Here is a 288,358-nt window from a genome sequence, read left to right as displayed (position 1 = left end):
TCTATTTTTACAAGACCCATATGCGGAGGGGGGACAGACTACGTTTTTTTAAATTCTGGAAGGAATAACAGTTTCATTCGAACTCTAATGCTAAGATTTGAGGCGTCTCTATTTTTATAGACTCCTCAGTTACTTTTATACAACATGATATTATCTCTGATCCGAATGGTAGATTTCTACTGGTTAGTGGTCTACTATTTAATAAAAAGGTAGTTTTGGTTAATGTTTATGCTCCCAATATGGACTATCCGGAATTCTATAAATCATTATTCAATCAGTTCCCGAATTTGAATGAGTTTTCATTGATCTGGGGCAGAGATCTTAATACCTGTTTATCTCCAGCTTTGGACCGTTCAGCTCCTCTACGGACCTTACCTAATAAATCTGCAACTTTGATTAATTCATTCCTCTTTGATTCTGGGTCGACGGACATTTGGCATTTTTTGCATCCTCAGGAAAAAGATTTTTTCTTTTTTTCACATGTTCACCATTCCTATTCAAGAATTGATTATTTTTTTATTGATTCTCGTCTTATTTCTTCAGTGATTAAATGTGATTATGTGGTCTTGTCCTACTCTGGAAACTTTTTGGAGAGACATTTTTAATATTATTTCCAAGGTATTGAATATAGATATCTCTCCTCACCCTATTACTGCTATCTTTGGACTACCTAAAATTTCCAGTAATCTTTCTCCTTCAGCCCGTAGAATGATTGCATTTCTTACTTTAATGGCGAAAAGATGTATTTTACAACATTGGAAAGAGCTTAATGCTCCAACTACCTTTTTTTGGTTTTCTCAGACGATATTATGCTTGAATTTGGAGAAAATTAGAAGCAATCTTTATGACTCTTCATTTAAATTTGAACAGACCTGGAGATCTTTTATTCAATATTTTCATTTAATGTAATATATACCCTTCTTGTTTTTTTTTACTGTTTTTAATGGAGGTCGGGATTGAGGACGTGATTTTAAGTTTTTTAACTCTGTTTGGTTTCAAGTTAGCCCATTGCTTTGCTTTGCTTTTAGTTAGTTGCACGGTGGGTATTTTTTTTGGGGGATTTTTTTTTCCTTTTCTCTATTGATATACATAAAAATTAGTATACTGTTATGTTACCTTGGTACGTTATGTTTAAATTACATTGTTTGTATTTTTTTTTGTATTAATATCTCCTGTAATTTTATTATATTCTAACAGTGTATTAGTGCCTATATGGCTTACCTTTTTGTATACTTATTCAATAAAAAGATTTAAAAAGAAAAAAAAAGAAATGTGATTATGACTCTATAACCATTTCGGATCATGCTCCACTTAAGCTTTCTATTAAAATTCAGGCCAATACACAAAATAATAGACAATGGCGTTTTAATTCGCTGTTGCTTCAGGATTCGGACTTTGTTAAATTTATGAATGAACAGATTGATTTTTTTTTACAATCAACTATACAGAGGATATTTCTGTGAACATTCTTTGGGATACTTTTAAAGCTTATATTCGTGGTCAGATTATCTCGTATTCTGCTGCTTTGAGGAAGAAGCTGAAGCAGGAGGAGTTGGTAATTGTGGACAAGATTAAGGAAATTGATAAGAAATATGTTACAGCTCCCTCTGAGGAGTTATATAAACAAAGAATTGAACTTCAAATGGAACACAGTTTATTACTTTCGTCCTCGATTGTAAACCAATTAAAGAAAACGAAGTGAATTTTATGTACACAGTGACAAAATTGGCAAACTGTTGGCTAACCAATTGAAGTCTAACTATGCTAAATCTCAAATTAATCAAATTTATAATCAAAATAATCGACTGATACTTGATCATGCGGGGATTAATCAAATCTTCTTTGATTTTTATTCTTCCTTATATCAATCAGAGTCTCCTCGAGACTCTAAATATATGAATGATTTTTTAGATAACCTAGACTTCCCTGAGATTTCACAGGATATGTCTTCTATGCTAGATACTCCCATTACCACTGATGAGATTAAGAATGTTATTTCCTCTATGAACCTGGGGAAAGCTCCTGGCCCTGATGGGTTTACCGCAGAATTTTATAAATGTTTTGCACCTTCATTAATCCCTTGGTTCTGTAGGGTTTTTGAGGCGTCATTAAAACTTGGTAAACTTCCCGAATCTTTCAATAGAGCATCAATCTCTCTAATATTAAAGAAGGATAAAGATCCTGCTCAATGTGCATCTTATAGACCAATATCTTTATTAAATGTTGATTCTAAAATTTTTTCTAAGTTATTAGCAAACAGATTAGAAAAAGTACTTCCTTTTATTATTTCGGAAGACCAAACGGGTTTTATTAAAGGTCGTTACTCTTTTTATAACATTCGCACACTGTTAAATGTTGTTTATACTCCCTCACAAAATGTTCCTGAGTGTGTTATCTCTTTAGATGCTGAGAAAGCTTTTGATAGAGTAGAATGGCCTTACTTATTTAAGGTGCTTGAAATGTTTAATTTTAGCTCGAAATTTATATCCTGGATCAAATTGTTATATTATTCTCCTGTGGCCTCGGTCCGTACTAACTCTTTAAGCTCACCTTTTTTCCCTCTTTTTCGAGGTACTCGACAAGGTTGTCCTCTTAGTCCTTTATTATTTGATATTGCATTAGAACCTCTTGCAATTGCCATTCGAGAATCTCCAAATATTACTGGGATAACTCGGGGCTTAAAGTCCCATAAAATATCACTCTATGCTGATGAAACTTTTTGGAGAGACATTTTTAATATTATCTCAAAGGTATTGAATATAGATATCTCTCCTCACCCTATTACTGCTATCTTTGGACTACCTAAAATTTCCAGTAATCTTTCTCCTTCAGCCTGTAGAATGATTGCATTTCTTACTTTAATGGCGAAAAGATGTAGCTTACAACATTGGAAAGAGCTTAATGCTCCAACCACCTTTTTTTGGTTTTCTCAGACGATATTATGCTTGAATTTAGAGAAAATTAGAAGTAATCTTTATGATTCCTCACTTAAATTTGAACAGACCCGGAGATCTTTTATTCAATATTTTCATTTAATGTAATTTTTTTTCTTCTCTTTTTTGCTCCATATTTATATACCCTTCTTGTTTTTTTTTACTGTTTTTAATGGAGGTCAGGTTTGAGGACGTGATTTTAAGTTCTTTAACTCTACTTGGTTCCAAGTTAGCCCATTGCTTTGCTTTGCTTTTAGTTTAGTTGCACGGTGGGTTTTTTTTGGTTTTTTTTTTCCTTTTCTCTATTGATATATATATAAAAATTAGTATTATGTTACCTTAGTATGTTATGTTTAAATTACGTTGTTTGTATCACTTTTTTCTGTATTTATATCTCCTGTAATTTTATTATATTCTAACAGTGTATTAGTGCCTATATGGCTTACCTTTTTGTATACTTATTCAATAAAAAGATTTAAAAAGAAAGAGATAATCCACCAGTTAAACCAGGAAGTAAGCCAGGGACTAGTGACAAAAGTAAGGAGGAAGGAAAGCAGTCGGGGGGAATATTTCCCAGTTTCAAGTGTTATTTTTGTGAGAAACCTGATCATGTGGCATCCAATTGTTTTGCTATGAAAAGGGAAAAAGGAAAAGAGAAAGAGAAAACCCTAAATGCCTGCATTCAGACAGTTAAAACCCCACTGAAGAAGGAGGGGTCTGACCGAGTTCAAGAGGGACTCAAGAGATTTATTTCAAATGGGTTTGTGTCTGTGCAGGAGGGATCAACCCCAGTTCCAGTGAGAATCTGGAGAGATACTGGAGCTTTTCAGTCACTGATGTTAAAGAGTGTTTTGGAATTTGGTGCTGAGACAGAGACTGGTGAAGTAAATATTATCAAAGGCATTGGAAAGGGAACTAAGGCCATGACTTTGCCTAGGATAATTACGAATGCAACTTGGTATCCAGACCAGTTACAATAGGGGTATGATCAGAACTACCGATAGACAATGTTGATGTCTTACTCGGTAATGACCTTGCAGGTGGAAATGTTTACCCAGCAGTTCTGCTCACAAGTAAGCCTGCTGCTGCTGAGGACCCGTCCATAGATGCTGATGTGTATCCCGCATGCGCAGTGTCCCGAAGCATGTCCAAAAGGGCTGCTGATGCTAATGTTGATTTATCTGAGACTTTCCCACTGTCCCTATACCAAAAAGACTTAGAGGGTAGTAAGGCTGAGGAGAGTAAGGAGGAATTGAAAGACTTGTCCTTATGGAGGAAAGTATTTAGAGAGGAACAGAATAAAGATTCTGAAATGGTGGCTTTAAAGGAGACAGCTCTCACAGAAGAGGAGGTTCAGAGAGAGTCAGTAGGATATTATCTTAAAGATGGTGTGTTAATGAGGAAGTTGGGACCAGCCACTATGCCTGCAAGTGAGAATTGGGCCATTGTACATCAGATAGTGGTTCCAAAAGTTTATATGGCTGAAATTTTAAACATGGCTTACAAGATGCCTTTAGGTGAACATTTGGAGTGAGAAAGACAGTGAACAGGATTATGAAGGAACTTTACTGGCCTAGTTTAAGAGAGGATGTTGTGAATTTTTGCAGGACTTGCCATACCTGCCGGGTTGAGGGGAAACTTAATCAGGTTATTCAAGTAGCTCCACTTAAACTGATACCTGCTTTTGGTGAACCTTTGTCCAGGGTCATAGTGGATTGTGTAGGCCCATTGCCAAAGACTGCAGCTGGTCATCAGTATGTGTTAACAATTAAGTGTGCTGTGTCTAGGTTCCCTGAAGCAATACCTCTCGGAAAAATCAGGGCCAAGATTATGGTAAAAGCATTCAGTAAGTTTTTCACACTGGTGGGTCTGCCCAAAGAAATTCACTTTGACCAGGGTAGTAACCTTACTTCGAGAACATTCCAGGGGATAGTTGGAGAACTGGGAGCTAAGCACACTGTGTCATCTGCATATCACACAGAGTCCAAGGGAGCCTTGGAATGGTTCAATTCCACTCTTAAGACCATGATGAAAACATATTGTGTGCAAAATGGGAAAAACTGGGATGAGAGGGTTCCCCTATTCTTATTTGCTGGTGGAGATACGATTCAAAAATCATTGGAGTGTAGTCTATTTCAACCTGTGTACGGACACAGGCCAAAAGGACCTTTGACCCTACTCAGAGAACTGTGGTCTGATTTGGAAATATGGGTCAATGTGCGGGAGAGACTGAACAAGGTTTGTGGCCTTGCAAAGGAAAGTTTGCAGAATGTTCAAATTGAAATAAAACACATGTGGGTACTGTTAGGAAAACAAATGGAGTCGTGGTAGCAGAGGCTGGAAATGAGGTGAAAAATCATTTTAACCCTCTGAATCTAGTATCAACAAGATTTAAGAATTCCATTGTTTTGAAAAATATTACTGATAAGGTCCATCAGTTGGAACTTACACTGCAAAAACAATTGAAAGAATTAATTAGCAAGCATAAAGATTTATTTCTTGACATTCTAAGACGGTGTAGAGCTGAAGGGCATGACGTCATTGCAAATTCAGCCCAGTCCATCAAAGATCATCCTTACAGAATGAAATTAGAGGAAAGTAAAATGGTTGAACAAGAAACTGGAAACAAGTGTAACATTCCGTTGTATTGGCTCGTATATGTCTAGGGGAAATCCCACCCAGCACCTGCCTCAACACTCCCCACAGGGTCGGTTGCCGCCTGAATCAAGCCCAAACATCAATCATCAGCCAGCACACCCAGTAAATTTTAACAAGTACACTTTATAGATATTACTAATTCTATGACATTAATATAAATTCGATGCAGAAAAGGAAGTAATGAAAAAAAAAGGTGCCAACACTTATCAAGGTCCAAGTTCTTCGCGCGCTACTGTTGGAGCTCAATCGATTCCTGATGACCACCTGGATCCTGTCGACTCACGGCTCAGGACCACCCGGAGTGATTGACCAGAGCCTTTCCGCACGTCCGCCGTCCTCCCCGTCTCTCCTCCGACTCCCCCCAAAAACTCCGTCCCCCCTCTGACTCCCGCCCAAAAACCCCGTCCACAGTCATATGATACAGCATTGTATCCGAAAACAAAACGATACATGGCCAGCCATTGGTTAATAGCACCCTGCTATCTCTAACAACCCAAGCAACTGTCTAGTTAGAGACTTTCTCAGCATTCCCCAGTATAACATAACAAAAGAAGCCATTTTATATTTAACAAAAAAGAAAGACCCCGTACACAAGGAAAGAGAATGGATGACTGTATTGATAGACTGGGGAAGGCTAAATACCTTACAAAGATGGATCTGTTAAAAGGATATTGGTGTGTTTCTTTGACAGAGAGGGCTAAAGAGATATCAGCATTAGTGACACCATCTGGACTGTATGAATATAATGTTTTACCCTTCGGGATGAAAAATGCTCCAGGGACATTTCAAAGAATAATCAATTCTGTGATTAGAGGTTTAGAAAACACAGGGGCTTATATTGATGATTTAGTAGGCTGGAATGACACGTGAGAAGAACATATTGCGGCTGTAGAAAAACTGTTTGAAAGGCTGTGCACAAGATTGTCAACCTCGCTAAAAGTGAGATTGGCCATGGCACAGTTACATATCTTGGCTATGTAGTAGGCCAGGGCCAATTGGCTCCTGTACAGGCCAAGGCTACTGCTGAGGTTCCCGTTCCAACGGGCAAGAAAGCGTTAAGAAGGCTTTTAGGAATGGTGGGGTATTACCAAAAGTTTTTGTAAGAACTTTGCTGACATCGCTCTCCCCCTAACAAAACTTCTAGGGAAGAGTGAAAGATTTATGTGGAATGATGTTTGCCAGGAGGCACTTGAACGCCTGAAAACCATCCTGTGTTATCATCCTGTGCTTAAAGCACCTGACTTTTCCAAGCCATTTTCTATAGCAACAGACGCTAGCGACAAAGCTGCTGGGGCAATATTATTACAGAAAGGTGTGGATGACATTGAACACCCAATAGCCTATTTCTCAAAGAAATTTGATGTGCACCAAAAAAATTATTCCACTGTTGGAAAGAAATTGCTAGCCCTTATTCTGGCTTTACAACATTTTGAAGTCTATGTTTGTCTTGCCCAGAGACCACTTGCGGTTTACATGGACCACAATCTGTTGGTGTTTCTAACTAAGATGAAGGATAAGAATAGACGGTTATTAAATTGGAGGCTGGTATTGCAAGAATATGACTTAAAAATCAAACATGTGAAAGGTACTGACAATATTATAGCTGATTGTTTATCCAGAAGTTAAATTAGAAATTGAACATGCTTATGCTCTGTCATCTGATGATTATACATGTATTATTTCAAACTCTGAAATTTCCAGTTAAACAAAAATTTTGCCTTTGTCAAAATTTTTTTGAAGGAAGGGGGTGTGACAAGGTCCTGAATTACCTCTATGAACTGTGCTTTTGAAAAGAGAGAGAGGTGCCCAACACAAACACCTTGTTAAAAGGAGAGAGAAAGAAAGAAAGAGAGAGGGGCAAAGACTGCACACAGCAAGTTTATACTTCCTACAAGGACGCTGCCTGCTTGGAAATTCTTACAGACAGAGAAGGGAGGAGCTGTTTGAGAGACAGTTGGTATTCAGCATGGTGAGATAAATAGAAGGTTCAATGATAGACCTGGAGACACATGGTTTTGGACACTGAATGAGCTTTGTTGTGCTCACAGAAAAGGTGGGTTTCGGAGGATCGATCAGGCGTTTCGATCAATGGCCCTTGCAGTGTGAAAAGGGTGTGACCGGTGGGGAGTTATTCATGTGTCCAATCCTCACCTGGGTTGATAATTCTACCACAGAAGAACAGTCCCCTTTGTTGTGGTCACAGTCGGTGACTTCTAAAGGATTTCGGAGGACCACGGGAAGATCAACGGCGTCAGCTCACCTGAAGACTCAAATCTCTCTCTCTCTCCATCACTACTCAACTCAATACCACGAACTGAACTGAACTTTACTCATCATCGTAAGACTGTATCTATTTACCCCTAGACTTGAAGAAACTTGGTTTTCATATATTTTCACACTTACTTATATATAATCATACCTGGTTGATTTATCTGCATTTATATTACTGTATTGCGTAGTTATTAATAAATACCATTAGTTAATAGCAGTACTCGACTCCAAAGTGTTTTCCATTTCTACTGGTTCTTTAACCCGTCACGGGGTATGTGACAATTTGATCTTGATTGTTTATCCTGTAATATTATATCTGGACAGTTATTATGGATTGTCCTATTTGTGATGTTACGTACCCCGTAACGGGTTAAAGAATCAGCAGAAATGGAACACACCTGGAGTCTGGTTTTGCTTTTAACTAATGCTATTTTTATTAGTAACTAGGCAATACAGTAATATAAAACTAGATAAATCAAACAGGTTAGCAGAATTTATGCATATACAGGTGTATAAATATAAAACCCAAACTTCTTCAAGCTTAGGCGGCAAGGGATACAGTCTTATGATGGAATGTAAGATAGTTCATTTCAATGCTCAGGTTAATTAATGCGAGATGTTTGTAATCCAAAGGCCAATGTTGTGAGAAGGCAATTACTTCGATATTCCACAGATTCCACGATAGCAAAACCAGATAACAATAGCAGTAGGTTTTATCTCCAAATTTGTTCCATTCCACACACAAAATATCACCGACAGTGATCTTCAACGAATATCCTTTCAACACAAGGGGCACCACACCCAAATTTAGCTACGGGTCATCCCAAAGTGGTGGCCACAGGATACTCGAACAGAATCCACATATAGATTATCACCAACAGTAGCTTATCACAAAGGGGACCCTCTTCAAAGGAACCACTACCCAGGCAAGGGTCAACACACCGACAGATTCCACAAGGTTACCCTAAACACACAATGTGATAGCCACTTATCTAGTTCCACAACATACGAAATAACTCCAACAGTGACTTGCCACATGGGTGCCTTTCTTTAACTCCAACAGTGACTTGCCACATGGGTGCCTTTCTTTAACTCCAACAGTGACTTGCCACATGGGTGCCTTTCTTCAGTGAACTACCACACCTAGACAACGGGTAAATACACATGTGGTATTCACAAAGACTTTCCCCTCAGCAGAGAACTCACTCCTGTAGATTAACTAAGTGACAATCATACTTTCGTAGTCGAACAGAACTCAAAATCACCCTTATGGGCTACTTATAGAGTGAGTCCAAACAGTGATCTCTTTGTCACTAGGTTTCTTCTGTTTCAAACTTAACTCTCCTCTCTTCTCTTCCTGCAAATTTGTTCTAGTTGCAGAAACTTGTGAGAGTCATTTATCAATACTCAGGATCGATCTCAACTCACCCCTTTCCGGGCTACTAAAAGTTTAAACCAAGACCTCACTCACTGGTGTCTTTCATTGATCGAACCCATCTTGACTCTGAGCATGTGTTTTTCTGTGTCTGTAACTGTCCTTGTAAAAAGTAAACACGCTGCAGAGAAACTATAACATCAATTGTCCATCAAATAACTCCACCTCTCTCTCTCTGTCTCTGGAGCAACTCAAACAGTATCCAAAAGTCAGTCTCATTCTCCCGACATTTTAAAGTGACAGTCCACAGAAAATATGAACCCTAGGGGTACATAACAGTGATAATAGATCAATCGTAATATAATATGTAGGACTCTGACTTTAACATTGGATCAGGATTATATTATGGCAAGGTATGGTGTCTTTCATGAGTTTGTATTTTAAAGCAAAATTTTGGTGAATGATGTTTGCCACGATTGTGCCTTTGTAAGTAATCAGATTCAGTTAAACTCCTGTAGGATCCTGTAATGAGTTGGATTGTTTCTGGTTTTTTCTTAGCATTTTCTGCATTTATCATCTTAAATTTGTTGGTCTTTTATTATGCATTTTAGATATTTTTTAAGTTAACCACCTGGTCCTGTGTTGCCACAAGGGACCCCTCTATTTCCAGGAAGAGGTCTGCAACTTTGTGCCAGGCGTTTGTCACTTTCTTCTCGACATCTAGTCTGCTCAGATCATGGTAATGTCTTTCATGGAGGGTCATGCTCTTCAATTGGTTGACCTTTTCTTCCATAGTGATAATTTATTTATTTTTCTGGGTTGTGCTTTCATTTAAGTTTAGCGGTGTGTACTTTTATCAGAATTGCATATGTCAGCATGGAGTGCTGAATTCTGATATTGTAAATGAAAATATATCCTTAGAAGTTTTATCTGACTGTTGTGTAAACTTTTATGTATGTTATTCCTTTTCCTTCTTCTGTCCTAATCAAAGTGTGTTTGAATATTTTACAAAATTTGTCATTTCAGTTTTTATTTTTCTTTGTAAGTTTTCCAGATCAGTTTCAGACCAAGGTATTATGCCAAAAGAATATGCTGATATGGGTATAGCAAAAATGCTAATTGCCTGTTATATTTTTACTGTTTTATTTATGCTATATTTGGTATATTTTCTTAAGCCTTAAAGTAAATTCTGTTGAAACTTTTCCCTTTATCGCACTATGATCTATTTTCTTTGCTTGATATCCCAGAAACATACGTGTTTCATATTCATATGTTGGTTGTGTTGTATCCTGCTGCTCTGTTTTATCTTCTACATTTATCTAGTACAAAGTTCATGTTTATACCTTTTGAAAATAGTTCTACTATTTGAATTAATTGCTTTAGCTTTATTGATGAAGGAGCATATAATTTCAAATTATCCATGTATAAAAGGTGTGACAAGGTATAATTTGTTCAGTTATTTTTGATTTGACACCTAATTTTTCTTTAATTCAGTAAATTGGAGAGCTGTTTTAAAGCTGTCCAGCAACATCAAAGTTGAAATCTCCTATTGATGACTCTTCATCCATCCTCTCTTCACATTCACCTCAACAACCATCTCCTTCCACCTCTTACCCTACTCTGATCATTGCATTCTCCTTCCTCATATTACTTACCCTGTCTTTGCTTAATCTCTCATTGAGACAAGTTTATTGTCATATGCACAAGTGCATGTATGCATGGGTGTAAAGAAAAACTTACCTGGCAACAGCATTACAGGCACATAGCATTATAGAAACAGCATTCGCAAGAAAGACATAAACTAAACAAAAATATACACAAATTTTACAAATAAAAACATGATTGGAACAATAATACGGTCCATTTTAGTGAAAATTATCAGAGTGGTCATGGTTCTGCTGAACTATATGGTTTTGATGGTTGATTTAAGAACTGAACGGTTGAAGAGAAATAGCTGTTCTTGAACCTGGTGGTGAGGGCCATAAGGCCTCTGTTCTTCCTGTCCAGTGATAGCTGCGAAAAGACAGCATGAGCCTAAAAGGTGGGGATCTTCGATTGCAAACATTGGGGCCTGAAAGGTGGGGATCTTTGATTGCAAACATTGCCTTCTGCAGAAATTAACAACAATGTGGAGGGACTAGATTAAATTAGATTATGAGGACATGCAGTCCTCTTTTATTGTCATTTAGTAATGCATGCATTAAGAAATGATACAATGTTTCTCCAGTGTGATATCACAGAAACACAAGACAGACCAAGACTGAAAAACTGACAAAAACCACATAATTATAACATATAGTTACAACTGTGCAAGCAATACCGTAATTTGTTGAAGAACAAACCATGGGCACGGTAAAAAAAAGTATCAAAGTCTTTCGAAAGTCCCATCATCTCACACAGACAGTTGAAGGAAGAAAATTCTGCTTGCCTTGAGCTTCCAGCACTGAAAACTTGCTGATGCAGCATCCTGGAAGCACCCGACCACAGTTCGACTCTGAGTCCGTCTGAAAACTTCGAGCCTCCGACCAGCCCTCCAACACTGAACACCGAGCACCATCTCTGCCGAGTGCTTCGACCCCAGCCCTGGCTGCCAGCAACAGGCAAAGCCAAGGATTTGGGGCCTTCCCCTCCAGAGATTCTCGATCGTACAGTAGCAGCGGCAGCGAACCGGGCATTTCAGAAGTTTCTCCAGATGTTCCTCCGTGCTTCTCACGTCTGTCTCCATCAAATCAGAATTGTGCACTGCATCCTACTTACGGATATGCTTCTGATGTACTGAACAGAGTCCACTGCCATGCAGTTTCTAATTTTCCTGCACACTTGAGTTGCTATACTAGACTATGCTGCAACCAGTCAGGATAGAAGTTTGTGAACATGCTCGATGACAAACTAAACCTCGTTAATCTCTTTAAGAAGATATGCTTTCCTTATGAGTGCATCTATACTGACCACAGGACAGGTTATCTGATATGTTAACTCCCAGAAATTTAAAGCTGCTGACTCTCTCTAATGGCATCTCCCAATTTAGAATGGTATATGTTCACCCTCCTTCCCCTTCTTCAAGTCAACAATTAACTCTTTATTTATACTGACATTAAGCATGAGGTCATTGTGGCAGCACTGCTTAATCAGGTGTCCTATCTTGCTCTGTTAAACTGACTCATCGGCAACTGAGTTTTGTCCAACAACAGGATCAAAGATTACCTTTATTCACCATATACATGTATTAGGAATTTGTTGTGGTGTGTTGGTGTGACATGCAACAAAAAAAAACAAAGCTTCAACAATTATAAGAGTAAAGAATTATATAAAAATAAAGTTAAAGTATAGATATGGAATAAAATGCACATAAATACATAACGCTATTATGTATTTAGCTTTTTGGACACATACAACTCTACAGTGATGGTAGGCTATAGCTGATGATCTTTTGTGCTGGCCTGACCAGTTCACTGTAGATTTGCATATTGTGCACCAAGCCAGGCGTTAATAGCTGCTATGAAGTTACTCTCTAAATTGGTTGTGTTCAACCATTGTGTTATGGGAAAGATAGAATTTTACAAACTCCCACAAGAAGTACATTCTTTGCTGAGTAATGAAGGATTTCACAAGTGAAGTCCTGCAAAATAATAATGCCCAAGAACCTAAATGTGTCAGGGAATTCTGTGATCCACTGGCAGATGGGATTGATACCTTACCTTTGGAAAATTTCTGTTGCAGAAGATGAGGATAATGGTAATGAAGGCTGAAGTGAAATTAATAAAGAGAATCCCGACAAGGTGCTACAGTGTGAAATCCAGACTGATGTTAACTGCATCGTCTACATATCTGCTGACTCGTCAGGCAATCTACAGCTGATCTAGAAAATCCTGAGTTCTGGGTTTGAAAAGTGACATGACTAGCCTTCGAAGGTCTTCTTCATGACTAATGTAAGCACAATAGGCCTGCAGTCATTGAGTCCCAGTGATCTTTGATTTTTTGTGGGGGGACTGGAATAACAGATTTCTTGAAACTGAGTCAGCACCAGTAGACTACTTGATATTTCACTTGCTAAACATCTTCCTTGCCATCCTCTTCCTTGACAACAAAGGGTATTGGGGATTGGTGATAGTCTTCTTGAATGGGCAATAGAGGAGATCTTTGAAGTGTGATTGTGAGTCAAATCTGCAGTTTTGCATATTTAACTGGTTTAGGAGGATGGGATCATCGGGGCAGGAAGATAGATGGTAATGGACTGAAGGCTTTTTTGCAGAAAACTGCTTTTCCATTTGAACTTAATATTAGTATTTGGCAGCTCTGATTGATACCAATACATACAGTACAATAGTATCAATCGGAGCTGACAAATACCAGGTTTGAAGATCTATAGGAGTTTCACCTAGCCACACAGTCATGTGTGTATAGGGAGTAGAGCAGGGGATTCAACGCATAGCCTTAATGATCAGTAAGGAGGTTGATCAGACCCATTGATTGAGGTCTGCCAATGAGTAAGTCAAGTTCTGAGCTGTAGAACGATGTACAGAGGCCCAATTCTCGAAGCTTGATGACAAGTTTAGTTGGGATGATTGTGTTGAATGCTGAGCTGTAGTTGATACATAGCAGCCTGATATGCAGGTCCCTGTTGTCCCAGGTGGTCCAGAGCAGATTAAAGAGACAGAGAAATTGGATCTGCTGTTGACCTATTGTAGTAGTAATCAAATTGTTGTTGATCCAAACATCTCTGCAGCAAGAACTGATTCATGCCATAACTTTTCGATGGGCTGCAGTCATCACGAGAGATCATCCATTGGTGAGGCTACAGGGTTTAAGAAGAGCTTGGGGCCTTTTGCAACTTTACAGAAAGCTGCAATCATGAGGTGTCATTTGTTGATGAGGCTGTGCAAAGTTTAAGAAGAGCTTTGGGCCTTTTGAGACTTTTTGGTGAGCTACAATCATCGCAAAAAGTTGTTCGTTAGTGAGGCTGTGCGAGGTTTAAAAAGCTCAGGGTCTTATCAAACTTTTTGGCAAGCTGCAATCAATACAAGAGATTGTTCGTTGGTGAGGCTCTGCAAAATTTAAACAAAACTCAGGGCTTTTTGGAACTTTTTGGCAGGCTGTAATCATCACTATCTTTTAGCACTCAGCAGGGGCCAATAAAAAGAAGCGGGCTGTAAGTGAAGCAGCCATTGTAGGAGTAGCATTGTTGGAGTGGGCCAGTGTTAGAGTGGTCTGGCTTTGGCTCAACAGGCTTGGATGAGAACAGGCACAGGCTAGAACTTATGCTTGAAAAGTTAGAGGTATAACAAGTGTAGGCAGGGTGGTTGTTCAGGCAGTGGAATGCTCCTCCTGTGAGATGTGGAATCTCAGGATAAATAACAATCTCTCTGATGACAATATCTGCAGAAAGCTCACCCAAGTTCAGCTCTTGACTGACAAGGTCAGGGAACTGGAGCTGGACTTGGATGTACTAGGGACCATCAGGAAAATCTCATAAATGAGACTTTTACTGAGATAGTCACCACCAGAGTGTAGGCTTCAGATAGCAGATGGGTGATCACCAGAAGAAGTCAGGGGAGTAAGTGAGCAGTGCAAGCTTCCCCAGTGGCCATTCCCTTCAGTAACGAGTATACCCCTTTTGATACTGCTGGAGGGATGTCCTGTCAGGGAAGAGCAGCAGCAGCCAGGTCAGTGGCACTGTGGTTGACTCTGAGGCTCAGCAGGGAAGGGTAAAGTCAGGCAGAGTAATAGTGATAGAAGACTTAATCATTAGGGGGATGGACAGCATATTCTCTGGCCACGAAAGAGAAGCCATGATGGTGTATTGTCTCCCAGCCTCCCAGGTGCTGGATCCAAAATGATTCAGAGTGGCAGCAGGAGATTCTCGGGGGTTGGGGGTGGGGTGGTGAACAGCCAAAGCTCATGGTGCATGTTTGCACCAAAGACATAGGGTAGAAAGGGGGAAGAGGTCCTGTGCAGTGTAGGGGTTGAGGAAGAGGCTGAAGAGCAGGACCTCCAACGTCATATCCTCTGGATTTCTCTGATTACCACATGCTAGTTAGGGCAGGAATAGGATGATAGTAGAGATAAATACGAGGCTGAGGAAGTGGTTCTGGGAGCAGGGTTTCAGATTTCTTGATCATTGGGATCTCTTCTGGGGAAGGTATGCCCTATATAAAAAGAACGGGTTACACCAGGGGGACCAATAACTTGTGGGCATGTTTTCTCAAGCTGTTGGGAGGATTTAAACTAATTTGGCAGGGAGATGGGTAGTGGAATGATAGAGCTGAAGATGGGGCAGTTGGTATACAAGTCGATGTATTGCGTAGTGGAGACTATGAGGAAGAACAGACAAAACTGCAGTGAGTGAGATGAATTGAAGTGTAACATGGGGACAAAACCAAAAAGGGTGATGAATGCAGGATTGAAGGTGTTATATTTGAATGAAAGTAGTATACAGAATAAGGTAGATGATCTTGTAGCGCTATTAAAGATTGACAGGTATGACATTATGGGCATCTCTGAATCATGGCAGAAAGAAGATCATAGTTGGAAGCTTAATGTCAAAGGATGTACCTTGTATTGAAAGTTTAGGCAGGTAGGCAGAGTGAATGGGGTGGCTCTGTTGATAAAAAATGAAATCAAATGCTGAGAAGGAGATGACATAGGATTGGCAGATAAGGATTCCTAATGTGGGTAGAGTTCAGAAACTGCAAAAGTAAAAAGACCCTAATGAGAGTTATATACAGTTCACTGAACAGTAGCCAGGATGTGGGATATAAATTACAATGGGAGATAGAAAAGACATGTATTCAGGGCAACATTATGATAGTTGTGGGGATTCCAATATGCAGGTAGATTGGGGAGATCAGTTTGGTACTGGACCTCAAGGGATGGAGTTTCCAGAGCAGCTTGTCAGATGATTGCATTTGTTACATTAATGGCTAGAAGATCTATCTTATTGAATTGGAAAGAGACCAATCCCCCTACTACATTTCAATGGTTTTCCCAAACCATATCATGTTTAAATTTAGAAAAAATTAGAAGTGTCATTTTTGATCCTTCGGTTAAATTTGAAGAGACCTAGAAGCCATTTATTCAACACTTTCATTTGACCTTTTCCAAATCCTTTTTATTAACCTAGAATATATGGATAGAGGAGCGGAGTTGACAACATTAATGATTGTATTCAACGTAATATATTAGCCCAGCCTTGTTTTGTTTTTTTTTGTTTCGATCAGTTTTTGGTTTAGTTTAGTTTAGTTTTCTTTTTCTTAGTTTTTTTTGTTGCTTTGGGGGTTTTTCTTTCTTGTGATTTTTAAAAATTTTTCCTTTTATCATGATTAACTATATTGAGAGTTTGGGAGGTCTAGTATACTTGTATTATCTATAGTTTTACTTGCATATGCCTATTATCAATAATGCAATTCCAATCTCTTTGTATTAGAACATAGACCATAGAACATAGAATAGTACAGCACAGTACAGGCCCTTCGGCCCACAATGTTGTGCCAACCCTCAAACCCTGCCTCCCATATAAGCCCCCACCTTAGATTCCTCCATATACCTGTCTAGTAGTCTCTTAAACTTCACTAGTGTATCTGCCTCCACCACTGACTCAGGCAGTGCATTCCATGCACCAACCACTCTCTGAGTAAAAAATCTTCCTCTAATATCCCCCTTGAACTTCCCACCCCTTACCTTAAAGCCATGTCCTCTTGTATTGAGCAGTGGTGCCCTGGGGAAGAGGCGCTGGCTATCCACTCTATTTATTCCTCTTATTATCTTGTACACCTCTATCATGTCTCCTCTCATCCTCCTTCTCTCCAAAGAGTAAAGCCCTAGCTCCCTTAATCTCTGATCATAATGCATACTTTCTAAACCAGGCAGCATCCTGGTAAATCTCCTCTGTACCCTTTCCAATGCTTCCACATCCTTCCTATAGTGAGGTGACCAGAACTGGACACAGTACTCCAAGTGTGGCCTAACCAGAGTTTTATAGAGCTGCATCATTACACCGCGACTCTTAATCCCTATCCCTCAACTTATGAAAGCTAACACCTCATAAGCTTTCTTAACTACCCTATCCACCTGTGAGGCAACTTTCAGGGATCTGTGGACATGTACCCCGAGATCCCTCTGCTCCTCCACACTACCAAGTGTCCTGCCATTTACTTTGTACTCTGCCTTGGAGTTTGTCCTTCCAAAGTGTACCACCTCACACTTCTCCGGGTTGAACTCCATCTGCCACTTCTCAGCCCACTTCGCATCCTATCAATGTCTCTCTGCAATCTTTGACAATCCTCTACACTATCTACAACACCACCAACCTTTGTGTCATCTGCAAACTTGCCAACCCACCCTCCTACCTCCACATCCGGGTCGTTAATAAAAATCATAAAATTAGAGGTCCCAGAACAGATCCTTGTGGGACAACACTAGTCACAATCCTCCAATTTGAATGTACTCCCTCCACCACCACCCTCTGCCTTCTGCAGGCAAGCCAATTCTGAATCCACCTGGCCAAACCTCCCTGGATCAAATGCCTTCCAACTTTCTGAATAAGCCTACCGTGTGGAACCTTGTCAAATGCCTTACTAAAATCCATATAGATCACATCCACTGCACTACCCTCATCTATATGCCTGGTCACCTCCTCAAAGAACTCTATCAGGCTTGTTAGACATGATCTGCCCTTCACAAAGCCATGCTGACTGTCCCTGATCAGACCATGATTCTCTAAATGCCTATAGATCCTATCTCTAAGAATCTTTTCCAACAGCTTTCCCACCACAGACGCAAGGCTCACTGGTCTATAATTACCTGGACTATCCCTACTACCTTTTTTGAACAAGGGAACAACATTCGCCTCCCTCCAATCCTCCGGTACCATTCCCATGTACAACGAGGACATAAAGATCCTAGCCAGAGGCTTAGTAATCTCTTCTCTCGCCTCGTGGAGCAGCCTGGGGAATATTCTGTCAGGCCCCGGGGACTTATCTGTCCTAATGTATTTTAACAACTCCAACACCTCCTCTCCCTTAATATCAACATGCTCCAGAACATCAACCTCACTCATATTGTCCTCACCATCATCAAGTTCCCTCTCATTGGTGAATACCGAAGAGAAGTATTCATTGAGGACCTCGCTCACTTCCACATCCTCCAGGCACATCTTCCCACCTTTATCTCTAATCGGTCCTACCTTCACTCCTGTCATCCTTTCTTTCTTCACATAATTGAATATTGCCTTCAATTACTATTGATACTACGTTTTTGAACCTGAAAATCAGTAAAAAGATTAAAAAAGAAAGAAAGAATCACCAGATTCTGGTATGGTTACAGAGGACTAGAAAATTGTAAATGTTACTCCGCTCTTTACAAAGGAAGGGAGACAGAAAAAAGGAAATTATAGATCCATTAGTCTGACTTCAGTGTCTGGGAAGATATTGGAGTGTTTTATTAAAGCCAGTGGTAACACAGAAACATAGAAAATAGGTGCAGGAGTAGGCCATTCAGCCCTTTGAGCCTGCACCGCTATTCAGTATGATCATGGCTGATCATTCAACTCAGAACCCTGCACCTGCCTTCTTTCCATACCCCCCTGATCCCTTTAGCCACAAGGGCCATATCTAACTCCCTCTTAAATATAGCCAATGAACTGGCCTCAACTGTTTCCAGTGGCAGAGAATTCCACAGTTTCACCACTCTCTGTGTGAAGAAGTTTTTCCTCATCTCGGTCCTAAAAGGCTTCCCCTTTATCCTCAAACTGTGACCCCTCGTTCTGGACTTGCCCAACATTGGGAACAATCTTCCTACACCTAGCCTGTCCAATCCCTATAGAATTTTATATGTTTCAATAAGATCCCCCCTCAATCTTCTAAATTCCAGTGAGTATAAGCCTAGTCGATCCAGTTTTTCATCATATGAAAGTCCTGCCATCCCAGGAATCAATCTGGTGAACCTTCTTTGTATTCCTTCTATGGCAAGAATGTCTTTCCTCAGGTTAGAGGACCAAAACTGCACACAATACTCCAGGTGTGGTCTCATCAAGGCCTTGTACAACTGCAGTAGTACCTCCCTGCTCCTGTACTCGAATCTTCTTGCTATAAATGCCAGCATACCATTCGTCTTTTTCACCGCCTGCTGTACCTGCATGCCCACTTTCAATGACTAGTGTATAATGACACCCAGGTCTCGTTGCGCCTCCCCTTTTCCTAATCGGCCACCATTCAGATAATAATCTGTTTTCCTGTTCTTGCCACCAAAGTGGATAGCCTCACATTTATCCACATTAAACTGCATCTGCCATGAATTTGCCCACTCACGTAACCGATCCAAGTCACCCTGCATCCTCTTAGCATCCTCCTCACAGCTAACACTGCCGCCCAGCTTCGTGTCATCCGCAAACTTGGAGATGCTGCATTTATTTCCCTCATCTAAGTCATTAATATATATTGTAAACAACTGGGGACCCAGCACTGAGCCTTGCGGTACCCCACTAGTCACTGCCTGCCATTCTGAAAAGGTCCCATTTATTCCCACTCTTTGCTTCCTGTCTGCTAACCAATTCTCTATCCACATCAATACCTTACCCCCAATACCGTGTGCTTTAAGTTTGCACACTAATCTCCTGTGTGGGACCTTGTCAAAAGCCTTTTGAAAATTCAAATATACCACATCCACTGGTTCTCCCCTATCCATTCTACTAGTTACATCCTCAAAAAATTCTATGAGATTCATCAGTCATGATTTTCCTTTCACAAATCCATGTGACTTTGTCCAATGATTTCACCACTTTCCAAATGTGCTGTTATCACATCTTTGATAACTGACTCTAGCATTTTCCCCACCACCGATGTTAGGCTAACCGGTCTATAATTCCCCGGTTTCTCTCTCCCTCCTTTTTTAAAAAGCGGGGTTACATTAGCCACCCTCCAATCCTCAGGAACTAGTCCAGAATCTAAAGGGTTTTGAAAAATTATCACTAATGCATCCCTTATTTCTTGCACTACTTCCTTAAGCACTCTGGGATGCAGACCATCGAGCCCTGGGGATTTATCTGCCTTTAATCCCTTCAATTTACCTGACACCACTTCCCTACGAACATGTATTTCCCTCAGTTCCTCCATCTCACTAGCCCCTCTGTCCCCTACTATTTCTGGAAGATTATTTGTGTCCTCCTTAGTGAAGACAGAACCAAAGTAGTTATTCAATTGGTCTACCATGTCCTTGTTCCCCATGATCAATTCACCTGTTTCTGACTGTAAGGGACCTACATTTGTCTTAACCAATTTTTTTTCTTTTCATATATCTATAAAAGCTTTTACAGTCAGTTTTTATGTTCCCTGCCAGTTTTCTCTCATAATTTTTTTCCCTTTCCTAATTAAGCCCTTTGTCCTCCTCTGCTGGACTCTGAATTTCTCCCAGTCCTCAGGTGAGCCGCTTTTTCTGGCTAATTTGTACGTTTCTCCTTTGGAATTGATACTATTCCTAATTTCCCTTGTCAGCCACGGGTGCACTACCTTCCCTGGTTTATTCTTTTGCCAAACTGGGATGAACAATTGTTGTGGTTCATCCATGCGATCTTTAAATGTTTGCCATTGCATATCCACCGTCAACCCTTTAAATATCATTTGCCAGTCTATCTGAGCTAATTCACGTCTCATACTTTCAAAGTTACCCTTCTTTAAGTTCAGAACCTTTGCTTCTGAATTAACTATGTCACTCTCCATCTTAATGAAGAATTCCACCATATTATGGTCACTCTTACCCAAGGGGCCTCTCATGACAAGATTGCTAATTAACCCTCCCTCATTGCTCAATACCCAGTCTAGGATGGCCTGCTCTCTAGTTGGTTCCTCGACATGTTGGTTCAGAAAACTATCCCGCACACATTCCAAGAAATCCTCTTCCTCAGTACCCTTACCAATTTGGTTCACCCAATCTACACGTAGATTGAAGTCACCCATTATAACTGCTGTTCCTTTATTGCACGCATTTCTAATTTCCTGTTTAATGCCATCCCCAACCTCACTACTACTGTTAGGTGGCCTGTACACAACTCCCACCAGCGTTTTCTGCCCCTTAGTGTTATGCAGCTGTGCCCATTTCGATTCCACGTCCTCCTGGCTAATGTCCTTCCTTTCTATTGCATTAATCTCCTCTCGAACCAGCAATGCTACCCCACCTCCTTTTCTTTCATGCCTATCCCTCCTGAATATTGAATATCCCTGAATGTTTAGCTCCCATCCTTGGTCACCCTGGAGCCATGTCTCTGTGATCTCAACTATATTATATTCATTAATACTTCGTGAACTAATCTCCTCTCTCCTAATCTCTTTAATTTGATTCCCACCCCCCAACCATTCTAGTTTAAAGTCACCTCAGTAGTCCTCGCAAATCTCTCCGCCAGGATTTTGGTCCCCCTAGGATTCAAGTGCAACCCATCCTTTTTGTACAGGTCACACCTGCACCAAAAGAGGTCCCAATGATCCAAAAACTTGAATCCCTGCCCCCTGCTCCAATCCCTCAGCCACGCATTTATCCTCCATCTCATTGCATTCCTACTCTAACTGTCGTGTAGCACGGGCAGTAATCCCGAGATTACTAACTTTAGGTCCTTTTTCTCAACTCCTTACATTATCCTTTCAGGACCTCTCCACTTTTCCTACCTATGTCATTGGTACCTATATGTACCACGACCTCTGGCTCTTTTCGCTCCCACTTCAGGATATCTTGGATGCGATCAGAAATATCCCAGACCCTGGCACCAGGGAGGCAAACTAGCATCTGATTCTCTGGACTACGTCCACAGAATCGCCTATCTGACTCCCTTACTATCGAGTCCCCTATTACTACTGCCCTCCCCTTCCTTTCCCTATCCTTCTGAGCTACAGGGCCGGACTCTGTGACGGAGGCTCGGCCACTGTTGCTCCCCCCAGGTAAGGTGTCCCCCGCAACAGTACTCAAACAGGAGTACCTATTGTCAAGGGGCACAGCCACCGGGGTACTCTCACTGGGGTGCGCATGCGCCTGTCGTGCATGCAGCCTGTTACAGCCATTCCGATCGGATTCTTACTTTTTAACTTACGTTATTTTTTTTTTCACGGTAACACGTTGAAGCTGCACCTTCTCTAATATGCTGGTGGAGAGTGTTTATTTGGGTTTTTAGCGCTGGAAATAGTTACATCCCAACACACGGGACAGAAGCATGGTCGCATTGTTCATTCCAGGGACCGGCTGCTTGCGCTAATGCCGGCCGGTTTAGTGAGCAGAGCGGCGGACACCCCTGCTGAAATCTGGAGGAAAACACACAGAGGATGCAGAGGGAAATCACAAAGTCGAGGAATGAGGACCGGGTCGAGACAACAGAGACTTATGGAGAAGAGGAGTTCGGTGGGTAATAAAATGGATGAGTTCACAGCACTAGCCAGGCATCAGAGAACATTTCAGGAGTGCAGTGTTATGTGTTTCACTGGAACAGGGCTGCACAAGGACATACCTGATCAAATCTTTTCCATGGACGGCTTCCAGACCGTTCCGGCTGACCGGAAGTGCACTGACAGCGGTAAGCGTAAAGGAGTTGGGTGCTTACTGTTCTGGTTAACAACAGATGGTGCAATCCGGGTCATATTATGATCGAGGAACGTGTTTGTAGACTGGATATTGAACTTTTTACTGTTGGACTTCGGCCACATTCCACCGAGATACAACACTGGGCGGCACGGGAGGTCATTCCTGCCTGTGGCCATCGAACTTGCAGCTCCTCCTGTGGAGGGTCAGACACCCTGAGCCAATAGGCTGGTCCTGGACTTATTTCCATTTGGCATAGTTTGCATTTTGTTGTTTGATTGTTTGTGGTTTTTTGTATTGCTATATTTATGCTCTATTCTTGGTTGGTGCGGCTGTAATGAAACACAAGTTTCCCTCAGGATCAATAAAGTATATCTATCTATCTATCTATCTATTACCTGACTCTTTCTCTTCCCCCTCCTAGCCGTGACCCACTTGTCTGCCTCCCGTGGCCCTGGTGTGACCACTTGCCTGTAACTCCTCTCTATCAACTCCTCACTCTCCCTGACAAGACAAAGGTCATCGAGCTGCAGCTCCAGTTCCCTAACGCGGTCTCCCAGGAGCTGCATCTCAGAGCACCTGGCGCAGATGTAGACGTCCAGGAGGCCTGGAGACTCCAGGACCTCCCACATCCGGCACCGAGAACAACAAGCTGCCCTCACACTCATACTTCCCTCTCTCCTCAAATAACAAAAAAATGAATACCAAACCTTCTTCGCCTCACCCGTTTCCGCCTAAGCCCGTTGAGCCGAAGCCCTTAGGCCTTCACTCTGCTCCCGGCTCACTCCGCAGCCCGCAAACTATGCTGCCCACTGTATAAGGCTCTGTTCCTTTTAAATTTTCCGTGCTTCACTGCCCGATGTCACACGCCTGTGTAGTCCCGCCTTTCTGAACGCCGATGGAAAAAAAAACGAAAAATTCAAAAATGGCTTCCTCCGCACTTCCGTTCCAATTCTCAGACTTCCTTCTCCGAATTAAACCTGAAGCAGGATTTCTGTCCTTTTAAATCTTCCGCGCTTCACTGCCCGATGTCACACGCCTGCGCAGTCCTGCCTCTCTGAACGCCGATGGGAAAAAACCCCAAAAATTCAAAACTGGCTTCCTCTGCACTCGTAAGGAAGGCAGATGCAATGTTAGCATTCATTTTGAGAGGACTAGAATATAAAAACAATACTACAGCTTTGTAAGGCAATGGTCAGACCGCACTCGGAGTATTGTGAATATTTCTGGGCCTCTTACCTAAGAAAAGGTGTGCTGGCAGTGGAGAAGGTCCGAAGCAAATTCCAAGAATGAAAGGGTTAAAGTATGCAGAGCATTTGATGGCTTTGGGCCTGTACTCACTGAAGTTTAGAACAATGAGGGAGGATCGCACTGAAACCTGTTGAATATTGAAACACCTAGAGGGAGGACAAAGAAGATTCACCAGATTGATTCCTGGGATGGCAGAACTTTCATATGATGAAAGACTGGATCGACTAGGCTTGTACTCATTGGAATTTAGAAGATTGAGGGGTATCTTATTGAAATGTATAAAATCCTAAAGGGATTGGACAGGCTAGATGCAGGAAGATTGTTCCCAATGTTGGGGAAGTCTAGAACGAGGGGTCACAGTTTGAGGATAAAGGGGAAGCTCTTTAGGACCGAGATTAGGAAAAACTTCTTCACACAGAGAGTGGTGAATCTGTGGAATTCTCTGCCACAGGAAACAGCTGAGGCCAGTTCATTGGCTATATTTAAGAGGGAGTTAGATATGGCCCTTGTGCCTAAAGAGATCAGGTGGTATGGAGAGAAGGCAGGTACAGGGTTCTGAGTTGGATGATCAGCCATGATCATACTGAATGGCGGCTCAGGCTCAAAGGGCCGAATGGCCTACTCCTGCACTTATTTTCTATGTTTCTATATTTCTAGGCAGAGTGGGTGTGGAGAGGTTGTTTCCTGCAGTGAGTGAGTCTGGGTCTAGAGGGCACAGCCTCAGAAAACAAGGATGTCCCCTTAGAACAGATGAGGAGGAATTTCTTTAACCAGAGGTGCTGAATCTGTGGAATTCATTGTCATGGACGATTGTGGAAGTGAAGTCATTGAGTACAGTATATTTAAAGTGGGGTTTGATTAGTCAGGGCATCAAAGGTTATGGAAGGAAGGCAGGAGAGTAAGGCTGGGAGGACAACCCTGAACCCGAAGGGGACCAGTATCCTGGCGGGAAGGTTTAATAGAGCTGTTAGGGAGGGTTTAAACTAATTTGGCAGGGAGATGGGGACTGGAATGATAGAGCGGAGAAGGGGGAAAACAGAAATAAGTCTAAGATAGTGAGCAGTACAGAGGTCAGGAAGGACAGGCAGGTGATGGGGCAAATTTGCAGCCATTGGGATGAGTTGCAGTGCAATCAAAGCAAAAAGTACCAAATACTGGTCTTAAGGTGTTATACTTAAATGCACGCAGCATAAGGAATAAGGTGGATGATCTTGTCATACAGCTACAGATTGGCAGGTATGATATTGTGGCTATCACTGAGTCCTGGCTAAAGGATGCATGTCTCTGGGAGCTGAACGTCCAAGGATACACGGTGTTTCGGAAGGATAGGAAGGTAGGCAGAGGGGGAGGCGTGGCTTTATTGGTAAGAAATAATTTTAAATCATTAGAAAGAGGTGATATAGGATCGGACGGTGCAGAATCTTTATGGGTTGAGCTAAGAAATCGCAGGGGTAAAAGGACCCTGATGACAGTTATATACAGGCCTCCTAACAGCTGCAGTGATGTGGACTACAAATTACAACAGGAAATAGAAAAGGCTTGTCGGAAGGGCAGTGTTATGATAATTGTGGGGGATTTTAACATGCGAATGGATTGGGAAAATCAGGTTGGCACTGGATCTCAAGAGAGAGAATTTGTAGAATGTCTACGAGATGGCTTTTTAGAACAGCTTGTTGTTGAGTCCACTAGGGGATCGGCTGTACTGGATTGGGTATTGTGTAATGAACCAGAGGTGATTAGAGAGATTGAGGTAAAGGAACCCTTGGGGGACAGTGATCATAACATGATTGAGTTCACTGTGAAGTTTGAGAAAGAAAAGCCGAAATCCGATGTGTTGCTATTTCAGTGGAGTAAAGGAATTTACAGTGGCATGAGAGAGGAACTGGCCAGAGTTGACTGGAAAGGGACACTGGCAGGAAGGACGGCAGAGCAGCAGTGGCTGGAGTTTATGCGAGATGTGAGGAAGGTGCAAGACAGATATATTCCAAAAAAAAGAAATTTTCGAATGGAAAAATGATGCAACCGTAGCTGACAAGAGAAGTCAAAGCCAAAGTTAAAGCAAAGGAGAGGGCATACAAGGAAGCAAAAATTAGTGGGAAGACAGAGGATTGGGAAGTCTTTAAAAGCTTACAAAAGGAAACTAAGAAGGTCATTAAGAGGGAAAAGATTAACCATGAAAGGAAGCTGGCAAATAATATCAAAGAGGATACTCAAAGCTTTTTCAAGTATATAAAGAGTCAAAGACAGGTGAGAGTAGATATAGGACCGATAGAAAATGATGCTGGAGAAATTGTAATGAGAGATAAGGAGATGGCGGAGGAACTGAATGAGTATTTTGCATCAGTCTTCACTGAGGAAGTCATCAGCAGTATATCGGACACTCAAGGGTGGCAGGGAAAAGAAGTGTGCGCAGTCACAATTACGACAGAGAAAGTACTCAGGAAGCCAAATAGTCTGAGGGTAGATAAATCTCCCGGACCAGATGGAATGCACCCTCGTGTTCTGAAGGAAGTAGCAATGGAGATTACAGAGGCATTAGCAATAATCTTTCAAAAGTCGATAGATTCTGGCATGGTTCCGGAGTACTGGAAGATTGCAAATGTCACTCAGCTATTTAAGAAGGGGGCAAGGAAGCAAAAAGGAAATTATAGACCTGTTAGCTTGACATTGGTGGTTGGGAAGTTGTTGGAGTCGATTGTCAAGGATGAGGTTACAGAGTACCTGGAGGCATATGACAAGATAGGCAGAACTCAGCATGGATTCCTTAAAGGAAAATCCTGCCTGACAAACCTATTACAATTTTTTGAGGAAATTACAAGTAGGCTAGACAAGAGATGTAGTGGATGTTGTATATTTGGATTTTCAGAAGGCCTTTTGACAAGGTGCTACACATGAGGCTGCTTAACAAGAGCCCATGGAATTACGGGAAAGTTACATACGTGGATAGGGCGTTGGCTGATTGGCAGGAAACAGAGAGTGGGAATAAAGGGATCCTATTCTGGTTGGCTGCCGGTTACCAGTGGTGTTCCACAGGGGTCCGTGTTGGGGCCACTTCTTTTTACGTTGTACAACTACGATTTGGATTATGGAATAGATGGCTTTGTGGCTAAGTTTGCTGATGATACAAAGATAGGTGGAGGGGCCGGTAGTGCTGAGGAAACAGAGAGTCTGCAGAGAGACTTGGATAGATTGGGAGAATGGGCAAAGAAGTGGCAAATGAAATACAATGTTGGAAAGTGTATGCTTATGCACTTTGGCAGAAGAAATAAACAGGCAGACTATTATTTAAATGGGGAAAGAATTCAAAGTTCTGAGAGGCAACGGGATTTGGGAGTCCTCGTGCAGGATACCCTTAAGGTTAACCTCCAGGTTGAGTTGGTGGTGAAGAAGGCGAATGCAATGTTGGCATTCACTTCTAGAGAAATAGAGTATAGGAGCAGGGATGTGATGTTGAGGCTCTATAAGGCACTGGTAAGACCTCACTTGGAGTACTGTGGGCAGTTTTGGGCTCCTTATTTAAGAAAGGATGTGCTAACATTGGAGAGAGTTCAGAGAAGATTCACTAGAATGATTCCGGGAATGAAAGGTTTAACATATGAGGAACATTTGTCCGCTCTTGGACTGTATTCCTTGGAGTTTAGAAGAATGAGGGGGGACCTCATAGAAACATTTCGGATATTGAAAGGCATGGACAGAGTGGATGTGGCAAAGTTGTTTCCCATGGTGGGGGAGTCTAGTACGAGAGGGCATGACTTAAGGATTGAAGGGCATCCATTCAGAACAGAGATGCGGAGAAATTTTTTTAGTCAGAGGGTGGTGAATCTATGGAATTTGTTGCCATGGGCAGTAGTGGAGGCCAAGTCATTGGGTGTATTTAAGGCAGAGATTGATAGGTATCTGAGTAGCCAGGGCATCAAAGGTTATGGTAAGAAGGCGGGGGAGTGGGACTAAATGGGAGAATGGATCAGCTCATGATAGAATGGTGGAGCAGACTCAATGGGCTGAATGGCCTAATTTTGTTCCTATATCCTATGTTTGTGATTAGGGTTAACCTCCCACAGCACTTCATTACAGTTGCCATAAGCACTTCCAGATGGTCCCCATGCACTTCTTGGACACTAGTACAGTAGATGCACCTCTGAAAGTTCTACCCCATGTACCCATCAAGAGCGGTGGAAACAGGCAAAGCCAGCCAACAGGTCACTGGTGAAGATGTATAGCCCAATCCCCTGTACCATGGACACAATGGATTACAGAAACTTTCATGAATTCTAACCATACCATTGACCTCGTATGAAGGAGACGGAAGGTCACCAGTGGCCAATGCTCCACTGGCAGCTAAGGGCCGAAGAAGAAAAGAACAATAGATGCATTTTTAAGCAGGATGGAACTTCAGTATACAGAAATGAGAAGTTGAATATGTCCATAAATATTCCAACAGTTGCCATACCAGGCTGAGATACCAGTTGATATGGTAGGTTATTTGGTACAATGTGTCAAGTGATATCTCATGCTGGCATGGCAATCGCTCTACTCTGAATTGATACAATCTGTAAACACAGCCCGTTCCTTCACATGCTTTTCACTTCAACCCATCCACCCCGTCTACATGGTGTGTTGCATCAGGAAGGCTAACAATATTGTCAGGGATACTTTCCACTCTGGGCATTCCTGTTTCTCTCCTTTACCTTCGAGGTGAAAATACAAGAGCCTGAAAGCCCAAATGCCCAGACATATAAACAGCTTCTTCCACACTGTTACCAGACTTCTGAGCTAATCACCTCCTTCACACATCCCCTTCCCGATAGTGTTCCTACATTCTCACACTTTTAATTCTGATAAACATGATTCTGGTTCTGATTCTGATGTGCTTGCTAAATGACACCTTAAAAAGTCAGGTTTCCAAATACCACTCCACTTCTTCCCATTTGGAACTTCTGCAGCAACTTTTGCATTGCGACAACACGCGTAGGCATCACTAGTTTCTGTACTGTACATAAATATTTCTCACAGCTGCACGTTCCTGCCCTCGAGTTTATGATGTAGCTGTTTCTACTGTTTCATTGTGCCATTCTGCCTTAAATGAGTTAGCAGTTCTTTCACGCTTCACACCCTTTGCTTCTTTGAATCAACAATTTCTTCAATAAAAACAGTATAAATATACCAGTTCTAAAATCTGCAGACAAATCTTCGCAAACTCCACATTGTCAATACCATCCATAACAGAAAACAGAAAAGGAAATGTGATTTTGTACAATCGTGAAATATACTTAACATGCCAATGAGGTAGAGGGTGACAACTTTTTAAGTGCAATTTATATTCCTAGTTGGAAACGATGTGTAGCACACACATGCATACTCCTTAGAGAGAACATTGCTCCTGAACCAGAGTGGGTAAATTCACTCATCAACACTGAACCTGTGCACTCACTTTCAAGGACTCTACAAGTTTTGTTCTCAATGTTTATTTATTTATTGTTTTGTTTATTTTCTCTTCGTATTTGCACAATTTGTTGTCTTAGTTGTTTTCTATCTTTGTGTGTAGTTTTTCCACTGGTTCTACTGTATTTCTTTGTACTTAATATGATTCAGGAGCAATGTTCTCTCTTAGGTGTATGCAAGAAAGTGAATCTCAGTAGTATATGATGTCATATATGTACTTTGATAATAAATTTACTTTGAACCTTTGAACCAAATGCCCTGTTTTCGTGCTGTATGATGGATTTTTTAATGTTAAGGCAATCAAGGGATATGATGTCAGTGCAGCTGAGGGTAACAATCAGGGTCACCCATTTAAAATTGAAATGAGGCAAACATTTTTCTTTCAGATGATCACGAATCATAGACATCTGCACCAACCAGTAGTAATCACATCTGTATTAATCCCAAGTTCCAATCCTTGGTCCACAGGCACTTGTTAAATGCTGTCAATGATTCTGCTCCCACTACTCCCTCAGTCAGTACGTTCCAGATACTCATCTCACTCTGTGTGAAAAGGGTCCCCTCAAATCCCCTCTAAATCTTTTACCCCATTCCCTTAAATCTAGGTTAGTTTTATCTACTCCTGGAATTATCTTCCACACAAGGAAGGGAGCAGAGACTTACCAAGTTTAAGGCAGAGATACGTAAATACTGCATAAACAATAAGGAAAAGGGTTGAGAATGTGGGGTTGCAATCAGACCGGCCATGGAGTTGGTGCAATGGCTGAAGGGTGCACACCTGCTTCTAGGTATTCTGGATCTACACAAGTTCCAAGGCCAGTGAATGCATAATTAGATGTCATATCCCACTAACAACCCTACCAGCTGCTCAGCTTGATCACTCATCTTGTTTCACCTTCCACTGTAATCTTGAGCAGGAATTACAGAGGACCCTGTCCTTCGCCACGGGTGAGGTGCCAGAGGATTGGAAGATAACTAATATTGTTTTGTAGTTTAAGAAAGGCTCTAAGAATAAGATGTGGAATTATAGGCTGGTGAACCTGACATCATTAGTGGGTAAATTATTGGAAGGTATTCTACGGGTCTGGATATAAAGTATTTGGGTAGATAGAGCCTGATTAAGGACAGTCAATGTGGCTTTGTGGTGGTAGGTTGTGCCTCATTAATTTGAAAGAGTTTTTCAAGGAGGTCATCAGGAAAGTTGATGAAGGAAATGCATCGGATGTTGCCTATATGGACTTTAAGCAAGGTCTTCGACAAGTTCCTGCATGGGAGGCTCGTCAAGAAATTTCAGTCACTTGGTACTCAGGATGAGGTACTTCATTGGATATGACATTGGCTTTGCAAGTGAAGCCAGAAAATGGTGATAGATTGTTGCCTCTCTGACTGGAAGTCTGTGTCTAATGGTGTGCCACAGAGATAGATTCTAGGTCCATAGATGTTTGACATTTATATCAACTATATGGATGATAATATGGTCCAAGATGGCACTGACCTGCGACCTCTATTGAGTCGCAGATAAGATTTAGTTGTTTATTTTAACTGTTTAATTTTTTTATTTTTTAGGTTTGTAAGAATGTTTTTGGGGACAGGGAAGGGTGTTCAGGGTCAAGTTAGGCTTTAGGAGCAGGGACGTTGAGCAATTAGAGATCAGTCTGGAGTCTAAGTCTCCACTACACTTTTGAAGACCAGCACCCCGGATGTCGAATATCAATGGTTGGATGTCAGACGTCGGACTGGCAGAGAGTGGATGGTAACCACCCAGGGCTGCGAGTTGTTGGCAGTTTTTGAAGCTGGAGTTCCATGCTGGCGAGACGAATGTGATCCATTCACCCCTTCCGTTCGTGAAAGGAGAAGACTGGCATTTGAGGACTGGTACAGGTTTCCCCCGCCATCCAAAGGTAGAGCGTTCCTATGAAACGGTTCATAAGCCAAAATGTTGTAAAGCGAAGAAGCAATTACCATTTATTTATATGGGAAAATTTTGTGAGCATTCGCAGACCCAAAAATAACCTACCAAATCATGCCAAATAACACATAAAACCTAAAATAACAGTAACATATAGTGAAAGCAAGAATGATATGATACACAGCCTATATAAAGTAGAAATACTTTTCCACAATCATTGCCGGCACTGTTCTCCGTAGCGAAAATCTCACGCAAGTGTCGTCGGCAGAAAATCTCATGCAAACGCTGTTGGCAAGAGCACTCTCTCCAGTAACCTTCAAGCTATGAAGCTGCCAAATCATACCAAATAACTCGTAAAAATATACAGCCGATATAAAGTAGAAATAATGTATGTACAGTATAGTATCACTTACCGGAATTGGGACAGCGCCGAGCACACTGATGATGGTGTGTTAGGCTGAGTCGGAGTTTGGGTGGTGCAGTGGCCCCCACCCTCCAGGCCGCCGAGCAATACATCGCTGCGAAGCACGCAGGGGTCCAGCGGTAGCTGGGAGGCACACAGCACATCTTTAAGAAAAAAGCCGAAATAAACAAGCTAAATAATTAGGTGCCGCCCGACACGTAATTGTCGGCCCAGATCAATGTCGATTTCCGATTGCATCGTCTCTGATCTGGGCCAACAATTACGTGTCAGCGGCACCTAATTAATTAGTATGTTTATTTCGGCTTTTTTCTTAAAGATGTGCTGTGTGTGTCCCGGCTACCCTTGCATTTTCTGCGAATCGGTATCTGTCCGTGGCCAGTTGGGGTGGTGGGACACTGGTGTGTCATCTCATTGTCTCTTTCCATTAGAGCAGGAAGCTCATCTTCTTCTATCTCTGCCCGCCTCGATGTCGAAGGTCAAGGTTCGTCGTCTGCAGTGGCTGATGTGGAAGGCTTGCTTCACTGCTGAGCCTTGCGCATTTTTCTATCACACAGTTCTTCAATAAGGACTCAAACCATCCTGCAAGTATCTCCCAAACCGACGTATCCTTTCAAAATTAAAGTCGTATTTTATCATTACTCATACGGTTATTGTTATTGTTATCCTTTTTTCTTCCAATTGCATCAGCTCTTCTTCTGTCAGTTCTTGGTGATGGGATGCCAAAACCTCTTCAACATCATCTTCGTCAGCTTCCACAAGCCACACTCATGTTGTCCTTACTTCGTTCACCACGATCAAAACGCTTAATTATATCTAGTTTTACCGTAAGTGTAACACCCTTACGAGCTCTTTCAGGCTTTTCCGATACCTTAGAACTCATCTTGCAAACGGCTGCTCACAGGCACGTGTTTCAGCAATGCCAGTGAGAATTGGGGGTAAGGTATTGATGTGGATGGAGAATTGGTTAGCAGACAGGAAGCAAAGAGTGGGAATAAACGGGACCTTTTCAGAATGGCAGGCAGTGACTAGTAGGGTACCGCAAGGCTCAGTGCTGGGACCCCAGTTGTTTACAATATATATTAATGACTTGGATGAGGGAATTAAATGCAGCATCTCCAAGTTTGCGGATGACACGAAGCTGGGTGGCAGTGTTAGCTGTGAGGAGGATGCTAAGAGGATGCAGAGTGACTTGGATAGGTTGGGTGAGTGGGCAAATTCATGGCAGATGCAATTTAATGTGGATAAATGTGAAGTTATCCACCTTGGTAGCAAAAATAGGAAAACAGTTTATTATCTGAATGGTGGCCGATTAGGAAAAGGGGAGGTGCAACGAGACCTGGGTGCCATTATACACCAGTCATTGAAAGTGGGCATGCAGGTACAGCAGGCGGTGAAAAAGGCGAATGGTATGCTGGCATTTATAGCGAGAGGATTTGAGTACAGGAGCAGGGAGGTACTACTGCAGTTGTACAAGGCCTTGGTGAGACCACACCTGGAGTATTGTGTGCAGTTTTGGTCCCCTAATCTGAGGAAAGACATCCTTGCCATAGAGGGAGTACAAAGAAGGTTCACCAGATTGATTCCTGGGATGGCAAGACTTTCATATGAAGAAAGACTGGATGAACTGGGCTTGTACTCGTTGGAATTTAGAAGATTGAGGGGGGATCTGATTGAAACGTATAAAATCCTAAAGGGATTGGACAGGCTAGATGCAGGAAGATTGTTCCCGATGTTGGGGAAGTCCAGAGCAAGGGGTCACAGTTTGAGGATAAAGGGGAAGCCTTTTAGGACCGAGATTAGGAAAAACTTCTTCACACAGAGAGTGGTGAATCTGTGGAATTCTCTGCCACAGGAAGCAGTTGAGGCCAGTACATTGGCTATATTTAAGAGGGAGTTAGATATGGCCCTTGTGGCTACGGGGATCAGGGGGTATGGAGGGAAGGCTGGGGCGGGGTTCTGAGTTGGATGATCAGCCACGATCATAATAAATGGTGGTGCAGGCTCGAAGGGCCGAATGGCCTACTCCTGCACCTATTTTCTATGTTTCTATGTTTCTATGAATGCCGTTTCAAATCCGTGGGAGAGCGGCTGCTCGGAGCGTGCTCTGCCTTTTATCGTGCGCTGATGTTTTATCACGCGCTGAATTTTTTTTGTAACAGTGAAAACACCTTCTGAAAGCGAAAACAGGGTACTAATGTAGGTCTTTTGTAACAGTGAGGTTTCCTAAAGCAAACGTTCAAAAAGCGGGGGACACCTGTATTTGGAGTCCCATTATTGATGAGTCTAGAGTTCAATGCCTAGTGTTCACTGCCTGGAATCAATGCTGACGATTGAAGCTCAAGGATTGAATCAGTCGTCCAGCAATCAAGGCATGTTAGCTGGAGTTGAGTATAAGAATCTCTGTAAGTCTGCTGGGGAGGTTGAAACCTGGTGTCTGTAGGCCCGAGTTCACATCTACTGGAGGCTGGAGACAGGAGCCCTGTCCTGGGGTTAAAGGACAATGTATGTGTGTGAGTGGAATATTGCTGTTGTTTGTTGCTTGTCTTGTTCTGTGCTGTTCTCCTGAGCATTATGAGCATGCTATGTCAGCACTGGAATGCGTGGTGATATTGCAGAGTGCCCCCAGCACATTCTTGGGTGTGTTGGTTGTAAATGTAAACACAGTTCACGGTATACTTCAACGTGCACAAATAAGATTCAAAGCACTTTCATTTTACAAAGAATGTATCAATTACACAACCTTGAGACTTGTTTGCTTACAGGTAGCCACAAAGTAAGGAAAAGAAAGACCAACATCTGATGCACAGAGAAAGAAAATTAAACACAGATCATGCAAACAATTGAAGTGAACAACAATATTCCAAACCAAATTGAGTCCTCAGACCCGAACCCTGGAGCGGAATGGAGCAGGCCCAAAGCCTCATATTAGTAGCAGCTGGGGCTGCCTTCATAGCCTCAACACCACAGAGAGAGGAGTGACCATCATGGAGAGCAAGCAAAACTGGATCTTGCCTTCGATTGCGACATCCTGTCTTTTCAGTCTATATGGGCCAGCGTTTAAGTTGACTGAACAACAGAACAGCGAGGGTTATGGGCTGAGTGCAGGTCGATGGGACTAGGTGAGAGTAAGAGTTTGGCACTGACTAGAAGGACCGAGATGGCCTGTTTCCGTGCTGTAATTGTTATATGGTTATATGGTTACACAGTGAATGGGGGGGGGGGCACTGAGGAGTGTGGTAGAACAGAGGGAGCTGGGAATATAGATCCATAATTTCTTGAAAATGGTGCCACAGGTAGATAGGGTCATAAAGAGAGATTTTGCAACGTTAGCCTTCATAAATTAAAGTATTAAGTACAGGAGTTAGGATGTTATGTTGGAAGTTGTGTAAGATGTTGGTGAGACCTAATTTGACATATTGTGTGCAGTTCTGGTCACCTTCTGCAGGAAAGATATCAATAAGTTCAAAAGAGTATAGACACAGTTTACATAGATGTTGTCGGAATTTGAGGATCTGAGTTAGATTAGATTATTAGATTAGATTACATTATGAGGACACTCAGTCCTCGTTTATTGTCATTTAGAAATGCATGCATTAAGAGGTGACACGATGTTCCTCCAGAGTGATATCACAAAAAAACAGGACAAACCAAAGACTAACACTGACAAGACCACATAATTATAACATATAGTTACAGCAGTGCAAAGCAATACCATAATTTGATAAAGAGCAAACCATGGGCACGGTAAAAAAAAGGTCTCAAAGTTCCAATCAATTTCCAATAGTCCCGATAGCAGGCGGCAAAAGGGAGAAACTCTCCCTCCCATAAACGTCCAGGTGCCGACAACTGCCAATGCATTGGAAGTGCCCGACCACAGCCGTCTGAAAACTTTGAGACTCCGACCAGCCCTCCGACACCGAGCACCGAGCACCATCTTTGCCGAGCGGTTTGTCCCCGCCCCGGCCGCCGAGCAACAAGCAAAGCTGAGGACTCGGGGCCTTCTCCTCCGGAGATTCTGGATCACACAGTCGCAGCGGCAGCGAAGAAGGCATTTCAGAAGTTTCTCCAGATGTTCCTCCGTACTCTCACGTCTGTCTCCATCAAATCAGGATGGTGTACGGCACCCTACTTGACAGATTACAGATATCATTCACCGGAGTGGCTGCTGTGCGCTGCGTCGCACCGCCATCTTCTCCACTCCTCCCGAGGAGTTATTGGGAAAGATTGAATAGGTTAGGAGAGTAGGAGAATGAAGGGAAATTTGATTGCAGTGTACAAAATTATGAGGGTGTACATAGGGTAAAAGCAAGCAGGCTTTTTCCACTGAGGTTGTGTGAGGCTAGAACTAGGTGTCATAGGTTGAGGGTGAAAGGTCAAATATTTAAGGGGAATGCTTTCACTCAGAGCTCAGTGAGATTGTGAAACGAGCTACCAGCCAAAATTGTTGATATGGGTTCAATTTCAATATTTAAAGGAAATTTGGATAAGTACAGTCCCTATAAAAAGTATTCACACCCCCACCCCTTGGAACATTTCATGTTTTTTTTTGTTTTGCAACTTTGAATCACAGTGGATTTAATTTGACTTTTTCTGACACTGATTAACAAAAAGAAGACTCTTTCATGTAAAAGTGAAAACTACAAAGTGATCTCTACAAAGGGATCTAAATTAATTACAAATATAAAACACAAAATAATTGATTGCACAAGTATTCACCCCCCCCCCCCTTTAATATGACACACTAAATCATCACTGGTGTTGTCAATTGGTTTCAGAAGTCACATAATCAGTTAAATGGAGATCACCTGTGTACAGTCAAGGTGTTTCAATGGATTGTAGTGAAAATGCACCTGTATCTGGAAGGTAACTGTTGCGGAGTCAGTATCTTGGCTACACCATGAAGACAAAAGAACACTCCAAGCAACTCTGCGAATAGGCTATTGTAAAGCATAAGTCAGGAGATGGATACAGGAAAATTTCCAAGTCACTTGGAGTACAGTTCGGTCAATCATCAAAAAAATCGAAACAATATGATACAGCTGTAGATCTGCCCGGAGCTCACCATCTCAAAAACTGAGCCACCGTGCAGGAAGGGGACTAGTGAGGGAAGCCACCAAGTGACCTATGACAACTCCAGAGGAGTTACAAGCTTCAGTGGCTGACCTGAGAGAGAGTGTGCGTACAACAACTGTTGCCTGGGTGCTTTAGCAATCTCAGCTTTATGGGAGAGTGGCAAAGAGAAAGCCACTTTTGGGAAAAACTTGCATGAAATTTTGGCTAGAGTTTTCCAGAAGGCATGTGGGAGACTCTGAAGTCAGCTGGAAGAAGATTCTGTAGTCTGATGAAACCAAAATTGAGCTTTTTGGCTTTCAGACTAAATGCTATGTTTGTCGTAAGCTGAACACCGCACATCATCAAAAACACAGAATCCCTACTGTTTGTATATAGCTGTAAATATAAGTTCTTTAATTCTTCCAGAATATGATTCTTTACTGTTAACCCACGGTACGTTCAAATAGAAGAAATATAACATGGTGTCAGAAGTGCTTCTGGAAGAATAATGCGGAAGAACCGAGAATCGAAGATAATTGGAAAAAAAGAAGGAAAAAGTTCGAACTGCAAACGGTAATATGGAAGGTTTACTACCCCCACCAAAACTTCAGCTGACTGGTAACGTAGCTGAGAATTGGAGGATCTTCAAGCAACAGTTTGAACTGTACTTATCGGTGATCGATTACGAAGACAAATCGGAATGAACCAAAGCTGTGCTTGTGCTCTATTATAATCGGGACTCATGCAGTAGAGGTATATAATAATGTTGTCTTTGAAGACGGAGATAATTTCAATTTAAAGTCGATAATGGACAGATTTGAAGTATTTTGTATACCTAAGTGCAATTTAACATATGAACAATATAAATTCTTCACACGTGCGCAGGCAGCTGCTGAAACGATTGATTAGTATGTTACTGAGTTAAGAAAGCATAGTAGAACATGCGAGTTTGGATTGCTCATGGACTCTCTGATTAAAGATAGAATAGATTGTGGCATTCGGGATAATGCTCTGAGAGAAATGCTGTTGAGAGAGTAAGGTTTAAATTTTGAAAAAGCTTTCACAATCTGCAAAGCTTCTGAGACCATAAAGTTGCAGGCTGAAGAGCTTTTCGTTGAAAACTACAATGTAAACGCTGTAAAAAAGTGCAAATATATCAAGAAATATAATGTCAACAAAACCAACGGAGAGCAAGACGGCATTTGAAAAAAAAGTCATGTGATCGCTGTGCGTGGGAACACTGTCCAAATCAGTGTTCCACATATGGCAAAATTTGCTACAACTGCGGTAAGACTAATCATTTTTCTTGCTGTTGTAGAAGTAGAAAGCAGGAAAATAAAATGAAACAAGTAAATGCAGTGATTGAAGATGAACGTGAGGAATTTTATATAGATGCACTTTATGAAAATGCTGACATGGGGAATATAAAAGCAGTAGCTGCAGTGTCTGAGACGACCAAACAGGAGGCAATTGATGATGTGAAAAAGCAATGGCAGGAAGAGGTTGCTTCAAAGCAAGCGATAATGAAAGAGACACTGAGAGAATATGAGATCCGGTCTAATCACCGTCTGGAGCAAGAACACTCACAGTGGGCACAGTATAAGCAAGAAGTGAAAGCTCAAGTAATGGGATTGAGAAGTCGTATTGAAATGATGAAGTCTCAGCATAAAAAAGAGATTACACAGTTAATGAATGAATCAGATGAAGAAAAGAAGATTCATATTTCATTACAAATGGAAGTGGAAGGAACTGGGAAAGATACAATCCAAACAGAAGCAGGGAAGCAGATTGCTGAGGAGGATATCGTGAACTGCCTACCTGAAATTCCAGATTCTAACCAGGAGGCATGTGAGAGTATACCAAAAAGTTTAGTTGAGATACATAAAGAAAAGTTTAAAGCAGAAAAGAAGAAGCACAAGAAGAGTTATGGCTCAGATAGCGAAGAGCCAACTTCAGAGTTTCAGTTTTGTTCAGATTTGTTTACTGGTTAATGTTAATTGTTTTTCTTTTTAAGGAAAGGAAGATGTGGTGATATCACGTGATTGTACCAGTATGTGATTGGACAGTGCACTGGGCGTGCGCAGGATTGTTATAATGTTCCAGTATGTTCCAGCACATGGCGCGATTAAGACGTGTTTGTATATAGCTGTAAATAAAAGTTCTCTAAGTCTTCCAGAATATCATTCTTTACTGTTAACCCACGGTACGTTCAAGTAGAAGAAATATAACACCTACCATGAAGTATGGTGGTGACTGCATCATGCTGTGGGGATGGTTCACTTCAGCAGGCCCTGGAATATTTGTGTGGTAGAGGTTACAATGAATGCAGCAAAACACAGGGATATCCTGGAGGAAATCCTGATGCAGTCTGCTTAAAAACAGCGAAGTTTATGTCCTGGAGTGGCCAAGTCAGAGTCCAGACCTCAATCTGGACTTGAAAGGGGCTGTTCACTCAGGATCCCCATGCAATCTGACAGAGCTTGAGCAGAATTCTTTGTTAAGAATGGGAAAAAATTGCAGTGTCTAGATGTTCAAAGCTGATAGAGACTGATCCGCAGATGCTCAAGGCTGTAATTGCTGCCAAACGTGCTTCTACTAAACACTGACTTGAAGGTAGTAAGTAATTATGCAATCAAATATTTTGTGTTTAATAATTGTAATGAATTTAGACTAATTGGTAGAAACGTGTTTTTCACTTTGATACAAAGTAGTGTTTTCTGTTGATCAGTGTCAAAAAGCCAAATTAAATCCATTGTGATTCAATGCTGTAAAGCAATAAAACATGAAAACTTCCCGGGGGGGGGGGTGAATACTTTTTATAGGCACTGTATGTGGATAGGAAAGGTATGCAACTCTACAGAATAGCAGCTTGGCATGGACCAGGTATCACAAAGGGCCGGTAAGTTTCCGTGCTGTGGTGCTCTATGACATTGTACTGATACCTTATTTTTTTATGCTGTGATCCACTTTTACACAATTTATATTGCTGGAAACTGTATGCTCACTTTCTCTTTCCTCATGCTGACTTAATTAATGACAAACAGGTTCCACAAGGCATATATACGCACGTAACGCACTCTCCCTTGCAGAACAGGTTTGTGCACATTGATGTACAATGAAATCTGGCAGCAACTCAAGGCATGTTTATCTGTTTTCTAACATTCTGGGAAAGAGCCAGTGAGGAATAGCCAGCCCCCACATTCCTAAAATCACAATCATCTCTTTGGTAATACACACAAAATGCTGGGGGAACTCAGCAAACCAGGCAGCATCTATTGAAAAGAGTAAACAGTCAACATATTGGGCTGAAACCCTTCATCGGGACTGGAAAAAGACACAAGGAGTCTGTGAAAGAAGGTGGGGGGAGGGGAGGTAGTAGGTGATAGGTGAAACCGGGAGTGGGGGAGGGATGAAGTAAAGAACTGGGAAGTCACTTGGTGAAAGAGATAAATGGCCGGAGAAGGGAGAATCTGATATGAAATGACAGAAAGCCATGGAAGAAAGGGAAGGGGGAGGAGCACTAGAGGGAGGTAATGGGTAGGTAAGGAGATAAGGTGAGAAAGGGAAGTGAGAATGGGGAATGGTGAAGGGGGAAGCAATTACCAGAAGTTCAAGAAATTGATGTTCATGCCTAGCTAGACGGACTATGAGGTGTTGCTTCTCCACCCTGAGTGTGTCCTCATCACAGCAGGTAGGGGAGGCCATGGATTGACATGTCTGAATGGGAATATGGGAATAAGCTTTGATCATCTCTTTGGCCTTGTTCATTTTGTTATGTTACACCAAAAGGGTTTCAGATTTTGCTTGGTAAGGCTGAAAGACAATTACCTACTTAGAACTTTTAAACTTGGTTTATTAAGACAGAATAGCAAGCATCAAAATACTTATCTAGGTGTGCATGCTTCCCCTCACTGCAGAATACCTCCCAGTCAATCTGCAGTGCCATTCATGACCATCCCTTCTGTGAGGCCTTGAAGACTACCAAGCCCCCAACCAATCAACTCTTATATCCTTTCCACTGACGTAAAATGCTGCAGTAAGTGGACCAATACATTAGCACCAGCTCAAACGACCAAGCCAGTCAACACTTGTCACCATACTTCACAAACTGCAGCCTGACTTTCATATTCACACAGTTGTATTCCCACATTCATATTGCATTCTCATGGTCGTAATCAAAGCTCCTGCAGTCACATACACTCGAGGCCAAGATAGTGAAGACATTCAACACACACAAAATTAGCTCTTTACAATAAATTCTATCACACAAATGTTACAACCTCGTTATATCTGGCCTGCAGACTTCAATATAACCCCATCTGCGCACCACTGCATTACAAGCAAAACTACTAAGCAGCAAAGCATAACGGCTACAGCAACATCCCAGTGCACTATGGTAGCCCGCTAGCCTCCTAGCACTCCACAGAGACTCCAGCCCCCTCCCAGAGTATAATAGTTATGGAACAGATCTCTTATATATCTTATCTACCAACCATGGATATGATCAGCCAAATCTGTTGTATTTTCTGACTTATCAGGAACGTACATACAACACTTCCGGCCTACAATGGCACAGGCACCTTCTACCTTTGCAGGATATAATCCAATACAGTTCTATCTGTAGGGTCACTGTCCTGACAGCTACCATCTCGGCCAAAAGCCACATCAGCACCTGCCGTGTTTTGCTCATATGCCTTAAATGGACACCTTTTTAGTGACATCACCAGTCTTAGTTGACAGGTAAATGATGATAAATAGTGATTCCACATCTATTATTCAGTGTCGTTTGGGGGACGGAGATCAATGATCCTGTGCCTGAGTAAATCAGAATTCGACAGCACTCCAAACAATGTTCGGACGATAAATAGATTGGTATGATATTAGTTGCTGCCACAAAGTGCAAGGATAGAGTCTATGTGTCCACATCTTTTCCCCAGATGCCACAATATAAGTGACACCAACCACTGACTTTTAGTTAGTCATTGGGTGTTCAGTCAAACCATTCCCTCTTCTCCTGGAAACACCACCCACTGTGTATTGCCCAGCCTCTGCTCCACAATGTCCTTTGGCCATGGTGGTTGTCGTAGCTGTACTTCCGCAACTCCTCTTCCAGTTCTCCTCTACTTTTGTGTGGGGGGGGGAAGAAACATTGAGGAACCTCCCTGACCTGCAGATCTGGAATTCAAGTTGTCCACTCCCTGCTACAATACTTATGCTGGGTGCACAATGGTGTAAACAGTTTCGTTTCTGCAGCCCATTGATCAGTCCTGTAGCCAACCGATAATTGGTGAGGAATATGTAGTCACCAATACCCGAGTAGCCCCACAAAACTCTGGGTCTCCTCTTTAGACTACTGCCCAAAATATTTTTTGTTTGGCCTTTTCTGGTATCTCCTGATATCCAGAGTGCCTTTGTACTTCCAGGAACAACACATTCTGGTTCGGGCCTTGGATCTTCTTAGGATTAATAGACCATCCTTCTCGCTTAGGGAAGTGACCAACATGTGTAGCATCTCCCTCCACTGTCACTGCAATTGGATATCATCTGTGTCATGGGTTACTGAAATGGTTGGGTCGAGCAAGATCCCCTGCAAGGCTTGAACCACGTTCCCATGGCATAAGGTTGGGCTGTGCATATATCCCTGGGAATACGTCTACCTTCCATGTGAAGGCAAACTGGTCTTGGGACTCAGGGCTCAGGGAAATGGGAATAGAAAGGAAAATGTTAGCCAAATCCACTACAGCATACGAATGCTTCCCCTTCTTACCCCTCTGCGATGGTCATTACATCCAGGACAGCTGCTGAGGGGCTGCCTGTGCTTATTTAATTGCCTAAAGTTTATCGTCATTCACCATTTTCCAACACCCTTCTACACCAGCTACACTGGACTGTTGGGAGATGTTCTCAGCCTCCTTCGGCAGTTTCTCCAATCTCCATCGCTGTCACACAAGGTGTGATAATGCTTGATGTTCATCACCTTGGTAGGCCAGCTGGTGGCACAATGGCATCAGCGCCGGACTCCGGAGCGAAGGCTCCCAAGTTCGAATCCAAGTCAGGCTACCACCCGAACACGTTTCCCATCCGTGCTGGGTTGAGCGTCGAGCTGGCCACTCGGCCTCGTAAAAAAAAAGGGTCAAGTCAGGGACGTTTATATCGTGACCCAGTTAATCCGAAAAGAGACCAATCCTGACACCACGCGCCAGACAAGAATGGCTGACTATCTGGTGCAACATGTTATGAAAAAGAAATACCTAGGTCAGGAGAAAAATGATGAAGGGCTCCCTTTCACCAGCCCTACTGGTACCATCACTCAAGCCATCTGAAAAGTAAAATGGTTTCTATTCAGCACATTTGAACCCAAAATGCATCCGGGGGATGCCGCGACCAGCATTGAGATAGGGGCTGGCTGTTTGATGAGTTGATAGCCACCTTTACTGTAACCACCTGGGCTGGGATGAGTGACCCTCCGAGTCCTTCTATCATCTCCCAGGGATCTCTCCACCTGTCTGTGTCACAGAGGATAACAGAGTACTCAACTCCAGTATCCATCACTGGACGCTTCGCTTTCCTCAGTGAATTGCAATAGGTATGCAAGGCCTCAGGTTTCGCTGGCTGAGAAAGGGTTGCAAAGCATATACTGTATGGCCAGAGACCTGACCATACCTCCATGGGAACAGGCTGGAGGATGCTGGATCATGCTGCTGCCGGTTTCTAAGGGGTTACTACTATGCCTTAAGGGTGAGGTATAAGGAGGTATCCTTCCCCTCACTGGTTGGAGAATCAACACTTCCCCCCTGCAACTACCCTTCATGGGCTTAGCTGAGGCCTACTTGAAGATGGAGATGGAAGAGTCCAAAGTGTTTCTCACCATAAATGTGCATATAATGCAAAGTGCATTATCACTACAATAGGCTTATTTTTGGAGTAGTATCAACACCTGCCCTCTGGTGGAAAGACTCCAAAACCTCAAAACAGTGTTAAGACGCTGAGAAGGTTTTCACTACGGCACCCTGTTTTAACAAATGTTTCAGTATTTAGTTTTGGTGCTCAGTTTCCCTGGCACCCTTTCATGATTGGATTATTGACTGGTTTCCTTTCTCTATTACTTCAGTAAAATTTCACACATCTCAGATGCTAGGTCAAACTATGAAAGTGTCCTGACATTGAATTTGATTGAGCACTTCTTTTATTGCTCAAGGTTAGATTAGATTAGGTTTTTTAGATTATGAGGACATGCAGTCCTCTTTTATTGTCATTTACTAATGCATGCATTAAGAAATGATATAATGTTTTTCCAGAATGATATCACAGAAACACATGACAAACCGACTTAAAAACTAACAAAAACCACATAATTATAACATATAGTTACAATAGTGCAAAGCAATACCGTAATTTGATAAGAACAGACCATGGCACGGTAAAAGTCTCAAAGTCCCTCGAAAGTCCCATCATCTCACGCAAACGGTAAACCTCCAGCACCGCAAACTTGCTGATGCAGCGTCCTGGAAACATCCAACCACAGTCCGACTCCGAATCCATCCTAAAACTCCGAGCCTCTGACCAGCTCTTCGACAGCGAGCACCATCTCTGCCGAGCGCTTTGACCCCGGCCCCGGCAACAGGCAATAGGCAAAGCCGAGGATTTGGGGTCTTCCCCTCCGGAGATTCTCGATCGCACAGTAGCAGCAGCAGCAAAGCGGGCATTCAGAACTTTCTTCAGATGTTTCTCCGTGTTTCTCACGGCTGTCTCCATCAAATCCGGATTGTGCACGGCCACATATCGATATCAACTCGGAACGGCTGCGTGCACTGCGTCACGCCACCATCTTCTCTTTTCTGTCATCACACTGAATAAACTGAAATCATGACAAGAGCAACTGATCCACTCAAGACCAATGCGTTGATCGCAGTGTGTGGCGTGAAAGCGAAACAGAACCCAAAGTCCGACTGCCAAGAGGGAATGATGGCATGAGCAAAAAGAAACTTACTGTTCAGTGATCTTTTCTCCTATTTTCCCCTGGGCAGCCCCATCCTTGGAATTCCCCATGTCGCTGTTGAGCCGAGACAACCGAATCTTGGTGGAACCTTCAAATACTGAAATGTATCATTCATCATCATCATTATCAGGTGCCATGCCCAGTTTGAGCTTTGTCTGCCATGGCCCACACACTCCTGTTTCGGGTCAAGTGGATCAATTCATTGGTGTTCATTTCCAGTTCTCTGTCTCCGTCATCATTTGTCTTTGTCTTCCTCTTGCTTTCTTCCATTTAATCTTTCCCATAATTACCATGCATTCTAACTCCTCCTTCCTAATCACATGTCCAATGAAGTTGTGTTGCCTTTTCATGATCTCATACATTATTTCTCTTTTTGTGTTTGCTCTGTCCATGACATCCTCGTTAGATATTCTTTTCATCCATGATATTCTTTGCATCCTCCTCAAAAACCACATCTCTGCTGCTACAATTCGTTTCCTCATGTTACTAGATATTGTCCAACATTCTGAGCTGTATAACATAACTGGATAAATGTAACATTTCAGTACTCTGAGGCGAGTTGTCATGCCTAGTTTAGTATTGGTCAGTATACTCTTCATTCTCATAAAGGTGTCTTTTGCCATCCCTATTCTTCATATGATGTCCAAGTCGCACCTGCCATCTGATGTCACCCAGCTTTCTAAGTAGCAGAAGTTCTGTACTTGTTTTATGTCTTCCCCGTTTATTCTCAGCCTACATATAGGATTCTCCTTCTTTTTGGATAGCACCATACATTCTGTCTTTTTGCAATTGATAGATAGACCCATTTTTGCACTTTCTTCAACAATTATATCAATTAAGCTTTGTAGTTCTTCCTCCGTATTTGCAATTAACACAGTGTCATCTGCATATCTGAAATTATTGATGTTTTCACTGCCAACTTTGATTCCCAAGATGTCTCTTATTTTTTGTAATATTGTTCCACTGTACACATTAAGTAAATCAGGGGAGAAAACACACCCTTGACTCACGCCTCTTTTGATTTTCTTAAACTGACTCAGTCTAAGATCACCTCGTGTTTTCAGAAGGCAACGATAATCCCAGTGCTGAAGAAGAGCAAGGTGGCATGCCTGAATGACTATCGACCTGTGGCTCTGACATCAATTGCTATGAAGTGCTTCGAGAGATTGGTTATGGCACACATCAACCACAGCCTACCGGTCAACCTCGACGCTTTGCAATTAGCCTACCGGAGCAACAGGTCAATGGCAGATGCCATCTCTCTGGCCCTACATTCCTCCTTAGAACACCTGGAGAATAAAGACGCATATGTAAGGCTCCTTTTCATTGACTACAGCTCTGCCTTTAATACCATCATTCCAAATAAACTGATTCCTAAGCTCCGGAACCTGGGCCTTAGCACTCAGATCTGCAGCTAGATCTTCAACTTCCTCACAGACAGGACCCAGGCTGTAAAAATAGGGGACAAGCTCTCCTCTACAATCACTCTGAGCACTGGTACCCCACAAGGCTGTGTACTTAGCCCCCTGCTGTACTCACTGTACACCCATGATTGTGTAGCCAAGTTTCCATCGAACTCAATATATATGTTTGCTGATGACACAACAATTGTAGGCCGTATCTTGGGTAATGATGAGTTTGAGTACAGAGAGGAAATTAAGAACCTGGTGGCATGGTGCGAAGAAAATAACCTATCCCTCAACGTCAGCAAGACGAAGGAATTGGTTGTTGACTTCAGAAGGTGTAGCGGACCGCACGACCCAATTTACATTGGTGGTGCGCAAGTGGAACAGGTCAAAAGCTTTAAGTTCCTCAGGGTCAATATCACAAATGACCTGACTTGGTCCAACCAAGCAGAGTCCACTGCCAAGTAGGCCCACCAGCACCTTTACTTCCTGAGAAAACTAAAGAAGTTTGGCCTGTCCCCTAAAACCCTCACTAATTTTTATAGATGCACCGTAGAAAGCATTTTTCTAGGGTGCATCACAGCCTGGTACGGAGTTGTCCTGTCCAAGGAAGAAGGAGGAAGCTGCAGAAGATCGTGAACATGGCGCAGCACATCACACAAACCAATCTTCTGTCCATGGACTCACTTTACACCACATGCTGTCGGAGCAGTGCTGCCAGGATAATCAAGGACACGACCCACCCAGCCAACACACTTTTTGTCCCTCTTCCCTCCAGGAGAAGGCTCTGGAGCTTGAAGACTCGTACAGCCAGATTTGGGAACAGCTTCATTCCAACTGTGATAAGACTGCTGAACGGATCCTGACCCTCCAAATATCCAAATATCCGGACCCGCATCTCGGTTTTTTTGCACTACCTTACTTTCCATTTTTTCTATTTTCTATTTATGATTTATAATTTAAATTTTTAATATTTACTATCGATTTGTAGTCCAGGGAGCGGGAAGCGCAGAATCAAATATCGCTATGATGATTGTACGTTCTAGTATCAATTGTTTGGTGACAATAAAGTATAAAGTAAAGTAAGTAAAGTATATTCCATCTATTCTTACAGCGGCAGTTTGTTCCCAGTACAGATTTCTGATTAGGCGGAGGTCTTTTGAATCTAGATCTAGAGTTTCTTGTAATATTTCAAATAACTTATTGTGCTTCACTTTATCAAATGCTTTTGTGTAGTTGATAAAACAAACAAACACATCTTTTTGCACTTGAATAGCTCGTTCTGATAGTATCCTTAACATCAATATTGCGTTTCTTGTACCTTTGTCTTTCACAAAACTACATTGTTCTTTGCCTATTTCAGCTTGTATCTTACTTTTAGCTCTTGTCATCAAAATTCTTAGAAGTATCTTGGTGATATGACTCATTAAAATTATGGTCCTATGTAATTCATATTCTATTGCTCCAGCTTTCTTAGGAAGAGTGATAAATAATGATTTTTTCATCTCTTCTGGTATTATTCCAGTCTCATAAATTTCATTGATTAAATCAGTAAGTTTTTCTATTCCATAATCTTCAAGGGCGATAATTTGTTCTATTACTAATTCATCAGGACCTGCTGCCTTTCCTTTCTTCATCTTATGCCCCATGCTGCACAGAACATTGCATATTGTTTGTGAAAGAAGGCTCCAAGTCAAGGGTGTACAGCGCAGGCTCACGATCAAGCATACTTTCTTCAGCCAGTGATTGGTGTGTCAAGGCTGACCTGGATGGGAAAGGCAGTTTCCCGGAGCAAATAGCTTTCACCACATTGCGTCCAGGTATAGTCGTATGGTCTGACACTAGTAGAGAAGTGGTTATTGGTGAACTCACAGTCCCCTGGGAAGACAACATCGATGAAGCAATTTAACCAAATATGCAGAATTAAGATCAGAGTGCAGAGACAGAGGGTGGAAGGTCTCATGCTATCCATTCGAAGTAGGCTGCCGTGGGTTTATTGCATTCACTCTCCAGAAGTGGCTGCGTGACCTTGGCTTCACTAGAAGAGAGATCAAGTCAACCAGCAGGGCTGTAGCTGAGGCAGCAGAGAAAGGATCAGCATGGGTGTGGACCAAGTGTGTCCAGAGGGCCAGATAGTGGGACAGTGTATACATATCTTGCAAACCCTTCAGTAGTTGCATAGACACCTGAAGAGCAGACTGTCTGTTGGATGGAAGCACCCAACAACTCCGATAGAGGCAGATGCCAAGTTTTTAAGCTCACCAGTGGGAGATGGCGCTTTAGCACTGCTGGCCCACCACCTCGAGGGAGTCTTGATCATAAGCGGGCCAAAACTCCTGAAGACAGGTGGCAGATCAACTGATGATCCCACTGGTGATAGCACAGGGCAGTTAACATCTTAGTCCACGTGTATTTTCAATTCAATTCTTGCATTACGAACTTCAGATTTTAAAATACTTGGACCTTCAATGTTTTTTGTAATTTCTGGTTTTTCACCTCCATCGTCTTCAACAATTCCTGCATATACTCAGTCCATCTGTTCATAATCTCATCTTTTTCCATGATAATGGTACCGTCCTTTGCTTTCAAACATCGAACTGAAGAACAGAGGAGCTTTTTAACCAGTGATATTCTTGATTTGTTGATGTAGCCTTTTTGGATCAGTAATAGGGATTCTTTCTATTTGCTCACATTCCTCATTTAACCATTCTTCTTTGGCTTTTTGACATAAGCTCTTACCTTTTTTATCTAAGGGCTTATATTCTATATGATTTGCTATCTTCCATCTTCTTTCTTCCATTAGATTTTTGATTTCATCTGTCATCCATTTATTCTTTGTGCTTTTTCTTTCTTTCTTTTTTTCCTTTTTTTTTCAGAATCACTGACTTTGCTGAATCTCCCAAGGCATCCTCTCGAGAGTTAAATTTCATTTCTACATGATTGCTATCATCTTCAACAGATTCTATTTCTAGACCTTGAAATCTATTCCTTACTTCAATTGTAAAATTTTGTCTTAAGTTTTCTTCTTTAATTAATTGCAGGTAGTCAAGGGATTGTTCAGGTTTTTGCTTCTTTAGTTTTTTTAGTTTTACTTTTACATAACATACTACTGGGTTATGGTCACTATTACAGTCTGCACCTGGGTATGTTTTGCATTGAGTCACTGAGTTTCTAAATCCATTCAGCTAGGTATTTTAAATAGACAGTAACAGACTACAACATATCAAATTATATTTGTGTTTATTACTTGCCAGGGAAGACTACCTCTGTATGTTTTGTCATCGGTAGATATCCGTAACAGTGAAATACAACAACCAATAGGCCACATTGGGCTTGTATGTGATAAAAACAGGAGGGCCAGCATTGTGGAGCGTGATTGGCTGAGACAACTACAGCTTGATTAGAGATCCATCCATCATTTGCATGCCACATCCCCTACAATAGAGCCAACTGAAGAAAGGTAGTGGATTTTGCCACAGCTGTGTTCAAGGATGACATGGTAAACTGAAACATAAATAGTTTCAAATGAAAATGCCACACCCAAATTTTGCAAAGCCTATCCGGTTTCCTATACCATCCAGGATAAAGTAGCCAGTGAGCTAGATTGCATGGAGGCTGAAGGAATTCTTCCAAGGTTGAGTGGAGCCCATGGGCAAAGCCAGTGGTTCCAGTAGCCAAGAAGAATGGATCTGCAGGATCTGTGGTGATTTTAGGGTCACCATCAACCCAGTCCTGAAAGTAGATCAATACCCTCTGCCCTGGCAGAGGATTCATGTATATTTTGCTGGACCTTTCATAGGCACAAATTTCTAGGTAGTAGTGGATGCAAATACAAAGTGGATGGAAGTGTTTCCAATAGCCCCCACTACATCCTCGGAACACTGTTGATGTGTTGTCAAGGACTGCTGTTCCAGAACACTTTGTCAGTGAGAATGGACCGCAGTTTGTTGCAGAACAGTTTCAATCATCCCTAAAAATGAATGGAATAAGGCATATTACATCCGCACAGCTACAAACGACTTGGTGAAAAGGTTTGTCCAGATTAAAGAACGCACTGCGAGCTGTATCAGCAGAACACGCAACACTGACACTAAATCAGAAGCTGGCCAACTTCCTCCTTGCATATCACAACACAACACACTCCACAACCAACAACTCACCACTTGTTATTCTCCAGTCGTCCCCTGTGTTCACACCTGGATCCCCTCAGACCCAATGTCAGAAGGAGTGTACAGGACAAACAGCTGGGCTCCTCAAACAACAAGATTCGATGGTTCAGCCCTGGACAAGCGAGGGACTATGGAGGTGATCAAAACTGGGTACTCGGAAAGATTAAGGACAGAGCCGGACCTCTCTCCTACACGGTGGAGATGGTGTCTGATGTCATCTGGAGGTGACACATTGATCGGTTGAGGAGAGCAGAGTCAATCTAGAGAAGAAAGGTGTCCAGAGCTGTCAGAACCACTTTCTGCAGTCCCAGAGTCAACTTCTACAACCACCATGGAGGAGGCCCCAGAACCACAGCCACAAGTCTCAGCCGCCAAGCAGAGTGATTCCCCCTGTCAGGAAAGACGATATCTCTCAGAGTAAGAAATCTTTCACAGCAATTAAATCTTTAAGCCCGAATGGGTCAATTTAAAATTTACTATGCTGTGGATGTCTACATAGTGATTGTATTATATAGTACACTGAGTAGATAATTGAGATGCATTGAGCTGTAGTTTATAACTAAGCAGAAAATTTAGTGTATTTAATATTTCAGTAATATTAAAGTAATATTGTAAATATATAGGTCAATTAAGCATTCTTGTTTGTTTAAATAATTCATTATGGGTTATATGTAAAAGTATGTACGAAATGACGTGCGTTGTTACACTACTACATCATACCTACACACCTTGCTAAAAGTGAAATGAAGTTAGGCTCACATTTCAGGGTCCCATTTTTACCTTTCAATTAGTTCCAAGCTCAAGTTTGATTGTCATTCAGCTAATGATGAATACAGCCAAATGAAACACTGTTACTCCAGAGCCAAAATGCAAAACACGGTACTGACAGTCACGCATAGCACAAGGCACATATAAGATATCAGTAAAAATAGTCACATAAAAGCTATAATCCAAGACCCCGAGTTTATGAAAGCTGCAGCAGTCTGCAGCGGAACACATACAGCAAACAGTGAGGGGGTAGCACCCCGCCTTCGATGGAGTGTACTGACCCTGACACCTCTCTACTGGGTGGTTGTAAACAGGCAACACCGTGGCTTGAGGCCTAGTTCTTGTTACGAATGAGGCCACACACCTTCCCTGCTGTCCGCCAATAAATCAGTGAATCGGACTTGCAGCATTCCATATTAACGATGTTCAAAAGAGTCTTGTGATCACAAGAGAAGTGACAAAGACAATCACTCGCTGTTAGACTGCACACTGACTCCTCCGACGCCTCTCTGACACATTGAGCAGCATAATCTGCTCCAGGTTCAGTTCCTTCAGTTTCTCTGCCTTTGGCCAACTCACTGATGGGGCAGACCTGCAGTACTTTAAGTTCTAAATGCCCTGCTGGGTCTTGCAATCATAAAAAAAATGTTTAAAAAGGCAGTAACACCTTTGATTGACACTGTCGAAGTGTCTGCCATTGAACATGCCACCACCTTACTGGAAGTTCAATGTTTTGGAGTTATGAAACATAGCACATCCCATATCCTTAACAACCATGCTGCAAGCGGTTCCTCTGATTTCTGCCTGTACTGATCCACCAGTTGCTTGGAGGAGTGGTCCTGAATCACCACCAAGATGGTCACTGTTTCAGGTCCCCACTCCTGCTCTCCCTCAGATCCCCCAGTTGCTTGGAGAAGTGGTCCTGAATCACCACCAAGATGGTCACTGTTTCAGGTCCCCACTCCTGCTCTCCCTCTTGCTGGATGGCACATTGTCCCGGCATGCCAGATTGTCCATGGATGTTGGGGTGACCCTGCAGACTGAGGGGTGCTTGGAGAGGGAGATTGGTCAGGCCACACTTTTGTGGATGTTGTAACGCTAGTTAGGTTTTGCTTTCAAGGACTGGAGGGGCTATAGGGAGGAGGCCGATCATCAACTAATGGCATTATTGGGTTCCCATCCAGCCCCTCCTCCCAATCCTCACTATCAAACTAAATACCCTCATCCCAGGTATCTGGGTCATCACCCCATCAAGTAAGAGCCTGGCTCTTCACTGGTTTCGGTTGCCAGTTAGCCCTTTGGGCCGCTTCCTGCTGCCGGATGTTAGCCAGCCATCAAGCAATCTCAGTACTCTTTTTCTCCATCTTCTTAGCCCGGGCAGCCTCTATCATGGTCAAGCAGTGCTGAGTCAATGCCTCCAGCTCGTGTTTAAGATTCCCTATTTACTCATCTTTCTGGGAGATTGTCTCAAGTTGGTGTTTTATGATGGTGGCCAGCAGCCAAAAAGCCCCTCACTGATTCCCTCTATTGTCCAGAAACCATAAACCCTTTAACATGGACATGAGATGGTGTCCCATCTTTATCCCTTGGCTGTCCAGCTTGTCCGTAGTTTGCCAGCAAATTGGTTAGGCTGTCAAACCACACAATTATCAGTCCCTAATGGTTTACTTGGTATTCTTTGTATACATTAGGGTGGGGAGCGAAGTGATATCTTCCTTCTTATCACTTGTTGCAACTCTTCACTAGTCCTGCTGCTGTCTTCACCTGACTTTTGATGTTCTCATGGTTGTGTTCCCACAGCTGTATTGCATTCTCATGGTTGTAGTTGCAGCTCCTGCAGCCAATCACATAGGCTCAAGGCCATGGTGGTGAAGACATTTTTGACAAAGATTAATCCTTTACAATACATACATTGAGACTCAAGTTGTGCTCGCACCATTCTACAGTCGAGTACCTTTTCATTACGTTTTATAACAAACAACAAATAACTCAGGGTGGATCAATCATAATCGCATTTATTTTGCTTGCTGCAAGGGAAGACCATCACTGCACAAGAGCCAGTGATAGCTTCGACTGTAAACAGACAGCACAATCACTCCTTCATACCCAAGTGTTAGTTTCAGTTTAGGAACATGCTGTACGTCTGCTTAATCAGTGTACTTGGCATTCTTCAGTAATACATAAGTTACCCATCATCCTCCCAGTGCCCCAAATGGCCACCATCTACACCCAATGCCCCCGAGTGTAAATGTTGTGATACTGGTCTCCTACTCTCTTAATCTCTTTGGTAGCTTCTCAGATGTGCTTTGCCAAATTAGTTATATTTTCTGATTTGTCAGATATGTAGGTACAGCAGCACATATGCCCCACTTTTTCTGATAGAGTAAAATCCAAAGCCATTCTGTTCTGTAATGCTACTGTAAGAACAGCCATCCGTTCTGCCAACAACTTGGTTAATACTTCTTGGGTTTGATCAAAGGCATATGTGGTTTCTCCAAAGCTGATGCCATATTAATCAGTTCCCAGGACAATCTCACAGTCCCATATCCCAGAAAGGCAATTATCCAGAATTTCTCGGCCTTGGTTATGGATCTCTGGTGCTGCAGACCAGAGGGTGGTGAGGTAGTGATGCCAAGTGCACATGTGGAACATAACATTGCCAAGATAAAGCACCATTTCCAGGGCCATGGCTCCCTCCACTTCCCCTCATACTCAGGGAGCATGCCCAGCAGCCAGGGGTTGGCCTGGTAACCACATACCCAATATGGGTTCAGCAGACAGGGAGGATTTGTCGGTTCCACACATGTACCTCAGATAGAGACCCCTGCCCTTCCAGTTGCAGGGACATGTGACCTGATGCAAAACTTCAGTTCCAAAAGCAACCATTTGAATCCCTTTCTCAGTCATTGAGGAGCCATCAGTGTATGGAATCAAATCTTTGACAGAGTACTAACCAACAGGATGCTGTCAGTCTACACGTTCTTGAATTAAGACTGTTGTCATGTGCAACTCGTTGACATATAGGGTGAATTGTCCAGCTATATCAGGAATTTTTAATACAGGTGCAGTACACAATGTCATCTGTAAAATTTAAAACACTTTCAGTTGTTCTTCATTATGAGTTACAGGGTTGTCTGAGCACTTCTTGTCCTTGAGCAGATTGTTGAGCGATAAGCTTGGCAATACATTATTTAGCAATAGTTTTATCTGGCATAGCTGTCAGTCTTTTTGTTACAGCACTGTCATTCTCACATGAGTCACTAGGGGGCAAGGTAGAGTCCATGTCATATCCAGCCTGTAGTTACTCGGAGTTCAGTTGGTGTCGCTGTCCATGGAGTCCTGTAATTCTGCTGAGTTTGGATGGTGGCGCTGTATACAGAGACTGTTCATTGTGAGCTGTAATTCCATGGGAAGAGCTTCAGAAGTAGGTGTTTCCCAGTGCGGAGGACCAGTAGTGGCGTCACTCAAAGTGTCAATAGCAGGACTGCCCACTTGAACTCATGGCTGCGCTTTAACATTTTCTTTTAGTTTGCTTTTAAACTTCATACAATGCGGATCCGTTCAACTACTGTATTCTTTTGCTCATTGTGTTAATGCAAAAATTTACTCTTTAGACGTCACTATCTATCATGCTGTTTTTGTAGTTTATCACAAGTTTGATGTTTTTTTCGATTAGTAAAAGACTTTACTCATCTTGTTAACTTTCAATCGCTCACACGTTTTACTATGCTTGTTTTTAATCATTCCATTCATCCTTTCGACTAAGCCTGCCGACTGAGGATGGTAGCTATAATGAAAATGTTGGTCAATCTGTATGGCCTTACATTCTTTTTTTATTAAGTTCCCAGTAAATGGTGTTACGTACCCCGTAACTGGGTTGCCAAACCAGCAGAAATGGACCACTTAGTTGGAGTCTGGATTACTGGAACTAAGAAAGTTTTATTAAAGAAATAAGTAACACAGTACTCTAATCGTAAGGATATAAATGCAACAGGTTAGCAATGATAAAACACACATGTACACAGTACTAGGATAATAGGAATCAAACAAGCTCTATCGCAGTCTAGGGGTAAAATGATCAGTCTCAAGTGACGCAGAGTTCAGTTCGGTTTAGTACAGTTCACAGTAATCGCTGTTGGGCCGTTGGAGAGAGAGTGAGATAATATGCAAATCTGATTCAGACAGACCTTTGTTCTTCGCAGTTAGCTTTCGGGCGAACCCTTTTAATGTCTTCTGTAGTCACCGACTGACCACTCCGTTCCGGATACGACTGTTCTTCTGCGGTGAACCCGGCACCCAGGCAAGGGTGGACACACACACCAGGTTCCCACCGATCGTACCCTTTTCACCCCGTGCGTCTATGGTCAGTTCCCGCGACCAGATCTCTAACTCTCACCAACTTGTGGGGCACACTGCTTTTCCAGGGTCTCGTTATCTCGTGATCTCCTGGTGTGTGTCTTGCCTTAGCGAACCTGTTCTTTTTATCCCCCTGCTGGGGTATCGCCTGTCCATCAAACTTCAAACAGTTCAGGTTCAAAGCAATCCGTCTGTCAATACTCGGACTGGTGTCTCTTTCCATTATCTCTTTCTCCTCTCTCATTAACATTTTTGAATGTTTCTTCATTGTCTCACATATCTCATTAGCATCAATCTTCTGATAACTTGGTTTTTCGTCACAATGGGTACCATGGTCCAAGGGATCCCGAACCTCAGGATGATTTCCTTCAATAAATAATTCACTACTGTAACTGCATCATTCTTTCTACAAGGAAATGCTTACTAACCATATAGTGAAATTAAGGATTATAAAGCTCAATCGTTGAATCACGTATTGTGTACTGTTTGTTATTTCGTGGGACTGATTTGTAACAGGGGACACATTGCGCAGCATCCACCCAAATGAGATTTCTTAAGTTTGGCCAGACCGGTGGGGGGGGCGCTATCATCCCCTATATTAAGCCGCCACCCGAAGCCAGAGTTACCTAGTGTTACCCATAGCTCTCTATTTTTCTAAGCTCCATGTACCTATCCAGGAGTCTCTTAAAAGACCCCATTGTAACCAGCTCCACCACTGTTGCCAGCAGCCCATTCCATGCACTCACCACTCTCTGCGTAAAAAAACTTACCCCAACATCTCCTCTGTACCTACTTCCAAGCACCTTAAAAACAGTGGACTCAAACCTCCAGGCCGCGGACCGATACATTGCCGCGAAGAATACAGCATTGCGTCACCTCTGATCTGGGCTGACATTTACGTGCCTATTTACGGGTGGCACCTATTTAATCAGCTTGTTTATTTCAGCTTTATTCTTAAATATGTGCTGGGTACATTCCGGCCACCGCTGCATCCCTGCATTCTTTGCGGCAATGTATCGGCCTGCGGCCCAGAGGTTGGGGACCACTGCATTAAAACTGTGCCCTCTCATGCTAGCCATCTCAGCCCTGGGAAAATCCTCCGACTATCCACACAATCAATGCCTCTCCTTATCTTGTACACCTCTATCAGGTCACCGCTCATCCTCCGTCACTCCAAGGTAAAAAGGCCGAGTTCACTCAACTTATTCTCCTAAGGCATGCTCCCCAATCCAGGCAACATCCTTGTAAATCTCCTCTGTACCCTTTCTATGATTTTTACATCTTTCCTGTAGTGAGGCGACCAGAATTGAGCACAGTACTCCAAGTGGGGTCTGACCAGGGTCCTATATAACTGCAACATTACCTCTTGGCTCTTAAACTCAATCCCACGATTGATGAAGAACAATGCTGTATATACCTTCTTAACCACAGAAGCAACCTGTGTAGCAGCTTTGAGTGTCCTATGAACTTGGACTCCAAGATCCCTCTGATCCTCCACACTACCATGAGCCTTACCATTAATACTATATTCTGCCATCACACTTGACCCAGCAAAATGAACCACCTCACACATATCTGATTTGAACTCCATTTCTCACTTCTCAGCCCAGTTTTGCATCCTATCAATGTCCCGTTGTAACCTCTGACAGCCCTCCACTCTATCTACAACACCTCCAACCTTTTTGTCATCAGCAAATGTACTAGCCCATCCCTCCAATTCCTCATCAAGGTCATATATAAAAAGTGTAGGGGTCCCAGAACAGATCCCTGAGGCACTCCACTGGTCCATGCATAATATGACCTGTCTACAACCACTCTTTGCCTTTTGTGAGCAAGACAGTTCTGGATCCACAAAGCAATGTCCCCTTGGGTCCCATGCCTCCTTACTTTCTCAATAAGCTTTGCATGGGGTACCTTATCAAATGCCTTGTTGAAATCCATATACACTACATCTACTACTCTTCCTTCATCAATGTGTTTAGTCACATCCTCAAAGAATTCAATCAGGCTCATAAGGCACGACCTGCCTTTGACAAAGCCATGCTGACTATTCCTAATCATATTATGCCTCTCCAAATGTTCATAACCCTGCCTCTCAGGATCTTCTCCATCAACTTACCAACCACTGAAGTAAAACTCACTGGTCTATAGTTTCCTGGGCTATCTCTACTCCCTTTCTTGAATAAAGGAACAACATCCGCAACCCTCCAATGCTCCGGACCCTCTCCCGTCCGCATTGCTGATGCAAAGATCATCGCCAGAGGCTCAGCAATCTTCTCCCTGACCTCCCACAGGAGCCTGGGGTACATCTTATCCAGTCCCGGTGACTTATCCAGCTTGATGCTTTCCAAAAGCTCCAGCACATCCTCTTCCTTAATATCTACATACTGAAGCTTTTCAGTCCGCAGTAAGTCATCCCTACAATCGCCAAGTTCCTTTTCCGTAGTGAATACTGAAGCAAAGTATTCATTAAGTACCTCTGCAATCTCCTCCAGTTCCATACACACATTTCCATTGTCACACTTGATTGGTTCTATTCTCTCACGTCTTATCCTCTTGCTCTTCACATATTTGTAGAACGCCTTGGGGTTTTCCTTAACCCTGTCTGCAAGGCCTTCTCATGGCCCCTTCTGGCTCTCCTAATTTCATTCTTAAACTCCTTCCTGCTAGCCTTATAATCTTGTAGATCTCAATCATTACCTAGTTTTTTGAACATTTCGGAAGCTCTTCTTTTCTTCTTGGCTAGATCTACAACAGCCTTTGTACAACACGGTTCCTGTACCTTACCATCCTTTCCCTGCCTCACTGCAATGTACCTATGCAGAACTCCACGCAAATATCCCTTGAGCATTTGCCACATTTCTTCCGTACTTTTCCCTGAGAATATTTGTTTCCAATTTATGCTTCCAAGTCCCTGCTGGACAGCCTCATATTTCCCCTTATTCCAATTAAACGTTTTCCTAACTTGTTTGTTTCTATCCCTCTCCAATGCTATGGTAAAGGAGATAGAATTGTTATCACTATCTCCAAAATGCTGTCTCTCTGAGAGATCTGACCAGGTTCATTTCCCAATACCAGATCAAGTGCAGTCTCTCTTCTTGTAGGCTTATCTACATACTGTGTCTAGAAATCTTCCTGAACACACCTAACAAACTCCACCCCAACTAAACCCTTTGCTTGAGGGAGATGCCAATCAATACCTGGGAAATTAAAATCTCCCACCACGACAACCCTGTTATTATTACACCTTTCCAGGATCTATCTGCCTATCTGCTCCTCGATATCCCTGTTACTATTGGGTGGTCTATAATAAACACCTGTAGAGTTATTGACCCCTTCCTGTTCCTAACTTCCACCCACCAAGACTCTGTAGACAATTCCTCCATGTCTTCCTCCTTTTCTGCAGCCGTGACATCACCTCTGATCAACAGTGCCATGCCCTCACCTCTTTCGCCTGCCTCTCTGTCCTTTCTGAAACATCTAAAGCCTGGCACTCTAAGTAACCATTCCTGCCCGCGAGCCAACGAAATCACTGTAATGGCCACAACATCACAGCTGGAAGTACTGATCCACGCTCTAAGCTCATCAGCTTTGTTCACAATACTCCTTGCATTAAAATAGACACGTCTCAAACCGTTGGTCTGAGCATGCCCCTTCTCTATCACCTGCGTATCCTTCCTCTCGCACTGTCTGCAACAGCAGTCCCCATCCACCGGGCTGCGGACCGGTACGGGGCCGCAAAGTATGTGCTACCGGGTTGCGAGGAAACGATATGAGTCAGCTGCACCTTTCCTCATTCCCTGTCACGCACTGTTGAACTTGAACATAGGGTTGCCAACTGTCCCATATTTGCTGGGACATCTCGTATACTGGGCTAAATTGGTTTGTCCCGTATTTCCCCCACTAAGGTAGGGCGTTTCTATGAAGCCTTTCGTGCCGAAATGGCGTGAAATGAAGCAGCAATTACTATTAATTTATATGGGCAAAATTTTTGAACGTTCCCAGACCCAAAAAATAACCTACCAAATCATACCAAATAACACATAGAACCGAAAATAAATACCACTAACATATAGTAAAAGCAGGAATGATATGATAAATACACAGCCTATATAAAGTAGAAATAATGTATGTACAGTATAGGCCAGTACAGTCCTATAGTAATCCTGAGATTACTACCTTGGAGGTCCTGCTTGTCAACTTCCTTCCTAACTCCCTTTCTTTAAAGCCCTGAAATTTAACCTCTTAAAATTTTAATTTAGGGGCTAAGCATGCTCTCATTATGGTTCATGACACAAAACAATAGTTTTAAGTTGCTGTATAGCTTCTCCCCAACTTGTCCGAGTCAGGCGATTCTTCTACCATGGCCCGTAGTTCTCCTGCCATGAGACCAATGTACACCTCTTGGTTCCCCATCCGCAATTCTTCCCATATTATATACCCCATGGTATATTAAACATATAGCATGCTGGCGTCTCCTTATGTGGGACAGAGAAGGACTCCCCTTGTCCCATTATTAGCACTTTTTGTCTCTCTTCCTCACCCTACTCACCATATTTTGTCTTTCTTTTGTTCACAACAGCATCTTGTTGGGATTAAATTTATGAGCTCAGTTTCCACAAATTCAGTTCTTACTGTTTTTACTGGTACTGTTGTGTCCCTGATGCCTGATCATAGGTGACCCTTAGTATGGATTTGTGGGGGGGGGGGGTTCCAAGATGCCAGGTCTTTTTGACACTCTTACCGCTAAAATGTGGTGCATCCCTGATGCTACAGATGTCCCTGACACTCTTACCAGTCAAATTTAATCACTGAAACCCATATGTTGGAATCATGGAGAGAGGAACAAATCCACTCAATAGACATTAGCTCAGATCACAGTGTATAGAACATTAGGGAGGCAGAATCCAGTATTTGCTACTTGCTTGGAACTGCCACACAGGTCAAAAAGTGAAGTTACTTTTAGGTGATCAAACCTCCACTGGAGTTTCCCTGGGTGTAAGTGGTCACCAGAATCCCCCTTGGTCTGCCCATGCACTTAAACATGCAATCTCAGCAGATCCTCCAACTTTTCACTACATTTTATAACGAATAACAATAAACTCAGAGTGGATCAATCATAAGCGTGTTTATTTTACTTGCTGCAAGGGAATACCATCACAGCAGAAGAGCTGGTGATAGCTTCAAAAAAACAGGCAGCATAATCAAAAGTTCAAAGGTTCAATTTCATGTCAGAGAAATGTATACAATATACATCCTGAAATGCTTTTTCTTTGCAAAACATCCACGAAAACAGAGAAGTGCCCCAAAGAATGAACGACAGTTAAATGTGAGAACCCCAAAGTCCCGCCCCAGCTCCCCCCTCCCACACATAAGTGGCAGCAAGGCAATGATACCTCCCACCGGCAAAACAAAAAGCACACCTGCTACTGAGCACAAGCGTGAGCTAGGCGATAGCAAAGACACAGACCTTGCAGTTACCCCAAAGACTATCGCATTTCATCCGGCATTTGACAACCCACAGGTTCTCTCTCTCCCTGGGAAGGGAGAGGGAGGTGTCCCCACTTTCACAGAGAGTGGGAGACATAATAACAACCCGCTGGTTTATGATGTTAAAAAGTCCGTTTTGTCGCTTCTTACGAGCCCTGCACCTGATGATTGCAAAGATCTCTGGTCTTCGGGCCCACAGTGAAAGATTTTCTGGCCTCCCCGACAACACACTAGTCTCCTGCCGTGACACCGCCCCTCGATCCACCCACCTCCAGAGCCCCGAGATCTTAAGCTTCTGAATACTAGGCCGCCTCTCAGGCCTACCCCTTGGCGTGCCGAACAACGGCCGGACCTGAAACCCGAGAATGAGCCCCATTCCTGCAAAGAACTGAAGTCTGTGTATAACTCCAGGTCAGGGTCTTCAAAAAAACCCTGAAAGGGAAAAATAAAGGTATTAAAAATGGAAATAGAGCTGTTTCCGAAGATGCAAGCAAAGGAGTTGCCATTTAGCGCCATCTTAACTCCGCCTCCAACTCTGATCACTGCTTTTTATCCAAGAGTTAGCTTCAGTTCATGGACATACTGTTATCTGCTTAATCAGTGTACTTGGCATTCTTCAGTAAACAAATCTGCCGGGCCTGCAGTTTGTCATCGTCTCAGGTTCCATTAACATACTAAATTAATTATCTCAATTCATACAGCAATGACCTTTTCCTTCACACTATGGTATCATGTGGGTCTGATAGGAATTTCACATAAGTTAAGAATATTATCTGCAGTTAGAGCACACTAACTTAATAAATAAACAACGAAAACAAAAACTTCCTCTGGGTAGTCTCCAACTTGAAGGCATGAATATTAGTTTCCCCTTCTGGTAAAAAAAATTACCTTCAAACTCCCCTCTTCTTCTATTTCCTACCGTGGCCTCTTACCTCTTCTCACCTGCCTATCAGCTCCCCTGGGTGCCCTCCTCCTTCCCTTTCTCCTATGCCCACTCTCGTCTCTTCTCAGATTTCCTCATCGACAGCCTCTTTTCTCCCCATCTATGTTGCTTCACCTATCATCTTTTAGCTACCCTCCTACCCGTTCCCCCTCGTTATTCTGGCATCTTCCCCTTTCCTTTCTAGTTCTGATGATGCATCACGTCTTGAAATGTCAACTGTTTATTCTTGTCCATAGATGCTGCCTGACCTGCTGAGATCCCCCAGCATTTTGTGTGTGTTGCTCTGGATTTCCAGTTCTGCAGAATTTCTCATGATTATGAGACCTTACGTGATTGGTCAATCACGCTAACTGGAATAGTATAAAGGTAGCTTGCCAAACACCAGCTCTATCCCAACTAATATTCAGATTACAATCTGAATCCTTGCCAATGTAATTTTTGCTGTTGTGAGCGTCTACATCTTCACCTCGTAGTTTCTTTGTGTGCCACTACCATCGGTCCATCCACGTCAACTCACTGCCATCGTCAACATCCAAAAGGCATTCCCAGTTTGTGTTTTTTTAAATTTTAATTTAACCACTTAACCATATAACAATTACAGCAGGGAAATAGGCCATCTCAGCTCTTCTAGTCCATGCCAAACGCTTACTCGCACCTAGTCCCACTGACTTGCACTCAGCCCGTAACCCTCCATTCCTTTCCTGTCCATATACCTACCCAATTTTCCTTTAAATGACAATATCGAACCTGCCTCTACCACTTCTGCTGGAAGCTCGTTCCACACAGCTACCACTCTCTGAATAAAGAAGTTCCCCCTCATGTTACCCCTAAACTTTTGCCCCCTAACTCTCAACTCATGTCCTCTTGTTTGAATCTCAGTGGAAAAAGCCTATCCACGTCAACTCTATCTCCCTCATAATTTTAAATACTTCTATTAAGTCCCCCCTCAACCTTCTACGCTCCAAAGAATAAAGACCCAACTTGTTCAACCCCCTTAATGATGGATAAATACATACAGCGTGATCTCTATAAGTATGAAGGCAGTGAAGCCTTCACTCTCATGTTGGTCACCATGCTGGTTTACTGGCATTTATGAAAACATAAATTCCAGTCTTTTGGCAATCCATTGTTAACATCTCGCACCGAAGGATCTCAACACAACTTTTTCAAGCACGATTCTTCTAATATCTGCTATCAACAAAATTAAAGCGTATCTATTAATAGCAGAATGTCTTGCCAGTTATGTCAAGATGACAATGAAGAGTTTGAGCTCTTGCTTCTTCCCACTGAAATGGGTTGACTGTTAAAAGGCTGCTGCTTAAAATATTTCTTTGATCTTTTTGACACTGTGGTTGAACTTTTGCTCAAAGTCAACAAGAGGCTGAGAAACAAGATTGGGCTTCTACATGGCAATGTAGCATACTTAGCTGATCTGTATGACAAAATGAACATTCTAAATATGAAACTGCAGGGTGAGAATTTCAATTTAATCCAGGCAAAAAGTGCAGTGTCCACTTGTAATGGAAAATTGGAAATATATAAGCAAAACATTGGGAGAAGAGTGTTCTCACAGTTTCACTGCATGGAAAATATGGCACTCTCTTTCACAGACGGTGATTTCCAGGAGTACTGCTTACACCTACAGTCACTGAAGAAGGGTTTCAGAATTGTGTCAAGGATTTGGAGAACTGGAAATTCCGGACTGGTGGAGAACAGGAAGAGTTTGCCAGAAGAAATTATCTAATTCATAATGAAGAAGCAGCAAAAATGCTTTTCAAAAATGTCGGCTTTTGAGGTATGTGGCTACACTGTCATACGAAGTTTCATCCTACCTTGTTGAAAGAGGCTTCAGTGCAGAGAACCACATACTCTCAAAAATCAGAAATCGCCTGGACATTGTAAAATATATTGTGCATTAGAGGGGCGTTGACAAGTATGAATGTACTTCCGGGTTCTCAGAAATGCGCACCACTCAGAAAGCACGGACGGCCGGGCACGAGCCTGCGCACCGCTCAGAAAGCGCGGACGGTCGGGTACGAGCCTGCGCACCGCTCAGCAAGCACGGACGGCCGGGTACGAGCCTGCGCACTGGCAGAGCGCTTGGTAGGACGGATAGCGGCCTGCGTAGGGCTGCTCGCTCACGTGGTTCCGGAGTCCGGGTGTGGGATGGAAGAAGCGGCGGGCGAGGTCAGTGTGGAAAGGGAAAGGGTGTTGGGCTGATTGGCTGTTGCTAGGGTTTCTTTGAGGCGCGGCCACTAACTAGAGTCAGCCACGTCTGAGAGATAGGGCTGTCTTTCTGCGTGTCCCCGAGGCCGGCGCTGTGAGGGAACCCCTTCTCTCCGGAGGTAATGCCCGGGTTCCGGCCAGCAAAGCCGCCCACTTATCCGAGAGCACGGTAATTTAATCCGCGAGGCTGGTCGGCAGTCCATAGACTGGACCCAACACAGTTAGTCAGCTGGGCCTCCTTCCCCATCCCTCGGTCTCTAAAGGCTAGGAGTAATCGGTTTCGGCACGGTACGTGCACGTATCCTTGCAACCTTTAATATGTACAGCAGGAAGTACTGCCGAATTCCCCTTTTAAATCTGAAGTCAACAGATTTGCATTTAAATCTCCTGCCCTTGGGCTGGCTCATCTATGAACTCTTTTCAGATATGTAAGCATTCTGTGCTAGCTCTGGGCAATCTTGGCCACGTCCAAGAAAGCGCACACTAGCGCCTCGACTTCCTCAGGAGTCCAAAGAAATTTGGCATGTCCTCTTTGAGCCTCAGCAATTTTTAGCAGTGCAGAATAGAAAGCATCCTATCCAAATGCATCACGGCTTGGTGCGAAAGCTGCTCTGCTTGTGACCGCAAGAAACTGCAGAGAGTTGTGGACGCAGCTCAGGCCGTTATGGAAACCAGCCAACCCTGTGGACTCTGTGTACACTTGCCGTTGCCTCGTTAAAGCATGCAACGTATTCGAAGACCCCATCACTCCGGACATCCTATCTTTTTGGGCAGAAGGTACAGAAGCTCGAAAGAAAGCTTGCGCCACCAAGATCAAGGACAACATCTGCATACAGTTATAAAGTTATTGAATGGTCTCCTGGAATTATAATTTGGTCTGTTGACCTCACAACTTGCCTCGTTTTTACCTTCCACCTTACTGCATTTTTTCTGTACTGTAACACTTGATTCTGCATTCTGTTATTGTTTTACCTTTTACTATCTAAATCTGCGATTGTAATGTAATGAAATGAATTGATCTTTATGGACAAAATGCAAGACAGGTTTTTCGCTGTACCTTGATGTATGTGACAGTGATCAAATTCAAGGTCAAGTTTAGCTGTCATTCAGCCATACTCCTGAATAAAACAAAACAGTATTCCTTCGGGGCCAACCGTCACACAACACATACTGTGCAGAAATCTTAGGCACATATATATAGCTCGGGTGCCTACGACTTTTGCACAGTACTATCTTTGTCAACCTGGAGTGGAGAATTGGTGTGTAAATCTGGAGGGAGTAAAGGATGTTGGGGATGGTGAGGGTGGAGGGGCGTGGGACACTTGGCAAAGAAGGAGTGCCAGGGTGAGGGAGGTGGCGCACGTGCAGACACATCCAGCCTGAGACAACATGCAAGGTCATTTGATTCCACACAATTTACTGATCATTACAGAATGTGTCTCTGGTGGTTCTTACTCCCTCCCCTCTCCTTTTCCCAACCATGCCCTTCCCACTCACAGTCTACAATAGAGGCCCCTATCAGGGTCAGTCACTTACATATGTCATGAAAATTGTTTTTCTTTTTATAGCATTAGTACAGTGCAATACATAAAATTAATATAGTACTGTGCAAAAGTCTTGTCACCCTAGCTATATATATGTACCTAAGAGAGTATGGTATAACTACAATAACAGAAAAACAGTCACAAAAAGATGCAGTCTAAGTACCTGACTGTTATAGCCTATAGATTGATGGCATATGGGATGTTGTACAGGAGCCATGTTTCTGCAAGAACAATCATGCAGCAATGCAGCAGTCCTCAATGAGCTCGTGCAGCTGCAGACCAACACAGTCCAATTTGTCTTCCACTGAGTGAATTATGGAGGGCAGCCCCTAATCTAGCTGCTCCTTTGTTTTGCATCTCAAAGTTGAATAATATTTCTTTCTGAAACAGTACGATTCTTATTTATCTTTGTCTTTACATTCTTCTAAACAGATCAGCTGCAATTAACAAGCATTCATTAGCCTCGCTCCCACAGCATCAATAGCATTTATGCCACCAAGACAACTTTGATTCCCACTTGATATCTGACATACTCTTTGTTCTTTTCACTACTCCACTTCACAAGCTTGTTTTCTCACTTTTGCTGTTCTCGTGAAGGCTCTTTGACCTGATAAGCTAACTAAGTTGAGTGTAGTTGCTATTACTAAGGTGCTTGGGAAGCTGAAAGGTCAACTGGACCAGATGGACTACACCCCAGAGTTCTGAAGGAGGTAGCTGAAGATATTGTGGAGGAATTAGTGATGATCTTTCAAGGATTGCTAGATTCTGGAATGGTTCCCGAGGACTAGAAAATTGCAAGTATCACTCCTGTCCTTAAAAATGGAGGGAGGCAGATGAAAGGAAATGATCGACCAGTTAGCCTGACTTCAATGGTTGGGAAGATGTTGGAGTCCATTATGAAGGATGAGCTTCGGGGTACTTGGAGGCATGTAATAAAGTCATCATGGTTTCCTTGAGGGGAAATCTTGTCTGACAAATCAGTTGGAATTCTTTGAGGAAATAACAGGCAGGATAAACAAAGGAGGGTCAGTGGATGTTGTTCACTTGGATTTTCAGAAGGCCTTTGATAATGTCCTGCAAATGAGACCGCTTAACAAGATAAGAGCTCATGGTATTACAGGAAATATACTAGCATTGATAGGAGATTGGCTGCTTGGCAGAAGGCAGAGAGTGGGATTAATAGGGGTCGATTCTGGCTGGCTGTCACTGACAAGTGGTGTTCCGCAGGCATCGGTATTTGCTCCGATTCTGTCAATGATTTCGATGACAGAATTGATGGCTTTGTGGCCAAGTTTGCTGACCATACGAAGGTAGGTGGAGGGGCAGGTAATGTTGAGGAGACAGAGAGTCTGCAGAAGACAGACTCTTTGGACAGATTGGGATAATAGGCGAAGAAGTGGCAGATGGTATACAAGGTATAATGATCATGCACTTTGGTAGAAGGAATAAAAGGAGACACTGTTTTCTAAATAGGGGGACAATTCAGAAATCAGAGGTGCAAAAGGACTTGGAATTCCTTGTGCAGGATTCCCTAAAGGTTAATGTACAGGTTGAGTCAGTGGTAAGGAAGGAAAATGGTTCATGAGAATGATTCAATGAATGAAAGTGTTCATTGTGAGGAGTATTTGTTGGCTGTGGGGCTGTACTCATTGGAGTTCAGAACAATGCACCTATCAATGAACCTGTTGAATCTAGATAGAGTGGATGTGTAGAGAATGTTCCCTGTCGTGAGTGAGACTAGAGCCAGAGGGCACAGTCTCAGAATAGAGAAACGTCCATTTGGAATAGAGATGAGAAGGAATTTCTTTAGCCAGAGGATGGTGAATCCGGAATTCATTGGTATGGGTGGTAATGGAGGCCAAATCGTTGAGTATATTTAAAGCAGAGGTTGTTAGGTTCTTGGTTTGTTAGGGCGTCAAAGGTTACAGTGAGAAGGCAAGATAATGGGGTTGAGAGGGATAATAAATTAGCCATGATGGGAGCAGACACACTGGTCCTATATCCTAACTGATTCTTTGTCCACTATGTTTTGATTTAAACATAGAATAGTACAGCACACTACAGGCCCTTCGGCCCACAACATTGTGCTGACCCTCAAACCCTGCCTCCCATATAAGCCCTCACTTTAAATTCCACCATATACCTGTCTAGTAGTCTCTTAAACTTCACTAGTGTATCTGCCTCCACCACTGACTCAGGCAGTGCATTCCACGCACCAACCACTCTCTGAGTAAAAAACCTTCCTCTAATACCCCCCTTGAACTTCCCACGTCTTACCTTAAAACCATGTCCTCTTGTATTAAGCAGTGGTGCCTGGGGAAGAGGCGCTGGCTAGCCACTCTATCTATTCCTCTTATTACCTTGTACACCTCTATCATGTCTCCTCTCATCCTTCTTCTCTCCAAAGAGTAAAGCCCTAGCTCCCTTAATCTCTGATCATAATGCATACTCTCTAAACCAGGCAGCATCCTGGTAAATCTCCTCTGTACCCTTTCCAATGCTTCCACATCTTTCCTATAGTGAGGTGACCAGAACTGGACACAGTACTCCAAGTGTTGGAGTATAGTTTCCACATTTTCTGCTAATTTTCGCTAACCTATCTCCCGTCCACATAAGCTGCCTGATGTATTAAATATCCCCATCATTTTCTGTATGCATGTGTACAATATTATCTTGTTACTGAGTTTAAAAGAATGTGAACCATGTGTTCTAAGATGCCAGAGATTCATTCAAGATTTTTCTTTACTTTTTCTAGGCAACGTCTGGGGGTATTATCTTGAGAGATTTGAAGGTGATCGATACCATGGAATTGCCAAACTACAGCAGGCAGCTCATGCAGCAGCTGTACACCTTGAGAAAAGAGGAGCAGTTCTGTGATTGTACCCTGTTCATCGGAAACACCAAGTTTAGAGCACACAAGCTTGTGTTAGCTGCCTCCAGTTTGCTATTTAAATCTCTCCTGGATAATACGGACACAATTTCCATTGACCAAGCTGTAGTGTGCCCAGAAGAGTTTGCTGTTCTTTTGGAGATGGTCTATACAGGAAAAGTGCCTCCAGGAAAGCATAACTTCACAAAAGTTGTTTCTGTTGCGGATAATTTGCAAATGTTTGATATTGCTGTAAGCTGCAAGAACATTGTGGCAAACCTGATGAAGCACACTGCGGTAAATGAGGTGCAGGTTTCTCCTCGTGCCGAAAATGAAGTGACACAGCAGATAATCGCACAGAATCCAGCTGACACAGACAAGCATTGGCTGTCACAAGAATCAGGGAAAAATGAAGTATCTGATTCCACTAATGCCAAAGTCACAATGACTTCAGACCAGAACATTCCTGTGAAAAGATTATGTTGCACTGGCACGGTAGACTTTGTAGAGACGACACTTCCCTTTGAAGAAAATGTTATGTTTGCTGATAATGTTGAACCAAAACAAGATGAAGAACACAAACAAAATTTACCCGAAGGAAGTACAGATAATAGCCAGGACATCCGTAGTTCTTCAGATGGTGTTGGATTGATCAGTGAAGAGATGGTTCCTGAAGGATCCAGTAAGAAAGAGAAGCCTGTGATCCCAGGTACAGTTCGGCTTTTGAGTGTGAATGTTTCTGTGTGAGCAAAGTTTATATGTAACTTACTGATGCACTAGCATATTAATTAGGTTACAGACAGCCAGTCAGATTTCTGAACCTTTTCTTATAGGCATCCGTTAGTCTCATGAGACCATGGATTTGCACCTTGTAAAGTTTCCAGGGCACAGGCCTGGGCAAGGTTGTGTGGAAGACCAGCAGTTGCCCATGCTGCAAGTCTCCCCTCTCCACGCCACCGATGTTGTCCAAGGGAAGGGCATTAGGACCCATACAGCTTGGCACCGGTGTCATCGCAGAGCAGTGTGTGGTTAAGTGCCTTGCTCAAGGACACACTGCCTCAGCCAAGGCTCGAACTAGTGACCTTCAAATCACTAGGCGAAGGCCTTAACCACTCGGCCACGCGCCAACACCTTTACTCCAGAATAATTAGATAAAACTGCAATTTAAAAAAAATAACTAGTTTCAGTAAATTACTGGATTGTTGTTGAAAACACGGATCAGCAATATCCTTTGTGGAAGGAAATTTTTTTACCCTTGATTAGTTTGGCATTCACGTAGCTCAGACCAATAGTCCTATCTGGTTGAAATTGATCCTAAGACCAACAGCTGCAATGTAGTAATTGTTATCTAGGCTGCACTGCTCATTCTGGATAGAGCGTACCCATGGTTAAAGGCATCTACAACCATCCTTCTTTTTCCGTGGCACATACATCACAGCAGTAAGAGTTTAGATCATCATTATCGGTAATGCAACCACGTTTATACGTTGCATAACACAAGCAGCCCCTCACCTCTGACTATCTGTAGCTGTGATGATTAATGTATGGTGAGAAAGAGTGAAAACATGCCACGTTTGTTTTCCTCAGGTTCTGAACACCCAACTTATGTACATACACGTGTTTAGGGAGCTAGCTGGTTGGGTTTGCCAGTTGCAGAGCTGTAGGCATCTTCTGCTGTGGGAGAACTTGGTCCACAGCAATACACGGTTTAACGACATGTTGCCTTTGCTTGGCCTATGTTCTTACTTAAATATATTTTGGGGAAAATGCATTTCTGATTTGTGAACTGTTAGGATTATGAATGGTTCTCAGTAACAGAATCTGCAAAGGACCTGTACTTAAAGGTTAACGGGTTTAGAAAATATTAGCTGAGTCGTGTCAAATTTAATGTGATCTTATATAATATTCATTTTCTGGAAAAGTAATGGTGGATTTGTATCTCTGAACAGAAGAATCTAGGAATCTGACAGAACAGGAATTCCTATTGCAGCATAAAGATGATCTTGCAGAAGCAGTCCAGGATCTGCGAGCTTTAGTAGATTCTGTAACCAAATGTGATGACATCCCATTACCAGAGAAAAAGGTATTGACACACTTGTTTTTTCAATTGTAATTGCTTCCCCCAGCTACATTTGCCCCCACTTTCATGCATACCCGTCAACCACCCCCCACACAGCAGACAAAGATGATGTAGCCCTTCCCTAACTTTAATTATCTTATTCAGGTGAAATGTATTTGATCCTCTCCCACCTCTCTTGCATACGAGGCTTGGGGATCAAGAGTGCCCTGTGGTGTAAATACTTTTGTCACCAGTACAATTTCCAAGGTTGGATTGTTTTCAATGGACATTATAGGGCAAAGATTTAAAAAGCAAAAGGGAAGGTGATTTAGATTGTTTTGATTTAGGTTAAGGTGTTGAATAATTTTTTTATGCATTTTGGTTAACTTCTGAAATTTTAATATTCAAAAACTATGTACTTAAATTTTAAGTTTGAAATGTCTCTGATAATGAGTACATTTGATCTAGCCCAGTTCTCCCAATCCCACTGCCTTTCTGGTTGTCAGGGATATTTTGGGGTGAGGCATTCTTGTGTTACTTTACATACTGTTACTTTCTAGGCTATGTACGGGTGGCGGGGGGGAGGTCTTGTTGTGGGTGGTGCAGCATGATATTCCTTCTGCGTCGGATCCATGCAAGTGCAAATATGGATTAACAGCAAGTTGTGCTCCCAGGAAGAGCGGGGTTAGATGTAATAGGATGAGCATGATCTGGCCCATGAAACATAATTGGTGTACACTTATGTTCTACCTCAGGTATTTTTAGACTGCTGTAAAGAAGCAGAAAGTAGTGAAGTTTTCAGCAGATTACTGGATAAAGTTACAGAAGAGAAGACTTTGCAACTAGAAACTCTGCTATTTGTGCTTGATCAAAGTAAAGAAGCTTACCCCAGGCTAAAAACTGTGCTTCAGAACTTAAACCAAAATCTGCCCATAGAACGTTTAATCCTAACTGGTAAGTTCTTCGTCAGTAATTGGTTAATATAGTGCAGGTTCTGTACATTGTTTTCCTAATTAATAGTTTGATGGTCTATAATTTGAATCTAGAGTTTGTAACTTTAAGAGGATGTTGTTTCAGTGGGGCTATAATGCTGCAGTGCATGCTTTGTAAGTAAGGGTTTGTTAGCACTACAGCTTTAAATTGTAGTGTATATTTTTTAAATCAAAGCAATCAACCTAAAAAGATCTCCATGTAATTATGAAGTGTTTTTCATGTGTTCAGAGTGGTCCAAAGCAGTATAGTGATAATTAAGTATTTCTGAAGTGTATTCACTGTTTTAATGTACTACACATGGCTGGCAGTATACTCAAAGCAAATCCCAGTCCCCAAATGAATAATAATGTAAGGTATCAGATCTGTCTGTATTGGTTGAGGGTACATTATGGGAGGAACACAGGAAGAAAGATCCTGCTTCGTTTCTCAAAAGTGCCTTTGAAATTTTTTGCATCCTGAGCATGGAGACAAAGTTGTTTTTAATTGAAGATGACATCTGAGTGAGAGCAAAACGAATTCTTAATATAGCATAAGGGTGCTAACATAGTGTATGCACTCGGATCTCGAAAGTGTAGTTTGAGCTCTCAGGTTTTGTACTCAACTAACGATTTGACCATTGATCCACGTGTTTCACCTGAAACATTCCTGAAATTAGTGTTAACTTGTCATTGTTGAATGTGGCAGCCAATTTCTGCTCAGCAGGTTTATAGACACAATAGTGAAAAATAGTTCTGAATTAGCTTTCAGAGGGATAGATATTGGCCAGACCTTGGGTGGATTTCTCTGCTCTTGAAGAGTACCAGATGATCTATTACAACCCCATGTTGTTATAGTTTCCCCTTTAAGAATACTGTCAGTTTCTTGTTTAAAGTTCTATGATTCTGCACATACTCAGCTTTATCTGCAGAGGTCTTGGACCTCTATGTACAAGGATACCCAAAAACTTTCAACAACAAAATATTTCACTCTGTGTCCATTTAAAGGATATTCTGACTTTTTTTGACCAACCAGATAACTTTGGATCTTTGCGGGTTATAGTCCATCTACTATGTCCTTGCCTGTTCAGTGCATTCTCGGAAGAATCTCCCGGTATTTACTTACTGCCTTTTTGTATTCCCTCATCAGCATTAAGGTTACTTTGAATCTAGAGGAATGTTGATTCCAGTATAATCTAATGATGACCAATCACTGTTAAGATTCGGTTCAGAAAAAAAGTCAATTCAAAAACTTCTTTTTAAAGTAAGTCCTTGGTTTGTGAAGTAAGGGATATTCAACCTGCAGTAATCTCTTATCAGGCCATTTGGCTAAACAGATAATGTTTGCTACTCTCTCTTCCCACTATATGGGGCTCCAGTTCCTGCACTCCCTTTAATCCTTTATCCCCACGAGCATGAGAGGTGCTACACCTGCCCCGACACCTCTTCCCTCGCTACCATTCAGGACTGCAACCAGTCCTTCCAGGTGAGTGAAGATGGCGTCGCAGAGTGGCTGCTCTTTGCATGCAGCTTCAAGGGGAATCATCAGATATTCCTGTTTTGGACAACTAACACTGTCACAGCCATAGGTACTTCAGTAAACTAAAGAGTGAAAAAGCAATTTCGAGGGAAGTCAGACGGAATCCGAAGTATGTCAGCTCTGATGGGGTTTTTGGGCATTTACTTTGTACAAGACAAAACCTCACAACATAAATGGCTGTGACACTTCACTCCCTCATGAGCAAAACGACTTCTATGGAAGCTTTGAAAAGGAGTATAAAATGATTGCTATGGGATTTCTGTCTCAGAGGCTGATGTCAGGACAGCTTTTTAGTGTGAATCCTTGCAATGTGTCAGGGCCCAGTGGTGTACTGAAGGCATGTGCAAACAACTGACTGGAGTGGCCAGGGAAGTTAAGGACTGCATAAAAACCAAGGAAAGGGCATATAAGATAGCAAAAGTAAGTGGGAAATTGGATGTTTCAGCTTTTAAAATCCAAAAAGGGCAACTAAAAAAGCTATAAGGGAAAAGATTAAATACCAGATAGTAAAAGGATACTAAGTTTTTTTTTCCGTTATATAGAGTAAAAGGCAGGTGAGAGTTGATGTTGAAAAATGATGCTGGTGAGGTAGTAATGGGACAAAGAAATGGCAGATGAACTTAATGGGTACTCTGCATCTGTCTTCACTGTGGAAGGCACTAGCAGTGTGCCAGAGGTCATTGAGTGTCAGGGAGCAGGAGTGAGTGCCATTACTATTACAGAGGAAAAGTGCTAGGCAAACTAAAAGGCCTTAAGGTGGATAAGTCAGATGGACTACATCTCAGAGTCCTGAGAGAGGTTGCTGAAGAGATAACGGATGCATTGATCATGATCTTTCAAGACTCTCTTGATTCTGGCATGGTGCCGGCAGACTGAAAAATTGCAAATATCACTCCACTCTAATAAGGGAGGAAGGCAATTACAGGTCAGTTAAGGAAATTATGGGTCAGTTAGCCTAACAGTGGTTGGGGAAGTGTAGGAGTCTATTGTTAAGGATGAGGTTTTGGGGTACTTGGAGACTAATGATAAAATAATTTTTAAGTCAACATGGTTTCTGTCAAGGGAAATCTTTCCTAACAGATCTGTTAGAATTCTTTGAGGAAGTAACAAGCAGGGTGGACAAAGGTGTGGCAGTGAATGTCATTTACTTGGATTTTCAGAAGCCGTTTGATAAGGTGCCACACATGAGGCTGCTTAACAAGGTAAAATTCTATGGTGTTACAGGGAAAATACAGCCATGGATAGAGGAATGCTTGATAGAAGGCAGTGAGTGGGGATAAAGGGGGCCTTTTCTGGCAGTGACTACTGGTGTTCCTCAGGGGTCATTGTTGGGAGCGCTACTTTTCATGTTGTTCGTCAGCCATTTAAGTAGTGGAATTGATGGCTTTGTGGCAAAGTTTGTAGATGATACGAAGATGGGCAGAGGCGGAGTTAGTGCTGAGGAAGCAATGCGATTGCACAGGACTTACACAAATTGGAAGAATGGGCAAAAAAGTGGCAAATGGAATACAGTGTTGGGAAATGTATGATGCATTTTGGTAATAGGAATAATAGTGCAGACTATTATCTAAATGTGGAGATCGTTCGAGCATCAGAGGTGCAGAGGGACTTAGGAGTCATTGTGCAAGACTCCCAGAAGGTTAATTTGCAGGTAAAGAAGGCATTTATTTCAAGGGGAATGTTGAAAGGACTAAAAAGGGTGGCTATGGAAAAGATGTTTTCTATGGTGGGGTATCCAGAGCTAGAGGGCACTGACACAAAATTGAGGGGCCACCTTTCAAAATAGAGGTATGGAGGAATTTTTTTTAGCCAGAGAGTGGTGAATCTGTGGAATGCTGTGCCACAGACTGTGGAGGCCAAGCCCGTGGGTTTATTTAAGGTGGAAGCTGATAGCTTTCTGATCGGACAGGGCATCAAAGGATATTGTGAGAAGGCACATGTATGGCCTTGAGTGGGATCTGGGATCAGTCATAATAGAATGACAGATTAAACTCAATAGGCCAAATGGCCTAATTCTGCTGCTATGTCTTATGGTCTTATGGACAGTGTTCAAGGGCATCTTCAGTCTCTCACTACTGTAGTTGGAGGTTCCCACTTGCTTCAAAATGGCATCAATTATGCCTGTGCCCAAGTGAAATAGGATGAGCTGCCCAGTAACACTGCACCTGCTGTGATTAAGAGCTTTGAGGGGTTGGCCATGGCTAGAATTAACTTCTGCCTAAATAAGGAACTAGACCAGCTGCAATTTGTCTAATACCACATTAGGTCGACAGCAGATGCAGTCCCACTGTCTCTCCACTTGGCTTTGGACCACCTTGATTATAGGTGGCTGTTTATAGATTATAGTTCAGTGTTCAACAACATTACCTCTTCAGTATTAATCAACAAGTGTCAAAACCTGGACCTCTGTACCTTCCTCTGCAACGGGATCCTTGACTTCCTCATTGGGAGTCCGTAGTCAGTGTGGATTGGAAGTAAAGTTTCCTCGCTGACAAGCAAAATGGGTACCTTGAGGATTCTTGCGTATCCCGCTGCTCTACTCCCTCTACACTTATGACTCTGGCTGGGCACAACTCAAATACCACCTACAGGGGTCCCCAACCTTTTTTGCACCGCGGACCGGTTTAATATTGACAATATTCTTGCGGGCCGGCCGACGGTGGTGGGGGTGAGGGGGTGGTTGGTGTTAGTCAACAGTGGTCGTGACAGGGAGTGAGGAAAGGTGCGGCTGACTCATATTGTTTCATATCACCAAATCATATCGTTTCCTTGCGGCCTGGTGGTTGGGAACCACTGACCTATGATTTGCTGATGACAGAGCTGTTGCTGGCAGAAACTCCGATGGCGAGAAAGGCGCGTACAGGAATGAGGTAGATCAGATAGTTGAGTGGTGTTGCAACAGCAATCTTGCACTCAGTGTCATTAAGATGAAGGAATTGATAGTGGTCTTCAGGAAGGGGAAGTCAGGAAGACACATACCTGTCCTAGTCGAGGTATCAACAGTGGAAAGGGTGAGTGGCTTCCAGTGTTTGAATGTTGGCATCTCTGAAGATCTATTCTGGGCCCAATATATTGGTGCATTTATGTAGCAGGCACCCCAGCAGCAATATTTCATTAGGAGTTTGAGGAGATTTGGTATGTCACCTAAGGCTATAGCAAATTTCTACAGATGTACCATGCAGAAGATTATGACGTGTTGCATCACCATCTGGTATGGAGGTGCCAACGCACAGGATCAGAAAAAGCTGCAAAGGCTTGTAAAATCAGCCAGCTTCATCATCAGCACTAACCTCCCCACCATGAAGGATATTTTCAGAATGCAATTCCTCAAGAAGTTGGCATTCATCGTTAAGGGCCCTCAGAATTCAGGGTGTTCCTCTTCACGTTGCTACCATCAGGGAAGGAGATACAGGAGCCTGAAGATCCACACTTGGCATTTTAGGAACAGCTTCTTTTCACCATCAGATTTCTGAATGGACCATGAACACTACCTCACTTTTTCTCTTTTTTACACTCCTCACTTTTTCTGTCTTTTTGCAGTATTTATTTTTTATTTATTTCTAGTTGTAACTTAGTAATTGTTTTAAGTATTGTACAAATTTCAAGGCATATGTCAGTGTTAATCAATTTGATTGTGAATCGGAGGTGACACTTTACCTGCATGTCTGCCTGGATCATCTATTGTATCCGTTGCTCCTGGTATGGCCATCTCTTAAGTTAATGAAACCTGGTGCAGATGGGAGATTGCTTTGTTGAGCACCTTCTTTGTCTGCCGCAGAAGTCAGGATTTCTCGGTGGCTACCCATTTTAATTCAACTTCACCTTCCATTCTGACGTATCTGTTCATAGCAACCTCTACTGCCATGATGAGGCTGAACTCAAAATTCAAAGTAAATCTGTTATCAAAGTACATATATGTCACCATAAGTTTCGTGCGGGCTGTCACAGTAAATACAAGAAACAAAAAGAATCTGTGAAGGACCTCACCCAACAGAACAGACAACAACCAATGTACAAAAAAAAATCGTGCAGAAGGACTGAGTTTGAGCTGTCACTCACCTCATTGCTGACAGAGGATGTTTTTAAAATTCTGAGAAATGTTGACTATAGTTTATATTGGTCTCCTTCAGTTTTTCTGTTTTCTTTCTTGTCACCGATTGGCGAGTGGGTGCTTTGGACGAGGAAGGGGTTGGGAATTCGGGGTCTGATGTTCAAGCTGGTAATTTTCTGTGTGAGCAACCTGTTAGATTTTTGTGTGCCAGGAAGGTTGGGAGCTTGATGTGATTGTCTGCCTTTGATTTTTTTATGTGGGAGGTGCTTGGGGGTTAGGGGTTTGATGAGACCAAAAGACCGTAAGATATAGGAGCAGAATTCAGCCATTCAGCCCATCGAGTCTGCTCCACCATTTCATTATGGTTGGTCTCGGATCTCATTCAATCCCATACACCTGCCCTCTCACCACATCCCTTGATACCCCGACCATTCAGGAATCTATCAAATTCTGCTTTGAGTATACTCATGAACTTGGCCCCCACCGCAGTCTGTGGCAGAGCATTCCACAGATTCACTGCTCTTTGGCTGAAAAGAAATTCCTCCTTATTTCTGTTCTAAAAGGTTGCCCCTCAATTCTGAGGCTGTCCCCTCTAATTCTGGATACCTTCACCAGAAGAAATATCCCTTCCACATCCATCTTAGGTAGTCCTTTCAAGATTTGGTAAATTTCAATGAGATCCCCTCGCATTCTTGTAAATTCCAGTGAGTACATGGCCAAAGCTGTAATTTTTATTGAATTTCACTGACATGTATCTGAATAAGCGATGAGTATTCTTAGAGTTGGGAATGGCGTAGAAAACCTCCAGCCTCATTGGTGGTGGCACAGGAAGGAGTACCGATAGATATAGTTGAAAGGATTGGATAATCAAGGTACAGGTATAAATCTGCAGACAGTTAAGTGTAATTATGTACTTGCTCACCCTGACTTATGGACAGTGGACTGTAGGTGATGCTGAATGTGATGATTTTGCTTCACTTGATAGTATTGGCATTTTGTGTTAAATTTCAAGAAACTAAAAAGAGCTAGAGCTGGCAATATTGCAAATGGATGAAACGGCATAGTGGACACATGAAATAAACACTTGATTGTTATGTTTTTCGTAGAGGGCCACTGTGCTGCCTGCCCTGAGGAAATTAATATTGAGTCAGGAAGGAGCAGTGCAGTTCCATTAACCTTGGTTCAATCCTGACCTCTGGTATTGAATTTGTAAATTATCCCTGTGAACCTGTGTGTTTCCTCTGGGTGTCCAAGTACATGCTGGTAGGTAAGTCAACTGACCATTTTAAATTACCTTGGGTTTGAAGGCAAGCTGCTGAACCTGAGAAGAGCTGATGGCAATGAGGAGCGAGTTAAGTGGGGTGGGTGGAGGGGTTGTGTTTAAATGCAAACTTGATGGTTAGCGTAGATCAGAGGTGGCCAAACCTTTTACATTCCATGCATCAATTTTTTCACGCACGAGTTCAGATGCGCCATATAACTCTTGTACCCCCACAGTTCTTGTAAAAATATGTTAATATAGAACTCATGCGTGAAAACATTGATGCATGGAATGTAAAAGGTTGGCCACCCCGGCGTAGGTGCTGTGGGTAAAGTGCCTGTTACCAGATGACCTGAAGACTCCCATGTGACGAAATCCAAAGGATTATTCATTATGGACTGTGCCTTTAAAAAGAGAGAGGCTGTGCCGCTGATAGATAGATAGATAGATAGAGATATATATACTGAGCAGCTCGTGAGTTGCTATGGTGATAGAGGAGCAGAGCTATATAATGGACAGCTGGTGTTCAGCATGTTTGGGTATATATACAAGTTCAGCTGGCTTTCTGGTAGACACACAGAGGCACAGAAGAAATGGATACTGGATGAGCTTTGAGTGCCCACAAACGGGTGGGTTTTGTTGATCGATTGGGAGAATGGACCCGTGGCTCTCGCAGTTTGGGAAAAGGGGTGACCGGTGGAAAGCTATCAGTGTGTTTAACCCTTGCCTGAGTTGATAATTTTACCACGTGAAAACGGTAGCTTTAGCGTGGTCACATTCGGTGACCTTAAAGGATTCGGAGGACCACAGAAAGATCGATGGCATCGGCTTACTTGGATAACAAATAATCTCTCTCTCCTCAATTCTACTTAACTCAATATCATGAACTGAACTGACTTCATTTACATATCATCGGAAGACTGTATCAATTGCCACCTAAGTTTGAAGAAGTTTGGATTTTCTATTTACACACCTATATATGCATAAAGTCTGCTAACCTGTTTGATTTATCTGGTTTTGTATTACTTTATTATGTAGTTACTAATGAAATGGTGTTAATTAACAGCAAAACCAGACTCGAGGTGTGTTCCATTTCTGCTGGTTCTTTTAACCCGTTACAAGGTACGTAACACCCAAAACTGAAATAAATTGTCAGGAATTGAATAATGGCATTAAAGGATGACATTCCGGAAGATTCTCATTCCCTGCTTATAAAAAAAGATGTACGGTACTGTGCAAAAGCCTGAGGCATCCTAGCGTGTGTGTGTGCACGTGATCTCTATCTATATATATATACACACATACACATATACACCCCCCCCCCCCCAAGTCTCTTGCATAGTATTGTGTATTACTTAAAAATAATATGGTTGGGAAACAGAAATAAGATACATAGCTTTGTATTAGCTCAATAGCATTAATTGTTATTTAGTAACTGGAAAGACATAACATATAGTACTGTGCAAAAAGTCTTAGGCACCTTAGCTTTATATATTTGTGCCTAAGACCTTTGCACAGTACTGTAGCTGAGAACATATAGTCCTCTAAAATAAAGAGCTGGAAAATTCTGGTGAATCAAAGCTATGGAGAAAAGTTTGGATTAATGACCCAAAGTTTTCTTGAATGTAAAACATAGAGCATTGCAGCGCCTACTCTAAGATCAATTCTAATCCTTCCCTCCAATATAGCAACACACATCAAAGTTGCTAGTGAACGCAGCAGGCCAGACAGCATCTCTAGGAAGAGGTACAGTCAACGTTTTGGGCCGAGACCCTGACGAATTTCCAGTATCTGCAGAATTCCTCATGTTTGCCTCCAATATAGCCTTCCTTTTTTTTCAACATCCAAGTGCCTATCTAAGAACTTAAGTGCCTCTAATGTATCTGCCTCTACTACTACCCTTGGCAGGGCTTTAAATGCATCCACCACTCTCTCTGTAAAGAACTTAGCTCTGATGTTCCCCCTATATTTTCCTCCTTAAAACTAACATGGGGAAAAATCTGTCTATCCACTCTGTCTACGCCTGTTATCATTTATATTAAATTATCTCATTCTCCTTTGCTCCGAAGAGAAAAGCCGTACTCGCTCTTCATAGACATGCCCTCTAGACTAGGCAGCATCCTAGTGAATCTCCTCTGCACCCCCTGTAAAGCTTCTCATCCACAATTCTTTAGATTGGAAAATTGTTCGTGTTATCACTATTTTTTTTAAATAAAAGCAAGAACAAGGGGATAGACTAATTAGCTTAATACATTGTGAGAAATTTATTAGATCAGTAATTAACTATAGAGTGACTGAATGCTTTTACATGTTTTTAATCATCTGTTTAAAAGGAGGTAACATGGATTTGTAAAGGGTAGCTTATGCCTTACGAACCAGCATTGCTTAAACAGGTGCCTGTGAGCAGCATTGAAGTAGGACATTTAGCAATGTCTTTGAATCTTATGTAAAATGACTTTTTGAAGGTATTTAAAATTGATCCTTAAAAGGCTGTGGATTGAATTGAAGCTCATAAAATTGTTGGAAATGTATTCACCTGGTTAGGAATTAGGCTGAGTGGCAGATTGACTGTAAGGAGCAGGATATAAACATCATCCTTGGTAACGCTGTCTATTATGGGATGTGAATTGGCTTATAGTTGTTTATAAATACCTTGGATGATTGGATTGAGAATTAATGTCTTCTGGGTTGGCATACTGATGCTGCCCCACAGCTCATTTGCCCTGGGTTTAAGCCTGACCTCCATTGCTGTATGTGTAGACTTGGTGTGCTTTTCTTCCAACTGGGCAGATTTCCCTTGCGCTCTGCTTTCCTTCCACATCCCAAAAAAATGGCTAATTGATTAACTGCTGCAAATTGTCATTCAGTAGTGCACAGGAATTAAGCTGCTTCCAAAGGAGTATTTTACGTTATGATTAGTCTGATTGCTATGTATTAGATAGCAGTTTGTAAACTATATATCTAGAGGTTTTCCTATGATATTGGTATATGCTATGCTACAAATCAACATGAACTGTAAAGTCCAGTAAATGTCTGTCTATCTAGATGAGACTTAGCTGGTATAGAAAGGACATAAAAAAAGTGGAACTCAGAACTAAAATTGGTAATGTGGTTTTTCAAAGCTGTGTTTATATTTCTAAGACACTGCAACTTCAAACAGGTGAACAGAATTGTAAACAAGTGTGGAAATACAGCATTTTCTCAGTCTGTTGCTGAAGTCCCAAACTTAAAGATAGTATTAGGATGTTCTGTCTATCAAAAGGCTTGACCACGTGACTTCATCTGAAGTATATTGGAAGAGTTTAATTTTGCTGAAATTTCCCCGCTTTTCGAACGTTCGCTTTACGAAACCTCGCTGTTGCGAAAGACCTACATTAGTTGCCTGTTTTCGCTAACAGAAGGTGTTTTCACTGTTACGATAAGAAGCAGCGCGCGCCCCGAGCAGCCAAGCTCCCCCCCCCGGAACTGCATTCTCGCCAGCATTGCTTAAACAGGTGCCTGTGAGCAGCCAATAGCAAGATGAGTTCTAGGGTATCGGAAAAGCCTAAAAGAGCTTGTAAGGGTGTTACACTTAATGTAAAACTAGACATAATGAAGCGTTTCGATCGTGGTGAACGAAGTAAGGACAAAGTGAGTTTGGCTTTTGGAAGTTGACGAAGATGATGTTGAAGAGGTTTTGGCATCCTATGGCCAAGAACTGATTGATGAAGAGCTGATGCAGTTGGAAGGGGAAAAGATAACAATCGAAACCGAATGCAGTAGCAAACGGCCTGAAAGTGAAGTCGTCCAGGAACTGAACGTGAAACAACTGCATGAGATGATAGAAAAATGCGCGAGGCTAAGCAGTCAAGCATACTGTCGTTTTTCAAGCCTTCCACATCAGCCACAGCAGACGACGAACCTCGACCTTCGACATCGAGGCAGGCAGACATAAAAGAAGATGACCTGCTTGGCCTGATAGAAACAGACGATGATGCGATGACACCCCAGTGCTCCCAACCTCCAGGCTGCAGAGAATGCAACGGTAGCCGGGATGAATCCAACACATCTTTAAGAAAAAAGCCGAAATAAACAAGCTAATTAATTAGGTGCCGCCCGGCACATAAATGTCGGCCCAGATCAGAGGTGATTGCCGACTGCGTCGCCTCTGATCTGGACAGACATTTACGTGCTGGGCGGCACCTAATTAATTAGCTTGTTTATTTCGGCTTTTTTCTTCAAGACGTGCTGGGTGTGTCCCGGCCACCGCTGCACCACTGCATTCTTCGCGGATCAATATCGGTTCGCTGCCCGGAGGTTGGGGACCACTGCACCACCCCAACATCTGACGACTCAGCCTAACACACTATCATCAGTGTGCTTGGCGCTGTCTTCCTGATTCTGGTAAGTGATACTACGCTGTACATACATTATTTCTACTTTATATAGGCTGTGTATTTTTATGTGTTATTTGATATGATTTGGCAGCTTCATAGTGAAAAGGTTACTGGAGGGAGTGTTTCTGCCGAGAGCGCATGCGTGAGATTTTTGCTACGGAGAACAGTGCGGCAATGATTGTAGAAAAGTATTTCTACTTTATATAGGCTGTGTATTTATCATATCATTCCTGCTTTTACTAGTATGTTACTGTTATTTTAGGTTTTATGTGTTACTTGGTAGGTTATTTTTTGGGTCTGCGAATGCTCACAAAATTTTCCCATATGAATAAATGGTAATTGCTTCTTCACTTTACGACATTCCGGCTTACGAACCGTTTCATAGGAATGCTCTACCTTCGGATGACGGGGGATACCTGTATTTAGCATTCATTTTTCTGAACCAGGTTAAACTGGTGCAGAACCCTGACACAATGTTGTGGAGAAGAAAGTACGGGAAGATTGTTTCAGTTTATTTTATTTAATAAGTATTAGCCATTTGATTTTTGTGCATGTAGTATCTGATGGTGATGTGTGTGGACAGTGGATCCATGCTAACATGATCTTGTGCTTAAAAAATTGAGACCTGATAAAATTCTGTATTCACAAACAAAGAAAGCCTTTACCTGCTTGCATGTTTCTTAACCTGGGCAGAAAGTGATCGATTCATGTGAGAGGAAAGTCAACACTGTCACATCAGCATTTTTTAAGTTTTCTTAGAGCTTTCTAATGTCCATCCAGAAATAGTTGCTGTGAAGCTTCAATAGTTGCCTTTCCATGGGCATTGACTGAATGATACAACTTTAAAGTGCTTGTGTCAGCTCTGTTCAAACAGCTGTTCAGTCAGTTTTACATTCTGGATAGCCCTGTAAATTGTTCCTATTTATTCAATTCTCTTTTCAAAACTATCATTGAACCTTATTCCCCCCCCCCCCCCATTATTTTAGCCAAAGCTTTCCACAGTAAGTTGCAATGCAAGGGATTTGCCTGTTTGCTGTGACATCTGCCTGTTCATCGTTGGTCCTGCCGTACTGGTTTTCTTACTATTTAAATGCTGCTTAATTTTGATTAGCTCTATTATTTCTTTCTTTGACATATTTCTGAGGGAAATAATCACAGGTTCTGTAGTCTCTGTATAATTTAAATCTTTAATCCTTAATAATCTTCTGATAAATGCAGTCTTCAAGGTTTTGACGTTCTTCCAAAAATGTGTTGCCTGCAATACTCTTAACTAGAATTTAGCAGTATTTTATAATCTCTTTTTGTTATACTATCCTCCATTTGTTAAGCGAACAATTCTTTTCAATTTTATTTTGATGCTTTATCAACTCTTATCGATTTGTATCTAATTGGAATAAAAATTTGCCCAGGCTAATAAAGCAAGTAGAGCTGCATCAGATGTGTCTCCTTTTTTCCCTTGCCTTTGTGCATTCTGCAATCCAGATCTAACCTCTGGAATTGTCTTTAAACCTCTCATCTCCTCCCTCCTTTCAGACATTCAATAAAACCTAGTCTCATTTGGTCATCCAAACTAAGAATACAATGCTACCTTTTGCCTAATTACATTTCTGTGACAAACCTTGGAGCATTTTGTGATGTTAAAATTATTCTCAGCAGTTAGAATGTGAGTAGAGTGAATTGCTAACACTACTACCTCTGATATGTGCATGTCCTCATGTTGTTCTCATATAAACTGATGTAATGGAGCTTTGCTTCATTTAGTTAATGGTTCAAAGATTTGATTGTGTGAATGTGAGCACTTCCTGTCCACAAAGCAGTTGTCATGGATTTAGTCATTCTTTCCAAGTTAATGTTGAATGTGGCTCTGAAGGTTACTGAGAGGACTTTGGATTTGGAGGTATGTTCTATTTTTACAGGCGTCAATAAATTGATTTTGTCAATAATTCAGAAGGTAAACAAAAATCACTCAATGTAGTAACCATAGTATTGAAATGAATGCCATCTAAAGCACGTAAGATTGCAATGAAAGAACAATTACAAAAATTAGACAGTGAAAGAATGCATGAACATACATCGGATTTTGAATTTTATAATATGGGTGTTTGTTCATGGAGGTGTCTGTAATTCTGGGATAATCTGTGAAGTCTACATGAAAATGTAATTGCCTATTTTAGCCAGTAGATGGTTGACCTGCTGAAACTTTAATTTGTAACGTTGCATCCAGATGCTATAGAAAATTGACTGATATATCTGCTATATAATTAAATGATTGTAAAAGGAAAGTAATGGTTCTTGTGATATCAGAAATGTTTTCATTTTGTAATGTGAATCGGTGTCTTGGATCTTCCTCTTAAAGGCTGTGCTTCACTGGGCAGGAAAACGGGATTCTTTAGGAAAGGCATAAGTGCTAAATTTCTAATCAGTACTCTTGGAACAGCAGCACTTTGCAATTGGCCTCGTTATTTGGACCCTACACTTTGCTTGGGAGATTGCTGAATCATAGAAAGTAAATGACAGAAGGATGATATTTGGTCCATCATGATATTGCTGGTAGAAGAAGAGCTCCTTAGCTGAATTAAACTTTCCAGCACTGGCCTTGTAGGCCATGGCTTTCTCATGCGCATCTTAGTACTTTCTAACTGTGACAAGGATTTTCAGGAATGAGTTCCAGAAGACAAATGTACCCAGGAAAGCAAAAATCGAAAAAGCACAGGATCTAATGTAAATGTATATTAGTGAAAAATTGTGCCGGTGAAAATAATGGCATTGAAAACAAAGACATTCTTATGGCCTGATGTGTTGTATCCCAGAGTATTAACAGAGGAAGCCATTGAAGTATTGGATTAGTTGGTTATATTTTCCAGAATTCTATAGTTGAAGAATAATTCCTGCAAATTAGATTGTTACAAATATAATTCCACTATTCCAAAAAAGAGGAGGAAGAGGGAACAGGAAACTGCAGATCAATTATCAATTAATATTGTAAAAAATGCTAAAAGCTATTGATGTGGTTACATAGGATTTTTGAAGCTTTGATAAAATCACATATAAAAATGCACAGAATGAGAGTCTGACATTGGCAATTTGCATAGATTGAAAATTAGATTAGTTGTAGGGAACAGTGAGATTTTTTTTATTGGATTGCCATATAGTAATTAGCAGGGTACCTCAGCTTGGTGTTTGCGTGTCAGCTCTTCATAACATATATCAATGATTTAGGTGAGGGAAGTAAATATAGTACTCTTGACATTTGTTGATAAAGCTGAACTGGGATTGAATATTATGTGGAAGATGCAGAGGGTTCAAAGTGACTTGAAGATTAGATAGAGTGGACAAAAGCTAGCTGATGCAGCGTAATGTAGGTAAATGTGAAGCTACCAGGAAAACAATGATGCCATTTTAAATATGGTGTTAGATTATGAAGAGGTGTGGTTCCCTGGTACATCAATCACTGAAATCAAATGTGCATGGGTAGCAAGCAGTGAAGTGGCAAGTGGTATGTTGCCCTTCATAGCCAGGGGGTTTGTGTGTATGTCTTGTTGCAATTATACAAAGTCTTGGTGAACACACATTTGGAGTATTGTGCAGATTTAGTCTCCATAACTAAGAAGGAATGTATTTGCCTTAGACAGAGTGCAGTGAAGATTTATCTGTCTAATTCCAGGGCTGTCATATGAGAACAGGTTACATCAAAGTATTTGTACTCAACAGGTCATGTTTGCAGTGCACCCTTCTGGCTTACTGGGCCCTAGTCTCGGGGAAATTTACTAAATACTGTGTAACATCTGACAAAGTAAATGAAAATATGTTGTGGTAGTACCATGGGATAACATCCAGTCACCCAGAAAATATACTAATCCAGCACCAGCAAAGTCTTGAGCATGCTGAATTGTTGGAGCTTTACTGTACCTGTACCTGGCTTCCTGGGGGAAGTTTGCTTCTGAAAGTTGCTGCAGATTAAGAATGGGCTTCAGCCATTCGCCCTGGAAAGCATCAGGACAATTAACCTAAAAAGCATTTAACAGAAGAAACATGGAAATTGTTCAGGAATGACTTGTTCAGGGAAATAAATTCTGGTCTACTACTAGTTTAGGAAAAGGCATTATTAAGTTGTACTTATTCACTAATGACCCGCTCACTGATGCGCAGTAGGGGTTTTCCCAGAACTCGGATTTCAAGGCTTCATCAGAGTTGTCTCATTAGTGGGGAAACTGAAGGAGTTGGACTCGATGTAGATCATGCTGTCTCCTGTATCGGAGAGGCATTGGAGGAGTTGGAGCGCAAAAGTGATGTGCAGTCTAACAGTGAATAGTTATCTTCGTTGATTTCTTGTGATCGCAAGACTCTGTTGGGCATTGTTAATGTAGAATGCTGCAAGTACGACTCCCTGATTTATTGGCGGATGGTAGGGAACTGGTCACTTGTGAGGGCTAGGCCTCAAACGTGGACCAAGGAACGCAATTCCAGAGTTGAGAGAGAGCAAGTCCTGAGAGCTCTGCACTAAAATGCACTGGCAAATGTTGAATTAAGGGAGCATCAAAGGAAAAGCAACACTCCAGTGTTTGGAGTCATACATTGCATGATTAGAAGAAGGTTTGTGGTTATCAGAGATTAATCAATCCAGCCACAAGGTGTCACTGTTGGAGTTTTGCTGCATTATCCTCAGCACAACCATCTTAAACTCCTCATCAATAACTTTCCCTCTTGTTTTTGTTCCTTTCTACACATTGTGTTGCATTGGGCAGCACCCTTGCCATTTCTTTAGCATTTTTCTCTTTATTTTATGAGGCTGAGTTGCTAGCTTGATGCTCAACCCAGCACAGATGGAAAACGTACAAGGAGCCAGCTGGATTCAAACCCGGGAACACTTGCCTTGAAATCTGGTGTGAATGCCACTGCACCACCGGTCGGTTTTTCCCTCCATTATGATGTTGGAAATGGGAACATTTGCAGGGTGTTCAGTTCCATTTCGAACTGACAAATAAAGCATCCAGTTCCTGCCATGTAGAAGATGTGAACAACATCCATGTGTAAGCTAAAGATATTCAACAGTGACTATTATCAACAAGGTGCAGATTAATCATCTACCCTGGACACTTAGTGGGATTTTCTTCCTGAGTTCCCACCATGAATAGCCCAAGGATCCACAGTGAGTGACTTTCTGATATCCCAAGCCATAAGACACAAGTCAAGAGTGTGATCGACTGTCTCCACTTGCCTGTTGGATTGGCAGGGAAATACTAACTATCAAGTGGAGTATGCATTTAAATTTTAGAATCTATTGGAAAGGTCTTACTGTCCTCAATGTCTTTTTTAATCTATTTCAAGTGGGAAAGTATTTCCTCTATTACACAAATTTTTAAAAAAGATTTGAAAATTTCTGTGAATCAAATTGGAAATACTATATTTTTATTACATTTTAATATATCTGTTACGTGACAAAAAGTATGTAATACCCTGTTTAAGAACATGTTTTATTGTATTACTTCAGTTACGCTGTTGGGTGTTTCTGTAGCTTTTCTGTAAAATGCAGTGTGTTCTGTTAATCAAACTTCTACGGTCTTTTTATTTCTATTAAGATAAGGAGTCATTTGATCCATTTGGGAATGTTATATCAGCCAATCCGTTTGTCTTGATAGGAAGTAGCCCAAGAAATAGTGGATGCATTAGTGATAATTTTTCAAAACTCGTTAGATTCTGGACTAGTTCCTGAGGATTGGAGGGTGGCTAATGTAACTCCACTTTTTAAAAAAGGAGGGAGAGAGAAACCAGGGAATTATAGACCGGTTAGCCTAACGTCGGTGATGGGTAAACTGCTGGAGTCAGTTATCAAGGATGTGATAACAGCACATTTGGAAAGTGGTGAAATGATCGGACAAAGTCAGCATGGTTTTGTGAAAGGAAAATCATGTCTGACGAATCTCATAGAATTTTTTGAGGATGTAACTAGTAGAGTGGATAGGGGAGAACCAGTGGATGTGGTATATTTGGATTTTCAGAAGGCTTTTGACAAGGTCCCACACAGGAGATTAGTGTGCAAACTTAAAGCACACGGTATTGCGGGTAAGGTATTGGTGTGGGTGGAGAGTTGGTTAGCAGACAGGAAGCAAAGAGTGGGAATAAACGGGACCTTTTCAGAATGGCAGGCGGTGACTAGTGGGGTACCGCAAAGGCTCAGTGCTGGGACCCCAGTTGTTTACAATATATATTAATGACTTGGATGAGGGAATTAAATGCAGCATCTCCAAGTTTGCGGATGACACGAAGCTGGGTGGCAGTGTTAGCTGTGAGGAGGATGCTAAGAGGATGCAGGGCGACTTGGATAGGTTGGGTGAGTGGGCAAATTCATGGCAGATGCAATTTAATGTGGATAAATGTGAAGTTATCCACTTTGGTGGCAAAAATAGGAAAACAGATTACCTGAATGGTGGCCGATTAGGAAAAGGGGAGGTGCAACGAGACCTGGGTGTCATTATACACCAGTCATTGAAAGTGGGCATGCAGGTACAGCAGGCGGTGAAAAAGGCGAATGGTATGCTGGCATTTATAGCGAGAGGATTCGAGTACAGGAGCAGGGACTGCAGTTGTACAAGGCCTTGGTGAGACCACACCTGGAGTACTGCAGCTGTACAAGGCCTTGGTGAGACCACACCTGGAGTATTGTGTGCAGTTTTGGTCCCCTAATCTGAGGAAAGACATCCTTGCCATAGAGGGAGTACAAAGAAGGTTCACCAGATTGATTCCTGGGATGGCAGGACTTTCATATGAAGAAAGACTGGATGAACTGGGCTTGTACTCGTTGGAATTTAGAAGATTGAGGGGGGATCTGATTGAAACGTATAAGATGCTAAAGGGATTGGACAGGCTAGATGCAGGAAGATTGTTCCCGATGTTGGGGAAGTCCAGAACGAGGGGCCACAGTTTGAGGATAGAGGGGAATCCTTTTAGGACCGAGATTAGGAAAAACTTCTTCACACAGAGAGTGGTGAATCTGTGGAATTCTCTGCCACAGGAAACAGTTGAGGCCAGTTCATTGGCTATATTTAAGAGGGAGTTAGATATGGCCCTTGTGGCTACGGGGGTCAGGGGGTATGGAGGGAAGGCTGGGGCGGGGTTCTGAATTGGATGATCAGCCATGATCATAATGAATGGTGGTGCAGGCTCGAAGGGCCGAATGGCCTACTCCTGCACCTATTTTCTATGTTTCTATGTTTCTATAACATTCTGTCCAGTGGGATGCCGTGGAACACTCAAGAGAGATTGGTGGCATCACATTTCTAGGAGAACGGGGGTTGGTTGTGGGTCTTTTTGCAGGAGTTAGGGAAGAAGTGAGCTACAGAGAAGAGACAACGGAAGGTGCTCATGGAACCCCGCAAGAGGACAAACACCATTGTAAAAAGTTCTTTGTGCAGACAAATGGTTGCATGGGGAAGTGCCAGTTATTTCTGAATTAACTAGGTAGTTCGTAACTGACTTCGAGGGAAGTTTGAGTTGTGGCTGGTGGCTTTCACACAGAACGTGGGTTCAGCACCATGAGTAATTAAAGTGAAGCACCAGACTACCCAGCAATGCATTCCAATGTGTATGTGCACATTATAGACTCATTTAACCGTAATGGGCCCTTTTTCTAATGACTGTTTGCTAAAGTTGGAATTTTTTTTAGATTAGATTATGAGGACACTCAGTTTTCGTTTATTGGCATACATTAAAAAATGATGCAACGTTCCAGAATGATATCACAAGAAAACACAGGACAAACCAAGACTAAAACTGACAAAACCACATAATTATAACATATAACAACAGTGCAAAGCAATACCCTAATTTGATATATGGGCACTGTAAAAAAAAAAAAAAAGTCTCAAAGTCCTGATAGGCTCATCATCTCATGCAGGCTGCAGAAGGGAGGAACTCTCCCTGCCATGAACCTCTAAGCACCGCCAACTTGCTGATGCAGCACCATTGGAAGCACCCAACTGCAGCGGACTCTGAGTCCGTCCGAAAACTTCGAGCCTCTGACCAGCCCCTCCGACACAGCCGCTTCGAGCACCAGCCTCTGCCGAGCGCTTTGACCCCACCCCGGCCGCCGAGCAACAAACAAAGCCGAGGACTCGAGGCCTTTTCCTCCGGAGATTTTGGATCACACAGTAGCAGCAGCAGTGAAGCAGGCATTTCAGAAGTTTCACCAGATGTTCCTCCGTGCTCTCACGTCCGTCTCCATCAAATCAGGATTGTGCACGGCACCCTACTTGACAAATAACCACCAGAGTGGCTGCTGCGAGCTGCGTCGTGCCGCCATCTCCTCCTCCCATCTGTCTCAACTAAATATACTTTAAGTTTATGTCGGTGTAACTTGCGTTATTTCCTGGCGAACAATCACTTTTGCATGGGTAGTCTATATACAGAAGTCACCATAATTTTTGTTCCCTCAACGGAACATTTCAACTTTTTTGTTTTGATTGAACCGGAATCATACCGACTCTAGACGTGCTTTGCTTACCACCATTACCCATGCATTGCTGAGCCATGTGCCTGCAAGCCAGAGATGGCTAACAAGCCTAATTTGCTACGAGCCACAGTGAGAGGGTTAGAACAATAGATAGTTTTAACAATACCCTTTTTTAAGCTGTTCATCTTTTGTTTACAAAATTTGACTGTCTCAATAATTTTATTGAGATGTTAAATCTGTACTTTGCATGAGCGTTTCCCATGTGCTTGAAGTGACTATTTATGTAATATATAAAGAGATTAAGTTGGCTTGTGTGTCCGCAAGGTATCTCAAAAGTATTTTATAATTTTATAGCTAGTAAAATATTTCTGAAGTGTAGCCATCATTAGAATGTAGGAAATGTGACATCAATTTTATGCATGGAAAGATAATATGATAATGATCAATTAGTCTCTTTAAAAAAAATGTTATATCAGTAATAAATATTAGCTGTGACTTTGTTGGAAACTCCCCTGCACTTCTACAAATAGTATCATGGGACCTTTTACATTCACATGAGAACAGCTTGGGCCTCTGCTTAATACCTTATTCAAAGCTAGTGCCTCCTCTGCTTCATAAATTTTACTCTGTGTCAGCATCGATTTTCTGTTAAATTCTCTGGAGTAAGATGTTCCAGAACTGTATAACTCCAAGGCTAGAGTGTTGCCTCTAACTACATGTATACTCCCCCACCCTCCAATTGACAGAAGGCAACAATAAGTGTCTTGCATTCCTGACTTTCAGTTATGAATGTGCACGCTTAGAGTGAGGTCAGGCCACTTGGCTCCTCAAGCTTGTTTTTTCCAATTCATAGGATCATAACCAATATGGTTATAAACTCAACATTTGCATTTGTTTCTATTGTCCCTCTTGCTATCTCTGTTACACATTGCCTTCACAGTACTGATTGTGGACACTAGCTGACTGCATAATGTTTTGTTCCATTCACAACTTATTGGCAATGAAATTCAAATGGTTTTACCAGATCTATAAATAGTGCTTATTTAAAGGGTGGTATGAACAATGAGTGTAGTTTCAAAATGACTCATTCTTAGACGAGGTCCAAATCTTTATTTTCTAATGGCTAAGATGAATATTTGTGGAGACTTACGAAATCTCTACTTTCTTACAAGTTTGCGAAGATTCATCATGTCATGTAAAACTTTGACAAACTTCTATAGATTTGTGGTGCAGAGTATATTGACATCAAGGCCAGACATGGAAATACCCAATGCCCTTGTATGCTTCTGGTTTAAGGTGGCACTGGTGAACCTCAGTGACTTCTGGCGGGTGGCTTTCGAAACAAGGAAAACAACTGAATACTTTGTTAATCATGCTTTTTCTAGCAAACGGTCAACATAGATAATAGTCTATAATTTCCCTTTGGACTTGGAGGAAATCGATGTGGCAGAACCACGGCAAGGCAAGGTGGCGGGCCCATCGCCAACAGTGAGGAAGGCCCAAGGTATGGTCGTTTTAAGCGTGGTGCTGAAGGCTGAGCCAAGGTGCTGAGGTCCAGACACCAGAACGTACCAATTCGACTGAACTTGATGTTTGTATGGAGACTTGTGCGCAGAGCTGAATTTGGAAAGGTTGGCTATAGGCCAAATTGAGGCAATGGGGTCCTGGCCTCAGAGTATTGAGGCAATGCAGCCCAATGTTTGGCTTTCAGTTTAGGCACTGGGCCAAATTGAAAATGTCAGGGTGTCAGAGCCTAGGCTGAGGGACAGGCCAGTTCAGCTCACTACTCCTGACTTGGCTCTCTGAACTATGCTGAACAATGGGATTCTCTTGTGGACTTCAGTTCAGAATGGCTATTTGCTTGTGGTTACTGTTTGCATGATGTGTTTTTCTCTCTGCACATAGTGTTTGGTCTTTTTTAATGGATTCTTTCTTATGGGCGTAATGTGTTCTTTTTCTCTCTAATATTGGGTATTCGGTGGTCTTTTTTTAATTAGAAAACCCTACAGAAAGTGGTGGATACAGCCCAATCCATGATAGGTAAAGCTCTCCCCACCACTGAGCACATCTACACAGAATGCTGTCGCAGAAAAGCAGCATCCATCATCAAGAACCCGCACCATCCATGCCATCTCTTCTTGCTGCTGCCACCAGGAAGAAGATATAGGAGCCCCAGGACCTGATAAAGTTTTAAGGGAATTGGGGGATTCTCAGATTCCTGTAAATAATGGGTTAAGGTTGAGTACCGACTGTGCCTGTGTATTCTGGTTTGTGAATGGCTACAGCATGTTTAAGATGATGTCTCATAGCTGCTTCTTTGGAGCGAGATAAGGGTTAAAGCTCACACAGATCCACAAAAGACGTCTCCTGATTTTTCGCACCTTTTGGTTTTGACAAAAGGCGGTTGCTGTTGGAGATAAGACAGGACATCCCTTTCTTAATTAAAGCTTAAATTTGGTGAAGTCTCTTATCTAAGTTATTAAGTTTTTCTCTATTTGAGTAGCTGGAGTGTCTATCGAACTGATTGTTCTTTTGTATCGGTGGCCTTATAAATTGTAACCATTCTGGAAGTTGAGCAGTGAACTTGTTTGAACCCCCAGAGGGATGAGAATGCTTCTTCCCCTGATGTCGGGACCAAGTTCCCTCGCTGGCTTAGCTCGAAGAAATAAACTGGTGAAAAGATGAGTAACAATCTTTTTGTGCTGTGGTTATTTGGTCCGGCGAATTTAAGTTTACAGACCCACACCACCAGGTTCAGGAACAGGAACCCTATAACCATCAGTCTCGTGAACCATAGTTGATAACGTCATTCAAGTTCACATGCTCCATGACTGAACTGTTCCCACAACATGTTGACTTACTTTTAAGGACTTTTCAAGTTCTCAATATTTATGGATTATTTATTCATTTTTTTTCTTGTATTTTCAAAATTTGTAGTCTTTGCACAGGCACATTGGTTGTTGTACATTCTGTTGGATGCAGTCTTTCACTGATTCTATTGTGTTTCTTGTATTTACCGTGGTTGCTCGTTAGAAAATGAATCTCAGGGTTATATATGGTAATGTGTGCTTTCAATAATAAATTTTAAAATAAAATAAGGTAAGATAAAATTTTACTTGTCCCTAAGGAAATTATTATTGCAAGATTGCTCAGTCAGAAGTATATACTTTAAAATACAAACTGTAAAAATTGAGGTATTAGAAAAAAACAATGGGCACTAAAAGTAATAAAGCAAAATACAGATGTGCAATGAAATACTTAAATAGTTGAGATGTAGAGTTTTATAGCCACAGAAAGAAAGGATCTCCTGTGGTGTTTAGTGGTGCCCCTTGGTGGAATCGGTTTTTTACTAAGTGTGCTCTTCTGTTTGTCCACTATGTCATGGAGGGGGTGAAAGTGATTGTGCATAATGCACCGTAGCTTCTGCAGTATCCCCCTCTCAGACACTACCACTGGGGAATCCAGTTCCACCCCCAGGACAGAACCAGCCTTCCTGACGAGCTTATCAATTTTTTTGGCATCATCTGCTCTCATCCTGCTACCCCAGCAGACTACAGCATAGAATAAAATGCTGACCACTGCTGAGTCGTAGAGCATCTGCAGATGTTGAATTTACTTTGAACTTTGAAAATGCAAGAATAAGAGAGAGTAAAGGAATTCATGTTGTTCTTATTATTGTGAAAGCCTGATCTTGTACCCAAAGCATTCACTAATCGTGATAAAAGCAGAAAGCGTTGGGGATCCTCAGCAGGTCCGACACCATTTGTGGATGGTGAAACAATGTTGACATTTTAGCTCCTTTCAGTTCTGCTTCTGAACTGATAGCATAGATGTTATCTGAACTGCTAAGGATCTCTAATTTCTGTTTTTATTTAAGATTCTAATATGTGTAGTAATTTTTTCTTGGGATACATTTTGACTTTACCTAATTTTAGTATAAAATTTCTTTATAATTTCACTGGTTCCACTGTTTAGGGCGTATAGATACTGAAGATTTTTTGCTCAACCTTTACTTACACAAAGAAGTAGTCCTGGAAAGTGTGACAGACTTGAGCCCTTTATTGGCCTGTCTTGAATCTGCTGAAGAAACCGTTTTCAGTGAAGAGGATAAAAAGGTATTTTCTCTAGATTATTTGTTTGCCCTTTACCTTTTACTGTATTTTCTTGTCACCAGAAAGAAATCTAGTCATCATTAACATGTTGATATTTAGGTGATTGCCGAATGTTGTCAGGGAGAGACGGCCAGAGATGTCGTGGCTAAGCTATTGATGAAAGTAATTGAAGAGGGGCAGTTGAGTGCTGAGACCACACTAAATCTTCTTCGAAAGATGAAAGAGGTTTACCCTGTTCTACAGTCTTTACTGAGGACTCACACATCTGAACCAGGAATAACTACAAAGTCAGGTTAGTGGTACAAGTGCCCTCCTTGATTCTGATTCACTCATCAAGTTCCACTGATTTTTACTCCTTACTCCCTTTCTCACAGCACTTTGCCATGCAAACTCAGGATATGCAACACCTATCTCTCTTACCTTTTTCCTTTCCATTATCCAGGGACCCAAACACTTCCACATGAAATAGCAGTTACCTGGAGGGATGACCCTGAGTTTCTAGTTGCCCAGTATTTCAACTCTTCATCACATCCCACTTCAACTTTGATCCTTCTGTTTTGTGGCCATGCTTCGATGAAGCTCAATACAAGTTTGAGGAACAACATCCCATCTTCTGGCTAGGCACATTGCAGTCTTTCAGATTCAACAATTTCAGAGAATGATTGTATCAGAATTGGAACTGTTTTGATGAAAGCTTGTTTTTTTTCCTCTTGATGGATGTTTGCTGATTGCGGAGTATTTGCAGCATCCTCTCTCTTATTTCTGTTTTCCAGCACCTTTATGGTCCTATTATGTTTTCCCTCTTTCTCCTCCAGTTTCAGTTATACCTATTTATTCACATCTCTTCCAGATAGATCTTCTGTTGTTAACAGGCATCTGTGCTCTCTCTGCAGGCACTACTTTCACTTTGTACATCACAGAAACAGGCACTTTGCATATCGTTCCTTGCTGATCTTTTTGGCCATCTGCACTATCCCATTTGCCTATGGCTATGAGAGCTTTCTGTCATATAGCATATGATTGTCTCCATCTTATCACAGGCATTTCCTGTGTTTGCTTCTTTTCTGCATCTTAAAACATGTTTAAATTCTAATTTATTTCAAAAATTGTTGTTTACCTTTAATATTCACTCTCTTTCTCTCAATAGATACTGCTTGATCTGTTGATTATTCCCAGCATTTTGATTTTATTAGGTAACTAAGGCTTGTTCTCAATTCGACTGTAAGATTAAAGCGTTTCTTGAGACAGTAGTTTAAACACATCCATGAGAATGGTCAGAGACACAAAAACCCGAAGGCATTGACCTATTGGACTATAACATACCACCCTATGCATCCGACTTCTCATTCATTCATATTCATCTCATTCTCTCTCAGCCTTGTGCCTTCTCCGCATCTTTCCCCCATCCTCCCCTTCTCCTTCTCTGTCTTTGTCTTTCTGACTCCCTTGTGCATTGTTCCTCCCCAGAGATCCGCCTCCTGGCATTTATCCCTGCAATCACATGAAGTGTTACACCTGGTCCTACAACGTCAGCTGGGGCCCAGATCAACGTTTCTGGCAATGACCTATTTCACTGCTGAGTTGAGGGTAGATGTAGATCAGAGGAACAGCACCCATTTTTCACTTTGGTAATCTCCAACCTGACTGCATGAACATTAAATACTCTGAACTTCCAGTAACCACTCCCTTCTAACCCTTCCCCTCCTTTTTTTTTCCTCTCCTGATCCCACTGGCTTCCATTACCCCATCTCTTTCACCCTCTATTTGCCCATCACCTACACGTTCCTGCCACTTGTTCCTTTCCCTACTTCCTTCCCTTATTCCATAGTCCACTGTCCTGTCCTGTCTGATGTCCTATCATATCAGATTAAAGATCGGCTTTGTTTGTCACATGCACATCAAAACATAGAGTGAAATGTGTTGCTTGCGTCAAATCAAATCAGCGAGGATTATATTAGGGCAGCCCGCAAGTGTCACCATGCTTCTGCCACCAACCGTATATCTTCGGAATGTGGGAGGAAACCTTCCATCTGTCACCTCCCATGTCCTTACGTTATTTTGACTCTCCCTTCTTCCTTATGCACCTATCACCTTCCTTCATCTGGATCCACCTATCACCTGCTATGTCTTGCTTCACCCTTTCCTTCTCACCTTTTTATAATGGCTACATACTCATTCTTTCTGGTCCTGATGAAAGTTCTTGACCCAAAACGTCTGTTTATTTCCCTCCACAGATGCTGCCTGATCCACCGAGTTCCTAATTCCTTTGTGTGTTGCTCCAGATTTCCAATATCTATGCTAGTACAGGAATTATTATGCAGAATGTTTCAAACGTACATTTAATGTCAGAGAAATGTATACAACATACATCCTTAAATGCTTTTTCTTCACAACCATCCACGAAAACAGAGGAGTGCCCCAAAGAATGAGGGAAAATTGAATGTTAGAACCCCAAAGTCCCCTCAGCTCCCCTCCCTCCCATGCATAAGCAGCAGCAAGCAACAGTCCCCCTTCCCCCCCACCGTCAAAAAAAGCATCAGCACCCACCATCGAGCACTCAAGCGTGAGTAAAGCAACAGTAAAGACACAGACTTGCTGTTACCCCCAAAGACTTCGTGATTCACCCAGTATTCGACATACCACAGGCTCTCTCTCACCCTAATAAAGGAGAAAGAGGTGTCCCCGTTTCATAGCGAGTGGGGAGACTAACAAACAACTCTGTGGGTACGATGTTAAAGGTCCGTTACGTTGCTTTTTTACAAGCTTTGTGACCAAAGATCTCGAGTCTCTGGGCACACAGCCATAGAAAGTCTGACTCCCCCGATGACACAAGGATCTCCTGCCGTGACACCGACCTTTGATCTGCCCGTCCCAGAGCCCCAAGATCCTCGGCCTCCAAAGTCGAGCTGAACTCTTAGGCCAAGCCCTTGGCGTGCCGAACAACAGCTGGTTGTGAAACCCCGAGAGCGTGTCGCATTCCTGCAACGAGCCATAGTCAGCATATGTAACACTAGGTCAGGGTCTTTAAAAGAACCCTGAAAGGAAAAATAGAGATATTGAAGATGGAAGTAGAGTTGTTTCTGAAGATGCAAGCAAAGGAGTTGCCGTTCAGCGCCATCATCACTTCGCTCTGCAACGTGAGGCATCTCTTATTACTGCACAACTTCAATGTCTAGGTGGAGTTTATACATAAGCACTTATGAAATGGGAACAGATGTAGGCCATGTGGCCTCTTGAGCATGCTCCACCAGCATGGCTGATCTGATCTTGGTAGTACTTTTACTTTCTCGGTTTATCCCAATTATCATTGGTTTCTGTAAAATCTAATGTCTATCTCAACCTTGGTAATATAGCCCACACAATTATCTCAGATGGAATTGGAAAGTTTCACAGCTCCTTGGAGAAAAGCAACACTTCCATTTGTACTCCATTCCCCATTCAGTAAAGGCCAACGTCTCATCTGTCTTTCTAATTACTTATGTACCTGGTTGCTAAATGTGTGTCTCATACAAGAAAATAATTCCGTTACTTTTATATTCTCTAGATATAATTAATTCCTGGCTAAATCAACAGCTGAAGCACATTAGTTTAAAATAAACAGCACCGAGTCCAATTTCTCATCCAATTACAACTGCTATTATGTTCACAGGAAAATAACAAATAAGGCAATTAAGGGGGCATGGCTTTGTATGGGGAAGTGAATATGGTTCTGAAGTAGATAGCCAGGATAGAAACTAGCTATTTTCTCTTCTGTTACATGCTGTCACCTTGGGGCGGGGAGGGTGCTGGAGAGAAAGAGAGTGAGTCCTTTTATTCATGCAAATACAAAGTAAAACAGGAATTTAATATGACAATGAAGTAACCCGATTACTAATGAAGAAATATTATATTAATAAAATACATGTCAATACAAGGGATATTAAACTAAATCTTGATTCATATATAACTCCACAGAGTGAGGACTGGTACAGGACCCTGATTCTCTACAATAAGCAAAGGACAGTAGAGGATATCATAATTATAACAGTTTGTTATTCTTTCAGTGGGTTTGGGCTGAGTCAGAATTTACTTGCCTGTCCCTGATCACACTTGAGAAGATGGTGGTGAGCTGCCTCTTGAGCTGCTACAGTCGATGAAGTACAGGTGCATCCACAATACTATAGGAGGGGGGTTCTAGGATTTTAAGGAATGGCAATATATTTCTAAGTCAGGTTGATATGTGGCTTGGAGGGCAACTTCCAGGTGGTGGTATTCTCATGACTTCGCTGCCCTTGTCTTTCAAGCTGGTAGAGGTAATGGGTTTGGAAGATGCTGTCTAAAGAGCCTTGGTGAGTTGCTGCATTGCATCCTATAGGTGGCATAGTACTGTTACTGGATGTCAGTTGTAAAGTGAGTGAATGGTTGTGGATGGCCTGCTGTATGCTTTATGATGTTGAGTCTCCGGAGTGTTGAAGATACGTACATCCAGGCAAGTGGAGAATATTCCATCACGATCCTGAGTTGTTCTGGGCTGCTTAAGGGAATGAAGACCTCAGCTACTGTCCATAGGATTCCTGGCCTGCTCTTGTAGTCACATTGTGCATATGGCTACTTTAATTCATTGTCTAGTCAATTATAACCCCCCCAAATATTGGCACTGGTGGAGTCATTGATGGTAAGTCATTGTATGTCAGGGGGTGACAGCTGAATTTTGTCCTGTTGGATATCATCATTGCCTGGCACTTGTTATGTGGCAACCATTAGCCCAAGTGTGGATGTTGTTCAGGTCCTGCTGCATTTGGATGTGGATTGCTTTCTTACCTGAGGAGTTGCAAATGGTGCTGAGCATTGTGCAGTTGTCAGTGAACAACTGTGCTTCAGACCTGGTGCTTGAAGGAAAAATGGCACGTTTAAGTTGTTCGATGTTGGATGGAGAACCAGGAAAAAGCTGCTGCTCTTTAAATAAAGCCTTGGGATAGTTTATATCTAGTTGACTTGGGGGGGGGGGGTGCGCGGTGTCACTTAATGTCTCATTTGAAACTAGGGAGGAATATAACAAAAAACTTTTAAGCACGCTTTTGGGAATGTAAAGCATCCACAGAAAACAACTGAAGTGAGCAAGAAGTGAAGAAATTTCTTTGGGTATAAAACAGTCACACTGACTGAATATGTATGGAATAAGGTTGCTGAAATCAGAAAGCAGAATGGGGATACCAAAACTGAAGACCAGATAAAGGTGACATGATCTATGAAACATGCCTGCAAGGGTTGATCTATATCCAGAAAAACTGAGGATGAAGCGTAGGGATCCAGAATTATTCTCTCATGCTAACATGAGGCATAGCAGTTAGACATGCAGTTTTCAAATGGAGGTATTATCCACTCTATCTGGCTACTGGCTATCCACTCCATTTATTCCTCTTATTATCTTGTACGCCTCTATCGTGTCTCCTCTCATCCTCCTTCTCTCCAAAGAGTAAAGCCCCAGCTCCCTTAATCTCTGATCATAATGCATACTCTCTAAACCAGGCAGCATCCTGGTAAATCTTCTCTGTACCCTTTCCAATGCTTCCACATCCTTCCTATAGTGAGGCGACCAGAACTGGACACAGTACTCCAAGTGTGGCCTAACCAGAGTTTTATAGAGCTGCATCATTACACCGCGAACCTTAAACTCTATCCCTCGACTTAAGAAAGCTAACACTCCATAAGCTTTCTTAACTACCTTATCCACCTGTGAGGCAACTTTCAGGAATCTATGGACATGTACCCCCAGATCCCTCTGCTCCTCCACACTACCAAGTATCCTGCCATTTACTTTGTACTCTGCCTTGGAGTTTGTCCTTCCAAAGTGTACCACCTCACACTTCTCCGGGTTGAACTCCATCTGCCACTTCTCAGCCCACTTCTGCATCCTATCAATGTGTCTCTGCAATCTTTGACAATCCTCTCTACACTATCTACAACACAACCACCCTTTGTGTCATCTGCAAACTTGCCAACCCACCCTTCTTCCCCCACATCCAGGTCGTTAATAAAAATCACGAAAAGTAGAGGTCCCAGAACAGATCCTTGTGGGACACCACTAGTCACAATCCTCCAATCTGAATGTACTCCCTCCACCACCACCCTCTGCCTTCTGCAGGCAAGCCAGTTCTGAATCCACCTGGCCAACCTTCCCTGCATCCCATGCCTTCTGACTTTCTGAATAAGCCTACCATGTGGAACCTTGTCAAATGCCTTACTAAAATCCATATAGATCACATCCACTGCACTACCCTCATCTATATGCCGAGTCACCACCTCAAGGAACTCCAGGCTGGTTAGACATGATCGGCCCTTCACAAAGCCATGCTGACTGTCCCTGATCAGACCATGATTCTCTAAATGCCCATAGATCCTATCTCTAAGGATCTGTTCCAACACAGACGTAAGGCCCACTGGTCTATAATTACCAGGACTATCCCTACTACCTTTTTGGAACAAGGGGACAACATTCGCCTCCCTCCAATCCTCCGGTACCATTCCCATGGACAACAAGGACATAAAGATCCTAGCCAGAGGCTCAGCAATCTCTTCCCTCGCCTCGTGGAGCAGCCTGGGGAATATTCCGTCAGGCCCCGGGGACTTATCTGTCCTAATGTATTTTAACAACTCCAACACCGCCTCTCCCTTAATATCAACATGCTCCAGAACATCAACCTCACTCATATTGTCCTCACCATCATCAAGTTCACTCTCATTGGTGAATACCGAAGAGAAGTATTCATTGAGGACCTCACTCACTTCCACAGCCTCCAGGCACATCTTCCCACCTTTATCTCTAATCGGTCCTACCTTCACTCCTGTCATCCTTTTTTCTTCACATAATTGAAGAATGCCTTGGGGTTTTCCTTTACCCTACTCGCCAAGGCCTTCTCATGCCCCCTTCTTGCTCTTCTCAGCCCCTTCTTAAGCTCCTTTCTTGCTTTCCTATATTAATAGAAACATAGAAAATAGGTACAGGAGTAGGCCATTCGGCCCTTTGAACCTGCATTGCCATTCATTACGATTATGGCTGATCATCCAACTCAGAACCCTATACCTGCCTTCTCTCCATACCACCTAATCCCTTTAGCCACAAGGGCCTTATCTAACACCCTCTTAAATGTAGCCAATGAACTGGCCTCAACTGTTTCCTGTGGCAGAGAATTCCAAAGATTCACCACTCTGTGTGAAGAAGTTTTTCCTCATCTGGGTCCTAAAAGGCTTCCCCTTTATCCTCAAACTGTGATCCCTCGTTCTGGACTTCCCCAACGTCGGGAACAATCTTCCTGCATCTAGCCTGTCCAATCCCTTTAGAATTTTATACGTTTCAATCAGATCCCCCCTCAATCTTCTAAATTCAAGAGAGTATAAGCCTAGTCGATCCAGTCTTTCATCATATGAAAGTCCTGCCATCCCAGGAATCAATCTGGTGAACCTCCTTTGTACACCCTCTATGGCAAGAATGTCTTTCCTCAGATTAGGGGACCAAAACTGCACACAGTACTCTCGGTGTGGTCTCACCAAGGCATTGTACAACTGCAGTAGTGCCTCTCTGCTCCTGTACTCGAATCCTCTTGCTATAAATGCCAGTAAACCATTCGCCTTTTTCACCACCTGCTGCACCTGCATGCCAACTTTCAATGACTGGTGTACAATGACACCCAGGTCTCGTTGCATGTCCCCTTTTCCTAATTGGCCACCATTCAGATAATAATCTGTTTTCCTGTTTTTGCCACCAAAGTGGATAACCTCAGATTTATCCACATTAAATTGCATCTGCCATGAATTTGCCCACTCACCTAACCTATCCAAGTCACTCTGCATCCTCTAAGCATCCTCCTCACAGCTAACACTGCCGCCCAGCTTCGTGTCATCCGCAGACTTGGAGATGCTGCATTTAATTCCCTCATCTAAGTCATTAATATATATTGTAAACAACTGGGGTCCCAGCACTGAGCCTTGCGGTACCCCACTAGTCACTGCCTGCCATTCTGAAAAGGTCCTGTTTATTCCCACTCTTTGCTTCCTGTCTGCCAACCAATTCTCTATCCACATCAATACCATACCCTCAATACCGTGTGCTTTAAGTTTGCACACTAATCTCCTGTGTGGGACCTTGTCAAAAGCCTTTTGAAAATCCAAATATACCATATCCACTGGTTCTCCACTCTACTAGTTACATCCTCAAAAACTTCTATGAGATTCGTCAGACATGATTTTCCTTTCACAAATCCATGCTGACTTTGTCCGATGATTTCACCGCTTTCCAAATGTGCTGTTATCACATCACTGACTCTAGCATTTTCCCCACCACCGATGTCAGGCTTAACGGTCAATAATTCCCCGGTTTCTATCTCCCTCCTTTCTTAAAAAGCGGGGTTACATTAGCCACCCTCCAATCCGCAGGAACTAGTCCAGAATCTAAAGAGTTTTGAAAAAATTATCACTAATGCATCCACTATTTCTTGGGCTACTTCCTTAAGCACTCTGGGATGCAGACAATATGGCCCTGGGGATTTATCTGCCTTCAATCCCTTCAATTTACCTAACACCACTTCCCTACTAACATGTATTTCCCTCAGTTCCTCCATCTCACTAGACCCTCGGTCCCCTACTATTTCTGGAAGATTATTTATGTCCTCCTTAGTGAAGACAGAACCAAATAGTTATTCAATTGGTCTGCCATGTCCTTGTTCCCCATGTTCAATTCAGCTGTTTCTGACTGTAAGGGACCTACATTTGTCTTAACCAATTTTTTTTTCCCACATATCTGTAAAAGATTTTGCAGTCAGTTTTTATGTTCCCTGCCAGCTTTCCCTCATAATCTTTTTTCCCTTTCCTAATTAAGCCCTTTGTCCTCCTCTGCTGGACTCTGAATTTCTCCCAGTGCTCAGGTGTGCTGCTTTTTCTGGCTAATTTGTATGTTTCTTCTTTGGAATTGATACTACCCCTAATTTCCCTTGTCAGCCGCGGGTGTACTACCTTCCCTGGTTTATTCTTTTGCCAAACTGGGATGAACAATTGTTGTGGTTCATCCATGCGATCTTTAAATGCTTCCCATTGCATATCCACCGTCAATCCTTTAAATATCATTTGCCAGTCTATCTGAGCTAATTCACGTCTCATACTTTCAAAGTTACCCTTCTTTAAGTTCAGAACCTTTGTTTCTGAATTAACTATGTCACTCTCCATCTTAATGAAGAATTCCACCATATTATGGTCACTCTTACCCAAGGGGCCTCGCACGACAGGATTGCTAACTAACCCTTTCTCATTGCTCAATACCAATCCAGAATGGCCTGCTCTCTGGTTGGTTCCTCCACATGTTGGTTCAGAAAACTATCCCACATGCATTCCAAGAAATCCTCATCCTCAGCACCCTTATCAATTTGGTTCACCCACCTATATGTAGATTGAAGTCACCCATTATAACTGCTGTTCCTTTATTGCACGCATTTCTAATTTCCTGTTTAATGCCATCCTCAACCTCACTACTACTGTTAGGTGGCCTGTACACAACTCCCATCAGCGTCTTCTGCCCCTTAGTGTTACGCAGTCCTACCCATATCAATTCCACATGCTCCCGGCTAATGTCCTTCCTTTCTATTCCTCAATAGACCCATCTGATCCTTGTTTCCTAAACTTCATGTATGCTACCTTCTTCCACCTGACTAGATTTTCCACCTGACATGTCACCCATGGTTCCTTCACCCTACCATTCTTTATCTTCCTCACCAAATTTATTCCTAACATCCTGCAAGAGGTCTGTAAACATTGACCACATGTCCATAGTACACTCCCCTGCAAAAACATCATCCCAGTTCACACCTGCAAGTTCTAGACTTGTAGCCTCATAATTTGCCCTTTCCCAATTAAAAATGTTCCTATCCTTCCTGATTGTATCCTTTTCCATGATAATGCTAAAGGCCAGGGAGCGGTGGTTACTTTCCCCCAGGTGCTCACCCACTGAGAGATCTGTGACGTGACCCGGTTCATTACCTAGTACTAGATCTAGTATGGCATTCCCCCTAGTCGGCCTGTCCACATACTGTGACTGGAATCCGCCCTGGACACACCTAACAAACTCTGCCCCATCTAAACCCTTGGAACTAATCAGGTGCCAATCAATATTAGGGAAGTTAAAGTCACCCATAATAACAACCCTGTTATTTTTGCACCTTTCCAAAATCTGCCTCCCAATCTGCTTCTCTGTATCTCTGCTACTACCCAGGGGGCCTATAGAATACTCCCAATAGAGTAACTGCTCCCTTCCTGTTCCTGACTTCCACCCATACTGACTCAAAAGAGGATCCTGCTCCATTACCCACCCTTTCTGTAGCTGTAATAGTATCCCTGACCAGTAATACCATGCCTCTTCCCCTTTTTACACCCTCTCTGTCCCTTTTAAAGTACTGAAATCCAGGAATATTGAGAATCCATTCCTACCCTGGTGCCAGCCAAGTCTCTGTAATGGCCGCTACATCATAATTCCATGTATGTATCCAAGCTCTCAGTTCATCACCTTTGTGGTCATCCTGATGCTTCTTGCACTGAGGTACACACACTTCAGCCCTTCTACCTTACTACCTTTACACCGTTTATGAAGGTTCTCGGCCCGAAACGTTGCCTGTTCATTCGTTTTCATTGATGGTGCCTGACCTGCTGAGTTCCTCTGCCATTTTGTATGTTTCGCTTTGGATTTCCAGGACCTACAGATTTTCTTGTGTTTGTGTCACTACAACATCTTTTTCATCAAATTCTGAATTTAATTGATAATTATTTCTAAATTACTCCATAAATTGCCACCTATATATCTAAATCTTTGTTAATGCATCATAAACTGCTGTATTTGAATTTTGCCCAGAGAAGTCTGCTGTATTCTAATTTAAATTGTTAATTGACCCATTCTGGAAAAAAGTATTTTCTGGGTCTCTCTGCTCCTTGCTGCTGAAGTCTGCACCAGACAATGTTTCTGAGATTTCTTGTCTCCCCTTTTCTGACCTTTAGACCTTTCTACAACTCGATAACTCATATGCTCTATCAAAATACTCCTTAAATCTTGGTTTTGATTAGATTTTTTGTTATTTGCCTTAGTATCTCCTTGGTTTAGGTACTCTGTCTTCTTTGATAGTACCTGTAAACCTTTAGGATATTCTAAGCATCAAGTATAACATGTTGCTATCTCTTTTTCATTTGGACTCTTAAAATCCTCTTGTATATTAAAAATTTGATTATTTTTCAGTGCCATTCAAAATTAATTTATTACCAAATTACATAATTGTCACCATATGCAAACCTGAGATTCATTTTCTTGCAGGCATACTCAATAAATCTATAATCGAATGATAAACATAATCAAATCAATGAAAGACTGCACAAATGTGGGCATTCAACCAGTGTGCAAAGGACAGCAAACTCTGCAAATACCAAAAAAGAAGTAACAATAAATAAGCAATAAATACCAAGTCATGAGATAGAGAGTCCTTGAAAGTCAGTCCATTGGTTGTGGGAGTATTTCAATGATGAGAAAGAGAAGTTGAGTAAAGATCCCCTTTTTTCAGGAGCCTGAGGGTTGAGGGGTAATAACTGTGAGTCCTGAGTTTCCCGTACCACCTTCCTGATGGCAGCAACAAGAAGAGTGCATGACCTGGGTTGTGGGGGTCCCTGATGATACTGCTTTCCTGTGACAGTGCTCCGTATTGATGCGCTTAATTGCAGTGAGGGCTTTACATGTGATGGACTTGACCATATCCACTACTTTTTGTAGCATTTTTCATTCAGGGGCATTGTTGTTCCTTTCCGAGTCTTGTGGAGAATCAGGTGGCAACCTTGCTGTTTCTTTAAAGTTTGTGTGTTTGTTACGAGGTTGAGTTACCAACTTGACACTCAATCCAGCACGGATGGAAAGCATGCAAGGAGCCACCCAGGACCACTCACCTCAGAGTCCGGTGCGGATGCCACTGTTGGTGTTTTCATACTAGGCTGTGATGCAGCTAGACAATATACTCTATCACACATCTATGGAAGCTTGTCAAAGGTTTAGCTGTCCCAAGGAATTGTATTTGCATGCTGGGCCCAGGACAGGTCCTCCGAAATGACAACAGAGGGATTTAAGGTTGCTGACCTTCTATGCCTCTAATCTTTTGAAGAGGTCTGACTTGTGGATCTCTGGTTTTCTCCTCATGAAGTCAATAAGCACCTCTTTGGCCTTGCTGACATTGAGTAAGAGGCTGCAGTTGTGGCACTACTCAGTTAGATGTTCAGTCTCCCTTCTATGTGCTTTCCAAGTGTGGCTAGAAATTTCCTTCACTTTCTATGAGACACCATATGATATTTTTTCTGAAACTTTTAAGCTATCAATGAAGGTTGCTATTTTAGCCCTGCTTAAATAATTGTTAAATGGGTTATTGATAAAAGAAGTGAAGAATGTTTTTGATTGTTCACCTTATTTAAACACTCAGAAGTGAAGAATCTGGAAGATTTTGCATTTGGCTTGCTCAGGCGCTATCAGGAGAACATTGTTGCTGCAGTGACTGAGCTGCAAACCTTGCGCAACACCTTGTCTATTTGTGAGGATATACCTGATGGTGATAAACAGGTATGAAATTATTTTTTTCTATGTTTAAATATAATCTATGTCTGAAATGCTTTGCATTCTTGATGTATTGCCAGATACTCTTTTAATTTTGCCATACAGTTATACTTGGGTGAACAGACCTAATGTTGGTTCTCCAACTGTGGCTGCTCCCTTTCCTACCCACTTAGTCTGCATATGTTGGGCTCACGCTTCAGCTGATGTACTCTACCCCAAAGTCTTTTGCCAGGAGGGTAGTGCTTCTTTCCTGTAAAAGTTGAACGCTGTTTTTTAAATGTCTCCTTTACCTTCTAATACTCAGGTAGAAAATCCTCATTAAGGGATATTCTGGAGCATTTTGACTTTTCTGGTAAACTCCCTGTATAGATTGTTATTGCTCAGCTCATCTTGGATTTGTGGCAAGACCTTACCAATCTGGGATTTATTTACCTGCCATGGGTAAATGTTGGCAATTCTAAACTCTGCCAGCACAATTTCACCCAATAACTTGTGTGAGTTAAATACTGTTGATCAATTCTTCAGTTGTATTTACCACTTGGATCTTATTTCATCTTTCAAAGATGGCTGCTGGGTGATCTAATTTCATAGGCAACCTTTTCATCATCAATTTAGTTAGGAAAAATGTAATTTATTGGCTTAGCATTAATTTATATTTGTGCAAGAGGGTCCAACTTTCTGCTTTCATTTGAGTGTACAATTGTTTTCTATACTATCACTGTTGAAAGACCTGACTTTATTTTTCAGGCCTCTTACCTGTAGACTCCTTAAACAATACACTTTGCTTAACCGTTAAAAGCTGGTAATTTGCTTTGAAGGGTCCTGTTCAGAAAATGTGTAAATTTAGTATCCCAGACATTCTTCTGGTCAAGATGGCACCAGCGTGCAATACTCACACTGTTGACTTCTTCCAGATAGCTCTTGAAGAAGTTCTTTTTCCTACTTTTACATCTGTATTTTCTTTTCCATCTTAAATGTGTTTCTGGAACTGGAGAGCCTGTGATTTACAGTTCAGAGATCCAGTGTTTTGCTGTTTCCAAGAAGATTCTTGGTAGCAAGCATGTACTCGGATTGCCTCAATGCGAGGAAGCTTCAAGATGGAACATGAGCCATCATTCGACTCCATTTCGCTGGTTAAAGCGTCCATTAATCACCAGTTGTAGAGTCGAGGAAGGTTGAGATATTAGATTAGATTATGACACGCAGTCCTCTTTTATTGTCATTTAGTAATGCATGCATTAAGAAATGATACGATGTTCCTCCAGAATGATATCACAGAAACACAAGACAAATCAAGACTGAAAAACTGACAAAAACCACATAATTATAACATATAGTTACAACAGTGCAAAGCAATACAGTAATTTGATAAAGAACAGACCATGGGCACAGTAAAAAAAAAAAAGTGTCAAGGTCTCTCGAAAGTCCCATCATTTCACGCAGACGGTAGAAGGAAGGAAAAAAACTCTTCCTGCCATGAACCTCCAGCGCCGCAAACTTGCCAATGCAGCACCTGGAAGCACCCGACCACAGTCCGACTCTTGAGTCCGTCCGAAAACTTGGAGCCTTCGACCAGCCCTCTGGCACTGAGCACCGAGCACCACCTCTGCCGAGCGCTTCGACCCTAGCCCCGGCAATAGGCAAAGCCGAGGATTTAGGGCCTTCCCCTCCGGAGATTTTCGATTGCACAGTAGCAGTGGCAGCGAAGCAGGCATTTCAGAAGTTTCTCCAGATGGTCCTCTGTGCTTCTCACATCTGTCTCCATCAAATCAGGATTGTGCACGGCCCTTACTTAACAAATACGATATCATTTCGGAGCGGCTGTGCGCGCTGCATCGCGCCGCCATCTTCTCCTCCCCTTCTCTTGATATCAAGGCAAATGCAGAATGCGAGTGAAAGCTTCAGTGCTAATGTCCATGCTTTTGATCACTACTGGAGAATCTGTGAGCAGCGTATCATTGTATGGCTCCTGTGGCAGGCGAGTAGGCCTCTGCCTCGTGGTGGCTCTCTCTTTCGATGAATGTTGCTGGTATTGTAGAATGGTATCTTGTCTGCGTTTTTACTTGTGGTTTTTATATTCTGTTTTTTTTTAATCACCCGTTCCTTTTCTGCTTTATTGTGCGAGGGGAGGCTGTTTGGGGATTGATGTTCTGTTGTGTTTTGTTATTTTTTTTGTGTGGGGGTGGGTGGGTTTGATGTTTCTCTCTGAACGACTTTCATGTTCTTTCTTGGTTCGTGGCTATCTGGAGAAGACAAATTTCAGAGTTGTATATGGATACATGCTTTGATAATAAATGAACCTTTGAACTTTTGAATTTTTATATAGCATTTAAGAAAAGATTAAGGATAGCACAATTCAGATGTCTCGGTTCAGTCCTGACCTCTACTGCTATCCATGTGTGGTTTACACACTCTCTTTATGACCACTTGGGTTGGTAAGCTAGTTGATAAGGTGCTTTATATGGATGCCAACTTGGTGGCACAGAGAATCTGCCTCTGTTTCCTTCTAGGACTTTGAGATTGCTCACCTGTTAGAAAATGATTACTTAGTGCAATTGGATCATTGATTCTTAGACAATTGTACAATATTTCTTCAGGCAAAGTCATACTTTGAATTGTGATTGGGTGTCGGGAGCAGAGTTTAATATAAGGTGACTGTCAAGATGATATTTTATCAGATTAAAAAAAAAAGGAGCAGTGATCCAATATGCTGGAGTCCTCAGTCCCCTCCAGCAAGCAAGGCAGCTAAATGAAACAATATTTAGCTATTTTAACTTTTCATTTTCAATGTTTAGGCACTATTTTGTCTCAGTTTTTTGTATGAACAGTGAATTGTCACTTTTTGGGTCTTTTACGCCTGAACCTGAGGGGGACCTGTATCCCATCGGGAAGATTTGCTAGAGCTGGTCGGGGGAGGGGTGGATTAATATAGGTTCGTCCATCGTCATTGATGAAGACCTCAACACCATTAGTACTTTTTATGAGGTTGAGTTGCTAGCTCAACACTGAACCTGGCACAGATGGAAAGCGTGCCCGGGAGCAGCTCGACTAGATTCGAACTCGGGAACCTTGGCTCCCGGAGTCCGGCGCTGATGTCACTGCGCCACCAGCTGGCTTATGATGGTGTGGAGACTAGTGCTTGATTTGGATTTAAGTGAGGGAAAGTTGCTCAGCGTCACTCTCTCTTCCGAATTCCCATCTGGATCCAGTGGCAAGACAGAGTCGAGACGGCTGGAGATGGGACTAGGCGCAGTGGATGACCAGGACGTCTTCTGTGTCTTGTCCTGCTCTATACGTTCCACGACGTTTGCAGAGACTGCCTTCTTGACCGTTGGACCTTTCCAGGTGGGGACCAAAGGGGACAAACCGCCCTGAGAAGGAAGCAACATGTTCCCTCACCAGAGCTGCTACCCCTCACTGACGCCCCATACACCCCAAAAGGGATTAACATAGAGTTGCACTGGAATGGGAACCAGAGTGCGAGAACAGATAGCGAGATAGTGGAGATGTTGTTAAGACCTCAGACAAAGTCAGGAATCAAAGGGTTAAGCATACTGGGACTAATGTTCTGAACAGCATATATTTCAATGCAATAGGTGTTGTGGGAAAGCAGATTGAGAGATTGAGCACAGGGCATGGATCAACACATGGAATTATGATACTGTAGCCATTAGTGAGACTTGGTTGCAGGAGGGCAAGACTAGCAGATCGGTATTTCAGATTTTCATTGTTTTAGACATGATAGAGTAGGAGGGATTAAGGGGGGAGGGGTGACGTTACTAGTGAGGGAATATGTCAGAGGAGTGTTCGGTCAGGACATACTGGTGGAACTGAGGAATAAGAAAGGTATGACCATGTTAATGGGGCTATATTATAGACCACCAACCGTCCACGAGGTTTAGAGGAACAAATTTGTAGAGAGGTCGCTAGACTGTTGCAAGAAACATAACGTTGTTATGGGTAGGTGATTTTATTTTTCCACATATTGACTGCGACTCCTGTACTGTAAAAGGACAAGGTGGGATAGTTTGTCGAATGTGTTCTGGAAAGTTTCCTTAATCAATAATAGAAGTTCCAATGAGAGAGTGTGGAATACTTGATCTGTTATTAGAGAATGAGACAGAGCAGGTGACAGAAGTTTGTGTAGGTGAGTACTTTGTATCTAGTGAGCATAGTGCCATTAGTTTCAAAGTAAATATAGAAAAAGATAGGTCTGGTTGATGTGTTGAGATTCTATATTGGAGAAAGGGCAATTTTGATGGTATCAAGAAGGATTTGGCAAATGTGGATTGGGACAGGCTGTTTGGCAAAGGTGTACCACTTGGTAAGTGGGAAGCCTTCAGAAGTGAAATTTTCAGAGGACAAAGCTTGTATGTGTCTCACAGAATAAAAGGTAAAGATAACAGGTTTAGGGAACCTGGTTGAGAAAAAAAAATGCATAGCAGGAATAGGCAGGTAGAAACAAATGAGGTACCTCCCTCCCCTTTCTTAATCATTCTGTCTCTATCTCTGGAGACAGCTTATCTACTGATAGAAAGGTTGTGAGTGGTGGTAAAAATCTTCTGAGGTGTATATATTTCAATGCTAGAAGTATTGTGGGGAAGGCGGATGAGTTGAGGGCGTGGATTGACACGTGGAATTATGATATAGCAATTAGTGAAACTTGGCTACAGGAGGGGCAGGATTGGCAGCTTAATATTCCAGGGTTCCAATGTTTCAGGTGTGATCGAGGCAGAGGAATGAAAGGTGGGGGAGTGGCATTGCTTGTTAGGGAAAATATTACAGCAGTGCTCAGGCAGGACAGATTAGAGGGCTTGTCTACTGAGTCCTTATGGGTGGAGCTGAGAAACAGGAAAGGTATGGCCACATTAGTGGGATTGTATTACTGACCACCTAATAGTCCACGAAACTTGGAAGAGCAAATCTGCAGAGAGATAGCAGGCAACTGCAGGAAACATAAAGTTGTGGTGGTAGGGGATTTTAATTTTCCATTCATTGATTGGGACTCCCATACTGTTAGGGGTCTAGATGGTTTAGAGTTTGTAAAATGTGTTCAGGAAAGTTTTCTAAATCAATATATAGAGGGACCAACTAAAGGGGATGCAATATTGGATCTCCTGTTAGGAAACGAATTAGGGCAAATGACAGAAGTCTGTGTAGGGGAGCACTTTGGTTCCAGTGATCATAACACCATTAGTTTCAATTTGATCATGGACAAGGATAGATCTGGTCCTAGGATTGAGGTTCTGAACTGGAAGAAGGCCAAATTTGAAGAAATGAGAAAGTATCTAAAAAGCGTGGATTGGGACAGGTTGTTCTCTGGCAAGGATGTGATTGGTAGGTGGGCAGCCTTCAAAGGGGAAATTTTGAGAGTGCAGAGTTTGTATGTTCCTGTCAGAATTAAAGGCAAATTGAATAGGAATAAGGAACCTTGGTTCTCAAGGGATATTGCAACTCTGATAAAGAAGAAGAGGGAGTTGTATGAAATGTATAGGAAATAGGAGGTAAATCAGGTGCTTGAGGAGTATAAGAAGTGCAAGAAAATACTTAAGAAAGAAATCAGAAGGGCTAAAAGAAGACATGAGGTTGCCTTGGCAGTCAAAGTGAAGGATAATCCAAAGAGCTTTTACAGGTATATTAAGAGCAAAAGGATTGTAAGGGATAAAGTTGGTCCTCTTGAAGATCAGAGTGGTCGGCTTTGTGCGGAACCAAAGGAAATGGGGGAGATCTTAAATAGGTTTTTTTGCGTCTGTATTTACTAAGGAAACTGGCATGAAGTCTATGAAGTTAAGGGAAACAAGTAGTGAGATCATGGAAACTGTACAGATCGAAAAGGAGGAGGTCCTTGCTGTCTTGAGGAAAATTAAAGTGGATAAATCCCCGGGACCTGACAGGGTGTTCCCTCAGACCTTGAAGGAGACTAGTGTTGAAATTGCAGGGACCCTGGCTGAAATATTTTAAATGTCGCTGTCTACAGGTGAGGTGCCAGAGGATTGGAGAGTGGCTCATGTTGTTCTGTTGTTTAAAAAAGGATCGAAAAGTAATCCGGGAAATTATCGGCCAGTAAGTTTAACGTCGGTAGTAGGTAAGTTATTGGAGGGAGTACTAAGAGACAGAATCTACAAGCATTTGGATAGACAGGGACTTATTAGGGAGAGTCAAAATGGCTTTGTGCGTGGCAGGTCATGTTTGACCAATCTATTAGAGTTTTTCGAGGAGGTTACCAGGAAAGTGGATGAAGGGAAGGCAGTGGATATTGTCTACATGGACTTCAGTAAGGCCTTTGACAAGGTCCCGCATGGGAGGTTAGTTAGGAAAATTCATTTGCTAGGTATACATGGAGAGATGGTAAATTGGATTAGACATTGGCTCGATGGAAGAAGCCAGAGAGTGGTGGTAGAGAATTGCTTCTCTGAGTGGAGGCCTGTGACTAGTGGTGTGCCACAGGGATCAGTGCTGGGTCCATTGTTATTTGTCATCTATATCACTGATCTGGATGATAATGTGGTAAATTGGATCAGCAAGTTTGCTGACGATACAAAGATTGGAGGTGTAGTAGACAGTGAGGAAGGTTTTCAGAGCCTGCAGAGGGACTTGGACCAGCTGGAAAAATGGGCTGAAAAATGGCAGATGGAGTTTAATACTGACAAGTGTGAGGTATTGCATGTTGGAAGGACAAACCAACATAGAACATACAGGGTTAATGGTAAGGCACTGAGGAGTGCAGTGGAACAGAGGGATCTGGGAATACAGATACAAAATTCCCTAAAAGTAGCGTCACAGGTAGATAGGGTCGTAAAGAGAGCTTTTGGTACATTGGCCTTTATTAATCGAAGTATTGAGTATAAGAGCTGGAATGTTATGATGAGGTTGTATAAGGCATTGGTGAGGCCGAATCTGGAGTATTGTGTTCAGTTTTGGTCACCAAATTACAGGAAGGATATAAATAAGGTTGAAAGAGTGCAGAGAAGGTTTACAAGGATGTTGCCGGGACTTGAGAAACTCAGTTACAGAGAAAGGTTGAATAGGTTAGGACTTTATTCCCTGGAGCGTAGAAGAATGAGGGGAGATTTGATAGAGGTATATAATTTGGCAGGGGGATGGGAACCGGAATGATAGAGCGCAGGAATGGGAAAACAGAAATAAATCTAAGATAGTGAGCAGTAAAGATTTCAGGAAAGACAGGCAGGTGATGGGTCAAATGTGTAGCCATTGGGATGAGTTGCAGTGCAATAAAGTTGCAGTGAAATCAAAGCAAAAAGTATCAAATACTGGTCTTAAGGTGTTGTACTTAAATGCATGCAGCATAAGGAATAAGGTGGATGATCTTGTTGTACAGCTACAGATTGGCAGGTATGATATTGTGGCCATCACTGAGACCTGGCTAAAGGATGCATGTCTCTGGGAGCTGAACGTCCAAGGATACACGGTGTATCGGAAGGATAGGAAGGTAGGCAGAGGGGGAGGCGTGGCTTTATTGGTAAGAAATGATATTAAATTATTAGAAAGAGGTGATATAGGATCGGAAGGTGCAGAATCTTTATGGGTTGAGCTAAGAAATCGCAGGGGTAAAAGGACCCTGATGGCAGTTATTTATAGGCCTCCAAACAGCTGCAGGGATGTGGACTACAAATTACAACTGGAAATAGAAAAGGCTTGTCAGAAGGGCAGTGTTATGATAATTGTGAGGGATTTTAACATGCGAGTAGATTGGAAAAATCAGGTCGGCACTGGATCTCAAGAGAGAGAATTTGTAGGATGTCTGCGAGATGGCTTTTTAGAACAGCTTGTTGTTGAGCCCACTGGGGGATCGGCTGTACTGGATTGGGTATTGTGTAATGAACCGGAGGTGATTGGAGAGATTGAGGTGAAGGAACCCTTAGGAGGCAGTGATCATAACATGATTGAGTTCACTGTGAAATTAGAAAAAGAGAAGCCGAAATCTGATGTGTCGGTGTCTCAGTGGAGTAAAGGAAACTACAGTGGCATGAGAGAGGAACTGGCCAAAGTTGACTGGAAAGAGACACTGGCGGGAAAGACGGCAGAGCAGCAGTGGCTGGAGTTTATGCGAGAAATGAGGAATGTGCAAGACAGGTATATTGCAAAAAAGAAGAAATTTTCGAGTGGAAAAAGGATGCAACCATGGTTGACAAGAGAAGTCAAAGCCAAAGTTAAAGCTAAGGAGAGGGCATACAAGGAAGCAAAAATTAGTGGGAAGACAGGATTGGGAAGTCTTTAAAACCTTACAAAAGGAAACCAAGAAGGTCATTAAGAGAGAAAAGATTAACTATGAAAGGAAACTAGCAAGTAATATCGAAGAGGATACTAAAAGCTTTTTCAAGTATATAAAGAGTAAAAGACAGGTGAGAGTAGATATAGGACCGATAGAAAATGATACTGGAGAAATTGTAATGGGAGATGAGGAGATGGCAGAGGAACTGAACAAGTATTTTGCATCAGTCTTCACTGAGGAAGACAGCAGGATACCGGACACTCAAGGGTGGCAGGGAAGAGGAGTGTGCACAGTCACAATTACGACAGAGAGAGTACTCAGGAAGCTGAATAGGCTAAAGGTCGATAAATCTCCCGGACCAGATGGAATGCACCCTCGTGTTCTGAAGGAAGTAGCAGTGGAGATTTCGGAGGCATTAGCGGTGATCTTTCAAAAGTCGATAGATTCTGGCATGGTTCCGGAGTACTGGAAGATTGCAAATGTTACTCCGCTATTTAATAAGGGAGCAAGGAAGCTAAAAGGAAATTATAGACCTGTTAGCTTGACGTCGGTGGTTGGGAAGTTGTTGGGGTCGATTGTCAAGGATGAGGTTACAGAGTACCTGGAGGCATATGACAAGATAGGCAGAACTCAGCATGGATTCCTTAAAGGATTATCCTGCCTGACAAACCTATTACAATTTTTTGAGGAAATTACCAGTAGGGTAGACAAGGGAGATGTAGTGGATGTTGTATATTTGGATTTTCAGAAGGCTTTTGACAAGGTGCCACACATGAGGCTGCTTAACAAGATAAGAGCCCATGGAATTACAGGAAAGTTACATACGTGGATAGAGCGTTGGCTGATTGGCAGGAAACAGAGAGTGGGAATAAAGAGATCCTATTCTGGTTGGCTGCCGGTTACCAGTGGTGTTCCACAGGGATCAGTGTTGGGGCCGCTTCTTTTTACATTGTACATCAACGATTTGGATTATGGAATAGATAGCTTTGTGGCTAAGTTTGCTGACGATACGAAGATAGGTGGAGGGGCCGGTAGTGCTGAGGAAATGGAGAGTCTGCAGAGAGACTTGGATAGGTTGGAAGAATGGGCAGAGAAGTGGCAAATGAAGTACAAAGTTGGAAAGTGTATGGTTATGCACTTTGGCAGAAAAAATAAACGGGCAGACTATTATTTAAATGGGGAAAGAATTCAAAGTTCTGAGATGCAACGGGACTTGGGAGTCCTCGTACAGGATTCCCTTAAAAGTTAACCTCCAGGTTGAGTCAGTAGTGAAGAAGGCGAATGCAATGTTGGCATTCATTTCTAGAGGAATAGAGTATAGGAGCAGGGATGTGACGTTGAGGCTCTATAAGGCGCTGGTGAGACCTCACTTGGAGTACTGTGGGCAGTTTTGGTCTCCTTATTTAAGAAAGGATGTGCTGACGTTGGAGAGGGTACAGAGAAGATTCACTAGAATGATTCCGGGAATGAGAGGGTTAACATATGAGGAACGTTTGTCCGCTCTTGGACTGTATTCCTTGGAGTTCAGAAGAATGAGGGGAGACCTCATAGAAACATTTCGAATGTTGAAAGGCATGGACAGAGTGGATGTGGCAAAGTTGTTTCCCATGATGGGGGAGTCTACTACGAGAGGGCATGACTTCAGGATTGAAGGGTGCCCTTTCAGAACAGAAATGCGAAAAAATATTTTTAGTCAGAGGATGGTGAATCTATGGAATTTGTTGCCATGGGCAGCAGTGGAGGCCAAGTCATTGGGTCTTTAAGGCAGAGATTGATAGATATCTGAGTAGCCAGGGCATCAAAGGTTATGGTGAGAAGGCGGGGCAGTGGGACTAAATAGGATAAAATGGATCAGCTCATGATAAAATGGCGGAGCAGACTCGATGGGCCGAATGGCCTACTTCTGCTCCTTTGTCTTATGGTCTTATAAAATTATGATGAGTATAGATAGAGTGAATGCAAGCAGGCTTTTTCCACTGAGGCAAGGGGAGAAAAAAGCCAGAGGACATGGGTTAAGGGTGAGGGGGGAAAAGTTTAAAGGGAACATTAGGGGGGGCTTCTTCACACAGAGAGTGGTGGGAGTATGCAATGAGCTGCCAGACGAGGTGGTAAATGCGGGTTCTTTTTTAACATTTAAGAATAAATTGGACAGATACATGGATGGGAGGTGTATGGAGGGATATGGTCCGTGTGCGGGTCAGTGGGACTAGGCAGAAAATGGTTCGGCACAGCCAAGAAGGGCCAAAAGGCCTGTATTCTGTGCTGTAGTTTCTATGGTTTCTATGGTTACTATAAGCCTACGGACTCTCACAGCTGCCTGGACTATTCCTCTTCCCACCCTGTCTCCTGCAAAAATGCCATCCCCTTCTCTCAATTCCTCTGTCTCCGCCATATCTGCTCTCAGGATGAGGCCTTTCATTCCAGGATGAAGGAGATGTCGTCCTTTTTTAAAGAAAGGGGGTTCCCTTCCTCCACCATCAACTCTGCTCTCAAATGCATCTCTCCTATTTCACGCACATCTACTCTGACCCCATCCTCCCGCCACCCCACTAGGGGTAGGGTTCCTCTTGCCCTAACCTGCCACCCCACCAGCCTCTGGGTCCAACATATAATTCTCCGTAACTTCTGCCACCTCCAACGGGATCCCACCACAAAGCACATCCTTCCCTCCCCTCCCTTTCTGCTTTCCGCAGGGATCGCTCCCTATGTGACTCCCTTGTCCATTCGTGCACCCCCCGCCATGCCTTCCTACCGACCTCCCTCCCAGCACGTATCCTTGTAAGCGGAACAAGTGCTACACATGCCCTTACACTTCCTCCCTCACCACCATTCAGGGCCCCAGACAGTCCTTCCAGGTGAGGCGACACTTCACCTCTGAGGCGACTGGTGTGATATACTGTGTCCGGTGCTCCCGATGTGGCCTTCTATATATTGGCGAGACCCGACGCAGACTGGGAGATCGTTTTGCTGAACACCTACACTCTGTCTGCCAGAGAAAGCAGGATCTCCCAGTGGCCACACATTTTAATTCCACGTCCCATTCCCATTCTGATATGTCTATCCACGGCCTCCTCTACTATTAAGACAAAGCCATACTCAGGTTGAAGGAACAACACCTTATATTCCGTCTGGGTAGCCTCCAACCTGATGGCATGAACATTGACTTCTCTAACTTCCATTAATGCCCCTCCTCCCGTTCTTACCCCATCCCTTATTTGTTTATTTTTTTTTCCTTTTTATCCTCTTTTTTTCTCCCTCTCTTTCTCTCTGGCCCTCTCACAGTAACTCTTTGCCTGCTCTCCATCTTCCTCTGGCGCTCCCCTCCCCATTTCTTTCTCCCTACGCCTCCCGTCCCATGATCGTCTCCCTTCTCTAGCCTTGTATCCCTTTTGCCAATCAACTTTTCAGCTCTTTAGCTCCATCCCTCCCCCTCCTGTCTTCTCCTATCATTTCGGATTTCCCCCCCTCTCCCCCCCCCCCACTTTCAAATCTCTTACTATCTCTCCTTTCAGTTAGTCCTGACGAAGGATCTCGGCCTGAAACATCAACTGTGCTTCTTCCTATGGATGCTGACTGGCCTGCTGTGTTCCACCAGCATTTTGTGTGTGTAAGAAGTAAGAAAGTCAGTTCAATTCAATGTCGATGAAAGTTGGCAGTCTAAATAGTTTGGCATGGACGAGATGGGCTGAAGAGCCTGTTTCTGTGCTATACTTTTCTATGACTCTGAGTCTATTTTGGCTTGGATTTTCAATGTCTTGTCAAAGGATTGATTTGAATGTATTTAGTTTCCTGATATGGCTTGTTATGTTTCCTCTACATTTGACTTATCTTATTGTCATGTCCTGTTTGCTTTGTTCCAGTATTGATCAACTATATCTATGTTCATGCAGACATTGAGAAACTGATCATTGTATCAGGTGCTTCTGCTATTACTGTGTATGTGTGTTTTTAAAGTAATTTCGTTGTAAATATACTTATAGGATGTTCTTTTGTATGTTTTTGATCATCACATCTACTGTCAACTCAACATTTCCAAATGTTCTTTTCTGTAATGCCTGAACAAGATTTTATGGGAATATAGAGAAATAATTAGAAATACTTGTTCTGCCTTCTGTCAGATTTTAGTTGAATTTTATCTCAGTGCAAACATTGCTGTACTAACCTCATAACCCATAATTTTCTTACCTTCCAAAATCTATCAATATTTGTTTTTAATATACCAGGAACTGTTTTCTATGAACCCTCTGGGTGGAGGATTCCCAAGATGTAAAGGGTGTGAAGACATCTCTTTTCATCTCTGTCTTGAATGTCTGACCACATTTTCAGACTGACTGACCCCTTGTTCTAGACAGACTAGCAAGCGAAACTTCACCCTTGATCTGCCCTATCAAACCCTTTTAGAATGTTGTTTATTTCGGTGCAATCACTTCCCAATCCCTAAGAATATGAGCCATTCTGCTTAATCTCCCCCATGGGACAAATTGTCATTCCAGCAAACAATCTGGTGAACTCTTTTTATTGTTTCCATGTTTTCAATCGAAGTTCTGTTATTTAAAAAAAAATGAACTACTGTTATATATTACCATTGGTTTGTACCATTTTGACACAAACACGCTGTTTCACTTTTATTGTTATTAATGGAAGTCCCTAGGAGTGAAATACAGTTGGTGAGCAACAGCAGTAAAATTGACAAGTTTTTTTCCCCTAATCATTAAATGCTAGGCAAGTAAATCCTTCTGTGCAGTGCCAATTTTTTTGTTGCTTTGGTTGCTATGGTATGATACAAAGCAGCCAATCAAAATACAACATGCTTCCTTGAAAGTACCGCAACTTCACTGTTAAAAGTGCATGTTGATAATGTACCTTGCATAAATTAAAATAATTTAATCTTCAGTATTTTTTCCTTTGACAGAGAATTCATGATCTTATTAAAGAGAAAGATGTGGTGGACTGCATAAGTAATTTGATGGGAGCAGTATTAGAAAAACAAACACTTGCAGCACTCACTCTTTGGAAAGTGCTCATCCGAATGAAAGAGGATGTGCCAAAGCTTAGCACTCTGCTGGATGAACTCCAAAAAGAACCAGATGGTCTCCAACTCATTTTGTCAGGTGAGGTTTTCATGTAGCAGTACTAGAATTAGCATATATTTTTAAAATAAGTAGCAGATTTGATGTTAGAATTGGCAGCTCTGAAAGCTTCATTATTCTGTTTTCTGAGGAGCTGATGCCTTGAGATTGATGTAATTAGTGTTACAGTTGTTGACTGGAATGTGAAAAGTATCATGATTATGTTGGTGTTATAATGGGAATTCTTTGTTAGTGATAAAAGCATCTGAAAATCGTTTGTTTTTGGAAGTTTGCATAGTAGAACCTGTTTACCAGCAGTATGGTTTTAATAATCATTTCGAAATTATTCATCAACATGAAAGAAAATAATAAGGCAGGACAGTCAAAGACTTAGTTGTATTTTTGTAAATGAGTGAGGAATAATATTCTATCTTTTCAGTAGATTGAGTTGTAACCATGCAGTTACTGTTGCATCCTTCTTCCACTTCATTTACATTAGCTATAACTTTGGGAGCTGAAGCAAACAGTATGAATCGCTTTGAGATTGTGTTTTAAATCTATTAGTGAATGCCTAAGAAGCTATTTTGCCTGTAGATAGACAAGTTGTGATAGCATCTTAATACGATTGTAGGTGGATATCATTGTGCTAATCAGGTTATAATAACTGCTGCATATTTGTAAGGGTAGCAGGAGTTTGGACAGAGTTGGAGATTCTTTTGCATGTGCCAGTTAAAATTGAGGACATTGACAAACGTAACGCTCAAGCTTTTAATTGAGCATTTCTTCTTTGTGTTACTGTATCTCCAAAAGCAATAATTAGAAATATTCTGTAGAAAGCTAACAATCTAAAAATTAACTCTTCTGTGGTTTGTTAGAATTTTTGAGTATTTAGTTGTGGAGTAATGTTTCTTTCTGTTCTTTTTCTCCCCTCAGTGAGTGATGAGGAAAGTAAAGCCTTCAATATTTTAAAAAGACATAGACAGTTGATCATCAATACGATTGAAGATATCAGTCCTCTGCTGGATTGTTTGGTACCTGGTGTAGAAAATCTTCCCACTGAGACAATCGAGGTAGTTCATTTCCACACTTTCACTACATTGATGCAAGCCTTTTCCTTGCCTTAATAAACATTGAACCACTGACTAGCTCAAATTTATCACTTTTTTTTTGAATTGCAGAGGTGGATTTATGCCCCTCTCTAATTTCAGATGAAATATGATGAGCAAGGAATGATATGGTTGATGGTGAACTTTTTTGATACAGTGTTTTTATATTATTTTCTTAGTTAAGTACCAAAAGCGACAGTTTGAGAAACACACATCAAAGTTGCTGGTGAACGCAGTAGGTCAGGAAGCATCAGAAGAGGTACAGTCGACGTTTCAGGCCGAGACCCTTCGTCAGGACTAACTGAAGGAAGAGTTAGTAAGAGATTAGTTAGTTAGTTTGAGAAGTAGGGCTAGGTGAAGTAGGTTAGAAAGTGCAAAGCTGAAGCATACAGGGTATCACTAGCAATGGGGTGTAACTTGTAAAACAACTTTACATAAACAGGGTATTTATTCAGCATGGACACAGCAGACCAGAGTGAGAAAAACTGATTTAAAAAGAAATGTAGTAAATAATTGTCAAACGGTTTTGTAATGCTGTAACAGGTTTCCCCCGCTATCTGAAGGTAGAGCGTTCCTATGAAACCGTTCGTAAGCCGACATGGCATAAAGCGAAGAAGCAATTACCATTAATTTATATGGGAACATTTTTTGAGTGTGCCCAGACCCAAAAAAATAACCTCCCAAATCATACCAAATAGCACATAAAACCTAAAATAACACTAACATATAGTAAAAGCAGGAATGGTATGATAAATACACAGCCTATATAAAGTAGAAATAATGTACGTACAGTGTAGTTTCACTTAACAGAATCAGGAAGTTTGAGCCAAAATTGATTTGTCGAAAAAAAAATCGGCACCTACATGCATGCGCGCGTCATGCATTTGCACGTGCACACACGCGCATGTCACGCATGCACATGTACACACATTCACATGTCACCCATGCGCACATACACACATGCACACACACCTGCCCGTGCAAGGCTTCATGGTCAAGGTAGTCTTTCTTGGGGTAAACACAAGTTTAAAGCGAGCGTCTTTTTTCGGAAAAGCGAAAATCCTCTTTCGGTTAACGAAAACAGGTACTAATGTAGGTCTTTCGTAAAAGCAAAATGTCTTAAAGAGAATGTTCGGAAAGCGGGGGACTCCTGAAACTGATATGTGCAGATCCTCCCAAGTTGATAATTGATAATTGTTTTCCCTTGTTACATACCAATGAGTGCAAGATGAAATTTGTAGTGTTATTTTGTTTCATTCAGTTCATTTCTGCACAAACTTTGTTCCTTTTGATTGAAATTTTTCCTTTTTGTGAAAAGCTTTCTTTATCAGGACTCACTACTGCTACTTCATATGCAGGCATCTTTGTGGAGCAAAAATTGAGAACAAACCTGAACCTTGCATGTTATTTTGTAAGAGAACCGGGCAGATCTTCCATTGCCCCAAGATTAGCAGTGATTGACTATTGGATGTTTGGACTTGGATACAGTGTTTTGTTCAGCAGCAGTCTTCCAACACTTCCATGAAGTGTCGTGCTGTCTGGCACCAGTAGCTGGTTTTACTCACAGGAAGGCTGATACAAGCATCAGAAGCACTTGAAAATCATGGGGTGGGATGCTGGAGAAGCAATATTAATTAGAATAATTTTCATTAAAAAATATGTATTAAAAAAACACACCAAAAGACAGTTAAAATATTTAAGCTTAGTTAAATAGCAGAGGTTTTTCTCATGGCAATCAAATTCACCTATTCATTTAAATAACAGTGTTTTTGCTAGATTTAGTTTGAATCAAAGGGAAAACTGGATCATTATAAGTGGCTTATCAAGAGTTATTGGCCAAGATTGTTAGTGGAAACATTATGATTTATGAGATCTCTATCATTGTCTAAGTGGAATTAGAATTGTACAAAATTTTGTATTAAATTGCATATTTGCTTAATGCTTTAGTTGAATGTCTCTACAACCTCAATGTTAATGAGTGTTTTAAGTGAGTGTCCCTTCATCTTTGCAGATGTTGAGTAGGTATATGTGAAGTTTCCTATACTGTCACAAGAGTTAAGTACTTTAGTGGTGTATCCTGTAGTCATATGGATTATGTTAAGGCAAAAGCGATTTCATAAATTTCAGCATTGTGTTCAGTGTAGTAGGTCAAGCAGCCTGTCCTTGTTTTTTACTGTTCTATCATGGGTATTGATTGGTGTAAGTAAAGGTGCCAGCACCATTAGAAGAGCATTTGTGAAAAATAAAATTATATGTATATTATCGTATGTTTATTAATTGTGTATAATGTCAAGCATATTTTTTAATTTCTGTACTTTGCCAGACTTCCTACTTCTAAAAGCAGGTGTATGTTTTGTTTTATTCTTGTTTGGGCTCTTACTCTACCACAGTAAATAGGTTACATGAAGTAAAAGTTCCTGCATCATGCAAAAAATGGTAGTCAGAATGACACTGGATTTCCCGCATTTTCTATTTTATGCCCATGCACCACGTCATTGTTGGTGAGAGATTGTGGCTCTTCTATCACTTTCATTCACTTTCGAGGACTGAAATTCAAGTCCGTCATCTGGGTGGCAGCATGTGGAAAAGTTGGACAGAACTAGGACACCGTGCAGTAGATGATGAACGACGATACCTCTTTCAAATATAAAAGTCTGAAGTAGCTGGTGTATTGTATGCATGTAGTTACAGTATCCACAGAATACAGTTAACTGGCTATCAATTCCAGCTCACAGTGCAATAAAATGGGGTTTTAAAAAAGGTCTCCACCATGATTTACACAAAGGTACTGGCGAGCCTAATTCAGGGAGCTAAGTAGTCATGGGTTATATCGATCTCCCAAATATTCAGACCTTGTGGCATGTTAAGGATGTATACTGAATTGATTTTAAAGGTGCACTACTAAAGCTTTATTTTATAAATTCTCTTGAATCATTTGCATGTTTATATTTCTTCTCACTGTCAGATTTTGAAGAGCTGTTGTTTCAAGGATACTGCTGGTCAGTCATTAGAAAGTCTTCTGGGTAAAATTCTAGATGAGCGACTCATTCCTGCTTTGGTATTCTGTAAACTCTTGCATATGGTCAGTGAGTCTTATCCGTCCCTTGAATTGGTAATGAAGACCATGGAAAATGCAGGTAACTACAAAGAAGGGGTGGGTGGGTGGGTGGGTGTGTGTGTGTGTGTGTATACACGTATGTGTGTGTGTGCATTTGTGCGTGTATATATGTGTTTTTTATGTGTGTGTGTGTGCGTGCCGTTTTACGCTACATTTACTTATTTTACACTTTTACAGATAGTTTAAATACACAATTTCACTTAGCTTCTCAAGCTAGGTCATGATTCGAAGAAAGTTATTTATATTCTTACAAAAATTGGAGATCTAACTGGTACCATTGCTTTGACTTTAACGTATTTCAGAATCACCTGCTTCCTTAATTTTTCCTGAGTCCTGGACTATAACCACGACAAATTTTCGGCCTGTCATGGATGAATCTGCAATGGTTTAATGCCTACTAGAGAACTGTTGTTGTAGTATATGGGAGAGAGAAGTGATCAATATTGCAGGTTGATGGCTACCATGAAGATGAAAATAGCCTTTCCCTCTGCTTACTCAACCTTCCAGCTCAAACAGCTGTTAGAGAAATGAAATAGTAATATCTTTTTCTAAATTCAAACCTAGGTCTCAGGAGCTAACCAGTAATTCCCATATGACTTTCGAGCAGAATTTGGCCATTTGGGCCATTGAGTTGTCTCCACCATTCCTTCGTGGTTAATTTATTAACCCTCAACCTCATTCTGTCTTCTCCCCTGTAACTTTATCAATCAAGCACCTATCAGTCTTTGCTTTTAATGTATCTAATGACTTGACCTTTACATCTGTTTGTGACAATGAATTCCACAGATTCACCACCCTCTGGCTACAGAAATTCTTCCTCATCTCTGTACCTAGGGGACATTCTTGTTTTCTGAAGTTGTGTTCTCTGATCCGAGCTCGTTCACTATTGGAAAGATCTTCTCCACATCCACTCTATCTAGTCTTTTCAATATTCAATTAGGTTCAAAGAGATCCCCTCTAATTCTTCAAAACTCCAGCGAGTACATGTCCAGAGCCATCAAACGCTCCACATAGGTTAACCCTTTCATTCCTGGCATCATTCTTGTGAAACTCCTTTGGACCTTCTACAATGTCAGCACATCCTTTCTTAGATAAGGGGTCCAAAACTGCTGACAATGTGAACTGCTCAGGATATGCTCATTTAGCATTGTGAAATAACATTTATAGAACACTATCTAATTCTAGAATATAGTTAGAATTTGTGTCAAATTTCGTATAAGTTCCCTTGGATTTGGAAGTGAGGGATTTCTGTAAAATCCATTAGCTCTTTGGTGAATGTAATTTATCAGAATGCAAAGTGCCCTCATTTGTAGAAGTACAGTTCATCTCTCTCTCTCTCTCTCTCTCTCTCTCTCTCTCTCTCTCTCCTTCCCTCCCTCCCCCCCCCCATATATATATATATATATATATATATATATATATATATATATATTCCAGTATATTCAATGGATCCTCAAATTTAGCTCCTAATTCAAAATAGCTATCTATGTTTTAACTGCATTAATGCAGTCAAAATTCATTTACAGACATGAAAAATAGGAAACTTTTCATGAAATTAGATCAGTCCGAAGTTCAGATCTGGGGTACTGATCTCCAGTCCGTAACTCACAACAACTTATTAAAAATAAATGTTTAGCAAAGTTGTACAAGGAAGTTTAAACTTTTGGTTATTTTGAAAAGTTTTCTGTTGACTTTATAAAGAGAAAAAACAGGAAATTAATTTTACAAATTTTTGAAAATAGTTTGAAAACTAGGCTTGCCATATTCATGTTTAGCAACCGAAAGAATTGTCACTGAAAGTGACATTATAAAGGTATGAGTAAAATTATTTGTTTATCTTTCAGGACTATTCAAAGAAGCAATGTGTGATGTGGAGGAGGATCAGAAAGAATACCCAATGGATCAGGAAGAGGGGGGTGAAGAAGATGGAGAGCACCCTGCCAACACCGAACATGTTAAGGCAGGAAGCAGTGATCCAGCAGATGAGATGAAACCAAAGTGTAAACCCCGAGGAAAGCAGGACTTATGCTGCACCGCATGTGGCAAGACTTTCATGTTTAAATGTCGTCTTGACCTACACCTCACCCGCTGTCGCAAAATTGGTTTGGTTAAAGCTGTTAACTGTCAGGAATGTGGAGAGACTGGAACTTCCCAAAAGGATTTAGAAAAGGACAGAGAAGATGCATATGATGCGCCAAAAGGAAAGAAGAGGAGGTTACCAGTATCTTGTGACATCTGTGGAAAATCCTTCGCTCACCAGTCAGGTTAGAAAGCTCTAGTAATTTACACAGTTACCTCAAACACTAGTCATTGACTCAGTTTTTAAAGTTGAGTCTCAGCAGATTAAACTCTGGCGATGTTGCTAAAACAGTGAATCAATATTTTCCTGAAGACTTTACCTTAAATTTTAGCACTATGCAAATTCCGTCAGTTACGGACAGCTGAAGAAGCTTTCCATGCCAGTGTGGTAATAGTACTACACATAAAAGTTGCTGGTGAACGCAGCAGGCCAGGCAGCATCTCTAGGAAGAGGTGCTGCCTGGCCTGCTGCGTTCACCAGCAACTTTTATGTGGGTTGCTTGAATTTCCAGCATCTGCAGAATTCCTGTTGTTTAGTAATAGTATTTATTATTTTAGAAGACTAGATAATTTGAGACTAGTCTAGCTACCCTATAGCAAGGGTGCTGAAGGAGATATGTGCAATAATGGCTCATGCACTGAAGAAGTCGCTGCCATATATGAGGACCTGCAGCACAGGAACTAAATGAATGTATTTGTTAACTTTTGTAACTCCAGAAACTATTGGTAAGAAAAATCCAGAAGCCGGGATATTTATGTACTTGGTTTTTCTTTCTTTTTCTTTCAGTGAGGTGCTCACATATAACCCATAATGAATTATGTAATCATAGAATGCATAATCAAACAATATATTTACAGTATTACTTAAATAATAAATACACTACATTCCTCCCTTCTTAGCTATAAACTCCAACTCAATATAAAATGCATCTCAGCTCAAATATGTAATTTGTTCACTAGTCATGATATATATTTCCTGACAAGGGGGTTACTTTGCTTAGCAGCTGAGACCTGTAGCTGTGAAACGATCTCATGCTCTGAGGCTTCCTCTGTGGTGTTTACGGATGATGACTCTGGGACTGCTGGATGTGGTTCTCACAGCTCTGGATGCCTTTCTTCTCTAACAATTGATTCTGCTCTCCTCAACTATCAATATGTCACCTCCAGATGATATCAGAACTCGGTCTCTACTGTGTAAGGGTGTGGTCCAGTTCTGTCCTTATTCTTTCCAAGTACTCACTTTTGATCACCTCTGCAGCCTGTTGCTGGTACTGTTTGTCCAGTAGTGAAAAAGCCCTCAGTTTGTTCTGTACGCTACTTCTGAGATTGGGTTTGAGAAGATCCAAGCATGAGCACTAGGGATGAACCAGGAACAGCATAGCTGGTTGTGGTGTGTACTGTATTGCGATAATGCAAAGAGGAAATTGGCAGGCTTCTGACTCAGTGTCAGTGTAGTGTGTTCTGCTGACATTGCTTACAGTGTATTCTTTAGACAATGGACAAACCATTTGTAGCTGGGTGGTGTGGTGCCGATATAATATGCCTTGTTCCATTCGTTTTCAGATATGACTGAAACTGTTCCATAACAAACTGTGGTCCGTTGTCACTGACAAAGTGTTCTTGAACACCAGTCCTTGAGAAGAGGCTTCTCAACACATCAGCATTGTGCAAGACTGTATTGGAGACTAATGGGAACACTTCTGGCCACTTTGTAGCTGTATCCACTGCTACCAAGATATTTGTGCCCATGTATGGTCTGGCAAAATCCACATGATTCCTCTGCCAGGCCATTCCCAGAGATGGAGAGGTGCTGCTCTTGGCATATTCTAGACACGTTGGCATCCAGGACAGTGCATGGCAAGCTGCTTGATCAGCTGATCAATCCTAGGCCACCAGACAAAGCTTTGAGCCAGCACTTCATTTTGACCAAACCTAGATGATTGGTATGTAGCGCCTCTAACACTTTAGCTCTCATCTTGGATGGTAAAACAACTCTCAATCACCACATAAAACAACCCCTATCAGGGGCAAGATCATCCCAGTGCTGGTAAAAATGGGGGAACTGGGATTCTGTACATTCCAGCCATCTTGGGTGGCCTATAGACAGTGTAGATTTTTTAACTGGTTTTCCTTTGTATCACCTCTGCTGTGATAGAGAGACTTTCAGTTTACATTAGGAAGATTATTTCAGGAAGAATGTCGTCTTCTGTAATTTTTTTTCTGATATCTCCTTTTCCAAGTGTAAATTGGACAATCTATCAGCATTTCCATGATTAGTTGTCCTCTTGAATTCGACCTTATAATTATGTCCTCCAAGAAACAGCCCTTCTCTGCAGTTCTGCTGCTGTTAGTGGAACATCTTTCTGTGGAATGAAACTGGATGCTGGTGGCTGATGGTAGTAATGAGGGTAAACTCTCTCCAATACAAGTGCTAGTTGAAACATTTTACATCCCAAACCAGACTTGAGGCCTGTCGGTCAACCTGTGTGTAATTTTTCTCTGCAGTGGAACGTGATGGAAAGGCAATGGCCATTCACTTGTATCGTGCATAACGTGATAGGAATGCATCTGTACCATAAGGGGAGCTGTCACAGGCAAGCTTCACAAGCTTCTAATCTTTTTATCACTGCCTTGAGGTTTTGGAGATGCTCCTTGTCATCCTCACCAGTAACGATGATATCATCCAGGTAACTCTTGAGTGCCTGGGCAGCCTGGCAGCCCCTGGTCCATAGCATTCTGTCAGCGTGCAGGTGTAGATACTACTCCAAGAAACAGCCTATTATTGGGATAAAGCCTTTTGTGAGTGTTTATGGTGCGAAACACTTTGTCTCCTCTTCTATCTCCTTCTGTTAAGTGTGCTTCAACTAAGTGCACTTTGCTGAAGTATTTCCCTCCAAATGGTTTTGCAAAGATATCTTCAATCCTGGGCAGAAGGTAGTAATCTACTTTCAGTACTTGGTTGATAGTGACTTTCAAATTGCCATGGATCCTGGACCATTGATCTCAATGTACCATTCTTCTTGGCTACACTCATGGGTTTCACTCAACCTTGGAAAGAATTCCTTCAGCCTCCATACGATCTAGCTAACTGGCTACTTTATCAGCATGGTATAAGGAACAAGACAGGCCTTGGGTGTGACATTTTCATTTAACACTATTTTACCCTTGATATGTTTGAGTTTTCCAATGCCGTCTTTGAACACAACTGTGGCATCATCCGGTACCTTTTTTATTTTGCTTTTAGTTTTGCAAGAGATGTGGCATATAAATGCGAATGGATCTCCAATCAAGTTGTTGTTGTCTCAGTCAATCTCGGCCCCACAATGCTGGCCCTCCTGTTTTTACTACGCAGAAGCCCAATGTGACTTGTTGGTTGTTGTATTTCACTGTTACAAATGTCATTCCCACAGGAGTTATCTTTTCTCCAGTATAGGTTCTTAGTTGGATAACTGCAGGCTTCTCTTCAGTATCTTGAAATACTGTTCAAACTGATCTTGTGGAATGACAAACAGCAAAGCCAGCAGCTAATTCCATTTTAATTAATTTGCTGTTCACTTCTGATGTAAGCTATTTTGCTTGTCCCATGTTGGTTTTCACATTGTAAATCTCAAGGCTACCCAATCCGGTGTCACTCTCATCATTATTAGATTTTTCATCGACAGCATGCAGGTTAGTGCTCTTTTTTGAAACTGAGACTTGACTTTTTACCTTTTTTTTTCCTGCATATGCAGTCTATTTATTTTTGCCTGCCCAAATGCACTTTGTATGTATCCAACTTTGTTGAATTTTCTTCAAATTTTGCCTTTAACCCTGCATTGGTCTGGTGTATGTGAGCCCCCAACGCTAACATAATTTGTTTGGCTGGGTAGCTTTCTGTTTAGATATTGCAATTCTGTTCACGTTCACTTTCATTCTTGACTGCAACTCATTTGTGTCTTCGGCTGTTTCCGTTATTACAGTGATTTCAACTGCCCTTTTAAATGTGATTTGTGCTTCAGTTAGTAGCCATTTTTGAATGCTTTCTTGTAAGATTCCACAAACTAAATGATCTCTCAGTGCATCATTAAGCCTATCACTGAACTGACAATGCTATGACAATTTCTTCAATTGAGCCACGTAAGCTGAAATGGACTTTCCTTCCTTTTGATTCTGCTAATGAAACTAAAGCGTTCTGCAACCAACAGTGGTTTCGGGTTTAAATGTTCATGCATTACGTTTATGATATCAGCAAAGCATATTTCGGCTGGTTTGGTTTGATCTGCTAAACTTCTAAGCAAACCTATTGCACTCAGCATACTTGCACTTGTTTTTGATCGGCAATTTCATTTGCTTCAAACTACTGCTAAATTCGTTCAATATACTAGACACTTAGACACTAGAATACTACAGCACAGTACAGGCCCTTTGGCCCTTGATGTTGTGCCGACCCATATGTTCCTTATAAAAAGTACTAAACTCACACTACCTCGAAACCCTCTATTTTTCTTTCATCCATGTGTCTGTCCAAGAGGCTCTTAAATACCCCTAATGTTTTAGCCTCCACCACCATCCCTGGCAAGTCATTCCAGGCACCTACAACCCTCTGTGTTTATATATAATAATAAAAAAAAAAGTACCCCCGATGTCTCCTCTAAACTTCCCTCCCTTAACTTTGTACATATGTCCTCTGGTGTTTGCTATTCGTGCCCCGGGAAATAGGTGCTGGCTATCCACCCTATCTATGCCTCTTATAATCTTGTAGACCTCTATCAAGTCCCCTCTCATCGTTCTACGTTCCAAAGAGAAAAGTCCCAGCTCTGCTAACCTTGCCTCATAAGACTTGTTTTCCAATCCAGGCAACATCCTGGTAAGTCTCCTCTGCACCCTCTCCATAACTTCCACATCCTTCCTATAATGAGGTGACCAGAACTGAGCAGAATACTCTAAGTGTGGTCTCACCAGAAATTCGTAGAGTTGCAACATGACCTCTCTACTCTTGAATTCAATCCGCCTATTAATGAAGCCTAGCATCCCATAGACCTTCTTAACTATCCTATCAACCTGTGCAGCGACCTTGAGGGATGTATGGATTTGAACCCCAAGGTCCCTCTGTCCATCCACACTTAGGTAGCCGACCAGTAACCCTGTACTCAGCCTTCTGGTTTGTCTTTCCAAAATGCATCACCTCACACTTATCCAGATTGAATTCCATATGCCACTTTTTTTTATACTTTATACTTTATTGTCGCCAAACAATTGATACTAGAACGTACAATCATCACAGCGATATTTGATTCTGTGCTTCCCACTCCCTGGATTACAAATATTAAATATTAAAAAATATTTAAAATAGTAAAAATTAGTAAATATTAAAAATTTAAGTTATAAATCATAAATAGAAAATAGAAAAATGGAAGGTAAGGTAGTGCAAAAAAACCAAGAGGCAGGTCCGGATATTTGGAGGGTACGACCCAGATCCGGGTCAGGATCCTCACTTTTCTGCCCAACTCTGCATCCTGTCCATATCCTCTTGTAACCTTCGACAACCTACAGCTCCATCCACAACTCCTCCAATCCTCGTGTCATCTGCAAACTTACCCATCCTTTGGCCTCTTCATCCAGGTCATTTATAAAAATCACAAAGAGCAGGGGCCCCAGGACAGATCACTGCGGTGCTCAACTAGTCACCGACCTCCAGGCAGAATACTTTCCTTCCACTACTACCCTCTGCTTTCTTTCTGTAAGCCAATTTTTTATCCAAACAGCCAAGGTTCCACTGATCCCATGCCTCATGACTTTCTGGATGAGTCTCTTGTGAGGGACCTTGTCAAATGCCTTACTAAAATCCATGTAGACCACATCTACCCCCCCACCCTCATCAATTTCTTTTGTTACCTCTTCAAAAAACTCAATTAGGCTCGTGAGGCAAGACCTTCCCTTCACAAAGCCATGTTGACTATCCTTGAGTAGATTGTACTTCTCCAAATGCTTGTAGATCCTATCCTTAAGAATCCTTTCCAATAGTTTGCAGACCACCGACTCACTGGTCTATAGTTCCCAGGATTCCCTCTATTACCTTTTTTAAACAAGGGAACTATATTTGCCATTCTCCAATCCTCCGGCACCACCCCTGCAGCCAAAGAGGATTCAAAGATCATAGCTACTGCTCCAGCAATCTCTTCTCTCACTTCTCACAGCAACCTGGGGTATATCATGTCTGGCCCTGGGGACTTATCAATCTTGATGTTTTTAAGAAGATCCAACACTACCTCTTCCTTAATCTTCACATTGTCCAGCACACAGCCTGTTCTATTTCGACCTCACCCTGATCAAGGTCCTTTTCACTTGTGAATACTGAAGCAAAGTATTCGTTTAGGACCTCCCCAACCTTCTCCGCCTCCAGGCACATGTTGCCTTCTTTATCCTTTAATGGCCCCACCTTCATTCTTGTCATCCTTCTGTTCTTCGCATATGCACAGAACGCCTTAGGGTTCTCCTTAATCCTACATGCCAAGGCCTTCTCATGCCCCCTTCGAGCTCTCCTAAATCCTTTCTTAAGCTCCTTCCTGGCTACCCTATATTTCTCATGAGCCCCTCCTGCTTCCTGCTTCTTATTTCTAACATATACTTCCTTCTTCCTCTTGACAAGTTGCCTCACGTGTTTCGTCAACCACGGTTCCCTTTTCCTACCATTTTTCCCTTGTCTCAGTGGAACAAACCTGTCCTGAACCCAGCACAAGTGGACCCTGAACAACTTCCACACTACTTCTGTGCTTTCACCCTTGAACATCTGTTTCCAATTTACTCTCGCTAGTTCCTGCCTCATCCCTTCATAGTTAGCTCTTCCCCAGTTAAACACTTTCCTATTTTTTTCTGTTTTTATCCTTTTCCATAGCTATGCTGAAGCTAAGGGAGTTGTGGTCATTCTCACCAAAATGCTCCCCCACCAAGAGGTCTGCCACCTGACCAAGTTCATTACCCAGAACTAGATCCAGTATGGCCTCTCCTCTCATCTGCCAGTCGATATACTGTGTCAGGAATCCTTCTTGAACCCACCTGACAAATTCAGCCCCATCTATCCCCCTTGCAGTCAGGAGGTGCCGGTCAATATGAGGGAAATTGATGTCACCCATAACTACAACCCTGTATTTCATGCGCCATTCTAAAATCTGCCTGCTTGTCTGTTCCTCTGTGTCCCGAGGGCTATTTGGGGGTCGATAGACTACTTGCAGCACAGTGATTGATCCCTTCCTATTTCGGACTTCCGCCCACACAGACTCAGTGGACACTCCCTCTGCAGTGTCCTCCCTTTCTATAACCATGATACTATCCCTGACCAGTGATGCTACTCCCCCTATTCCTTTTAAAGCACCTAAACCCCGGTATCTGCATCAGCCAATTCTGCCCTTCTTCCAGCCAAGTTTCAGTAACGGCCACAACATCATAGTTCCATGTATTGATCCATGCTCTAAGTTCATCCCCTTTATTCCTAATACTCCTAGCATTGAAATAGACACATTTCAACCCCTCTAACTGGCTACATTTATGTTTTGTCCCCTGCCTGTCCTTCCTCACCAACTCAGAACACATAGCATCATGCCCTTGTCCTTCTACCCTAATCTCTGCACTCCCATTCTGATTCCCACCGCCCTGCCAAACTAGTTTAAACCCTCCCCAACAGCTCTAGCAAACCTGTCCGCCAGGATATTGGTCCCTTTCCGGTTCAGGTGCGGCCTGTCCTTTTTGTACAGGTCAGACCTTCTCGAGATGAGATCCATCATCCAGTTATCTATTGTGCAATCAAACGAGTCTGTCTTTTTAAAAAAAATTATTATTATTATCACCCGGTAATCGTCTGGGCTTGTTTTAAAACTTCCTCGTTGCCACTGTTATGTTTTGTAATTCCAGAAGCTCATTGAAAGAAAAACACAGGAGCCAGGATATTTGTGTACTGTAATATTTTTCTTCCCTTTTTTTAAGTAACGCACTTACATATGACATGGCAGCATAATGATGTATGTCATTATACTTCTTATAACCCATTATGAATTTTGTTAACAAAGCATGCTTAATCAAACAATATATTTACAATATTACTCACATATTACTGAAATATTAAATACATGTCAGTATTGATTTTGAGAGAGGTACTTGAACAGAGCCAGTGTAGGTAACCCCAATAACTGAAAGGTCAAATCTACAATGGGGGTTTTTGATCAAATATTATATGGTGATTACTTATTGGGGTGTGTTACTATTGTACGTTTGAAATGCTAATACAATAATGGTGCGAGATTTCAACGTTTATTTAGATTGGGTGAATCAATAGTTTTTGAAGGTATGTTTTGATAAGCTATCAAAAGATTAGGCCTGTTTGTGCTATTAGATTTTAATAATTAGGATGAAAGTAATCTTGTTCCAGAGATCCTTTTAAGGAAGATATGGAGCCTTATGGAGGCCTTAGAATTGAGAGTAATATATTTAAGCCTGAAACCCCAGTCTGACTTTAAAACCAGTTAGGGTTATGGTTAGGGTTAGGGTTTTATGGTTGGATCTGTTTGATTAAAGTAGATTGGAAACTTGGATTAAGGGCATGCTGGTGGATCATCAGTGATGATCTTGAAAATAAATATTGAATTATTCGTAGAATATCTGCTATGCATTGAGAAATAAAATCTCCATTGGAAACAGGTTTAGCCAAGGCTAAATGGGGATTAAGGGTAGTACTTAACTAAAAGAGGGACTTTTCCTAAAGAATACAAAACATCAGTTTAGAAGTGTAAGCAGGAAATAAATGTAACAGCTTGTCAGATCCTCTTAAAATTATGCAAAAAAAGAGCTACAAAGCTGATCACAAGTCCTATAAATGGATGAGGTAGAAGAAATTATAGCAATAAGAAATAGCTGAAGAGTTTATTTACTGGAATACAGTAAGGAATCGGCCCTTTCAGTCCTTTGAACCATGCTGCCCAGCAACCTCGATTTAACCCTACCCTACTCAGGGGACAATTTACAATGACCAACTGGCAGGTCTTTGGATTGTGGGAGGAAACCAGAGGAAATGCACACGATTACTGGGAGAACGCACAAACTCCTTACAGACAGCAATAGAATTGAATCTGGGTTGCTGATACTGAAAGATGTCATGCTACCGTGCTGGCCCCAAGTAAGCATTGTGTGTTCATTGGATTCAAAATTGGCTTGACCACTGTAGAAGACTGTCGGGGTGGAGGAAAGTTATTGTGACTGGAGATCTGTGACCAGGGTTGTTTCTGAGGATCAGTGCTGAGACCTCTGATGTTGGCGAAAATGTAGGTTAGCTGATTCATAACATAAAAGCTGATAGAATTGTGAACGGTGCAGAAGATTGTCTAAGGATGCTGCGACTTGTACACCTTGGAAATTTGGGCAGAGAAATTGTAGATGGAGTTTAATTTGGGCAAGTGTGGAGTGTTGCACTTTAGGAGGTCAAATGTATCGGAAAGTACAGTACTGTGCAAAAGTCTTAGGCATAGCTCTATAGCTAGGGTGCCAAAGACTTCTAGCATAGTATTGTAATGTTATGTTTTGCACTGTACTACTGCAAACAAAAATTTCATTTCAAGTCATGAGTTATGATAAACCTGATTCTGATATAGTTCTCTATTGTGGACTGAGAGTGGGAAGGGGGCATGGAGAGGAGAATCACAGTCGGCAAAAAGGGGAAAGGAGAGGGGAGGGAGCAGGAAGCATCAGAAAGCCCTTCTGTAATGATTAATAAACCATTGTTTGCCTGCTGTATGATGTGGAAAGTCGCATATTGCCATACGTGTTGGAAGAGTTTATTAGTGTAGTTGGAAAATTAGTTAAAGAATGTAAACGAGTAAGAATAGGTCATTTTAAACGCAAACAACAGGAATTCTGCAGATGCTGGAAATTCAAGCAACACACATCAAAGTTGCTGGTGAACGCAGCAGGCCAGGCAGCATCTTTAGGAAGAGGTGCAGTCGACGTTTCAGGCCGAGACCCTTCGTCAGGACATGGTCAGCATAACAGACCACTAGTTCTGATGCTTAATTCCTTTGCAATTCCATTCTAAGCAATTTCTTTGGAATGTAATTGATTTTGTTCATTACTAAAATCTGTTCCAGTGGAGTTCTGGGCATCTTCTCTAAATTCTTCACTTTACCTTCCTCACAGTTACACAGATTTTTGAAAGAACTTCATGAGACCTATTCATAAAGAACTTCTATTAATATTGTATCTTTCAGATCCAGGATGTTTATAAATAGATCATAGCCAGTGAAATATCTTTGAAGTACAGTCAAATTGCCTTTTGGTGGCATTAGTAATTCTTGGACAAATGATTTCAGAAATTAATCATTATTTATCTCTAATAATATTGTCTGTTCCTTCATGATATTATAGCTGGGTTGGTAATGAATGTAAGCTCCCATTATCTATTAAATGCTCCCAATAGCATGCAACTCAAATGGCCTCTGATTACCAAGTCCAGCTCCTGGCCTTCACGTGTGGCCAGCAGAACCATTTATACTGACAGGAGAAGTGACAAAGGTGGGTTACTGGTACAGGTTGACCTTCACTGATCCGACTACCTGTAATCCGGTTCCTTTAATAATCAGGCACTGAATATGCATAATATCCTTCTGTAATTCGGCATTTTCACTAATCCAGCACTCCTCAGGTCCCAATGGTGCCGGATTAGTGAAGGTCGACCCATAGCTTAAAACCAGTAGCTTTGGGCAGATAGGACTCATCAGCAATGGTTGTCAGCGCATCTTGGAGAAGGAAAACTCTGATCTCAAACCTTCACTGCCATGATGCAGACTCATGGGGACATCTTTGAAAGTAAACCCTGAGGAAAAATCACTAAGGCAGTACTGCTTTGGAGTTCAGTACTGACTGGCGACTCCTGTGATGCTGCTCGTGCAAAACCATTGGCCTGTGCCATTCGTTTGGAATCATCAGCACGTGGAAAGGGGGAGCCTGCTCTCCATGTCAAACTGTCGTGCATATCAGATAGACAGTTGGGTTGCAACATCCAAGGCCGACCCTAACCAACAGAGGGCCTACGTGCTGCCTGTTCACTGCTTTTGTTCATGCACAATAGAGTGATTAGCTCAATACAGGGAAGTAAATGAAGGGATGGTTGAACTTGGCAGGACCCTAGTGGGTTACTGAAGGCAAATGTATTCCATTGACAATCTGAGGGAGAGCAGGTGTAAGAAAATACTAAATAACCCGTGGGAATAATACTGTTAATCTGTATTCCCTATGATGATAGTGATTGGGAACTTTTTACCATCCTACTTTAACAATCAATGAAAAATTAACAGTGTGATGTATTATTGGCTGGCTCAGTGGCTGCAACTTCTCTTCTTCAACAAAACATTTATAACTTATCTCAGCTTTCCTTATTATACTCAAATGCCAGTCTGACAAGTTTGCCAGTTTTTAAAAATAGTTCCACATTTTGATGCAGAATTTTAACTCCTGATGACCATTACAATAATTAGTAGGCTATCAAACCTTGAAGAGCTGCTTTCAGGCATTTCCAAATCCAGTTACGTTCTGTACACTGATGCTTTGCCTCATAGACAACATGATTGATCCCAACACACACAAAATGCTGGAGAAGCTCAGCAGGCTGGGCAGCATCTATAGGAAATAGTGTACAGTCAAAGTTTTGGGCCGACATTTTGGAGTCCTGCCAAAGGATCTCGGCCCAAAACGTCAACTGTGCTTTTTTTCCATAGGTGCTGCATGGCCTGCTGAGTTCCTCCAGTATTTTGAGTGTGTTGCTTGGATTTCCAGCATCTGCAGATTCTCTCTTGTTTAGATTGTCCCTAGCCTGTTTTATCTTATATATTAAATATGTCAAGCTTTGTATTTCACATTTCATCATCTTCTGCAGGAATGCAATATCATAAGCGCTCTGATCACTTCGATGAGAAGCCTTTCTCTTGTAATGACTGTGGGGCAAAATTTGCAGCAAATTCCACGCTGAAGAATCACATGAGACTCCACACTGGAGAGAAGCCATTCTTCTGCAAACATTGTGACATGACATTTATGCAGGCTGCAGCTTTGGCCTATCACATGAAGAAAAAACATTCAGAAGGTATGAGATTGATAGAACTTGTCTCTAACACTTTACTGAAGGGTTTCTGTGCTGTTGTTTTTAAGCAGTCCTGAGTGCAAGTCAAGGCACTTCCACAAGGAATTGGAGTAAAATATACGGGATGTTATTCTGGATCAAGACTGAAAATCCTTGCTGGTTTCTGAGTGGTTGATAGGAAAACTGAACAGTGGGAGGGATTAGTGAAAATATTCGGTAGAAGACAAGTCATCCTAAATGTCCCTAAAGATGAAGGGCTCTCATTAACTATTTAGGTTAATGAATAAGAGGATGTATGATATGACAAGACAGATCTTAAAGTTACAACATATATCCCATGATATTAAAAGACCATAAGATATAGGAAGAGATTAGGCCATTTGGCTGATTGAGTCTGCTGCGCCATTTTCCAATTTACATGATCCAATTTTCCTCTCAGCCCCAATCTTTTGCCTTCTCCCTGTATCCCTTCATGCCCTGATCAATCTTGGCCTACACAGCTACCTGTGGCAAAGAATTCCACAGATTCACCACTCTCTGGCTAAAGAAATTCCTCCTCATCTCCATTCTAAAAGGGCGCCTCTCTATTCTGAGGCTGTGTCCTCTGGTCTGGACTCTCCCACCACAGGAAACATCCTCTCTACATCCACTCTATCAAGGCCTTTCACCATCCGATAGGTTTCAATGAGATCACCTTTCATTCTTCTGAATTCTAGTGAATACAGGCCCAGAGCCACTAAACACTCTTTATATGATTAGCCATTCAATCCTGGGATCATTTTCGTGCACCTCCTTTGAACCCTCTCCAGTTTCAGCACATAAACAGCCTAAAACTGCTCACAATACTCCCAAGTAAGGCCTCGCCAGTGCTTTGTAAAGTCTTAACATTACATCCTCGCTTTTATATCCTAGTCCTCTTGAAATGAACGCTAGCATCGCATATGCCTTTCTTACAATAAACACAACCTGTAAGTTAACTTTTAGGGAAACCTGCACAAGGACTCCAAAGTTGTTTTGGCCTCAGCTTTTTGTATTTTCTCTCCACTTAGGAAATAGTCAACCCTTTCATTTCTTATACCAAAGTGCATGGCCATACACTGCCTGACACTGTATACCAGCTACCACTTCTTTTCCCATTCTCTTAATCTAAGTCCTTCTGTAGTCCCTCTACTTCCTCAAAATTACTGTCCCTCCACCTACCTTTGTATTGTCTGCAAACTTTGTAACAAAGTCATCAATTCCATCATCCAAATCATGGACATATAACACAGAAAGATTGGTCCCACCACAGACCCCTGTGGAACACCACTAGTCACTGTCATCCAACCAGAAAAGGCTCCCTTTATTTCCACTCTTTTTCTCCTGCCAATCAGCCATTGCTTTATACATGTTGGAATTCTTCCTGTGATAACGTGGCTCGTCGCTTGTAAGCAGTGTCATGTGTGGCAGCTTGTCAAAGGCCTTCTGAAAATCCAAGTACACAACATCAACTGAACCGAAAAGGGATGGGGACCTTCGGACGAGGACATTCTTCCCTTGACTGGTTCTCTGGATGCCTTCTGTGGAATGAGTGTGCAAATTGAATCAGCAGAAAGGGGTCATTACATTGTAGCATCAGATATGGAATGCATTTCTGATTATGTTGTCATTGTAAATATGGATTTGTTTAAATAGTCTTGAATTTTCCTTTAGCACTTAAAGTGTTATGTTGTGCTGGGCCAGGCAGACCTATGCTCCAAAAGGGTGTCTGTCAGCTTATTTGTGATACTTTGTAAATAAAGTGGCAGGTTCCTATCTACCATTTCTTCTGTCCAATGACCTGATTCACACAACAGCATGGGTCTTGCTGTAAGAAGTCTGCTTTGGAGTCTGGAATGAATGGGGTGGTTTGTCAGGGCTGGGGCGTGGGCCCAAGTGTTCAACCTTGCTGGCACATTGATGGTGGGCATCGATGCAACTGACAATGGCTGCTTTGACAAATCACCCAAATCTTGTGGTTTCTCTCAGCATCTTCTTTGAATGCAATAAAAAGTTGTCCCCAACTTAACACTGAGAAAGCACTAGGCTATCATAATGGCAGGAACAGTCAAATTTGGAGTTCTTTATCGTTATTTAGCACCTAATCTCATGGATTTCTGTGTTTCAATAGGAAAAATGTATGCATGTCAGTACTGTGATGCAGTATTTGCACAGTCAATTGAATTGACCCGCCATGTACGGACACATACTGGGGACAAGCCATATGTCTGCCGGGAATGTGGCAAAGGATTCAGCCAGGCCAATGGGTTGTCAATGCACCTGCGTTCCTTTCACAGTGAGTATCAATGTCGCAGGGAGAAAACATTCCAGACATATTCTGCATTAACTGGTGTTTGAAGACTAATACACGTTGATTCACTTCCTGATTTCTCATCTGCAGCATTAAGCAATATAACAATAAAGCAAAATGACCTTGGATTTCACAAAATCTGAAAGATACTATCAGACAGAAAGAAACTTTACTGAAGGGGTTAATCAAGCAATGTATAATTAGTTGCTAGCAGCAATTGACTAAATTTGTTAAAAAATGAAGGACTATGGATTAGTTGAAAAGTGCTGGGGCTGCAGAATCTGGTGCTGATGGGAAATGTGCAATCTGGATCTTTGGACAGATGCACAAAAGTATGTCTATATATTTTAAAGAGGAAGCAAGGAAAATAATTATTGAGAAGGAATAGTAGAGCTTAGTACTTGGACATGTGAAAAGACTGGAGTGATAAACACTTGGTTTCATAATCTTGGAAGATTGTAAGAGGTTACAAAAGTCAGAAAGGCCAAGAACAAGAATAAAGTTTGAATATAATAACAGGATGGTAAAGTCAGTGTAGTTCTGGAGTGAGAGTCAATGTATGTTAGTGAGCATAAGGTAAAGGTATTCCATCCAGGCCTGACAAGAAACTCAGACACCTCTGCCTTGATTCTGCCTTGTGCAGCTGGATCCTAGACTTCCTGTCAGATTGCCGGTAGGTGGTAAGAGTGGGCTTCCTCACCTCCACCCCTTTTACTCTCACACAGGAGCCTCTCAGGGCTGTGTACTAAGTCCCCTCCTTTACTCCGTATACCCATGACTGTGTTGCCACCCACAGCTGTAATCTGCTCGTTAAATTTGCCGAAGACGCTACATTGATTGGCCTAATCTCAAACAATAACGAAGTTGTCTACAGGGAAGAAGTCATCTCTCTGACACAGTGGTGTCAAGAAAACAACCTCTCCCTCAATGTCACAAGAACAGAGCAGCTGGTTGTGGATTACAGGAAGAATGGAGACAGGCTAACCCCTATTGACATCAATGGATCTGGGGTTGAGAGGGTAAACTGCTTTAAGTTCCTTGGCATCCACGTTACCGAGGACTTCACGTGGTCTGTTCACACTAGCTGTGTGGTGAAAAAGGCACAACAGTACCTCTTTCACCTCAGATGGTTGAGAAAGTTTGGTATGGGCCCCCAAATCCTTAGAACTTCCTATAGGGGCACAATTGAGAGCATCCTGACTGGCTACAACACTGCCTGGTATGGGAACTGTACCTCTCTTCATCGCAGGATTCTGCAGAGAGTGGTGCAGGCAACCCAGCACATCTGTAGTTGTGAACTTCCCATGATTCAGGACATTTACAAGGACAGGTGTGAGAAAAGGGCCCGAGGATAATTGGGGACCCGAGCCACCCCAACCACAATCTATTCCAGCTGCTACCATCCGGGAACCAGTACCACAGCATAAAAGCCAGGACCAACAGGCTCCGGGACAGGTTCTTCCACAAGCCCGTCAGACTGATTAACTTACACTGATTTGAGTGTATTTCTATCTTACATTGACTGTTCTATTTATTATAAATTCTTATAAATTATTATGATTGCACATTTAGATGGAGACGTAACGTAAAGATTTTTACTCGTGTATGTGAAGGATGTAAGAAATAAAGTCAATTCAATTCAATAAAGGTGAATGGGACCTAACTGAGAGTTAAGACACTGAAAACAAAGTCAGGAGTTAAGAGGATGTAAGGTGAGGCTAACCAAGCGAGCATTTGAATAGTAATTTTGAGATAGTAAACACAGGCAAATGGGACTGACTTGGACGGGCACCTTGGGTGATGTGGAGTAGCTGGTCTGGAGAGCCCGTTTCTCTGCTGTATGATGTGGCTGGGGCTTTCAAAAGCAGGAAATGCTTCATTGCACAAGTAGTCAATCTGAAATAGCAAACAGACTGCTCAGGCCCTGAAGCCTCCTCCACCATTTATTGAGACGGTGTGCTTGTAATCTTAATTTTGCATTCCTGTCTCTGTATGGTAAACGTTCACCTCTTATTTATCAAGTAGCTTTCAACTTGGTGTAAAAATATTTAAAGGCACAGCTTCTGCAAATATTTGAGAGATTCAAAAACTCAGTTATTTTAGAGTTTAAAAAAAAACGTCATCACAAACTTAAATGAGTGAACCCTTATTTTTTTCAACAGTAATGCCGGTTCTAAATTCTCTCTATATTTCCACCCTGTCAAGATTTCTCAGGGCAATATATATTTCAATCAAATCAGCTTCTACTCTGAAATATTGCAGATATGACTGAGCTGTTCATCCTTTCTTCACTAAACAATCCAAATACTAGATTTGTAAAGTTTCAGCTATATTAGAATGTTTAATTAATTTTTAATATACTTAAGAGATGTGGCTTCTTCAACTCTTCACTTTGCATTCAATTGCTCTTTTAATAAATAGTAACATTTTTTTAGCTTTCCCAATTACTTACTGCATTCTCATACAACTCACATAAGAGTCTTCCTCGGTAGGACTCCCAGGACTCTCTTCATTTCCCCTTTAAATGTTTGTTTTCTGACTAAATGTACAATTTCACTTTTCCCCGCATTATACTCCATTTGCCAGATCCTTACTTGCTTGCATAACCTATCCATATCTCTTTGTAACCTTCAGCAGGACTTATTTCTTTACCTATCTTTACATTATTAGTAAACTTACCAGTCAGTCTTTTGGTTTGTTCATTCAAGTCATTTTATATAAACTGTAAGGCTCTGACTAGATGTCTCTAGGTTCGGATCCATTGATAACCATGAAGAGATTAGCTGCTGAGAACTGTGGACAGTGGTTTTAGTCTATTTCATTTCAGAATATTTTTGTCCATCTGACAATAAATAAGACTAATCAGAAGTGATAGTGAATTAGAGTTAGTGACATCAGCTCTGCAATCCAGTGATGCCACCAAGTGGGCTGTACATTATCAATCTAAAAGGTGACAGTTGAGCAGCTAATTTTTGACTTTGACTACTTTTCCCATCTGGATTTGGAATTCAGGAAATTAGGGAAAATTCAGTTGTTTTAACAGTCTGGTGTTGACACTTTATTATTCTTTCATCCTAAGAAGCCCCTCTGTAAAATTTATCTGGTGATGAAGTAAATACAGATTTGGTTTCAAATGGTGCCTCAGTAGTCATGGCCAAAAGTAGTCACAAAGATTTGTTCCAATTTTGCTTTTCAAAAAAAAGCTTTACAGAATTCATTTCTGAAGGTCACTGTGATGGAATGGAGACAGCTTATGAGTAAACACATGCTTTTGATGAAGGTGTCTGTGGAAAAGTGTGTGGAAATTGTTTAATGAAGCATGACACTAAAAGGGTAGAGGCACGATGTTTTTTCCCCCAGTCTTCCTTCAGATTTGCACTATTGCTATTGGAAACATCTACATAGGATTGGACAGATGATCTCTTGTTTCAATCATTTTGAGTATTGTATATTTTGCTGATTTTGTGTGAATCCATCAGCAAAGCAAGGCTTTCCTTTTGAAAAAAAGTGTCTTGGAATAAATGTGCTTTGTTATTGTAATTACATGGATATTGTATGCTGACAAGCAGAATCAATAATGTTGAAACAACTTGCATAAGAGGTAAAAACAATATGCTAATAATAATAATGACTGATTAAATGCTCAACTACTAATCTACATAATATCAAATTGAGATGCTATCTCTTCAACTTAGTGTCTTTTAAGCAACTTCTTTAACACAGAGTGTGCAAGTTATTTCTAAAATGAGAAGGTACTACCTTTTTCATGTGGACAATTAACTTCTGCAGCTGAATAATATTTACTTCTCTGTGCAGATATTGAAGACCCATATGACTGTCAAAAGTGCCGGATGAGTTTTCCATCTCTAGAAGACCACAAGAACCACATCCAGAAAATCCATCCTCCTGAGTACAATCCCTGCGATGTTTGTGGCAAGAATTTCAGTGCACCATCACTTCTGGAAAGACACATGGTCACACATGTTGGTGGAAAGCCATATAACTGTGAAATTTGTGACAAGGCTTATCAGGTAAGAGTGTTGGATGCAAATTCTCAAAACCAGACATTGAGCTGTTATCCAAACTAATGTACTTGTTTATTGTTTTACAACGGTGGCTTTGAAGTTACTATAGATAATAAATATTTAAAATGAATTGAATTATGATTGACAATATAAAATTGCTTTGTTCCACATTTTTCTTACTTAGTCCAAATTGCTTTCATCAGTTTCCCTCAGATTAAGATATTAAAATAGCTGCCAGTAAGACCATAAGACAAAGGAGCAGAAGTCGGCCATTCAGCCCATCGAGTCTGCTCTGCCATTTTACCATGAGCTCATCCATTCTCCCGTTTAGTCCCACTCCCCCGCCTTCTCACCATAACCTTTGATGCCCTGGCTACTCAGATACCTATCAATCTCTGCCTTAAATACACCCAATGACTTGACCTCCACTGCTGCCCGTGGCAACAAATTCCACAGATTCACCACCCTCTGACTAAAAAAATTTCTTCACACCTCTGTTCTGAATGGGGGCCCTTCAATCCTTAAGTCATGCCCTCTCATTCTGGACTCCCCCACCATGGGAAACAACTTTGCCACATCCACTGTGTCCATGCCTTTCAACATTCAAAATGTTTCTGAAGTCCCCCCCTCATTCTTCTAAACTCCACGGAGTGCAGTCCAAGAGCAGTCAAACGTTCCTCATATGTTAACCCTCTCATTCCTGGAATCATTCTAGTGAATCTTCTCTGAACCCTCTCCAACGTCAGCACATCTTTTCGTAAAAAAGGGGCCCAAAACTGCGCACAGTACTCCAAGTGAGGTCTCACCAGCGCCTGATAGAGCCTGAACATCACATCCCTGCTGCTCTACTCTATTCCTCTAGAAATGAATGCCAACATTTCATTTGCCTTCTTCACCACCGACTCAACCTGGAGGGTATCCTGCACGAGGACTCACAAGTCCCGTTGCATCTCAGAACTTTGAATTCTCTCCCCATTTAAATAATAGTCTGCCCGTTTATTTCTTCTGCCAAAGTGCATAACCATACACTTTCCAACATTGTTTTTCATTTGCCACTTCTTTGCCCATTCTCCCAATCTATCCAAGTCTCTCTTCAGACTCTGTTTCCTCAGCACTACAGGCCCCTCCACCTATCTTTGTATCATCAGCAAACTGAACCACAAAGCCATCTATTCCATAATCCAAATCGTTGATGTACAACGTAAAAAGAAGCAGCCCCAACATGGACCCCTATGGAACACCACTGGTTACCAGCAGACAACCAGAATAGGATCCCTTTATTCCCACTCTCTGTTTCCTGCCAACCAGCCAATGCTCTACCCACGTATGTAACTTCCCCGTAATTCCATGGGTGCTTATCTTGTTTAGCAGCCTCATGTGCGGCACCTTGTCAAAGGGCTTCTGAAAATCCAAATACACAACATCCATTGCATCTCCCTTGTCTAGCCTACTTGTAATTTCCTCAAAAAATTGCAATGGGTTTGTCAGGCAGGATTTTCCTTTAAGGAAGCCATGTTGAGTTCTGCCTGTCTTGTCATATGCCTCCAGGTACTCCGTAACCTCATCCTTGACACTCGACTCCAACAACTTTCCGACCACCGATGTCAAGCTAACAGGTCTATAATTTCCTTTTTGCTTCCTTGCCCCCTTCTTAAATAACGGAGTGACATTTGCAATCTTCCAGTCCTCCAGAGCCATGCCAGAATCTATTGACTTTTGAAAGATCATTGCTAATGCCTCTGCAATCTCCTCAGCTACTTTCTTCAGAACACGAGGGTGCATTCCATCTGTTCCGGGAGATTTATCTACCCTTAGACTATTTAGCTTCCTGAGTACTTCCTCTGTCGTAATTGTGACTGTGCACACTTCTCTTCCCTGACACCCTTGAGTGTCTGGTATACTGCTGATGTCTTCCTCAGTGAAGACTGATGCAAAATACTCGTTCAGTTCCTCTGCCATCTCCTTATCTCCCATTACAATTTCTCCAGCATCATTTTCTATCAGTCCTATATATACTCTCACCTGTCTTTTATTCTTTATATACTCGAAAAAGCTTTTAGTATCCTCTTTGATATTATTTGCTAGCTTCTTTTCATAGTTCATCTTTTCCCTCTTAATGACCTTCTTAGTTTCCTTTTGCAAGCTTCTTAAAAACTTCCCAATCCTCTGTCTTCCCACTACTTTTTGCTTCCTTGTATGCCCTCTCCTTTGCTTTAACTTTGACTTTGACTTCTCTTGTCATCCTTTTTCCATTAGAAAATTTCTTCTTTTTTGGAATATATCTGTTCTATACCTTCCTTACTTCTCGCATAAACTCCAGCCACCGCTGCTCTGCAGTCTTTCCCGCTAGTGTCCCTTTCCATTCAACTTTGGCCAGTTCCTCTCTCATGCCACTGTAATTTCCTTTATTCCACTGAAATACCGACAGATCAGATTTCGGCTTTTCTTTTTCAAATTTCACAGTGAACTCAATCATATTATGATCACTGCCTCCTAAGGGTTCCTTCACCTCACTCTCTCTAATCATCTCTGGTTCATTACACTATACCCAATTCAGTACAGCTGATCCCTTAGTGGGCTCAACAACAAGCTGTTCTAAGAAGCCATCTTGTAGACATTCTACAAATTCTCTCTCTTGAGATCCAGTGCCGACCTGATTTTCCCAATCCACTCGCATGTTAAAATCCCCCACAATTATCATAATACTGCCCTTCTGACAAGCCTTAAATGCAAAATCTATACAGAACTAAAGTGTACAATTGGAGATCTGATCTGTCAGTTCTTTAATCCTTCAAAATTATGCTTTTAAAATTTGTGAAAATGATCTCTTGATAATTTTATATGAAACTTAAGCTATTTGAGTTAGCAAGGCATCACTTATGATTTTCACACTGAGTCGTTCATCATTTGATTGGTGGTTTGCTTTGATGAAAGGTTAAAAATCAAATTAGTTTCCATTTTGGTCTTCCTGTTTCCATGACTACTGATGACTTGTGTGCTTCGGAAATAAAGGAAGGTCTTGCAGCTGAGGTAACAAAGATGTGCTTTGTGCCAGCTCTCATTTGCTCTCATTGGAAGGTGAACAAGCAAACAGGAAGTGCAGTAAATAATATCTGTTCAATATAGCCAATTTTCAGAAGTTCGTGTAATTGAAATACTTGGGGTAAAGAAACAAGGCAGTTAGAATTTAAACGAGGGCTTTGTTTAAATTGAAGTTGGAAGAGAGACTGATTGTACAGAATTTAAGATGGCAGTTCTGTGATGGCATGCCCATGCTAATCTTTGACATACATGTAATAAGTACTTCCTATGACCTTTCATCTAGCAATTGTCTGGACTATGGTATCACAATCGAACTCGCCACCCGGATGTCTTCGCAGCACAAAACCACCGTTCTCCAAAGTTTGCCACTCTGATTTGCTCCGCATGTGATAAATCTTTTGCCAGTATAACAGCTCTGAACAAACATATGAAGTCTGACCATTCAGGTAACTTTTCTTTTGCTGTTTGCTGAAGAGGCTCTAGACTTAATTCATAAACTAGAGGTATGGCATGGAATAAAACAATAGGAAAGAACGTTTGATCTTAGTTTAGTGATGACTTGGGAATAATGTCTCAGATAAACGGATCAGAACACACCAGATTAAGATGCAGCAAAATCATTCGTGAGTTGTATGTGGATTCCCCCCCACCTTATAAAAGTTAAGATGTCTTGCTGCAATTAAACAGGATCCTGGTGCATCCACACTTGTTTGTCTATGACCTCAAATATTAACTCTTTATCTTTTGAACATCCAGTATGCACTGTTTCCAGTACTTTTGGCTGTACTTCAGATTTCCAACTTCTCCAGTATTTTGACTTACACTTATTCTGGAATATTATGTACAGGTCTGGTCTCCCTATCCAGGGAATGATGTAATTGCAATAAAGATTCATAGGATGGTACTTTGTTGCACAAAGGATGATTAAACACAATGGACCTGGGTTCTTGAGTTCAGAAAAATGAGTGATGATCTCATCAACCAACAACCAAGCCTGACAGTGTAGATGTAAAAAGATGACTATTCAGGGAAGAAATGAGAAGAAATGCTTTCACTTAGCTAATGGTGAATCTTTGAAATGCAGCAAATAATCTTTAATTTTTCCCTTTCTAATATCCATAGACCCAGCCCCTCATTCCAGGTGAAGAAGCAATTCACCTGTACTTCCTGTATTCAGTTCTCACAATGGTGTCTTCCCTGTTTTGGAGAAACAAAATTTATGTTTTGTAACTATTTTGCCGGGTGCTTGTTGCTTTAATACTTTATTTTCCTCCTACTATAACCTCTCTTGGTCTTTTATATTGTTCCAGTAATGTGTACATGGCATCACGGTTTGCATCTCTGTATTGAACAGCTTTTGGGGCTCAACATCGAATTGAACAAGTTGTAAATTTCTGGTCTTTCCAGTTTGTATCAAAACTAGCTAGTTAATTGGAAAGATCATTAGATCTGTTTTAAGAGATAGTTTAAGACATTGGAGCAGAATTAAGGACATAAGACCCATTGAGTCTGCTCCACTATTCCATCATGGCTAATTTGTTATCCTTCTCAACCCCATCCTCCTGGCTTCTTCCCATAACCTTTGACACCCTGACTATCAAGAGCGCGTCAACCTCCGCTTTAAAGATTTCCAATGACTTGGCCTCCGCAGCTGTCTGTGGCTAAAGAAATTCCTCCTCATTTCTGTTCTAAATGGAGGTCCCTCTATTCTGAGTCTGCAACCTCTGTTCCTAGACTCCCCTGCTATAGGAAACATCCTCCCCTCACCATAGGAAACAAACTGAGAAATGCCTTATAAAGCCTCAGCGTCACATCCTTGCTTTTATATTCCAGTTCTCTTGAAATGAATGCTAATATTGCATTTGCCTTCTTTACCACTGACGCAGCCTGCAAGTTAACCATTTGGAAATTCTGTTTGAGTACTCCCAAGTCTTTTTGCACCTCTGAGGTTTGAATTTTCTCCCCTTCTAGAAAATAGTTTATGCCTTTATACCTACCAAAGTGCATGATCATACACTATAATCCATCTGCCACTTTTGTTCATTCTCCCAATGTGTCAAAATTCTTCTGCATACTCCATTTCCTCAACACTACGTGCCCTTCCGCCGATCTTCATATTATCCGCAGACTTAGCCGTAGAGCCATCAATTCTGTCAGCCAAATCATTGACATATAACATGAAGAGAAACGGTCCCAACACTGACCCTGTGGAACACCACTAGTCACTGGCAGCCAATCAGAAAAGGTCCCATTTATTTCCACTCCATCTCCTGCCAAAAATACCAGGATTCTTATCTTATTAAGCAGCCTCATCTGCGGCACCTTGTTAAAGGCCTTGTGAAAATCGAAGTAAGCAACATCCACTGACTACTTTGTCTGTTGTGCTTGTTACTTTCTCAAAGAATTCCAACAATTTGTAAGCAAGGCTTCCTTGAGGAAACATTGCTGACTTTGTCCTGTTTTATCATGTGCCTCCAAGTACCGGAAAACCTCATCCTGCATAATGGGCTCCCAACATCTTCTGAACCACTGAAGTCAGACTAACTGACCTATAATTTGCTTTCTTCTGTCTCTCTCCCTTCCTGAAGAGTGGAGTGACATTTGTAATTTTCCAGTCCTCCAGATCCATTCCAGAACCTAGAGATTCTTGAAGGATCATAACTGTGCTGTAGTTTCTATGGTTCTAATGCCTCCACAATCTCTTCAGCCACCTCCTTCAGAGCACTGGGATGTACACCATCTGGTTGAGGTGACTTATCTACCTTCAAATCTTTCAGCTTCCCAAGCACCTTCTCTTGAGTAATAGCAACTACTCTCACTTCTTCCCCTGGCACTCTTGAATTTCTGGCATACTGCTAGTGTACTTACACAGTGAAAACTGATGCAAAATACATATTAAGTTCGTCTGCCATTCCTTTGTCCCCCATTAGATTATGAGAACACTCAATCCTCTTTTATTGTCATTTAGGAATGCATACATGCATTAAGAAATGATACAATGTTTCTCCGGAGTGATATCGCTGAAAACAGGACAGACCAAGGACTAACACTGACAGAACCACATAATTTAACATACAGTTACAGCAGTGCAAAACAATTCCATAATTTGATGAAGAGCAGACCATGGACACAGTATATAAAAAAAAAAAAAAAAAAGTTTCAAAGTCCCGAGTCGATCAACTCCTGAGTCCCTGATAGCAGGCGGCAAAAGGGAGAAACTCCCTGCCCTAAACCTCCAGGCACCGTCAACTTGCCGATACCTTGGAAGCAGCCGACACTGAGTCCATCTGTCCGAAAACTCCGAGCTTCCGACCAGCCTCTCCGATAATAGCCTCCCGAGCGCCTTCGACCTCTCCCCGGCCGCTGAAACACGCAAAGCCGAGGATTTCGGGGCCTTCAGCTCCAGAGATTCCGGTTACCACACAGTAGCAGCGAAGCGGGCATTTCAGAAGTTTTCCAGATGTTGCTCCGTGCTCTCACGTCTGTCTCCATCAAAGCAGAATTGTGCATGGTCCCCTACTTGACAGATTACAGATGTCATCACTGAAATGGCTGCGCGTGCTGTCGTCGCGCTGCCATCTTCTCCCCCCTCCCTACCTGGATGAGGAAGTGGAGGGATAGGTTAGTAAGTTTGCTGATGACACAACGGTTGGAGATGTTGTGGATAGTGTGGAGGGCTGTTAGAAGTTACTGCGGAACATTGAAAGGATGCAAAACTGGGCTGAGAAGTGGCAGGTGGAAACATAGAAACATAGAAAATAGGTGCAGGAGTAGGCCATTCGGCCCTTCGAGCCTGCACCGCCATTCAGTATGATCATGGCTGATCATCCAACTCAGAACCCTGTACCTGCCTTCTCTCCATACCTCCTGATCCCTTTAGCCACAAGGGCCATATCTAACTCCCTCTTAAATATAGCCAGTGAACTGGCCTCAACTGTTTCCTGTGGCAGAGAATTCCACAGATTCACCACTCTCTGTGTGAAGAATTTTTTCCTCATCTTGGTCCTAAAAGGCTTCCCCTTTATCCTCAAACTGTGACCCCTCGTTCTGGACTTCCCCAACATCGGGAACAATCTTCCTGCATCTAGCCTGTCCAATCCCTTCAGAATTTTATAGTTTTCAATAAGATCCCCCCCTCAATCTTCTAAATTCCAGCCAGTATAAGCCTAGTTGATCCAGTCTTTGATCATATGAAAGTCCTGCCATCCCAGGAATCAATCTAGTGAACCTCCTTTGTACTCCCTCTATGGCAAGGATGTCTTTCCTCAGATTAGGGGACCAAAACTGCACACAATACTCCAGGTGTGGTCTCACCAAGGCCTTGTACAACTGCAGTAGTACCTCCCTGCTCCTGTACTCGAATCCTCTTGCTATAAATGCCAGCATACCATTCGCCTTTTTCACCGCCTGCTGTACCTGCATGCCCACTTTCAATGACTAGTGTATAATGACACCCAGGTCTCGTTGCACCTCCCCTTTTCCTAATCGGCTATCATTCAGATAATCTGTTTTCCTGTTCTTGCCACCAAAGTGGATAACTTCACATTTATCCACATTAAATTGCATCTGCCATGAATTTGCCCACTCACCTAACCTATCCAAGTCACCCTGCATCGTCTTAGCATCCTCCTCACAGCTAACACTGCCGCCCAGCTTCGCGTCATCCGCTAACTGAGAGATGCTGCATTTAATTCCCTCGTCTAAGTTCAACCCAGATAAGTGTAAAGTGGTTCATTCTGTTAGGTCAAATAGGCAGAATATAGTATTAAGGGTAAGACTGTTGGCAGTGTGGAGGATCAGGAGAATCTTGGGGTCCAAGTCCACAGGACACTCAAAGCAGCTGCACAGGTTGATGCTATGGTTAAGAACGCGTGTGGTGTATTGGCCTTCATCAATCATGGAATTGAATTTAGGAGCCGAGAGGTAATGTTGCAGCTATATAGGACCCTGGTCAGACCACACTTGGAGTACTGTGCTCATTTCTGGTTGGCTCATTACAGGAATGATGTGGAAGCCAAAGAAAGGGTACAGAGGAGATCTACAAGGATGTTTCCTGGATTGGAGAGCATGCCTTATGAGAATAGGTTGAGTGAACTCGGCCTTTTCTCCTTGGAGCGATGGAGGATGAGAGGTGACCTGATAGAGGTGTGTAAGACAATGAGAGGCATTGATCGTGTGGATAGTCAGAGGCTTTTTCTCATGGCTGAAATGGTTGCCACAGGAGGACACAGGTTTAAGGTGCTGGGGAGTAGGTACAGAGGAGATGTCAGGGGTGAGTTTTTTACTCTGGGAGCGGTGAGTGCGTGGAATGGGTTGCCGGTGATGGTGGTGGAGGCGGATACGATAGGGTCTTTTGAGAGACTTTTAGATAGGTACACGGAGCTTCGTAAAATAGAGGTCTATAGGTAAGCCTAGTAATTTCTCAGGTAGGACGTGTTCGGCACAACTCTGTGGGCCGAAGGGCCTGTATTGTGCTGTATGTTTCTATGTTACTACCTCTTGAGTGTCATTTTCCAGAAGTCTGATATCTGCTCTGTCTTTTACTTTGAAAAAACATTTGGTATCCTTTTTGGTATTGTTGGCTAGTTTTCATACTTTCTCTTAATAGCTTTTTTTGTTGCCTTCTATTGGTTTTTAAATGATTCACAATCTTCTAACTTCTCACTATTATTTGCTATATTATATGTCCTCACTTGCTTTTATGCTATCTTTAATTTCCCTTATCAGCCACAATTGCATCATCCTCCCTTTAGAATACATCTTAATCTTTGGGATGTATCTATTTTGCGCCTTCAGAATTGCCCTCAGAAACTCCAGCCAATGCTGTTCTGTCATCCCTGCTAGTGTCCTCTTCCAGTCACCTTTGGCCTGCTCCTTTCTCATGTCTTTGTAATTCCATTTACTATCCATCTGACTTTAGCTTCCCTCTCTCTTGAACTGCAGGGTGAATTCTATCCTATGATTACCACTAACTCCTAAAGGTTCCTTTACCTTAAGCTTCTTAATCAAATTTTGTTTATTACAGAACAACCAATCCAGAATTGTCAGTTTCCCATGTAAGTTGAACCAAAGATGCTCTAAAAATGCATTTTGTAAGCATTCTACAGATCCACTCTCTTGGGATCCAGCACCAACCTGATTTTCCAACTTTTGCTGCATATTGAAATCCCCCATGACTATCAGAATATTACCCTTTTAACATGCCTTTTCTATCTTTATACTTTATACTTATACTTTATTGTCACCAAACAATTGATACTAGAATGTTCAATCATCGCAGCAATATTTGATTCTGCGTTTCTGACTCCCTGGATTACAAATATTAAATATTAAAAATATTAACAATTTAAATTATAAATCCTAAATAGAAAATAGAAAAATGGAAAGTAAGGTAGTGCAAAAAATACCGAGAGGCAGTTCCAGATATTTGGAGGGTACGGCCCAGATCCGGGTCAGGATCCATTTAGCAGTCATATCACAGCTGGAAAGAAGCTGTTCCCAAATCTGGCTGTACGAGTCTTCAAGCTCCTGAGCCTTTTCCCAGAGGGAAGAGGGACGAAAGGTGTGTTGGCTGGGTGGGTCGTGTCCTTGATTATCCTGGCAGCACTGCTCCGACAGCGTGCGGTGTAAAGTGAGTCCGAGGACGGAAGATTGGTTTGTGTGATGTGCTGCGCCGTATTCACGATCTTCTGCAGCTTCTTTTGGTCTTGGTCAGGACAACTTCCATACCAGGTTGTGATGCACCCTAGAAGAATGCTTTCTATGGTGCATCTATAAAAATTAGTGAGGGTTTTAGGGTTTAGGTTTTAGGTTCTTCTGTTATAGTTTGCATCCCACATCCTGTCTACCTGTATATAACTCCCGTTGGGGTCTATTTGCCCTTAGTTTCTTAACTCTTCTCACAAGGATTCTACATCTTCTGATCCTGTCACCTCTTTTCAAGGATTTGATTTCATTTTTACCAATAGAGCCACCTGCCTACCTGCTCGTCCTTTCCATACAATGTGTATCCTTGGATATTAAGCTCCCAACTATGATCTTTCAGCCTCAACCCTCACTGATGCCCCCATGTTACTGTCCAGTCTCTTGCTGCACTATTTTGCATACTGCATTCAGTCAAATATAAGACCTTCAGCCCTCTATTTATCGCCCTTTTCAATTTTGCCCCAATGTTACATCCCACTGAATAAAATTTTATCTTATTTTCTGTTTGTCTTTCCTCACAATTTTGCATCACTGCATCTACTTGTATACCAACTCCCCCATCTTCAGCCCTAGCACTCTGGTTCCCAATCTCCTAGCAAATTAGGTTAAACCCTCCCCGACAGTTCCAGCAAATCTGAGATATTACTAATATCTTTTGTTGTAGTTTGCAGTAGCTGTAGTGTTTTATATTTCATTGATTTTATCTTTTTTTTTCATCCTTTTGTATTTGCATCCTCCAGACATATGGTATCAGCTGTGATTAATATGTCAGCTAGCAGCTCCATGACCACTTAGTTTAAACAGTCTCTCGTGGTCTCTACCCATTACAGAAATTCCCCTTTGTTTTCACTCTGCGTTATTCTCTACCACTTGACATATGTTTGATTTCTCACTTTTCCTAGTTCTGATGTAAGATCTCAGGTCTCAGACGAAATGTTAACCCTGTTTCTTTCTCCACAGATGCAGTATAACTTCCTGACTATTTCCTGCATTCTTCATACTGTACTCTTTCTCATTGAGAAGTGGTGCATAGTGGGTCATAATTTCCATTTGCTAGCCCATATTTGCATCATTAAATTGGGTTTAATGCAGAATTCATCAAAGTTGACTATTATCAGTTCTAATGCTATTCTTCTTTTCTGTTATTGTAATATTACACATTAATTTCTCAGATATTAAGATGTTGGAGTGTGAAGAATGCAAAGAGACCTTTGCTTCACAAGCATTATTGCATGTACATACAAAGTCCAAGCATTCAGGTATGTAAATCTGCACCTGGAAAGAGTCAGTCCATCTGGATGATCCTAACCCTAATCCAGCAAAATGTTCGATACGTGATTGACTTAAACTATCTGTACTTCTGATCATGCCTCTTAGGGTAAAACAACTTTGAAATTTCTGGCTAAATTTTAATACAAGTTATCAGAAAATAAGCTCTTGCCAACAGACAAAATAATGTTTTTTCTAATATATCATTGAACATCCATGTAATCTTACTCAGTTTTTTTAATCATTCTATCATTCCCACCACACAAGTATCACAGTGATTATTTCCAAATAGTGCCTACTTGCTATTTAAGTAACAAGCAACATTTAGTCTAAGTTATATGCAGTCATCTCTAACAAGAAGGAATATAATCTTTTGTGTCCTTTAATCAGCATATTGTGTCAGTGCTGTTCAGAAGATCTACCACATAAATACTCTTGCCTTTAAATCTCGCACCTGCCACTTATTTCTTTCCCTTCAGACAGACTCACCCAGTCGACCTCTGCTAGATCCTGTCTTAATTACCCCCAAAATTAGCCCTGCTCCAATTAAGGATCCTAACTTGTGGACCTGACTTCTTTAAACTAATAGAATTATGGTGACTAAAGCCAGAATGCTCCCTGACTGCCACCTCAGTTACTTGCCCTGCCTTGTACTCTAAGTGGAGGTCCAGTACTGCAGCCTCTGCATATTGATTCAGAAAACTTTTCTCGATGCATTTCACAAATTCCACTCCTTCCAGGTCCTAAGTGCTCCCATGGCGCATTAATGCTTGGGTTGTATTAGTAAGAGTAAAATCTCCAACTCTCATTATTCTTATATTATAAGCAGTTTCCCTGTGCAACTGCTCCTCAAGTTCCTGCTGACAACTGGGAAGGTGGAATGGGGTGGGAAAAGGGGTGACTGATAAGTGCGTGGCCGAAAGTAGAAGGAGTCAATTTTAGAAAACCTAGCACATTTATTTTTCAACATGGATCTCTCCTACATTTACACACTTAGTCCAGCTATCGTGGAGCATAAGGATCTCGGACCTCCAGAAAGTATCCACAGCAGGGGTGATTGATAAGTTCGTGGCCTAAGGTAGAAGGAGATGAGTTATTAACTTCAAACTTTCTGCATAATCACTCAAAGCATTTTGAACTGCATGTGCATGTAACGAGAGCCATAAAACTCATCTCCTTACAGCAACATTCAAACATTTGGACACCACCCTGGACAATCTCTTCACCACAGTGGTTGCATTTAATATCACCTAGGAAGTGTGCATCAGCTTGCCGTGTGCTTCTTGACATCAGTAACCAAGAAAGACCAGGGCAGCAGAATCACTGTACTGTTGACATTTCCACTGTCTCACTTAGTATTATACTGCAACAGCTGCTTTGTCTTTACATCCAAGTGCTGCAACTGCATATCAGCCATTTTGATTCACCTCTCTGTGTAGGTGTTTTGATGAACTGTCCCTTACCACGTCTGCAACATATATTTACATGACTGGAAGATTATCATAATTGAGCAAGATAAGCAAATACGGACTAGGCTATTATTGTCTTTGAAGATACCATCTAAACGTACAGTGCAAAAGGTGTTAGATGAGGGGTGTGTGGGGAGCGGGGGGCGGTAACCCATCTGCCTTAAAATTGACATACTTGGAGGTGCAATATTGATTATTCCCAATTCCTTGAAATTTTGAAATACAGATACAATTATGCCAGATAATAATTATAGGCACCCAGTGCGTGATAGAAACTCTACTCCATTTGAGGTTTTTCTAAAGGAGGCTGAAATTTCTGGGCAGATATTAAAAAGTGTCTCTAAGCGGGGCTTTAAAGCAAACTTTTTCATTGGGATGTGGTCATGATCTATGAAGATCTAACACCAATGCTGTATGACTACCATGAATGCCATTGCAGAAAGTTGGCATTAGCAAGGACTCTGCTTTATGTTGAATCAGAAGAAAAATCTGTAAGACCCTCAAATTAGTCTGAGGACAACGGATGGAATTCAAGAAGGAAATAAAGAGATTTAGGATAAACGCATTCCCAGAAAGTCAAAAGGAGAGACTGCAAAATTTTGACCTCATGGGATGGGGTGATGAATATAGGATGTCCTTATTCAAAAAATCCAGAAGCTTATGTTAGTTTTATACAATGGAAAATGTAGGGATAAATTAGAAGGGAAATTAAAAATGCAAAGTGAGGACTTCAGCAACTTTGAAAGGGGAGGAATCACTTGGACTGGATGAAGTATATCCCAGGCTATTAAAAGAAGGAAGGAAAGTGCAGAGGTTCTGACAATCATTTTTCAATCCTTCTTGCTTATAGGATTTTTTTTGTTTAAGAAGAGAAGAAAGGATAAAAAGTAAATGAAAGATCACTAGACTAACACTTAGAATGCACAGGTTGTATTATGGGCAAATTATTTCTGGGCCAGGTGTCATTGAGCTCCCACATCATGAAGACCATGGAGAGACTTGTTCTGGAGCTGCTCCGGCCTATGGTCAGGCCACACTTAGATCCCCTCCAGTTCGCCTACCAGCCCCGACTAGGAGTTGAGAATGCCATCATCTACCTGCTGAACCGTGTCTACGCCCACCTGGACAAGCCAGCGAGCACTGTCAGGGTCATGTTTTTTGACTTCTCCAGTGCGTTCAACACCATCCGCCCTGCTCTGCTGGGGGAGAAGCTGACAGCGATGCAGGTGGATGCTTCCCTGGTGTCATGGATTCTTGATTACCTGACTGGCAGACCACAGTACGTGTGCTTGCAACACTGTGTGTCCAACAGAGTGATCAGCAGCACTGGGGCTCCACAGAGAACTGTCTTGTCTCCCTTTCTCTTCACATTTACACCTCGGACTTCAACTACTGCACAGAGTCTTGTCATCTTCAGAAGTTTTCTGATGACTCTGCCATAGTTGGATGCATCAGCAAGGGAGGTGAGGCTGAGTACAGGGCTATGGTAGGAAACTTTGTCACATGGTGTGAGCAGAATTATCTGCAGCTTAATGTGAAAAAGACTAAGGAGCTGGTGGTAGACCTGAGGAGAGCTAAGGTACCGGTGACCCCTGTTTCCATCCGGGGGTCAGTGTGGACATGGAGGATTACAAATACCTGGGGATACAAATTGACAATAAACTGGACTGGTCAAAGAACACTGACGCTGTCTACAAGAAGGGTCAGAGCCGTCTTTATTTCCTGAGGAGACTGAGGTCCTTTAACATCTGCCGGACGATGCTGAGGATGTTCTGCGAGTCTATGGTGGCCAGTGCTATTGTGTTTGCTGTTGTGTGCTGGGGCAGCAGAATGAGGGTGGCAGACACCAACAGAATCAACAAACTCATTCGTAAGGCCAGTGATGTTGTGGGGATGGAACTGGACTCTCTGACGGTGGTGTCTGAAAAGAGGATGCTGTCTAAGTTGCATGCCACCTTGGACAATGTCTCCCATCCACTACATAATGTACTGGATGGGCACAGGAGTACATTCAGTCAGAGACTCATTCCACCGAGATGTGACACAGAGCATCATAGGAAGTCATTCCTGCCTGTGGCCATCAAACTTTACAACTCCTCCCTTGGGGGGGGTCAGACACCCTGAGCCAATAGGCTGGTCCTGGACTTATTTCCTAGCACAATTTACATATTGCTATTTAACTATTTATGGTTTTATTACTATTTATTATTTATGGTGCAACTGTAATGAAAACCATTTTCCCCCGGGATCAATAAAGTATGACTTTGACTATTAAGCCATCATTTAAAAATACACCAATTAATCAAGACCAATCGTCATTGGTTTCTTAAGGGAAGGTCATGCCTGGCTAACTGGATTAATTTTTCTAGGAAGTTAATAAGGAGAGATACATGGCAGACTGGTCAAAAAATAACTGCCCATGAGGTAAAAAGCAAATTTAATCTAAAATTGTCCTAATGGCAGAAGATAATAATTGACCAGGTTAACCAGAAGGGTATTATAAGCTGTGTCAACAGATCTCCGATCTGAGCTCTTGCATTTTGGAGTCCATGTTTGTATTTCGTAATTGGGCATTGCCCTTGGGAAATCAGCACTGTTAGCATTCTGTTCCCCAACATTCCTCCTCTGCTATTCACCCCAAATTTGAATCTAGTTGATCCTTCTGTGTTCTTAAAGTTTGTGGATTAATCTACAGGAAGAATTGAGTAGTAATAGAGGGAATTCAGAAGAGATTCACCATGATGTTGTCTGGAATGGGTGTTTATAGATATAAGGAGAGATAGGATAGACTGGGTTCATTCTCACTGAGGTGGCCTTATTAAGATTTGTAAAATTATGAGAGGCATAAATAAGATCGATAGCATCATTTTCCCAGGCCAAGGAAATCTAGAACTAGGGGGCACAGGCTTAAGGTGAGAGGGGAGAAATTTATAGGAGATCTGAGGGGTAAGCTTTTCACACAAGATGCTGTTTATGTGGTACCAACTGTGAGAGGAAATGATAGAGGCACATATAAATAGGTTTTAAATGCATCTGGGTACATTGTACAGTAGTTGTGTCTTATAGGCCTAATGCAGGCAAAGTGAATTGGCATTCACAATCAGAATGGGTGTGGTCTGAAACGGTCCGTTTCTGATGTCTAAGTTTCTGCAATTCTATGAAGGTTTATATTCCAAACCTATAAAATCCAGTTGTTCGTGAGTTGTTGCTGCTACGTACAATTTCTGGGGAATACTAATCACTTTATTTTTCCTTGTTTTCTCTCAATTTTGATTTTTTAAAGCTAAAATGCTACCACATTACACCTATTGATTACATGATAAATAAAGTGGAACCAGAAATGAAAAATTGAAAAAGTGGGAGTAAGCTATTTGGCCCTTTGCTAGCTCCATTGTTCAAAATCTTTACCTCATCACCATCGGATCTTACTTGGTTTTCTCAAAAAGTTTAAAAAAATGTTGATTGGTGTTTTGAAAGTCTTGAGCAACTGAGCCTCCACACCACTGAGGTAGATAATTTCAAACATTCATTACATCCTCAATGAAGAAATTCTTTTCTCATTTCAACCGTCAGTGATTGACACCTTATTTTTGAGACCCCGTGCTTCTCGGCACTTCTATCAAGGGAAGGTTCATTCCTGTGTCTAGCAGACAAGATCACATGGGAATCACTTCTCACTCTGCTAGATTTGAGAAAGTATAGGTTAGTCTATTTAACCTTTCATGCAGTAATCCTGAAGTACTAGGAGTCAGTCTGATGAGCTCCAAGTAAAAGATCCTTTAAAGAAACTGCTAAAACTGCTTTCCAGTTGCATGAACACAGTGGACCAAATTGTCTCCTCCTGTGCAGTAAGCCTCAATTTGCAATTGAGTCTTTCAGTCTTATTAAAAAAAATCATGGAGTAGAAAAATCACTGGTGTGAATAACTGTCAAACACTGAAAATTTTAATGTTTATTTGATCGGTTTGTAGTTTCTGTTACATCTTTGTGCTGCCATCAAGTTGTTAACCAAGAGGGTAAGAAATGTTAGAGCAAGTCTTTGGCGCTGAATATTTCAATATACTAAATATTGTGGCATAAATTCTTTGGTAAAAGGAATATGACAGAATACTCTATTTCTTAAAATTTACAAAATGGTTAAACAAATAGAAAATGTTGGTAATGCCCAGGTCAGACCAGAAAACTGATGAACCTGAAATAATTGGTTTTATTTCTCACCCTTGAATATCTATAGTGCAATGCTAGTTTAATGCCGTTAGAATGATGTAAGTGCAATTATTTAAATAAAAATAATGTGATATTGTGTGTTAAATTTTTCTATTGGGCTTTTCTGTAAAATAGAGCATTTAATTTGTTTCCATTGTTTTTATTCAACTCATCAGACTTGTGGATTTTTTTTATTAGGGATTCACCCATTTAAATGTTCGTACTGCCCGTCAACATTCAGATTTCCTGGAGCACTGCAGCATCATTTGAGCACAGAACATTCAACTCAGCAAAACAGCACTATTCTGTTGGGGGATTGTGCCCAACTGCTCAGTTCTCAGCTTGACTTGGACGAATATCAAAGGAACAAGCATGCCAAAATACTGGTTGCTAATGTTCAGGAGGCAACTCAAATGGTAAATATTCACGAAAACTAAGTTCTTGCTGTTGACTGGTTTTTGTTCTTGACTGTTGAGTGTGCACCTTGTCCTTGGCTTTCTGTCAACTATTTTCACTACAAATAGTTATCAGGAGATTTATCATTTTGCTTTTTTGTGAGCTTGCTGTGATCAAATTGACTGCTAACTTCCCTACATTACAGCTGTAATTACGTTCAGAAATAACACCATAAGACAGGAGCAGAATTAGGCCATTCAGCTCGTTGAGTCTGCTCCGCCATTCTATCATGGCTGATCCCAGATCCCACTCACACCTTACACCTGCCTTCTCGCCATATCCTTTGATGCCCGACCGATCAGGAAACTATCAATTTCTGCCTTAAATATACACATGGACTTGGCCTCCTCCATAGCTCTGTTCTAAAGGGTTGCCCCTCAATTTTTGGGGCTGTGCCAATAGTCCTGGATACCCTTACTGTAGGAAACATCCACTCCATATCCACCCTATCTAGTCCTTTCAATATTCGGTAGGTTTCAATGAGATCTCGCGCATTCCCCTAAACTCCAGTGAGTACAGACCCAGAACTGCCAAGTGCTTCTGATATGTTAACCCCTTCATTCCTGGAATCATGCTTGTGAACCTCCTCTGGACTCTCTCAACACAACCTTTCTGAGATATGGGGCCCAAAACTGTTGACAGTATTCCAAGTGCGACCTGACTAGTGTCTTCTAAAGGCTCAACATATCTCCTTGCTTTTCTATTCTATTCCTCTTGAAATAAATGCCAACATTGCATTTGCCTTCTTTACCACAAACTGAGCCTGTAAATTAACCTTCTGGGAACCTTACCCAAGGACTCCTAAATTCCTCTAGACCTCTGATGTTTCAACCTTCTCCCCAGTTAGATAATAGCCTGCACTTTTGTTCCTTTTACTGAAATGCATTATCATATATTTCCCAACACTGATTTCCACCTGCCACTTTTTTGCCCATTCTTCTAACATGGCTTTTCAACATAATTATATAAGGGCTAAGAGTGTTGTAAGAGCAAGCCTGAAGGCTTTGTGTGTCAATGCAAGGAGCATTCGTAACAAGGTGGATGAATTAAAAGTGCAGATTGTTATTAATGAATATGATATAGTTGGGATCACAGAGACATGGCTCCAGGGTGATCAAGGATGGGAGCTCAACATTCAGGGATATTCAATATTCAGGAGGGATAGACATGAAAGAAAAGGAGGTGGGGTGGCATTGCTGGTTAGAGAGTAGATTAACGCAATAGAAAGGAAGGACATTAGCCGGGAGGATGTGGAATTGATATGGGTAGAGCTGCATAACACTGAGGGGCAGAAAACGCTGGTGGGAGTTGTGTACAGGCCACCTAACAGTAGTAGTGAGGTTGGGGATGGCATTAAATAGGAAATTAGAAATGCGTGCAATAAAGGAACAGCAGTTACAGTGGGTGACTTCAATCTACATATAGATTGGGTGAACCAAATTGGTAAGGGTGCTGAGGAAGAGGATTTCTTGGAATGTATGTGAGATGGTTTTCTGAACCAACATGTCGAGGAACCAACTAGAGAGCAGGCCATTCTAGACTGGGTATTGAGCAATGAGGAAGGGTTAATTTGCAATCTTGACGTGCAAGGCCCCTTGGGTAAGAGTGACCATAATATGGTGAAATTCTTCATTAAGATGGAGAGTGACATAGTTAATTCAGAAACAAAGGTTCTGGACTTAAAGAAGGGTAACTTTGAAGGTATGAATTAGCTAAGATAGACTGGCAAATGATACTTAAAGGGTTGACGGTGGATATGCAATGGCAAGCATTTAAAGGTCACATGGATGAACTACAACAATTGTTCATCCCAGTTTGGCAAAAGAATAAACCAGGGAAGGTAGTGCACTCATGGCTGACAAGGGAAATGAGGGATAGTAGCAATTCCAAAGAAGAAACATACAAATTAGCCAGAAAAACCGGCACACCTGAGCACTGGGAGAAATTCAGAGTCCAGCAGAGGAGGACAAAAGGCTTAGTTAGGAAAAGGAAAAAAGATTATGAGAGAAAACTGGCAGGGAACATAAAAACTGACTGCAAAAGCTTTTATAGATATGTGAAAAGAAAAAGATTGGTTAAGACAAATGTAGGTCCCTTACAGTCAGAAACAGGTGAATTGATCATGGGGAACAAGGACATGGCAGACTAATTGAATAACTACTTGGTTCTGTCTTCACTAAGGAGGACATAAATAATCTTCCGGAAATAGTAGGGGACCGAGGGTCAAGCGAGATGGAGGAACTGAGGGAAATACATGTTAGTAGGGAAGTGGTGTCAGGTAAATTGTAGGGATTAAAGGCAGATGAATCCCCAGGGCCAGATGGTCTGCATCCCAGAGTGCTTAAGGACGTAGCCCAAGAAATAGTGGATCCATTAGTGATAATTTTTCAAAACTCTTTAGATTCTGGACTAGTTCCTGAGGATTGGAGGGTGGCTAATGTAACCTCGCTTTTTAAAAAAGGAGGGAGAGAGAAACCAGGGAATTATAGACTGGTTAGCCTAACACCAGTGGTGGGGAAAATGCTAGAATCAGTTATTAAAGATGTGATAACAGCACATTTGGAAAGTGGTGAAATCATCGGACAAAGTCAGCATGGACTTATGAAAGGAAAATCATGTCTGACGAATCTCATAGAATTTTTTGAGGATGTAACTAGTAGAGTGGATAGGGGAGAACCAGTGGATGTTGTCTATTTGGATTTTCAAAAGGCTTTTGACAAGGTCCCACACAGTAGATTAGTGTGCAAACTTAAAGACACGCTATTGGGGGCATGGTATTGATGTGGATAGAGAATTGGTTGGCAGACAGGAAGCAAAGAGTGGGAATAAACGGAACCTTTTCAGAAAAGCAGGCAGTGACTAGTGGGGTACCGCAAGGCTCAGTGCTGGGACCCCAGTTGTTTACAATATATAGTAATGACTTAGGTGAGGGAATTTGATGCAGCATCTCCAAGTTTGCGGATGACACGAAGCTGGGCGGCAGTGTTAGCTGTGAGGAGGATGCTAAGAGGATGCAGGGTGACTTGAATAGGTTAGGTGAGTGGGCAAATTCATGGCAGATGCAGTTTAATGTGGATAAATGTGAGGTTATCCACTTTGGTGGCAAAAACGGGAAAACAGATTATTATCTGAATGGTGGCTGATTAGGAAAAGGGGAGGTGCAATGAGACCTGGGTGTCATTGTACACCAGTCATTGAAAGTGGGCATGCAGGTACAGCAGGCGGTGAAAAAGACGAATGGTATGCTGGCATTCATAGCAAGGGGATTCGAGTACAGGAGCAGAGAAGTACTACTGCAGTTGTACAAGGCCTTGGTGAGACCACACCTGGAGTATTGTGTGCAGTTTTGGTCCCCTAATCTGAGGAAAGACATCCTTGCCATAGAGGGAGTACAAAGAAAGTTCACCAGATTGATTCCTGGGATGGCAGGACTTTCGTATGATGAAAGACTGGATCGACTAGGCTTATACTCGCTGGAATTTAGAAGATTGAGGGGGGATCTTATTGAAACGTATAAAATCCTAAAAGGAATGGACAGGCTAGGTGCAGGAAGATTGTTCCCAATGTTAGGGAAGTCCAGAATGAGGGGTCACAGTTTGAGGATAAAGGGGAAGCCTTTTAGGACCGAGGAAAAACTTCTTCACACAGAGAGTGGTGAATCTGTGGAATTCTGCCACAGGAAACGGTTGAGGCCAGTTCATTGGCTATATTTAAGAGGGAGTTAGATATGGCCCTTGTGGCTAAAGGGATCAGGGGATGTGGAGAAAAGGCAGGTGCAGGGTTCTGAGTTGGATGATCAGCCATGATCATACTGAATGGCGGTGCAGGCTCGAAGGGCCAAATGGCCTACTCTTGCACCTATTTTCTATGTTTCTAATGGGAAATACTAAACTTCTGAATTGCATCCTGAAGGAATGAACTCAGAAGGTAACATATAATAATATAAATTGAAATCTTATTTTATTATTTTTGCTTACTACCTATTGAGTGTCAGTAGTTCCTTTCGTACTTTATAATTTCCTGGCAATTTAAAATTGCTGGAGGAACTCAGTGGGTTGAGCAGCAGCTGTGGAAACCAAGAGATATCTGATATTTCGAGTGGAGATCCTGCATCGGGACTGAGAGTATCGAGGAAGGATAGCCTTTAGTTTGAAGACAGGTAGAGACTGGTAGATGAGGTGGAACTGGATGAGGAATGAGTGATGGGCATAAGGAAGATGGGGAGGGTTATTGGCGGGGCGCGAGCTTGGAAAATGTGAAGAGAGGGAGAGAGTAACATTGAATTTACCAGTTTCAGGTTATTTCCCACCAGTCAAGCTGTGTTCTCTCCTACCCTTCAGCTTTTCCCAACTCTTTCCCACTTTCTTGTTAGTGTATAGTAAATTATTACTATAAACTCTCATTTATCTAGTACTTACCTGGAATTTTTATGGCAAAGGTTTCAAAGGCCATTAAGAAATGTTACTTTTCAAAAACAATGGTAAACTGAGGAAAGATAGAAGGGGCATGAGAAGGCCTTGGCAACTAAGATTAAGAAAAATCCCAGGGCATTCTAATCCTATGTGATGAACATCAAGATGACTAGAGTTGAGAGTAGGATTGATCAGGGATAGAAGAGGAAACATGCTTGGAATTGGAGGTGGTAGGGGAGGCTCTTAATGAATACTTCAGTATTCACTGGTGAGCGGGGCCTTAATATTTGTGAGGACAGTGTAAAACAGGCTGATATGCAAGAACATATCAACGTTAAGAAAGAGAATGTGCTAGAACCTTTGAAAAACGTTAGGATAGACAAGTCCCTGGGCCGGACAGGATAAACAGCAGGTTACTATGGGAAGCAAGGGAAGAGATTCCTGCTCCTTTAGTGATGAACTTTGCATCATTACCGGCCACAGGAGTAGTACCGGATAATTGGAAGCTAGCAAACGTTATTCTTTTGTTAAAGAAAGGGTGTAGGAATAACCATGGGAATTAATGCCCAATGACTCTTACTTGAGTGCTGAGCAAACTATTGGAGAAGATTCTTAGAGAAAGGGTTTACCAGCATTTGGGGAAGCATAGTCTGATTAAGGATATTCAGCATGGCTTTGTGCCTAAGACTTTTGCACAGGACTGTTCATGGATCTTAATAAGGTGTTTGATAAGGTATTCCATAGTAGGCTCATTCAACAAGTTAGGAGGCATGGTAACCGGGGAAACTTGGCTGTGGATTCAGAATAGGCTTACCCATAAAAGGCAGAGGGTGATTGTAGATGGTGCATATTATACCTAGAAATCAGTGTTCCTGAGCGATCTGTTCTGGGACCTCTACTCTTTGTGATTTTTTAAAATAACTTTGATGAGGAAGTGGAAGGGTGGGTTATGAAGTTTGCAGAAGTCATGAAGGTTGGTGGAGTTGTGGATAGTATAGAAGATTGTTGTAGGTTATAACAGGACATTGACGGGTGCAGAGCTCGGCTGAGAAGTGGCAGATGGAGTTCAGTCTGGAAAAGTGTGAGGTGATACACTTGAAGGAAGAATACAGGGTTAATGGCAGGATTCTTAGCAATGGGCTCCAAGTTCATTGATCCCTCAAAATTGCCGCATGTTGACTTTACTTTATTGTCGCCAAACAATTGATACTAGAGCATCAGAGCGATATTTGATTCTGCGCTTTGCGCTCCCTGGATTACAAATTGATAGTAAGTATTAAAAATTTAAATTATAAATCATAAATAGAAAATAGAAAAGGGAAAGTAAGGTAGTGCAAAAAAAAACCCGAGAGGCAGGTCCGGATATTTGGAGGGTATGGCCCAGATCCAGGTGAGGATCCATTCAGCAGTCTTATCACAGTTGGAAAGAAGCTGTTCCCAAATCTGGCCGTACGAGTCTTCAAGCTCCTGAGCCTTCTCCCAGAGGGAAGAGGGATGAAAAGTGTGTTGGCTGGGTGGGTCGTGTCCTTGATTATCCTGACAGCACTGCTCTGACAGCGTGCGGTGTGATAAGGTTATTAAGGAGGCATATAATGCTTTGGCTTTCATTATTCGGGGGAATCCAGTTTGAGGTGTAAGGTAATATTGTAGCTCTATAAAACCCTAATTAGAACACCTAGAATATTATATTCAGTTCTGGTTACCTCATTATAGGATGGATTGGAAGCTTTAGGATGGTGCTGAGGAGATTTACCTGGATGCTGCCTGGAGAGCATATCTTATGAGGATAGGTTGAGCGAACTAGGGCTTCTCTCTTTGGAGCAAAGGAGGATGAAAGGTATTATGTTAAAGGTATATGAGTTGATAAGCTTAGATCAGGTGTATAGCCAGAGACATTTTTCCCCAGGGTGGAAATGGTTAATATGGTTAATTTTAAGGTGATTGGAATAAAATAATGGGGGGATGTCAGGGGTATTTTTTTTTTTTTTTTTTTTTTTACCACAGAGTGTTGGCTGTGTGCAATACTCCACCGGGGTGATGGTAGAGGCAGATACATTCGGGACATTTAAGAAACTCTTAGATAGGTACATGGATGATAGAAAGATGAATAGCTACGTAGGAGGAAAGGGTTAAATTGATCTTAGAGTAGGTTAAAAGGACAGAGCAATGTCATGGGCCAAAGGGCCTATATTGTGCTGTCGTGTTCTATATTGTATAAACAAATTATATTTCAAATGTTGTGTAAAATAAGCCTGAGACTCTGTTAGTTTATTTCCATCCATTCAGTAGGGCAGTGCAATTGTAGCAGCAAAATACTCTTTGAAGACTTGCCATTTCATGCGATGGTGAGTGCAGTAGCTTGATGTTTGCTGTGCTTTACATTAATGTTGTTTAGACATAAATGCAGAATTAGTGTTAAAGATTATTTCAAAGTGAAAGCAAATGACATACAGTTCAGTAATTCAAAGGTCTATGCATAGAACATGTGTGTGACATACAGTAATGTTTTGTTTTCAGCAATTCTCATGTAGCCCCCCACCCCCCAACCCAATTCCCCATGGATTGCTGTAGTCGAACGCATACTAGAGGCTATTTGGCCATACTCCACCAAATAAGTTCTTTTTGCGGATTCTATTTTCCCTTTGTGTTTCACACCTTGGTGTGCGGAACATTGCAAAATTTTTGTAGTGCTACCTACAACGGAGCACTGTCAGTGAGCTGGGGCTGCCGTTGCATACAGCATTCAGCATATTCAAGAGCATGCTCAAGGATTAAGTGCCAGAACATAAAGTAAAACACTTTATTTTTCCTTGTTAGAAGTCCAGTGGAATGGGTTTATGTTGGCATGGATAAGCAGGCAATAATCTCAGCAGCAACAGGAGGGCAGGATAACTCCCATTATCGTTGGCTATAATGGAGGCAGCATGAACAGCTTTACTCAGCTTAAGCTGGCAGATGCTTTCTTTTCAGTCATGAAGTGAAAATAAGTTCTCATATCTAGTACATGCTGTAAGTCACTATCTCATTCACAGCTGCAGAGTGTGGAGCCATGTATGAGATTTATTGCCTTAAGATGGTTGTTTTGCAAAGTCCATGTTGCTCCTTGAAAGAGTGCTTGTACATTTTATATAAAACCCATAAGTTCACCATCTGTGATGCCTGTCCATGTCCCAGATAAATTTATTATTATGTAGTGTGTACTGGATTCTTACATGACATTAGAATGGGGTGGGGGGAAGTTAGTAATTCCTCTCGCTAGGTCATTTACCCATTAATTCAATTGCATGACCTTTTTTATTCACACATTTGCCAGGAGAATTTGTTTTGCTCCATCAAAAGATTCCTATCATCAAGGGAAATTCTTGGGTTGTGTTTGTGTCAAGACATAACTTTCCCAATCTCTCCTTGCTACTGATAATTTTCTGATAAACCCTTGCTAAGTTCTTTCTAAGTCTTTACATCTTTTGCAGAATTGTCATTGAGAGGAGAATTGCGAAGACTGGCCATCCTCTGGATGAAGGTCTTCTTTCAAATTCTGATTTGCAGCACCCTTATTTTGAGACTGGTGATCCCTAAGGAAGTGTCAACTCTGAATCAGCCCTACCAATCTCATTAAGAATGTTTTTTTGTTTAAGGAGGTCACCTCTCATTCTTCAAAACATAAGACAGCATTGGTTTAGTTTGCATAAACTCTTTTCATGGTTCAACCTCTCCATCCAATGAATCAATATGGGGAATTTTTGGTGGCTTCTGATTTGACCGAGGATTAACTAATGATTGTTAAGTTCTCCCAAACTTTACAAAATGTTGTTAGTTACAATTTATCAGTGCAGCAAAAGAGTATCATTTCATGCCTTTGCACATTCTGCTCCATCTGGCATCCTTAAATCCATAATTATCCTCATCACCATTTGCCATTTTGCCAACTTCTATATAACAGACTTTTTAGATGCTGGTTGTCATATCCTGGGCTAGACTTTTTCAGAAGCTAAATAAATTGATGATGCCATAACTGATCTCTGGGGAACACCACCACAGTCTGAAATATATCCAACCACTGCCATGCTTGTTTTTTGTAAACTTGGTGAGGGTGCAGATAGCAAAGAGATACAAGAAATTGTGTTTTTTGTGAAGTTAACACAAGTATTTGAAGAGAGAGAGTGTAAGGAAAGGCAAGTTGGACAGTACATCTAACGATCTTAAATTTTTATGTACATAAGTTGAAATTGTCTTATAAAATATTGAAATTAAGAACAAGTAAGTAACCAAGGAAGGCATCTGTGCCAAAGTTTGATGTTCCCTCTTTGAATTAGATTTTGTCATGACTTTCTTCTTCTGTTCATTTTGGACATTTTCCAGTTCTGATGAAAGGACTTGACCATGAACCTTAACTCCTCTGAGCATGAACTGCGGAGTATTTCCAGTGCTTTCCACTCTTACTTTTGACTTCCAGGATCTGAAGTATTTTCCAATATACACTTAGTGGCCATTTTGTTAGGTATAGGAGTGGAACCTGGTGTGGTCTTCTGCCTCTGTAGCTCATCCACTTCAAGTTCTACATATTGATTATTCAGAGATGCTCTTCTGCACACCATTGTTGCAATGCTGGTTATTTGAGTTACTGTTGCATTTCTGTCAGCGTGAACCAGTCTGGCTATTGGCCTCTGACCTCTCTCATTAACAAGCTGTGTTCTCCCACGGAAATGTTACTCACTGAATGTTTTTTTTTGTTTTTCACACCATTCTCTGTAAACTGTAGAAAGTACTGTGTGTGAAAACCCCAGGAGATTAGTAGTTTCTGACATACTCAAACCACCCTGTCTGGCACCATCAATCATTCCATGATCAAAGTCACTTAGATCACATTTTTTCCCTATCCTATCCGAGTCCCTTGACCATGTCTACATGCTTTTATACATTGAGTTACTGCCTCATGATTGGCTGATTGGATTTTTGCATTAATGAGCAGGTGTACCTAATAAAAGAGGTCACTGAGTGTGTGTAAATTCATAAAAATTTAATTTGTCATACTGATTTTTTTTTGTTTTTTTTAATGTAGGTTATCCAAACATCTGAACAGTTGACAACTACCCAGCAGGTGATATCTGTAGAGGAGACTCACCTGACTGGTGTTGAATCACAGGTATATGTGGCATTGCCTGATTCACAGAGTGGTTCATCAGGACAACATGAAATTGTGGCTCTGAAAGTGGACGATATATTAGATGGGACTGTGACACTCATCTGTGGAGAGACCCCATGAGAATGTATAAAGATGATTGTCCAAAGCACGACTGGAAGACTTCAGGAATGTTAACAGAGCATTGTCTTTTCAACTTGCCTAAGATCACACATCATTTCAATTATAGATCTCAAGTGAGTGCTTTTTGCAATGATTTTAAGGTTTTGAAACCTGTTAATGCTAATGTCTTGCAACTCCTGAATGTTTGTAGAGACACGGTATCCTTCAGTGGAAAGGTGGTTGGGCTGAAGCTACAGTGAGCCTAGTAGCAGTAGCACTGTGTGATCGCCTAAAGACCTGTTCACTTTAAACAGTTCAGTATCTTGGGCAATAGTGGAGGATGTTTAAAAAAAAATGTTCATATTGACGGTATGAGGAATGAATCACCTGGACCAGAAGTAATCAGAGGTTCATCCTAAAGTGGTGTAGCAAAGAAGGGGAATATCTGAATTTGTCCAGGTATTCCAACACAGGAACCCTAACCCTAGACAGAGTTAAGCAAGGCCAAAGTTTTTCCCTGCTTATAGGCTGACTACCTTTGTCCATGAGCACTGGATGTTCTTTGATTAAAGAAAAGATGACTGTAGGCTCAGGAGTAATTTATCTTGGGTACAATTAAATTACATTAAAGCATGAGGGCTGTTGTGTTGCTGATTTACAAGATAGATTTGAATACTCTACAGAAAAACCTCTGGATTATTCAGAGTGGCTCCTGTTATTACTCACACTTAGAGAATTAGTTCACAGCAGGGGCCACATTTGAATCAATGCTTCTGCCTTGCAACTCTGATTTATGGTGGCCAGCACATGTAACATAATTTGAAAAATGTTTCAGGTTGATGGTATTTACAACTAGTCCATTGAATAAACAAAGGGTTATCCAAGTGTTATTGATGAATTACGCACTAAATGGATCAGGTTTTTTTTCGAAACCAGTTTTAATAGACTGCTCTTTTAACTTTAAAATGGCTGAATAGATTTCTTCATCATTTGATGCCCTGAAGTAAAGGGGAATTGGGCTACCATTTTGTGTTCTCTAAAAATATTCTTTCTATACTAGTCTATTTGAATTCATGCTGGATGCAATTACATTTCCTGTCTTGTGTCAATTCACTGCATGTACATTTACCTCAAAGTTTAAAAAATGCAAGTTTGAGAGATGTAGTGTCTTAACACATTTTCTGATAACCACCACCAATCTTTCTGACAGAATATAGACCAAAGAGCCTCAGCCCATAATGTCCCAATCAATCAAATTAATAATCAAATAGCCAACTAAACAAATCCCTTCTGCCTACAGAATGTCCATATCCTTGTATTTCCCTCACATTCATGTGCCTGTCTAAAAGTCTCTTAAATAATCTCTATGTGCCTCTAGAGTACTGTGGAAAAGTCTTAGGCCCCAGAAAAAAATATTCTGTGAAACAAACATTTTACTATAAAGAGCAGTAAACAATAAAAAAAACTTAAATCAAATCAGCATTTGGTGTGACTACCCTTTGTCTTTAAAACTGCATCAATTATCTTGAGTACACTGTAGTGCAGTTTTATAACAAAATCGGCTGGTTGGTTGTTTCAAGCTTCTTGGAGAACTTGTCATGTTTTTTCTGCAGACTTTGGCTGGCTGCCTTACTGCTGTCTCTGCAGGTAATCCCAGACAGCCTTGATGATATGGAAATCAGGGCTCTGTGGAGGCCATACTACCTGTTGCAGAAATCCTTGTTCTTTTCGTTAACGGTAGTTCCCTACCGTAACTATGCAGTAGGGAAATTCTAGGCAGTTTCTAGAATAGGTTACATGGTCAGCACAACATTGTGGGCCAAAGAGCCTGTAGTGTGCTGTAGATTTCTATGCTTCTGTAGCACATGCCATCTAATGCAGGCAGCATCCTGGTAAACCTCTTCTGCACCCTCTCCCAATCCTCAAAATCCTTCCTATAGTGGGGCAACCAGAACGGTATGCGGTACTCCAGATGCAGCCCAACCGGGGTTTTGTAAAGTCATAGTTATAGAGTCATAGAAAAGTACAGCACAGAAACAGACCCTTCAGCCCATCTGGTTTGTGCTAAACCACTTAAACTGTCTAGTCCCATTGCCCTGCACCCAGACCATAGCTGTCCATACCCCTCCCATCTATGTTATTTATCTAAACTTCTCTTAAACATTGAAATTGAGCTTGCATGTACCAGTTGTACTGGCAGCCTGTTCCACACTCTCACCACCCTCTGAAGAAATTTCCCCTCATGTTCTCCTTTTCATCCTTAACCCATGACCTCTAGTTATACATCCATCCATCCTCAGTGGAAAAAGCCTGCTTGCATTTATTCTATCTAGAAACCCTCATAATGTAGTATACCTCTACCAAATCCCCCTCAATTTTCAACATAGCATCCCATCTCCTGTACTCAATATTTTGGTCAGTGTGCCATAAGCTTTCTTTACAACCATGTTTACCTGTGCTGCCGCTTTCAATGAATTAGGGACCCGTATTCCCAGATTGTTTTCTTCTACCACACTCCTAAGTGTCTTACTGTTCAGTGTGCAAGGCCTACCCTGGTTGGTCTTCCCAAAGTGAAACACCTCACAATTTGCATTAAATTTTCGCTGCTATTTTTCCAGCTGGTCCTGATCCTATTGCAAGCTCGGATAGTCTTCCTCACTGTCCACTACACCTGCGATCTTGGTGTCATTTGCAAATTTGCAGATCAAGTTAACCACGTTATCATGCAGATTGGTGATTATAAATGGCAAACAGCAATGGACCCAGCGCCATTCCTGCAGTGCTCCCATTAGTCACAGGTCTCAGGTCTCCAGTCAGAGAGGCAACATCTACAACCTTGGCTTCTCCCACAAAGCCAATGTCTAATCCAATTTACTACCTCATCTTGAATGCCGAGCAACTGAACCGTCCTGACCAATCTCCCATTCAGGACCTTGTCAAATACCTTGCTAAAGTCCATGTAGATAATTAACATCCACTATCTTGTCTTCATCAGCTTTCCTGGTAACTTCTTCAAAACTCAGAGAATGGTTAACCATGATCTACGATGCACAAAGCCATGCTGTCTATCCCTAATCAGTCCCTGTCTATCTGAATACTCTCATATCTGGTCCCTTAGAATACCTTCCAGTAACTTTCCCACTACTGACGTCAAGCTCATCAAGATATAATTTCCTGGTTTAATTTTAAAGCCTTTCTTAAGCAGTCCATTAGCTATCCTCCAATCCTCCAGTACCTCATCTGTCGCAAAGGATGATTTAAATATCTCTGCTAGGGCCCCTGTAATATCTGCAATTGCCTCCCTTAGGGCCCATGGGAACACCTTGACAGGCCCTGGGAATTTATCCTCCCTGATTTGCCTAAAAACATCAAACATCTCCTGTGTAATGTATTTAGGGTCCATGACCTCACTGCTGCTTTACTTCACTTCTATAAACTCTGTGTCTGTCCCCTGAGTAAATGCAAATACAAAAAATCCATTTAAGATCTCCCCCCATCTCTTTTGGCTCCAGGCTTAGATTACCATTCTGATTTCCCAGAGGACCAATTGTATCGCTTTTAAACTTTTGCTCTTAATATATCTGTAGAAGCTGTTAGGATTCTCCTTCACCTTGTCTGCTAGGGTAACCTCATGCCTTCTTTTAGCCCTCCTGATTTCTTTCTTAAATGGTTCTCTTGCATCTCCTATTCTCCATAAGTACCTCATTTGCTCCTACCTGCCGATACCTGCAGTGTACCTCATTTTTTTTCTTAACCAGGGCCTCAATATCTCTTGAAAACCAAGGTTCCTGAAACCTGTTATCTTTACCTTCTATCCTGATAGGCACGTACAAGCTTTGTACTCTCAAAATTTCACTTTTGAAGGCCTCCCACTTACCAAAAGTGCCGTTACCTGAAAACAGCCTGTCCCAATCCACACTTGCCAGATCCTTTCTGATACCATCAAAATTGGCCTTTCTCCAATTTAGAATCTTAACCCGTGGACCAGACTATCCCATATTTACTTTGAAACTAATTGTATTGTGATCATGAGATGCAAAGTATTCCCCTACACAAACTTCTGTCACCTGCCCTATCTCATTGCATAATATATCAGATATCACACACTCTCTCTTTCGATTCTATGCATTGATTAAAGAAATTTTCCTGAACACATTTTACAAATTCTATCCCATCTAGTCCTTTTACAATATGGGAGTCCCAGTCAATATATGGTAAGTTAAAATCAACTATAACAACATTATGTTTCTTGGAACAGTCTCTAATAGTTAATTGTTAGCCCAATTAACATGGTTGTACCTTTCTTATTTCTCAGTTCTACCCATTAAGCCTCAGTAGACAAGTTCTCCAGTCTGTCCTGACTGAGTATTGTCATGACATTTCCCTTAATTTATAACACCACCCTTCTCCCTTTACTCCCTCTTGCCCTGTCGCATCTGAAACAATGGAACCTGGAATATTGAGCTGCCAGTCCTGTCCTTCCTGCAAACCAAGTCTCACCTTTGGCTGACAATATCATAATTCCATGAAGTTTCAACATCCTGATTTTTGAACTCAGTGCCATGATTAATAAGGACAGGCATGCACTTATGCATTCTTAACCACCCTATCAACTTGGAAGCTATGAATCTGGATTCAAGATCCCTCTGCTTATCAACATTGTTAAGGGTCTTGCCCATGTCTACAAGTGATCTATATCTTGCTGTATTTTTTTCCCAGTTTTCTATGCTATCTACAACGCTACGAATCTTTGCATCGTCTGCAAGCTTACTAACCTATCCATTCAGGTCATTTATATAGATCACAAAAATCAGAGGTCCCAGTACAGATCCCTGTGGAACACTGCAAATTGTGGTCCTCCAGCTTGAATAAGTCGCTTCAACTACCTTCCTCTGTCTTCAAGCCTGTTCTGTATCTAAATGGCCAGTTCACCATGGATCCCATGCATCTAAATCTTCTGGATGAGCCTCCCACAAAGGCCTTGTTAAACACCTTACTAAAATCCATGTTGACAGCATCCAGAGGTCTACCTTTATCAATCACCCTCGTCACTTCTTCAAAACACTCAGTCAAGTAAGAAAGATGTGGCTTGCCCCACAGAAAGCCATGCTAGCTCTCCCTAATTAGGCTCGGTTTTCCTTGAGAGTTCTCTCCAGTGACTGGTGTGAGAATTGCTGGTGTATAGTTTCCAGGGTTATCCCTGGTTCTCTTCTTAAATAATGGAACACTTTGTTTAAGATTAAGGAATAATAAAACTGAAATATCGCCAACAGCTCAAAATTTTGGGCAGGTTAAATTTGACCTAATCAACAGGTGCTAAATGCTAAATCTAACAGTAACATTCCAGTGTTTAATCCTATTAAAGAATGAAGAGTTTATTTCTGGCATACCTTATAGTCTTTGATGAAAATACTATTAATCTCTGACCAGAATTTTGGTTAAAATTCTCATAATTGATCTGATCTGTTTTCTGTCTTGTTTAATTTCACCAAATTGTTAGTATTAAGATTTCCTGAGATCTTTTCACACCTTATGTATAATGAAAATATATTCTTTACTAAATTTCTATCTGTTCTCACAAATCCCTTTAAAGACTATCATTGGGGCTTGCCTTAGTATCCCAAAGTTTTCTAGTGTGTCTGCAATCATCTGTTCAGAACTATCAATAACTTTTAAAAAGTATTATTAGCAAGACATTAGCACAATAAATTTATCAATGATGGCCTTATTATTGCTTACAGCAAACCTATCCCTAACATGGGCTTCTAAGTTCAAAGTAAATTTATTATCAAAATACATGTATGTCACCATATACAACCCTGAGATTTGTTTTCTTGCAGGCATACTTGATAAATCCAATAGCCACAGTAGAATCAATGGAAGACAGCACCCAACAGGGCGGACAACCAGTGTGCAAGAGACAACAAACTATGCAAATACAAAAGAAAAAAATGAAATGATATTGATAATAAATAAATTAGCAATAAATACCAAGCACATGAGATGAACAGTCCTTGAAAGTGAGTCCATAGGCTGTGGGAACAGTTCAGTGATGGGGTGAGTGAAGTTATCCCCTCTGGTTCAAAGGCTTGTTAGTTGAAGGGTAATAACTCTTCCTGAACCTGGTGGTGTGAGTCCTGAGGCTCTTCAACCTCCCTGGTGGCAGCAACGAGGAGACAGCATAACCTGGTTAGTGGGGATTCCTCATGATGAATGGTGCAACAGTGCTTAGTGGCGGGGAAGGCTTTACTTGCTACAATATTCATTGTTGGTGGAACCCCGCCATCAACTGCCTGGCCAAGGCTCTATGATTCTCCATGCAATCTTTGGAGCATCACTTACTCTCCTTTGCACCTCATATCTTCTCTTGGTATCAGATTTCTTTTTGTCTCAACCACTCTTGTCAGCATTACCTGCCCTAACTCACTCAGTTGTTCTAGTGTACTCACCTTTCATCTCCAAGACTAGAAATTTTATGACTTAACACGACCTCTTACCAGCAGTATCACTTTTATCTGCATTAAGCAAATATTCAAGACAAATCTTCGTATCACTAATATTGCCATTATCATTACTCAAAAGATGCACAATTTTAGTCATATCAGAAATCCGAGCGCTAACTACATTCAAAACAACCATGTTTTTGGGTTGATCACTATTATTTGCAACCTCATAGCCTCCGTCAGTGAAACAAGATAATTAACATCTACTCCGTTCACATCCACTTCATCAATGTTCCTCTGAGTTCCTAAAGAATCCATCTGTGACCCCCCCCCCAATGAATTTTGCAGTGTGACGCTTATCTGAATTTTGCTTATTTGTGTTGGTTGGTAGCTTCCCTTCAGTTAATTAATTGAAATAATCCTTTTATACATGGCAAGTTTTACTCCCATTGAATGTGAGTTTCAGTCCCGTACTTGGTAGAGAGTGACTCCATTTCAGGTTTAGAATATCATTTTACATATTCAACCAATCAGATATATACTTTTCAGTAATCTTCTAGTACATTCCAGTACTTAAAAATGTTCTAACTTAAAGATACATATATAAAACAGTTAGAATTTGATTAGCAGCGTGATCAGACTTTACTTCCAATTTATTAGTATTCACTCCAGAAGGGCTAATGAACTCCTAATAATAAACATTTTGATTAATTTTAATTCCATCTAGTGTAGGGTGAAATCCAGCTAGGTACTGAAAAGAATGAATATCGATTTGTCCATGCCTGATTGTGTAAAAGTCTCATTTATGTTATTGATCATCTGCTTTCAAAGCTGAATGTATGTAATTGTTTAGGTAAATTTCTTAAAAATGATTTAATTCTTGCTCACACTTTTAACATATCAGATGTAAATATGTATTCCATGGACATCAATTAATGTCCAGTGATCCAATGTTGATGGTTTGCTCTGTGTTTTATCTATAAAACAAAGCTTGCATAGATCTCGGTGCCCTCTCTCTGCTCCTACGTGACTGTGCATGTGAACTTTCCTAAAAACATTTTTATAAGCAAAGTAACTAAGTTCTGGAAACAGTGAAACAGTTGCGTGGAGAGTTAATTCTTCAGATCGTTAACCTTTAACAAGGACCACTGAAAGTCCTTCACACCATTTTCTGTTTATCTCTTTCCATAGCTGCTTCATGTTTCTGGCAAGTTTCATTTTTAGTTTCCTGCGTTGTTGGCATTTTGCTATTGTGGTCTATTAACCATATAACAGTATTAACACACTCTGTGTCATTCCAATGCATATATTTATTTAATAGGGAGCTACAGAACCATTGGTCAGTGAAGGCCATTACAAAGTAAGAAAATAACTTCAATTGATCATGGTTTATATACTCTATAGGGGAGAGAATGCGTGAGTTAAATATATTTGCCATAACGTTCAACATTATAGTGCATATATAACACCGTGCACTATAAGATAAAAACAAATGGTGCAAATACATTCCAATATATATGTCTTTTTTGAAAACTGAAACAGATGAGAAAGCCTCCAGATAAAGTCACCAAGAATTGTGTCAAAAGAGAAGCCGTACTAAATGTTCGAAGGAACAATGTAGCATGAATATACTTCACAGCTTCGGTCTCACAAGTCTCACAGGATAACCAGTTAGTGAGTTTAAATGTTCTCAGTCAGTGGCCGAGTTTAAACCTGTTAAAGGCAATTAGTAGGTTTTACTTCTGAATAGGGAAGTTGAGCTGTAGCTGGACATACTTGCTCAAGCTACGACATAAGCTTTGTTTAAGAAAACAAGAGCTATAAAGGCAAGACAGGAAGGTCAGCTTTTAAGGAGTGTTGACATCAAATGAGGTGAAGAATTTTCTTCCCTGGAGTCTGTGACAGTTTAGGTAGATTTGTCCTCTATCAGATTGAAATGCAACCACGTTTGAGATTTTTAAAAATTCAGTTCAGTTCTCAGTAGACACAGCTTTGAGGTTTGAGCTCTTTTTCAGAAGTGTTAAATGAATATACAGCATGGAAGTAATTCACTGTAGGAGTGTTCACCTGCTAAGAATGGGGAAGAAAATTGAAATACTAAGCCTTGATGGCACTTGGCTGACCAACTGACAGCTCGTCTTATGCTCAAATCAGTTTTGCTTACAAACCCTTAAAATGTTCTGTTTCCTCTGTAATGTCATTTGACACTCTGACCAGATTTAAATTGAGTTACTAACGCAATTTGAATGCTCAATACTCAGTTTTGTACTCAAGTAGTTAAATAACTTGGTAGAAATGTGGATGTAACTGTATATTCTATCTGTTTAAGATTTTAATATGCATAACTGAGTTAGCCGAATTTACCATCTATGGTGCAGGTGCTACTGGATGTGAAAAATAGAAAGATAATTAAAAAGACAGGTCTTTAATGATGTTATGAAATAATATTTAATTATGGCAGACAGTTGCAACTGGAGTTGTAAATTTGTCGCCTTTTAACTGTCTGAACCACAAGTGTTAACATTGAACAAAGTAATGAAATTTCATCTGTCTCCTCTATTAACCTTGTAAAAGGCAAGAATATTGATATAACTTAAAAAGCGAGATTGCTTTTTATAGCCAGATCCATTAAAATCTCCTTACCATCTCATAGTGCCCTCCAATGCCTCCTGAATCATAAACCCACTGAGATTTTGTTTTTTTTACTCTATAGCATGATAGAATTGATTTTATTTTTGCAATGGAATAAAATTAAGGATTCCCAGAAGATGGGCAATGAGAATCCATATATATTATAACCTAAAAATATTCCCAGTTTAGCTTTGAAATAATTTAAGATGTTTTAAATGTAGCTTTATTTTTGAAAAAAAAAAGAAATAAATGTCCTTCATAATGAAGGGACCATCCAAGGAATCTGGCAACATCTACTTGCTAATTTTGTTCTTTTATATTCCAGTGAACAATGTAATATAACTGATATGTATTAAATGTTAATTTTAAATTACCTTTATTATAGCATGTTTGGTCATTGTGATCACTTGATTTAAATGGAACTTTTCACTGTAACCCTGTTCATCAATTTCAGCTTAATGAGTGGTGGGGTGGTGGGGTGGCACAAGTGGAAGCAAGGAATGAGGGCAAAGTGAAAGAGTTCCAGATGAACATGTAGAGTGAGTTGTGAACCCTAGAAAATATTGCACAGTTTAAACTGGTTCACTTTTCAAAATATGCCCTGTGAGAACTATGCAGAATGCAAGTTAAAGTTTGCAACGTGAATAAAAACTGATTTAGACCATGTCCTGGTTTCTGAACATTTATTATGCATATTATATTGAATATATGGGAATTCTTTTCTATTTATCCCATAGCTACACTGAGATCTCTTCAAGTTGTCTGGTGATATATTTTAATACAGTGGGTACACTGTGGAGAATTTACCCAAATTAACTGCTGTGTTGAGTTTGCGGTAACTTTTATGAAAAAAAACAAGTAATTATCTGTATACTGTACTGTATACCACTGTTGGATTCTGTATTTAAGTCTGAGATTATTTTAGAAGTCAGGAATGAGGCATAAAATCTGCTGCTTCGCAGTCATTTCATTAAGAGATGATAGAACAAAGAACAGGAACAGAACAATGACAGGGGTTCACTGCTACTTGAAAAGAGAGGAACTAAAGATTGTGCCTAGCATAAAACAACTATTTTTATAGCTAAATGATATGAACACTCCATAAATAATCAATTAAAAATAATTATTTAATACTGTGGTAATATCAAATGACAAGAAAAAGTCTTGTCATCTTCAGAAGTTTTCAGATGACTCTGCCATAGTTGGATGCATCAGCAAGGGAGATGAGGCCGAGTACAGGGCTACGGTAGGAAACTTTGTCACATGGTGTGAGCAGAATTATCTGCAGCTTAATGTGAAAAAGACTAAGGAGCTGGTGGTAGACCTGAGGAGAGCTAAGGCACCGGTGACCCATTTCCATCCAGGGGTTCAGTGTGGACATGGTGGGGGATTACAAATACCTGGGGATACGAATTGACAATAAACTGGACTGGTCAAAGAACACCGAGGCTGCCTACAAGAAGGGTCAGAGCCGTCTCTATTTCCTGAGGAGACTGAGGTCCTTTAACATCTGCCGGACGATGCTGAGAATGTTCTACGAGTCTGTGGTGGCCAGTGCTATTTTGTTTGCTGTTGTGTGCTGGGGCAGCAGGCTGAGGGTAGCAGACACCAACAGAATTAACAAACTCATCCGTAAGGCCAGTGATGTTGTGGGGATGGAACTGGACTCTCTTGACGGTGGTGTCTGAAAAGAGGATGCTGTCCAAGTTGCATGCCATCTTGGTCAATGTCTCCCATCCACTACATAATGTACTGGGTGGGCACAGGAGTACATTCAGCCAGAGACTCATTCCACCGAGATGCAGCACAGAACGTTGTAGGAAGTCATTCCTGCCTGTGGCCATCAAACTTTACAACTCCTCCCTTGGAGGGTCAGACACCCTGAGTCAATAGGCTGGTCCTGGACTTATTTCATAATTTACATATTACTATTTAACTATTTATGGTTCTATTACTATATTATTTATGGTGCAACTGTAACGAAAACCAATTTCCCCCGGGATCAATAAAGTATGAGTATGACTATGAAAATACTAGCCACTTAATGAAAGACCAAAGAAGCTTTATAACTATACTTTGTATGTCCACTAGAAGCAAATTAAACTGCTGTGTATATAAAGGCTACTTAAAATACAAGCAAATAATTGATTGTTGAATTGCAAAGAAAATGATAATTAGAATTAAGCAGTCAGATTCATCGTTACGTGTTCAGGTTATGAAAAACATCTGAAACAAAGCCTTCCAACCTTTTTTTTTTATGCCGTGGACCCCTACCATGAACCGAGGGGTCTGTGGACTCCAGATTGGGAACCCCTTCTCTAAAACATTGCCTTCATCTTAATGATGCTTTTGAACTATTTGAGCATCCTCAGTTCCTGATACCAAGTTCACTGAACCAAAAACATTTACAGCCATATCAGCAATTGTTGAAAATACTGAACCATTGGGTACATCACAAGAGAGAGGAATGGAGGTGACATTTTTAGGCTTGAGATCTGCCATTCCATGATCTGTTTAACTTTTAAGATACAAGTCAAATACTTAAATTTATTCGCAACTCTGTTTTAACTGTTATACTGCCAAATTTGTACCTTGACTTGAACAGTCAGCAAGAATTAAATATAACTGTTCCAGCAGATTCTTTGCATACTTTGACCTACATGGCCATCATGGTTTGCTTCTTGGTCCTGCAATATGTCATTTGCTGTAATTTTTGAGGGAGCACATTAGCATAGTGGTTAGCACAATTCTTTACAGTACTAATGACCAGTTCAATTCCCACCGCTGTTTGTAAGGAGTTTATATCGTCTCCCTGTAAACACATGGGTTTTCTCTGGGTGCTCCGGTTTCCTCCCACTGTCTAAAGATGTTCTGGTTGGTAGGTTAATTAGTCACTGTAAATAGGACTGTGATTACGCACGAGTTAAATTGAGGGTTCATAGGGCCAGAAGGGCCTGTTCTGCACTGTATCTCCATCAATCAGTCAATAACTAAGCTTTACAATGCAGTAATAATATTAAATCACAAAAAAAATCCAGAAATACTTGATAAATAAATTGGGTTGTACATTTACAACATTTCAGTACAGAGTCATGCAGTGCAGAAGTAGGTCCTTACTGACACTCACCTACATACTAGTGTCAGATTACAGTGGTCAGTTAAACAACATATTTGGGATAGAGTCACAGAACAATGCAGCACAGAAAAAGACCCTTCAGTCCAACTGGTCCATGCATACCACAGCATCTTCCCTTTTAGTCCCACATTCAGCCTATATTCCTCCAAGCCCTACCACTCCATTATCCTATCCCAATACCTCAAATGCTGTGATTGTACCTACCTCAACCACTTCATCGGGCAGCTGATTCCAGGTACTCACTACCCTCTGTGTAAAGAAAGAAAGAAGTTACTTTTTGTGCCTCTGAAATCTCTCCACTCTTATTTTTATTCTACCTCCTCTAGTTTCAGACTCCCCAACCCTGGGGAAAAGACTACGACCGCCCACCTTATCTATAACCTTCATGACATTATAAATCTCTATGAGGTTGCTCCTCACTCTCCTGCATTCACAGGAATAAAGATCCAGCATAGCCAATTTCTCCCTCTAACTCAGGCCCTCCAGTCCAGGCAGCATCCTCGTAAATCTCTTCTGCACCCTCTCCAGCTTGATCTATTTTAGAATCTCAGTCAGGGTGACTATCACTGGTGTATAAGACCATAAGAAACATAGAAAACCTACAGCACAATACAGGTCCTTCGGCCCATGAAGCTGTGCCGAACATGTCCTTAACTGAGAAATTACCTAGGGTTACCCATAGCCCTCTATTTTTCTGAGCTCCATGTACCTGTCCAGGAGTCTCTTAAAAGATCCTATCGTATCTGACTCCACCACCTTCACCAGCAGCTCATTCCACGCACCCTCCACTCTCTGCATTAAAAAACTTACCCCTTACGTCTCTTCTGTACCAACTTCCAAGCACCTTAAAACTGTACCCTCTTATGCTACCCATTTCAGCTCTGGGAAAAAGCCTCTGACTATCCACACGATCAATGCCTCTCATACACCTCTGTCTGGTTACCTCTCATCCTCTGGTGCTCCAAGGAAGAAAGGCCAGGTCCACTCAACCTATTCTCATAAGGCATGCTCCCCAATCCAGGCAACATCCTTGTAAATCTCCTCTGCACCCTTTCTATGGTTTCCACATCCTTCCTATAGTGAGGCAACCAGAACTGAGCTCAGTACTCCAAGTGGAGTCTGACCAGGATCCTATATAGCTGCAACATTACCTCTCAGCTCTTCAACTCAATCCCACGATTGATGAAGGCCAATTCACCATATGCATTCTTAACCACAGAGTCAACCTGCACAGTTGCCTTGAGTGTCCAATGGACCCAGACCCCAAGATCCCTCTAATCCTCCACACTGCCAAGGGTCTTACCATTAATACTATATTCTGTCATCATATTTGACCTACCAAAATGAACCACCTCACACTTATCTGGGTGAACTCCATCTGCCACGCCTCAGCCCATTTTTGCATCCTATCAATGTCCCGCTGTAAGCTCTGACAGCCCTCCATACTATCCACAACACCCCCAGCAAATTTACTAACCCATCCCTCCACTTCCTCATCCAGGTCATTTATAAAAATCACAAAGAGTAGGGGTCCCAGAACATCCCTGAGGCACACCACTGGTGACTGACCTCCATGCAGAATATGACCCGTCTACAACAACTCTTTATCTTCTGTGGGCAAGCCAGTTCTGGATCCACAAAGCAATGGCCGCTTGGATCCCATGCCTCCTTACTTTCTCAATAAGCTTTGCATAAGGTAACTTATCAAATGCCTTGCTGAAATCCATATACACTAGATCTACTGCTCTACATTCATCAATGTGTTTAGTCACATCCTCAAAAAATTCAGTGAGGCTCGTAAGGCACGGCCTGCCTTTCACAAAGTCATGCTGACTATTCCTAATAATATTATGCCTCTCCAAATGTTCATGAATCCTGCTTCTCAGGATCTTCTCCATCAACTTACCAATCACTGAAGTAAGACTCGCTGATCTATAATTTCCTGGGCTATCTCTACTCCCTTTCTTGAATAAGGGAACAACATCCGCAACCTTCTGATCTTCCGGAACCTCTCCCATTCTCATTGATGATGCAAAGATCATCGCCCGAGGCTCAGTAATCTCCTTCCTCACCTCCCACAGTAGCCTGAGGTCCCGGTGACTTATCCAACTTGATGCTTTCCGAAAGCTCCAGCACATCCTCTTTCTTAATATCTACATGCTCAAACTTTTCAGTCTGCTGTAAGTCATCCCTACAATTGCCAAGATCCTTTTCCGTAGTGAAAACTGAAGCAAAGTACTCATTAAGTACCACTGCCATCTCATCTGGTTCCATACACACTTTTTCACTGTCCCACTTGATTGCTTCTATTCTCTCACATTTTATCCTCTTGCTCTTAACATATTTGTAGAATGCTTTGGGATTTTCCTTAATCCAGCCTGCCAAGGCCTTCTCATGACCCCTTCTGGCTCTTCTAATTTCATTCTTGAGCTCCTTCCTGCTAGCCTTATAATCTTCCAGCTCTCTATCATTACCTAGCTTTTGGAAGCTTTCATAAGCTCTTCTTTTCTTCTTGACTAGATTTATAATAGCCTTTGTACACCACTGTTCCTGTACCCTACTATCCTCTCCCTGTCTCATCTGGACATACCAATGCAGAACTCCATGCAAGTATCACCTGAACATTTGCCACAGTTCTTCTGTACATTTCCCTGAGAACATCTGTTTCCAATTTATGCTTCCAAGTTCCTGCCTTATAGCCTCATATTTCCACTTACTCCAAGCAAACATTTTCCTAACTTGTCTGTTCCTATCCCTCTCCAATGCTATGGTAAAGGAGATAGAGTTGTGATCATTATCTCCAAGATGTTCTCCCACTGACAGATCTGACACCTGACCAGGTTCATTTCCCAATACTAGATCAAGTACAGCCTCTCCTCTTGTAGGGTTATCTACATATTGTGTCAAGAAACTTTCTTGAACACACCAAACGAACTCCACCACATCTAAACCCTTCGCTCTAGGGACATGCCAATCAATATTTCGGAAATTAAAATCTCCCACCACAGCAATCCTGTTATTATTACACCTTTCCAGAATCTGTCTCCCTATCTGCTCCTCAATGTCACTTTTACTATTGGGTGATCTATAAAAAAAAAACACCCAGTAGTTATTGACCCCTTCCTGTTCCTAACTTACACCCACAGAAACTCTGTGGGCAATCCCTCCATGTCTTCCTCCTCTTCTATGGCCGTGACACTACCTCTGATCAATAGTGCCATTCCCCCACCTCTTTTGCTTCCCTCCCTGTTCTTTCTGAAACATCTAAACCCTGGTACATGAAGTATCCATACCTGCCCCTGAGCCATCCAAGTTTCTGTAATGGCCACAACATCATAGCTCCAAGTACTGATCCACACTCTAAGCTCATCTGCTTTGTTCATAATAATCTTTGCAATAAAATAGACACATCTCAAACCATCGGTCTGAACGTGTCCCTTCTTGATCACCTGCCTATCCTCCCTCTCACACTGTCTCCAAATTTCTCTATTTGTGAGCTAACCGCCTCTTCCTCCGTCTCTTCAGCTTGGTTCCCACCCTCCAGCAATCCTTGTTTAAACTCTCCCCAACAGCCTTAGCAAACCTCCCCACCAGGATATTGGTCCCCCTGGGATTCGTGCAACCCATCCTTTTTGTACTTATCACACCTGCCCTAAAAGAGGTCCCAATGATCCAGAAATCTGATCCCTGCCCTCTGCTCTAATCCCTCAGCCACGCATTTATTCTCCACCTCACTCTATTCCTATACTCACTGTCATGTGGCACAGGCAGTAATCCTGAGATGACTACCTTTGTGGTCTTGCTTTTCAACTTCCTTCCTAGCTCCCTGTAGTCTGCTTTCAGGATCTTGTCCCTTTTCCTGCTCATGTCATTGGTACCAATATGTACCACAACCTCTGGCTGTTCTCCCTTCCACTGCAGGATATCTTGGACGTGATCAGAAACATCCTGGACCCTGGCACCTGGGAGGTAAACTAACATCCGTGTTTCTTTCCTGCATCCACAGCATCACCTGTCTGACCCCCTAACTATAGAGTGCCCTATCACTGCTGCCATCCTCTTCCTTTCCCTACCCTTCTGAGCCACAGGGCCAGACTCTGTGTCAGAGGTGCAGCCACTGTTGCTTCCCCCAGGTAGACCATCTCCTTCAACAGTACTCAAACAGGAGTACTTATTGTTAAGGCGGACAGCCACAGGGGTACTCTCTAGTATCTGACTCCTGCCCTTCCCTCGCCTGACTGTTACCCACTTATCTGTCTCCCCAGGCCCCAGTGTGACTACCTGCCTATTGCTCCTCTCTATCACCTCCTCACTCTCCCTGACCAGACAAAGGTCATTGAGCCGAATACCCAGTTCCCTAACACTTGTCTTTTGCTCCTCCTGTGCCTGCTCTATAAGGCTGTCTCCTTTTAAATCTTCTCGTGGCTCTCACTGGCTGACGTTCACGCGCTTGCGCAGTTGTGCCCTGATGAAACCGCCGAAGAAATAACTGTCTCCCTTTAAACTCTTCTTGCTGTTCTCACTGGCTGACGTCCACGGACCTGTGCAGTCGTGCCCCGATCTAACCGCTGAAGAAATAACCGCTAAGATATACAAGTAGAAGAATTAGAGCAACTCACACAAAAAATGCTGGTGAACGCAGCAGGCCAGGCAGCAGCTTTTGGAAGAGGTACAGTCGATGTTTCGGGCCGAGACCTTTTGTCAGGACTAACTGAAAGAAGAGATAGAGATTTGAAAGTGGGAGGGTAAGGGGGAGATCGGATATGATAGGAGAAGACAGGAGCAGGAGGGATGGAGCCAAGAGCCGGGAAGTTGATTGGCAAAAGGGACACGGGGCTGGAGAAGGGAGAGGATCATGGAATGGGAGGCCTCGGGAGAAAGAAAGGTGGAGGGGAGCCCAGAGGATGGGCATGGAGTATAGTGAGAGAGACAGAGGGAGAAAAAAGAAAGAAAGAAAGAAAATAATAATAAAAATAAATAAGGGATGGGGTATGAAGAGGAGGTGGAGCATTAATGGAAGTTAGAGAAGTCAATGTTCATGCCATCAGGTTGGAGGCTACCCAGATGGAGTAGAAGGTATTGTTCCTCCAACCTGAGTGTGGCTTCATCTTTACAGTAGAGGAGGCCGTGGACAGGCTATCAGAATGGGACTGGGTTGTGGAATTAAAATGTGTGGCCACTGGGAAATCCTGCCTTCTCTGGTGGACGGTAGAAGAATTAGGCTATTTGGCCCAATGAGTCTCCATCACCATTCCATCATGGCTGATCCAGTTTTCTTCTCAGCCTCAATCTCGTGTCTTCTTCCCGTATCCCTTCATGCTCTGACCAACCAAAAATCTATCAACCTCTGCCTTAAATATACATACAGATTTGGCCTGCACAGCTGCCTGTGGCAAAGAGTTCAACAAATTCACCATCCTCTAGCTAAGGTAATTCCTCCTCATCTCCATTCTGAAAGGATGTCCTTTGAGCTCTCTCCAGTTTCAGCACATCCTTTCTAAAATAAGGGGCCCAAGCTGCTCACAATACATCCTTACTTTTATATTCTAGTCCTGTTGAAATGAACGTTAGCATCACATTTGCATTACTCACTGCAGACTCAACCTGCAAATTTACCTTTAGGGATTCCTGCACAAGGACTCCCAAGTCCCTTTGCACCTTACTTTTTTGTATTTTCTCTCCTTCTAGAGAGAGTCAACCCTTTATTTTCTTCTACCTAAATGCATGACCATACACTACCCAACACTGTATTCCATCTGCCACGTTTTTGCCCGTTCTCCTAATCTATCTGTCTGTAACCTTTCTACTTCCCCAAAACTACTTGCCCCTCCACCTATCTTTGTATTGTCTGCAAACATTTCAACAAAACCATCAATTTCATCATCCGAATAATTGATGTAAAATGTAAGAAGTATCGGTCCCAACACAGACCACTGTGGGACACCGCTAGCCACCAACAGCCAACCAGACAAGGCTCCCTTTATTTCCACTCTGTCTCCTGCCAGTCAGCCAGTGTTTTATCCAAACTAGAGACTTCCCTGTAATACTATGGGCTTGTAGCTTGTTAAGCAGCCTCATGTGTGGCACCTTGTCAAAGGCCTTCTGAAAATCCAAATACACAACATAATCAATTCTCCTTTGTCTGACCTGCTTGTTAGTTCTTCAAAGAATTCCAACAGGTTTGGCGGGCACTTGAGAAAACCTATTTTATCATGTGCCTCCAAGTATCCTGAAACCACATCCATAACAATCGACTCCAGCATCTTCCCAACCACTAAGGTGAGACTAACTGGCCTATAATTTCCTTTCTACTGCCTCTTTCACTCAGGACTGTGTCCTAAGCCCCCTCCTTTACTCTCTGTATACCCATGACTGTGTTGCCACCCACAGCTCCAATGTGATAATTAAATCGCTGACGATACTACATTGGATTGACCTAACCTCAAGTAACGAAGCAGCCTACAGAGAAGTCATCACCCTGATACAGTGGTATCAAGAAAATAACCTCTCCTTCAATGACACAAAAACAAAGGAGCTGGTTGTGGACTACAGGAGGAATGGAGACATGCTAATCCCTATAGACATCAATAGATCTGGGGTTGCGAGGGTGAACAGCTGTAAATTCCTCAGCATACACATCACCAAGGATCTCACGTGGTCTGTACATACCGGCTGTGAGTTATAAAAAGCACAACAGTGCCTTTTTCTCCTTGGACGGTTGAACAAGTTTGGTATGGGCCCCCAAATCTGAAGGACTTTCTACAGAGACACAGTTGAGAGCATCCTGACTAGCTGCATCACTGCCTGGTATGGGAACTGTACCTCCCTTAATCACAGGGCTCTGCAGAGAGTAGTGCGGACAGCCCAGCACATCTGTAGGCTTCCCACTATTCAGGGCATTTACAGACAGCTGTGTAAAAGCATCACTGGGGACCCGAGTCACCCCAACCACAAGCTTCTAGCTGTTACCATCCAGGAAATGGTACCTCAGCATAAAACCTAGGACCAACAGGCTCCGGGACAGCTTCTTCCACCAGGCCATCAGACTGATTAATTCATGCTGATACAATAGTATTTCTATGTTATATTGACTGTCCTGTTGTACATACTATTTATTACAAATTACTATAAATTTCACATTGCACATTTAGACGGAGACGTAATGGAAAGATCTTTCACTTCTCATGTATATGAAGGATGTAAGTAATAAAGTCAATTCAATTGAAGAGTGGAGTGACATTTGCAATTTTCCAGTCTTCCGGAACCATTCCAGAATCAATTGATTGTTGAAGGATCATTAATCCACAATCTCTTCAGCCACCTCATTCCGAACCCTGGGGTGTACACCATCTGGTCCACGTGACTTCTCTACATTCAGACCTTTCATTTTCCCAAGAGCCTTCTCTCTAGTGATGGTAACTTCACACACTTCAAGACCCCTTACACTAGAGTCTTCCACAGTGAACACTGATGCTTACTCTGCTCTGTCTAGCGGAATTAGTCCTTACTCTTAATAATTTCTCCTTTGGCTCCTCCCACTTCCTCCAAACTAAAGGTGTAGCTATGGGCACCCGTATGGGTCCTAGCTATGCCTGCCTTTTTGTTGGGTTTGTGGAACAATCTATGTTCCGTGCCTATTCTGGTATCTGTCCCCCACTTTTCCTTCGCTACATCGACGACTGCATTAGCGCTGCCTCCTGCACGCATGCAGAACTCGTTGACTTTATTAACTTTGCCTCCAACTTTCACCCTGCCCTCAAGTTTACCTGGTCCATTTCCGACACCTCCCTCCCCTTTCTAGATCTTTCTGTCTCTGTCTCTGGAGACAGCTTATCCACTGATGTCTACTATAAGCCTACTGACTCTCACAGCTATCTGGACTATTCCTCTTCTCACCCTGTCGCTTGCAAAAACGCCATCCCCTTCTCGCAATTCCTCCGTCTCTGCCGCATCTGCTCTCAGGATGAAGCTTTTCATTCTAGGACAAGGGAGATGTCTTCCTTTTTTAAAGAAAGGGGCTTCCCTTCCTCCACTATCAACTCTGCTCTTAAACGCATCTCCCCCATTTCACGTACATCTGCTCTCACTCCATCCTCCTGCCACCCCACTAGGAATAGGGTTCCCCTGCTCCTCACCTACCACCCCACCAGCCTCCGGGTCCAACATATTATTCTCCGTAACTTCCGCCACCTCCAACGGGATCCCACCACTAAGCACATCTTTCCCTCCCCCCCTCTCTCTGCATTCCGCAGGGATCGCTCCCTACACAACTCGCTTGTCCATTCGTCCCCCCATCCCTCCCCACTGATCTCCCTCCTGGCACTTATCCGTGTAAGCGGAACAAGTGCTACACATGCCCTTACACTTCCTCCCTTACCACCATTCAGGGCCCCAAACAGTCCTTCCAGGTGAGGCAACACTTCACTTGTGAGTCGACTGGGGTGATATACTGCGTCCGGTGCTCCCGATGTGGCCTTTTATATATTGGCGAGACCCGACGCAGACTGGGAGACCGCTTTGCTGAACATGTACGCTCTGTTCGCCAGAGAAAGCAGGATCTCCCAGTGGCCACACATTTTAATTCCACATCCCATTCCCATTCTGACATGTCTATCCACGGCCTCCTCTACTGTAAAGATGAAGCCACACTCAGGTTGGAGGAACAACGCCTTGTATTCCGTCTGGGTAGCCTCCAACCTGATGGCATGAACATCGACTTCTCTAACTTCCGCTAGGCCCCACCTCCCCCTCGTACCCCATCTGTTACTCATTTTTATGCACACATTCTTTCTCTCAGTCTCCTTTTTCTCCCTCTGTCCCTCTGAATATACCTCTTGCCCATCCTCTGGGTTCCCCCCCGCCCCGTCTTTCTTCCCGGACCTCCTGTCCCATGATCCTCTCGTATCCCCTTTTGCCTATCACCTGTCCAGCTCTTGGCTCTATCCCTCCCCCTCCTGTCTTCTCCTATCATTTTGGATCTCCCCCTCCCCCTCCAACTTTCAAATCCCTTACTCACTCTTCCTTCAGTTAGTCCTGACGGAGGGTCTCGGCCTGAAACGTCGACTGCACCTCTTCCTACAGATGCTGCTTGGCCTGCTGCGTTCACCAGCAACTTTGATGTGTGTTGCTTGAATTTCCAGCATCTGCAGAATTCCTGTTGTTTGCTTATTCAGTTTGTCTATTATTTCCTTGTCCCCCATTACAACCTCTCCAGCATTGTTTTCCAGCGGTCCAATATCAACTCTTGCCTCTCCTTCACACTGTATGTATCCAAAGAAACCTTTGGTATCCTATTTAAATATTATTGGCGAGCTTACTTTCGTATTCCATTGTTACCTTTTGCATGACTTTTTAGTTGCTTTCTAATGGTATTTGAAATCTTCCCAATCCCCTACCTTCCCACTAATTTTTGTGCTATTATATGCCCTCTCTTTGGGTTTTATGTTGGCTTTGATTTCTCTTGTTAGCCACAGTAGTGTCATCTTGCCTTTAGAATACTTCTTCCTCTTTGGGATAAATATATCCTCTGCCTACTGAATTACTTCCAGAAATTCCAGCCATTATTGCTCTGCTGTAATCCTTGCTAGTGTACTTTTCCAAACAATTCTGGCCAACTCCTGTCTTCTCCTCAAAATTCAGGTTGAATTCGATCATATTATGATCACTTGCCTCTAAAGGTTCTTTTACCTTAAGCTCTAATCAATTCTTTATCATTGCACAGCACCCACTCCAGAAGAGTTGATCCCCTGGTGGGCTCCACCATGAGCAGCTCTAAAAACCCATCTCCTGGACATCCTAGAAATTCCCCCTCTTGGAATTAAGCACCAAGCTGATTTTCCCAATCTACGTGCATATTGAAATCCCCTATTACTAATGTAACATTGCCCCTTTGGCATGCATTTTCTATCTCACGTTGTAATTTGTAGACCACATCCTTGCCATGGTTTGGGGGTCTGTATATAACTCCCATCAGGGTATTTTTGCCCTTGCAATGATTCAACACCTTATGACCCTATGTCACCTCTTTCCAATGATTTGATTTCATTTTCTACCAAAAGAACGCCTCCCTTTCTGCCTTGCTGCCTGCCCTTTCGATACGATGTGTATCCTTGCACATTAAGCTCCCAGCTATCTTCTTCTTTCAGCCATGATTCAATGATGCCTACAACATCATACATGCTAATCTGTAAATGTGCTACAAGTTCATCTAATTTTTTCCCTATACTGTGTGCATTTGAACGTAATACCTTCAGTTCACCCTTTTTGATTTTGTCCACCTTTCAAGTTGCAACTCATTCTGTAATGTCATGTAAATTGTTGTTTTTGCGGCAGCAGTACAATGCAACACATAAAAGAAAACTGAATTACAGTGAGTATTTATAAATTATGTAATGCCCTGGCTAAGATTTATATTGCTCTGCTGCAGGTATTTCAATTCAGCTGTTTTCTGCAAAAGCGGTGCGTCCTGCTGGTAGAATGTTTTGCTTTTGGCTCTGCTGTTCCACTTAGGAATGTTGTGTCAGCCAATCAGGATGGTGGTATCAGGAGAACGTTCTTGAGAGAGCAGGGCGGGGAGAGTTTTGGTGATGGACAGTGTGGTTCACGAGTCATTTATTTTTGGCAGGAGCTGCGGAGAGGACAGGAGGGAAGAATGCCATGGGAAGGAACGTCCCCGTTGCATGGTGTTTTATGCAGATGACAGGTTCCAAGGAAAAAGGGCCAATACCCCTCAGAGAGAGCCCGTTTGTTGGAAATGGATTACGTTTTGAAGTTTAGAACGTGGTGTGTACTTCCACACAGACTGTGGGTTCAGTGCGTGAGTCAAGACAACTCCAGGATAAGCTCCAACTTTATGTGCATAATTGGACTGGTTTAACTGTAATGGGCCCTTCTAATTTTTTCTTCTTTTCTCTTTCCCACTTACTGTTAGGTAAAGTTGAAATTTGTAAGTATACTTTTTTATGTAATTTTATGCCGTGTAAGATTTGTTACTTCTCGCCGACTGACAGTTGTGTATGGGCAGTATTTACACAGAATTCACTCAAATCGAGGTTTCTATTATCGGGACATCACGCTGTTTCTATTTGGTTGAACCCCAAATCATGCCAACCCTAGAAATAGATTGTTTATGAAAGGTGGCCGTCTCACCTCTGAGTCTCGTGACTGTTAGCGGAGATGTTTAACAATCCAAGCTGAGGGGTTTATAATTGTGGGGACCATCGTCCAGGGATTCTCAGATGCTGTGTAACTAGAGTTGATTAAGCAGTCTGTGTATTTAAGTCCGTGTTTAAACTAGTGACGGGGGTGGGGGGGGATGTGATTAAGGACGCTGCAGGGATTAAGTTCTGGTACGAGTCAAAGAGATTATCCACAAATAATGCTTGTGTTTTGAGCGGGGTGGATATCCGATCTCCCAGTGAAGGGATACTCATAGTGCTGAGTTCTGTAAAAGTTCTGGGGAAAGTTACGGTGATTGGACGGCACTTTGACCAATCGGCTGGTAAGGATGTTGTGTTAGTCCAGATTAGCAGTGAGCTGACTGAAGTCACGCTGCCTGATAGGTTGGGAGACCTTGAAGAGGCGGGCCATGGCAGTTCATATTTTTAGAGAGGGGGGCATGTAGCTGAGTGCGAAGACTTTAAAGATAAGTTCTCGTTTCTGTGAAGTCAGGGAAACGAGTTGTCTAATGTGAAAGGTCTAATGAGACCTTCAGCAGTTGTTTTCTAATTCTGAGCTGATTTTGGCTATTACAGCATCGGTTGATAAATGCTAAAGTGTACCTGCGGAAAGCCAATGTTATTGTAGACTGGGAGCCTTCTCTGGATTCTAGCCCACAGCCAATGGGGAAGAAAAGTATGAGGCTGGGGCTGAGCAGACATTTCAGTTACTGGATGAATGGCTGTACTCAGATAATATGAAAAAAATACAGAGGCCAGTGGAGAACTTACAGGGTCAGACACTGATTTAATGAGGTTTCTAAAAACAGAAAACCCTTTAGCCACATCAGCTAATTTCCTGCAAGTTCTGGAAGATGCTTTTGGCACTGCTGAGAGTGCCGCCAATCTTAGGATGAAGTTTAGGCACACATTCCAGTAGGAAGGAGAGAAGCTGTCTGCCTACCTTGTCAGGTTGAAGAAGCTGCTGCACTGTTTGAGCCACAAAGGGACATTCAGCTGTCTGAGAGAAATTGCTTGAGGATGGAGCAAGTTGTGAAGGGCGCGTTGTCACATGACGTGATTGCTCTAATATTCAAACGACCCAGAAGATGCACCCTCCTCCATTTTTTACCAAGTTACTCAGAGAAGTTAGAAAGGAGGAAGACATAATTGAGAAGTGGGACATTTCCAAAAGCCGAGTAGTGTCTTCAGTAGTAGCCTCTGTTGCTAAAGTGACCCCTGATGCCACAGAGATTGAGCTTTTGAAGAATGAGGAGGAAAACCACCGAGTTAAGCTGATTCGATGGATGTCTGCTGATAGTTCAGCGAAACATGATATGTCCTTTGGGGCACCTAACCCACCTGGAGGACTTGCAATGTATCAGACTGCTGCTGAAAAAAGTCCCTTGATTAGAGATGTGACCAGTATTTTCTATTACAACTGTGGAGAAGCTGGACATGAGGCAAAACTACAGAGGGATCCAGTAAAGGGACATAGTCAGAGGCTTTTTCCCAGGACTGAAAAGGTTGCCGCAAGAGGACACAGGTTTAAGATGCTGGGGAGTAGGTACAGAGGAGATGTCAGGGTTAACTTTTTTACTCAGAGAGTGGTGAGTGCGTGGAATGGGCTGCCGGCAACGGTGGTGGAGGTGGGTACGATAGGGTCTTTTAAGAGACTTTAAGATAGGTACATGGAACTTAGAAAAATAGAGGGCTGTGGGGAAGTCTAGTAATTTCTAAGGTAGGGACATGTTCGGCACAACTTTGTGGGCCGAACGGTCTGTATTGTGCTGTAGGTTTTCTATGAAACAAGGAACTGCGTGGTACAGCCAGTCTAAATCTGTCATGTTACATCCTGGAGGAAGCTAGAGTGATGCGAACCCACAAATTTGCCGGTACCGGTATACCCAATGTCCCAGCCAGCCAGGTGGCTGCTCCTGATTCTCAGGAAGAAAAATCACACTTACCTGCAGGAGTGCTGGTGAGACCTGAACTGCGGTAATCTTTGGCTGTGTACACAAACAGGATGACTGTGATTAGCTGGAACATGTCAGGAAGAGATGTTACCGTCTGACGTGGATTGCCAATTGCCTCTCTTTTTCCTGTGAGGGTAGTGTCCGGTTTTCCAGAGGAAACGGAAGGAAAACAGTCTCCTGGATTGAGGATGTTGACATCAAAATCAGGCAACTTTAATGATTCACTGATACCTGAGAAATGGAAACGGAGATTAACTGAGAAGATCTTTGAACCCGAAGATTTCTTTTCTACTGATGAGTCTGACATTGGTTGTTCCAAGTTTAATTGCCACATTATTAGAGTAACTGAGGCCACCCTTTTGGAGAGTGGTCTCGCCGATTAGCAGCAGCACGGGTTAAAGATGTTCAGCAGCACCTGCTTAAATGGAAGGAAGCCAAGTTCAGTCATGGAGCAGGGATCTGAGCCGCCAGACTGTACAAGTGGTATCAAGGGGAGGTATCTTCTAGTGGACAGGAAAGGTCACAGGGAGTGCCTGAAACTGAAGATGAGATAAGGAGGTCTCAAGGTGTCGGGAAACCCCTAGCTGGGCAGGCAGAAGATGCACCTGGGAAACAGTGTTATGTCCATTCCCATGGTGAGATGTGCTACCTCCAGTTACAGATGGATTGGGGCTCCTGAAGTCATTAGTAATAATGGTTTAAAAAGTTACAAAGTCATGAGGATATGACTATTTTTGGTGGGGGGGAGGAGGGGGGAGAGTGTAATGCCCTGATTAAGATTTATACTGCTATGCTGCAGGTATTTAATTTCAGCAGTTTTCTGCAAAAGCAGTGCGTCCTGCTGGTAGAATGTTTTGGTTTCAGCTAGAGAAAAGAGCCCTGCTGTTCCGCTTAGGAATGCTGTGTCAGCCAATCAGGATGGTGGAATTGGGGGAACGTTCTAGAGAGAGCGGGGCAGAGAGAGTGTTGGTGACAGACAATGTGCTTGTGGGTCTTTTTTTTTGGTGGCAGCTTGTAGAGAACAGAAGAGAAGATGGCTGAGAATGCCATTGGAAGGAGTATCTTCATTGCATGAAGTGCTTTGTGCAGATAAACGGCTGCAAGGAGGAACAGCCAATACTGCCAAGTGAGAGCCTGTTTGTCCGAGATGAATTTCGAGCAAAGTTCGGAGTGTGCTGTGTGCTTTCACGTGGGTCCACTGCATGAGGAAAATGTCAACTCAAGGATGAGCTCCAATGTTTATGTGCACATTTGGACTGTAATGGGCCCTTTTATTTATTTTTTTTCTTTTCTCTTTCCTACTAACTGTTAGATAAAGCTGAAATTTGTAAATATACTTTTTTACAATGTTACACAGTATAAGATCTGTTATTCCTTGCTGATTGACAGTTGTGTATGGGCAGTATTTATACAGCATTCACTCAAATCCAGGTTTCTTTAATTAGAATATCGTGATGTTCTTGTTTGGCTGAACTCCAAATCATACCGACCCTAAAACTATATTGTTTACGAAAGGTGTTCATGGGTTCAGTGTCCATTTGGAGGGTAAGAAGCTGTTCCAGAATGATTGCATGTCTGCCTTCAGGCTTCTTTACCTCCTTCCTGATGATGCAAGGAGAAGATTGACCAAAGTTGTGTACACAATACTCCAAGTGTGGCCTCACCTGCGATTTAAACTGCAACATTCAGTAATATCTTTAACTGCTAAACTCGATGCCCTGACCGATAAAAGTCAGCCTGCTAAAATCCCCACCTTCACCACCCTTCTGGTTAGGTGGCTGCTTTCAGCAAACTGTGCACTTGTACTCTCAGGTCCCTTTGTTCCCCAACACTCATCAGTGCCCTGCCAGCATATAGATCCTATTCTGAGCTGACTGTCCAAAATGTGTCACTTCACACTTACCTAAGTTGAAATTTGCCATTCCTCAGCTCGTCGTCCTATCTGATCAAGATCTCTGCAACTTATTGTAAACTGATTCACAATCAACAAGACCCCCTCATTTAGTGTAATCAACAAACTTGATAATCATACCGTGCACATTCATGTTCAAGTCATTTACATAAATAATGAATAACAGAGGTCCTAACTCTGACCCCTGGGCACCCCAAAGGTCACAGGTTTCTAGTTGGAGAATCAACTTTCAATCATCACCATCTGCTGTTTAATATTGAACCAATTCTGAGTCCACATTGTTAGCTCTCCAAATTCCATCTGACTTAACCTTTCAGATCAGCCTGCCATGCAGAACTTGGTGTAAAAGCCTTACAGAAATCCATATTGTCAACATCCACTACACTACCCTCAACTATTCCCTTAGTTACCTCTTCAAAAAACTCCAAATAGTTTGCCAACCATGACGTCCCATGCACAAAACAATGCTGACTATTGCTGATCCGGCCTTGACTATCCAAGTGATGGTAGATCTGGTCCCTCAGCATTCCCTTCAGTACCTTCCCTACAAATGAAGCCAGGCACAGTGGCCTGTAGTTTCCTGGTCTACTTAGCAACCTTCTGGAAAATGGAGCAACATAAGCCACCCTCCAGTCTTCTGGGACGTTGCCAGTGGCTAACACTAAGCAGATATCTCTACAAGGGTCTCTGTGATTTCCTCTCTGGTCTTCCATAAGGTCCAGGGGTGCAGCTGGCCCTGAGGATCTGCCCAATTTAACACTGCAAATACCCCCTTCCTCATAATTTGCATATGATTCAAGATCTCATTACTTAATACTCTCATTTCTTTGGCATCTGTGATATCCTCCTTAATAAACATAAAGAGAAAAAGACATCAACAATCTTGACCATCTCCTGCAGGTCCATACATAGCCTGCTCTGCTAATCTTTAAAGGGGCCTAATCTTTCCTGAGTCCCTTTTTGCTATTAATATAGTTGAAGAAACACTTGGGATTATTTTTAATCCTGCTTGCCAAATCCATGTCATGCCCTCTTTTTGTTCTCCTGACATCCCTCTTAAGCCTAGTCTTGAGATTTTATATTCATCAAGGGGAAACTGATGTGTTAACATGCAAACTCGACACAGAGGGCATCTACGACCAGGATTGGACCCTGGTCGCTGGAGTTTGGGGGAACAGCTCTGTCAGCTGTTCCGCTCAGATGCCTCATGCAGGTTGATGTCTGTTTGAAAATACTGAGAACATTTGCAAAGCAGTCACGCTTTTAAGTTTCAGACTGTGGATGGGTGGGGAGAACAAAGGAGTGAGTGTGGAAGTCTGGAGATGCAAGTGAAACCCCGAATGGCACAGGTTGGTGAAGACTTAAGAGGAGATGGGGAACATGTACTAATGGGAGCTAATCTGCCTGGAGGAGACAGGCAAGAAACAGCAAAAATCATCTGCTAGGTCTCTGAGATGCAGAGCACTGCATGTATTGGAAATGAGATAAAGGGAAGAGTTGAGATAGGTGAGGAGGCCATGCAGCATCTGTGAAGAGAGAACAACTAGGACACACCAGAACTAGCCAGAAGATGAGCAGTAAAAAACTGCAGTTATTAGAAATTTAAACCAAAACTAAAATTTCTGGAAGCCATCAACAGATGAGGTGGCATCCAGAGAGAAATGTATAGAGCTCTAGTCGCAGACTCATCCACTATAGGAAACATCCTCTCCATACCTATTCTCTCTAGGTCATTCAATATTTGATGGGTTTTAATGAGATACCTCTTCATTCTTCTAAACTCCGGCCAGTACAAGTCCACAGACATCAAATGCTCCTCAAATGTTAGAACTTACATTCCTGGAATCATTCTTGTGAACTCCTCTGGACCATCTCCAATTCCAGCACATTTTTTCTTAGATAAGGGGCCCAAAGCTGCTCACAATACTCCAAGTGCAGTTGGACCAATGCCTCAGCATCACATCCTTGCACTTATATCCTAGTCCTTTCAAAATGAGTGCTAACATTTGCATTTGCCTTCCTTACTCAACCTGCAAATTAACCTTTAGGGAATCCTGCATACGAACCCCCAAGTCCCTTTGCAGATGTGAATTTTTAATTTTCTTCCTGTTTGGAAGATAGTCTAAACTTTTGTTCCTACTAACAAAGTGTATGACGATATGCTTCCCTACACTATATTCTATCTTATAATTCTTACAATCGAAGTATTTGTGCAGACTCCCTGCTTCCTCAACAGTACTCACCTCTCCACCTATCTTTGTATTGTCTGCAAACTGGGCCAGAAAGCCATCAATTCTGTCATCTAAATCTGACATACAATGTGCAAAGAAGCGTCCCAATACCGACTCCTGCGGAACACCGCTAGTCATCTGCAACCAACAAGAATAGGCCACTCTCATTTCCATTCTTTGCCTCCTGCCATTCAGTCAATCTTCTACCCATCTTTCCTGATAAGCAACCTCATGTGCAGCACTTTTTTAAAGGCCTTCTGAAAATCCAAGTAAACAACATCCACTGACTCTCCTTTGTCTATCCCGCCTGTTATTTCTTCAAAGAATTCCAACAGATCTGTCAGAGAAGATTTCCCCTTAAGAAAACGAGGTTGACTTTGGCCTATTTTATCATGTGTCTTCAAGCACCCCAAAGCCTCATCCTTAATAATAGATTACAATATCTTCCCAACCACTGACGTGAGAAATTTCCTTTCGTCTCCCACCCTCCCCTCTTAAAGAGTGAAGTGACAGCTGCAATTTTCAAGTCCTCTGGAACTATTCCAGGTTCTAGTGATTCTTGAAAGATCATTATTGATGCCTCCATAATATCTTCAGCTATCCCTTTCAGAACCCTAGGGTGTAGTCCTTCTGGTCCAGGTGATGTATCTACCTTCAGACCTTTCAGCTTCCCAAGCATCTTTTCATTAGTAATAGCAACTAAGCTCCCTTCTGCCCCCAAAACTCTCTAATTTCTGGTATACTGCTAGTGTTTTCCCACAGCAAAGACAGACACAAAATGCTTTTCAAGTTTGTCCACCATTTCTTTGTCCTCCATTACTACCTCTACAATGTCATTTTTCCAGTCCAATATCCACTCTCGCTTCCCTTTTACTCTTTAGATGTCTGAAAAAGCTTACTTCCTTGATATTATTGGCTAGCTTATCTTCATATTTTACCTTTTCTCTCCTTATGTTTTTTAGTTGCATTTCATTGGTTTTTAAAAGCTTCCCAATCTTCTAACTTCCCAGTAATTTTTGCTATATTATGCCCTTTCTTGCTTTTATGCTATCTTTGACTTCCCTTGTTGCCTCATACAGTTGCCTCATACTCCCTTCTTCATCCATGGGATGTATCTATCCTGTTGCTTCTAAAATGCCCCCAGGAACTCCAGCCATTGCTGTCCTGCTGTTCTGCCATCATCCCTGCTAGTGTCACCTTTCAATCAGCTTTGGCCAGCTCCTTTCTCATGCTTCTGTAATTCCCTTTACTCCACTGTAATACTGATATATCTGACTTTATCTTCTCCCTGCTGCAGGGTGAATTCTATCATATTGCGATCAGTGTTCTTTTACCACAAGTTCACTAATCAAACCTGGTTTGTTTCACAACCCCCAATCCAGGATAGCTTTTCCTCAACCACAAGCTGTTCTAAAATGCCATCTGGTGGGCATTCTGCAAATTCTTTCTCTTGGGATCCAATAATCAGCACCAACCTGATTTTCCCGATCTACCTGCATATTGAAATTCCCCATCACTATTCGAGTATTGCCCTTATTACATGCCTTTTCTATTTCCCATTGAAATATTACTCCCATCGGGATCGTTTTACCCTTGGTTTGTTTTTATCCTTATCTATAGCTATCCTGAAAGTTAAGGAGTTGTGATCACTGTTCGCTAACCACTCCCCCACTGAAAGGTCAGTAACATGTCCAGGCCCATTACCCAACACTAAGTTCAGAAGAATCTCTCTTCTCTTTGGACTGTCTACATACTGATTTAAGAAACCCTGCTGGATACACTAACAAATGGACCTTGGATGTCCAGAGTGGTGATGAGTTTAGTCAAGAAGGAAAAGGAGAAGTATGTAAAGCTTCAGAAGTTATGATCAAACAGACCATATGAGGATTATAAAGAAGCCAGAAAAGAACTAAAGAAGGGAATAAGGAAAGCCAGGAGGGGCTGTGAAAAGTCCTTGGCAGGTAGGATTAAGGTTAATCCCAAGGCACTCTATACATACATCATGAGAAAGAAGAAACTAGGGAGAGGGTATGACCACTCAAGGATAAAGAGGGGAACATTTGCTTGAATGCAGAGGATGTGTGTGAAATCTTTAATAAGTACTTTGCTTCAAGGAATGGACATGGAAGGCCAGGAGAACTGTGCTGAGTGCATGAATATGTTTGGCCATTTAGAGAAGGAAGTGTTGGGCCTCCTCATGAGGCTAAGTCCCCAGGGCCTGATGGGGTTTACCCCGGGTTACTGAGAGAGGCAAGGGACAAGATTACTGGAGCCTTGATCAGTATCTTCGTGTCGTCTCTAAGCAAAGGTGAGGTCCTGGAAGACTGGCAAGTGCCTATTATTGTACCTCTATTTAAGAAGAACAAGGGAAAAATCCTGTAAACTAAAGACCTATGAGTTTCATGGAAATTGTGGGACAATATTCTCAGGGATAGTATATATGTGCATTTGAAAATCCATGGACTAATTAGGAAATGCCAGCATTGCTTTGTGTGTGACAGTTCATGCCTTACCAACTTGACTGAGTTTTTTGATAAGTTAATGAGAAAGGTTGGTGAAGGCAGAGCAGTCTACATGGATTTTAGTGAGGCATTTGACAAAGTTCCTCATTGGAGGCTACTCCAGATGATGAAGATGCATGGGGTCAGCGACAAATTGGCTGTATGGACTCAGAAGTGGCTTGTGCACAGAAGACAGAGGGTAGTGGTCAAAGGGGCTTATTTGAGCTGGAGGTCTGTAATTAGTGATGTTTCACAGGGATCTGTGCTGGGACCTCTGCTGTTTGTGATGTTTATAAATGACCTGGATGAAAATGTAGATGGGAGGGTTAGTAAGCTTGCAGATGATACCAAGGCTGGTGGAGTTGTGGATATTGTAGATATCATTAGTAGAACCTTACCAAGATGCTGCCTGGTTTAGAGGGCATGTACTATCATAAGAGGCTGGATAAACTTGAGTTGTTTTTTTTTTTGGAGTGGCAGAGGCTAATGGGAGATTGAAAGAAGTTTATAAGGATTATGAGAGGCATAGGTAGTCAGGGGGTATATTTTTCTCTATAAGTAGAAATATCTAATACCAGAGGGCATGCATTGAAAGTGAGAGACGCTGGGTTCAAAGGGTATGTGGGAGTGGGGGTAAGTTTCTTACTCAGAGAGTGGTGGATGCCTGGAATGTGATGCCTGCTATGGTGGTAGAGACAAATACATGAGAGGCTTTTAAGAGACGTTTAGATAGGCACATGAATATGAGGAGGGTTATGGACACTGTGTAGGTAGGCGGGATAGATCTGTGAGATTAATTTGATTTACTTTTTAGCTGGTTCAGCACAACACTGTGGGCTGAGGGGCCTGTTACTGTGCTGTACTGTTCTATGAATCATCAAGGACTCTCACAAATTTCTAGATAGACTGTGGAGAACATTCTCACTGATTGCATATAGAGGGGCCACTGCACAGGATTGGTACAAGCTGCAGAAAGTTGTAAACTCAGTCAGCTCCATCATGGGCACCAGCCTCCTCAGAACTGAGAACACCTTCAAAAGAAGAAGCCTCAAAAGGTGATATCCATCATTACGGACCCCCATCACCTAGGACATGCCTCCTTTCCATTGCTGCCCTTAAGAAGGAGGTACAGGAGCTTGAAGATGCACTCTTTATTTTCCAGGAACAGCTTCTTCCCCTCTGCCATCAGATTTCAGACAATGAACCTGTGAACAGTACTTCAGTATATTTTCCTCCTCTTTTGCAATACTTATTTATTTTAATTTTGAGGTTGTTATAGCCGGCAGTGGTAGTGGGCAGAAGCTCCCACTGCCTATTAAATGCTTCCAATTTCATGCCTCTCAAATGCCCTCTGACAACGAAGTCCAGCTCCTGGCCTTCACGTGTGGCTAAGCCTGGTGGAACCATTTCTACCGACAGGAGAAGGGGCAAAAGTGGGTTACTGGCACTTTAAAACCAGTCGCTTCGGGCAGATGGGACTTGTTCGCCATGGTTGGCAGCTCATCTAGGAGAAGGAAAACTCTAATCTCAAACCTTCGCTACCTTGTGGCTATACCCACTCTCAGAAGGGCTTCAGGTTTAAACCCAAAGGAAAAATCTAGAGTTGGGATACTTATGGCAGTCCTACACTGAGTTCAGTGTAGACGAGCAACTCCTTTATCGGTCGCTGAGTTCATTCTGATTCATCAACTGCCTAGAGAGGGGAAACTTGCTACATGAACAGCTTCCTCTCCATAACTTACTGCCCTTGTTTGCTTACATATCATGTAGACAGCTGGGATGCAACATTCATGGCTGACCCAATCAACGGAGGGCTCAGTTTTTATTATTATGTATTGCAATATACTGCAGCCACAAAACAACAAATGTCATGACCTACGACCCGGCTGGTGGCGTAGTGGCATCAGTGCCGGACTTTGGGATGAAAGGTCCCGAGTTCGAATCCAGCTGGCTCCTCTGCACACTTTCCATCTGTGCTGGGTTACGAGCTGGTGATCTCTTCGGAAACTCGCCCGGCAGGAGGCAACGGCAAACCACTGCTGTAACTTGCCTCGTACACGGTTCCCCACTACGTCAGGGAGGCGTGGAGGGAAATCGTCTGCTAACCGAAGAAACTCCGATGCGACATGCCTTTCTTTGACTGTGTGCCAGTGATATTAAACCTGATTCTGATTAGTAGAGATAGGCATAGTAGATCAGTGTGTCTGTTTCTATATGTACAGTTCTGAATGTTTGCCTGTCTCCCACAACACAAAAAAATGGCAGTTTCCTAATTATTCCCAGTTTTAGCAAAACATTATCCACAGATGCTGCCTGACCTGGTCAATTTCTGTATCTGTTACAGATTTATGCCATCTGCAGTTTTGTGTGTGCCTTTTGATGTGACCTAAATAACAGTTGAGCGAGATAACACTCTTGTCCTTTATCTACCTCTCTTCTCACCCAACCCCAACACACTAGAGTAAAGCTTTGAAATTGACTCACCACTTTTTTCAAAATTAAATGAAATAAAATGTTGTAATTGAAAATTTGAGAGAAAGATATTCTCGGTGTAGCAGTTCAAATAGAATATGTATTAATTGCTGGGCATGTTGCAGATCCATATACAATGTCTAAATTCAATCAGAATTAACAGAGTTTTGAGAAGCTGTGGCCTTCAAATAAAAAGACCTTGCTCAATTAAAAGGCACAGAAATCAATTGATGAAAATTACACATCATTTAGTTGTGACATCATTGAAAAATAAGTCATTTTGACATTTATCTCAATCCAGAGGTACAATTATCTGCCTAAAAAATTTTGAACTATTTTGCATTTGGTTCCTTTTATGTTGTTTTGCATTGATGTCATTTGGCTTTATGATTTTGTCACTGATTAGTACAGATAGGCATAGTGGGCCAGTATGTCTGCTTCTCTGTGTACGGTTCTGACTGTTTGCCTCTCCTACAACCTAAAAAAAGTAGGACATAAAATGAATGAAGATCAGAAAAATTTATTCACAAAATACTCTGCAGATGCTGGGGTCAAAGCAACACTCACAACACGCTGGAGGAACTCAGCAGGTCGGGCAGCATCCGTGGAAACGATCCATGTTTCAGGCCGGAACCCTTCATCAGGACTGAAGAGGGAAGGGGCAGAGGCCCTATAAAGAAGTTTGGGGGAGGAAAAATCTATTATTCCTTACGCAAGCCTCCAACCTGATAGCATGATCATCGATTTGTTGAACTTCTGGTAATGTTCCCCCTCCCCTCTCCTTCACTGTTCCCCATCCCCTTTTCCCTCTCACCTTATCTCTTTGCCTGCCCATCACCTCCCTCTGGTGCTCCTCCCCGCTTTTCTTTCTTCCATGGCCTTCAGTTCTCTCCCATCAGACTTCCCCTTCTCCAGCACTGTATCTGTTTCACCAATCAACTTCCCCGTTCTTTACTTCATCCTTCCCCTTCCCAATTTCACCTATCAGCCTATGTTTCTCTCTCCCCTTCTCTACCTTTTAAATCTATTCCTCAGCTTTTTTCTCCAGTCCTGCCAGAAGGCGTCGGCCTGAAATGTCATCTGTACTTTTCTCCAGAGATGCTGCCTGGCCTGCTGAGTTCCTCCAACATTTTGTGTGTGTTGCTTGGCTTTCCAGTATTTGCATGTTTTCTCTTGTTTGTGATTAGTTACGCAATGTTGATTTAGATAATTTCTAATGATATTTATAAACACTTTCAACTGTTTGGGCATTTTTTTTTTTTTACCCAGTCTTAAGCATTGAATAAAACTTTGTGACAATCAGTAAACATTGTGGCTGTAGTCAAGCAGATTTCATCGAGCAGAGTCAATCACTTTACTGCTGTAGGATCCACCTGATTTAATTCCAGTGAAATAAATGGATGAATTTCACAACAGCAAAACGTGTCAGGCATCACGTTCAGTGTGTTCCCCCCAATGTAATGTGGAATTGTCTTTCTCTTTTCTGCTACTTGACATATAGAATTAGAGAGCACATTTCCTCACTGAAAATGTCATACTTCTTATGCATTTGCCCTAAAATACTGACAATGAGTTTGGCTAGGTGTCTGGCAGTAGGTGTTAAAATTCAAGTATCTTTTGTTGGGATTCTGTGCATCTTCTTGATTGACACTTCTTTTGGCACTGCAGAAACATATGTAAATTTCCTGTCCACCACATTATGTCTTGAAACATATTCCCCAGCCTGTCTTGTTATACCTTCTGAGGTCTACACACAAAGATTCTTGCATGACAGAGAGAGGTAAATGGTTAGTAAAAAAAAGACTTGTAAAGATTGTGAGTTATCCAGTATATGTTGTCACTTGTTTTGTTGGCACTGGTGTTTTCCAGCACTGTAACTTTGCAATATGTTCACTTCTTTGTTAAAGAAAAAAATCATTTACATTTACCTCAAAGTGCTCTGCAGCCAATAAGTTACCTTTGAATGAGAACTGAAACAGCCAGTGTGTACACAGCAAGCTCTCATGAATGTTAGGTGAATGGCGGACCAGAGAATTTGCTTTCAGTGTAATTATTTGAGGAAGAAATCTTCTAGTATTATGAAGGAAATGTCCTGCTTCCTGACAATGACACCATCTTGTACATCTGCCAGAGCTAGCAACATAATATAAAATTTTATGCAGAAGCCAATGCCAACAATAAAGATTCATATTTTTCGGTTTTGCACTATAGTCCCAAGTAGGAAGCATTAAGTGATCAAGTGTGAGGAACCATTTATCCCTTCATACTTGCTCTGCCATTTAATGAGATTACAGCTGTCTTTCAACATCTCACTGCTACGGCAGAGGTTCCCACTTGTTTCAAAAAGGCAACAATTATACCAGTGCCAAAGAAGAATAACATGGGCTGCCTCAATGACTATTGCCCGGTAGCACTCACATCGACAGTGATAAAATGCTTTCAGAGGTTGATCATGACTAGACTGAACTCCTGCCTCAGCAAGGACCTGGATCTATTGCATTTTGCCTGTCGCCACAAGGAAGGGAAGAGGGAAGGGGAGGGAAAGGAGTACAAATTGACACTAAATTGACGGGCGATAGGTGAGTGGGTGGGGGTGGTTGATGATTTAGGAAGCTGAGAAGTGTTAGGTGGAAGAGGTAAAGGGCTGAAGAAGAAGGAATCTAATAGGAGACAGCAGTAGGCATGGAATAAAGGGAAGGAAGAAAGGAACCAGAGGGAGATGATGGGTAAGTCATCAGGGTAATTGTAGCCTTTGCAGTTTGCAGTTTTATTTTGTAGTTCTATTAATGAAACATCACAAAATAAAATCACTACTGAACCTTATGTCGTGTAAATTACACCATGTTAGAATTGTCACATATTTCACCACATTAATGCCTGAAGTCACAGCCAACCCCTTACAGCATTGACATAACACTGGCTCCTTCAAAGTGCTCTGAGAATGCCAGTCAATCTCTTTCAGCAATACTCATTAGGTGTGAAGTGACTACAGCAATTATCATCAAGTGATTAATAACATTTTGCTCTATTATGTTGGTCAATACGACATTTAGTGATAAGTTGCTCCTCTTCCTTGTGTCTGACAACTGATGTTGCACTGCAGTGGCTAATCATGTTACTGCTATAATACTATAATTGGGAACTTGTCTCAAGTGCTGATGAATTACCTCGGTGTTCCTGCTGTTTCTGCGGTGGAAGTTGTCAGATCACCTGCCCTAAGTGAAGCCAACAAGCACCTGTTGTACAGAATGGAGTAATTGCTCTCTGTAAAATACACATTTTGATGAGTTTCTTTTGTGAAAGGCAGCTGCATTATTTCAGTAAAATACGTTGCTTGGTTTCTAGGTAATTGTGCACACCAGCTTGATGGGCAGATCAGGTTCTGTAAATGTATTCACACTGGAGCTGATAGCCTGCTTCACTTTTCCCAGGAAAAACCTGGACGATCTGTGTGTTAGGTAAGTTCCTAGGTGGGTGATTGACTGCTTAGCTTACTGGCTTCTTGAGAAACAGTTCACCCGATAACAAGCCATTCTTCAAAATGCATTTTTTTCACTGAATTATCCAGAGAAGTTGGCACTGTTGTTTTGCATATATGCGAGTTCAATTCTCCAGACCAGCTGTCTTTTTATCATTGCAGTTTCCTGTCGTTACATCACTCATTTGATGCTCTGTATTAAGCTTCCCCTAACTTCATAGTAGTGGTTTAAAGCTGTAGAGTCATTGAGGCTGAGTCCACAGGTTCTGCAATTAGTACAGTGTTGGGGTGAGTGAAGTTGTCTCCTCTGGTTCAAGAGCCTGATGGTTGAGAGATAATAGCTGTGCACAGTAGCATGGTGGTGTGGAAAATGAGGCTCCTGAATCTCTTTCCGGGTGGCGGCAGCGAGAGGAGAGCATGGCCTGGATGCTGGGTGGTAATACTGACCCCTAGTGGCACTCCACTTGTTATCCACCATTTATGCCTACAGTCGGCTCTCCAGTCTTCTATCCACACCAAGATGTTACCTCTTACAAAATGAACTTTTATTTTGCGTAACAACCTTACCAAATACCTTCTGAGAATCTAAACATCCACCTATTCCCCTTTACCCAAAGCAATATGAGCAGTAAAGATGTCAGGAAAGACAGGCAGGTGATGGGTCAAATTTGTAGTCATTGGGATGAGTTGCAGTGCAATAAAGTTGCAGTGAAATCAAAGCGAAAAGTATCAATTACTGATCTTAAGGTGTTGTACTTAAATGCACGCAGCATAAGGAATAAGGTGGATGATCTTGTCATACAGCTACAGATTGGCAGGTATGATATTGTGGCCATCACTGAGACCTGGCTGAAGGATGCATGTCTCTGGGAGCTGAACGTCCAAGGATACACAGTGTATCGGAAGGATAGGAAGGTAGGCAGAGGGGGAGGCATAGCTTTATTTGTAAGAAGTGATATTAAATCATTAGAAAGAGGTGATATAGGATCGGAAGGTGCAGAATTTTTATGGGTTGAGCTAAGAAATCGCAGGGGTAAAAGGACCCTGATGGCAGTTATTTATAGGCCTCCTAACAGCTGCAGTGATGTGGACTACAAATTACAACAGGAAATAGAAAAGGCTTGTCAGAAGGGCAGTGTTATGCTAATTGTGGGGGATTTTAACATGCGAGTGGATTGGGAAAATCAGGTCGGCACTGGATCTCAAGAGAGAGAATTTGTAGAATGTCTGCGAGATGGCTTTTTAGAACAGCTTGTTGTTGAGCCCACTAGGGGATCAGCTGTACTGGATTGGGTATTGTGTAATGAACCAGAGGTGATTAGAGAGATTTAGGTGAAGGAACCCTTAGGAGGCAGTGATCATAACATGATTGAGTTCACTGTGAAATTTGAAAAGGAGAAGCCGAAATCTGATGTGTCGGTGTTTCAGTGGAGTAAAGGAAATTACAGTGGCATGAAAGAGGAACTGGCCAAAGTTGACTGGAAAGAGACACTGGCGGGAAAGACGGCAGAGCAGCAGTGACTGGAGTTTATGCGAGAAGTGAGGAAGGTGCAAGACAGGTATATTCCAAAAAAGAACAAATTTTTGAATGGAAAAAGGATGCAACCATGGTTGACAAGAGAAGTCAAAGCCAAAGTTAAAGCAAAAGAGAGGGCACACAAGGAAGCAAAAGTTAGTGGGAAGACAGAGGACTGGCAAGTTTTTAAAACCTTACAAAAGGAAACTAAGAAGGTCATTAAGAGGGATAAGATTATCTATGAAAGGAAGCTAGCAAATAATATCAAAGAGGATATTAAAAGCTTTTTCAAGTATATAAAGAGTAAAAGACAGAAAGACAGGTGAGAGTAGATATAGGACCGATAGAAAATGATGCTGGAGAAATTATAATGGGAGATAAGGAGATGGCAGAGGAACTGAATGAATATTTTGCATCAGTCTTCACTGAGGAAGACATCTGCAGTATACCGGACACTCAAGGGTGGCAGGGAAGAGGAGTGTGCACAGTCACAATTACGACAGAGAAAGTACTCAGGAAGCTGAATAGTCTAAAGGTAGATAAATCTCCCGGACCAGATGGAATGCACCCATGTGTTCTGAAGGAAGTAGCTGTGGAGATTGCAGAGGCATTAGCGATGATCTTTCAAAAGTCGATAGATTCTGGCATGGTTCTGGAAGACTGGAAGATTGCAAATGTCACTCCGTTATTTAAGAAGGGGGCAAGGAAGCAAAAAGGAAATCATAGACTTGTTAGCTTGACATCGGTGGTTGGGAAGTCGTTGGAGTCGAATGTCAAGGATGAGGTTACAGAGTACCTGGAGGCATATGACAAGATAGGCAGAGCTCAGCATGGATTCCTTAAAGGAAAATCCTGCCTGACAAACCTATTACAATTTTTTGAGGAAATTACAAGTAGGCTAGACAAGGGAGATGCAGTGGATGTTGTATATTTGAATTTTCAGAAGGCCTTTGACAAGGTGCCACACATGAGGCTACTTAACAAGATAAGAACCCATGGAATTACTGGAAAGTTACATACGTGGATAGAGCGTTGGCTGATTGGCAGGAAACAGAGAGTGGGAATAAAGGGATCCTATTCTGATTGGCTGCTGGTTACCAGTGGTGTTCCACAGGGGTCCGTGTTGGGGCCGCTCCGTTTTACATTGTACATCAACGATTTGGATTATGGAATAGATAGCTTTGTGGCTAAGTTTGCTGACGATACGAAGATAGGTGGAGGGGCCGGTAGTGCTGAGGAAATGGAGTGTCTGCAGAGAGACTTGGATAGATTGGAAGAATGGGCAAAGAAGTGGCAAATGAAGTACAATGTTGGAAAGTGTATGGTTATGCACTTTGGCAGAAGTAATAAACGGGCAGACTATTATTTAAATGGGGAAAGAGTTCAAAGTTCTGAGAGGCAACGTGACTTGGGAGTCCTCGTACAGGATACCCTTAAGGTTAACCTCCAGGTTCAGTTGGTAGTGAAGAAGGCGAATGCAATGTTGGCATTCATTTCTAGAGGAATAGAGTATAGGTGCAGGGATGTGATGTTGAGGCTCTATAAGGTGCTGGTGAGACCTCACTTGGAGTACTTTGGGCGTTTTGGTCTCCTTATTTAAGAAAGGATGTGCTGATGTTGGAGAGGGTGCAGAGAAGATTCACTAGAATGATTCCGGGAATGAGAGGGTTAGCATATGAGGAATGTTTGTCCGCTCTTGGACTGTATTTCTTGGAGTTTAGAAGAATGAAGGGAGACCTCATAGAAACATTTCGAATGTTGAAAGGCATGGACAGAGTGGATGTGGCAAAGTTGTTTCCCATGATGGGTGAGCCTAGTATGAGAGGGCATGACTTAAGGATTGAAGGGCACCCAATCAGAACAGAAATGCGAAGAAATTTTTTTAGTCAGAGGGTGGTGAATCTATGGAATTTGTTGCCACAGGCAGCAGTGGAGGCCAAGTCATTGAGTGTATTTAAGGCAGAGATTGATAGGTTTCTGAGTAGCCAGGGCATCAAAGGTTATGGTGAGAAGTTGGGGGAGTGGTACTAAATGGGCGAATGGATCAGCTCATGATAAAATGGCGGAGCAGACTCGATGGGCTGAATGGCCAACTTCTGCTCCTTTGTCTTATGGTCTTATGGTTCTTCATGGAGTCATACCAGACCAAAACAGATAGTGTAGACCACTATATCCATGCCAACCTGCCCATACTAATCCCATTAACTGCTTGAACTGTAGCCTATTCTGCCTTGTCAATTCAACTGCTTGTCCAGATGGTTCTTATATATTGTGAAAGTTTTACCTCCACCACTCTCTGAGGCAGTGTATTCTTGATTCCACCCCTCATCTGGGTGAAGTAAATTTTCCTTCGATCTTTTACTCCTCCACTTGTATTACATACAAGCTGGTGCCAGTGATCATTGGCAACATTCAATAGTTCCAAATACTCTAAAGTATACCTCTTTCAAATTACTCTCACTATAATCTGTGGCATGTAGCTTCCCTATAGGCAATGGACTTTTAAATCAACTTGATGCTCTTCAGGTCTCACGACCATCTGAAGGACTCGGCGGACCTGGCAGTGCGGCATCCTTAAGAGGATGGAGGTTCATTGCCATGGCCAAAAACGAGGCAGCAGGGTGGGGACTACAAGCCAGGCTGAGACGCAGAGGGATGAGTCCTCCTCTACCCAGTATCTTATTGGCAAATGTGTGGACCCTGGAGAACAAAACTGAGGACCTGAGGGCGAGATTGCTGTACTGGAGAGAAATGAGAGCCTGTTCTATTTAAAGCTTGACCTAAACATGGCTGTCTCCCAGCACGCCAGATGTAATGATCAGACCCGAAAGCTTCTCGATTTACCGAATGAACTGGACTGCTGTTTCGGAGAAGGCAGAAGGTGGAGGTGTGTGTTTCATGAATGAAAGGGTTACCGTATGAGGAATGCCTGGCAGTTCTTGGGCTGTATTCCCTGGAACGCAGGAGAATGAGGGGGGGATCTGATAGAAACATTCCACATGTTAAAAGGCCTGAACAGATTAGATATGGCAAAGTTATTTCCTATCATAGGGGAGTCTAGGACAAGAAGGCAGGACTTCAGGATTGAAGGATGTCCATTTAGAACAGAGATGCAGAGAAATTACTTTAGTCAGAGGGTGGTAAATTTATGGAATTTGTTGCCACGAGCGGCTGTGGAGGCCAAGTCATTGGGTGCATTTAAGGCAGAGATAGAAAGGTTCTTGATTACCTAGGCCAACAAAGGGTATGAGGAGAAGGCAGGGGAGTGGGATGACTGGAAGAATTGGATCAGCCCATGATTGAATTGCAGAGCAGACTCGATGGGCTGAATGGCCTACTTCTGCTCCTATATCTTACGGTCTTATGATTTTATGATAAAATCTCAGTGGTGCTCCAATGTGGTGGTTTTATTGAACTTGTGTTCCCTTGACCTCGAACAACTAACGATCAAATGCCATCCATTCTATTACCTGGGGAGTTCTCACCCACGATCTTGACCACAGTTTACATACCACCAGTAGCCGACTACAATCAAGTGCTTGCAATACTGCACAAAGCTGTCTCCAAACAAGAAACAGACAACCCTGACACATTTCAAATTATAGTTGGAGGTTTCAACCAGGCTAGTTTGAGGAAAACCCTGCCTAATTACCATCAGCATATAACCTGTAGTACCAGAGGTGTCAACATATTCAGCCACTGTTATACTAAGATGAGGATTGCGTCCCATTGCTCAGACCACATTGCAGGAAATCTGATCACCTGGCTGTCCTTCTCCAGCTGCATATAGACAGTGGCTAAAGAGCAAAGCTCTAGAGATTACACCAACAGCGAGATGGTTGTGGGAGGACAAGGAGCTACTCGGGGATTGCTTTGAGTCAGTCAACTGGGATGTGATCAAGGACTCATCTATGAATCTGAATGGATACACCATAGTTGTAACAAACTTTATTAAGACAGTTGTAGACGAGTGTGTCCCCACAAAATCATTCGGAGTTTTGCCCTGGATAAATGCTGAGATCTGAAATCTGCTGAGAGCCAGATCAGAGGCATTCAAGTCTACTGGCCAAGAAAGATTCAAGAGGTCCAGGTACGAACTCCAGAAAGTCATCTCATGGGAGAGGTGGCAGTTCTGGACCAAACTTGAATCAACGAAGGATGCTGGACAGTTGTGACAGGGCCTTAATAGTTATAAAGTTAAATCAAGTGATGTAGGAGACAACAGGGCTTCACTTCCAGATGAGCTCAATGCCTTGTATGCTTGCTTTGACCGTCAAAGCAGGGAGGAGCCATCATGAACTCTCACATCCCTCGATGATTTCAGTCCTTGAAGCCAATATACGAGCAGCCTTCAGAAAGGTAAACCAACAAATAGCTTCTGGTCGTGATGGGGTACCTGGCCAAGTACTAAAGACCTGTGCTGATCAACTGGCTAGTGTGTTCACTGAGATCTTTAACCTCGCTTCAGCGGTGTGCGGTACTCACCTGCTTCAAGGAGGCTTCAGTTATACAGATGCCCTAGAAGAGTGGTGTGACCTGCTTCAATGACTATCACCCAGTAGCATTTGCATCTACAATACCACAGTGATGAAGTGTTTTGAGATATTGGGGAAGAAACACATACATGCCTGCCTGAGAAGTGATTTAGATCTACTTCAGTTTGCCTACCAGAGCAGCGGGTCTACAGCAGATGCCATCTCAGCCCTGGAATATCTGGACAGCAAAGATGCAGGATGCTCTTTATTGACTACAGCTCAGTATTCAATACCATCATCCGCTCAAAACTCTTCAATAAGTTCTACGACCTGGGCCTCAATACCTCCCTGTGCAATTGGATCCTGGATTTCCTCACTTGCAGACCCCAGTCAATTCAGATTGACAACAATATCTCCTCCACAATTTCGATCAGCACAGGTGCACCCCAAGACTTGGATGCTCAGTTCACTGTTCTACTCACTTTACACTTATGACTGTGTGTCCAAGCACAGCTCCAATGCCATAATTAAGTTTGCTGATGACACCACTGTCGTAGGCTGGCTCAAATGTGGTGATGACTCAACATACAGAAGGGAATTTGAAAATCTGGCTGAATGTTGTCATAACAATAACCTCAATGTCTCAACATCAGCAAGACCAAGGAACTGATTACAGACTTCAGGAGGGAGAAACCAGAGATCTATGAGCCGGTCCTCATTGGAGGATCAGAGGTGAACATAGAACATAGAACATAGAATAGTACAGCACAGTACAGGCCCTTCGGCCCACTATGTTGCACCGACCCTCAAACCCTGCCTCCCATGTAAGCCCCTACCTTAGATTCCTCCATATACCTGTCTAGTAGTCTCTTAAACTTCACTAGTGTATCTGCCTCCACCACTGACTCAGGCAGTGCATTCCACGCACCAACCATTCTCTGAGTAAAAAATTTTCCTCTAATATTCCCCTTGAACTTCCCACCCCTTACCTTAAAGCCATGTCCTCTTGTATTGAGCAGTGGTGCCCTGGGGAAGAGGCGCTGGCTATCCACTCTATCTATTCCTCTTATTATCTTGTACACCTCTATCATGTCTCCTCTCATCCTCCTTCTCTCCAAAGAGTAAAGCCTAGCTCCCTTAATCTCTGATCATAATGCATACTTTCTAAACCAGGCAGCATCCTGGTAAATCTCCTCTGTACCCTTTCCAATGCTTCCACATCCTTCCTATAGTGGGGTGACCAGAACTGGACACAATACTCCAAGTGTGGCCTAACCAGAGTTTTATAGAGCTGCATCATTACATCGCGACTCTTAAACTCTATCCCTCGACTTATGAAAGCTAACACCCCATAAGCTTTCTTAACTACCCTATCCACCTGTGAGGCAACTTTCAGGGATCTGTGACATGTACCCCCAGATCCCTCTGCTCCTCCACACTACCAAGTATCCTGCCGTTTACTTTGTACTCTGCCTTGGAGTTTGTCCTTCCAAAGTGTACCACCTCACGCTTCTCCGGGTTGAACTCCATCTGCCACTTCTCAGCCCACTTCTGCATCCTATCAATGTCTCTCTGCAATCTTCGACAATCCTCTACACTATCTACAACACCACCAACCTTTGTGTCACCTGCAAACTTGCCAACCCACCCTTCTACCCCCACATCCAGGTCGTTAATAAAAATCACAAAAAGTAGAGGTCCCAGAACAGATCCTTGTGGGACACCACTAGTCACAATAGGTGGAAGAGAGTTAGGAATTTTAAATTCTTAGGTGTTATTATTTTAGAGGAGCTGTCCTAGGCCCAGCATGCAAGCGGAATTATGAAGAAAGCATGGCAATGCCTCTACTTCCTTAGGTGTTTGCAGAGATTTGGCACAACATCTAAAATATTGACAAACTCTATAGATATGTGGTAGAGGGTATATTGACTGGCTTCACTCAACTTTATCTGATGTTTTCGATATTTATTGTTTATTTATTTATTGTTTCTTCTTTCCGTATTTGCATAGTTTGTTGTCTTATGCACTCTGGTTGAATGCCCTAGTTGGGGTGGTCCTTCATTAATTCTGATATAATTATTATTCTATAAATTAACCTCAGGGCTGTATTTGGTGACATATATGTACTTTGAACCTTGAACATCAGTGGCATTTGGTCTTGGGCATCTTGGGCCTGGGGAAAGTTTCTAACCATCCACCTTACCCTACCTGTGTCTGTCATAACTTTGTATTCCTCAATGAAGTCCTCCCCTCAGCCTCCCATGTCTCAAGCAAAACAAACCCAGTCTGTCCGGTCTCAATGAAACATTCCATCTTAGGCAACACCCTGGTGAAACTCCTCTGCACCCTCTCTAGTGCAATTGCACCCTTTCTGTTGTGTGGTGACTAGAAATACATACACCTGCGATCTAATTGATGTTTTATTAAGTTGTATCAAGACCTGCATGCTCCTGTACACTGTGCCCTGGCTACTGAAGGCCAGCAACCGTATACCACCTTCTACCACTTTTGGGAATCTTTGGATTTGTACACCAAGATACCTTTGTTCCTCTGTACTTTCTAGGGCCCTACCATTCATAGTATGTGTCCTACTCTTATTAGCCTTCCCAAAATTCCCCTGTCCTACTTACCAGCTGATCAATATCATTATGGAGCCAAAGGCCATCTTCTCTGTTATCTACAACCCCACCAATTTTCATAGCTTCTACCTCTAACATTCACATCCAAACCACACGGAATTGCAGAGTTGTGAACGTAGCCCAGTCTGTCACAAAAACCAGTCTACCCTCCTTTGGCTCTGTCTACACTTCCTGCTGTCCCTTATATGGTAAAGATGAACTCTTAAGCTCTTAATCTATCCCATCATGGAACTTACATTTTATCTGTCTAGCTGAACTGCACTTTCTCTGGAGGTGTAAGACTATATTCTGCATTCTGTTGCTTTTTTTCTTTTGTATTACCTCAAAATGCTAATGCATGGAATAACTTATCTGGACGGCATACAAACAAAACTTTTCACTGTATCTTGTACATGAGACAATAATGGACCAATTACCAATTACTGTATTGTTCACGTATACTGTGCCTATAAAAAGTATTCCCCCCCCCCCCAGGAAGATTTCGTGTTTTATTATGTTATAGCATTGAATCACAAAGGTTTTAATTTGGCTTTTTTGACAATTATCAACAGAAAAGAATCTTACATGTCAAAGTGAAAACAAATTTCTACAAATTGGTCTAAATTTATTTCAAACACAAAATATTACTAAACACAAAATAATTGATTGCATAATTACTCCCCCCCTTCAAGTCAGTATTTAGTAGATACATGTTTGGCAGCAATTACAGTCTTGAGTCTCTGTGGATAGGTCTCTATCAGCTTTGCACATCTGGACACGATAATGTTTCCCCATTCTTCTTTACAAATCTGCTCAAGCTCATGCATGGGGATCGTGAGTGAACAGCCCTATTCAAGTCTAGCCACAAATTCTCAATTGAATTGAGGACTCGGATATGGTCACTCCAGAACATTAACTTTGTTGTTTTTAAGCCTTTCCTGTGTAGCTTCGACTTTATGCTTGCAGTCATTGTCTTGATGGAAAACAAATCTCCGAAGACACAGTACTCTTGCAGACTGCATCAGGTTTTCCTCCAGGATTTCCCTTACTTTGCTGCATTCATTTTACCCTCTACCTTCACAAGCCTTCCAGGGCCTGCTGCAGTGAAGCATCCCCACAGCATGATGCAGCCACCACCATGCCTCACAGTCGGGATGGTGTGTAATCGATGAGGTGTGGTGTTTGGTTTATGCCAAATATAGTGTTTAGTCTGATGGCCAATAAGCTCTATTTTAGTTTCATCAGACCATAGAACTTCCTTCTAGGTGACTTCAGGGTCTCACATGTGCCTTCTGGCAAACTCTCGAATAATTTCATGTGAGATTTATTCAATGGTTGCTTTCTCTTTGCCTCTCTTTCATAAAGCTGTGACTGGTGAAATGCCTGGGAAACAGTTGCTGTATGCGCAGTCTCTCCCACCTCAGTCTCTGAAACTTGTAACCCCTCCAGAGTTATCATAGGTCTCTTGGTGGCCTCCCTGACTGGTCCTCTTCTTGCCTGGTCACTCAGTTTTTGAGGACTGCCTGCTCTAGGCAGATTTACAGCTGTGCCATATTCTTTCCATTTCTTGGTGTTTGACTTAACTGTTCTCAGAGGGATATTCAGTGATTTGGAAATTTTTTGTATTCATCTCCAGAATCATGCTTTTCAATAACCTTTTTCTGGAGTTGCTTGAAGTGTTCTTTTCTCTCCATGGTGTAGTTTTTGATCGACTCAAGTAGCAGCAGTACTCTCAATGGATATGATTAAATATTCCTCTTTCAGCCTGTTACAGCTCAAAAGCACAACTGTTTCCAAGGTCAGTACAGTCAACAAAGATGTCTTAATGCATTTCAATGAACTATCACTGCTTAAAACCAACGGAAACAACACAGTCTGCGGTTGGAAGGGCCCACGGAGAAAACCTTGGAGGAAGTGTGGGCGTAGATCAGGATTACAAGTGCGTTTAAGGAAACGGGGTTTTAAACTCCCTATACCGATGATCTTGCTGGCGAACGTGCAGTCCCTGTTGAATAAAATTGATGATCTCAGAGCCATGGTGCTGAATCAGAGGGACATTAGGACCACATGTGTCCTTTGTTTCATGCAATCTTGGTTAACCCGTTCCGTACCAGATGCAGCGATTCAGATCGACGGTTTACTATACACCATCAGGATAGAAACATAGAAACATAGAAAATAGGTGCAGCAGTAGGCCATTCGGCCCTTCGAGCCTGCACCGCCATTCAGTATGATCATGGCTGATCATCCAACTCAGCACCCTGTACCTGTCTTCTCTCCATACCCCCTGATCCCTTTAGCCACAAGGGCCATATCTAACTCCCTCTTAAATATAGCCAATGAACAGGTCTAAACAGTTTCCTGTGGCAGAGAATTCCACAGATTCACCACCCTCTGTGTGAACAAGTTTTTCCTCATCTGGTCCTAAAAGGCTTCCCCTTTATCCTTAAACTGTGACCCCTCATTCTGGACTTCCCCAACATCAGGAACAATCTTCCTGCATCTACCCTTTAGAATTTTATACGTTTCAATCAGATACCCCCTCAATCTTCTAAATTCCAGAGAGTATAAGCCTAGTTAATCCAGTCTTTCATCATATGAAAGTCCTGCCATCCCAGGAATCAATCTGGTGAACCTTCTTTGTACTCCCTCTATGGCAAGAATGTCTTTCCTCAGATTAGGGGACCAAAACTGCACACAATACTCTAGGTGTGGTCTCACCAAGGCCTTGTACAACTGCAGTAGTACCTCCCCGCTCCTGTACTCAAATCCTCTTGCTATAAATGCCAGCATACCATTCGCCTTTTTCACCGCCTGCTGTACCTGCATGCCCACTTTCAATGACTGGTGTATAATGACACCCAGGTCTTATTGCACCTCCCCTTTTCCTAATTGGCCACCATTCAAATAATAACCTGTTTTCCTGTTCTTGCCACCAAAGTGGATAACCTCACATTTATCCACATTAAATTGCATCTGCCATGAATTTGCCAACTCACCTAACCTATCCAAGTCACCCTGTATCCTCTTAGCATCCTCCTCACAGCTAACACAGCCGCCCAGCTTCGTGTCATCCGCAAACTTGGAGATGCTGCTTTTAATTCCCTCGTCTAAGTCATTAATATATATTGTAAACAACTGGGCACTGAGCCTTGCTGTACCCCACTAGTCACTGCCTGTCATTCTGAAAAGGTCCCGGTTATTCCCACTCTTTACTTCCTGTCTGCCAACCAATTCTCTATACACATCAATACCATACCCCCAATACCGTGTGCTTTAAGTTTGCACACTAATCTCCTGTGTGGGACCTTGTCAAAAGCCTTTTGAAAATCCAAATATACCACCTCCACTGGTTCTCCCCTATCAACTCTACTAGTTACATCCTCAAAAAATTCTATGAGATTCATCAGACATAATTTTCCTTTCACAAATCCATGCTGACTTTGTCCGATGATTTCACCGCTTTCCAAATGTGCTGTTATCACATCTTTGATAACTGATTCTAGCATTTTCCCCACCACCGATGTCAGGCTTATCAGTCTATAATTCCCCAGTTTCTCTCTCCTTCCTTTTTTAAACAGCGGGGTTCATTAGCCACCTTCCAATCCTCAGGAACTAATCCAGAATCTAAAGAGCTTTGAACATTATCACTAATGCATCCACTATTTCTTGGGCTACTTCCTTAAGCACTCTGGGATGCAGACCATCTGGCCCTGGGGATTTATCTGCCTTTAATGCCTTCAATTTACCTGACACCACTTCCCTACTAACATGTACTTGCGTCATTTCCTCCATCTCACTGGACCCTCTGTCCCCTACTATTTCTGGAAGATTATTTATGTCCTCCTTAGTGAAGACAGAACCAAAGTAGTTATTCAATTGGTCTGCCATGTCCTTGTTCCCCATGATCAATTCACCTGTTTCTGACTGTAAGGGACCGACATTTGTCTTAACCAATCTTTTTCTTTTCACATATCTATAAAAGCTTTTACAGTCAGTTTTTATATTCCCTGCCCGCTTTCTCTCATAATCTTTTTTCCCTTTCCTAATTAAGCCCTTTGTCCTCCTCGACTGGACTCTGAATTTCTCCCAGTCTTCCGGTGTGCCGCTTTTTCTGGCTAATTTGTATGTTTCATCTTTGGAATTGATACTATCCTTAATTTCCCTTGTCAGCCATGGGTGCACTACCTTCCCTGGTTTATTCTTTTGCCGAACTGGGATGAACAATTGTTGCAGTTCATCCATGCGATCTTTAAATGCTTGCCATTGCATATCCACTGTCAACCCTTTAGGTATCATTTGCCAGTCTCTCTGAGCTAATGCATGTCTCATACCTTCAAAGTTACCCTTCTTTAAGTTCAGAACCCTTGTTTCTGAATTAACTATATCACTCTCCATCTTAATGAAGAATTCCACCATATTAAGGTCACTCTTACTCAAGGGGCCTCGCACCACAAGATTGCTAACTAACCCTTCTTCATTGTTCAATACCCAGTCCAGAATGGCCTGCTCTCTAGTTGGTTCCTTGACACGTTGGTTCAGAAAACTATCCCGCATACATTCCAAGAAATCCTCTTCCTCAGCACCTTTACCAATTTGGTTCACCCAACCTATATGTAGATTGATGTCACCCATTATAACTGCTGTTCCTTTATGGCATGCATTTCTAATTTCCTGTTTAATGCCATCCCCAACCTCACTACTACTGTTAGGTGGCCTGTACTCAACTCCCACCAGTGTTTTCTGCCCCTTAGTGTTATACAGCCCTACCCATATCGATTCCACATCCTCCCGGCTAATGTCCTTCCTTTCTATTGCGTTAATCTCTTCTTTAACCAGCAATGCCACCCCACCTCCTTTTCTTTCATGTCTATCCCTTCTGAATATTGAATATCCCTGAATGTTGAGCTCCCATCCTCGATCTCCCTGGAGCCATGTCTCTATGATCCCAACTATATCATAATCATTAATAACAATCTGCACATTCATTTCATCCACCTTGTTACGAATGCTCCTTGCATTGACACACAAAGCCTTCAGGCTCACTTTTACAACACTCTTAGCCCTTATACAATAATGTTGAAAAGTGGCCCTTTTTGATTTTTGCCCTGGATTTGCCGGCCAGCCACTTTTACTTTTCACCTTACTACCTTTTGCTTCTACCCTCATTTTACACCCCTCTGTCTCTCTGCACTTGTTCCCATCCCCCCGCCACATTATTTTAAATCCTCCTGAACAACAGTAGCAAATGCTTCCCCTAGGACATTGGTTCCAGTCCAGCCCAGGTGCAGACCGTCCTGTTTGTACCCGTCCCACCTCCTCCAGGATAGATCTATCGAGTCTCTCAAAAGCAGAAGTGGAGGAGTATGCCTTATGATCAACTCTTCTTGGTGCACAAATATATCAATGCTGTCCCAATTCTGTTCACCAGACCTGGAATACCTAGCAGTAAGGTGTCGTCCTTTTTACCTACCACGGGAGTTCTCTGGGGCCATTCTGGTAGCGGTTTACATTCCTCCTCAGGCCAATGTCAGGCAGGCTTTAGATGATCCGAGCAGTGGGAGGAACATGCATGAAACAGCGCACCCTAATGCTTTCACCATCAGTTTTGGAGATTTTAACAAGGTCAGTCTGAAAAAATCACTAAGCAATTACTATCAACAGATCGCTTACAATACCAGACATACTGGACCATTGTTACACCACCATCAAGAATGCCTACCATGCTATTCCACGCCCTCACTTCGGAAAGTCTGATCACCTGGCCGTACTTCTACTCCCTGTGTATAAACAGAGACTGAAGACTGCAGCACCAGTAGTGAGGACCAAGAAGGTTTGGACAAGAGAAGCATAGGAGTGCCAACAGGACTGCTTCGAATCGGATGTCTGGACTGTATTTGGGGATTCATCTTTGACTCTGGATGAGTATGCTGCAGTTGTTACAGACTTCATTAAAACCTGTGCGGATGAGTGTGTGCTTACCAAGACTTACTGTACATTCCCAAACCAAAAGCCGTGGGTGAACCAAGAGGTAGATTGTCTGCTGAAGGCTAGATTTGTGGCATTCAAGCCTGGCAACCCAGGTTTGTACCAGAAAAACAGGTATGATTTGCTGAGGGCTATTTCAAGGGCAAAGAGACAATTTTGAACAAGGTTGGAGGCGATATCAGATGCACGACAACTCTGGCAAGGCTTGCAAGACATTACTTCCTTCTAAGCGAAACCCAATAGCATGAATGGCAGCGATGCTTCATTACCAGATAAATCCAATGCCTTCTATGCACGCCTTGAAAGGGAGAACACAGCTACCGTTGTGAAGATCCCTGCTGCACCTAATGACCCTGTGATCTCTGTCTCAGAGGCCGATGTTAGACTGTCTTTAAAGAGAGTGAAACCTTGCAAGGCAGAAGGTCCCGATGGAGTACCTAGTAAGGCTGTGAAAACCTGTGCCAACCAACTAGCAGGAGTATTCTAGGACATTTTCAACTTCTCACTGCTATGGGCAGAAGTTCCCACTTGCTTCAAAAAGGCAACTATTATACCAGTGACTAAGAAGAATAATGTGAGCTGCCTTAACGACTATCGCCCAGTAGCACTCACATCGACAGTGATGAAATGCTTTGAGAGGCTGGTCATGACTAGATTGAACTCCTGCCTCAGCAAGGACCTGGACCCATTGCAATTTGCCTATCACCACAATAGGTCAATGGCAGGTGCAATCTCAATGGCTCTCCACACAGCTTTAGACCACCTGGACAACACAAACACCTACGTCAGGGTGCTGTTCATTGACTATAGTTCAGGATTTAATATCATCATTCCCACAACCCTGATTGAGAAGTTGCAGAACCTGGGCCTCTGTACCTCCCTCTGAAATTGCATCCTCAAAATTTGATTTGGATTTTTAGATAAGTGATTTCTGAATGGTTGACTCTTATTTAATGCTGCAGAACAAACATGCTTCCAGAGATTTCCAGAATAATACATTTTATGGACACTACAGATATATTAAACTGTTATATGTGAATCCCCTTTTTTAGATGCAGCTCTTTTGCCCCTTGCTAACAGGCACTGGACAGTGGTGAGAAAACTACCTTTTATCAGACTTAATATGTCTAGGGTCGCTATGACTTGGGTCCCACCAAAACTGGGAAGTTGGGATGTCTCGCCCATCCGAACCCCTGTGTGAATACTGTGTAACTACTGTGCCCATACAATTGCCCGTCCGCAAGAAATAACAGATCGTACAGAGCATGCACTTTATAAAGAAAGTACATTTATAAATGTTATGTTATGTACCCCTAGGGGTCATATTTTTTATGGACTCTACCTTTAAAAAGAGAGAGAGAGAGTTGTACACCACAAATACCTTATTATTAAGAGAGAGAATGGCGAAGACTGCTTTGAGGTGGTGTTATGGTTTCTCTGCAGCATGTTTACACTTTTGCAAGGACACTGGCAGCTTCCAAGTTCTTACAGAGAGAGAAATGAGGAGCTGCTTGATGGACAGTTGGTATTCAGCACGGTGAGATAAATAGAAGGTCAGCTGATAGACTCACAGACACATGATTTTGGACACTGGATGAGCTTTGTTGTGCCCACAGAAAGGTGGGTTTTCTGATGATCGATCAGGAGAATCGATCAGTGGCTCTCGCAGTGTGGAAAAGATGTGACCGGTGGGGAGTTATTAATGTGTCCAACCCTCTCCTGGGTTGATAACTCCAGCACAAAAGATGGTCTCCTTTTGCGGTCACATTCAGTGACTTTAAAGGAAGAGAAGAGGGGAGACGAAGGTTTAAAATAGAAGAAACCTAGTGACAAAGAGGTCACTGTTTGGACTCTCTCTCTAAGTAGCCTGTAAGGGTGTGTTTGAGTTCCATTTGAATACGAAGGTGACTGTCATGTAGTTAATCCACAAGAGTGGGTTCTCTGGTGAGGGGAGTACCTTTGTGAATACTACTTGTGTGTTACCCTTGTTTGGGTGTGGTAGTTCACTGAAGAAAGTCACCCCTGTGGCAAATCACTGTTGGAGTTATTTCATATGTCATGGAACTGGATAAGTGGCTATCACGTTGTGTGTTTGGGTTTGGTTCCCTTGAAGAGGGTCCCCTTAGTGATAAACTACTGTTGGTGATAATCCATATGTGGATTCTGTTTGAATATCCTGTGGCCACCACTTTGGAATGACCCGTAGCTGAATTCGGGTGTGGTACCACTTGTGTTGAAAGGATATTCGTTGAAGATCACTGTTGGCGATACTTCATGTGTGGAGTGGAACAACTTTGGAGATAAAACCTACTACTATTATTATTTTGTATTGCTGTCGTGGAATCTGTGGAATATCGACGTAATTGCCTTCTCTCGACATTGACCCTGGATTACAAATATCTCTCTCTCATCACCTATTCCGTGGATGAACTGAACTTTCATGCTTTACCATCTCAAGACTCTAGGCCTTGTTTCCCCCAAACTCAATAGTTTGGGATTTATATTTTCACACATATATAATCATTGCTAACCTGTTTGATATATCTGAATTTAGGTTACTGTATTGCATAGTTACTAGTAAATAGTATTAGTGAATAGCAATACCAGACTCCAAGGTGTTTTCCATTTCTGCTGGTTCTTTAACCCGTTACGGGGTACGAGACAATTAGGGCCTGCGTCCGAGATTTGAACAAGTTGGTTGGGGGGCTCATTTGAATTGATTGGGGAAAATCCCTTTTGATTTGGTTGTGTGCAGAAACAGCAGAAATAGATATTAGGGATTTTCTGAATTCGCCGGACCTGTGGACTTTGAAGATAGCTAAAAAGGATGATGTGTGGGACATTGCTAAAGAATTGAGAATTGAGGTAAAGAAGAGTATGTCAAAGGCATAAATTCAAAGGAAAATAGCTGAGTATTATGTCTCTACAAAGAAATTTGATGAGGAGGAGTGAAAGGGGGTTTCCTATAGGGAAAGAGGAGGCCCAAGTACGACTGGAACAGATGAAGTTAGAGAGATTTAAGTTAGAGATTGAAGAAGCAGAAAGACAGAGACTGTTAGAGAGGGAGAAATGGCAACATGAAGATCATGTGGCAGACAAGCAGAGGGGGTTTGAGCTGGAAAAGATAGAGAAGTTGAAGCAAAATGTTTAGTGTTAGACCATGCTGATTTTTACAGCTTGTAAGAGCTGGTTGTGATTGAAGAATTTAAGAAGTGTGTTCCAGATGATGTAAGGGCACACCTAGATGAAGAGGATGCCGCCACCCTGGGCGGGTCTGCTAAGACAGCAGACGAGATTGTTTTAACCCATGAGGTTGAGTTTACTCCAGATGAGAGTTTCCCAGAGAGTAGCTGGGAAGATCAGCGTAACCTTGAATTTTAAACTGGGACAAGTGATGACAGCCTAGAAGAGGCAGCTGTCCCAATGCCTGTGTTCAGGTTGTTGAAGTACCTGTGGATTCACAGGGTACTGAACCTTGTGTTGAAGCTCAGTTAAGGTCTGAGGTGTCTGACTTGGTTGAAAAGGAATGCAGTCCTTTTGTGTCATATGGTCTTGGTTCAGTGAATAAGGGGTTAACCTTGGTACCAGTGGCAATTAAGGATTCTCAGTCACTTGTATTAGACAGTGTTCTAAAAGTTGGTGATGAGATGAAAATTTGTGAGGTAAATGTTACTGCAGATATTGAGAAAAGTGTTGTTTCTGAAACTTTGAATAAGGTAAATTTAAAGTCTGGATTGGTTTCAGAAGCCTTGACTTTGCTGAGAGAAACAGCTCTCTCAGGTGCTGGGACAGCATATGTTAATTTGTTACAAATTTTGGAATTTAGAAATAAACAATGTGATGTTGTTCAAGTTTGTGGTGTGGAGAGACAAAACTTGAAGGGCTGTTTTGACCAAGAGGGACCATCTGCAGGTGTTATTTTTGAAACATTTGGAACTAAAAATTTTGGAGATAAAATTAATGGCTTGTTTGGAATTTTAACCAGTGTGCTTAGTTTAGAAAACATTGGTGATGAGCTGGCACCTGTGCAAAGATCTATTCGAGCTGATAAGCAAGTTGATCACGTGACGACTAAGTGTTCTGTTTTGAAGTGGACAAGGGGCAATGGGTGATCAAATGCCATTTTGAATATAACAGGATCTGGTGTTGCAGGAATTCAACTTTTTTGTAACAAATCATGTGAAAGATAAAGACAATATCCTGATAGATTGACTGTTTAAATGTTAAGTTTAAGAGTGAAATAGAAACTAGCATTTGTATACATTTCTGTGATGTGCTACATGATAATTATACAAGTATGGTTTCAAATTTTGTAATCTACAGTTAAACTAAAAATTTTGCCTTCGTTGCAATTTTTCCTAAAAGGAGGGAGGTGTTATGTACCCCTAGGGGTCATATATTTTTGGACTATACCTTTAAAAAGAGAGAGAGAGAGCTGTACAACACAAGCACCTTGTTATTAAGAGAGAGAGAGAGAGGCGAAGACTGCTTTGAGATGGTGTTATGGTTTTTCAGCAGCATGCTTACACTTTTGCAAGGAAACTGCCAACTTCTGTGTTCTTACAGCGAGAGAAGGGAGGAGCTGCTTGATGGACAGCTGGTGTTCAGCATGGTCAGATAAATAGAAGGTCAGCTGATAGACTCACAGACACATGGTTTTGGACACTGGATGAGCTTTGTTGTGCCCACAGAAAGGTGGGTTTTCTGAGGATCGATCAGTGGCTCTCACAGTGTGGAAAAGGTGTGACTAGTGGGGAGTTATTAGTATGTCCAACCCTCTCTTGGGTTGATAACTCCAGCACAGAAGATGGTCTCCTTTTGTGGTCACATTCAGTGACTTTAAAGGAAGAGAAGAGGGGAGAGGAAGGTTTAAAACAGAAGAAACCTAGTGACAAAGAGGCCACTGTTTGGACTCTCTCTCTCTAAGTAGCCCGTAAGGGTGAGTTTGAGTTCCATTTGAATACGAAGGTGACTGTCATGTAGTTAATCCACAAGAGTGGGTTCTCTGGTGAGGGGAGTACCTTTGTGAATACTACTTGTGTGTTACCCTTGTTTGGGTGTGGTAGTTCACTGAAGAAAGGCACCCCTGTGGCAAATCACTGTTGGAGTTATTTCATGTCATGGATCTGGATAAGTGGCTATCACGTTGTGTGTTTGGGTTTGGTTCCCTTGAAGAGGGTCCCCTTAGTGATAAACTACTGTTGGTGATAATCCATACGTGGATTCTGTTTGAATATCTTGTGGCCACCACTTTGGGATGACCCGTAGCTGAATTCGGGTGTGGTACCACTTGTGTTGAAGATCACTGTTGGTGATACTTCATGTGTGGAGTGGAACAACTTTGGAGATAAAACCTACTACTATTGTTATCTTGTATTGCTGTTGTGGAATCTGTGGAATATCGACGTAATTGCCTTCTCTCGACATTGACCCTGGATTACAAATATCTCTCTTTACCATCTCAAGACTCTAAGCCTTGTTTCCCTCAAACTCAATAGTTTGGGAGTTATATTTGCACACATATATAATCATTGCTAACCTGTCTGATATTTCTGAATTTAGGTTACTGTATTGCATAGTTACTAGTAAATAGTATTAGTGAATAGCAATCCCAGACTCCAAGGTGTTTTCCATTTCTGCTGGTTCTTTAACCCGTCACGGGCTACATGAGGAAATTGGGGCCTGTGTCCGAGATTTGAACAAATTGGTTGGAGGGGCTCATTTGAATTGATTGGGGAAAATCCCTTTTGATTTGGTTGTGTGCAAAAACAGCAGAAATGGATGTTAGGGATTTTCTGAAATCGCCAGACCCGTGGAACTTTGAAGATAACTAAAAAGGATGATGTGTGGGACATTGCTAAACAATTGAGAATTGAGGTAAAGAAAGGTATATCAAAGGCATAAATTCAAAGGAAAATGGCAACGTGAAGATCATGTGGCAAACAAGCAGAGGGGGTTCGAGCTGGAAAAGATAGAGAAGTTGCAGCAAGATGGCAAGACTGTGCAGTAGTTGAAGTCCGAGGTGTAAATGGTGAAGAGAAAGGGTCAATAGTTTTAGTGAATAGCAGTACCAGACTCCAAAGTGTTTTCTATTTCTGCTAGTTCTTTAGCCCGTCAGGGGGTACATGACAGTTAACTTAACCAAACCATTATTAAAGAAGAAACAAAAAAAACCCAAAATGACCAATCATAATTAAAACAGTCAAATGTTCACAAGCTGGAGTTCAAATCTTCAAAAGCTGCTGTGTCTGGTGTACTCACAACGCCAACTCCTATTCACCAATCACGTTTGATTTGACCTCTTGGACTCCATCGAATCACGCATCCCTGTTGGATTGAATCCTACGGCTGGTTCTCTTTAGATTCTTCTGTCTCCATCTCCTGCTGAAAATGACCTCAATTCACCTCAGTGTCCGTCATAAAAACATCTCTGCCCAACCTTCTCCAAATTCCACCATTCTGATTGTATGACACGGCATTTCTAAGCATGAATACCACAACCTATTATCTTTAACAGTAAACCAAACACTATCAGCAGAACACACAAAAAGCCATTAAATGAAATACCCTACAACATTAGCAGTAAAATCTTTACCAGGGTGTTACATATGCATATAATAACTACTTAAAATACAAGCTGATAATTAATTGTTAAACTGCAAAGAAAGTAACAATTAAACAGTCTAATCTAAGAATTAAACAATTAGATCCAATATCAGGTAGGTAGCTGGACAGGAAAGATATAGAGGGAATAGGGCTTAGTGAAGGTAAATGTGATTAATGTAGATAGTCATCACGGTCTACAAAGACAAGGTGGGCCAAAGCTTTCTGTTTCTCTACTGCATGATCCTATGATTTCATAGGCTTCTCGGCCCATCTAGTCCATGCCGAAACAATTCCATGATTCAGGCCGCTGCATTTATGTCCAAAATCTTGCCCAAATGCACTTATCCCATTTTCTCACATCACCCGCTGACTTTAATCTGCATCTTAGACCATAAGACATAGGAGTGGAATTAGGCCATTTGTCTCATCGTGTCTGCTCTGTCATTCAGCCCGGCTGATTATTTTCCCTCTTAACCCCATTCTCCTGCCTTCTCCTTGTGACTTTTGATGTCCTTACTAAACTAGAATCTATCAATCTCTGCTTTAAATATAACTTGGCATCCACAATGAACTAGGACAATGAACTCCACAGATTCACCATCCTCTAGGTAGAGAAATTCCTCCTCATCTCTGTTCCAAAGTGACATCCTTCTACTCAGAGCCTGTGCCCTCTGGTCCTAGTCCCTCTCACTATTGGAAACATCCTCTGCATGCCTTCTCTGTCTAGACTTTTCAATATCTGGCAGGTTTCAATGAGATCCCTTCTCAATCTTTTAAACTCCAGTGAATACAGGCCCAAATACATCAACATTTTTTATACAAAATAAAGTACATCCATAATAAAGAAAATATTATTGAGAATAAACCATGCAATGTCTTTTCTTTCTTACATGCATAGCCGTTCACGGGTTCATTTCTTTTCAAAGTATGCAACTCTGAAATTCTTCCACACCAGATAGCCATGAAATCAAGAAAGAAAAGAACAGTAACATGATCATCAACCCCAAATCTGACCTCCCTGCAAAAAAAAATGATCAAAAGCAGTACAGGCAATCGATCACCGAATCTCCCTCCACCGCACACAAAAAAAATGAGAACGATCAGGCGAAAAACACAGAATATAGATTGAAAAAGAAATCTATAATCTAACTCTATATCCAAAATGCAGAAAATCTGGGTAACATTCTCCGGGCACAGAGGCAGGCCTTACACTCTCCGGCAGCAAGTGATCCCACCAGCATTCAAAAGGCAGACTCCCCTCTCTGGTAGCGGAGTGATCCCACCAGCATTCAAAAGGCAGTTTCCCCTCTCCGGAAGCAGAGAAACTCTTCAATGATCAAAAGGCTGTTTCCCCTCTCTGGCAGCCCAGCGATCTCACCAGTGATCAAAATTGGCGAGCAATGGAAGCTTTGATTGATGAAATGGAGTCGAACACCAGCTCACGCCCAGTCCTGTAGCCTTCGCACCATGAGGCTCCCACACGTCTACCTCCGACCATTCTCTCAGCGACAGCAGAGCACTGAAACACCCACTCTCCAAACTGCAAATTGCAGGCTCCAACAGCTCTTCAACCACATTCAAGGTGAAAAGCAAACGTAAACAAAATAAATTATATGGTTTCATGATCTATCCAGAAGATGGCAACCGAAGGAGCATTGTACACAAATGCCATCTTGACCAGAAGTCTATTACATTCCTTAAAATCAATGGTACTCTTGTCACTCATGTGGGCCCTGGGGTGGTATACTACTACAATTGGGTGAAGGGCTTCCTCTACTAACCAGGCCCTTCCCTTTCTGGTAGTGGTAGCGGAAGAACACTGTTTACTTCTACACTGAGCCCTTGTGGTGACTGAACCAAGTTTTAGTGTGTCCCTCAGCATGTACTACTGCTGCCTGGAATGTGCCAATCAGGAGTATTCTCTGCAGAAGTCTTGATGTCTCAACAGACCAAAGGACATCTTTCACCAAGTTGATGATCTTCTAGCAGCACTCTGTGTGTGTCCCTGGGTCAGCTCATAGAGCAGAGAGTCCTCTGTCAAGCAGTTGACTGGGAGGAACCATGACACAGGCTCTTGCATCTTTCTCCACACCCTCTTTGTAAACCCACAATCTGCAAAGACCCCATCAAGTCATCCTGTGGGCAGTGGCGGTGGAAGTGATGGTCTAAGAATGCAGGAAGGATCTAACTGGGAAGGTTTCTCTCACCACCAGCCAGGCAAGGACCTGCTGACTGTTGGTGAGGTCTGATGATGAGGCGGTCTGCTTGATGATCTGGACAATTTGCTCAAGAAACAACTCCACAACATCCATCGAGTCCTTTTCCTGCAGTGTCTTCAGGATGTTGCATGCTGACCACTGCCTGATGGATATGTGGACCAAGGTGTTGGTGTAGAGGAACTTTCCCACAAAGGACAGGGAATGTGGCAATGTTCAAGTACTGCTCATGTGTTAACCCTTTCATTCCTGGGATCATTTTCATGAACATTCTCTGGTCCTTCTCCAATGCCAGCACATCTTTTCTTAGATATTGAGCCCAAAGCTGCTCACAATACTCCAAATGTAGACTGAGGCCTTACAAAGTCTCAGTATTACATCCTTGCTTTTATATTCTATTCCTCTAGAAATGTATGCTAACATTGCATTTGACTTCCTTACTTCTGAAACCTGAAATTTAACCTTTAGGGGATCCTGCGCTAGGACCCAAGTCCCTTTGCACCTCCGATCTCTGAATTCACTCACCGTTTAGAAAATAGACTATGGCTTTTTTGTTAATGGTCCGATCTTTCTCCTATTAACATAAAAATGCACCTGAACTAACTCTGAGGTATCTGTGGGATGTCCTTTGATAAACAAGGATATCAGGCATAGTTGGCTTTAGGCAATCACTTTGTGCTCTCTGCGACCAATGTGGAGAGACTCTCACACTCTCTAGCCATAGTAAACTGTAGAATGAGATTTGAGGGAGGTAACAAAATATATCCAAGGACTACTGACAAGGTTCTCTTGATAGAGACAAAATGTTAGGGTTGATGCCTGGGATATTTCACACTTTGTCACTTCCATGCCCACAAATGTTATGGAATTATTTACCTCAATGGGTCTTTAATTGGTCTTGCTACCTGTAAGCTAAAGCATGTAGGATTTGTGCCACTTATAGATCTTACAGAGGTATGAAAAATTATGAGGGGTATGGATAGGATGAATGCATGCAGACTTTTTTTCCCTCAGCTTGTGGGAGACACGAACTAGAGTTTATAGCTTTAGGGTGAAAGGTGTAGTATTTAAGGGGAACCTGAAGGGGAATTTTTTCACTTAGATGTTGGTGTGATTGTGGAATGAGCTGCCAGTGGAAGTGCTTGATGCAGATTCAATTCTGACATTTAAGAGAAGTTTAGAGAGGTACGTGGATGGGGGGGGTATGGTGGGCTATATTCTGGGTGTAGGTAGATGGGACGACAGAAAACCTAATCAACATAGACTGGATAGACAAAAGGGCCTGTTTCTGTGCTTTAGTACTCTATGACTCTATTATCCTTCTGTCTTGCCAATTTAAATGCCTGTCCAAACGCCTATTAAATAGTGATTATACTGTACCTCATTCCTCCACCTTTATGGCAGTAAATTGTACTTATCAAGCTCACTCTGAATTATAAATCTCTCCTCATATCCCCTTTAAAACTCAGTCCTCCCACCTGAAACTTGTACACTCATGGTTTTGATTCAGCTATCATTGGAAAACGATTCCAGCTATCTACATTATCTATGTTCTCATATTTTTATTGAGTGCTTTTTGATTATCTTCTTTATTCCAATTGAAGCTAGTGTGGTCTAACCAAACTCTCTTGCAACTAAAGTCTTTCAATCTTGCTGAGTCTCCTCTGAATTATCTCCAACATAAGAAAGGTGGAGATCTGATACATAAGGGAGCCAAAAGCTGTGTCACAAGGATGTGAAAGTGCAAGAAAATTTACTGAAATTACCACACAATGTGGATTGACCGGGAACACTCAGCTGGTCAGGCAGCATCTATGCAGAGAGAAACAGTTAACATTTGAAGTCTGGAACCTTTCATTAGAAGTAGAAAAAAGAGAAGATAAAGTTAGTGTTAGTTAGCAGTGGGTGGGGTTAGAGCTACTTCACAAAGCTGTCATACAATTTTGTCCTCCCCACTGTCAAACAAATCACATTGTGATCTCATGGTGATCTATGATTGTAATCAGATGGAGAAAGCTACTGTGAGTCAATATCCCCACCTGGGTAACTCCCATTTCACGTGGGGCAACTGGGGATCAGATCAGCTATTGGTTGGATATCCTCAATTTGATATCCAATGGGTTGAGAATCAGGTGGTTTGTTTAAAAATCATATTGAATGTCTTGGACTGGTGTTTATGGGCATCTCTTGAATTAAACGATCAGGTGGTCCGGGATGGCCTTCATCGAGCCGTGGAGTTCTACAGCATGGAATCAAGGCCATTCAGCCCATGTAAAACAAGGTGCTCCATCCAAGCTCATTCCATTTGCCAATGTTTGGCTCATAACCTTCTAAACCTTTCCTGTCATATGGCTGCTAACTGTCTTTTCAAAGTTGTTATTATGCCTGCCTTAACCACTTCCTCTGGCAGCTCATTCCACAGACATATCACCAATTGTGGGAAAAAAAGTGTTCCTCAAGTTCCTATTGAATCTTTCTCCTCTCTCCTTAAACCTACGCTCTCTAGTTCTTAAGTTCCCAGTCATGGGAAAAAATTTAATTGAATTGACTTTATTTCTTACATCCTTCACATACATGAATAAAAATCTTTACATTACGTCTCCATCAAAATGTGCAATGTGCAACCATAGTAATTTATAATAATTTATAATAAATAGAACAGTCAACATAATATAGAGTACACTCAAATCAGCGTGAGGTCATCACTCTGATGGCCAGGTGGAAGAAGCTGTCCTGAAGCCTGTTGGTCCTGGCTTTTATGCTGTGCTACTGCTTCCTGGAATTGGCTTGGGTCCCCAGCAGTCCCACGGGCCCTTTTTACACACCTGTCCTTGTCAATGTCCTGAATCATGGGAAGTTCACAACTACAGATGCGCTGAGTTCATTCACCATCTATGTCCCTCGTGATTTTATACTCCTCTATAAGAACACTGCTGAGACTCCTACACTCTAATGATGACAGTTCCAGCCCATCCAGTCCCTCAAATCCTAGCAACATCCATGTCAATCTTTATTGAACTCTACAGTTTAGGAACATGGTGACCCTATAGCAGGGTGACCAAAACTGAACATAAAATTCCAAGTGTAGCCTCACTGGCATCCTGTGAAGCCTCAACATGACTTCCCAATGTTTATATTCAGTATTCTGACTTATAAAGGTCAGACTTCTTCACCACACTGTCTAGCTGTGACTCCACTTACAGCAAACCATGTTCTTGTATTCCTAGTTCTCTTTCTTCTACAACACTCCCCAGGGCCCTGCTGTTCACTGTGAAAGTCCTACCTCGAAAGTTCAAAGTAAATTTATTATCCAAGTACAGTGCATATATGATTCATTTTCTGACAGGCATTTACAGAAAAATAAAGAAATACAATAGAATTTATGAAAAGCTATACATAACAAGACTGACAACTGTCCAATGTGCAGAGGTCAAATCATGCAAATAATAATTTAAAAAAAATAAATACTGACAACTTGAGTTGTAGAGTAACACACACAAAATGCTGGAGGAACTCAGCAGGTCAGGCAACATCTATGGAAATGAATAAATATCCGGTGTTTTGGGCCAAGATCCTTCAGGTAGTCTATAGGCTGATGGCAGTCCTTCATGATTGATGTTGCTTAGTTGTGGCAGCACTCCTTGTAAATGTACACAATGAAGGGGAGGGCTTTGCATGTGATGGACTGGGCTGTATCCACCTCTTTTGTAGGCTTTTCCATTCCTGGGTGTTGGTGTTTCCATACTAGGCCATGATGCAACCAGCCAATATGTTATCTCCACCATGTATCTGTAGAAGTTTTTCAAAGTTTTAGATGGCATATCAAATCTATGCAGACTTCTTTGTGATGGCACTTAATTGCTGGTCTCAGGACAGATCCTCTGATATGGTAACATGAAGGAACTTAAAGTAACTTGCCCTCTCCACCTCTGAGACCTAATGTGGACTGCTTCTGGACTCCTGGTTTTTTCCTCTTGTAATCAATATTCAGCTCTTTGATTTTGTTAATGTTCAGTGAGAGGTTTTCATTTTGGCATAATTCAGCCAGATTTTCAATCTCTTTCCTACATACCAATTTATCACCACCTTTGATTTGGCCAACAGCAGTGGGGTCATCAACAAATTTAAATACGGGATTGGAGTTGTATTTAGCCACACAATCATAGACATCAACTGAGTAGAAGTAGTACTAAGCACAGAGCCTTGTGGTGCGCCTTGCTGATTGTAGAGGAGAATATTTTGCCGATCTGTACTGACAGGCATCTGCAAGTGAAGAAATCGTGTATCCAGTTACACAGGGAAGTATCAAGGACTAGGTTTTGGAGTAGAATAATTAGTTTCAAGGGGATAATAGTGTTAAATATTGAGCTGTATTCAATAAAGAATATCGTGAAATACACCAACACACATAAAAAGTACTAGTGAATGCAGCAGGCCAGGCAGCATCTACAGGAAGAGGTACAGTCGACGCTTTGGGCCAAGACCCTTTGTCAGGACTCCTGACGAAGTCCAGGACAGAGTCCTGATGAAGGTTCTCGGCCCGAAACGTTGACTGTACCTCCTCCTACAGATGCTGCCTGACCTGTTGCGTTCACCAGCAATTTTTATGTGTGTTGCTTGAATTTCAGCATCTGCAGATTTCCTTGTGTTTGCGTCGTGAAATACATCTCATTGTTGTCCAGATGTTCCAGAGCTGAAAGAAGATCCAAAGAAATGGTATCTACTGTTGATCTGTTGTGACAGTAGGCAAGTTGGAGTGGATCCAGGTCACTCCTCAAGCAGAGGATGATAGGTTTCATGTCCAACCTCTCAAAGTACTTCAACACAGGGTATATCAGTGCCACTGGATGATAATCCCTGAGGCAGATTACCACTTTCTTCTTGGGTCTTTTTGAAACAATTAGGTACCTCACACTGCCAAAGTAATAGGTTGTAGATGTAGTAAACTCCAACCAGTTGATTAGCACAGATCACCAGTACTGGCCAGGTTCACCCTCCTGAAGGATGCTCTCACATTGTCCTCAGAGACTGAGATTGCACAGTTATCGGGGACTGTGGGGTTCGTGGATCCTTCAGCCAAGGTGAGCATATAAAATGCGTTGGAGATGAAGCCTTGATGTCATTTATGTTGCTTGGTTTTGCGTTGTTGGAGGTGATGGTATTCAATCCCTATTACAGATGTCGAGAATTCTTCCGTGATTCCAGTTTGCCCAGAATTGCCACTTCACATGCGAGATGACTTCTGGAGGTCATATCTGGACCTCTTGTACTTCCTTGGATTGTCAGTCCTGAATGGCACCAATATAGCCCTCAGCAGATTGCGGATCTTTTCGTTCTTATTGGGAAATTTTCTGAATGAATTTGTGGGTACACAGTCATCCACAAGAATCTTTATAAAGTCCCTAACACCTGGATTTGGTTTTCCATAATGCAACACACTGCACTTATCTGAATTAAACTCAGTTTACCTTCCCTTGGCCCACACATGCAGTTGATCATGATCCCCCTGTAATTATTGATAATCTTTATTATGCACTGTACCATGTATTTTAGTGTCATCCAAAAACTTGCCAATTATGATTTGTACATTCTTATCCAAATCATTGATATAGATAGTGAACAACATTAGGCCCAGCATAGAACCCTGGGGAAACCACTTATTTTGTGCCTCCAGTCCAAGATACAGTCATCTACCTTCATCCTCTGTTTTCCATCATCAATCCAATTGTGTATCCATTTATCACCTCTCCCTGATTCCATGCAATCTAACATTCTTGGGAAGGCTACCATGCGGAACCTTATCAAAGGCTATCTGAAGTTCATATAAATTGTGCCTAAAGCTCTGAAAGTAATGATTAACTTTCTTGATTATATCATCAGAAAAGTCCATCAAGTCATGGGTCACTGTTCTATCAATTGCTAAAGGCAAATGTTGAAGCTTTCGTTTATCACCTCAAGTAAAACAGGAAGCAAAGGAATGTATATCTTATATTCACTCCAATTGGTTCAATTATAACCTGAAAATAATTTGTTAGATATGATTCAAGAAATGTATATTATTTATGAATTATTGACTTCTGTATTTACATAATGTGACATTTCCTTTTTATTTGTTGCGTGCATGCTGCAGGTGATTGTATGCATAGAGCCAAGATCATTTCCTGGGCTGAATATTCAGCTCTGGCCGAGAGTGAGTACTGGGGTGGTTCTTATGGGAACAGTGCAATATTTCAAAAGCACTTTGGTGCCATGAAGCCTTCTGCAAGGTCTTGAAGATGTGAGAAGCACAAAATGAAACCAGTGCTTTGGAATAACCTTGCAAAACTCTAAATTGTTTCCAATAATCAAAATCCCCAAACATAATTAAATATGTTGAAGTATATGAAAAATTCCAAGTTTTTTTGCATTCTATGAAAGGAGTATTTTTAATGCAGAGAACAATCAGAAAACTTTACACACCAGACCTTAGGAAAATCAAATGAAAAATATCACTAACTTTTGCTTAGGCTCCATTTAGGGAGTAAAGAGACTAAAAGACAAATATATAAGACTAAGCCTCTAAACTACTCCTACTGAATGCATTGATACTTACCAGCATGGGCTTTGGAGGAGCAACTGTGTGAAGAAAGACCCTCTCTATTACAGTAGCAGGTGTGACGTTACAGAGCAAGTGGCCACATGATACAGTGACTTGTTCAATAGTTCCACTTAATATCAGAGAATGTATATAATATACAACCTGAAATTCTTGTTCTTTGCAGACATCCAGGAAAACAGAAAGAATCCCAAAGAATGAGTGACAGTAAAAACATTAGAACACCAAAGCCCTCCCTACTCCCCCTCCCATGCACAAGCAACAGCAAAGCAATAATCGTCTCCTTTCCCACTTACTTCAGCAAAAAAAAGCATCAGCCCCTCATTCCATCATGCAAGAAATAGTAAAGCCCCTAAAAAAGACCATGATCTGCAGTACAACAAAAACTGATCATTCACCTGACAATTTAACATACCACAGGCTCTCTCTTTCCCTAATAAAGGGACAGAGACGTGTCACCTTTTAACAGTGAGAGGGAAGACCAACAAGGACAAACAACTCATTGATTTATGGTGTGAAAATCTGCCATATCGCCTTTTCTCCCGAGTTCTCTGATTCGAGAATCGGCAACCAACTCTCCCCGACCAACAAGGGAAGGACAGAGAGCACACGATTCACTGAGTACAGAGCCCCCAACAGCTAATTCACTGTTCCCAATTTTCCAGTTTCTCCCATGACACCTCAGTCAGTGGTAATGGTATAGAACTGGCTCGTCCCCAGGACCACAAAACCTCAGAACCCCAAAGCCGTGCTTGTCTTCTAGGCTGCATTCTTGAGATATTGAAAAAAGGCCAGTTAGTGAGCCCCGGGAGTGGGTCCCATCACTGCAAAGAACTGAAGTTTGAGTGTAGCTGTAGGTCACGATCTTCAACAGAACCTCATCCACCTTGAAAAGGAAAAAGAGAGACATTCAAGGTAGGAATTAAGCTGTTTCTGCAGATGAGCTTGAAGAAGTCACTGTCAGATGCCATCATAGTACCTCAACATAGATATATGAAACTGTATTGAGATACAGCAAATGTGACTTGGCATCCTTGGATGTTTAGCCAGATATACAAGAAGCATTATGTCCCATGCTGACGTAGTTGAGGCAAAGACATGTTGATTGGATTTCTACTTTAAGAGACACATTGAAAATCCAAGCAAAGATGAGATCAGGATATCGGGGGTGGGGAAAGAAAACATGAATGGGTTATGCAGTAGGAGCAGTATATATTTTAAAGTCAAGGTATTTGGCAACATTGAAACACAAATGTACTTTGTCCAGAGATTATAATAGTACTCTTGGAAGTCTCAGATGGCTGCCACCCTAACTAGTCCCTTAACCAGGTATCCTCACCAAAAACCATCACACTGGATTGTCAGTCAGATGGAATGTATTATCTTTGTACCATATCAGTGTATTGTCATTGTGTTGCACTTTGGGAGATCAGATGTAAAGGGACAGTATACTGTTAATAGTAAGCCACTTACAATGTTGATGTAAAGAGGGAACTTGAAGTCCAATCCCACAGCTCCCTGAAAGTGACGGCACCATAGATAGGGTGGTAATGAAAGCGAATAGCTTGTTTGCCTTTGTTAGTGAAGGCAGTGAGTACAAGAGTCAGAAGTCAGGTTGTAGCTTTTTAAACTCTGCCTAGGCTGCATCTGGAGTATTGTATTCAATTCTGATCTTTCCGTTATAGGAATGATGTGGAGACTTTTGAAAAAGTGCAGACAAGATTTACCAGGATGCTGTTTGGATTTGAGGACATATTTTATAAGGAGAGGTTGGACAACCTTGGGTTGTTTCCTAGGCTGAGGAGAGATCTGATAGAACTTTATAATATAGTTTAAGAGAGCCATAGACAGACGGTTCCCAGTGTTAAAATGTCTAATATTAGAGGGCATGCATATAAGGTGCAGGGGATGAATTCAAAGGGGAAGTGCAGGGCAATTTTTTTGCATAGAGTGGTGGCTGCCTTAAATATGCTGCCAGGTGTGATCATGGAGGCAAACACGATAGAGGCATTCCATAGGTTTGTTTAGTTTCTACTTGTAAGAGGAAGTTAGTTTTCAGTTCTTAATATGTAAATAGAAAGCAGTAATCAGCTTTAATTAAAAACAAGCACATTCTACAGAGCAGCTTCACAAATAAGCTCCGTATTTTTCATACACTGTGTCTGTGAAAAATAGATTCTAGCTCACAGCACCCTGTCTTACTGCTGTTTAATTGGGCTTATTTCAAACAGACAAGCTGACTCTCAAGTTGCTTAGTTTAAGGGAGCTCACAGAACAGATGGATATCATTTAGCATATCAACAACTGATGTGTTTATAGTTGGAAGGTTTATGTACTTGACGAAGTTAGCACAGCATTTACAGTATTAATTGTGGAACTGTGTCTCAATGATGCCTTAGATCATTTAGTTTAGATTAGATTAGATTATGAGGACACGCAGTCCTCTTTTATTGTCATTTAGTAATGCATGCATTAAGAAATGATACAATATTCCTCCAGAATGATATCACAGAAACACATGACAAACCAAGACTGAAAAACTGACAAAAACCACATAATTATAACATATAGTTACAACAGTGCAAGGCAATACCCTAATCTGATAATTTGATAAGAAAAGTCACAAAGTCTCTCGGCAGTCCCATCATCTCATGCAGACGGTAAACCTCAAGCGCCGCAAACTTGCCGATGCAGAATCCCGGAAGCATCCGACCACAGTCTGTCTCCGAGTCCGTCCGCAAACTCCGAGCCTCCTACCAGCTCCCCGACACCGATGCACCAAGCACCATCTCTGCCAAGCATTTCGAGCCCGGCCACGGCAATAGGCAATAGGCAAGGCCGAGGATTTGGGGCCTTCCCTCCGGAGATTCTCGATCGCGCAGTAGCAGTGGCAGCGAAGCAGGGATTTCAAAAGTTTCTCCATTTGCGTTAAAAGGTTATCTGAGGAAATATCACGTGTGTGTGAAGTCCTTGAAGTGGGAGAAAAAGGGTAAAAATGTAGACTGCAATTCAGGTTTATTAGGCATGGAGTAAGGAACATCGAGAAGAAACATGAGGATAACTAGAATCTATTGGTTTCTGTGATGGATGACTTGCTCTTCTGCATTTTTGTATGTCTTTTTAGTTTATAGGAATTGTATCTGTGTTTTGTACCTTTGTGATTTATGTTTAGGAAATAGTTTATGTTTTAGAAATAGTTGTACTTTGGAACTGTTTAAGGTAGAAATCATCAGTGAGTTTTAAATGTGTATTAAGAGTGTTGCTTTGGATTTAAACATGTTCAACTAAAAATAAATTAACTTTATCAGCTGAAAGTATCTTCTCCTTGGAAGGGAGAGGTGACCCACCACTCAAATAGTGGGTATTGCCAGTTACACCTGCCATGGAGAATAAACAGGGAGGTGAACTAGCTTTTGAAGATTGGGTGGTTACAGTATAATCTTCCTTTAGTGAGAGTATTTGTGGCTATTTATATCCAATAGGGCTTAAAGTCTTCATTTGTGTTTAGAACTCTGCTGTCAGCAAACCCAATACAATCACAACTTGTACTTGATTGAATGAAGTCCTTTCACATCCATGACTCCAGATTCTGAGAGGCTCTTCAACTACAACATTGAGCATAGCTCAAACATGAGGAAATCTGCAGATGCTGGAATTTCAAGCAACACACATAAAAGTTGCTGGTGAACGCAGCAGGCCAGGCAGCATCTCTAGGAAGAGATACAGTCAACGTTTCGGGCCGAGACCCATTGAGCGTAGCTGATGGTACACCTAACAAAGACTCATTAAATGACAATCTAACCAAGAAGGCTGAGAAGTTGGGTGTTTTTAAGTCTATATGGTAGGTTGCTTATGTAGTCAGTGGATGCTGTTTACTTGGATTGACAAGGTGCTGCATACGAGGCTGCTTAGCAAGATTAGAGCCCATGAATATGAGAGTGGATAGAAGATTGGCCGACTGGAAGGAGACAAAGATTGGGAATAAAGGGGGCCTTTTCTGGTTGGCTGCTGATAACTTTTGGAGTTCCACAGGAGTTACTGTTGGGACCACTTCTTTTCATGTTATATGTCAATGATTTTGATGAATTGATGACTTTGTGGCCAAGTTTGTGGACAGTACAAAGATAGGTGGAAGGGCAGGTATTTTTGAGGAAGCAGGGGGTCTGCAGAAGGATTTAGACAGATTAGGAGAATGGGAAAGGAAGTGGCAGATGGAATACAATGTTGGGAAGTGTATGGCTATGCACTTTGGTAGAAGAAATAAAAGCATAGACTATAGTCTAAATGGAGAGAAAATTCTGCAATCAGAGATGCAAAGGGGCTTGAAAGTTTTCCGGCAGGATTCCCTAAAGGTTAACTTGCAGGTTGAGTCAGTGATAATACAAATGCAATGTTAGAATTCATTTCAAGAGGACCAGAATATAAAAGCAAGGATATAATGCTGGGGCTTTATAAGTCATTCAATAGACCGCACTTGGAGTATTGTGAGCAATTTTGGGCAGTTATCTCAGAAAACATGTACTGGAATTGGAGAGGGTCCAGATGAGGCCTACGAAAATGATCCTGGGACTGTATTCATTGGACTTTGGAAGGATAGGTTATTTCTTTGAACTCTATCGAACATTGAAAGGCCTAGATAGAGTGGACATGGGGACGATATTTCCTACATTGAAGTGTCTAGGAGCATCAGGCACAGACTCAGAATAGAAAGACATCGCTTTAGAACAGAGATGAGGAGGCATTACTTTAGCCAAAGGGTGGCAAATCTGTGGAACTCATTGCCATAGACTACTGATGAGGCCAGTCACTGATAATATTTGATATGGAGGTTATTAAGTTATTAATTAGTAAGGACATTAAAGGTTATAGAGAGAAGATAGAGAATAGGCTGAGAGGGATGATAAATCAGCCCTGATGGAATGGTGGAGCAGAATTGGTGGGCCCAATGGCCTAGTTCTCTTACTATGTCTTATGGTCCTGTGTTCTCTTGTTTTGTTGACATTGAGGGAAAGGTTGCTGTTATGACACCCATTACTAAACTCCCTTTCTCTTTCATATACTTCAATTCAACATCATTTGAGATGTGGCTCCTAGGACAGTATCATGTGCAAACTCGTAGTTGGGGTTTGAGCAAAATCTGACCACACAGTCATGAGCGTAGAGGGAGCAGAGTCGGAAGCTAAGGGTGCAACCTTGTGGTGCATAAGTGCTCTCACTTTGGCCTCATCGTCCACCTTTGCCCCACAATGTGGTGTCAAGCACATCACCCTGTGTCCCCAGGGCCTGCCTGAGAAGGGAAGAACTCTGTTGTGATGATTCAGACCGCTGGATGCAAGGATTAAAGGTGGATTGAAGGATTCGTTTTTATCAGTAGGTGGCAGTATTGTGACACAGATGACTTACAAACAGCTGGAAAATTTAGAGCAAAATCTCCCTTCAGGTGAGGTCACGTTGTAATGTTCCATCACCTTGATGTGCTTCATTTTCAGGATTTATAAGGTATGATTGAAATAATTATAACACAATATAAGTATGATAAAGAAATAATATGTCTTCACACTTTTGAATTTGAATGAGCTGCATTTTTGTAAGGAAAATCTGATGTGCAAATGGAACAGAAACACGATCTTGACAGAAAGACTTGAGGGCAGCTTTGAAACGATCAACCTTACAGAAGGGAATGGAGGCTTTCTATTGATGTTGTTTATTGGGGGTCTGAAGCAGGAGGTAACCGAGATACCCAGTTAAAGGGACACACACCAGGGGCTTACACTGACATCTTTCTGCCTGAAGCAATAAATGCTGGCGTCAAATCTCAAAACAATTGTCTTAAAATTAATATCTGCAAACCTGTTAATGTACCCAGGGATCGTCATCATGTGGATTAGGAGGCAAAAGGGAAGTTGAAGTTGTTTTAAAAAACTCTATTTACTGTTTACTTTTCTGCAGAGAGACTTGGATAAATTGGGAGAATGGGCAAAGAAGTGGCAAATGAAATACAATGTGTGTGGTTATGCACTTTGGCAGAAGAAATAAATGGGAAGACTATTATTTAAATGGGGAGAGAATTCAAAATTCTGAGATGCAACGGGACTTGGGAGTCCTCGTGCAAGATACCCTTAAGGTTAACCTCCAGGTTGAGTCAGTGGTGAAGAAGGCGAATGCAATGTTGGCAATCATTTCCAGACGAATAGAGTACAGGAGCAGCGATGTGATGTTGGGGCTCTATAAGGCACTGGTAAGACCTCACTTGGAGTGTTGTGGGCAGTTTTGGGCTCCTTATTTAAGAAAGGATGTGCTGACGTTGGAGAGGGTGCAGAGAAGATTCACTAGAATGATTCCGGGAATGAGAGGGTTAACATATGAGGAACGTTTGTCCGCTCTTGGACTGTACTCCTTGGAGTTTACAAGAATGAAGGGAGACCTCATAGAAACATTTCGAATGTTGAAAGGCATGGACAGAGTGGATGTGGCAACATTGTTTCCCATGGTGGGGGAGTCTAGTACAAGAGGGCATGACTTAAGGATTGAAGAGCGCCCATTCAAAACAGAGATGCGAAGAAATTTTTTTAGTCAGAGGGTGGTGAATCAGTGGAATTTGTTGCCACGGGCAGCAGTGGAGGCCAAGTCATTGGGTGTATTTAAGGCAGAGATTGATAGGTATCTGGGTAGCCAGAGCATCAAAGATTATAGTGAGAAGGCAGGGGGGTGGGACTAAATGGGAGAATGGATCAGCTCATGATAAAATGGCGGAGAAGACTCAACGGACCAAATGGTCGACTTCTGCTCCTTTGTCTTATGGTCTTGTGGTCTTTGCAGAGTATGATCTGACTCAATGATCTGACTTCTCATTATTTGGGAATCCTGATGTTTGGCATCTGGATCATTGGGTCCTGGTCCCATTCCTGCATTCCTTTTAAACTCACTGGGTTCACTGGAAAATTTATTATACCACTGTCTAATATTGAAGTACAGGTGGGTTAACCATACCAGAGGACATCCGTTTCAGGTGAGTGGAGGAAAATTTATGTAGATGACAGAGATAGGTTTTTTACACAGAGAGTGGTAAGGGCCTAGGACACACAGCGGGTGTGATGTTAGAGGCTGGTGCAATAGAAACATTTTAAAAACTCTTAGATAGGCATGCAGATGTAAGAAAAATGGTGAGTTATGGTCTGTGACGGAAGGAAGAGTTAAATTGATCATGAAGGACCTGAGCTATGATCTATATTCTACGTAAACATGTGCTGCTGCTAACAGGAGTAGCCATCAATAGTCCAAAAAAATCTCATCTTCCATCACCAACAAAGTCTAGATAATTAGAATTTTAGTGCACCTCTATTTACTTCTGTGTCTCCATGTAATGTTAGCATCCTTTATGGATGAGGAGCAACAATAAAAATATTGTTATTGCACTATATACCAGTATATACTAGTGCACTAATACATTATAACAATATCCAAAAACAGTAACTGCCCTATTGAGAGCGGGGAAATATCAAGTTACTCCATTCCATCCCCTGCAGAGGGCCAGAGTGGGTTTGAGTTTTCAGGGTTCCTTTGGTCAACATAAAAGCCCCATTCATGGACTTTTCATCTTTCTGAGAGACACACTTCACTGACAAAGACAAACTTGGTGCAAATTCACAGTGGCAAAGGATCCCACTGAGCAATGTTGTGCACGTACATGTGTGAGGAGGGTATGTACCAGAAGTATGCAGACATACCAGTCTGGAACAAACTAATTGTACATGTTCTTGCAACTCTCCATATCTCCTCGTACTCCGTCTTAATCAGATGCAACACAAGCCTGCAACACACAAGTGATCAATAAAAACAAAAGAAAGGGTTCAAACTGATCGATGAGCATGAGTGAAAAGGTAAATTAAAGATTCTTGGAGCCCACGACCATTCATTTTAGCTTTGACCCTGCACAAGGATTGGTTTGAGTCCTATCACAGTACTGAACGAAACAATGCTGTGATTAACCGCACAGGAGAAATAGCAACATTGGAGTATAAGATCCTGCAGTAGGAACTGTTGCGGTTAGACTGGGGATAGGACAAAATGCCTGCTGTATTTCATATTGGTGTGTCAACACTCAGTCTATATGCTGATTATATGGGAACATCTTGATAGCAAAGAACACGGTGACTATACAGCATTTGGTTAATGGGGAACACAAGATCTCTATTCTTCTAACTGAAAAGTAAGAATCTCAGGTGCTAAAAACACTCTGCAGATCAGGCAGTGTCTCAGGAGAGAGAAGCAAAGCAAACTTTTTTGAGTTACAGAGTCACAGAGTCATAGAGCACTATAGCAGAAAAGCAAGACCCTCAGCCGATCTAGTCCATCCTGCCTGGCCCCATCGACCTGCACCTCGCTCATAGCCCTCCAATCTCCTCCCATCCATGCACATATCTGAAACTTCTCTTAAAGGGTGTAAATAAACACACATCCACCACGCCCGCTGGCAGCTCATTCCACACTTACACCATCCTTTGTGAAAAAGTAGAAAAAGTACCCTTTCAAGTTCCCCTTAAATAATTCACCTTTCACCCTTAACCTACATATGACCTCTAGTTCTGATTTCACCCGACTCAGTGGAAAAAACCTGTTTGCATTTACCTTATCGATACCCTCATAATTTTCTATACCCCTACCGCCTATCCCCTCATTCTTCTACTTTCTAACTAATTCAACTTTTTCCTATAGCTCAGGTCCTCAAGTCCCAGCAACATCCCTGTAAATGTTCTATGTTCTCTCTCAATGTTATTCACTCAGGTCACAGGTCATCAACCCAAACTGTTAATTCTGTTTATAAGAACAGAAGAAGTGGGACCAATGTAGGCTCTGTAACCCTTCAAGCCTGTGCCCATTATTTGTTACAATCCTGGTTAACCTTCCACGTCGGAGCATTTTCTTGAGCATTAAAGATTCCTTTAACACTCAGGCTTAGTCTTTGTGTTATATAAATACAATAACTGAGCTTCTATTGTCCTCCAGAGCAGATAATTCCAAAAGTTTGTCACTGCCAAGTGGCAGAGGAGTGCAACTCCATTAAGAGTCAGACAGTGAAACATTCTCTCTACACACGTTGATCAAGCCCTTCAAAATTCATTTGAGTTTTGTACAAGACTTGCTTTCATTCCTCTAAACAGAGGAATATAATTCAATCTAATTTATTTCTTCTTACATGGCAAGCTTGCCATTCCCGTAATCAATCTGCTTAACCTATGTTGCATACCTCTACCACAACAGTACCAACTCTTAGGGAGAGAGACCAGACCAATGCACCAATCCCATTATGGTCTCATCAGGACTTGCATGGCTGCAATCAGAAATCTTTATTCCTGCAGTCCAATCCTCTTGCAGTTAAGGACAGTGTGCTCTTTACCACCACAATCACTTGTTATATTTGTACAAAAACTTCCAGTGACTCATTTATAAGGACATTGAGATCTCTCTGAGCACCAACACTCTCCAATGGTTTTATATTCTCCTACCAAATGGGTGACATCACACTTCTTTCACATTACTTTTCGTCAGTCATTCCTTTGCCTCTACCTATTATTCTGAACATTTTCGCTGTCTTCTTCTCAAACTCCACATGTCATCCTGCCTTGACATGTGGTCCTCTGGTTGAGATCACTGATGTGGAATCTGAACAGTAGGGGTCTTGGCATTGACCTCATGGTACATATTTACGTATCATAAACATGAGAAATTCTGCAGATGCTGGAAATCCAAAGCAATGCACACAAGATTCTGGAGGTACTGAGCAGGTCAGGCAGCATCTATGGAAATTGATAAACAGTCGACGTTTCAGGCCACGACCCTTCTTCAACTGAAAGATCAGTGAGAGATGTCGAAGAAGCACTGAAATAAAAATTTTAAGGATGCTTAAGTTTAATATTTGGAGTATAGAGAGCATTGTTGGGCCTCTTATCTAAGAAAGGATGTTCTGGCATTGGAGAGGTTCTGCGGAGGTTCACAAGAACGATCCTGGGAATAAAAGATTTATTCCTCAAAAGATTGAGGAATGTTTGATGGCTCTGGGCCTGTACTTACTGTAGCTTAGAAGAATAAAAGAGGATCTCACTGAAACTTATCAAATTTTGAAAGGCTTAGAGTGGATGTTGGAGTATGTTTCCAAAAGTGGTCTAGCCTAGGACAAGAAGGCACAGCTTCAGAATGTGAGGGCGTCCCTTTCAAACAGGGATGAGGAGGAATTTCTTTAGCCAGAGGGTGGTGATTTTGTAGATTTCATTGCCACCGATGGCTATGAAGCTCAAGTAATAGGGCATATTTAAAGCAGAGATTTATAGGTTCTTGATTAGAAAGGGTGTGAAGATTTTGGGGAGAAAGCAGGAGAATAGGTTTGAGAGGGGTAATAAATCGGCACAATGCAGTGGATTCCATGGGGGCAAATGAACTATATCTGCTTCCATGTCTTATAGTATTTACTAAATAAAGTGTTCAGCAAACTTCTTGCTTATTATAAATTGAACTTATTTCAGCCAAATCTTGCAGGGTGAGAGAAGAGTGAGGTGCAATTCAGACACATTTCCAGCAACACAATGCATTTGGAACCATACACTATATAACAAAGCAGATGTACAGGGGTACAGATAGAGATCCATGCAGGCTTTTTCACCTCAGGTTGGGTATCTTAGAACTAGGGGTAATAGATTTAGGGTGAAGGTAAACCTTCTTCACTCAGAGGGTGGTGTGAGTGTGGAATGAGTTGCCAGTGGAAGTGGTGAATGCAAGCTCAATTGTAACATTTGATTTTGTAATGTTGGTCTCTGGTTTAGATTCGAAGGATTTCTTCCAGAGAAAGCTTCCAGGAATTTCAGGGGGAGATTCCAGAGATTATAGTGAAGATCACAAAAATAAATTCCAGTATATGTTGTTTCAGATGTAAGAGACCTAGTGGACACCCCACTTGGAAGTTCAGCATGCATAGAACATGGAAGAGTACAGGACAGGAACAGGACGCTCGGCACACAATATTGTACCAAACCAGCTAAAAAGCAAATTAAAAACACCCAAACACGAATCCCTCCTTCATAAACCATGTCCATATCCCTCCATCATCTTAACATCCTTGTGCCTATACAAATGTCTCTTAAAAGCCTTTAATATATTTGCCTCCACCGCCATACCAGGCAGCACATTCCAGGAAATTCACGACTCTGAGTAAAAAATTATGCCACACCTCCTCTTTGAACCCACTTCCTCTCACCTTCAAGGCACGCCCTCTGGTCTCAGCCCAAAACGTTGACTGCTTTCTTTTCCATAGATGCTGCCTGGTCTGCAGAGTTCCTCCAGAATTTTGTGGTGGTTCCCCTCCAGTTCATGTGCAACCCATCCCTCTTGTGTAGGTCACTCCATCCCCAGAAAAGGTTTCAATGATCCAAGAACTTGAAATCATCATCTCTGCGACCACTCATTCGTCCATGCTGTTACCCTATTCCTACCTGCACTAACCCTTAGCACAGGGAGTAATCTGGAGATTACAACCTTGAAGGTCCTTCTCAGCAGCTTCTTTCCTAACTCTATATACTCAATGTTGAGGACCTGTTCCCCTTTTCTGCTTATGTCATTGGTGCCAATATGCACCATGGCCTCTGGCTGTTCTCCCTCCCCCTTGAGAATATCCTGCAGCCACTCTGATACGTCATGGACCCTAGCACCCGGGAGGTAACGCATCATTCTGGTGTCTCTTTGTGACCACAAAATCTCCTTTTTGCCTCCTTAACTATTGAGTCCCTATAGCTACCACACTGCCTGACTTTACCTTTCTCTGTTGAGCCTCAGAACTGACCACGGTGCTACCAGCCTGGCAGATGCTGCCGTGTGCTGATGGATCATCCCTCCCAGCAATATCCAAAGGGTATATTGTTGCTGAAGGGAATGACCACAGAGGAGCCCTGCACAGACCTCATAATCCCCTTACCTCCCTTGATGGTCACCCATCTACAGTCTGAAGGTGTGAACCACCTCTTCAAAAGTCTCATCTATAATATCTTCAGCCTCGCGAATGATCCTGACTACATCCAACTCCAGTTCCAACTCCCTGAGACGGTGAGTCAGATGCTGAATTTGGGTGTACTTCCTGCCGATGTAGTCACATCCCACATCTGATAGGAAGAGCATTCCAGCTTGACAACGCTTCGATCTTATCTGAGGAAGGACATTCTTGTCATGGAGGGTGTGTAGCAGTTTATGAGACCGTTTCCTGAATTTGCACAGCTGATTTATAAGGAGGATTTGTATCAATCAGCCTGTGCAGTAAGCATTCTACAGTTGTGAACCACATGACTGCAACCTGCTTAACAGTGGGTAGTTGTTCCTCCAACAATGGCTAAGACCGTGGGATTTAGAGATTGCTTCAAGGGTCTGAGGGGCAGAGCTATGGAAAGGAACACTGGTGGACAGATTTTTAACACTAATTGAACACTAATTTAACACTTTTGATTAGATTCCCACATTGTAACTGTTAGTTTTATTTCATGCCTGTGAACTGTTGACAATATAAGGAGGTTATAAGGTGGATACTCAGTGTGGTCAGAATGATTTCACTAGCTTTCTTCTTTATTATTATTCTATTCAGATGGATGGAAGGTGAATGAAGAATTAACATGACTGATGTTTTACTAAACAATGATCAGGTGCAGCAAGAATTGGAATCATTGTTGCATAAGATTTTTACAAGTCCCTCTGAGGAAATGTTCCAGAACAATTCTGACCTTGACAAAGTGAAAAATGGGCGTAAGATCTCTAAATTATTCCAGAGTGCTTTGATATTTTCAACTGACCATGCAAGCTCATTTACCCTCTTATTTCATCAGCTTCAATAATTCTTCCAGTCATTCTCCAAACAGGTTACAGTGCAAGTGTGAAGGGTCAACAGAGCAATATGAATGGATAAAAATTAACAAGGTTTCCTCATGCTGGTTAACCTGCTGACTTCCGTTTATTTTACAGGAGAGTGGGGTTTAACCCTTCATAGAACCTGCTCTCAGTGGAAGCTCTGAACTGCATTTGTTCACAGAGAAGTCAGCCTTCCTCAGCAGATGGCAAGGCAGCTGGAACTGTGTTCCTGCATTTCAACAGGCACGAACCAAGGGCACCGGCCACTCACTGTTGAAATGAAAAGGAACAAAATTAGGATCATAACTCAACCACTTCAACTCCCTGTTGGTATCTGAGTGTCTCTGTCTGATTTGAATTGTTGTCTTTGGATGTCCTTAGTGTGGGTGTATGTATAAGTGAGTGTGTAAATGTGTATGTGGGAAAGTGTGAATATGTCCATATGTACATATGTGCTGCTGTAAACGTGTGTGTGTGTGTGTGTGTGTGTGTGTGTGTGTATACCAGAAAGGTGAAATGCTGATCTGCAAAGTCCTCCAGATATATTGGGAGGATAAGCAACTAATGCCATCATTGTGTCCCAGGTTGACAAGAGCACCTAGTTACGCTCCGTTAATTACTTTGATCAGGCAATGTCTTTCACATCTCTCTCTGGCTATCCATCCCATAGGATAATGATGGTTCCTTTCAGTCAGTTAGTAGGGTTTATACCCCACTCCTCTGAAAGGAACAACAGTGTGTGTGTGAGTGGATTTTAGGTGAGTAGGGGGTTGCACGGGTCCAGACCCACCCTCTCGACATCCCCTCCTGGATCCAGTGGCATGGTGGGGTCCAGGACGGTTGGGGGAAGTTCTGTTGCAGTGAATGGCCAGACCAAGCTTCGATGCAAGGGATGCCCTTTCCACGCTTCACGGCACGTGTTTGCTAGATGGCCGTTGACCCTACGAGAGTGTTCATCCGCCCTTTGACAGGTCTTGTTTCTCGTCCTGCAGGGTGTCCAGCCACCCTCCTCACCAGGCAAGTCTGGTGGGGGAGCCGGTTTAGTCGCCGACCACCCGACCATGCGACAGGTAGTACTGGGTTACATGGTACCAATAGCACTCAGACAAGTGACCTGACTATATAACTGACACTATTCTCCAGAAACATTTCCTCTCTCCCAGTGAGAGTTGTGAGAGGAGATCACCTGGCAGACAGAATAAAAGATTCAAGAATGTTCTCTAGGCTTCTTTGAAAAAGTGCCACAGCTCCACTGGCTCCTAGGGAGCTCTGGTCCATGGGTGCTATCAAAAGAAAAGCATTAGGATAGTATTGAAAATTTTGAATCCATGTGTCAGGTGGACAGAGAAGCTCTGTGTATGTGGCACTGTACCTCACAAATGATCTCCCTGTTCCTTCAGTAGCTCCTGTTCCCTTTGTAGAATGGTCTGCACTTCCCACATTACTGTGTGTGTGTGTGTGTGTGTGTGTGTGTGTGTATGTGCATATGAGATTGTCTGTGTTTCTCTTTCTGTGTGCATACATATATACATTATATGTAGTAACAGGGCTTTCAGGGTTTCTGTCATGGGCACTGAAGCAAGGCCACTATCCAATCTGATTGCACCTGAAGTCAATCATGGAGCTAAGATTTGAACTGTTTTCTGTTGTATTCATTCTTCAGGTGTTTTTTTATATAGTAATCCAAAGGTTTCATACCCCTTTGAAATTGGTTAAACAAGCAAATTTATTTTTCTGTGCGGCTTTGCTGGGAGTTAAAGCCACATTCCTGAATCATCACCACAGAGCCCTGTATTGAGCTAATAAATTAATCACAATGCCACCACGTCCCATCATGCTCCTCGAACCCCTCCCTCATCTCTCCTGTCCTCTCCATGAAATGAACCGGCAGTGGAGTTCAGTAAAATCGGCCAGTACATGCACAGGAAAGTTTAGTAGGATGGCCGGCAAACAGTGACAAATAGCACTAGCTAAGATGGACATTGTGGTCAGCACGGACTGGTTGGACAGAGGGGCCTGCGGCTGTGCTATTTGACTATAACAGAGGGGGATATTGGGAAGTTGGAGATCAGGTGGAGGGGAAAGCTGGGGAGGGGTTTGATGGTCAGAGATTACAATGAAAGAGAAGGGAAGACAAGAACAGGAGTGTAAAACTGATTTAAAGGAGATGAAAGTGAGGAGAGTGTGAATGATTGGGAATGGGGTTTTGCTTGGGAAGGAAAGACTGGGAGTGGAGAACAGGAGATGATGTTGAGAGCAGGAAAGAGGGAAGAGATGGTTGGAGGAAATGGGAGTCACGGGGAGAGGTGAAGGAGAAGTCAAGAGAGGAGTGGAGTGAGGGGTAGGGAGAAGTATGGTAGGACAGGAGATGAATGGACTTTGGGGGTGGGGTGGTGCAGGGAGACTGAAGGAGAGGGACTACAGACCAGAGGGTCGAATCTTCCTTCTGTTTCTATCGTTACACACAAATAATGCTCACCTGACATTCTACTGATCACCTCCACCATTCACTGGTTTGGTAGCTCCTTACTTGAGACTGAGGCCAATAATCTGAAACTCACACCATGCACCATGTGTGTCTGTAATTTGGGCTGAAGAACAATTCCATGTTGCCGGCCTGGACTTTCATCAGACTGACTTATAAAACAATCCCAGCATTTTCTCGGCTCAGAGAAAGCTGGAACCATGGCCGGTTGAACCAGACTGTGCTGAGTTTGTGAACGCTGGAGTTCATAAACTCAGTGATGGACGCTGGAGAAGCTTTCGCATATTCTTCACCCTTCCCTGATTCCCACAGGTACATTTACCTTCTGCAGCTTTTGTTATGGCAGAACTCCAGCCTCCACCAATCAGGACTAAGCCTGAGAAGGCATAATATAAGACTGCATTTAAAAGCCTTTCCACCTGTTTCTAAATGTCTCAGATGATCAGACTTGCTTAAAACAGTTAAATTTAAAAAAATAAGACTTAAAAAAATCTAACATTAATGACTTCATTTAGTTAATTAAAACAGTAGTATTAATCAAAGTATTTTAAAATCTACTTACCTTGACCCGTTTGCCTCCATCCATTTTGTGCAGTTCTTGTCACCCCATCACAGGAAATGTGCAGAGGCTTTGGAGTAGTGCAGAAGAGGCTCACCAGTATGCTGTCTAAGGCTGGACAAACATCTGTTGTTCTTTCTGGAGTAGCGAAGGGTGAGGAGACCTGAGGGAGATGCATAAGTATGAAAGCCATAGACAGGGTAGACAGAGAGAATAGTTTACACAGGACAGAAATGTCAAATATTAGAGGACGTGCATTTAAGATAAGAAAGGGAAAGTTTAAAGGAGATGTGTGGGGCAATTTTATTTTTACACAGAGAGTGGTTGGTATCTGGAATGGGCTGCCAGGAACAGTGGTGGAAGCAGATACAATAGTTGTGTTTAGGAGGTTATCAGATAGACACATGAATATGCAGGGAATGGCAGGATATGGATCCCATGCAGGCCAAGAGATGTGGTTTAATTCTGTATCGTGTCCGGAGCACCATACTGGAAAGATGTTGCGATCTGTGTCACTTCCTGGGGGGGGGGGGGGTTTACTTCTCACCACAATTAAGTGGAATTGTTTGCCACATTTTCCTCAGTCTCCAGCGGATCCTCACAATCACACAATATCTTTTTGTAATCCCGTGCAGGAATTAAGTGATTTATGTACATGCTCCGCAAAGGTCTCTCTTTGTACCTTGTCCTTTATCCAGTATCCTGTTCCCAAAGAGAGAGTTGTACCGTCATTGAGCTCTACAGCACTGAAATAGGCCCTCTGGTCAACTTAACCCATGCCAACCTGATCTTATGCCGAGTCCCATCTGCATACACCCAGACCTCCCCCATCCATCTGCTCATCCAAATTTCAATATGCCAAACTAACACCTTCTGCCTGCACAAATGTCCAGATCCTTCCTATTCCTGCACATCCTTATGTCTATCTCAAGAGCCTCTTCAACATTTCCAGTGTGTTTGTCTCCACCTCCTCAATAGGGAGCACACTCCAGGCACCCATCACTCTCTGCACAAAACCTTGCTCCGTACATCTCCTTCGAACTTACTACTTAAATGCGTGCCCTCTGGTATTAGATATTTAAACTCTGACAAAAAGCATCAGTGAAAGTCATGGTGCAAGCAAACACCTGACATGAAAGAGAATTCCTAGAGGCATGGTTTTCTGTGAACAATTCTGTAAACAGACATGTAGACCTCAATCCTATTTATGAGCCAATGCGGACAGAATTTCAGACCACAATGCATTAGCCTCGCCACACAACCAATCAGCCAGATGACTTCCTCCCTGCATCACAACTGAGTTTCCAGAGTGATGACCAATCAGCTGATTGATAAGTATATAATGAAGACCAATCAGCTGATTGATAAGTATATAATGATGACCAATCAGCTGATTGATAAGTATATAAAAGCCAAGCATTAGGATGACACCACAATTAACAGCACACTGATGATGTCTCCTCGTATGGTGACAAAAACTTTGCAAATGGATCGCCAAGATTGGAAAACAACTCAAGTCAACCATCAACCACCCAAGCTACACATTTTCTAAGTTATTTCCAGATATCGTCTGTCTACCCTGTCTCTGCTTCTCATAGTCTTATACGGCTCTATCAGATCTCCCCGCAGCCTCTGCTGCACCAAAGAAATCGATCGAAGTTTGCCCAGCCCCTCTTTATAGTACATGCCCTCTAATGTAGGCACTGCAAATGGCGCTGAGCTGTGAGCCTCTGTTGAGTCGCAGCTCAGATTTATAATGGTTTAATTTTGTTAAACGAGAGAGTGGAGGAGAGTCCCCCCAGGTCAGTGAGTTGTCAGCTGACTCTGGAGTCTGAGTTTTCTCCAGGCAGGAGGGATGGGTTCTGGTGGGATCACTGTAGTGATGAATTGGTAAGGATGGAGTTCAAGACCAGGTGTTCAAGTCCTATCATTGCTGAATCTGCGGGAGGCCTAACGTTCAGTGATCGGTGTACCCTGGGATTGATGGGAAGGATCAAAGCCCAAGGGTTGAATAGATGTTTGGAACTTAAGGCCCATTGGTTGAAGCCAAGTCTGCTAATCTCCGTGAGTTTGCTGGGGAGGTCAAAGCCTGGTGTCTGCAGTCCTGACTGCTGTAGGTTTGTGGGTGGGAGAGAGGAACGGGACTTGTTTTTCTGCTGTTGTTTGTGGTATTCTGTGTTGTCCTGCCAAACATTGTGGGCAGTTGATGCTGGAATGTGTGACACTTGTGGGTTGCCCCCAGCGTACCCTCAGGTGTGTTGTTTGTTAACGCAAACAAGGCATTTCACTAACATGAAAAAATCTGCAGATGCAGGAAATCCGCAGCAGTACACAAGAAATGCTGAAGGAGCTTAGCAGGCCAGACAGCATCAATGGAAAAGAATAAGCAGTTGATGTTTTGGATCAAGACTCTTTATCAGATGCTGCCTAGCCTGCTGAGTTCTTCCAGAATTTGTACGTGTGGGGACACATTTCTTTGTATGTTTCACCGTACACATGAAAAATAAACTTGAATCTTGAATCATCCTGGGAAACCTCTTCTGCACCCTTTCCAAAGCCTCCACATCCTCCCTGTAATGGACAGCTAGAATTGAATGCAACACTACAAATGCGGCCCAACTAATTTCTTATAAAACTGTAACATAACTTCCTAGCTCTTGAACTCAGTTCTTCGACTAATAAAGGCAAGCATGCCATATACCTTCTTTATCACCCTAACACTAGCATAGCCACTTCCTGAGAGCTATGGACCTGGATGACAAAATACCTCTGTGCATCAATGGTCTTGCCATTAAACAGTGTATTGCGTCTTTATATTTGGTCCTTCCAAAGTAAAACACTTCACATTAGGTTTGGTTAAACTGCATCTGCCATTTCTCCGCCCAGATCCGCAACTGATCTATATCCTGATGTATCTTTTGGCAGTCTTCTATGCTATCCACATCACCATCAATATCTGTGCCAACTGCAAGCTTCTTAACCCACTCATCTACATTTTCTGTATAAACATGTCACTCAGAGCAGATGTCCCAGTGTGGTTCCTTGTGTAACTCCACTAATAAGAATAAGTCCCATCAACCATAACCCTGTCTTCCAGGGGTAAGCCAATTCTGAATCAAAAAATCACCATGCATCTTAATTTTCTGGATGAGGAATGTCATCAGCACCTTACTAAAATCCATGTAGGTCTACCTTCATGAATCACTTATGACCTCTACTTGAAAAACTCTATATCGAGTTAGTAAGACATAACCTGTCCCACACAAATCCATACTGACTGTCCATAATTAGGATATACATTTCCAGATATTCATAAGTGCTATCACTAAGAATCCTCTCTAGTAACTTCTGACTGATGTGAGAATCACTAGTCCATAGTTTCCAGGATCATCACTCTTTCCTTTCTTTAATAATAGGTACTTGCCAAGAGATCTCACCCGTAGCTAGAGGACACGAAGTTATTGGGCAAACCCCAGCAATTTCACCTCTTCCCTCTTTCAATAATCTGGAGTATATCCCATTAAGCCCTAGAGACTTATCCAATTTAATATCCTTTGAGAGATTACCTTCCTTTTTATCTTGAAAGAGCCTAAACGAATGAACGATCCACATTGATCTGCCTATCTACCACATCCTTCTCCTTCGTAAATACTGATGCAAAGTACTCATTTAGGACCCGCCCACATCCTCCATCTCCAAGCAAATATTCCCTCCTTTTTCCTTGAGTGGTCCTACTCTCACCCTAGTTATCCTCTTGATATATGCATGGAATGCATTGGGATTCCCTTTAGTCCTGTTTGCCAAAGCTTCTTGTGGCCTTTCCTGGTTTTTTAAATTCTTTTTGTTACAGGTGTCAATCCTCAATAATAATGATCAGTTAGACACAGAGAGAATCTGTATAAATATTTCAGTTAACAGACATGTGAATTTACAAAACTAGGTACCCGAGTGGACCAGTAGGTTTTCCTGACCCTTCAGGAACAGTCAAAGAATGGAAAAACGAATCCCCAGGAATAAGTATCTACCCTGGCCAGGCATTCCTCTTGATTCAATTGTGACTTCTTGGCTACTTTGTGACCTTCCAAAGGACACTGTTTCCATCTCCTGGCATAATCTATGACTGTTGCTGAATAATGTGTCTTTGCACCAGTGCATTTGCAAGAATGCTGATTATTTACAGGCAAAATGAGCAATGTACTGAAACCACAATTTGTACATTTCTATCTTGTTATTTTCTCTGGACAAGCCCAGTGTCTCCCTCTTGTTTTCTAATTCAGCTATACCATTGCCATTTCTACCCCTGATGCATAAACTGCTCCCACTAATTACAATAGTTATCTTTTCCTTCTATTTTTGACTGGTGTAAACTCACGCTTACTTAGTTGTCTCCGAAGAAAATGAGTGAATAACTCCTTCACTCTAGGTGAGCGCCACTATTTCATTTAGATTAAAATCTACAATAACTGCTGATAACCTGGGATCAACGTGATAAATATCCTCCTATATTCTAACACTAATCCCAACCCCCTTGTATTGTGCTGAGTCGCACTATACTTAGACCCTGGTGTATCTGATGGTGTGGGTTAGTAAATATTCTATAGTCTTGAAAATTTTGAAAAGTCCTGGGCCTTGACAGAAACTCTTAATCATATCCTTCAATGCCCCTTTCACTCTACTTGGCCCCTGTATTATGTCCTCCTGTATAATAGGCATCTGTTAGTCTTGAGAGACTATGGATTTGTGCCTTGCAAGGTTTCCAGGGTGCAGGCCTGGGCAAGGTTGTATGGAAGCCTGGCAGTTGCCCATGCTGCAAGTCTCCCCTCTCCACACCACCAATGTTGTCCAAGGGAAGGGCACTAGGGCCAATACAGCTTGGCACCGGTGTCGTCACAGAGCAATGTGTGGTTAAGTGCCTTGCTCTAGGATACAACATGTGGCCTCAGCTGAGGGTTGAACTAGCGATCTTCAGGTCACTAGACCGACACCTTAACCACTTGGCCACACGCCAACACGTCCTCCTGTATACATAAGTAATAATGATGAAGCAATCTTCAAAAAATGCTTGGTTGTAACCTCACCATTAGATATATATCTTGTAGGAGTCACTGCCCCACTCAATATTCACAAGTGTGATCCTACAAAACTGTAATGTTAATGTAGCAATCATTATCTGATTGCTGCTCGATAACGGGGCTAAAAACGCTGACAAATGATTATTCCCTCTGGAATACTTGATAATGTTACATTTAGAATTTCATTGCATAAAACTGTACCTTTGTACCCTCTGAGATATCCAAGGATTTGACCATGCATGTCAAGCCATCCACTCCGGCACAATACCGGAGATGCTTCCAGGAATGAAGAGGTTAACAAATGAGGAGTGCTTGACAGCTTTGGGTCTGTACTCACTGGAATTTAGAAGAATGCGTGGGGATCTCATTGAAACCTACCAAATGTTGAAAGGACTAGATAGAGTGGATGTGTAGAGGATGTTTCCTATGGTGTGGGTATCCAGACCTAGAGGACTCAGTCTCAAAATTGAGGGGTGACCCTTTAGAACAGAGGTAAGGAGGAATTTTTTTAGCCAGATAGTAGTGGAATGCTCTGCCACAGACTGCGGTAGAGGCCAAGTCCTTGGGTATATTTAAAGAGGAAGTTGACTGTTTCTTGATTGGTTAGGGCATCAAAGGATATGGCAAGAAGGCAGGTGTATGGGGTTAAGTGGGATCTGGGATCAGCCATGACGGAATGGCGGAGCAGACTCGACGGGCTGAATGGCCTAATTCTGCTCCTGTGTCTTATGTCTTAATACAAAATTGAGTCCCCCATCTCACCTTCATTAGCCTCCATTACCTGGTTCTGTGGAGAAAAGTTGTTTTGATCCAAGAGTATTCAAGTGTCAACACCATTGCTGGTGCATCGGTCAGCTGTATTGGTTTTGAAGCAAGTGTTACCACAACCTCAGTCACAATTAATTATATTGCAACAAAATACATTATTCCCTTGGATTGAAGAAAATATTGGGTTTAGAATGTTGTTGCTGTTTTCTTTATCCTTTTCAGGGTACTTACAGCTCCCTGGTATCCACATAGGTCATGGTACCAGTGGGTCATTTGATTTCATTTCCCCTCTGGAAACACAAATTTCACATAACATTAATCTTTAATAAGAACTGCCTTGTGCTCTTTGTATATTTCTGACCTTGCTCCTTCTATCAGTTATCGTAATTCTTTGTTTTTCTTTTTCTCCTCTGTTAAATCCATAACCTTAACATGTTGGCACCTTCCCATTTCCCTAATCTGCAGCTGCCCTGTGCATTTGCAGCAGATTGTTTTGCTAACTTGTCAGCCTTCCTATGCTCCCTTCAGATAATTTTAGTAAGCTTGCACCTGTATGGCTGTGCATTCTTATACCTTCACATACCGTATATGCCACAGTTGGTTTTCCTTTCACTATCCTGTATGGATGAGGAATCATCTATAAAAAGGGGTTTTTCCTTTTTGTTTGTCTTTGTTCTTGGGTTTTTCTTCATCTGACCTCCTTCCTGGTAAAGGCATATGCTGATGTTGGTCTTTTTCTGTGGTTCTGGGCTTGAATAGAAGACCCAGGAATTGTCCAGTGTGACTTTCAGTAATTAATGAACAGTCCCATGGCTGTGAAGCATACACAAAAATAGTAAGTAAAAATAGAAAATATATTATTATTAAAGTATATATACATCACCATATACTACCCTTTCTTGTCTCAAATTACAGGAAAAATGAATAGAAATCTATGAAAAACTATGCATAAACAGACAAAGACTGACAGACAGCCAATGTGCAAAAGACAACCTATGCAAATAAAAAGAGTAGTACTGAGAACATGAGTTGTAAAGAGCCCTTGAAAATGAATCTGTAGCTCACAGAAACAGTTCAGAATAGTAGTGATTGAAGTTATCCATGCCAATCCAGGAGCCTGATGTTTTAGGGTAATAACTGTTCCTGAACCTGCTGGTGTCGGACCTAAAGCTTCTGTAGCTCCTGCCCAATGATAGTAGCATGAAGAGGACAGAGCTCCATGTAAATTACTCAGTGGTGGGATGCCTTGCCTGTGATGGACTGGGCTGTATCCACTACTTTCTGTAGCTTTATCAGTTCCTAGGCAATGGCGTTTCCATGTCATGACACAACCAGTTAGAATACTCTCCTTAGTGCACCTAGAAAGGCTTGCCAAAGTTTTTGATGAACTTACACAAACTTCTAAGAAAGCAGAGGTTCTGTCATGCCTTCTTTGTGATGACACTTACATGTTGGTCCAAGGACAGATTCTCTGATACGTTAACACTGAAGTAAATGCAAATATCTTTCATTGAGAAAGTAGTTTTGGGTCACTTTGAAATGAATAAAAGGATTGAACTGAGTTAATATGGGATTTATAAAAGGAAAACCAAGTTTGGCAAAACTATGAGAGGTTTTTGAGATCGTAATTAGCAGGATAGATGAAGGGATGGCCGTGGATATCATGCATTAGGCATTCAGGAGACTCTTGATAAGGTGCAATGTCAAGAAGATTTGAGTGCATGCTATTGGGGTTATTATACTAACATGGACTAAGATAATAATGGACAGAAAAAAGAATGTGGAAAGGATTGGGTCAGTCTTGGTTTCGAAAGCTGTGATTAGTGAACTACTGGAGGCATCAGTGCTGGGCTACATCTGGTCAGAATCTGCATCAACAAGTTAGATGAAGGCATCATGTATAATATATCCGGCACAAAGGCAGAGGTGGAGGAAATGAAAACAGACAGGAACAGAAATACTAGAAGATCAGGCAGCAGCTGTGGCAAGTGACACCAGTCAGCATTTCAGGTTGCTGATCCATTATCAGGAAACTGACCCAAAACATTAACTGATTTCTCATTCCACAGATGCTGCCTGTCAGCATTCCAGCATTTCCATTCTTGTTTTCAGATTCCAGTTTTGGCAATTTTATTTATTTCCTAAATCTATAGGCAAACATGTTCTAAACTTCTCGATGAGTGGTGGAGAGATTAGAGGGAATGTTTGTAATCAGGTGCAGACCAAAAAATGTTAAGGTAGTCAAATGTAGTCATCACTTTAAACATTGGCAGCTAGAGAGAGAAGTGAAAAAATTGACATGGAAATACCAAGCAACATCTGTGGAGAGGATAAAAAGAGCTGGTTACCTGAAGCTGTTGAATTCAATATTCATTTGCAAGATGCTCAGGAGCAAAATGACAACTCTTATTAACCTACTGATTCCCAAGTTTTCTTGACCATACCTTTTTCCACCCATCTCCTGTAAAAATGCTATTCCCTTTTCTCAGTTCCTTCACCTCCACCACATCGGTTCCCAGATGCAGCTTTCCTTTCTGGGACATCAGAGATGTCCTCCTTCTTCAAAGAATGGAGTTTACCTTCCTCCACTATTGATTCTGCCCTCACCTGTATCTCCTCCATTTCCCGAACATCCATGCTCACCCCATTTTCCCCTCCCTCAGGTCCATCACTCACCTCCTCCCTCAGGTCCATCCAGAGCCCCAGCCAGTCCCACTCAGGTCCATCCAGAGACCCTCCCTCAGGTCCATCACTTACCCCCTCCCTCAGGTCCATCCAGAGACCCTCCCTCAGGTCCATCACTTACCCCCTCCCTCAGGTCCATCACTTAGCCCCTCCCTCAGGTCCATCACTCACCCCCTCCCTCAGGTCCATCACTTACCCCCTCCCTCAGGTCCATTCAGAGCCCCAACCAGTCCCACTCACCCCCTCCCTCAGGTCCATCTAGAGCCCCAACCAGTCCCACTCACCCCCTCCCTCAGGTCCATTCAGAGCCCCAACCAGTCCCACTCACCTCCTCCCTCAGGTCCATTCAGAGCCCCAACCAGTCCCACTCACCCCCTCCCTCAGGTCCATCACTTACCCCCTCCCTCAGGTCCATCACTCACCCCCTCCCTCAGGTCCATTCAGAGCCCCAACCAGTCCCACTCACCTCCTCCCTCAGGTCCATTCAGAGCCCCAACCAGTCCCGCTCACCTCCTCCCTCAGGTCCATTCAGAGCCCCAACCAATCCCACTCACCCCCTCCCTCAGGTCCATTCAGAGCCCCAACCAGTCCCACTCACCCCCTCCCTCAGGTCCATCCAGAGCCCCAACCAGTCCCTTCAGGTGAGGCAACACTGCACCTGTGAATTCGCCAGGAGTCATCTATTCTGTCCGTCAGTCCCAATGCAACCTCATCTGCATCGGTGGGACCCGCCATAAACCGCTGGGAGTCATCTATTGTGTCCGTCAGTCCCAATGCGACCTCATCTGCATCGGTGTGACCCGCCATAAACCGCTGGGAGTCATCTATTGTGTCCGTCAGTCCCAATGCAACATCATCTGCATCGGTGGGACCCGCCATAAACTACTGGGAATCATCTATTGTGTCCGTCAGTCCCAATGCAACCTCATCTGCATCGGTAGGACCCGCCATAAACCGCTGGGAGTCATCTATTGTGTCCGTCAGTCCCAATGCAACCTCATCTGCATCGGTGGGACCCGCCATAAACCGCTGGGAGTCATCTATTGTGTCCGTCAGTCCCAATGCAACCTCATCTGCATCGGTGGGACCCGCCATAAACCGAGACACTGCTTCGTCAAGCACCTTCGTTCCACCTGCCGAAAGTGGAAATTCCTGACAGCCATACATGTTAATTCCCATTCTCATTCCCATTTCAATATGTCAATTCTTGGCATTCTCTTGTGCCAAGATGAGACCACCTTCAGGACGGAGGATCAACACCTGATATTCTGCCACGATAGCCTCCAACCTGATGGCATGAATATTGATTTCTCCTTCTAGTAAAAAATTCCCACCTTCTCCCCTTTTCTATCACCCCCTCTGGCCTCCTGTCTATCACCTCCCCTGGGTCCCCTCCTCCCCTTTCTGCTCTCCTCTCCTATTAGAGTTTTCTTCTCTCGGCCTTGACCTTTCCCACCCAGCTGGCCTCACCTATCACTTTCTTGCTAGTCCTCTGCCACCACCTTTTTATTCTGGCTTCTTCCCCCTTTTCAATACCGAGGAAGGGTCTCGGTTTGAAATATTGACTGTTCATTTATTTCCATAGATTTTGCCTGACCTGCTGAGTTCCTCCAGCATTTTCCGTGCTTTGATTAGATTTCCAGCATCTGCAGACCTTCTTGTGTTTATGATATGCTCTTACTTTGTTAACTTTGATCTCTACCTGTCACAAACTGTTTCCATCTGCTCTCTCTGTATTCTAAATTATACTTGCTTTCTTATGTTTCCAGTTCTATGAAGAGTCACTCTCCTGAAATACTGACTGTTTCTCCCTTCACAGATGCTGCCTGACCTACTGAGTGCTTCCAGCATTTTCTGCTTTTGCAGGCAAAAGCATGGGATTGTTTCATAAAAGAAACATCTCCAACAGCCCTGTGTACTTACTGAAAGATGCAGTCCATATAACTGCAGCTTCAGGGAACACAGAGTCTGCTAACGTCAGATATGGCTCCTAGATTCAGAATTTCACAGCTGATCACAAAAAATATTCAGTCCCTCCATTTACCATTTATTGAATACAACTCAGTAAAGTTTTTTACAGTGTCTCCCAGACACCGGACCAAGTTACATGGCTGCATGCTTCTCTCCCAGTCACACCATTCAAGTTCATAGTTCAAAGTAAATTTATTATCAAAATACCGTCTATGTCACCATGAGATTCATTTTCTTGCAGGCACTTACAGGAAAATAGAGACAGATAACAGAATTTATGAAAAACTATAAATACCAAATATCAATGTGCAAAAAAAAGGCCAATTATGCAAATAATAAATAAATAAATAAATAATACTAAGATGGCGAGCCCTTGAGAGTGAGTCTACAGGTTATGGAATCACAAATGCAAGAAAGTCTGCAGATCCAAAGCAACACACACAAAATGCGGGGGGAAATCAGCAAGCTAGGCAGCTTCCATGGAAAAGAGTATAGTTGCTGTTTTGGGCCAAGTCCCTTCTTCACTACTAGAAATGAAGGGGAGAAGTCCTTTGCAGTCCTGATGAAGGGTTTCGGCCCAAAATATCGACGGTTTATTCCTTTCTTTAGATGCTGCCTGGCCTGAAGATAGAAGAGGTACTTGAACCTAGTGGCATGTGATGTCAGGCTTTTGTGTTTCCTGCCTTATGGGAGGTGGGGAAGACAGAATGATTGGGATATGTGGGATCTTTGATCGTATTGGCTGCTTTACTGAGGGAAGCAGCATGATCAAAAGTGTAGACAGAGTATATGGAGAGGAGGCTGGTTTCCATGATTTCCTGAGATGTTTCCATAACTTTCTCCAGTTTCTTGTGGTCCAGACAGAGCAGTTGCCAAACTAAGCCATAATGTTTTCTGTAGTGCATTTATTAAAATGGTGAGAGTCAAAGGGGGCATGCCAAATTTCTTTAGCCTTCTGAGGAAGTAGAGGCATTGGTTAACTTTTTTTGCTATGGAGCCTATGTGCTTGGACCACGCCAGGCTATTGGTAATACATAGAAACATAGAAAATAGGTGCAGGAGTAGGCCATTCTGCCCTTCAAGCCTGCACTATGATCATGGCTGATCATCCAACTCAGAACCCTGTACCAGCCTTCCCTCCATACCCACTGATCCCTTTAGCCATAAGGGCTATATCTAACTCCCTCTCCCTTTAGCCTCAAGGGCCATATCTAACTCCCTCATGTTAACCTTCCTGGAAGAAGGTTAAAGCTGTCAACCCCTTTGACCTCATCAGTAATGATCTAGACAGGAGCATGTGCAATGACCCTCTTTGTAAGGTTAATGACCAGCCGTTATGTTTTACTGGCACTGTTGTCATGACCGTTGTCATGACGCCATGTCACTGGGTTTTTCTTTTCTTTCTTGTACTCTTATCTCATTGTTATTAAGATTTGGCCAATAATGGTGGTGTCATCTGCTAACTTCTAAATGGAGTTAGAGTGGAATCCGGCCAACCAGTCTACGGTGAAAACAATGGTGAGATTCCTAAAATTCATGTTTATATCAGAACAACCAGGCCGCATCAATTCAAGAAGATAATTCAGTATCATTCTCAAAATAATTATGCTTGACAATAATAGCCATACCCCCCAAAAAAATGAAAAACGTGTACCACTTACTCTAATGTTATTGAAATCAGAAATGAAATCTGCTCTAGTTTAGAAGCAACACACATCAAAGTTGCTGGTGAACGTAGCAGGCCAGGCAGCATCTCTCGGAAGAGGTACAGTCGATGTTTTGGGCTGAGACCCTTCATCAGGACTAACTGAAAGAAGAGATAGTAAGAGATTTGAAAGTGGGAGGGGAGGGGGGAGATCCAAAATGATAGGAGAAGACAGGAGGGGGAGGGATGGAGCCAAGAGCTGGAAAGTTGATTGGCAAAAGGGATATGAGGGGATCGTGGGACAGGAGGTCCAGGGAGAAAGACGAGGGGGGGGGGAAACCTGAGGATGGGCATGGGGTATAGTGAGGGGGACAGAGGAATCTCCCCCTCCCCCTCCCGCTTTCAAATCTCTTACTAGCTCTTCTCTCAAGTTAGTCCTGACGAAGGGTCTCGACCCAAAACGTCGACTGTACCTCTTCCCAGAGATGCTGCCTGGCCTGCTGCTTTCACCAGTGACTTTTATGTGTGTTGCATGAAATTCCAGCATCTGCAGCTTTCTTCGTGTCTAGTTTAGAAGATCTTATTTAGATTACTTGTCATCAGAAAATATGAAGCATATTTGCATAATCCATTCAAAAACCTGAAGCCACTTGGGAATGACATTGTTCTAATGAAAGACCTTTTAGCTTTGACCAGAGACCAATCCAGACATCGGAAGGTTGAGGGGAGGAGATTTCAGTCAGGTCCACTGCCCAAGTAGAAAACAGGAACAGCGGGTTGTGGCAGCATAACAGAGCTTTGACCAGTGACCAATCTGCATTTAAGATTGATTAACAAGAGCATATTACTGGAAGGCTGGGACAAGTGCAGTTGTCATCATCTGAGTGGACAGAGTCAGAGCAGTTATTGTGAAGCTTTAGCTCTTTGAGGCTTCAGTCAGAGAAAGCAAAGTAAAGTTCTAGATTTTTTTCCCCTTCCCTTCTTTATATCCATTCTGCTCAGTAGAGATGCCACATGGGATAGTAGAATGCTTCTCTTGCAGGATGTGGGAAGACAGGAAGACCTCCAGTATCCTTAAAGGACTATCTGGAATTCTGATATTGCAGCCATTAGTGAGACTTGATTGCAGGAGGGGCAGGACTGACAGCTGAGTATTCCGGGGTTCTGTTGTTTTAGACACGACAGAGTGGGGGTGATTAAAGGAGGAGGTGTGGGGAAATGTCAGGACAGACTGGAGAACTCATCTAGTGTTGCTTTATGGGTGGAACTGAGAAATAAGAAGGGTATGACTACGTTAATGGGGCTATATTGCAGACCACCCATCAGTCCTCGGGATTTAGAGGAACAAATTTGTAAAGAGATCACAGACAGTTGTAAGAAACACAAGGCTGTTACAGTAGGTGATTTTAACTTTCTATCTATTGTCTGGGAATCCCATACCATAAAGGGACTAGATGGGATACTGTTTGTCAAATGTGTTCAAGAAAGTTTCCTTTATCAGGACTGGAAGTTCTCAATGAGAGAGCATGTGATACTGCATCTGCAATTAGGGGATAAGACAGGGCAGGAGACAGAAGTATGTGTAGGGGAACACCTTGCATCTTGTGACCACAATGCCATTAGTTTCAATGTCAATATGTAAATATGATAAGAGCAAAGAGCAAAGAGCAAAAGAATTGCAAGGGACAAAATTTATCCTCTGGAAGACCAGTATGGTAATCCATGTGTGGAGCCAAAACAGATGTGGGAGACCTTAAATGCATTCTTTGTATCTATATTTACTTCACTACAGAAGTGAGGTAAAGTGTGCAGATTACAGAGGAGCAACACACATCAAAGTTGCTGGTGAACGCAGCAGGCCAGGCAGCATCTCTAGGAAGAGGTACAGTCGACGTTTCGGGCTGAGACTCTTTGTCAGGACTAACTGAAGGAAGAGCTAGTAAGAGATTTGAAAGTGGGAGGGGGAGGGGTAGATCCAAAATGATAGGAGAAGACAGGAGGAGGAGGGATGGAGCCAAGAGCTGGTTAGTTGATTGGCAAAAGGGATATGAGAGGATTATGGGACAGGAGGCCCAGGGAGAAGGAAAAGGGGGAGGGGCGGAAAAAACCCAGAGGATGGGCAAGGGGTATAGTCAGAGGGACAGAGGGAGAAAAAGGAGAGAGAGAGAAAGAATGTGTGTATATAAATAAATAAATAACGGATGGGGTACGAGGGGGAGGTGGGGCATTAGCGGAAGTCTGAGAAGTCAATGTTCATGCCATCAGGTTGGAGGCTACCCAGACGGAATATAAGGTGTTGTTCCTCCAACCTAAGTGTGGCTTCATCTTTATAGAGGAGGCCGTGGATAGACATATCAGAATGGGAATGTGTGGCCACTGGGAGATCCTGCTTTCTCTGGTGGACAGAGTGTAGGCGTTCAGCGAAACAATCTCCCAGTCTGCATCGGGTCTCGCCAATATATAGAAGGCCACATCTGGAGCACCGGATGCAGTATATCAACCCAGCCGACTCACAGGTGGAGTGTTGCCTCACCTGGAAGGACTGTCTGGGGCCCTGAATGGTGCTAAGGGAGGAAGTGTAAGGGCACGTGTAGCACTTGTTCTGCTTACAAGGATAAGTGCTAGATGGAGATCGGTGGGGAGGGATGGGGGGGACGAATGGACAAGGGAGTCAGGTAGGGAGCGATCCCTGCGGAAAGCAGAGAGAGGAGGGGAGGGAAAGATGTGTTTAGTGGTGATATACTGCGTCGGCAATCGGTAATCGCCTCTGATCTGGGCTGACATTTACATGCCGGGCGGCACCTAATTAATTAGCTTGCTTATTTTGGCTTTTTTCTTCAAGGTGTGCTGGGTGCATCTGGCTACTGCTGTACTGCTGCATGCTTTGCGGCCCAGAGGTTGGGGACCACTGAATTATAAGTCACTTATAAGTCAATAGCATCATAACATTTTAAGTAACATTTGGATATTAAACACACAGTACATATTTTCCTTGCATGAACATATAAAAAAAATCATTGCAACACACCAATATTGCTGAATCAGTGGGAGATCTTGGCTTGTACCTGGGCTTGTAGCGAGAGGATTCGAGAAAAGGAGCAGGGAGGTACTACTGCAGTTGTACAAGGCCTTGGTGAGACCACACCTGGAGTGTTGTGTGCAGTTTTGGTCCCCTAATCTGAGGAAAGACATCCTTGCCATAGAAGGAGTACAAAGAAGGTTCACCACATTGATTCCTGGGATGGCAGGACTTTCATATGAAGAAAGACTGGATGAACTATGCTTATACTCATTGGAATTTAGAAGATTGAGGGGGGGATCTGACTGAAACGTATAAAATCCTAAAGGGATTGGACAGGCTAGATGCAGAAAGATTGTTCCCGATGTTGGGGAAGTCCAGAACGAGGGGTCACAGTTTGAGGATAAAGGGGAAGCCTTTTAGGACTGAGATTAGGAAAAACTTCTTCACACAGAGAGTGGTGAATCTGTGGAATTCTCTGCCACAGGAAACAGTTGAGGCCAGTTCATTGGCTATGTTTAAGAGGGAGTTAGATTTGGCCCTTGTGTCTACGGGGATCAGGGGGTATGGAGGGAAGGCAAGTGCAGGGTTCTGAGTTGGATGATCAGCCATGATCATAATAAATGGTGGTGCAGGCTCAAAGGGCCAAATGGCCTACTCCTGCACCTATTTTCTATGTTTCTATGTTTCATGTTTTCCTGCAACAAGACAGTCCCATCAAGGGGTGATGGGAGACAGCGATACTTGAAGGGGGTTCCTTATGTCCAGTCTATTCCGCAAATTAGTTTTCGTTGCATTCATTGCAGAAAACCCTGTTTCGCAGCGATATGATGTTGGAAATGGAAGCAACGTTTTCAGTGCTTTTGTGGCTATCTCAGGATATTCAGCCTTGACTTTGATCCAGAATGCTGGCAGAGATGTTATGTCAAACATACTTTTCAGCCCACCGTCATTTGCAAGCTTGAGGAGTTGATCTTTTTCCCGCGTTGACATGGATGATTAACTGGGGACATTCACAAATGAGTCACGGAGCCATTCCCTGGCACGTCTTGGGTCACCGATGACCTCGTGTGCATTAAAGTTCAACAGTGGGTATGACAGGGAATGAGGAAAGGTGCAGCTGATTCACATCGCCAAATCATATCGTTTCCCATGGCCAGATAGCACATGCTTTGCAGCCCGGTACCGGTCTGCGGCCCGGTGGTTGGGGACCACTGTTCTAAGGGACTGGGTGTATAATTATTTGGATAGACATGGCCTGATTAAGGATAGTCAGCATGGCTTTGTGCATGGTAGGTCATGTGTAACCAATCTTATAGACAGTTTTTCCAGGAAGTTACAAGGAAAGGGGATGAAGACAATGCAGTGGATGTTCTCTACATTGACTCTAGTAAGGCATTTGCAAGGTCTCACATGGGAGACTGGTCAAGAAGGTTCAGTCGCTTGGCATTCAGGGTGAGGTAATAAATTTGATTAGACATTGTGGGAGAAGCCAGAGAGCGGTAACAGAGGGTTGCCTCTTTGACTGGAAGCCTGTGACTGGTGGTGTGCTGCAAGGATCAGTGCTGTTATTTGTCATCAATATCAATGATCTGGATAACAATGTGATTAACTAGATCAGTAAATTTGTAGATGACACCAAGATTTGGGGTGTAGTGGACAGTAAAGGAGGTTATTATGGCTTGCAGAGGAATTGGCATCAGCTGGAAAAATGGGCTGAAAAATGGCGGATGGAATTTGATGCAGACAAGTTTGAGGTTTTGCACTTCAGTCGGACCAACTAGGTTTTGCGCAGTGAATGGTAGGGCACTGAGGAGTGTGGTAGAACAAAGGAGTCTGGGAATATAGGCACATAATTCATTGAAAGAGTTGTCACAGGTAGATCAGATCATAAAGTAAGTTTTTGGCACATTGGCCTTAATAAATCAAAGTATTGAGTACAGGAGATGGGATGCTATGTTGAAGTTGTATAAGAAATTGATGATGCCTAACTTGGAGTATTATGTGCAGCTTTGGCCTACCTACAAAAAGTGGTGAAAGAAAGCTGAAAGAGTGCAGAGAATATTTACAAGGATGTTGCCAGGTCTAAAGGACTTGAGTTATCTGGAAAGATTGAATAGATTAGGACTGCATTCTTTAGGACACAGAAGAATGAGATTTCATAGAGGTAAACAAAATTCTGAGGGGTATACATAGAGTAAATGCACTTCTACCGAGGGTGGTTGGGACTACAATTAGAGGTCATGGCTTAAGAGAGAAAGGTGAGAAGTTTAAGGGGAACTTGAGGGAAAGTTCTTCACTTAGAGGGTCATAAGAGTGTGGAATGAGCTACTAGTACAAATGGTCCATGTGACCTTGATTTCAACGTTTAAGAGAAGTTTTGGATAGTAGGGATTTGGAAGGCTATGGTCCCAGAGCAGGTTGATGGGAGTAGTCAGTTTTAATGGGTTCAGCATGGATTAAATGGGCCAAAGGGCCTGTTTCTGTGCTCTATTTCTATATGACTCTGTCAAAAAGAAACCTTATTCCACACGTTTTTCATTAAAATATTCTGTCAAAAGTTGTGTGAGTTGAGAAAGTAATGAAATAGTCTTTAGCAAACCCTGAACTCTGACTGAATTTATAAATACTAATGTTCTCATTTCTCCAATAACTTGGCAGGGATAGGATGGCCTGGTCCATATCCAAAATTTTATGACCCTGCATTATATGTGTCTGAAGCACAGAAGTGTAAACTTGATGAAACCCTGCATCTATATTTTCCTTCAGTGCCTCAACACTTTGATGTCAAGGAAGATAATTAGAAGCACATCATTTTGAGAGCTTTTTTCAATTTCATAAAATTAAATCTCAGTTTGTATTAGACTCATTAATTCACACAGCGACACTGCTAAACATCAGGGGGCTTAAACAAGGAAGTGGTTTTGCTCAATTTTTAACCTATAATAAAAAAAAGTTTAAACTATAATTTAAAAAAAAAGAATTGCTGGAATCAGGAGAGACACTAACGTACTGGCATTGAGACAAAAGAGCTTCTGCTTAACAGAGAAACAATGAGAAGTTTAGGTAATGGGAAATGCTGTGTCATTGCCTTAATCTTGTTCCATTAGTAAATTAACTCATAAATAAAAGTTAGTGGAATGATTGATACTTATACTAGTGACAAGGAGACATAATGAGACATCTTGTTTCGCTCCAAGGAAAGGTTAGAATAGTCTTCAGGAATCTAATTTCTTTAGATAAAGCAATTAATTCTCCTGCAATATTGGTATAATTAGACATGATTAATGTGATGGGAGTAATTTTGTCATTCCACGTTTAGGTTTTTTGAGGAGCTTACTCTTACTGGATACAGTTGGGTTTTGTCACAACATTGAAGCTTCTATCCTGGTCAAGGTGGGGGGGGGAGGGTAGAGGCTGAGATTATCATTGCCAATTAAGCAACATCTGTACAATATAAGGGCCAAAAAAATAGAGTTTATCTCACCAACTGGGAATTTTTACACTGAATCAAAATCAAGTAAATGCTAAGGATCAGTCATATTGCTTCACACATGTTGTGTTAAACTAGGCAGCAGTACAATTTGAAATTCTTAACAATTCAAACAATTTTCCCCCCCTCCCCCTTTTCCTTCCTCCTGGGCCTCCTGTCCCATGATCCTCTCATATCCCTTTTGCCAATCACCTGTCCAGCTCTTGGCTCCATCCCTCCCCCTCCTGTCTTCTCCTATCATTTTGGATCTCCCCCTCCCCCTCCCACTTTCAAATCTCTTACTAACTCTTCTTTCAGCCAGTCCTGACGAAGGTTCTCGGCCTGAAACGTCGACTGTACCTCTTCCTAGAGATGCTGCCTGGCCTGCTGCGTTCACCAGCAACTTTGATGTGTGTTGCTTGAATTTCCAGCATCTGCATAATTCCTCGTGTTTAAATTATTAGAGGAGATGATGTTTACTTAGAAACTCACCCCAACACTCTCTGTATTGTGCGTGCACAATCTAATATGGATCAAACTGAAAGGTCTAAATGTAGTTAAGTCACCGGGACCAGATGGGCTACACTCTGGGTTCTGAAAGAGGTAGCTGAAGGGATTGTGAAGGCATTAGTAACGATCTTTCAAAAATCACTAGATTCTGGAATAGCTCCAGGTACTGGAAAACTACAAATTTCACTCTACTCTTTAAGAAAAGAGGGAGACAACAGAAAATAAATTATAGGCCAGTTAACCTGACTTCAGTGGTTGGGACGTTGCTGGAGTCCATTAGTAAATATGGACTGTGGGCTTTGAGGTACTTGGAGGCACATAATAAAATAGGCTACTAAAGTCAACATGCTTTCCTTAAGGGAAATCTTGCCTGTTGGTTAGAGTATCTTAGAAACGGCTGACTTTTGGGATTTTCACACACAACTGTCACTAGAGTTTACAGAGAATGGTGCGAAAAACAAAGGACGTCCAGGAAGGTGGCAATTATAAGGGTGAAATTGCTTTGTTAATGAGACAGGCTAGAGAAGAATGACCAGACTAGTTCAAGCTCACAGGAAGGTGACAGTAACTCAAGTAACCACATGTCATAACAGTGGTGTGCCGAACAGCATCTCTGCACACTAGACGTTGAACCTTGAAGTGGATGGGCTACAGCTGCAGAAGACCATGATCATATATTTAGTGGCCACTTTATGAACTACAGGAGGTATCTAATAGAATGGCCACTGAGTGCATAAATGCACTTCCTTTGACAATGTGTCATAATAATCAGGGTATGTCATCAATGACACACAATCTCAAGTGGACTTTATTCAACCTTATCTACAACGTTTGCGTATTTCCACCCAAATATGCAGATTATAAGATATCTTATATCCTGTTTTATAAGACAGTAAGACACTGGAGCCAAATTAGGCTATTTGACTCATTGAGTCTGTTCCACCATTTCATCATGGCTGATTTACACTATATTCCATCCGCTACTTCATTGCCATTCTCCCTATCTGTCCAAGTCCTTCTGTAGACTTCCTCCTTCCTCAACACTACGTGCCCCTCCATTACCTTTTGTATGGTCAGCAAACTTGACCACGAAGCCATCAAATCCCTCATCCAAATCATTGATATATAACATGAAAAGAAGCAGTCCCAATATTGAACTCAATGTCACAAAAACAAAGGAGCTGGTTGTGGACTCCAGGACATCTTCTTCCACAAGGCCATCAAACTGATTAATTCACACTCACACAATTGTATTTCTCTGCTATATTGACTGTCCTGTTGTACATACCATTTATTACAAATTACTATAAATTGGACATTGCACATTTAGACAGAGACGTAATGTAAATATTTTTACTCCTCATGTATGTGAAGGATGTAAGTAATAAAGTCAATTCAATTCAATAATGCCTCCATAATCTCTTCATCCACCTCTTTCAGAACACTGGAGTGTCGTCCATCTGGTCCCGGTGACTTTTCTACCTTCAGACTTATCATCTTCCCAAGCACCATCTCCTTGGTAATAGCAGCTACACTCACTTGAGCCCCCTGACACAACCGAATTACTGGCGTACCGCTAGTGTTTTCCACTGTGAAGACTGACATAAAATACTATTAAGCTCACCTGCCATTTCTTTGTCCCCATTCTATTTCTCTCCAGTGTCATTTTCCAGTGAGCTAATATCCACTCTCCCTTCTCTTTTAATCTTTATATTTTTGAAAAAACATGGTAATCCTCTTTGATATTTTTGGCGAGCTTGCTTTCATACTTCACTTTTTATCTCCTTATGCTTTTTTTTAGTTGCCTTCTGTTGGCTTTTTGAAAGATTCCCCATCCTCTAACTTCCCACTAATTTTTGCTGTATTAGATTAGATTAGATTAGATTATGAGGACACACAGTCCTCTTTTATTGTCATTTAGTAATGCATGCATTAAGAAATGATACAATGTTCCTCCAGTGTGATATCACAGAAACACAAGACAGACCAAGACTGAAAAACTGACCAAAAAACACATAATTATAACATATAGTTACAACAGTGCAAGCAATACCATAATTTGATGAAGAACAGACCATGGGCACGGTAAAAAAAAAGTCTCAAAGTCATTCGAAAGTCCCATCATCTCACGCAGACAGGAGAAGGAAGAAAACTCTCCCTGCCATGAGCTTCCAGCGCCATAAACTTGCCGATGCAGCATCCTGGAAGCACCCTCTATTTTGCTTTTGCGCCAACTTCGTCTTCTTTTATCAGCCATAGGTTTCCTTATCTTGCACTTAGAATACTTCTTCATCTTTAGGACGTACCTATCATGTGCCTACCAAATTGCCCTCAGAAATTCTAGTCATTATTGTTCTGCCGTCATCTCTGTTATTGTCCCCTTCCAATCAACACCTCTCTCATGCCTCTGTAATTCCCTTTACCCAACTGTAATACTTTAGCTTCTTCCTCTCAAATTGCAGGTTGAATTCTATTATATTATGATCACTGCCTCCCAAGGATTTCTTTACTGAAGTTCCTTAATCAAATCTATTTCAATACACATCACCCAATCAAGAATTGCCTTTTCCCTAGTGGGCTCAACCACAAGCTGCTCTAAAAAGCCATCTCGTATGTATTCTACAAATCTTTCTCTTGGGATCCAGTACCAACTTAATTTTCTCAACCTATACAGATATTGAAATTGCCCCACAACTGTTGTAATATTGTCCTTATTACATGCCTTTTCTATTTCCCTTTGAAATTTACACTCCCCATCCTGGCTACTGTTCATGTCTTTTTACCCTTGTAGTTTCTTAACTCTACCCATGGGTATTCTACGTCTTCGATCCTATGTCACCTCTTTACCTCTCTCTAAGGATTTGAATTCATTTTTTTTTACAAACAGAGCCTCACCCTCCTCTCCCCTTCCCCGTCTACTTACCTGCTCCTTTGATACAAGTTATATCCTTGGATGTTAAGCTCCCAACTATGAACTTCTTGCAGCCACATCTCAGTAATGCCAACAACTTCATACCTACCAATCTCTAACTGCGCTACAAGATTATATACCTTATTCCAAATACTGTGAGCATTCAAGAATAACATCTTCATTCCTGTATTTATCACCCTTTCTGATTTTGCCCCCATGTTACACCTTGCCTTGTTCCACTGACCGCAATTTTGCCCTATCATCCGCCAGTCCATCCTCATAGTTTCACTACACAATGGATCGACTGCCCCATCCTCAGCATTATTACTCCTGTTCCCACCCCCCTGCCAACTTTAAACCCTCCCAAACAGTTCTAGGAAACCTGCCTGCAAAAATATTGGTTCCCCTTGTGTTCAGTTGTAACCCGTCCTTTTTGTACAGGTCGTACCTCCCCCAGAAGAGATCCTAATGATCCAGATATCTGAAACCCTGCTCCTTGCATCAGATCCTCAGCCACTCATTCATCTGTACCATCACCCTATTCCTGTCCTGACTAGCACATGGCACTGAGAGTAATCCAGAGATTACTACCTTGAATGTTTCAACAGCCAGAATTAGTAACAGATGGAATAATAACAAAGAATTCACTGGCAGAATGATGAGACACCTTTCTTGCTGAGATAAAGAGATACAAGCTGAGGAAGTAGCTGATTTGCTTTACCCCTTAATGGTCCTCACTAGTTCCATGATATTTGGCTTTGTTTTCCATTCACTGGGACTGCTGAATCTTGAACAGATCCCCTGAGATCTCCATAAAGACACCAAACTAAACCTCTCACAATCAATTCAAAATTCCTAACATGTTGATGGACACAAAAAGATAAGTGAAATGATCTGAAGAATTCCAAACAACCTTGACAAACAGGAGGGAGGAAGCATTGGGTTATAGAGTCATCCAGTGTGGAAACACGCAAAGTCCACAGAGTCGGCATGAATCATCAATCATTCACTTACATGAATACTACGTTAATCCCATTTCATTCCCCCGCATTTCCAAAACCTCTTCCTCATTGTACCATTCACCAATACGCCACTAAAGATGGTCAATTAACCTATAACCCTGCAGAACCTTTGGATGGGAATGTAGAGCACTTGTATGAAGCCCACAATTCATGTAGAGAACATGCAAATACCACACAGGCAGCACAAGAAGCCTGTATTGAACCTGGGTTGCTGAGCTGTGAGACAGCACCTTGATTAGCTTCACCAATGCATTGCCAGCAATATCTATATTTCATAAGTGGTGCATTTTGCAATAATGTTTGGTCATGCCACATCTGGGATATTGTGTGCAGTTCTGGTCACTACATTATAGGAAGAATGTTGCGTCAAGGCAGTGTGGAAGAGTTTACCAGGATGTTCCAGAATACTATAAGGAAAGATTGGACAAATTAGACTTTTCCCACTGCCTTGAACGGCAATATACACTCGGTGGCCACTTTATTAGGTACCTCATAAAGTGGCCACTGGGTGTATGTTCATGACTTTCTGCTGCTGTAGTCCATACACTTCAAGGTTTGACATGTTGTGCTTTCAGATATGCTCTTCTGCACACCATTGTTGTAACACATGGTTATGTAGGTTACTGTCGCCTTCCTGTCAGCTTGAACCAGACTGGTCATTCTCCCCAAACTCTTTCATTAACAAAGTGTTTGCGCTCACAGCACTGCAAATCTCTGGATTTTTTTTTTTTTTGCACCATTCTCTGTGAACTCTAGAGATTGCTGTGCATGAAAATCCCAGGAGATCAGCAGTTTCTGGGATACTCAAATCACCCCATCTAGCACCAAAAGCTATTCCATGGTCAAAGTTGTTTAGATCACAATTATACCCCTTTATTATATCTGGTCTGAACACCAACTGAACCTCTTGACCGTATCTGCATGCTTTTATGCTTTGAGTTGCTGCCATGAGATTGGCTATTTAGACATTTCCAGGAATGAAAAGGTTACAATATGAGGAACATCTGGCAGCTCTTGGGCTGTATTCCTTGGAGTTCAGGAGAATGAGAGGGGATCTCATAGAAACATTCCAAATGTTAAAAGGCCTGAACAGATTAGATATGGCAAAGTTATTTCACATGGCAGAGGAGTCTAGGACAGGAGGGCACTATTTCAGGATTGAAGAACGTCCATCTAGAACAGAGATGCGGAGAAATTACTTTTGTTAGAGGGTGGTAAATCTGTGGAATTTGTTACCATGAGCGGCTGTGGAGGCCAAGTCATTGGGTGCTTTAAGGCAGAGATAGACAGGTTCTTGATTCGCCAGAGTATCAAAAGGTACAGGGAGAAGGCAGGGGAGTGGGGATGACTGGAATAATTGGATCAGCCCATGATTGAATGGCAGAGCAGACTCAATGGGCTGAATGACCTACTTCTGCTCCTATATCTTACAGTCTTATTAATGAGCAGATGTATAATGGGGTCACTGAGTAAATGTCAGTGATTCTGATTCTGATTCACAACCTCAGTACTGTACCTGAGGTGCCAACCCTGATGGCCAGTTGAAATGCTGGGAAGGGAACTGTCTACAACAGAGTTGACATTGCTACTGGGTAGGGGAAGCCCAAAGAATCGCAGGAAGTTTAAAAGATGTCACTTGATTCCAGATTCTGGTTAATAGCTCTTCAGTTTTTTTGATCACCAGACTGATGTAGGCTGGTAGGTGGCATGTGAATTTGTGAAGTGTTTCTGGAAAGTGTCTACTCAGCTGTTTCAGATTTTTCTCTCCCTCTTCAGAACAATCTCAAAGACGTTTGGCTTTCTGGCAATCTCAACAATGCAATGTTTCATTCTTAAATTCCGACACCTCCAGAAATCTGAAACATTTATAGCAAAACCTACTGTAATGCAATTTTGAAATATAGTCCTGATAATTCAGTGCATAACTGTAGGGTTATTTTGTTTTCTAAAGTAATATTCATTGCACAAAATGCTTGACATTGGTTTGTTTTTTGTATTTCACAGTGCAGTAATATGTGAACTTCCAGTTAAAGCTGCAAGAATGTGACATTTGTATCACTAATAGAAGAGAAGTGAATGAAGAGACAAGTAACCTTGTTTTGGGGTGGAACTTGTCAAGTGTGAAATAGGAACATTTTTTCCATTTGTCATCAAGACTCTTCAGGAATTCAGCACATAATTTACAGTGTCCATTTACTCCCGTTAACAATGCAACAATTCAGGATGGATGATGTCAAGCACTGCAAGAATACCATCAGAAATGAAGCAAGTTTTTACACCAGCAGCAGTGGGATAATATAATCATGCTGTACTTGAAAAGGTATAATCCAGTGGAAATCCACAGATTATGGGGCAGCATTTCTCAGATATACGTTTGTATTTTGCTTCAATTCTGTTGCATTTTAACTGTCTTTAATAAGGCCCACCACAAACACACTTAATAGAAAGTAAACAACGGTAATTAATTCTATCCTGGGGCATGAGCATTTTTATCAAAAGGATAAGGATCAGATGAACATTTTTTTTTAATCTAACAAAAGAGCTGAAAGTTGGATTCAAATAGCATTGAAATTCCCCAACATTTTGCAGTCCTTTCAACAACTGAGCTGACAAAAAGAGTGAAATTTTCAGGCCTGTGTGTCAATCGATAACGTACAGGGTTAATACAGACATTGGTGTATTTGCATTTGGCCAAACTGTAGGTGGCCATCTCAACATTAATTACTGCATCACAGATGGGATGATCATGTCAGTTATGATTGTGCGCTGGAATGGTGAACAGGAATGAGGTGCCGTTGTGGTGCAGTGTGCTGGGTTAGATGCTAGTGTGTGCTGGGTGCTTGTGGTGTATTCCTGTGATGTTTCAATGTGACCTTTTTCAATGATTGGTCCAAGGACAGTGGCTGTGGTGAGGATCTGGAGAGAAATGTGTGCTGACAAACTTCTGAGCTGGGTTGGGACCCCAAGGGCTCAGAGTATTTGACAAGTCCACTGCTTCGTCAGACTTAGAAACCATAGAAACCATAGAAACTACAGCACAGAAACAGGCCCTTTGACCCTTCTTGGCTGTGCCGAACCATTTTCTGCCTTTATATGCTTCTCCTCTCTGATTGAACAAGAGATTCTGCAGATGCTGGAAATCTTGAGCAACACTCATAAAAAGCCAAAGGATCTCAGCAAGTAAGGCAACACCTATGAAGAGAAATAAACAGTTAAAGTTTTGGGCCGAGTCTCTTCACCGGGACTGGAAATAAAAGGGGCGTTGGGGGAGAGGGGAAGGAGTACAACCTCATAGCTCAAGCTAGTTGAGGGGAAAGATGGGTGGGTGAGGAAGGTGGGTGGGGAGGGTGAAGTAAGAGGTCGGGAGAGTATAGGTAGAAGAGGTAAATGACTAAAGAAGAAAGAATTAAGTAGGAGAGGACAATGGACCGTGAAAGTAAGGGAAGGAAGAGAGTTACCATTTTGGTTATTCTCTCAACACTTCTCTTTCCCTCACCTGCCCATCTTGGTACATATGACAATAATAATCTAATTCCATAGAGACAACTAAACAGCTCCCTGACAGGAGGTGGAGAGGAAGGTTGGAGTCTTCTGGAAGACTTAACCTACCTATGTGCCCACAGTAGCAGGTCATGTGTCCATCTGGTAAATTGGGAGTACCAATGCCAGAGCCAGTGGTGGTTGACGGTCATGAAATGCCAGTTGGTCTGTCCACTGCTCATCAATTTGCTGGCACTGTGCAAGTTACTGCCAACAGCTGCTTGCCAGCAGTGAAGTGTGCCCATCAGCACAAATAAAACAGGATTCTGACTGACAGAAGAAGGAAAACAAATTGCTTGGATACTGGTGACCTGAAGGAGAAAAGAGAGTTACTATTGATATAACAGGCTATGGATGACAGTGGAAGGAGGTCAAGAAGCTTTCAGAAAGACACGTAAATATTACAGGGAAAAGAGGACATGGATCATGTGCAGGCAGCTTAATTAGATATCATGTTTGGCACAGACATTGTGAGCCAGTGGGCCCGTTCCAATGCTATAAGTTTGATGTTATATGTTCCATTTAGCACCAGTTATGTTCCCATAACTCATGGGATGTTTTCTATCCACCTGAAAGCACAGAAGACATCTGTGAGTTAATTGAGGTCCATAGCACCAATTTTTCAAGGTGCTACATGTCTTCTAAAAGTTTCAGAATAGCAGGCACCAAATCATTTCTGACACAGAAATGCCGAACAGCTATGTTAGGGAAGGATAAACAAGAAGCAGGTCTTCCGACATTTCTGTCCGTGGATGATGAGTCTAATGACATTTGTGTACCCGAAGATAATTCATGCCTATGCTCTTGGAAAACATCATTCATTTAACAAAGTGAAGGATGCTACACTACCATCGTCAGTCATTGTCACAAGAACTCTGACCTTTGATCTTTCACTTAAATCCTAGCCACAAGGAGTTTCCCTTGTCGACCTCCTGCCTTAGCAGTTGGAGGAGGTCAGGGAGGGACAGACCTGGGAATGGGGTAGGGGTTGAACATGACCTCAGTGGAGGCAGTGAACAAACATAGGGTAAAATTGTTGGGGAGAGAAGGGGGTGAGATAACCCACACTGGTGATGCACAGTAGGAGAAGCATGGCTTTGGAAATGATTGTGGGCTGGTGGGAGAGGGGACTAGCTCAGAGAGAAGGGATGATCATGTTTCTTGATGGGCATCTAGGAGATGGCAGGCAATTAGGGTAAATAATTGGTGGGGCACAAGAGATGTTGGGGCTGGGGAATCAGCATGGTTGCAGTTATCATAATAATAAATGTTTGAAGAAGAGAACTAACTAGAAGGAGGTAATTACCTCAGGTTCCCTGCAGCCAGCCCTTGAACCAAAGCCAAAACTGTGCCTCAGCCACTCACTCGGGCTGTTTGAATGGATTGAGACCAACTGTTGAAGTACAGTTTTGTCCAAATGAATGTTGCTTGCGGTTAGAAGTCATCATGTAGCCCAGTGAGCACTGTTTGTGGACCAGGCACACAGAGACTCTGTACCTACCCAGGACAGTAAGACACTGGAAATCCTAAAGACTCTGATATCTTTACAGGAACAACAATTTGCAAAGCTGTTTGCATTGAAAAACTATATCACAGCAATACTGAATTAATATTACTCTTGGACTGTAACTGGCACCTAACGCAGCAGCTCACAGATAGAATGGGTGATTAAGTGTGAAGTGTGTCACTCTTTTAGTTTCTCCTTGATCCTCAATTTAATAAGACGGTGCACGCATCCTGTAAAAGGTTTCAAAGGAGTTGCAACACTGCTAATCTTATAAATGTAAATTTGACGTACCTTGTTCCTCAAGAGAGTATATTTCCTTTAATACTTTAATAAAAAATTATATTAAAATAATTAGGGAATTCATTCCCTTGTGAAGCCCGTCCTGAATATCTCCAATCAGCAATATTAACAATTCCATCACTGCCCTCACTAAGTAATTAAGGCACCTGGATCCTGCAAACCTTTGGGAATTTTAAACCTTCAAATTAGAATCTTTTAGATTAAATTTGAAATGGAGTTAGAGAGAAAAAAATCATTTATTTTACACAAATTAATGTTGCATTGTGTCACTTTCTCCCATCAGTTCATTATTAAAAACCTCTAAGATAAAACCATTAACCTTTTGTCTGCAGAAATCAGCTTGAATACGAAGTAGAATTCAATCCAGCAATGCCAAGTGAACAATCATTGACATTATTCTCCCACCTGTTGTGCAGTAATTAGTGTTGGAATGGCCACTTACAGTTTGACCAAATGCAAATGCAGTGACGTTTATATTAGCCTAGTACATGATCGATTGACACACAGGCATGCAAATTTCATTCTTTTTGTCAGCTCAGTTACTGAAAGTCAGTGTCAAAATGGTGGTTGTGATGCGTCTAGTCTGGTAGTGTAGTGGGTAGTGCTTGTCGCTCTCACCTTCAGCTTCCGCTGCTGGCTAGCAGGTCTTTGAAAAGGAGAGCAGAATGTGTAAGTCTCTTCCTGCCAGTACATAGCCTCTCCAACAGCAAGCCTCGTGTAGTGCCTCCTTGCTGGCGACAGTTGGAAACTGAGCTCTGTTCAGTTTCAGGCTGAACTACAGAGGACAGGGAGAAAGTCCGGCCCCTGCACACGTAGCACACAGGCCCACCGATGTGTGCACACACCCCGGTGTTCGTGAAACAGATCCCCAGCTATGGGTAATAGCCACACTGCCTTGTGGGCAGCCTTGGGAGAGACGAAGGCTACAGGTGCAAACCTAGACAACAAATCCAGAGTGGGGCACCTCAGGCAACTGGATGTCATTGAACAGTGCCAAATGTAATGCCAGGACCAGATCAACCTAATAGCAAAAGTAGCATATGCCCCGGGCCCCGCCCTCACTAAATGCTTGCAAGCTGCAGTCTGATGAAATCGGCATCTCACATTCTCACCGTATTCTCACAACTGTTAGAGTGAGTTTTGGGTAGACGATTCATTTACACTTAAATAAATGACTTCAGCCATCAGTCTTCTGTTCTTTGATAAAGTACTGTGGATTGAGTTCATAACAATGCATTTCCTAAAAGCTGTGAACCCAGTTTCATTTGTAACAGTGCATCTCTGGCACCTCTGAGACAAGAATGCTAAGTTTACAGGTACAGGTGGCCCCCGTTTTTCAAATGTTCGCTTTACGACACCTCACTGTTACGAAAGACCTACATTAGTTACCTGTTTTTGCTAACAGAAGGTGTTTTCACTGTTACGAAAAAAGGCAGCGCACGCCCCGAGCAGCCAAGCTCCTCTCCTGGAACTGCATTCTAGCCACCATAGCTGAAACACGTGCTTTATGTCGATTTATTTTGTGCATCCGTTAGCAAGATGAGTTCTAAAGTATCGGAAAAACTTGAAAGAGCTAGTAAGGGTGTTACACTTAGCGTAAACCTAGACATAATTAAACGTTTCGATCGTGGTGAAAAAAGTAAGGACATTGTCTGCGCGTTGAACCATTCGCACTATTTATACGCAGAGAGAAAGAATCTTGAAAGCTGCCGATGTTACTGTTGGTTCTGCTCGCAGCAAAGTGGCCTCTCTTAGTCGGCAACCCATAATGGATAAAATGGAAAGTCTGTTGCTTGAGTGGATTGATGGGTGTACAATGCGTGGTATTCCATTAAGTTTTCTTATACTTAAGGAGAAAGCAGTCAGTCTTTTTAATAAGCTGAAACAGAAAGCACTGAATGATGGTGATGAAAGTGCTGTGAAAGTGGAATTTAAAAGTAGTCATTGGTGGTTTGATCAGTTTCTGAGGCGAGGCCAGCTTCATAGTTTAACGTTTACTGGAGAGAGTGCTTCAGCTGATACTGAAGCTGCTGAAAAGTTCCCAGCAGAACTGAAGATTCTGGTAAGTGAAATTACACTGTACATACATTATTTCTACTTTTTATCGGCTGTGTATGTTTATGTGTTATTTGGTATGATTTGGCAGCTTCATAGCTTAAAGATTACTGGAGACTGCTTTCGTGAGACTGCTTCCGCTACGTAGTGAGATTTTCGCTATGCTACAGTGCTGCAATGATTGCAGAAAAGTATTTCTACTTTATATATCATATCATTCCTGCTTTACTATATATTACTGTTATTTTAGGTTAATTGTGTTATTTGGTATGATTTTGTAGGTTATTTTTTGGGTCTGGGAACACTCACAAATTTTTCTGATATAAATAAATAAATGGTAATTGCTTATTCACTTTACGACATTCTGGTTTCATAGGAACGCTCTACCTTCGGATAGCGGGGGAAACCTGTAGTTGCGAAAACAACATATCTACGCTTTTGGAATATGAATTGTCCACTATGTTAGTACGTAACATACCAAATAATGTATTATGGATTTTAACTTGCATTCCTAAAGGCCACAAATTCCAGTTTAGGCATACTGGCGCCGATAGAATGAATTTAATCAAAAGATGTGAAAACTTCAAAGAATTGTCTATACTTGTAACTATGAACTGCCCTTTGTGTTTAGAAAATAAATATTGAGCCTCAATCACGAGGTGGTTAGACCTGTTCTGCCAGCTGTAACCTTGTTTTGTCGAATATAGAAACTGCCTTGTACCGACCGGTAACGCAACGCTCTGTGATTTCATCCACGCCACAACAACGATGATCTGGCAATGCTGTTGCTTTCATGTCGGGGGAGCTGCATGCTGCATGGTGCAGTATGTGTGTGCAGGCGAGTGTTGGCTCTTTGCTGTGTCGTGGTTCTAATTCTTCTCGTATTGGCGCCAAACAAGACCTTGTAGAGTTACAGTTGTACCGTTTGATAACTGACAATTCCTTGGAGTCATGTTTTCCAAATGTAGAAAATGCCTTGCGCATCTATTTGTCACTCATGTTTACCAACTGCAGTGGAGAACGCTCATTTTCAAAACTGAAAAGGATTAAAAATGAACTAAGGCGCACCATGGGTCAAAACAAATTGAACAATCTCACTCT

At 42.1% G+C, this 288,358-nt stretch overlaps 1 protein-coding gene across 6 annotated transcripts; it reads left to right on the top strand.

Moving 5' to 3' along the window:
- Positions 1–64,051: 64,051 nt before the first annotated feature.
- On the top strand, positions 64,052–196,416 carry zbtb40 (zinc finger and BTB domain containing 40). Of its 6 annotated transcripts, none has more exons than XR_011883393.1 (19): positions 64,111–64,184; positions 68,523–69,345; positions 70,586–70,719; positions 71,451–71,649; positions 95,316–95,455; positions 95,552–95,744; positions 107,920–108,056; positions 121,196–121,394; positions 122,286–122,422; positions 125,424–125,595; positions 127,421–127,840; positions 139,549–139,755; positions 141,902–142,066; positions 145,898–146,112; positions 149,432–149,594; positions 157,026–157,112; positions 162,996–163,213; positions 172,725–173,041; positions 195,742–196,416. XR_011883393.1 is itself a non-coding variant. In XM_072245433.1 (18 exons), exons 2-18 carry the CDS (start codon positions 68,571–68,573, stop codon positions 172,926–172,928), a joined length of 3,765 nt encoding a protein of 1,254 aa, XP_072101534.1. In that variant the 5' UTR covers positions 64,052–64,070; positions 68,523–68,570; the 3' UTR covers positions 172,929–182,639. The 6 variants fall into 6 exon arrangements, 4 of the variants coding, with proteins under 4 accessions (XP_072101534.1, XP_072101533.1, XP_072101535.1 ...); XR_011883392.1 differs by lacking the exon at positions 195,742–196,416 and adding an exon at positions 178,748–182,639; XM_072245433.1 differs by lacking the exons at positions 64,111–64,184; positions 195,742–196,416 and adding an exon at positions 64,052–64,070 and having other exon boundaries at positions 172,725–182,639.
- The last annotated feature ends 91,942 nt before the right edge of the window (positions 196,417–288,358 follow it).

Source organism: Mobula birostris, chromosome 27, assembly GCF_030028105.1.
Source record: "Mobula birostris isolate sMobBir1 chromosome 27, sMobBir1.hap1, whole genome shotgun sequence".
NCBI classification, from domain to species: Eukaryota; Metazoa; Chordata; class Chondrichthyes; order Myliobatiformes; family Myliobatidae; genus Mobula; species Mobula birostris.
Note: the sequence above shows the minus strand (reverse complement) of the source record. Positions and strands in the feature narration are given on the sequence as shown.

Excerpts from the sequence above, each read along its gene's own strand:
- zbtb40 (XM_072245432.1), top strand. The coding sequence starts at position 64,164 with ATGGAAGAAGCGGCGGGCGAG. Across the intron at positions 127,841-139,548 it reads ATCCTTCGCTCACCAGTCAG|GAATGCAATATCATAAGCGC; the intron begins GTTAGAAAGCTC and ends CATCTTCTGCAG. Across the intron at positions 142,067-145,897 it reads GCACCTGCGTTCCTTTCACA|ATATTGAAGACCCATATGAC; the intron begins GTGAGTATCAAT and ends TTCTCTGTGCAG.